Below are 251039 nucleotides of genomic sequence, written 5' to 3' on the forward strand. Positions count from 1 at the left end.
ATCTGTTAGGCAGCACTCAGTCCCCTTGAAAGATTCCAATTCCAATTATTTATTTAAAGCCACCACCAAAATCCTTTTGCAGCCACAACCTCACAATGCAATTATCTATCACAGAATTTTGAGGCTAGAAAACCAACATGGCCCATTCAGTGGCCAACAATCTAAGCACAGTTGAAACAAAACATCCCAGGGAAGAAGAAATACTAATGAAAAAAGCTGTGATGCCTCATCATTTCATTCGTTCGTTCGTTCGTTCGTTCATTCATTCATTCATTCATTCATTCATATACCACTTACTATCCCAAGGGTCTCAAAGCAGTTTATACTCATCTGTATCCACAGAAGATGGTATCTCTTACCTCATATTGGTCAGATATATATCACTACCCCCTCTGGAAAACATAGAACAGAAGAATCTTTATTAGGCAGTTTCCATCTATGTCTAGATAAAAAAGGTAAAAGGACCCCTGAATGGTTAAGTCCAGTCAAAGGTGACTATGGGGTTGCAGCGCTTATCTTACTTTCAGGCCGAGGGAGACAGCGTTTGTCCAAAGACAGCTTTCCAGCTCATGTGGCCAGCAGGACCAAACAGCTTCTGGCACATTGGGACACCATGTTGGAAACCAGAGCGCACGGAAATGCCGTTTACCTTCCCATCGCAGTGGTACCTATTTATCTACTTGCACAGGCATGCTTTCGAACTGCTACGTTGGGCCCTGTATACCATACCTTCCAACATGTCAAGGTGAAAAACTGGAACACATGTCCAGTGCTGGGGCAACTCCCAGAAAGATGTGCCTTTTCAGGGTCATGTTGGCACCAAAAAATAGGGGGGATCACAGACCCCCCCCAACCCCTTTTTCTGGGGCAAGATGATAATGCCCAAAATGGGTGCTGTGCTCTCACATGAAAAAACAGGATGCCCTGATGTAAATGGGACAATTGTGGGTTTTGGTATAGTGACACCCTGGGCTCCATTTCTTGGGTATGCTGGTGAGTGAGAAAGAGACTGTCTATGCTTGTGGAGAGTTGCTTTCTGTCTCATAAAGGCTAGTTTTTGTGATATACAAATGACATGAGAAAACTTGGTATACTTGTTTGTACAACATTATTCTTGTTTATAAAACCCAATAAAAAAAACAGTTCTAATTCAAATCTCAATTATGTATATCCAAATCCATTTTTCTTTTTATCATTTTTAAACATTTCGTTAATTTGACAATAATGCAACCAATCATTCACGAAACCTTTAACTTCCTCATAAGGTTTTAATTTCCATTGGTTATCCATCTCCTTCACTATTTATTTCATGACCTTTTTTTTCATAAACCTTCTTTCTCGGACTCCCCCATACCTCCCCTTTCTGCATCCCAATGTCCAAAATTTTCCAGCAACTTCTAAATAGTTCTGTCAAACATATGTCTTCTTAATCTTTCCTTCAGTCTAATCTTATATCGCTGTAACCCTTTCTTTCTCAAAACCTCGACATTCTAACATTCATCAAGTTTATAATAGTCCTTAAGATAGATTTTAAATTTCTTCCATTCTTCTTCCGCCGTCTCCTTCCACTGGTCGCGGATTCTGCCAGTCATCTCAGCCAGTGTCATATAGTCCATCACTTTCATCTGCCATTCTTCCAGAGTGGGTAGGTCTTGTGTCTTCCAATACTTTGCGATGAGTATTCTTGCTGCTGTCGTAGCATACATAAAAAAGATTCTATCTTTCTTTGACACCAATTGGCCGACAATGCCCAAGAGAAAGGCTTCTGGTTTCTTCGGGAATGTACATTTAAGTACCTTTTTCATTTCATTATATATCATTTCCCAGAAAGCCTTAATCTTCGGGCACGTCCACCAAAGGTGATAGAAAGTACCTTCAGTTTCTTTACACTTCCAACACTTATTATCAGGCAAATGATAAATTTTTGCTAGCTTGACTGGGGTCATGTACCACCTATAAATCATTTTCATAATATTTTCCTTTAAGGCATTACATGCCGTAAATTTTATACCGGTGTTCCACAACCATTCCCAGTCAGCAAACATAATGTTATGACCAATGTCCTGTGCCCACTTAATCATAGCCGATTTAACTGTTTCATCTTGTGTATTCCATTTCAGCAGCAAATTATACATTCTTGATAAATTCTTGGTATTGGGTTCTAACAATTCAGTTTCTAATTTTGATTTCTCCACCTGGAAGCCAATTTTCCTATCTTGTTTGTAGACCTCCATTATTTGATAATAATGGAGCCAGTCTCGTACTTTAGGTTTCAATTTCTCATGACTCTGTAATTTCAATTTGTCTCCATCTTGTTCCAAGATTTCCCAATACTTTGGCCATTCGGCCTCCATATTGAGTTTCTTCAATGCCTTAGCCTCCAAGGGTGACAACCATCTAGGGGTTTTGTTTTCCAACAAGTCTTTATATCTTATCCAAACATTAAATAACGCTTTTCTGACAATGTGATTTTTAAAGGCCCTATGCACTTTAATTTTATCGTACCATAGATATGCATGCCAACCACATGTATTATTGAAACCTTCTAAATCCAAGATATCTGTGTTCTTGAGGAGCATCCACTCTTTCAGCCAGCAAAACACTGCTGCTTCATAATACAGTTTTAAGTCCGGCAGGGCAAATCCCCCTCTTTCTTTTGCATCTGTGAGTACTTTAAATTTTATTCTGGGCTTTTTGCCCTGCCAGACAAATTTCGCAATGTCTTTCTGCCACCTCTTGAAACAGTCCATCTTGTCAAGAATCTGCAAAGTTTGAAACAAAAATAACATTCTAGGCAATACATTCATCTTAATAACTGCAATTCGGCCTAACATTGACAATTTCAAATTTGACCATATTTCTAGATCTTTTTTAATTTCTGACCAACACTTTTCATAATTGTCTTTATACAAGTTCAAATTTTTAGATGTCAAATGAACCCCTAGGTATTTCACCTTCTTAACCACTGTCAAACCTGTCTCTTCTTGAAATTTCTCCTTCTCCATGACTGTTAGATTTTTTTCTAAGACTTTAGTCTTCTGTTTGTTCAGTTTAAATCCGGCTACCTGGCCAAATTGTTGAATTATCTCCAACACCCTTTTCGTACTAGTGTCTGGCTCTTGTAAGGTCAATACTAAGTCATCTGCAAAGGCCCTTAACTTGTAATGTTTGGCTCCGACCTGTACACCTTTAACCTGCTGGTCATTTCTAATCATATTTAGCAACACCTCCAGAACAGAAATGAAAAGCAATGGGGAAATTGGGCACCCCTGTCGTGTTCCTTTTTCTATCTTAAGTTCCTCAGTTATCACATTATTTACAATCAACTTAGCTTTTTGTTCAGAATATATCGCACCCATACCGTTCTCAAAACCTTGACCTACCCCCATCCCATGAAGATTCTTTTTCATAAAACTCCAAGAAATATTGTCAAAGGCTTTCTCCGCATCCACAAAGATCAACACTGCTTTGGTGTTTAAGTTCACCTCTAGTAGTTCCAAAATGTCTATTATATTCCTTACATTGTCTGATAAATGCCTTTTTGGGAGAAAGCCTGCTCGGTCCTTGTGAATCTTCTCCGTCAACACTCTTTTAAATCTTTTTGCCAAAATGTCTGCAAAAATTTTATAATCCACATTGAGTAATGATATTGGGCGGTAGTTCTTTAGTTGAGTCTTTTCAGTCTCTGTCTTTGGTATGAGTGTAATATAAGCTTCTTTCCACGACTCTGGTGCCTTTTTCCCCTCTAAAATCTCGTTACAGACTTCCTTTAATGGTTGAACCAACCACTCCTTCAAGGCTTTGTAATATCTGGAAGTCAGTCCATCTGGTCCTGGAGATTTGCCCAGTTGCATGTCCTGAATGGCACCCTCTATCTCTTGTTCTGTTATTCTCTGGTTTAAATCCACCTTACTTTGATGAGAGATTTTTTGTAATCCATATTTATTAAGGAATTCATCTATGTCCTTTTCATTTTGTGGCCCTTGAGAGTATAGTTTTTTAAAATAGCTCAAAAAACAGTTTCTAATCTCGTTAGGTTTAGATATATTCTTTCCATCCACTTCTAGGCTTGTAACTGTATTTAATTTCTGCCTTTTCTTCAATTGCCAAGCCAGAAGTTTGCCACATTTATCTGCCGATTCAAATGTCTTTTGTTTCATTTGCTTTATCTTCCATTCAATCTCTTGATTCATCAGTTCCATATATTGTGTTTGATATAACTTGATCTCTCTCAAAATCTCCTGGGACTTTGGTTTTGATCTTAATTTTTTCTCTCCTTCTTTTATCTTTTCCAAAATCTTTTCCTTCTTCTCATTCTGCTTTCTCTTTTTTATTGAATTTTGTTGAATCAGAAATCCTCGCATCACAGCTTTGCTTGCGTCCCAGATCACTCTTTTTTCCACATCAGCCTTTAGATTTATTTCAAAGTAGTCCTTTAAAGTTTTTTGGGCCTTCATGTGGATCTCCTCATCTCGAAACAGGGTGTCATTCATCCTCCATCTAAATTGACCAGTTGTTGTAAGTTTCATTTCCATCTTCACTGCGTTATGGTCGGAGCAAGTTTTTGGGCAGATTTCTACCTTTTTAATCTTTGGAGCCATCCCACTAGTAATCCAAATTTGATCAATTCTGGTCCAGGTCATCATTGCTTGAGAGAAAAAAGTTCCCTCTCTCTCAAGAGGGTTCCTCGTTCTCCATATGTCTATTAGGTCCATATTTTCAGTCATTTCAAAGAAGGTCTTCGGAAGTCTCCCTTCCTTGGAGATTGTCAGTCTTTGTGCCTTGTCCATATTTGTAGAGACCACACCATTCATATCTCCCATAATTATTACATTGTAATCCAAATAATCCATCAGAGTTTCATGAAGCTTCTTAAAAAATTCCGCCTTGCCTTCATTTGGTGCATAAACTCCAACTATTAAAAATTTTTCTCCTTGTACTTGTATTTCAACTGCCAGGTATCTTCCTTGTTCATCTTTAAAGATCATTTTTGGGGTCCATTTCTCTTTTACATAAATCACAATTCCTCTTTTCTTGACTTTATCCGATGAGATAAATTCTTGTCCTAATCTTTTATTTATAAGTAGTTTCCTGTGTACCCTGGTTACATGAGTTTCTTGTAAACAAATCAAATCCAATTGTTCTTTTTTCAAAATATGAAACACCTGTCGTCTCTTCAAAGGCATGTTTAGCCCATTGCAATTCCAACTGAGGAATTGCAGGGCCATCTTATTGTTTCTCCGTTACTCCTCCTACTGCTCCAAGTTGTTGCTCTTCCTCTGATGGCGGTGGTTTAAGTCCAAACGATAGGTTCAAAATATCTAACGCTCTCCTTTGTTCTAGAATTGGATCCACCGTTCCCTTCTGTAAGTCCTCGTTATTTCTCTCCAGGAACTTCTCTTTGTCTTGGATTGTCTTTATTTTCACCTTCTTTCCCTTATAGTTGAAGGACAGTCCTTGTGGAAACTCCCACCTAAAGAGGATGTTGTTCTTCTTCAGCAGGTAGACCAAATCCTTATAGAAGGTTCTCACCTCCAAGATATATTTAGGGATGTCTTTAAAGATTTGTATAGGTGAATTTTCAATTTCCAAGGCCTTTTGGTAATGTAGTTTTAATATTTTGTCTCTTTCTTCCGTAGATCTGAGAGTAATCAGACAATCCCTCGGGGTCTTTCTGTTCTGTCTCCTGCCCAATCTAAATGCTGTTATTATCTTAAATTCTTCCTCCTCCAAATCCTCCTGCCAAAAGTCAGCAAATGCTTGTGTTAGGAACTCCACGAGGCTGTCCCCTTCACTCTCGGGAATTGATCTTAATTTCAGGTTTCTCTCCTTTCTCTGTAATTCCATCAAAGACAAGGTCGCATCATGCTCATATACCTTCTTAGCAATCGGTTCTAACTTCTCCTGTGCCTCTCCAGCAATTTTTCTGGCATCCTCTGCAATTTTACGTGTTACCGAGTTTTCTTGAATCAGCTTATTTATAGATTCTGTATTGGATGTCACTGTTAATGGTTTCAGAACTCACAGAGTTAAAGAGTTCTGGTGACGTCTCTTTCCTGAGGCGTGGTTAGAAACACTTAAGGGAGGGGTTTGACTCCGAGTGTTTCAGTCTGCTTTTAGTCTGACTCTCGGACGCCATGCGAAAGGGAGAATGTGTCAGTTCTCGCCAGGTCTGAATTTATGATGTTATTCTTCATGATTAAAAGGCAAGAGTAGATAAGGACTGCCTTGTGTCTGCTCTGATTTATTCCACACGTGCTGCACTCTGCTTCTCACCGCTGTGTTTCGCTCTGCTACCGGCAAGAGAAAGAGGCCTGAGGAGGATTTTTGCAGGAGGCACGGATAGCTTGCAGAGTTTCGCAACGGAAGTGGTGCCAGGCTCCATGTTCAGTCTCTGTGTACACTCTTGTCCGGTGTAATCCGAACAGGTTATGGAAGCTCGCCAAAGCTTTGAAGCATTGCAGGAACGTCCCACGTGTGGGGGAAGCCAGCAGGAAAGTTGCTGGGGTCCAGCTGGAGCTCTGGAGCTGTGTCTTTGAAGCTGGAAGGAGCTCGCGGAGGAGAAGCCGATCTGCCGGAGCCGGGAGTCGTGAGTAAGCTCAGCCCCCGGGGAGGAGGAGATGGCTCAGTCCCAGGAACACGGCTTTGAGCTTAAGCTGCCGTGTGCGAAACTAACTCTTAACTCGTGGTTAGAGTGGAGTTATTTAGCAGAGTTGTCCCTAGTTGGAGCCAAGCTCTGGGAAACAGTCACGCCGATGTCTACGTCAGCTGGGGCGGTTACAAGCCAACGTGAAGCTGAGGAGCGTGTGCTTACTTTTCTGGCTGAGAACGTCAGTGCTGATTTGAGGCCTATTGTTCTGGATGCAAGGAAGCCTGAGGTCGCTTGGGTAGCTCTCCAGGAAGCGTGTAAAGCTGGGGGCACAGGCAAGGGCCGGGAGATGGCTGCATCAGGTCAGGAAAAAAGGCAAGAAAGCACGGAAAGCCGGTGCACAGCTGGGAAAGGCTATGGGACCCCTGAGGGGGGCGAAGGGACTGTTGCCACTGCTGCTGGTGCTGCTGGTTTAGCAGAGTCAAAAAGCTGCGTGGGTGATGCAACATGTCTGCGTGAGGAGCTTGGAGAGAGGCAAGCTGCTGGGGGCCCTTTACCCATCACTGGGGGTGCAGGAACGCGTCCTGGGAGCCCTGTGAGCAGTGGGGGGGCGGTGAGCAGTAAAAGCTCAGAGAAGCCTCTTTTTCCAAAGGCTGCCAAGAGTTGTTTGCGTCGTGAGTCGAAGCCTGGGAAACAGAAAAGTGTGAAAGGCTTCAAGGCCAGCCATCTGCTGCAGAGGGAGATACGTGCTGCGGAGCTGTCTGGGAACTTTGAGATAAGTCCAGTCTTCAGAGGAACGCAGGAAGTTGCGGTTACGGACGCTGTCAAGGACAGGTGCAGCCAGACGTTTGTTGGCATGGCAACGCTACAGAACAATGCCAGCAGGGACACAACTGTGAAGTGGGTGCTGGACTCAGGAGCGAGTCATCACCTGATAACGCCATCTGCTGGGGAGCTGCAGAATTGCAGGGCTGTTTTAACTGGAATGACTTGTAAATTTGCTGACGGAAAAAAACGAAATGTATCTAAAGTCGCAAATGTATATGTTTCTGTTTTGCAGGCGGAGCTGGAGTGCTTCATTGTACCAGGGATGAAGTGTTGCCTGTTATTGGTTTCTGCTCTGGCGAAGCAGGGATACAAAATTTGTTTTGAAAATAATACCTGTTCCATTTTCAGAGGGGGGAGGCAACTTGTCAACGTGGAGAGCAAGGACAATCTCTTTGTTCTGGAAACACCTCTGGAGGGTGGTGGGAATGCAGGGAAAGCACAGGCGCAGTGTGCTAGTGTTCCCAGCCATGATTCATGTGTTCATGTATGGCACAAGAGAATGTCTCATGCTTGTCTGGAGGATGTTAAAAGGTTGCCAGGCTGCACCAAAGGTTGTAAAATCACGCCATGTGAGGGATCCCTAGTGTGCAGGGCATGCAGCAAGGTAAAAAGGTGCAGGTTTCCCGGGGTAAAGAGGGTAACCACAAAACCTTTTGAGTTGATTCACACAGACCTTACAGGACCAATGGAGTGTGAGAGTCTGGGTGGGGCCAGATATCTGCTATTGATATCGGATGATTTTACTCAGAATTCATGGTCTTTTTCTCTCAGGTCGCAGAGAGAGGCGGCGCAACTCATCCAGGATTGGGTTGCGGAGGTGGAACTAAGGTTCTCCACCAAGGTGCAAGAGTTCAGGAGCGACCGTGGGTCACAGTTCACTGGGTCTGCTCTGAAGGAGTTCTTCAAGGAAAAGGGAATTCGTCACCAGGTGACGGGTGCAAAGTCTCCTCAAGAGAGAGGCGTGGCAGAGCACAGGAGTGAAGCACTGGCTGAAGTTGTCAGGGTTTTACTGTGTGACTCTGGGCTGCCTCAGAGCTTTTGGAGTGAGGCTTCGAAGTTTGCCAGCTTTGTTTTTAACAGGTCCTACAATCACAATGTAGGTGACACACCGTATTTTCTGTTGCACAAGAGGAAGCCACAGGTGCATTTCTTCCGTTCGTTTGGTTCCAAGGCTTCAGTGCCAATACCAACAGCGCAACGGAAGGAGGGTGGTCCTAGGTACCAGGACATGATTTTCTGTGGGTATGACCCTGCAACAAATGGGTGGAAGTTTGCATACCCAGAGGGTGATCAGACCACGCTGCTGGTCAGCAAGCATGCTGAGTTCTTTGAGCAGGGTGGTTGGTCACAGCCTAGGTATGGTTCTGATTTTCTCTCAGAATGCCTGTCCGATTCTGAGGGGAAGGAGAGGGAGGAAGAAAGGGAGGAAGGAGAGGCAGAGGCGGAGCCTGTTGCTGAAGACCAGGTTGCCGATGATGGTCAAGCACAGGGGTGGGTTTCTCCACAGGTTAAGAGGGAACCCAAGAGTGAGCCTTCATCTCCTGTTAGCCAAGTGCGGGAGGCCCGAAGACGCAGCAAGTCAGAGGGGGAGTCTTCTGAGCTTGCTGGAGACACACTTGCTGACCCCAGTGGGTCAGGAGGAGCGCCCGAGGTTGTGCTCCGGCGGTCAACTCGGACCACAAAGGGGATTCCACCGGAGAGGTTTCAGGTCACCAGTGCGTGGGTTGGTTTCGCACAGTGTGATTCTGGGAGTGTGGAAGGGATTCAACAATTGCCTGGGATAGATGCCAGTGGGAGGCAAAAGGCAATGGGAGGTGAGTTGAACTCAAAGAGGTCTGTAAATAGGGGTTCACAGTTTCCCTCAGGATTCGTGACGAGAGGGGGTGTTAATGGTTTCAGAACTCACAGAGTTAAAGAGTTCTGGTGACGTCTCTTTCCTGAGGCGTGGTTAGAAACACTTAAGGGAGGGGTTTGACTCCGAGTGTTTCAGTCTGCTTTTAGTCTGACTCTCGGACGCCATGCGAAAGGGAGAATGTGTCAGTTCTCGCCAGGTCTGAATTTATGATGTTATTCTTCATGATTAAAAGGCAAGAGTAGATAAGGACTGCCTTGTGTCTGCTCTGATTTATTCCACACGTGCTGCACTCTGCTTCTCACCGCTGTGTTTCGCTCTGCTACCGGCAAGAGAAAGAGGCCTGAGGAGGATTTTTGCAGGAGGCACGGATAGCTTGCAGAGTTTCGCAACGGAAGTGGTGCCAGGCTCCATGTTCAGTCTCTGTGTACACTCTTGTCCGGTGTAATCCGAACAGTCACACTTTTCGTGTTCAAATCCAATCTCGCTGTTAGTTCTGTTAGTTTTTGTGAGTTTTCTGTACTCTGCTTTGTCAAAGTCTCCAAAGATTGGTTTATCTTAAGTAATGCCTGTGTCACTGACTCCATGGAGGCAGCTGTCACTTTTTCTTGTCCAGCTGCTCCTGTAGGAGTTAGACTAGAAATAAGGTTTTAATTTCCATTGGTTATCCATCTCCTTCACTATTTATTCATAGGTGGCCCAATTTTACCAATTCCTGTCCCACCTTGCTGCGAGAAAAGGCTTGGTACCAACTGGGAGAAGTACAGCCAGTCAACTGGACAGGCCTATGGTTTATACTGGGGTGTCAGATAAACTCTGACCAATTAATGGTGCCATGTTTCAAAACTCATGCTTAATTCTCTGTGGTTAGCTAAGGGTGCTGGGAAATGAGGGGAAAACTACAGTTCCCAAGATTCTTAGGGGGAAGTTATGCCCCATGTACTTTAACTGTGTGCTGGGTGTGGATCTGCCCTCCCACATCTAATGCCTCTTCTTTGGCTTTTCAATGCATTCAATTGATGTGGTGAGAAAAACAGAGGTTACCAGTCTCCCATTCACGATGACACTTTTCCACCAAAGATTCAGTCAAAGCCACAAATTAGTTACACATTCCTTTCAGGGGAGGGAGGGAGAGAGACTTTGCATAGGTAAGATAAAAGGTGTCATGTTGAGATTCATGTTGCCAAACACAAAATCCCCTCTACATACATAGCAGGAAACCCAGCTAGCAAATTACATTGCAGAAAAAGCCAAGGGTCTGCCATTATTTTGGGAAGAGGAGAGGGGAGAAGTAGATAAATATCACCTCCTTTTCTTTTCTTTTTTTTAAATGATATTTATTGAAAATTTTTAAAATTACAAAAGAGAACAAAGCAGAAAAAGAGAAAGAAAAAACAAACCACATCAAACAATACAAATTCAAAAAACAAAAATACACCACAAACACTCAAAAACAAACCCATCATTCTCAAATCCTCAACTGTCATTACCTTCTTTCTTTGACCTCCTCCTCCTCCCTTTTTTGGTATCCTAGTTGTTAATTGTCACAGCAAATCCTTTCCATATTTCATAATATTCTGTCATTACATTACCTTAATCTATTTTAATCTTATCTTACTATAAAGAACCTTAAAGCTTAAAACTTAAATCTTATTTTTACCAACTTCTCATAACCATAATATTCTTACATAATTCTTTAAACATTTTTGCTAAAGCCAAGTAATTTTGTTCCAACATTTTTCTAACATTCATCAATTTTATAAAACAATCCTAGTAGTAAAAAAAAGAAATAAAAACAATCCAATCTTCATCCAGCGTCCCTTCCTCCTGGTCCCGGGTTTTGTCAGTCCTTATTATCCAATCGATCTAGCGCATTAACCTGGTAACCTTGTATCCGAGGCCCTTAAGTCTCTTCCATGTCCCTTCCACAGCTCTTCTTCAAATTTATAACTGTATTTTCCTTTGTCTCCTGCTCCTTTCACTCGTGGGAACTCCAGCTTAACAATGTTTTTGACCCTTCTCGACGAATCAGCCCCTTTTCCATAGTCCACACTAAACTCCATGTGGTATTTAAGAACATGTTTCAAAATCCCTCCAAAATTAAGAGCCCCCACAACCCCAAACATCTCATGGCCCATTGCCAGACTTGAAAGGTCCAAACATCCCTGCATAGGGGGGTCTATCCAACCCCCCATTTCCAAACCAAACTGTGATGAGTATGAGTTACTCGTGCGTAAACTGGTGCCTCTCTAGGCTAATTTGCCTTGTTAAACCTTTCTGACTGCACAGCCCTTTCTGATCATGACTGTCTCAGTCACTGGCAGAATCCGTCAGTGGGCGTTTCTTGAATCTCTTCCAACATAAGAGTTCTTTGACACCCAATCTCCTCCTCCTCTCACTGCGCGGGAGCCTTCTGCGCAGGGAGGGCGTAGGTAGCGGAGGACCTGTCCCCTCCTCACTGAGTGCCAGTGAAGAGTCTGGGAGCCCTCTCTCCGATTTCCCCATCTGCCCACTTTTGTTCCTGGTGTTGCGCTTAAATGCTTCCCCCTCCACTGAGCTGCTTCTCCCCCTGCTGCTGGGTCCTTCTCCAGCATCATCTAGGAGCCTCCCCTTCGCCTCCCGCTCCGATGTCAGTTCCCTGACATCCACCTCCCCCCCAGAATCCCCTCCACCCCTGGACCGACCTGTGGGACCAACTTCGTCCCCTTCGTCGGCCGAGGAGGCGGGGAACCCCCGGAAGGAACTGTCACCATCTTCTGTGGATTCGAAACCCGCTTCCCAACCGCTCTTCCACCTGCCAACGGGGTGGTCTTCCCAGTCTGATTCTTCTTCCTCCGAAACCTCTCCTCCCTCCTCCTCGGAGTCAGAAAATCCCTCAAAAACCTCTTCCTCATCTGTGGTTCCAAATTGCTCCTCCCAGAATCTCTCCAGGGGTTTGGGTTTGTCCGGGAACCGGCGGTGGAATACCTCCACCAGATACCTGTCCTCGAAGGCTTCCGTGGGGACCCACGTGTTTTCGGACCTGGGCTCCCCTTCCCACGCTACCAAATACTCCACCCGGCGCCCTTGCCACCTTGAGTCCAGTATTTCCGTGGCCCTGTGGTGGTGTTCCCTTTCTTCTACTTGCGGGTGTGTGGTGACTTCTCCCTCTTGCCTCTGGAATTCCCGCCCTTCCCTATGCGGTGAGAGCAGGGACCTGTGGAAAACCGGGTGTATTTTCATGCTATCAGGCAACTTGAGCTTAAATGCCACGGGATTAACTTGCTGTGTTACCTCAAAAGGTCCCAGCCGTCTGGGCTGCAACTTCTTGCACCCCCCTTTGAAAGGTAGCCCTTGGGTGGACAACCACACCCGGTCCCCCACCCGTATGGTCTCCCCTTCCCTGCGGTGCTTGTCTGCCTGCCTCTTGTAAGTTTCCTTGGCCCGCTCCAAGTTCATCTTAAGTTGCTGGTGTAGGGCCTCCATTTCTTCCACAAACTGCTCTGCAGTGGGTACGCTCCAGCTTTCCTCCCCACTCCCCGGGAAGGCCCTGGGATGACACCCATGGTTGGCCATGAATGGGCTCATTCCCGTGGACATGTGTTGCGCGTTGTTGTACGCGAATTCAGCCAGCGCTAGTTTTTCTACCCAATCGTTCTGCCTCTCGCTGACATAGCAGCGTAGGTATTGCTGGAGTATACTGTTCGCTCTTTCTGCTTGCCCGTTGGTCTCTGGGTGTCTCGCCATCGAGAAACCCACCTCCACCTGCAGCAAGCTCATGAGCTTCCTCCAGAACCGGGAAGTAAATTGTTTTCCGCGGTCGGAGATAACCCTCAAGGGGGCGCCATGCAGCCGGAATATGTGCTCCACAAACAACCGGGCTGTTTCCTCTGCCGTTACAGCATGTGAGCAAGCTATAAAATGGCACATTTTTGTCAGTAGGTCGACCACTACCATGACTGCTGTCTTTCCCCGGGACTTGGGCAAATCTGTCATAAAATCAATGGATACCACCTCCCAGGGTTTCCCCGGCGTGGGTAAGGGTTCCAGTAATCCTGTGGGGGCAGCCCGCTCCCCCTTTGCCCTTTGGCAGCGGTCGCACCCCCGTACATATTCCCGTACATCCTCCCTCACCCTGGGCCACCAGAACTGCCTGGTCACAAGCATCATGGTTTTGTGCTGTCCAAAGTGCCCTGCTGTGGGGTTGTCGTGGAGTTGTTTGAGTACCTTTCCCCTCAGGGTCTCCCCCGGTACGTACAGCGCTCCCCTATAGTACAGTACCCCTTCCTTCTCCTCAAACCCTTCTTGGGTCCCTCTTCCGTCTCGTAGTTCCCGGATTTTAGTTTGCGCGAACACGTCGTTTCTGGTCAGCCCGGCTAGTTCTCGTTTCCCCACCAAAGTTCCCCCCCCCACACCCATCGGTCCTCGGGGATCACGTGTCGTTTCTCCGGCGGCCCCTCTCCTTCCAGGTACTCCGGTTTACGCGAGAGAGCATCTGCTCTTACGTTTTTCTCTCCGGGCACGTATCGGATTTCAAAGAAAAACTTGGAGAACTCCTGTGCCCATCGAATCTGTCTCTGGTTGAGTACTCGTGCGGTTCTCCAGTACTCCAAGTTCTTGTGATCTGTGCAAACCTGGATCTGTTGTTGCGCCCCTATCAGTAGATGACGCCAACGATGAAAGGCCGCGTAGATTGCCAGCAGTTCGCGGTCATACACTGTATAGTTTTGCTCCGACTTGCTCAGTTTTCTCGAGAAAAAGGCACACGGTTTCCATTCCTGCTTGCCCCTCCCTGGCTGCAAAAGGACCGCCCCTACGGCTCTGTCGGACGCGTCGGTCTCTAGCCTCAGGGGTTTCTCCAGATCTACGTGCAGGAGTTGCTCTTCCGATGCGAACGCCTTCTTCAGTTTTTCGAAGGATTGCTGGGCCTCTTCTGTCCACACAAACTTCTTTTTGCTACTGAGACAATCCGTGATGGGCGCTGTCAAGTGGGCGAAGTTCTTGATGAACTTCCTGTAGAAGTTGCTGAACCCTAGGAACCTCTGTACGTCCTTCCGTGTTTTGGGAGCCTTCCACTCCAGCACTGCCTGCACCTTGCTTGGGTCCATCGCTAAGCCTTTGTCTGACAACTTGTACCCCAGAAACTTGACTTCTCTGGCGTGAAACTGACATTTTTCCAGCTTGACCCACAACTGGTGCTTCTGCAGTCGTTGTAACACTTCCCTGACGTCTCTAACATGTTGCTCCTCATTGTCCGAATAAATTAAGACGTCGTCCAAGAAGGCTACGCAGTTCTTGTACAGCAGAGACCCCAACACGTGGTGCATGAAAGCTTGAAAACAGGCGGAGCCCGACTGTAATCCAAAAGGCATAACTAAGTACTCAAAGGCACCTAGGGGTGTGGACATTGTGGTCTTCCATTCGTCCCCCTCCCTCATCCTGATCAAATTGTATGCGCCCCTGAAGTCCAGCTCGGTAAAAATTTTGCCTTTCCTCACTCGCGTTAAAATGTCGTCAATCCTGGGCATTGGGAAGGTCACGGGTTCTGACACCAAATTGACAGCTCTATAGTCCACTACGAGCCTGGGTTTATTTGTGTCCTTTTTGTCCACAAAGAACACCGAACTGCCCCCTACTGCCTTTGATTCTCTTATGAAGCCTCTTTTCAGGTTCTTGTCAATAAATTCTCGCAACTCCTTCATCTCCCTGTCAGACATGGCGTACAGCTTACCCACTGGCAGCTGAGCCCCCGGAAGCAAGTTGATCTGGCAGTCAAAGGGCCTATGGGGTGGCAGTCTATCTGGCTCCTTCTCGCTGAAGACCTCCCGCAGATCTGCGTATTGTGGCGGCACCTCCCCTTTCCGCTCCACCGCCATCCCAGCCACCCTGGCCACGGTCATTCTTGGGGCTCCCCCCCCAGACAGTGTTCCAGGCAGTAAGCTGACCCAAAGGTGACTGTCCTCTGATGCCACGCCACCACTGGATCATGTTGTGCTAGCCAGCTCATCCCTAATATTATTGGGGGCCCTGCTAGTGAGGCGACGTGAAAGGCGATGGTTTCCGAGTGCCTGGACACCCTCATTCTCATTGGTGGGGTCTGGTGTGTCACTTCCCCTCCTAGAAGCTCCCTGCCATCAATGGTGGTCACTTGCAAGGGAAAATCCAAAGGCAGTAAGTGGAGCTGGTGCTCTAATGCAAAGTCTTTGCTGAAGAAATTACATGAGCTGCCTGAATCCAGCATCCCTTTCACCTTGACTGGGTGCCCGTTCGGGAGTTCTAGCACCACTTCTATGGCTATTGCCGCCTTGGGGGGGTCTGGTTGGGGCACTTTTACTGGTGGCTGGCCTGGCTGTTGTGCCCCTTGATTGGCAGCCAAGCGTTCCCGTTTCCCTGTTCCTGTTCCTTTACCACCTCCTCCTCACCCCCTGCGGCTCCCACCATTCCTTGCCAGGCCTTTCTTTGAGGGCAGGCTCTGGCAAAATGGCCTGGCCGCTGGCAAAGGTAACACTTCTTGGAGGTTTTCCAATCCTTTCCCTCCTTTTTGCGCCCTTCGCTGGTGCTTGAAACTTCCCGCGCGCGTGCCCCATCTATTTCCATTGGCTCTGCTGGCGGGGAAGGCTGCCTTGGTATTTCAGGAATGCGGTAGTCATGGCAACGTTGCTCTCTCCCTTCCCGCCTCTCCTGGGCTCGCGCTTCCTGGCGCACGCCAATCGCAAGCACAGCCTTGGTCAGCTGATCCATCCCCTGTGGGCGGGGTGCGCGGGAAAGTTCATCCTTAACCGTTGGGGACAACCCCTCCTCGAATAACATCTGTATGGGTTCGGAGCCCAGTTCCCACCCGAGGCGGTGAACTATCATGGCAAAGCACGACCAGTAGTCCCTAACTGACTGGCTCCCCTGTTTACAGTTCATCAATTCCCGCTTTGTCACACTTTTTTGAACATCAGTGGAAAACATTGCGTCCATTGCTTGGAAGAATTTCCTCAGGTCCTGCATGGCGGCATTCTGCGTCGCCATAAGGGGCCTGACCCATTCCCTGGCCCCGTCCTGCAGGTGACCCACAATATATGCCACCCGCGCCGCGTCGTCTTCAAAATCGTCACGCTGCAATTCCAATGCGTACTCTATTTCCGTTCGAAACGCACTGTATTCTTGCGGCTTCCCCCCAAATTTGTGCACCAGTCCCGGTACCTTCCTTGCTATGGGGGTGGGTCTGACCTGTGCATCTTGAGACCGCCTTTCGTCCAGCCGCGCCGTCAGAATGGCCACATGCTGCTCCAACTCTCGGTTCCTCTCCACCAGCGTTTGCCCTCCAGCTGCTCCCCCCTGGGTGCTGGCTTCTCCGGGCTTGCTCATGATGCTGCCTGCCTGCTGCTGCGCACGAGCAACTTTCAGGGACTGACGGATTGCTGTGATGAGTATGAGTTACTCGTGCGTAAACTGGTGCCTCTCTAGGCTAATTTGCCTTGTTAAACCTTTCTGACTGCACAGCCCTTTCTGATCATGACTGTCTCAGTCACTGGCAGAATCCGTCAGTGGGCGTTTCTTGAATCTCTTCCAACATAAGAGTTGTTTGACACCCAATCTCCTCCTCCTCTCACTGCGCGGGAGCCTTCTGCGCAGGGAGGGCGTAGGTAGCGGAGGACCTGTCCCCTCCTCACTGAGTTCCAGTGAAGAGTCCGGGAGCCCTCTCTCCAAATTCCCCATCTGCCCACTTTTGTTCCTGGTGTTGCGCTTAAATGCTTCCCCCTCCACTGAGCTGCTTCTCCCCCTGCTGCTGGGTCCTTCTCCAGCATCATCTAGGAGCCTCCCCTTCGCCTCCCGCTCCGATGTCAGTTCCCTGACACAAACCAAACTTTATCTTTCCAAATCTGGCTTTTTCCAAGTTCATTTGTCAAGTCCAAAAGCTCATGTTCCTGCTGGGCCACAGCTCCCTTCATCTCTGGCACCCAAGATTCAGTAACATCCTCTTCCCTCATCTGTTCTGTCAGGGCACACTCCTGATTTAATTCCTGGGTGGGCTCCATATAATTTCCCACTGCCTGTTCAAAATTTCTGATCGCACCAGTCATCAAGTCCGTCTTCTCATGTAGCTGTTCCAGTAGGGCATTTGTTTTATAGAAAGCACGCAACAGAGCTTCTGAATACATTGTCCTGCAAGGTCAGAAGTCTATTCCCACGATTGTAATCTGTAACAGCTGCAAGCTCCCCGGAGTTGGTTACACTTTCACAGTCTCCCTCTAGGTGGAAAACTTCTATTTGTTCTTTCTTTTAAAGACAAGTCTAACAACAAAGTTTCCTTTTTCAGATATTTTGTCAATATTTGTTCCTTTAAAATGCGAAGGGGAACAATGGAATCAATGTTTCTCTTCTTATAGCTATCTGTCAAAAACGTTTGTCTCTGGTCAATGAGCTTCAAAAAACGTCAGTCCTGACACCCCGCTCCAGGATCAGGACAGTGGGAAGTTACTTTACTTTACACTCACTTCTGCAGGTTTAAACAGTCCGAAAAAATCCCCCCTCTTCTCCTGCTTCCGAAGGGGGGTTCAACAATTTTAAATGATGAAAGTTAATCTTTTACAAGCGATTTTCTGAGCTCTAGTTTGCCATGTCTTTGCTTTAATCTATCTACAAAGAAACAGATGGCTGACTTCCTGTTTAGACCTTCCCGTTTCAGTGCCAAATTGAGGTAAACTTTTAAGTCCAATTTTCCTTTCTACTCGCAAGTCCTTATTTAAAGTCCAATTGTCCGAAATTTAAGTACTCACGGGTGATTATTTTAGAAGCCAAATTGTCCCAGGAAAAAGGCAGCGCTCTCCGGCAACGGCTGTGCGGCTTCGCTCCACGGAAGAAGCAGTTGACTCTCAGCACCGCGCCACTTCCCCCTCTTCGCTCCGGAGCCCGTTAGTGGGTTCTTTTGCGGGTTGGGGGGGCGCTAAAGGTGCCCGCCGAGTCCCATGGTCACAGGCTTCATCCGCCTGTGATTTTTAAAAGGGTCCCCGCTTCGCCGTAGCGGAAAAGACCCGTTTCGCGTGGAGCTAGTCCCTCCAGATCAGAGGGAGTCCGCCATTGTCGATGGCGCCACCCCGGAAGTCTCCTATCACCTCCTTTTCTTAGTCCTCTACACAGACACACACAGACACACCACAAAAAGAAGACTGTCTTAATTCCTCTGAGAGCTTTACTCCTCCATCCCACCCTGGAATGAATGACAGTTCTTCATTTGTAGGAAAAATTATAGAATCATAGAATCATAGAGTTGGAAGAGACCACAAGGGCCATCAAGTCCAACCCCCTGCCAAGCAGGAAACACCATCAGAGCACTCCTGACATATGGTTGTCAAGCCTCTGCTTAAAGACCTCCAAAGAAGGAGACTCCACCACACTCCTTGGCAGCAAATTCCACTGTCAAACAGCTCTTACTGTCAGGAAGTTCTTCCTAATGTTTAGGTGGAATCTTCTTTCTTGTAGTTTGGATCCATTGCTCCGTGTCCACTTCTCTGGAGCAGCAGAAAACAACCTTTCTCCCTCCTCTATGTGACATCCTTTTATATATTTGAACATGGCTATCATATCAGCCCTTAACCTCCTCTTCTCCAGGCTAAACATGCCCAGCTCCCTTAGCCGTTCCTCATAAGGCATCGTTTCCAGGCCTTTGACCATTTTGGTTGCCCTCCTCTGGACACGTTCCAGTTTGTCAGTGTCCTTCTTGAACTGTGGTGCCCAGAACTGGACACAGTACTCCAGGTGAGGTCTGACCAGAGCAGAATACAGTGGCACTATTACTTCCCTTGATCTAGATGCTATACTCCTATTGCTATACTCCTATTGATGCAGCCCAGAATTGCATTGGCTTTTTTAGCTGCCGCGTCACACTGTTGGCTCATGTCAAGTTTGTGGTCAACCAAGACTCCTAGATCCTTTTCACATGTACTGCTCTCAAGCCAGGTGTCCCCCATCTTGTATTTGTGCCTCTCATTTTTTTTGCCCAAGTGCAATATTTTACATTTCTCCCTGTTAAAATTCATCTTGTTTGTTTTGGCCCAGTTCTCTAATCTGTCAAGGTCGTTTTGAAGTGTGATCCTGTCCTCTGGGGTGTTAGCCACCCCTCCCAGTTTGGTGTCATCTGCAAATTTGATCAGGATGCCCTTGAGTCCATCATCCAAGTCGTTGATAAAGATGTTGAATAAGACCAGGCCCAAGACAGAACCCTGTGGCACCCCACTAGTCACTCTTCTCCAGGATGAAGAGGAACCATTGATGAGCACCCTTTGGGTTCGGTCAGTCAGCCAGTTACAAATCCACTGAGTGGTAGCATAGTCAAGACCGCATTTTACCAGCTTCTTTACAAGAATATCATGGGGCACCTTGTCAAATGCCTTGCTGAAATCAAGGTAGGCTACATCCACTGCGTTCCCTTCATCTACCTGGCTTGTAATTCTGTCAAAAAACGAGATCAGGTTAGTCTGACATGACTTATTTTTCAGAAATCCATGCTGACTATTGGTGATCACAGCATTCCTTTCTAGGTGCTCACAGACTGTTTGCTTAATGATCTGCTCCAGAATCTTCCCTGGTATTGATGTCAGACTGACTGGGCGGTAATTATTTGGGTCCTCTCTTTGCCCCTTTTTGAAAATAGGGACAACATTTGCCCTCCTCCAGTCTGCCGGGACTTCGCCTGTTCTCCAGGAATTCTCAAAGATGACTGCCAGTGGTTCTGAGATCACATCTGCCAGTTCTTTTAATACTCTTGGATGCAGTTCATCTGGCCCTGGAGACTTGAATACATCTAAACTAGCCAAGTATTCTTGTACTATCTCCTTAGTTATGCTGGGCTGTGTTTCCTCTGCTGAATCATTTGCTCCAAATTCTTCAGGTCGGGCATTGTTTTCTTTATCGGAGAAGACTGAGGCAAAGAAGGCATTGAGGAGTTCAGCCCTTTCTGTGTCCCCTGTTTGCATTTCACCATCTTCTCCTCTGAGTGACCCCACTGTTTCTTTGTTCTTCCTTTTGCTACGAACATACCCATAAAAGCCTTTTTTGTTGCTTTTAACCTCTCTAGCAAGCCTGAGTTCATTCTGTGCTTTAGCTTTTCTGACTTTGTGTCTACACGTGCTAGCTGTTTGTTTGAATTCCTCTTTGGTGGTTTCCCCCCTTTTCCATTTTTTGTACACATCCTTTCTTAATCTGAACTCAGTTAAAAGTTCTTTAGATAGCCACCCTGGCTTCTTTAGGCACCTTCCATGTTTCCGTCTCATTGGTATTGCCTGAAGTTGTGCTTTTACTATCTCCCTCTTAACAAACTCCCAGCCATCATGAACTCCCTTTCCTTTTAGTATCACTGTCCATGGGATCTCACCCAGCACTTCCCTAAGTTTTATGAAGTCTGCTTTCTTAAAGTCAAGAAATTGAGTCCTAGTATGCTTGGCTGCTCCTTTCCGTTGTATAGTAAACTTCAGAAGAGCATGATCACTCGCGCCTAATGATCCTTCCACTTCTACCCCACTAACCAGGTCATCAACATTGGTTAGGACCAGATCTAAAATGGCTGTTCCTCTTGTTGCTTCTCCCACTTTCTGGACAATGAAGTTGTCTGCAAGGCCAGTGAGGAATCTGTTTGACCTTATGCTCTTGGCTGAGTTTGACATCCAACAAATATCCGGGTAATTGAAGTCCCCCATTACTACTATCTCCCTTCCTTTTGCATGCATGGCCATCTGTTCCAGGAAGGCATCATCTATGTCCTCGTTTGGCTTGGGGATCTATAGTAAACTCCCACAATGAGGTCACTGTTATTCTTCTCTCCCTTAATTTTGACCCAAATGCTCTCACTTAAAGGATACACCTGGGAATACCATTTACATGGGCATAGGAGCCAACTTCCAGGGGCTAAGGGGTATTCACCCCCCCATAAAAATTTTGAGGGAGCCGCCCCCCAGGTGATGGACATTCTCATTAAAATGGTGTGCATGTGCCATGTCATTTGATTGATTATGCAGGGTGGGGCTTACCTGCCCCCCCCCAATATTTTATTCACATTGGCACCCTGATCATGGGGGCTAAATCTGTCCATTGCCACTAATAAAGGCTTTCCTCCCATGGCTAATAGCAGCTTGTGGGTGAGCGGTGTCACTGGCTTGCTCTGTGGGAGAAAGGGTGGCTCTTGCTCTGCAGGCCCCCCTCCCCCATAGAAACTGCTTACATTTTGTGCATGTTGATTGCTACCATGCAATGGATGTCCTCTTTAGTTTGAAAATGGGGATAAGAGCAAGTTTTGCAGCTGTTCATGGGGAATTCCTAGGTTCTGTTCCTACATACCTGTTGGTTTGTTTTATTTGGCTATCAGTGAACAACCATTCAGTCAGGCTGCAGAGCAGAAGAGAGAAGGGAACAAGCAAGTCTATTCCATCAGCTCTGCAGAGAAAACAACACCCGTTGACTTTTCTTTGACAGTCACCTAATGGCAGCAGTTATATCAACGGCAGCAGTTATATCAAGCCACCTGAACCATTTCCATTCCAGCTGGTCATTACAACAGCTGCAGCTTTAAGAAGTGCTACATGAGGTCGTCCTTTGCCTCTTCCCTCCCCATGCCCTTTTCCTTCCACCTCTGGTCCTCACCTGTATTCAGTCTCAGCAGAGGCTCCTAGAGCTGTCAGCACGTGACAGTGGCCACAGCCTGGGAAACAGCTTTGACTGGCTGGCTAAGCCAGGTGAGGGTAGCCAAGGGGTCTCACACCCTCAGCGAGTTAGGGCTTTCCCCTGCATGCGAAGGCAGGCTAATGTGGATTGAGCGGATGAGACCAATAGTAGGTCCAACAGTCCAAGAAGGCAGTTTCTGCATGCAGATGGGGCTCAACCTAAGCCCATCTAGGAGAAGGAAAACTCTGATCCTAAACCTCCGCTGCCTTGCAGCTATACTCATTCATGAGAAAGGCTTTGGGAGTAAACCCTGAGGAACAATCTGTACCTTCTGCCTTGTACGATGTCTTTAGGAGAAGAAAAAGCTAAGGGGTAAACCCAACCCAAATCTGGAGTGAAGTCCCTAAGACAGTTGGATGGCACCTTGTACGCCTCTGTCCATCAAATCCTGCAGCCAAGCTGGCGCCAAACATATTGCTCGGCTTTCCTTTGGACCACATCAGCAAGGCCAAGAGAGTGGTCTTGTCGTCTGGACAGCCCAGGATCTCCATACACACTGCCCAGGCTTGTGCCTCAGGGAGGTCACTTCAGTTCTGCTAATACAGCCAAAACAATGTGGGAGGCAGCAGTTACAAGCTACCAGTCTCTGCAGCCACAGCAGGCGCTCTGATTCTCCAGCAGCTTGACCTCACCTCTGGAGGCACACTCAGTTGTCTCTTGAGATAGATGGATGCCAACAAAAGAGCCCCTTCCAATATGCTCGGAACATGTGGACAAAGGAGAGTGAGACCTCCATGCACACTGCCCAGGCTTGCACCCAGGGAGCTCACTTTGGTGCTGCAAGAGCAGTGGTTTGACTTCACCCCTGGAGGTGCATGCTATGTCTCTCAAGACAGAGAGAGGCCAACAAAAATCAGTGCCTTTTAGATTGTAGGCATGGGGCAGAGACTGCCTTCCTACTGATGTTTGCAAGCCACTCTGGGAGTCTTTTCAGTTAAAGACGGGATGGAATGCATTTCATAACAACCAAAAGTAAATAAAGCTATTGAATTGGACTCACAGTGGTTTAAATTCCAATGCCATCTTGGCATAACTTTGTTCTGCTCTCCCAGCATAAGTGATACATCTTGGATAATATGCCTCACATGCAATGTCAGTACTGTATCTAGCTTGATTATAATCCTGTATCCCTCCACCCTGCAAAGAATGGATCAGAAAAATATTGTTGTTCAGTCTTACAGTAAAGCAACTGCTGCTGTTATCAGTTCTCTTAATAACATGTTGAAAATTTAAATTAAAGGCTTGCTCCATTTCTGCCTTCCCACCTGGATTTTATTTCAATGGCAAGCTGCTGCTTATTAAAGCTCAGGGAAGTCACAATCCTTGAAATGAAAATCGTTTAGAGGATTGTGGGTTCTGGGCTAGTCTCACTTTCCACCATCCACACATTCAGAGCATATCGGAACAGGCTCTATGTGTGTAGCAATAGGTGTGTATCAAATTCCTCCATGTGAGAAACTGCGCTATGGCTCCTCATTTGGAGCAGCTCTAAGGGCATCCGTGGAGAGCACCTTGAAGAAAGTTGGGGGGAAATTGTTAAGTAAATGCATACAGAGCAGCATAGCAAACAGTTTTCAATGAGAAATATGTATTGAACCCTGCTTGATAATTTAATATGCTCAGTAAGTCTACAATTGATATAACAACTAATTTTACAGCAGTACAAATTTAGGAAAATAAAATTTTCCATCGCAAAGAGGGAACTTTGCCCCCCCCCACCATAAAGTTCTACAGCTTGTCAAAAGACTGTCCATGATCCAGCCTGTCTCCCGCCTTCCCCATCTCTCTGTTTTAGAAAGCAGGCAGCTCAGGCACACATCCTGTTATGTTACATCATCTGCCGTTTCTAGATCTGATCTGGCATTTGGCAGTCATCTCAAAATAACTACCTGGTCAGCCAGTCCAGGGTTCTGTGGCTATTTATATGCTCTGACAATTTACATAACCATGTTTATTCTATCAGTGTACCAAAAGTTAAGGAAACAGCTTGCAGTAATGAAGTACCAGCTTCCTTTATTTGTACATTCAATGTGCCACTTCTAAGGACCAGTTCACACATTAATTTCTGATCAGGATTGGAAAAGTCATGAAAAATGCAATGGGGAGAAGAGCTGCAGGTTGAATACCTTTCAATACACATAATTGTTGTGGGAGTTGGACTAGATGACCCCTGGGGTCCCTTCCAACTCTACAATTCTATGATTTTATGATTCTATGATTTCTGAAGAGCAACGGGCATGGCTGGATTAAGACTTTTAGAGACCTTAAGCACCAAAAAGATTAGGGTGTCTCCTATACACAATTCAAAATAGAAAAAATACTAAACTATATTGCAAGAAGATCAAACCGATCCATTCTGAAGGAAATCAGCCCTGAGTGCTCCCTGGAAGGACAGATCCTGAAGCTGACGCTCCAAGACTTTGGCCAACTCATGAGAAGAGAAGACTCCCTGGAAAAGACCCTGATGTTGGGAAAGATGGAGGGCACAAGGAGAAGGGGATGACGGGGGACGAGATGGTGGGACAGTGTTCTCGAAGCGACCAGCATGAGTTTGACCAAACTGTGGGAGGCAGTGGAAGACAGGAGTGCCCGGCGTGCTCTGGTCCAGGGGGTCATGAAGAGTCGGACACGACTAAACGACTAAACAACAACAAACTTTAAAAAATATTTTTTTGAAATGACACAAAACTTGCATGTATGCTGAAATTAAAATAGCTTTTTCCTATATTTTCCAATTGCTACATTCTGGATAAATTCTGGGTCAGCTGACTCTAGAAAGCATGTCCACTTCCATACACAATAGAGAAAGTGAATCAAGTCTGTTCAGATACATTGTATTTTTTTGATGTGGTTTATTTATTGCTTATGACTTTTGTAATTATGTAAATCTTGTTATGCTGTAAGCCGCCTTGAGCATTGTTTTTTTAACTGTGGAAAGGCAGCAAACAAATAAAAAATGATGATGATTGTTGTTCTCTGAGTTATTTTTTTAATCATCCTTTTCAGCTGAGAAAAAGACATTCTGTGGAGCAGTTAGTAATCATCAATATTAGAAAAACACAAGATGCGATCCAGGGGTGCCAACTCCCGGATGCCCAAACCTTTTGGGCCCCCCAATGTTAACAAAAAACCCAGGAGCCAAGCATGGAGCTGAGTGCAACACAGCTTCCCTCCTTCTGCCGCAGAGGGGAAGGAGGCAGAAAGCGGCTCTGCTCCCTGGCTCCTCTGATGTGCTGACGCAAAGCCAGGATGTCGCACATGCAATGCCATGCACAACGTTGCCCCCCCCCCATCTTCCTCACAAGTTGGTGCTTCTGGTGGAATCTCTGCATTTGGAAATACACATTGTATTCTGTCTTCCATTACTGGGTCATGAAGATTGATGTGACTGAATTTCACTTTCCTCATTTCATTAAGCTTTGCACACATATAACAGTGGAACTGCTCCACAGAGAGTCATGCTCCCATCAACTGAGCCAACTAGCTTTTGGGAACCTTGTGGATACTGTTCATCAGATGTTCATATCATTTAGAAAATAAAATCTACTTGATACTTGTTTGTACACTTCACCTCTCCTCTTCACATTAGCTTCAAGTGCATTAATTAGAGCTTAGCAAATAGATGCACAAGACTTGTTCCTAAAATTCAATGCTGTTTCTTGGTGAGCTTAACTTGTGCGGTGAAAGCACTGTAAAACTTCATTCAGCATTGTCAACATGGATAGACTCTCTAGTTCTTGTTTGCAATATTTTTTGCCTTCTGTGATTCATCTTCAGCTGTACTTTCTAAGTTATCCACATTCTTTTTTTTTATATAAGATATTTATTAAGGTTTTCAAAATATTACAAAAGAAAAATAGAAAAAAGAAAAATACAAAATAAAAATAGTTAAAAACAAGTCAATCTTTCCATTACTTATTTTTCATTAGCTTGTTTCTCGGACCTCCTCACGCCTCCCTTTTTTGTATTCCAGTTCAGTTTGTTGGTTCAGCAAATCCTTCCCCTCTTTGATTATCCTAATCTTTAATCTTATAGTATTGCAACATTAAATTTTTACCTGTTAGTAATCCATTTTTCATATTCCCATATAATATTTCAGCTAAAAACCATTTAATTTCTATCCAACATCATTCTAACATTCATTTTCCATATTTCATAATATTCTGTCGTTACATTACCTTAAACTATTTTAATCTTATCTTACTATAAAAAAACCTTGAGACTTAAAACTTAAATCTTATTTTTACCAACTTCTCATAACCATGATATTCTTGCATAATTCTTTAAACATTTTTACTAAAGCCAAGTAATTTCATTCCAACATTTTTCTAACATTCATCAATTTTATAAAACAGTCCTAGTAGTGAAAAAAAGAAATAAAAACAAATCCAATCTTCATCCAGCGTCCCTTCCTCCTGGTCCCGGGTTTTGTCAGTCCTTATTATCCCATCAATCTGGCGCATTAACCTGGTAATCTTATATCCGAGGCCCTTAAGTCCCTTCCATGTCCCTTCCGCAGCTCTTCTTCATATTTATAGCTGTATTTTCCTTTGTCTCCTGCTCCTTTCACTCGTGGGAACTCCAACTTAGCAGTATTTTTGACCCTTCTCGACAGATCAGCCCCTTTTCCATAATCGACACTAAACTCCATGTGGTATTTATAAACATGTTTCAGAATCCCTCCAAAATTAAGAGCCCCCACAATCCCAAACATCTCACGGCCCATTGCCAGACTTGAAAAGTCCAGTTTCATAGGAGGGTCTATCCAACCCCCCATTTCCAAACCAAACCAAACTTTTTCTTTCCAAATCTGGCTTTTTCCAAGTTCATTTGTCAAATCTGAAAGCTCATATTCCTGTAGGGCCTGTTCTGTCAAGACACACTCCTGATTTAATTCCTGGGTGGGCTCCACAAATTTTCCCACTGCCTGTTCAAAATTTCTAATCGAGTCAGCCATCAAATTCGTCTTCTCATGTAACTGTTCCAGTAGGGCATTTGTTTTATAGAAAGCACACAACAGAGCTTCTGAATACATTGTCCTGAAGGTCAGATGTCTATTCCCACGATTGTAATCTGTAACAGATGCCGGCTCCCAGGAGTTGGTTACAGTTTCACAGTCTCCCTCTAGGGGGAAAACGTCTGTTTAATCTTTCTTTTAAAGACAAGTCTAACAACAGAGTTTCCTTTTTTCAGTTATTTTGTCAATATTTGTTCCTTTAAGGTGCGAAAGGAAACAATGGAATCACTATGTTCCTCTTCTTTTAGCTATCTGTCAAAAGCGCTTATTTCTGGTCGATGAGCTTCAAACGTCAGTCCTGACACCCCGCTCCAGGATCAGGACGGTGGAAAGTTACTTTACTTTAAACTCACTTCTGCAGGTTTAAACAGTCCAGAAAAGATCCCCCTTCTTCTCCTGCTGCCGAAGGGGGGTTCAACAATTTTAAATGATGAAAGCCAATCCTTTAGAGGCGATTTTCTGAGCTCTAGTTTATGTTGTCTTTGCTTTATTCTGTCTACAAAGAAACGGAAGGCTGACTTCCTGTTTAGACCTTCCCGTTTCAGTGCCAAATTGAAATAAATTTTTTAAGTCCAATTCCTTTCTGCTTGCAAGTCCTTATTTAAAGTCCAATTGTTCAAAGTTTGAGTACTCACGGGTGCTTATTTTAGAAGCCAATTTGTCCCAGGAAAAAGGCAGCGCTCTCCGGCAACAGCTGTGCGGCTTCGCTCCACGGAAATAGCAGTTGACTCACAGCACCGTGCCACTTCCCTCTCTTCGCTTCGGAGCCCGTTAGTGGGTTCCTTTGCGGGTTGGGGGGGCGCTAAGGGTGCCCGCCGAGTCCCATGGTCACAGGCTTCATCCGCCTGTGATTTTTAAAAGGGTCCCCGCTTCGCCGTAGCGGAGAAGACCCGTTTCGCGCGGAGCTAGTCCCTCCAATTCAGAGGGAGTCCGCCATTGCCGATGGCGCCACCCCGGAAGTCCTCTAAGTTATCCACATTCTTTGAGTAGTACTCCAGAACTGCACTTGTTGCCACTGCATGCGCCTCCCAGTGAGTACTGGAAACAGATTTCAACACCCGATCATTCATTGCCCAAATAGGCTTTTAAGGCTTGAGCCAGAGAGATGTCTAAAGTAACTGACTGGCTGAGGGAACCATCAACAGCAATGGGGCCAACAAGATTGAGAGAATGTACAGAATATGGGAGGACACCACCTGGTTTTGCTGGAGATAAGGAATAAAAAGAGAACAGAGATGAGGGGGAAGAGTGTCTGGTTTTTTTTTTTTTAATGTCATATTCTCTCTCTCTTTTATTATAAAAAAGATATTACTTTGTAGTAGTTGCTGCCCTTGCTTTGCTGGTGCCTTCTTATTTCTACTGTTAGAACTAATCCTGTTCCATTTTGCTGTGAAACGAGTCACACTTCAGGGTATAATATCCGCAATGAAGTGAAACAATGTTGTGGCCCTTCATTTCAGTGAGCATCTAGGGATGCAGCCTGCTTGCTCTGTGCTACTTCTTCACCCTTTGAAAACACAACTTTCTAAATGCTCGGACGAGATCATACATCACCATGGCAAACGCATGTACTTCAGGGGGGAAATCCCCAAAATTTTGATAGTTCCTTCTTTGTCCTGCAAGAAGACCAGCAGCCACATGGTACACATGGTTTGGCTGGAAATCTGCATTGCAAAAATTCAAAGAAGTCCAGATTTTGAAACATAGCTGCGTTTCAGTTTGTGTATTGTTCCAGGAACTGCAAAGTAGAAAAATTCATATTAAAATCCGAAATGAACCAAACACAATATCTCTGTCACTCCCCGCCCCCATCCTTAGTTGAGGGAAGCAAAGCCCCTGAAAATTTGTTTTGAAAAGTATCACATCCCATATTGTGCTAATTTCCTCTTCTGATGTAGACTTCCATGGAAGCAAGAGGCCATTGTCCTTGGTAACGTTTATCAGCAACTTAACAGGAAAGAACATATATACAGGGTGAGTCCTTTAAAAGAGGCCCCGTGGATACAGAGTACACATGTTCCACGGGGCCTCTTTTAAAAGACTCACCATTAAAATGATGGCAGAAGTATGATTTCAAAACACTGGGCTGAGTAGGCTAGGAAATTATGTTTGTGAAACTGTCTTGCAGACAGTTTTCTTTATTTTAAGGACTAAGAATCTGCTGTACCGCCACTCTGGCATGTGAAAGTTGAAGGCATCAGAAAGGAGGTTGGGGGTGGGGTGGGCTGGGGGTGGCAGGGCAGGAAACCAAAATTTCCAGCATTTCGGAAATCTCTTAGGGAAAAGCAGTGAAACCAGGAAGTGAGTCAGAGACTCTTCTAGAAGCCAGTCCTTGGCACGTTTTCAAAATATCTAATTTGGCACTGTTAACTTGCATGTGAACTATAATTTGTTTCACCTATAACAGGATCTACTCAGCCAATTTGCGATTGTGGTGTCTATTTGGAACCCTAGTGGGCGCTTTGAGTGTTCCAGAGTGGGGATTCTCCCTCTGATATGTTTTGATTAGGGTTGCTAATCAACTGCCTGTGGTTTTATATCCTGTGAAATAGTGTTCAAACAGGTAAACAGGATCTGGGTTTGAAAAACTGTTCAACTACAGGGGCAGCCCCCACTGTTGTTTTCAAGCCACCTGTGGTTCACTGTGGTTCTGTACATTGCCTGTCAGATTCGTACAGGCTCTCCTCCCTATGACCCTCTTTCCAGGATCTGCCCTTATGTTGATGTTGACTTTTCATGCTCTGCTCCTCCCAGTTTGCGTTGGTTTTGATTTCTTCTGGGTGTTCCTTCCAAGCCCTTGCCCTATTTAGGGGACCAGCTGTGACGGCGCTGTGGAGCATGGGAGGTCCAGAGTGAGGAATTCAGTCTTTATTGTCAAAGGTACACTTACAAGACAGGGAAAGGCTTTCAGCTACCTGTTCTTCACGCTCTGATCCTGCAGCTTCTGCTGCCTCTGACTCTTGTCTCCTGGTTGTTACAGGCTCCCCCAGATCACGGATCCCTTCTTCCAAGTCAGTCTCCACCCCCCCTTCTCCTTATGCCCACTCCTCGGTGCCTAGCCCCCACTTCTCAATGTCCAGCCAGACACCAATATTTCCCCCCCTTTTCTTAAAATGTCAGTACATTTAATTTTGATGCTTGTTGCATATAACCCTGGGATTCAGTAGCAGCTTTGGAGTGTGTGCTTGGGGTAAGTGAAATCTCTGACAAAGTCAGAAACCTATTTATTTCCTCAAGCCTGCCTGGGGCCACCCCAGTGAGAACACTCAGATTCTGCTTAGGAGGCCAAAAGCCTAGACTTTAAGCTGGAAACCCAAATTCACAGCTCCACACTGCCCACATCAACCCAAGGCCCTTCACATTCATATTTGGGGCTTTTTTTGTTAATGTTTACTGTTTTGCACTGTTTGACATGCACATTTGACAGCATTTGATAGCCTGTGACAATTCATATTTGACACCTGCCAGAAGCAAAACAATTAAGAGATGTCAGGAAACGCATAGCAAAGCCATTAGAGATGAATCCTGCGGTAAAATCTCACATTCAGAATTCAGATGGTAAATGTCACATTTGACCTCCAGTTACTTTAGTCAATTTTGAATAAGTACAGCTATCCATTTTTCTTCAATCCATGGCTGTACCTGATTTCAAGATGGGTGTTTTCTAACCGAGGCTTCATGCTGCTGCCAGGAGGTCATGGCTGCATCTTGCACACATGCTTTATAGTATCCGTTTACTAGGACACTGCATTCTGCAGTCATTCAGAATGTGATTTCTCTTTACTAATGGAACGCCCTTATAGTCTAGCAAAATATGTTTTGTCCACTGCACCCTCTACTTCTTCTGGACCCTCACCACCCATAAAGAAAAGCTGTGAGTGTCCATCTAGGTTTGTAAAAAACTGAGAAAGCAACAACACTTCTTGGCTGGGGTGAAAAGCACGCCACAATGACAATATCTAGACCTTTTCTGTAATGCCTCAGGCATCTTGGGTCAGTGGAAAAACCCAACAAGTATGGTTCACGCATCTCACTGAACTCTTCTAGGCTGTAAATAGAAATGGAAACACTATGCAGGGCCCGAAGGAATTTCAGACAGAGATGGACTCCTTCCCAAAGTAGCACTGAGTTAAGGGGGAATTGAGGATAGCAGCAAACTACTACCATACTGTTGTTTTATGAGAGCTGTTTGTGCTGCCTGGTCTACACTCAAAAAATCTTCTGATATTTTTTGGAATATAAAAAAGATATGACTTTGTGAAGCGCCTAGAGATCCATGTCACTAGAAAGAACTCTGTAAGATGCTATAGTTCATTTATTGCTAGACATTTCTCTTTGCAGACCCTTTCCTGGACTGTAAGTGCTCAAGGTACAGTTTATTCTAAAAACAGTCTCAAAGCCTCGCCAACCTTGTCCATCATCTGCCAACTAGCTAAGCTGTCCTGTGCTTTATTGTCAGTCCCTATTTTTTATTTCAAATTAGCACAGACCCATGCAACAGTGTTTTTATACTTGTGAAGTTTTCTCATTTTGAAATACTTCTCTCTCAGCACCAGTTGCTTCTTGTATGCTGATACCTGCAGTTTATTCTGTTGCTTCCAGAATATTCAAGAAGAAAACAGGAAGGAGGACAGGAAGGAAGGAAGGAAGGAAGGAAGGAAGGAAGGAAGGAAGGAAGGAAGGAAGAAGGGCAGGGGTTAATCATAGAATTGTAGAGTTTGAAGGGGCCTCAAATGTCATCTAGTCCAACCCCTCGCAGTGCAGGAATCGCACTGTGATAAGAACATGCAAAAGTGCATAGCTCAATTCACTGAACATTTTCCATCATAGTGGGGAACTATGCTCCAGCTCTAGACAGCATTAAACATCAAAACCTCAGAAAGTCTTCAAGATTCCTTTTGGATCCTCAAGGGTTTTGAGCAATTTCTAAATGTTCTTTTGTTCCCACAGTGGCAAAACTATTCCAGCTTTGTTATCCAAGAGGCACACAGTCAGAGAAGGAAAATTCCAGTTACAGTAGTATTTAAAAATGGATTCAACTGTCAGCATAGCTGAATAAATATCCACACAAGGCTTCTCCTTTCTCCCCCAATCAGGACACGTCCAAAAGAACTTTTGCTGAGGCTCAGGCCTCATCTGCAGTATACATTTAAAGCCACTTTAAACAGTCAGGGTTTCCCCCAAAGAATTCTGTGAACTGTAGTTTCTGAAGTGTGCTGAGAGTCGTTAGGAGACCCCTATTCCCCTGGCATCACTACCGTTCCAGAGTGATTTAACTGCCAATCCCTCTTTCCAGGGGACTCTGGGAATCGTAGCGCAGTCGGGAGACCACAGGTCTCCTAGCAACTCTCAGCACCCTGAACATCCTGAAGTGTGTTAAATTTGGTTCATCTTACAGAGGAGCTGTTTTCTTTATTATTTCCCTTTTTCAAACCAACCAACCAGATGTGCAAGGGGAGAAACAATAGGTTAGGCTTCCCTGGCTAGAAAACCTATTGTGCTTTGCTTAAAAACTACTTGCATAATACTACGAGGGATGCATAATAGTCCTGACAGGAGTTGGTTTTGTTTCGTTTGCACTAGGAATTAGAATAATGATTTTTAAAGATATGCTTATTTGCAGCGCTTGTAATAGCCATAACGGGATGAATCTCATCTATCAGCGAAAAACTGTATTGGCCCCAAAACAAGCTGCACTTTTAAAATTCAAGGCTTATTTGCGGGTGCGGCCTGCCTCCTGGCACTACCGCTCTGGACGGGGGACGGCCGGTGCTCAGCTCTGAGCGTGCCGCAGGCCCCCCTCCTGGCTCTACCGCCTCCCGGCACTCCTGGCACTTCCTCCCCAAGCCGGCTTGGGAGTTGCGAGTGGCGGCACGCCCTTGTCCCCCACCCCCGATGACCCTCCTGGGCAGCTGTTTCAGCAGTGATACCGTAAGGTTGCAAATATAAGCTGCACTTTAACTTTTCACAATCAGAATTTGAAGGAAAAAAAGTGTGGCTTATATTCGGGCCAATATGGTAATATTGTTCTCTGACTGTGGTATAAATCACTTAGTGGAGTGTTAGCCTTCCATCTAAGAGGAAGTGAGTTTCATGGGGCCAATTCCATTCCTTCATGTTTTATTTTTAAAATCTGATTGATTAAAACAACAACAACAACAACAACAGGGTGAGTGCATATTGCTACTGGAAACATCCATACATAAATGCGGATTAAAGAACATGAATGGGGTACTGATGTTCTCATGTTAAAAAATACAGTACTGTACTGGGAGTTTTAAGAATGATCTATGATACTGCTGGATATAAATACTTAACATTTTTATAGTGCTTCCAAATTGATTCACATGCATTATCTAGTTGTAATCTTTACAAGGCAAGTCAGTGTTATTATCTCACATTTTGCAGTTTGCAGATGAGAGGATTGAGGCTGAGAGAGAATTGCTCACCTGAGGCCACCAAGTGAGAATAAGGACTAAGAGAATAAAGCTGTAATTTCTTGTACTGCTGTCCTTGTCTGTACAGTATAGCTAAGGCAAACCACGGTTTAGTGTGAATACCCACACATGCTAGCTCACAGGCCACTGCTGTGCTCCTCTGTGGTTCAGTGTGGTGTGGCAGCAAAGACAAGGTTTCGCTTAGCATGTCATCAAAAATTGGGATCTTGGTTAAGATCTGTTCTTCTTAATCACAATCTGTAGGCCAAGGCTTGTTTTTAGCAATAGATAATAGACAAACTGGCCCAAGACACTTTAGAACCTGTGACGAACCACAAAATGGTGCCCACCCCGGCCAGGAAAGAAGGGGCTAGTGAAAATCTACATCAGAACCAGGGGAGAAAAAACAACCTCGGGTTAAATTTGCTTCAAGTTGAGCACGTTCGAGTTGCACTCCGCGGCAACCCGGAAGTAAAGGAGCGTGTTACTTCCGGGTTTTGCCGCTTGCGCATGCGCAGACGCTCAAAATGACGTCACGCGCATGTGCAGAAGCAGCAAAAAGCGACGCAAGCGTTCGCAGACATGCCGTCGCTAGATACTTTTACCTCTAGATGCGAACAGGGCTCCAGAATGGATCCCGTTCGTATCTAGAGGTACCACTGTACATTGAGAACAAGGGTGAGAGGAGACCAGCAGTGCCTCCTCCTCCATCCAAGAGGCAGCCAGCCCTGGTTGCAGATAAGGAGGAGACAGCTTAACCATGACCCTGAATTTGGATGGCACTTTGACTTGTCTGCCATGCTGTGCTAAGAAGCTAAAAGAGCCAGGGAGGAACCCTGTGGGTACGAGCTCCTCCCCTGGAGCCAACATGTTTGCGCAGTCCCACTAAGCATTGCTTTGGCTTCCCATGAAGTGCAAGCCAGCCTAGCATTATCCTCTCCACCCAGTGCAGACATGATATTCCTCTGTTGTTTTCTCTTTCCTTTCACATGTCACCCATGCTTCGGCCAATGTAGCTTTTGTGTTAAGTTACCCCTGAAATTGACATCCACAAAAATCTTCCATTCTAAATCAGGTAAGCAAACCTTTTGCTTATAAAGGCAATGTTATGCCCTGTTTAGATAATCTTAATTTAATTTGTACAGAAACAGTTTATTTTGTTGTTCTGGTCCCTCAAAGCAGTTTTAATGTGTCTCTGGAGCTTCTCTTCCAGAAGATCAGTAGTTAAAGTAACACATTTCTTTAATGATGGTGAACACACACACACACACACACACACAATGAGTTTTATTCAAAGTTAAACACATTTTAAGTCCTACTGACTTCAGTGGAGCATGAAGCACATACCCTATGTATTAGATTTTTATATTTTACAAACAGTAATAAATCATCATTTTGTTCAAAGAGTTTGTCTAGCCAGCTTCTTTAATATTATCAACAGTTCAGAAAATAGTCCCTGTTAAATTAAATAACATAGGGCCCTGCCTGCGGACTTATGCATATAATCTAAAAACTTGAAATAGGAATTAATCATTTTCAGAAATTTCCTATTCAGACCATTTTGAGGCTCAAATTCTGGTCCAGCCATGAAATTTTCTGAGGCAGCTTGTGCTTACTTGGGAGTGAGTCCCAGTGGACTGAGTGGGGCTTACTTCTGAGTAGACCTGTCTAGAACTGCACTGTCATCTGCCTTGCCACTCACTTTCTTTGTCAGTGTAATCTGTCTTACAATACAGCTGCAAAATCTCCTGAAGCTCAGACTTGGGGGGGAGGGAAGGGCCGGAGCCTGACCCCTTATAAGAACAGGAGGCAGAGCCTGAAGACCCGTGGTGAGATCCCAAGCCCAGGACAGGATTTAGGCTGGATGAGGCCCTAAGCTCCTGAAGGTCATGGGGCCCTTTATATGTCTAGCTATCCTTTGTCACTGTTTTTTTGTGTTGAATATATGCTATACGGTAATTTACGGACCTAATAGGTATCTAAAGCCATTTGCACACAACAAAATATGTAGTTTATCGAAGTAAGCATTGAACTGAAATACAATTAAGAAGTATATTAATAGTGATTTTGGGCCCCCCCAAGAGAGTGGGGCCCTAAGCTATAGCTTGTTCAGCTTATACATAAATCCGGCACTAGGCAAGCCTCTCTTTCTAGCTTATCTCCACAGCAGAATTATCTATTCATTCATTTACTACAGTTGTATAGCCCCTTTCCTCCAAGGAGCTCAAGGCAGCGTACATGGTTCTCCTTGTGAGGTAGTTACGTTGAGTGATAACAACTGGTCCAAGGTCACTACGTAAGTTTAGTAGTTGTACATTCCTTGTCAGATGGCCAGGAAACTCCTTACTCACATGGCAGTGTGTTCTGCACAGGACTATGGCCTCATCAATGCAATACATCTACCGCAGGCTTAGGTTCCCCCAAAGAATTCTGGGAACTGTAGTTTGCTGTGTGCTGAGCATTCTTAGAAGACCCTTATTCCCCTCACGGAGCTACAATTCCCAGAGTTCCCTGGAATGAGGGATGGTTGCTAAACCACTCCCAGGACTCTTTAGGAGAAGCCAGGACTGTTTAAAGTGGTATGATACTGCTTTAAATATAGTGTGCAAATGGAGTCTATAGCAAGGAAAGCGGGAAGAAGCTGTGCCTTAAAGTGTAACTGCCGCAAATCTCTCTCCTTTCAGTATCTTGGCAATCCTATTCATTGGTCCTGCTTCCAGAATTTCTTCCATGTCTGATTGTCAGAGATGGACTGAAGGGGACAAGATGGAGGAGGAATGGTGGAGATTGCTCCCCCCTTCTCCTGAAGCTTCCAGAGAAGAGGAAGGCGGCATATTTTTTTTTTTTTTTTTATCCTGCCCTTCCCAGCCGAAGCTGGGCTCATAGCGGCTAACAACAGTAAAATAATACAGCATTCTAAAATCAATTCATTATAAAATCAGTTCAAATCAAATTGATGGCAACCATTGGGCTAGAGTTCTGTGAAGAATTACCAAAGGAGGGGGTCAGGCTGTGCCTTGGCCAAAGGACTGGTGGAACAGCTCTGTCTTGCAGGCCCTGCGGAAAGATGTCAAGTCCCGCAGGGCCCTAGTCTCTTGTGACAGAGCGTCCCACCACATCGGGGCCACGGCCCAAAAAGCCCTGGCTCTGGTCAAGTCCAGTCTAATCTCCCTGGGGCCCGGAATCTTCAGGGTGTTGTTATTTGCAGACCGTAAAGTCTTCCATGGGACATACCAGGAGAGGTGGTCCCATAGGTATGAGGCTCCTATGCCATATAGGGCTTTAAAGGTTAAAACAAGCACCTTAAACCTTATCCTGTACTCCACTGGGCGCCAGTGCAGCTGGTATAGCATGGGGTGAATGTGATCCCGTGATGAAGACCCCGTAAGGAGTCTCGCCGCGGCATTCTGCACCCGTTGGAGTTTCTGGGTCAATCTCAAGGGCAGTAGAGCGAGTTACAATAATCCAGTCTGGAGGTGACCATCGCGTGGATCACAGTGGCTAGGTCAGGGCGAGAGAGGTAAGGAGCCAACTGCTTAGCTTGGCGGAGATGGAAAAATGCCGCCTTTGTTATAGCTGCAATCTGTGCCTCCATAGAAAGGGAGGTGTTGAAGATTACACCCAAACTCTTAACGGACGGTGCTGGCACTAATTGCACCCCCGCAAGAGATGGGAGTTGCCCCCCCAATCCCATATCGTCCCTTCCCAGCCAAAGGACCTCTGTCTTCAAAGGATTTAACTTCAACCGGCTCCCACATAACCATCCAGCCACAGCTTCCAAACATCTGATCAGTGTGTCTGGGGCTGAGTCAGGATGGCCATCCATCAACAGATAAAGCTGGGTGTCATCAGCATACTGATGGCAGCCCAACCCAAAACTCTGGACAAGCTGGGCAAGGAGGCGCATAAAGATGTTGAAAAGCATCGGGGAGAGTATCGCACCCTGCGGCACTCCACACACCAAGGAGTGGCATGATGACGGTTACAGTAGTGGTTTGGGGAAGGTCACAGCTCAGAGACAGGTGAGCAGAAGAGTTGGGATGTGTTGGGAGAAGGGAGGGGGGAAGCAGAGCCAGAGCAGCCAGCTGACACGTTATCATTGGAGCGTATTTCTGACCCCCATCTCCCAGAACTCGGCGTTTATTGAGAGTGCAAGAGCAAAGGACTCAGAGACAATAGCCCCTTAACTCATTAGTAAGAACTCTTCTTGTATTCACTGCTTCCCTGAAGCCTGACACTGATGGGATTCAGATCCCTGCCTGCAAGGATCTCTTGGTTGCTACACACCTGCTGCCTGCCTGCACATGCCACAGTGGCAGAGGCTTGTGAGAGAACAACGGCATCCTTGTGCTTGGGGGGATTGTCTTAGGCGTCCTTGCCCATCCCCCAATGGACCCATTCCCATGTCTGCCTGATGGGGGGGGGGCATTATCAGCATGCTGCCCTATGATTGGTGTGTACCGTTAGTGTCGCCTTGGATACTGGGAAAATGGCTGCTGTGGCCCCAAAGTTCTCTGTGGTTTGCACAGCTGTTGTTTTCTTTTTCTTTCTTTTTTAAAATAATCTTTATTGATTTAAATTAAAAACATAAATACATAACAACATTTAGTACAAGAAGAGAAGAAGGGAAAGGAAGAAAGGTATTGTATGTAAGTACAATAACATATTAACATATTAACACTTAAATGTATACTAATGCACACTCACAAAAAGAACAGAAAAGGTTTCTATAAATAAACTAAAAAAGACTTCCAAGTATTCTCATTTACTATATCTGTTCTTTCCTTTGAACCGCACAGTCTCGTATTACCTATGAAGATAAACTACCGTAATATGTAATACGAGGCTGTTGTTTTCTGTTTTGCTTGGACCACACTGGCACTTGATTACGCTATGCTGATATTGTGCCGTCACAAACTGGCTGTTGGCGTACATACCTGAATCTCTGGATTTCTCTGGCTGCCATTGAACAGATTTATTGGTAAGGCAGACTGGCCCTTACCTAAGTAGCTGATACTATCATCACTGGAAATTCCAATAGGCAGAATTATAGAGCGCTGTCAGGCCTTTTGTTGGCATGCCGCCATTGGCAGGGGTGAGAACAAGTTCAAGATATCCCAGGGTGTAAAGTCCTGTGATTAACATTTCTCTTGTCCAAATTGGTCTGTCATGTGAAAGCTCTACCTGATTTTCACTCAGCTGTTCACTCTTTTCTGAAGGCCAATTTCCTATGAAGCTGATTCAAACTTGCGCTTAATGAGAAAATGAACAAGTGTCCAAAATAGATAAGGGCTTATAAAAGGAAACGACTAGGGAGGCGAATGATAGAGTCAAGTAATTTTTTAAAAGAATGTTCTTGATGTGTAACATTGCTCTGTCTAAGGATGTTTCAAGACACACTGTGCATCTTTGGAGGAAGGATGCAGAGGAAGAAGCCTGCTTTGGTAGTGCCAATTGTTTCTGTCCCAGTAATTCCTGGAGCAAGGAGAAGCTCATCAGAGCTGCAACCTAAAAAATTCCTTTTGGATAATTCCATCCGGCTGAATCTCCCCATCCAAATTACTAGAGCAGGACATAGTTCCAGCTAAAAGAACAGTAACCTGTAAACTAGAGGAGATGGACTTGCAGCAGAAAATGGTCTTGGGCAATGGTACCTGCTCACCTCTAAACCTTGGTTTATCACCCCTCTTAAGGCTCCCAAACTATTTGAATTCCTTAACTTCTTCGGCTCATAGATATGCCTTTGTAAAGGCAAGATTCAACACCTTCCCATCGAACATGCTGAGAAATAGATTCTCCAATGGACAGATATCGCTCTTATGTGATTGTAATTGTGGGGCACCGGAATCGTTGCATCACATAATTTTTGACTGTGCTTTTCACTCATTGGCCAGGAGCAAGTTTCTTGCCCAATATCTAAAGGGAATTGCCGATGATACGAATGAAGCCAAACTGAGATATCTATTAAATGATGATGACCCCCTAAGATCACTCACGGTTGCCAGATTCTTGATCAGTGTCCTATCCCTAAAGAAGAGAAACGGACTCCTGTGTGGCTCGGAAAATCCCTTTAAACCATGATCTATGTTTTAGGATGTAACTAGGTGAATCACCATTGATGTCTTCTATTGATTTGTGAGCAGATGGTGATGGTTATGTTACAAATTTATTGCAACGTATGATGTTGGTCTTTTGTTTTTGTTCTGCTTTGGTTCTTGTCTGTTTTTTGTAAGTTTTGACGGTTTTAAATTTGGAGGTTCAAGTACATTATGTTGGTATGGGAAACTGTCGTGTGACGGGCCAATGGCCGTAATAAAGATCAATCCAATCCAATCCATCCGGCTGGGTCCGATTATCTAGAATTCTGCGACCCTTGGGCATTTTAAAAAATACCCCTGGAAATAATGTAACAACAATAACAGTGATGCATTTGCCATTATCACCTCTGCCTAAACAGTGACGGCTTTTGATATTCCAAAATGTTTTGTCATGGTTCTGACTGAATGGACTGGTCCGATTGTTTAATGATGGCACTGTATATAAATGCCTTTCAAAATAAGCAAGGCATGGCTGCTTGGTAAACGAACATTTTAGACTGCCCAAATAAAAGTCACCGAGTGGCCGATGTTTTTCCATAGGAAATCATTCTGGGGAACATAGGAACTAATAGTGTTTTCTTACAATGGTGATTCCCTTGGGTATCTTACTCTCGTGGGACGTGCTTTGATAAATGGCTATTTGAACAAAAAAATAAAGTTTTCTTTTTCTTTTTAACTTTTTCTTAATATTTTTTAATGAATGTACAAACTATTCCCATTTCTCCTTTGCCTCCTTCCCACTCCTTTTTGCACACACACCACTCCTCCTGATTTATAGCTGAAATCCTGACATCCTTCTCTGGCTTGGTCCATGTGGCATCTAGACTGTATATAGATCCAGGATGCCACTGCACACACTTCTTTCAGATTTCTATAAGCTGACTTGGTTTGAAACTTACCAGAGTTTGTTAGAAGCCACAGAGCCCTAGCTGGCAGGGAGGGGCCATGTTTTTTGCCCCTGGTGAAGCCTACAGAGCAGGAGTAGGCAACCTAAGGCCCACGGGGGGCCTTTAACCAGCCCACGAGCCACCCCTGAACCGAGCCGCCCACTCGCCAAGTCCCCACACGCGGTGCTAAACAGGCGCAGTGCAGCACGGGGACTCGCTTCTGTGGCACCGGAAATCATGTCTGCACATGCTCAGATGCCGAAAATCACATCTGTGCAGACACAGGCACCGAAAATCATTTCTGCGCAGACGCCGGAAATCACAGCCGCGCACACGATCCGACCCACGGAGGGATCTCCGCTGGAGTGAACCGGCCCAGGCGAAGTCAACCTTGCTGCCCCCTGCTCCAGAGGCTCCCAGGTTCTGTGTGTGCAAATGCATGTGGGGTGTGTGCCAAACTGGGTCTTTAACCTGAGTGAAATGAAGCCTAGTTTCACCCCTGCAAGACACGATTCCTGTTTGAACAGATGACAAACCAAATTATTTGACAGTCTAACCTGACCAAGTCCTCCTCCTCCTGCATGGGAGTTGAGGGGAACAACGCGACCTTTGACCATAAAAGTGGTAGATAAATTCATAATACTAAATATAAATACAAATATAATAGTAATAATAATCTGAAGCCCTGGGTGGGCTGCCCCAGCCTTACTCCACCTAATTCAGAATGCATGTTTTTAGCATTCCCTGCAGAGATTGCTTTTGAGCTTCCCACAGGTATCTGCTTGGCCTGATCCAGCAAGACCCTCCATATATTCTCAGGCCAGACAGCTCCCAGCATTCAGGGAAGCATAACTGTTGTAAGGATACACAGGGAATAACTTCAGAAACAATCCCTTGAGATTTGTCTTAAGGAATGTATATTCTAAACCAAATCAAAACATGAGAGCTTCACTTAATTCAAGGTTGTCTAGCAGGGGAAAGCAATATTTAAATGAAGACCTTTTTAAAAACTGGCATGGTGTGAAGTAATTCAAACTTGTAATTTTCCGTAGCTATCCAGAGACCTGAAATACTGACACATTGGCTCTCTTTCATTTTATTAATGAATCCTTCTATCATTGTCTACCAGGGCTGGGTCCACAATTGCCTTTCAAACAAAGCCATTCTCAGCTTCTGATCACCATGATCAGCTGGACCCCAGATCCATCAGAAAAGCACATCTAACAACAACAACAACAAGAAAAAGAGTTTGGATTTGATATCCCACTTTATCACTCCCCTTCGGGAGTCTCAAAGCAGCTAACATTCTCCTTTCCCTTCCTCCCCCACAACAAACACTCTGTGAGATGAGTGGGGCTGAGGGACTTCAGAGAAGTGTGACTGGCCCAAGGTCACCCAGCAGCTGCATGTGGAGGAGCGGAGACGCAAACCCGGTTCCTAAGATTACTAATCTACCGCTCTTAACCACTACACTACACTGGCTCCTACAACATCTTACTTCCTGGCAGAGGTGTGTTTGTGTGTTTGTGTGTGTGTGTGTGTGTATGTGTGTGCGTGTATACACGGCACTTTTGAGTGGAACTAAACCTTACAAAGGGAAAATGTATATCTCTCATGATTGAATGTGGTGGAGGGGGGATTGGAAAAGGGTAAAGAGGTTGTAGTGACTTCACACATTACCTAGAAGTAAACTACCACCTATGGATGCGAATTGGCTCCCTGCCCATGTAACAATTGTAGAACAATTCTAGGTCAGCCTGCAACTTTCCCTGGACAACTATGGTATATTCACTGTTGTTGTTGTTGTTTAGTCATTTAGTCGTGTCCGACTCTTCATGACCCCATGGACCAGAGCACGCCAGGGACTCCTGCCTTCCACTGCCTCCTGCAGTTTGGTCAAACTCATGCTGGTAGCTTCGAGAACACTATCCAACCATCTCGTCCTCTGTCGTCCCCTTCTCCTTGTGCCCTCCATCTTTCCCAGCATCAGGGTCTTTTCCAGGGAGTCTCCTCTTCTCCTGAGGTGGCCAAAGTATTGGAGCCTCAGCTTCAGTCTCTGTTCTTCCAGTGAGCACTCAGGGCTAATTTCCTTAAGAATGGAGAGGTTTGATCTTCTTGCAGTCCATGGGACTCTCAAGAGTCTCCTCCAACACCATAATTCAAAAGCATCAATTCTTCGGCGATCAGCCTACATTATGGTCCAGCTCTCATTTCCATACATCACTGCTGGAAAAACCATAGCTTTAACTATATGGACCTTTGTCGGCAAGGTAATGTCTCTGCTTTTTAAGATGCTGTCTAGGTTTGTCATCGCTTTTCTCCCAAGAATCAGGCGTCTTTTAATTTCGTGGCTGCTGTCACCATCTGCAGTGATCATGGAGCCCAAGAAAGTAAAATCTCTCACTGCCCCCATTTCTTCCCCTTCTATTTGCCAGGAGGTGATGGGCCCAGTGGCCATGATCTTCGTTTTTTTGATGTTGAGCTTCAGACCATATTTTGCGCTCTCCTGTTTCACCCTCATTAAAAGGTTCTTTAATTCCTCCTCACTTTCTGCCATCAAGGTTGTGTCATCTGCATATCTGAGGTTGTTGATATTTCTTCCGGCAATCTTAATTCCGGTTTGGGATTCATCCAGCCCAGCCTTTCGCATGATGAATTCTGCATATCAGTTAAATAAGCAGGGAGACAATATACAGCCTTGCCATACTCCTTTCCCAATTTTGAACCAATCAGTTGTTCCATATCCAGTTCTAACTGTAGCTTCTTGTCCCACATAGAGATTTCTCAGGAGACAGATGAGGTGATCCGGCACTCCCATTTCTTTAAGAACTTGCCATAGTTTGCTGTGGTCGACACAGTCAAAGGCTTCTGCATAGTCAATGAAGCAGAAGGAGATGTCTTTCTGGAACTCTCTAGCTTTCTCCATAATCCAGCGCATGTTTGCAATTTGGTCTCTGGTTCCTCTGTCCCTTCGAAATGCAGCTTGCACTTCTGGGAGTTCTCGGTCCACATACTGCTTAAGCCTGCCTTGTAGAATTTTAAGCATAACCTTGGTAGCGTGTGAAATGAGTGCAATTGTGCGGTAGTTGGAGCATTCTTTGGCATTGCCCTTCTTTAGGATTGGGATGTAGACTGATCTTCTCCAATCCTCTGGCCACTGCTGAGTTTTCCAAACTTGGTGGCATATTGAGAGTAGCACCTTAACAGCATCATCTTTTAAAATTTAAAATAGTTCAGATGGAATATCATCACTTCCACTGGCCTTGTTATTAGCAGTGCTTTCTAAGGCCCATTTGACTTCACTCTCCAGGATGTCTGGCTCAAGGTCAGCAACCACACTACCTGGGATGTGTGAGACATCCATATCTTTCTGGTATAATTCCTCTGTGTATTCTTGCCACCTCTTCTTGATGTCTTCTGCTTCTGTTAGGTCCTTACCACTTTTGTCCTTTATTATGGTAATCTTTGTATGAAATGTTCCTTTCATATCTCCAATTTTCTTGAACAGATCTCTGGTTTTCCCCATTCTATTGTTTTCCTCTATTTCTTTGCATTGCTTGTTTAAGAAGGCCTTCTTGTCTCTCCTTGCTATTTTTTGGAAATCTGCATTCAGTTTCCTGTATCGTTCACTATCTCCCTCACATTTTGCTTGCCTTCTCTCCCCGCTATTTGTAAGACCTCCTTGGACAGCCACTTTGCTTTCTTGCATTTCCTTTTAATTGGGATGGTTTTCGTTGCTGCCTCCTGTATAATGTTACGAGCCTCCGTCCATAGTTCTTCAGGCACTTTGTCCACCAAATCTAAATCCTTAAACCTGTTCCTCACTTCCATTGTGCATTCATATGGGATTTGATTTAGATTGTATCTTACTGGCCCAGTGGTTTTTCCTACTTTCTTCAGTTTAAGCTTGAATTTTGCTATAAGAAGCTGATGATCTGAGCCACAGTCAGCTCCAGGTCTTGTTTTTGCTGACTGTATAGAGCTTCTCCATCTTTGGCTGCAGAGAATATAATCAATCTGATTTTGATGCTGCCCATCTGGTGATGTCCATGTGTAGAGTCGTCTCTTGTGTTGTTGGAAAAGAGTGTTTGTGATAACCAGCCTGTTCTCTTGGCAGAACTCTATTAGCCTTTGCCCTGTTTCGTTTTGAACTTACAACAACACTTACATACACAATATGCGTAATATTACATATATTCAGTCTACATACACAACCTTTGCTTAAAAAAGAAAGAAAAGAAAAGATAAAAGATAAATAAATGAAATTATTAAAATAAACTTCCGATTGTTCTCATTGTACTATATCTGAATTTGTTTTTTTACACATTGTACTTTCTTGTTGTTTTATGTTTTTCCAATTCTTTTTTTTTTTTAAATATTTTTTATCACCAGTAACTTACAAGAATTATTCTAGATCTGCCAGGAGATTTTTGTTATCACAATAGTTTCTCAAATACTCTTTAAATACTATCCATTCTTTGTTCATCTTCTGTATCGTATGCCCTCTAACTCTCCCTGTCATTTTTGCCAATTGTATGTATTCTATCCTTTGTACCTGCCATTCGGTCTTTGTGGGGGTAGTCTCACTTTCCCAGTTCTTCGCCACTAATATTCTGGCGGCTGCTCTTGCCTACATGAAGAGTGATCTAGCATTTTCCTTAATTTCTATTGACATAATTCCTAGAAGGAAGGCTTCTGGGTTTTTTTGTAAATGGGAATTTGAACATCTTTTAAAATTCATTATATATAATATTCCAAAACTCTCTTATTTTCTCGCATTCCCACCACATGTGCATATATGAGCCCACCCCCTTTTTACATCTCCAGCACATCTCTGATCTGTTCTTATCCAATTTGGCCAATTTGGCCGGGGTAAGGTGCCATCTATATTGCATTTTAATGACATTTTCTCTAAGATTGTAACATAATGTAAATTTAATATCTTCGCATGAAGTCTTGGCTTTGCAATTTTGGGAGAGGGGAGACTGCCCGCTGGGGGGCGGGGGAGGCCTCCTAGATCCAGAGGCCCCAAGCTTCAGCCTACTTAGCCTATACATAAATCTGGCACTGACCCTCTCAACTGATGAATGTCCATAGAATATTATTAGTTAATTGATATACAGCTAGCATGCCAAAAATAGCTTCTAAACAGAGTCGTTTGCAGATGCACCTGAAATTGTGGGGCCTCTTTTCAAGGCTCTGCCGCCACCTTGTTCATTAAAAACACAGATAATAACATACGAAGTGGGGTAGCCCTTGGCTCTCATTGTTGCTCTGCAGCGACCTTATGGCCCTGTGATGATGGGCACTTTTAGAGTAACACCCCAGAATAAAAATAGCCTAAGAAATGAACGACTATGGCTGGAATTTCCAGCTATGTAATTGGTTAGGGCCAGCTCTTTAATTAATCAGCTAAATCTGTAAAACCAAGTAAAACTGCTCTGCATGTTAGCCCACAAAAGCTACTCTCTCTCTATATATTTTTCTTAGTCTCCCTGTCCAGAATAAATGGCGATATTCATTTGAGGCACATCAATGGCCTGAAGGAAGCACCTCCTTTTTGCAAAAAGTTTCCCAGCCAAGTTGCCAGGAGGAAATTCTCACTTGCCACATGGGGCCAAGTGAGCAGCTATTTTCATGCCTGGACTAAAACAATTAAAGCTTGAAGCCACAATCTATAATCCTTACACAACTGTTCTAGACAGATTGCTTCCCTGGACAAAGAGAATTGAACTGTGATTCAATTAACATCAGTCTACCCAGAAACTTATTGCGTTCTTAGAGCAGCCAAATAATAGATCATCTGCCTGGAATGTTAAAAACAAGAAGAATCCTCAAACTGCTTTTTAATTTTGTTCTGCCCACTATCTTCCTCGAAGATTAAGGGCCTCTATGTGGCTCGAATACTTACATTTCCCTTGCTTGCTTTCAAACACTGAGAGCAGCTCTGGTGAAAAATCATATCTGTATCTGTGTCTCTTTCCCCATGACAAATACAACATAATTCTGTGCCATGCAATCTAGAATCTTAGGAATCAAGCAGATCCACCTAGCTGATGTCACAAACAAGGACAAAGAGTGTTATGTACTACAATTAGGGAGGAGGGGGAGATAAATTTGATTTTGTTTGCATTTTGTTTGCATTTGAATGAGAAACTACCCAAATGCAGTCAGCTTCCCAAAATTGCACTTCTTCGAATGTTGCAATGCAGTTATCCAGCCAACCAGTATGTAGAAAAATGCATATATTGGGGTGGGGGGGGGAAATGTGCATTTCATTTATTAGTGAGAATAGCATGCAAAAAATGCAGTATATTAGCTGAAATTGCTTGCAAAAATATGGATTTCAGTCAAAACTGCATACACAGATGTCATAGAATCATAGAATAGAATCCTAGAGTTGGAAGAGACCACAAGGGCCATCGAGTCCAACCCCCTGCCAAGCAGGAAACACCATCAGAGCACTCCTGACATAATAGAATCATAGAATCATAGAGTTGGAAGAGACCACAAGGGCCATCGAGATGTGTTCATTGGGAGAAGTTTGCACTAAAAGGTTGGCTAATTTTCATACGTATTTTTTTCTAATGAAAACCCACAAACTACTGTAGAAATGTTGATAACTGAATTTAAGATTGGGAAGTGAGAGCACTGAAACTGAGAGAGGGGTCCGTTCCTAACTACAGTGTAATCCCGGGGTGAACATAGGGGCCTCTGTCAGGAGAGCTGAATGCAGCAAGCCAGGACTCTCCCCAGGCCACACCCCTCCTGGCTCCACAGGCCACACCCCTCAGAGATTTTGCTCCATAGATGACCTGTGATCTGGCTGGCGAAGCAGAGCGCCAGGCACCAGCTTCCCCACCCCTGCCTTAGCAGCCTGAACTGCTTCCGTCCTATAAACGGACACTTCCTCAGCTGGGACAGAAGCCAAACAGGCTGACAGAGTGTTCTGCTTCATCATTCTGACACAGCTGGCCATGGAAGATGAAATAGTTCTCTTCCTCCATGGACAGTTTGCTGTGTTTTCTTCATGCTGAGCTCTGAAGAATAAGCCTCTTTCTGAGTGCACAGCATGGAAGCTGTGTGTGTGTGTGTGTGTGTGTGTGTGTGTGTGTGTGTGTGTATGTGAGAGGGAGAGAGAGAGAGAGAGAGAGAGAGGGAGGGAGGGAGGGAGAGAGGGAGAGAGGTGGAATGTGATGTGTGCATGTCTGTTTTGGGCCTGGCCACTCTGGGCTCTGGACCCACCTGCATTAGGCCAGTGGTGTAGTGTGGGTTGCCAGGGCCCGGCGCAGCAAGGAAACAGGGTGGGAGGGAGGGAAATGGACGGAGTACGCATTCAACTGCTTCATGGTGTCCGAGTCACCCAGGAGATTGCAGCTGCAAAGGAAAAAAGTCATTCTGTTGCCTGCAAATGTCACTCCTGGTTCACATGGAGAAGCCTTTTTCAAATGGAGCCCAGCCACAGAAGTGCACAGCTGTACTGAGGCAGCACCAGGAGTTGAAGTTTTGCCTCCCCTAACAATTGCGCTGGGGGCAATACCCCTGTGCCCCCCCATGCTACTCTGCTAGGCTTTGACCCTCCCACTCACTCACTCACTCACTGCCAGTATGCAACTCCTGATCAATTCCTTCAGAAGGAAAGTGACCCTCTGAATCAAAAAACGATTCCCATCCCTACTCTATACCCTTCTCTCTGTGTCTTCCTGTGTCCACTGACTGCAGGTTTTCAGCATTCAGGAGAGCTGATGAGATACTGCTGCTTCTAGATGGTTCTTTGGCTAAGGAGAGGCAAAGCACCCTGCGGGAAGAAATAGGCTTGATGGGAGGGAGCAGAGCTGAGCGCAGCTGCTGCGCCAAGCTTAACATCTTCCCAATTTGGTTTTCAGTTGCACCCAGGCCATTTGTTTCTAAATTGCAGAGAAACCCATTAGCAGGCTTGGCAAAATACCAAGTTTTCCTGTCGTGTCATTGCTTATATTACTAGGGTGGGGGGAAGTGGGGAGGTCAGTGTTTAGTCTGGTTTGTCGTTCTGAGATTCCTAAGGCAGAGGCTACCTCAGGGGATCATTTTGTTCTCTTTTCTTGCCTGTACATGGGGTAGTTGCCCCTGGAGATCTGCTCACATGGATGTGGTCGTCTAGCAGCTGATCAGCAGCTTCTGATCTTCCCTGCCATGACTTTTGGTAAGGCTTTTATCTCTCAGAGCAAAAGTCCCCCATTCCTTTTGCAACTTAAGGTGTACTCTAAATCAGTTTTTCCCAACCTTCCCACGGTTCCCTTCTGACTTTGTTTCCTTTCTGTGCCCCCCCAATAAACATAGGCAAGGGGAGGCAGGGGGGCAGCTGAGTCTAAATGGTGTTTGATGAAGCCATGGAAAACCAGTTCCCACTGCACAAAGGCCTACCTGTGCAGGTTGAAGGTTTCACAGAGCTCACACCCAGGGCCATGTGGAGCAGCTACAGGGCTGAGAGCTCCTTCTCCTTGGCTGCCTCACAGTTCACCTCCAATGATGAAGGGCATCTAGATAAAGGCCTGCAAAGATGACAACTATGCATGGGCAGTTGGTGAAGAACCAGATATGCAGAGCTTTAAAGGTGAGCAGCAGCACCTCAGATTGGGTGCAAAACCAGATTGCAATGTATCTAGGTAAGGTCTGGCATGGATAGCACCCACTTGAGCACTTTGCCCAAGACAGGGGTATTTGTGGTTGACCAACCAGGGAAGTCATCTTCAGAAGTGGCCTCTTTTAAGGCAACTGAGACAACTTCCTCCTGTAAAGAAGCATTTGTCATTTTCTGGACTCAGCTAGTCAACCTCTTTCTTTAAAAGAATTATTTAATCATTTTTTCAATACAAACACCAACCGCAAAAGACACATACAACAAAAACCATAATAACAATAATAACACATTTTGACAATTCAGATTTGAATACACTGATATACCTATGACTACACCTTTTTTAACAATATTTTCCCACCCCTCTCTCCTCCCCACACTTCCCACCACTATCCGTCTTATCGCTTAAATATTTGTTCCAAAGCAAAGCAAAAAGGGCGACTTTATGAGTCACTTAAGCGTTTACATCACTAAGAAGTGATGTACCACATGTGCAGAGTCTGTCTTTGTGCGGTACCCTGTCATACATAGCTATGCATGAGTGCTAGTTAGTGCATTAAGGGGTTAAGACAGCAAAGTTCTGCTCTTAGACTCAGCTAGGTCATGTTCCATTACGTCCACGAGAGAGGAAGTGAAGCTGCTTCTCTTCCTTCTTCTTACTCTCTTCTTGCCAAATAATCCATCAGGACAGATGCGTTTGAATTTGCTCAAAGTTAAGATTGCAGGCTTGAAACTATATTGTGTATTTGCACCTAAGAGTAGTCAACCTGTGTTCTCCTTGCTGCTGCATGGAACAATGCAGGAATCAGACCTTTGGATTTAGTAAGCAAAGCTTTTAAACTTACGTAACAGTGTGTGATCAGTTCATTGCTACAGGGGTAGAGCGAGGGGGCAAGCATTTTAAGGCAGACTAAACAAAATATGCAAAAGGGTTTAGCAACCTATATTTCACATTATGCTGCTGGCGAACTCTGAGTGTGTTTCTAACTCTGCTGGGAGCTCTCTTCCTCTGGAAAGTGTACAAAGTCCCATGTTTTGAATCTAAGTTCCCAGCCAATTCTTTTGTTAATTTACTTACATGTGAGTCAGATCTATTTTCCACCTCTACATGAGGCACACTAGACAAAGTGGCCTCAGCATGAATGCTCAGTGATCCTGGAACCACTCTCCTGGGGAGCCACACCACCATCTCCCTTGACTCAGGTAGAAAAACTAAAGGCAGTGAGTTGGCTGGAACAATAACAGAATCCCCATAGCATCTGTCAAGGGAGGAAAAGAGGGGGAGACCCTCTTTGGACTTTAGTCTTCCTGACTCCCACAGGAGATTTATTAATGGTTAATATTTTATACCGACTTTCTGTAAAGAAACCAAGGCTCTGTTCAACAACTTGAAGCAACAGCATCATAAAAAATTAAAACTAAAACATCATTAAAAAATATTACAAGCACTAAATATTACAAGTACTAAAATAAAAAAAATTAAGAGGCCGCAATTAAGAAAAAGTGTATCTGTTGGAATGAATTCACGACAGACGAGTGGCAGGTGTCATATGAGAGGCGTCTGCCGGGGCAAGCCCCGAGAACTCTCTTTTATTGAATATTACAAACATTGCCACAGGCGTGCTTGTGACTGATTGGTTGATACAAACACAAAGCAACTTGTTGCTGATTGGTTAACATAAGTACAAGGCGGGAATTACATATAAACATTAATCACCGATAGATTAAAGGCTGGGAAACGGAGCTGGAACTAGACAGGCATGAAACCTCCTAATTAAATTATAACTAAAGATTGATATAGCATGACTAAAACAATTACTAATGATTGATCATAACATGAAAGAATATAATAATCGAGTTCCGTAGATGTGGTCAGCTATGCATTAAGAACAGATCATATTGTTTGTTCATGAACTTAAGATGAACTGAAGAATGAGGGAATGTCTTGGTGTTTAGAACAGGTTTGTACAGTGTGTGCAGAAGCAGAGAAAAGATTATAAGCGAGACTTCCCAGAATGCAAGAGAAAAGAAGCAATAGTTCCCATAGCAATACTTCCCATAATGCCACAGTTATGTGCAGAAAGAGAACTTCCCTTTATCTCCCCCTTTCTTTTCTTGTTTGCGAGGCGTTCTGGGTAAATAAGGCAAAAATACTTCGGGATTAGTGGTGTGCCAGCGAATGCCCAAAATAAGTTCGCCAGGGTCGATGGGACAAAAATATTTCGGGATACGTGGTCTGCCAGTGCATGCCCAAAATAAGTCTGCCCACATCTCCCCTAAAGTTTACTGTTGGTGTTGCCATTTCGCAAAGTAGGCAGCAAGGAGTTTATTTGGTGGCTGAGGGGGAGAGAGAAGCCGAGAGAAAAGACTTACGAGGCCAGGAACACATTGAAGGAAGCAACATAGCAAAATTAGTATACATATTATGACAATGGCATATTGAAAAAGACTACGAAGCCAAGTAAGGTTAGGCAGCCAAGCGGTAAGCCACTGGGTGAAAGAATCCCAGAGGCCAGAAAAACCAACGTCCTGTTTAATGTGATGTGTAAGATTTTGCAAATGAGAGATTTGGCTTTGAATGGCTCTAGAATTGTCAGTAATATTGAAACAACACATGTCATTCACTTGTTCACAGCCATAATGATGAAGCATGAACAAATAATCGATAGCACGATTTTGTAAAAGTCCATTATGTAGTTCACTCTGTTCTTTATTCAAAAGGTGAAGAGCTTGTGAAGTAAAATTCAGAGCTTTTGCTGCAGAACAAGCTAAAGAATTATTGTTCATACAATTCCGTACAGCCAATCCAGGGACTCCTAAGAGAGAAACAACTAAAGAGATATATTCAGACCTACTGGGAAAAGAGACAAAAGCATCACAATCATTAGTCAATTCCACAGAGCGGCGATATCTAGAGCAGGTCAAATGATGCTTTTTGGGTAATACGATGGACAACCGGCTTAAGCAACAAGGTGTTCCATGGCTGATGTTTGCTGGAATGTAATTAAACGTATAGCCAGGTGTCAGAGCTGCTTCCAGATCCTAGCTCACAGAGGATCACGCTAGCCAGCGATCATTAAATAAAAGTCTTTATTGAGTTACAGTTTCCATTCTCAAGCTGCTGCGTGCAACTCTACGTCTCATGGTTAGATCGGCGAAGCTCCATCTGAGTCTCCGCCCTTTGTACACCAACTTAATATCCTAGCCTTGCTCCACCTTTTCCGCCTGACTGTTCTTCTCTGGGTCCCTCTGCCCCCCGGGGTCTCTTCCTTCCGGGATTCCTCTGACGCTGACGCTGACCCCCCTGACTCTTCTCCCTCCTTTCGGCGGGCTTTAGGACCTGGCTCCCTTTCCGGGCTGCCTACTGCGCCACCTTCCTGTGCATTTGAACTTGGTGCGCGCGCCCAACCTTCCACCTTCCGTCTGACCGTTTCTTCGCTCCCCGATGGAGGTGTGGCCACTCCTGACTCGTGCCCTCCCCCCTGTTGTGAGCTGCCAGCGCTTGACCCCTGGCGCCCTTCCTCTTCCCTGCTCTCTGGCGGTGACGCTGGTCCCGATTTCCAACTGCTCCCCTCTGAGTCCCCTCTGGCTTTATCTTCCTGGGGTGTCCCCCTAGGCTCCCCCCTTGCCCTGGCCACTGGTGCTCCTTTCTGTGAATCTTCTGATTCACTGGAAAGACTCGGAGATCTCGGGTCGTCGTCATCACTCATCTTTTCTTCTGCCTCCTCCCCCTCGCTCTCTGTTTCCTCCCTTGCTCTTGCCTCTGCTCCTGAACCCCTGACATCCATCCCCCCCTCGAAGCCCCCTCTTCCCCCCTCCCCTCCTTCCGGTGCGGGATCTGGGTGCTGCTGTGTCAGGGGGACGAATGTCGGATACAGTTCGCTTCCCGTGTCGGGCCGCCATCCGAAGTCTTCCGGTTCTTCCTCCCTGCTCTCGTTGACGACGGTCACCTCCGCTTCCATCTCTGTGCCGCCGTGCTCGAAACCCGGGTCGTCCCCGAAAACGTCCATGTCCGTCTCTCCCTCGTTGCCTTCTGGAGACGTTGCTCGTCCTGGACCCTCCAGCCACCTTCTGCGGAACTGCTCCTCTGGTCGATCATCCCACCAATACGAGGGTTCTGAAGCAGATCCCGAGGGTGACCCCTCCGGGGAACGGGCGTCTCGTGTCGGTTCCTCGTCCGAGTCGAACCCCCGGAACGTGCTGGCTGAAAGCGTGGGCGTGAAAAGCCAGTCGTCGAAAAAGTCTGCTGGCATTGGCCTATGTGGGAAGAGGGCATGAAACTCTTCTTTGAGCAGAGGTTCGTCTAAAGCGTAGCCCGGCACCCAGCTGTTGGCACTGGCCGGGGTGCCCTCCTTGGCGAGAAGGTATTCTACCCCCTCTTCCCCCCATCTGGAGTCCAAAATCTCCGTGACTTCGTTGATGCGCTCCTCCTGTGCCACTCCCCCTTGCCCGGTTCTCTCTCGGAGCGGACCCGGTGCCGTTCCTGGTTCCTGAAACCTGTGAGGTGCCTTGTAGGGAGTGAGCACCGATCTGTGGAACACCGGATGCATTCTGGAACCCTCCGGAAGAGCCAGCCTGAAAGCCACCGGGTTGACCTGTTCTTCGACTTGGTAGGGCCCCAGTTGTTTATGCCCTAGTTTCTTCTTCGCCAACGACCTGGCCGGCACTGCGTGGGCTGCTAACCAGACCCAGTCTCCCACATGGATCTCTTCGCCAACCCTTCTGTGTTTGTCCGCTTGTACCTTGTATGCGTGTTTAGCCAGCTCCAGGTGCCGCCGCAGCTGATCGTGGACCTCCTGCAACTCCGACGCGAACGCATCTGCTGTCTGCGGCTCCCCCTCCCCCATTCTTTCCAGTCCCGGGAAGGTTCTGGGGTGCCTCCCGTTGTTGGCGAAGAACGGCGTGACCCCCGTGGACACGTGCTTCGTGTTGTTGTAGGCGAACTCGGCGAGAGGCAGGTAATCCACCCACGTCGCAGGCTGTTGATTCGCATAACATCTCAGGTACTGCTGCATGATGGCATTGACCCGCTCCGCTTGCCCGTTGGTCTGCGGGTGTCTAGCCGACGCCAGGTTGATCTTGACGTTCAGGAAGCCCATCAGCCTCTGCCAGAAGTTCGAGATGAACTGTCGCCCTCGGTCGGACAGAATAGACCGCGGCAGACCGTGAACCTTGAACACATGGTCTATGAACAGTTTGGCGGTTTGTTCCGCCGTGGCCACCTTCGCACACGGAATGAAATGTGCCATCTTGGAGAACAAGTCCACCACCACCAGCACAGCCGTCTTGCCCCTCGAGCTGGGCAGATCCGTGACAAAGTCCAGGGCCACTCTCTCCCATGGTTCGAACGGAGTTTGCAGCGGTTCCAGCAGTCCGGCCGGCGGTCTGTGCACTGGTTTGGCCCTCTGGCAGGTGTCACACCTCGCCACGTAGTCCGCGACTTCCCCTCTCATTCCGGGCCACCAGAAGTCTCTGGCTACTAATTCCACCGTCTTCTCCTTGCCAAAGTGCCCGGCAGTGGGCGCGTCGTGCAGCTGCTGCAGTACCTTGGCGCGAAGTTCGTCTCCCGGCACGTAGATGGCCCCTTTACGGATGAGCAAACCATCTCGCAGCTGGAACTCGTCGGTCGCTGCCGTGCCCCTGTGCACCTCTGCCATCTTTGCTTGCGCGAAGGAGTCATCCTGCAACGCTCGTCGCACCGCATCCAGGTCAACTGTTGCCGCCGCGCACGCCCACACTGTCGGTGCGAAGATGTGCATGGCGGCCGCTGGCGTTGCCTCCTCCAGATACTGTGGCTTACGGGAGAGAGCATCCGCCATGATGTTGGTGTCCCCCGGGACATATTCTATTCGGAAGTCAAAATTCGCAAAGAACTCAGCCCAACGTATCTGCCTCTGGTTCAGGAACTGTGCCGTGCGCCAGTGCTCTAGATTCTTGTGGTCCGTGCAGACCTGCACCGTGTGCTTGGCGCCGATCAGGAAGTGCCTCCACGCTTTGAACGCTGCATGAATGGCCAGCAACTCCCTGTCCCAGATGGTGTAGTTCTGTTCGGACTTGCTGAGCTTCCTTGAATAAAACGCTCCCGGCCTCCAAACCCCCTGCGGGTCTTTCTGCAGCAGGACTGCTCCCACGGCTCTGTCTGAAGCGTCTGTCTCCACCCTCATCGGCCTGCTGGGGTTGACATGAAGCAGCTGCTCTTCCGACGCGAAGAGACGCTTGAGTGCCTGAAAGGACTGCTCCGCCTGCTCTGTCCAGATGAACTTCTTTTTCTTGGAGCTGAGCGTATCCGTGATGGCCGCTGTCTGCATCGCAAAGCCTTTGATAAACTTGCGATAGAAGTTCGCGAAGCCGACAAACCGTTGGACCTCCTTCCGGTTGCGTGGGCTTTTCCAATCCAACACTGCTCGGACCTTGGCGCTGTCCATGGCGAGCCCTTTATCAGACAACTTGTAGCCCAGGAAATCCACCTCCGTCACGTCGAATTGGCACTTCTCCAGCTTGGCGTAAAGCCTATGTTGCTGTAGCCTGCTCAGCACTTCCTTGACGTGTCTGTCATGCTCCTGCTGCGATTCCGAAAAGATCAGGATGTCATCCAAGAAACAGACGCACGTCTTGTAGAGGAGCCCCGCCAACACGTGATGCATGAAAGCTTGAAAAACGTGGGAGCCATTTTGCAATCCAAAAGGCATAACTCTATATTCGTAGGTGCCCAGGGGCGTGAACATGGCTGTCTTCCACTCATCTCCTTCCCGCATGCGAATGAGGTTGTATGCCCCTCGCAGGTCCAACTTGGTGAACACTCTGCCCTTCCGTACCTTTGCGAGGAGGTCGTCGATTCGGGGCATGGGGAAGTCCGATGGCTTGGTCACACTGTTCAAGATGCGAAAGTCCACTACAAGTCTTTTTTGGGGCGTGTCCCGCTTCTTAACAAAGAATACCGGACTGCCCCCCGCTGCCTTGGACTCTCGGATGAAACCGCGCTCCAAATTATGATCTATGAACTCTTTGAGTTCCTGCAGTTCGTCCTCAGACATGGAATACAGCTTCCCTTTGGGCAGCGCCGCCCCCGGCAGCAGGTCAATTTTGCAGTCATATGGTCTGTGGGGGGGTAGCCTGTCTGCCTCCTTCTCGCAGAAAACCTCCAAAAATTCCGCGTACTTGTGGGGAACCGCTTGCAGCGTGCCTAGCTGCAGCTGTGACTCCTCTTCCCCTCCTTCCTGCCTGGGCACGATGCAGTGTTCAGCGCAAAAGGAAGAGCCGAAGGTCAGCTGCCTCTGGTACCAAGCCAGCGTCGGGCTGTGCTTGTCCAGCCAACTCATGCCCAATACAATGGGCGTGTCCGATAGTTGAGTGACATTGAAGCTGATGATTTCCCTGTGATTCCCAAGTCGCATCACCATTGGTGGCGTCTGCTTCACCACTTGCCCCCCTAGCAGCTCCCTGCCATCCACCGTGACAACCTGCAGGGGCAGCGTGGCAGGCAGCAACTGTATAGCGTGCCGGTCGACAAAGTCCTGCCCTATAAAGTCCGCATTGCTTCCGGAGTCAATGGTGATTGGCACGTCCATGGTGATTCCATTGGGCAGCTGGAGCGACGCGGTGAGCTTCACTACCGGTTTGGGCGGGAGGGGGTCCATGGGCTGTAAAATCTCTGGGGACTGCTTCACTGACACGTCTGGCTGGGCCCCAGTGCCTCTTCTTCCAACCAGACTCCTTCGTTTCCCTGCTGCAGTTACCATTGCTGCGTTGCTGCAGTTACCATTGCTGAGGCTGCAGTGTGCTTGTGGAGCCTCTGGGGACACTCTTTCGCCATATGCTGTGGATCATCGCAGATGTAACACTTCCTGTTCCCTCTAGGAGGCTTCGCTTTCACTGCTGCCGGTGCTAGGGCTCTGGCTGCTGACTGAGCCCTTGCACCTCCAACCTCCATAGGTTCCGCTCCTCCTCCTGGCGGAGGCGTGGATTGCGCACGCGCTGCTTCTCTGGGAAGGAAGGAGGAGCCCCTGGCTGGTTCGCGCCCTCCACGCCCTTCGTCCCTGCTCCACGGACGTCCTTCCAGCCGCACCCCCACCGCCAGCGCCCTCTGAACGATCTCCTGCGTGGTCCGGGGTCTCTCCCCCCTCGCAATTTCATCTTTAACCGAGCCGTGCAATCCCTCCCAAAACAGGTCTCTTACAGGAGCCGAATCTCTGTCCCATTCCAGGGCACTGACCAAAGCGAAAAAGCGGGCATGGTACTGCCTTACGCTGGCCCTCCCTTGCTTCAGTCCATGTATCTCCTGCCGAGCAAGATCCACGTCAATGCTTGATAAAAAGCACCCATCCATCGCTTTAATAAAGGCATCCGCATTTTGGAGCGCCGGATCCTTATCTCTCCACAAATTGCGCAGCCATGCTTTAGCATCTCCATGCAAATGGGACATGATGAATCCCACTTTCTCTTGCTCATCTCTAAAGTCTTTGTTCAGCAGTTGCAGTGCACACATTACATCTGCTCTAAAGTTGGGGTACTGTTGCAAATTCCCATCGAAGTGAGAGACCAGACCGCCTGTTCGTCTCCCCAACCCAATCCCCTCCGGTTTGGGTGTCAGTTGCCCTTGCTTCGTAAGCACTTCCAACCTGACCTGGAGATCCCTGTAGGCGGCAGCTGCGTCCTCCTCTCTCTTCCTGGATGCAAGAGCCTCGGCATTCAGTCGTGTCACTGCTTCTCTGAGTTCCACTATCTGCTGTTCGGCCGTCATGTTGTCTGCCGTTCGTGAGCTCGCTAGTAGGCACCCGCTTTCTCTCCTCTCCGCGAGGACGTAGATGCCCACAATCTAGAGATGGAGCTTACTGTCAGAGCTGCTTCCAGATCCTAGCTCACAGAGGATCACGCTAGCCAGCGATCATTAAATAAAAGTCTTTATTGAGTTACAGTTTCCATTCTCAAGCTGCTGCGTGCAACTCTACGTCTCATGGTTAGATCGGCGAAGCTCCATCTGAGTCTCCGCCCTTTGTACACCAACTTAATATCCTAGCCTTGCTCCACCTTTTCCGCCTGACTGTTCTTCTCTGGGTCCCTCTGCCCCCCGGGGTCTCTTCCTTCCGGGATTCCTCTGACGCTGACGCTGACCCCCCTGACTCTTCTCCCTCCTTTCGGCGGGCTTTAGGACCTGGCTCCCTTTCCGGGCTGCCTACTGCGCCACCTTCCTGTGCATTTGAACTTGGTGCGCGCGCCCAACCTTCCACCTTCCGTCTGACCGTTTCTTCGCTCCCCGATGGAGGTGTGGCCACTCCTGACTCGTGCCCTCCCCCCTGTTGTGAGCTGCCAGCGCTTGACCCCTGGCGCCCTTCCTCTTCCCTGCTCTCTGGCGGTGACGCTGGTCCCGATTTCCAACTGCTCCCCTCTGAGTCCCCTCTGGCTTTATCTTCCTGGGGTGTCCCCCTAGGCTCCCCCCTTGCCCTGGCCACTGGTGCTCCTTTCTGTGAATCTTCTGATTCACTGGAAAGACTCGGAGATCTCGGGTCGTCGTCATCACTCATCTTTTCTTCTGCCTCCTCCCCCTCGCTCTCTGTTTCCTCCCTTGCTCTTGCCTCTGCTCCTGAACCCCTGACACCAGGACACGACCAGAAGATTTCCAGTTGAGGGGAAGTGCAAGCTTACTCATTAAATTGAATGGTAGCTTGTAATTGTTGTAGTAAATCTCTTCCCCACAGATTGAGGTGGATTTTCAGCACACAGGGCTGGATGTAAGCAATGGTTTCAGAGCTATCAGGCAGAGAAACAGGCAGCCACTGTACGCTTTTGGAAGAGGTTTGGGGGCCACCCACACCCCAGACTGCAGAGGCAGACTCAAGGGGCCACGTGGGGTCCCAGCAACTACTAGAAATTACAGAAACGTCTGCACCCGTGTCAATCAAGCCTTCCAGCACAATACCATTGATTTTATACTTACGAAGAAGTTTCTTTTCACCAATCCTCTGGACTACAGCTAACAGCTGTGGAGGGAAAGAAGAGAGCTTGTGCAAATTACTATCCATAATAGAAGCAGTAGGATGAGAAGGGAGCACCACCAAATGCGCCCAGGACTCACCCTTTTTTAACTGCATGGGCATATGGCTCCAGAGTTGAACCATTATTGTGCCTACATAGTCAGGATCCAGAACTCCTGGAATAACCTGGATTCCTTCTTTTGCCGCAGAAAATTTGGGTAAAATTAAACCTGCGACTTTAGAAGGCAGTGGGCCTGCCAATTGGGTGGGCATAAGCACAATTTCACCAGGTAAAACAGAGTCTTTGGTCTCTTGATTGATCAAATCAATGGCAAATTCAGAGGGTGTATTTTTGGAAAAGTTTTCAGCAGCGGAAACTAAAGGTGGAAAACTCTCTAATTGCCCTGGCCCGAGAGTGGGGCTGCAATGGAGTTTCCCGGACTCCTGCATTGATTAGCCCAATGATAGCCTTTTCCACATTTCGGGCATTTTTTAGAAGGTCTAGTTTTGTTGGCAGCACCATCCTTGTTTGCCCCCCCCCCGCCAGGGGCTCTGCATTGCTTGGCAAAATGGCCTGGGCGCTTACAATTAAAGCAATTACCTGTAGGTCTATTAGTAGCTTGGATTGCGCCGGCAAGCAAAGACATCGCATGGCTCTGGCTACCGACATCCGCACAAGCTTGAATCATATCGGCCAGGTCATATTTAGGGCGATGTGTGATTGACTGCAATGCTTTCTTGCAATCGGTGTTTGCGTTTTCAAAGGCCAATTTTTTCATTAATTCATTTTGAGCTGTAGTGTTATCAATCTGCCTAGCGACTGATTCTTTCAATCTATCTATAAACTGATGGTATGGCTCCGAATGCTGTTGTTTAATATTGACAAAGGAGCTCAGCGGTTGCCCTGAGACAGGGACTTTCCGAAAGGCGCGTTGTACACAGGTCGCGGTGCGACTAAAATGTACAGGTGTCAGCGTCGCCTGGGCTGGTATATTATCATACTGACCCGCGCCATAAAGTTGATTGGCTGTATGCTGCGGATCAGACAGGGCTGATGCGCTATGTTTAAATTCACTCTCAAACACCACATACTGAGCTGGGGATAAAAGCATGCGCATCAGGTCTTTCCAGTCTTGAGGTAGCGTTGTGTAACCAGTTGCTATTCCTTCTAGCATTCCTGTCACATAAGAGGATTTTAGACCAGAATCAGTAATGGCTTTCCTTAATTCCCTCATTACAGAATAAGGAAGTGCCTCATAAAAAACCTGCTGTTGAGCAGTTCCAGGGTTGGAATAGGTGATAGGGAAAGCAGACGGCATTGCACCAGCCCACTCAGATTCCTCCTCTAAGGACAGGAGCCCTTTCTGCCTGGCCAAAGAAAGCGCAGCGCGCACAGCTCCTGTAGAGCAAACAGGGGCTGTGGCAGGCGGAGGAGGGATGGGGGGGAGGATGCAGGCTGAGGCGGTTGAGACGCAGGGAGGGGTTGGCCGGGCTGCAAAGGAGAAGGAGGCAAAAGCTTTGGGTAAGGTGGGGGATTGTCTGCAATGGCTAGAAGGGCAGGGGTCGAGGGAGACGCCTGGGACGCTTGGGGTCCTAATTTAGCAACGGCATCTGCACACTTCTGCCAAGTGAGCAGACAATGAATCGGAGCCCTTGGTTCTGCAAAGAGGGTCTTTCCGATCTTTTGCCAAGTCTCTACTTCCAAAGAACCAGCCTCTGGATAGGAAGGGCACTGGCAAGCAATCTCACATAGCAATTGTTCAATTTCTTTTAAGGAAATATTAACACCCACTGCTCGCTGTCTAACTAAATAAAGCAATTCTTTAGCATGCTCCTTTTGGAATTTAATCAATTTCCCTCCCATACTCACGAAATAGCGCGCTGAGACTTTTCCAGTCGAGTGAAGTATGAGGGCTGGCTGTGTAAGGGATCTGACAGATCACGTCGGGGTCACCAGATGTTGGAATGAATTCACGACAGACGAGTGGCAGGTGTCATATGAGAGGCGTCTGCCGGGGCAAGCCCCGAGAACTCTCTTTTATTGAATATTACAAACATTGCCACAGGCGTGCTTGTGGCTGATTGGTTGATACAAACACAAAGCAACTTGTTGCTGATTGGTTAACATAAGTACAAGGCGGGAATTACATATAAACATTAATCACCGATAGATTAAAGGCTGGGAAACGGAGCTGGAACTAGACAGGCATGAAACCTCCTAATTAAATTATAACTAAAGATTGATATAGCATGACTAAAACAATTACTAATGATTGATCATAACATGAAAGAATATAATAATCGAGTTCCGTAGATGTGGTCAGCTATGCATTAAGAACAGATCATATTGTTTGTTCATGAACTTAAGATGAACTGAAGAATGAGGGAATGTCTTGGTGTTTAGAACAGGTTTGTACAGTGTGTGCAGAAGCAGAGAAAAGATTATAAGCGAGACTTCCCAGAATGCAAGAGAAAAGAAGCAATAGTTCCCATAGCAATACTTCCCATAATGCCACAGTTATGTGCAGAAACTTCCCTTTATGTATCGACACTTCACTGAAAGCAAATTGAGTGATGAATGATTGTGAAAGGGATTTGCATTTGCATCCTACTCTCCCCTAACATAATCAATATGCGTTTTATGTAAACTGCTTAGGGATTTTGATGATTAATCAGTATATAAATCCTGTTTCATAAGATAAAATAAACAAAATATTAAAATGCTTAAATGACCCAAAAGCTATGACAGTGTTGTCTTCTGTTTCCTTGGCACTTTAAAAGGTACACACAGTATTTTGGATCTGGCAGCTCTAGCCTACCCTGGCAACTCCAAGCAATTCCTGCCTGGGAAGAGCGTCTTCTGTCTAATGCTGCAAATTCATAGGAAGAGACAAGATATGCTAGCTTACCCTATCAACCTTGTTGATGTCACAGTGACCATTTCCTTGTGACTCAGAGATGGCCTGCTCAGAGTGGGGAGAAGCAAGCAGTGATATAAAAGGAGGCCTGAGGCAATATAGGGCATGGACTGACATTGTAGTGGGATAGGTAACATCTCAGCCAGTTTTTTGTGGTTTTCTGCCTATGGTTTCATTGGATAGATTGCTGTTATTTCAGCTAAGATGGCGAATGGCAGTGGATCCATGATGGGACATCCACAGAAAGTAAGTGGCTCAGTTTCTGGTCAGCTACAGGATTTTGACTTTTTATAGTCTGCTCATGGCTATATAGCTTCTAAACATAAAGAGATCTGTTGCAGTCTTGGTAGCCGTCCCATTATTCTAGGTCAGCCTTGCCCAACCTGTTGTTGTTGTTTAGTCGTTTAGTTGTGTCTGACTCTTTGGTGCTGTCCAAATATCAGCTCCAGCCAGCAAGCCTATGTCATCAGGTATGGTCCCTGTGATCATTCATTGTTGTTCCACCACCAGTCCGCAGGCTCTGAACCTTCTTCCCTTGTGCCTTGGGGGTTCCCCAGCTGGTTCTTCCCACCATTCCTCTGCAACAGCCAGTCCATGACATCCATTCTCTCCTGCACCACTATCTCCTAGAACCAGGAGAGAACTGAAGGAGGAGGAAGAAGAAGCTTCAACGCAGGTGTAGTCTCTGGTTGTGTGCGCATAGTCCATTGGGGGAAGATGCATAAGCCGGTGGAGGAGGCATGGTCCCCTCTTGCTGCAACTGCTCCATAGACCTGGGAATAGTTGCTGAGACACTAAATGGGTATGGATGGTATTTGGATCCATGGAAACTACTATAAGTGTTGACTTTGACAATAAAGAGTTAACTATATGCCTTGCACATTCCTTTGACAGTCCCTTGACAATTCAGATGACTTTATCATTGGCCTCAAAGCTTGTCACCTACCATGCTTACCACAACCCACCACTCATGTACACAGAGCTTTTGCCATCCCAGGCAGGTAACATGGACAGCTTAATGATCACCTGGTGAGCTGCAATGCATGACTGGTGTGCTGCAGTTGGCTTTGCAGATCACAAATTCTCCCACAATCCATATATTCTTTTCAATCCATTTCCATTAACTGATGAGAAAATTACAGTGGTGCCTCGCAAGACGAAATTAATTCGTTCTGCGAGTTTTTTCGTCTAGCAAATTTTTCGTCTTGCGAAGCACAAAATCCCATAGGAATGCATTGAAATTCAATTAATGCGTTCCTATGGTCAAAAAAAGTCCAAACAAAGCCAAATTTGGTACAACAAGAGTTTATTAAGTGCTCTTTAAAGTCACACATACTGTAAAGAGCATTTCAAAAATTGAAGGAACAATTAATTAAGTGTCAGGGCTGCCTCAAGTCTCAGCTCACAAAAGACCAACGCCTTTCTTTTCTTATATACAAAAGTGTTTATTGCAGTTCATTGTTTGCTTCAGATCCGAGGCGCGCAGCCCTACGTCTGCTAGGCTTAGACCGCTGAAGTCCCTTCTGAATCTGTCCCTGCCCTGCACCAGTTTAAGAGGCTTGCGCTGCTCCACCTCTTTCTCTCTTTCCTTTTCCGCAGGGTCTTTCTGCCCGCTGGGGTTTCGCCCCTCCTGGATTCCTCCGACGCGGAATCAGACTGCTCTTGCCCCCTCCTGTGGGCTTTGGGACCTGGCCCCTCCTCCGGGCTCCCTGTACTTCCGCGCGCCTCTACATTTGAACTTGGCGCGCGCCCCCAACCTCTAACTTTCCTATTGACAGCTACGCTACTCCCTTCACTACTCCCCTCCCCTTCCGGGAGGGTGGCTTGCTCCGACCTCCCTCCTTTCTCTACTGCCGGAGCCGCCTCCCCTGATACACTGGAACCTCCACCCCCTTCGCTGCACTCTGGCGGGGAGGCTGGTCCTGACGCCCAGCTGCCACTTTGGGATCCCCCGCTGGCCCCCTGCTCCTGACAAGTCCCCCCTGGGGCTCCCCTGGCCTTGACCACCGGCGCCCCCTTCTGGGAATCCTCTGATTCGCTGGAAAGACTCATGGAATCTCTAGAGTCATTGTCATCCTCTTCCTCGCTGTCCTGGGATTCATCTCCATCGCTCTCCATCTCCTGCCTACCCTGTGCCTCTGTCCCTGAACCCCTGACATCAAGTTTCTAAACATGACAGAAAAACATTTAAAAATCAACAAAGTGTACAGTACATTTTCTAAGACTCTGGGGGACAACTCGAAGAAGGTTCCTCTTCCACTCTTTGCTTCTTGCTGAAGAACCTGTCCATGGTCTGCTGCTTCATCCGCCTTTTCAGCACCTCCCTGAAAGGCGACATGACCGTCGTATCAAAAGTGTTCGCAAGGTCATGTGCCACGTGCTTGTTAGGGTGGTTCCGCTCTGCAAAAGCCTGCACATCCTTCCACTTCATGCAAATGTCCCTCAGTTCTTTGGAGGACAGCCGTTCCTCAGTTGCTTCCTCCTCTTCCAGCGAGGCCTGCTCCTGCGCAGCCTCTGCCTGCAGTTCGACCAGCTCCTGGGTGGTCAGCTCGTGGTCGTGCTCCTCCACCAGCTCGCTGACGTCCTCCTCTGTGACCTCCAGGCCCATGGTCCTCCCCAAGGCAACAATGTCCTGCACCACTGTTGACTCTGGTGCATCAGAGTCACTTGGTGCCACACAGTCCGGCCACAGGCTGCGCCAAGTGCAATTCAAATTTCTCTGGCTGATCCCGTTCCAGGCCGTGGTGATCATCTTCAAGCAGGTGACGATGTCGAAGTGGTCCTTCCAGAATTCCTGCAGGGTGATGGTGGTGCAATCAGTCACCTCGAAGCATCGCCTGAAAAGCTCCTTGGTGTACAGTTTTTTGAAATTGGCGATGACCTGCTGATCCATCGGCTGGAGCAGTGGCGTGGTGTTAGGCGGCAGGAACATGATTCTGATGAAGCTGAACTCCTCCAACAAGTCGTCCTCAAGGCCTTTAGGATGAGCAGGAGCATTGTCCATCAGAAGCAAAGCCTTCAGCGGCAGGTCGTTGTCCAGCAGGTACTGTTTGACAGCAGGGCCAAAAGCAAGATTGACCCAGTCCACAAACAGCACACGTGTGACCCAAGCCTTACTGTTGGATCGCCACATGACACTCAGCTGCTCCTTGTCGACCTGGTGTTTCTTGAAGACTCGTGGGTTCTCCGAGTGGTACACCAGCAGGGGCTTGATCTTCAGGTCGCCGCTTGCGTTGGCACAGAAGAGCAGGGTCAGACGGTCCTTCATGGGCTTGTGGCCAGGCAACTTGGCCTCCTCCTGTGTGATTAAAGTCCTTTTGGGCATCCTCTTCCAAAACAGCCCGGTCTCGTCGCAGTTGAAGACCTGCTGTGGAACGTAGCCCTCCATCTTCACAACCTCCAGGAACTCCGCTGCAAAGTCTTCAGCCGCAGGAACATCAGAACTGGCAGCCTCTTCATGCCTGACCACGCTGTGGATTCCAGATCTTGCCTTGAACCGGTCAAACCAACCTCTGCTTGCCTTGAAGACTTCTGGCTCGCCTGAGGTTCCTGGCTGTTCCCGGACGAGGTCTGCATGCAAGGCCTTGGCCTTCTCACAAATGACGGCCTCAGTCACTGTGTCCCCTGCACGCTGCTTCTCTTCTATCCAGATGAGCAGCAACTTCTCGACCTCCTCCAGAACAGCTGGGCGGTTCTTCACGATCCTGGTGACTCCCTTGGCTGCATCAGTCGCAAGGATCTTCTCCCTCATCTTCAGGATGGTGCTGATGGTCGATGGGTTCCTGCCGTACTCCTTGGTGAGGTCTGTCACACGCATTCCACCGTCGTGCTTCCGGATGATCTCCTTCTTCATTTCCAGCGTCACCTTCTCCTTCTTCCTCTCGCCGGCCTCTGCAGCAGCAGTCTTCTTGGGTCCCATGGCAGCACAGCTCCTACCTTCGTAAACTCAGAAGAAAAGAAAAAAATCAGTGCTTCACATCCAAAAAATTCAAAAGCACCCAGCCACCCACCACACAGAAATTCAAACCCAGAACCAAGTCCTTGAATTCCAAACACCCAACCCAAAATCCAAAAACCCCAAAAAAAGTTTTAAAAGTTTAACTTACGAAATGGCTGCAAATCACCAAAGTCTTCAAAATCCTCAAATGGCTGCAAAAAAAGTTTTGGAAAAGCTTTAAAAATCACCAAAGTCTTCAAAAACCTCAACTGTTCCCCCAGCCACCCACCACACAGAAATTCAAACCCAGAATTTTTAAAAAAAAAACAACATGGCCCAATGGTCACAGAAAATCATAAAAATTCAAAAAAAAACCCCACACAAGCTCCCAGATTCTTGCAAACCCCTCCCCAACTGTTCCCCCAGCCACCCACCACACAGAAATTCAAACCCAGAAAAAAATTCTAAAAAAAACCAACATGGCCCAATGGTCACAGAAAATCATAAAAATTAAAAAAAAAAACCCACACAAGCTCCCAGATTCTTGCAAACCCCTCCTCAACTGTTCCCCCAGCCACCCACCACACAGAAATTCAAACCCATAATTTTTTTAAAAAAAAACAGCAGAGTGCCCCAATGGTCACAAAAAATCATAAAAATGCAGAAAAAAACCATACAAGCTCCCAGATTCTTGCAAACCTCTCCCCAACACCAAGTCCTTGAATTCCAAACACCCCAACCCAAAATCCAAAAACCCCCAAAAAAGTTTTAAAAGTTTAACTTACCAAATGGCTGCAAAAGAAGTTTTGGAAAAGCTTCAAAAATCAGCAAAGTCCTCAAAAACCTCAAAAAAGGCTACCACACCGCGTCCTCGAAGTCAAGTCACAACTGCACCTCTTCAAGCAATGCACCCTGGGTATTAACGGTTTTACGAAAAAGGAAACAAACTTGCAAGACGTTTTCGTCTTGCGAAGCAAGCCCATAGGGAAATTCGTCTTGCGAAGCACCTCAAAAAACGGAAAACCCTTTCATCTAGCGAGTTTTTCGTCTTGCGAGGCATTCGTCTTGCGGTGCACCACTGTATTCATTCCAATTATCCATATAGGTAGGTTTTGACCCATTCAACTGTAAATGTACTTGCATTTGAGCATATGCTGTTCTCATCGCGACTGGTCTATTCAGTCACCCCAGGGAAGCATAAGGCCTTAATATCACTAATGATTTAGATGTAATGCACATGGCAACAGTTTCCAGTGAAATATTTTAAATTGCAGATCACAGTATTTTAATAGTTACAATTAATGTGAAGGGAACAAACGGGGCCACGGTGTATAAAGCAGCCAAACACCCAGTGATCTTTCAAACATTAGAAAGCAAGGAGCCAATTCCAGAAACAATTACGTTCGCATTCCATTCTGTGACTCACAAGAGTGGTTACTGGTTTAGCACATACAGGGCATTTTAGGAGTTTGCTCTTGTAAAAGGAAAGGAGAAAAGAGCCAGCATCTTTAGTTATAATTCTGAAGAGAAAATCTGTGAGAGAGCACCCAGGCAGCCTTGCAATAGACTGCCTGCTCCGCTTACAATGTATGTAGGCGCAGACTTTGGTAATCTTTTGTAATATGGTGCCCTGTGTGAGCCCAAAATTTGGTGCCCCCAAATGGATCTTCTCAATTGTGGATCTCTGTGCTGTGCGCCCTGGGCAGCGTCAAATGCCTGCACCGCCCTCAATCAGAATGTAGGAATGGGGGAGAAATTCCACTTTGATTGTATGTTTTCTGAGAAACCACCTAATTTACAATTCTCAAACCACTATGAGAACTGAAACCAAATTTCTTTTGAAATTCACACTTCTCTGTATTTTGCGGTGTCATTTTTCCAACCAATGTGTACAAAAACTGCCTTTTTATTTGTGAGAAATATGTACCTAAATTACCGTATGTACTAAATATGTGCCAAATTTATTACGAATTTTCATAAGGGTTTTTTTTAAAAAAATTGATTGATTATATTTATTAATTGCTTTCTCATATAGGAACCCAGAGCAACTCACATTAAAACCAATTAAGAGTATCCAGTAAGATTGTTTTTTAAAGCAAATTGCTGCAGAACTTTGCAGAATTGAATTTAAGGCCAGAAAATGGGAAGTAGCCAAACTTTGAAGTGCTGTTAAGAGAGACAATCCGTTGATGTGCCCAATTTCTTATGTAAATGGCAACTTTGGGAAAATCTGAGCTGCCCCAGGACTTGGGTGACGGGGTGTTTTATTATTTCTCTCTCTGCCATCAAAAACTTCCTCTCTGAAGCTACAATTTTCACTTTAAGGCAAATTCTCACTACACTATTGGAGACAATCTACAGTGAGGGGGGGAAGTATTTGATCCCCTGCTAAATTTGCCCGTTTGCCCTCTGATGAAGAAATGACCAGTCCATAATTTTAATGGTAGGTTTACTGTAGCTGTGAGAGACAGAATAACAACAGGAAAACCCCCAGAAACCCAGAAGACAAGAGTCAGATATTGATGTGCATTATAATGAGTGAAATAAGTATTTGATCCCTTTGCATAAGATGACTTAGTACTTGGTGGCAAAACCCTTGTTGGCAGTTACACAGGTCAGATGTTTCTTGTAGGTGGCCACCAGGTTTGCACACATCTCAGGAGATATTTTGTCCCACTCCTCTTTGCAGATCCTCTCCAAGTCAGTAAGATATTGAGGCTGATGTGTAGCTCCCTCCACAGATTTTTGATGGGATTAAGGTCTGGAGACTGGCTAGGCCACTCCAGGACCTTAATGTGCTTCTTCTTGAGCCTCTCCTTTGTTGCCTTGGCCGTGTGTTGGGGGTCATTGTCATGCTGGAATACCCATCCTCGACCCATTTTCAATGCCCTGGCTGAGGGAAGGAGGTGCTCACCCAAGATTTGACGATACATGGACCCGTCCATCGTCCCTTCGATGCGGTGAAGGTGTCCTGTCCCCTTAGCAGAAAAACGCCTCCAAAGCATAATATGTCCCCCTCCATGTTTGACGGTGGGGATGGTGTTCTTGGGGGTCATAGGCAGCATTCCTCCTCCTCCAAACACGGCGGGTTGAGTTGATGCCAAAGAGCTCAATTTTGGTCTCATCTGACCACAACACTTTCACCCAGTTCTCCTCTGGGTCATTCACATGTGCATTGGCAAACTGCAGACGGGCCTGTACATGTGCTGTCTTGAGCAAGGGGACCTTGCGGGCTCTGCAAGATCTCAGTCCTTCACTGCGTAGTGTGCTACCAACTGTTTTCATGGTGACTATGGTTCCAGCTGCCCTGAGATCATTGACAAGTTCCCCCCGCGTAGTTCTGGGCTGCTTCATCACCAGTCTCATTATCATTGCAACTCCATGAGATTAATTCTTTTATGGAGCCCCAGACCGAGGGGGGCTGACAGTTTTTTTGTGTTTCTTCCATTTGCGAATTATTGCACCAGCTGTTGTCACCTTCTCACCAAGCTGCTTGGCAATAGACTTGTCAGATGCTGTGTGGTGGTTGCTCGTGAGTAACCAGGCAGGACTCTGACCTGTCTTTTACAGGTTTTATTGTGCAAACTATTTACAGTGCAGATACACAAAGTTCATGTCCATCTTAGTCACTTGCAGAATCCGGGAGTGGCCCCTTCCGGCTTTTCCCCCAACATAAGAACTTCAACCCCCAAGCCTCCACCTCCCCTTCTTGCATTTCACCCCTCTGCACAAGCTGGGTGATGGAAGTGGCGTGCGTCCCTCCTAGCCAGCCCGGCTAGGTGAGGTACTGGGGCTCTCAGCAGCATCCTCGAGCCCTTTCCCACATTGGCTGGCCCCTTCCCTCTCTTCTCCATTGGAGGTGTGGCTTTTCCCCTCGCTGGAAGAGGAACTGCTCGGAGGCTCTCTGTATTCCAACAGCTCCCCTGTTCCAATGGCAGTCCTCTGACAAGTCTTGTATCCCAGTCCAGACTTGTACAGGTCTACAATCTTGTCCCTGACATCCTTGGACAGCTCTTTGGTCTTGGTGGCTACTTTGGAATCTGCTGGATTGATTGCTTCGGTTGACAGGTGTCTTTTGTACAGGTACTGTAACGAGCTGGGATTACAGGTACGACAACAGGTGCTTCTAATCTCAGCTCCTTACATACAGTGAAGATACCAGCTAGCCTGACATCTGGCTGATTGATAGGGGATCAAATACTTATTTCACTCATTATAATGCACATCAATATCTGACTTTTGTCTTCTGGGTTTCTGAGGGTTTTCCTGTTGTTATTCTGTTTCTCACAGCTACAATAAACCTACCATTAAAATTATGGACTGGTCATTTCTTCGTCAGAGGGCAAACGGGCAAATTTAGCAGGGGATCAAATACTCCCCCCCCCTCACTGTATGCACATAACAAAAAACATCCATGTTAATTGTTTTCACATTCAGGCCCAGCCCCCCAATTGCCCTCCACAAGTTGGAGGTTGAACTTGAGAAGTGGGGGCCCTCCTCCACTCGTGGAGGCTCTTTGTGTGACACAGAGCCCTGAAAATTCAGCATTCTAAAAGACAGGGATCGTATCTGCGAGGACAGAATGCTCCCTGCTTCACAAGTTTCCTCTCCTACTTGTGGATAGTAAACAGATCCTCCTCATGTGTTTACTTAATTTGCAATAATTAAAACCTGGAGAGGCCTGCTTTGACACTTCACCACTAATTTGCCCGTGAGATATTCCTGATTATGGAAAAGGAGGCCTATGTCTTTGTGCCTTAAATAATCTTCCCAGGGGAGGAATTAGCCTCTGTGCACACACATGCACCCAATAGCACACCTTCTTGGAGACCATTCCTGCTCCCACAGATTCCTTTGGTGGCAAAGATGGGCTAAGTGTCCCCCCTTTTAAAACATAATGGATCTTTGCAGGTGGGAGCAAAATGTGGGGCATACATAGTCAAATCCCTATTCTCCATCTGTTTGGATACCTTTTGACCATCAAGATGGAATAATCTGAAAGGGCTACTTCAGCACCTGTCCATGCAGGGAAAGGGCACTGTGTGGCCTGCGTGTGGAAGGTTTGGCTCCAATGATGCGCATCCTTTAGTGCAGGGGTGGCTAAGCTTTTGGCCCACCACCAGGTGGTAGCCCTCCTTGACTGTTGGTCATGGTGGCTGGGGCTGATGGGTGTTGGTCCAACAACATCTGCAAGGCCACAGGTTGGCCTCTCCGGCCCTAGTAAGCCCATCACTGCAAATAGAGAATGGACAGAGGAGTCCTTTCTTACCTCTGTGAACTATCTCTCATGTGCCATGTTTGGTGACATAAAAGCGCCTCTCTGAGTCTTTAGGGCCCAATTTCCCCCCTTTTGGGTGGGGGCTGGCCCCATATTTGCAGCTGCAAGGATTGCAAGGAGAAGCGGAGCAGAGCTTCGAGGATGCAGCCGCTCAACCTCTCAGGAGGCATTATGGAAAGACTAAACACATTACTTGACATTATCCTTCAAAAATTACTTCTGCACAGAACAAAGCAGTATGAAACTCAACCTTTTAAGACATGTTTACTGCTGTTTAATGGAGATTTAGCGAAGCTTTTCATTATTAATTGAAAATATATTTGCAATTAAAGTGTCTCTTGCAGTGTCATGACTGATGTGCCTTTTTGATTATTATACAAGCAGAACGTTGTGTGTGCTACTCATAACATATGCCTCTAGGGTAAAAGGAATTGGAAAATAAAACATATTATTAGGATTAGTATTAGTATGTCATGTAACTAAGAGCCATCATCTATGATATACATGTATAGTTCCCAGGGGAGGAAGAACGGGAATAGAAGATGCTTCAAAGCTGTGGACCAGGATAAATAAACTGTCATAATATATTTAGCCAATGCTAACGTGAAGCATAGAATGTAGTGAAAGCGGGTCAGGGGCAATACTTCCCCCAGGGGGAAAAGATTGAGGGGGGGGCTGCATGTCAGCAAACAGCCATGGCTGGATGACAAATAGTTTATAGAAGTGGTTAGAGGGTTTATCTATCCTCTGCCTACTTGCAACAAATCTCTGCAATTTTTAAGGGCTGTCGTCGAATGAGAATTTGCTTATTCTTACACACAGATTCTTACTGTCCACACTCCCCCTGCCTTGCATTGGCTGAGGATATTATTGTCTTCTGCCTTCTCTTCTCTTTCTAGGCGATTCATTCATTCATTCTGCAGGCTGGTTTGGGTGGGGGAGGACGCTTGTTTGTGCTGCCTGGTCAGTGGCCAGAGGCATCTCCAGAAACACAGCTGCGGCTTTGCTGCCCATTATTCAGGTTGGGTCCAGCTTGCCAAAATCAAGCAGCCTGCTTTGTCTCATCCTAAGCCCTCCCTCCAAGCTCCACGATGACACAATTGGTGCTTTTCCAGCCACAATCTGCCTTTATAGGGAGACACCAGCGTTATATTAATTCTCTGCCCCTCGAAAGACAGGGTGAATGGTGGTCTCTCTCTTGCTTGCTCCTTCCATCATCCGATCCACTGTCTCCTCTTTTCTTCTATTCTAAGATTTATAATACAGTAGTACCTCGGGTTAAGTACTTAATTCGTTCCGGAGGTCCGTTCTTAACCTGAAACTGTTCTTAACCTGAAGCACCACTTTAGCTAATGGGGCCTGCTGCCGCCCGATTACTGTTCTTATCCTGAAGCAAAGTTCTTAACCTGAAGCAATATTTCTGGGTTAGCGGAGTCTGTAACCTGAAGCGTATGTAACCTGAGGTACCACTGTAGTAGCATCATCATAGAATCATAAAATTGGAAGGGACCACAGGGGTCATCTAGTCCAACCCCCTCCAATGTGGGGCTCAGATCCCAACTTCCCCTATTTAACAGTAGTGACAGTCATTTTCTGATACTGGTCCAAGGTAAAAAACATAACCCTTATTTTGCCTTATAGGGAGCTGCTAGGGCATTTGCTGAGATGCCATGGAATAAGAAGAACAGGGACCTGCACTCCTCAGCACTGACTACTGTATTGCCATCTATTTTAATTGTTATTTGAATACACCCTATAAGCAGCCTTGAAAACTTTGGTTAGTGGGCAGTGTATAAATATTCCTCAGTAAATATAAAAATAAAATAAAATGCCATATTAAAAAAGAGAAAGTTAGGATGTGCACCAAAGTTTTTACTCAGCCCCAATCCCAGGATTTCGGAGATGTTAAATATGCCTGAGTAGTGTGAGGGTGCATCTTGGGTTTAGTCCATGCCAGACCACACACCTGATATAAGCTGCCGGCTCCGTCTCTCTCCTCCTTCCACCTCCACCACCATAAGCATAAATGGATCCTGAGGGTAAAAATGGCTGTGTGTGTTTGTCCTGCAGTTATTCTATAATAAGGACAAGCAGACGCACTTCAAACACGTTAGTTAACCTTCTTCAGTGCGCATCTCTCGTTTTTTTAAAACATACTCTTATGATTTTGGTTTAGTAGCTGTGTCTTCTTCCCATTGAACTCAGCGCGAATTGCTTCCAAACAGAAACCTGCACGGAATTGCACTATAAAGTGCTTATCTGGAACATGCTCAATTAAAGCAACAAAATGGTATCAACTTCTTCCACCAAATGATTAGAAGAAATGGCAATTAATACTTTTAACAATTAGCATTCACAAACTGTTTCTAGAATGCCCAAATTGCTTCACATATATTATTTCCGTAATACTTGCAGCAACCTTCTAATTGCATTAAAATGTGTTTGTTAGGGGAACTGCAGCACTAAAATCCTGATGAATTTTTGAGGACTTAAAAGGAAAGAGAAAGAATTGCCAGTTGATAGAGAACTGTAGTGAAATGAACTTAAGAAGGGGAAAATCAAAATGAGAAATCAAAACTGACAGCTTTGTCCAAACCTGCTTCCCTCACACTCAGCCTCAGTCACTCTGTCTGCACTGGCGGAGGAAGAGGAGTGCGGGGGGAGCGCACCGCCCCCGGCAGCGCGATCCCGGTGGGGTGCCATCGTGGCTGCCCCCCCTCCCGCGCTGGGCACCACACCCCCGCAGGATGCTTGTCGTGCCCCTGCGGGCGCTGCGTCATGCCCCCGGGATGTGCACCAGCCCCGCCTGCTCTCCGCACCCCCCCCCGGTGCATGAAGCTCCACCACTGTCTGTCATCTGTTTCTGCCATTTCCTTCTCCCCCGCCCCTTTGCCTTGCTCTCTAATACCCACCTTCCCACCTATCTTTGCAATGTACCTGTGGGGAGCTGGTACAGTTGTGGGCAGGTGAGGAGGAAATGACACTGGGCAGGCTGCCAGGTTGACACACAATGGACAGTGAGCCAAGGCTCTTAATCCATATAAATCTCTTCATATTGCAAATGTGGAGGCAGAGGCAGACAGAGGGGGGGGGGGAGTAATGTTTCCCCTGCCCCAAATATTACCTAGCAAGTTTATGATAGGTGAGAGTTCAACCATGAATTTCCTCGTTTATTTGCATGCAATGTGCAGGATGGTGCTGTTAGTCACTATGTATTCTGTGTATTGTAAGGGGCCATGCAACTATATTAATTTCCCCACTGCACTGTGTGTATTTCCTAGGAGCGTAATGTTTGGGTAATTGGCTTTTTAAAAAACGCTCAAGTTGGCGTTTTCTTGCCGAACAATGGCAAGGAAACCCCATTATCGCAGAGCTGCATTCGGAAGCGCAGTGTTCCAGGCTGGTTAGTTTCAATGAGAGTCCAGAAGAGAATGTTCCTTTCCCCTGTTTGGTGCTGAGCTGGTGAAAGGCCCTCTGTGGCAGCCAGATTCTTTGTAACAACTAATCAAGTGTTGTTGCTTTTTTAACAGGTAGCTTCTCTGCAATCTCCTTATTGCAGAGAAGCCAAATTAATTCTTTGCAGAGTCTTTAACAGCAGACTTTGTAGGGCAGATCCCAGTACCTTAAAAAAGAGCAAATTCCATGCTAGGGATCATTAGAAAAGGAATTGAAAATGAAACTGCTGATATCATAATGCTGTTCTACAGATCTATAGTGCGACTGCATTTGGAATACTATGTATTGTTCTGATTGCCTCACCTCAAAAATGCTATAGAGTTGGAAAAGGTTCAGTGACTCCCCTCTGAGGACAGGTTGCAGCTTAGGGACTTTTTGGTTTAGGCAAGGAAGAAGAGGTGACATGATAGAAGTTTACATCAGATACGCACCAGATTGTCTCCTGGTCTTGTGAATGAACCAGACCTCTCCCTTCCATGCCTGGAGTGTTGTGGGTATTAGGAAGGGCTTGGACCATCCTTTGCCTTCTTTTCCTTTCCCCTCCCCTCTCCATCTCAGAGATCAATTAAAAGAGGTGGAGAGATCAGACTTCCCCCTCCACCCCACTTTAAATTCTTTAAATGATTCAGCAGCCAGCAAATTTTTAGGAAACTCTTGGCGTGTTTATTCCTTTATTGTAAGTTGAGCCTTACACTGAAAGCCTTTATATGTCTACTCAGAAACAAGTCCCACTGAATTCAATGGCACTTACTCCCATGTAACTAGGTAAAGACTGCAGTATTATGCTTTTTAAAGTAAAGGTAAAGGGACCCCTGACCATTAGGTCCAGTCGTGGCCGACTCTGGGGTTGCGGCGCTCATCTCGCTTTATTGGCCGAGGGAGCTTCCGGGTCATGTGGCCAGCATGACTAAGCTGCTTCTGGCGAACCAGAGCAGCGCACGGAAACGCCGTTTACCTTCCCACCAGAGCGGTACCTATTTATCTACTTGCACTTTGATGTGCTTTCGAACTGCCAGGTTGGCAGGAGTGGGGACTGAGGAACGGGAGCTCACCCAGTTGCGGGGATTCGAACCGCCGACCTTCTGATCGGCAAGTCCTAGGCTCTGTGGTTTAATCCACAGGGCCACCTGCGTCCCTTATTATGCTTTTTACTCAGAAGTAAAGTCCTGGTCTGGGAGGGTTGGGCAAGGCAGGTGGAAAAGTCGTTGCCAGGTGAAGAACAGAAAGTCTCTCTTTTCAAGAGGACTTCCTCTCTGGTATGTGCCTAATGATTTTCACAATCTCTATTATGATTATATTTATATCTTGGTGCTGAGGAGAGCCTTTCCTGTGGCAGGTGCAAGACATGCAGAGCTCCTGGATGTGGGGAGAAGTGGCGGCTGCTTTCCTTTGCAATATGTGAAGGGGGGGGGGAGAAGAAACCCACACATGAGATTGACTGATCCTGGGTCAGGCTACTTGGTCTCCCCAGCTCAATGGTGCTACAGAAAAATGTGAAGTAAAAGTCACTTCAGAGGCTCAGAGGAACTTGGCAAGTTGGCCTGCTCTTTACTCCTTTTCTTTGGGGCGGAGGTGGTATTGGCTCGGTGCATATCCCCGCCCCTGCCTTTGTAATGTAAGAGGAAGGGGCCTGAAAGAAAACACAAGGAATGAATAAAAATATTACATAAAACTTTGCATTCAGATAACACATGCCTGTGTATGCAAACACATGGGGTGTGTGTGCGCCAAGCTGAGTCTTTGGGCAGAAAAAATGCCTCGTTTTGCCTTTGGTTAATGAACCAAATAGAGCCAGGATTTCACCCAGCAGTGGATGCCAGGCTTCCTGATGTCTTGGTCAGGAGCAGGACTATGGCACCACTTGTGAAGGTTGTCTGCAGAGCTGGCTCAAAAGGCAGCAAGGCTTCGACCAACAGCTTTAGAGTACCGTGGGTGGTGTGTTGAAACACACTAGGCTCCATCTGCATGAAAACTGCCTCACGTCATGATCTTGCCCTTTAGCCTCTCCCTATGGCGGAGAAGGGGCACATACCCCCCCCCCCCATATCCCTGACAAGATATGCCAAGTGGGCAAGTGATACTGAGGCCCATATGCTCCGAGAGGCCTGTCTGATGCCTCTGGATGAGCAAGCCTTCCTGGCGACACCAACATCCCAGATGCAATCAGGAAGAGACTTCATGCTGCCACATGAAGCTGTGAATCATCCACGAGGCTATTGCCCATTAAGCCTTGCCAGACTGATGAATCTAGAGAAGGCCTCTTAAGCCCCAGATTTTTAAAATATATATATATAATCAGTCACTGTAGTTTTAAACGATCTCTAGAAGTAAGGAAACCAACTCTTTCTTTTCGAGAGGCGGTTCTGCGCCATTCCTGTTGTTGCCGCCTGGATCAGGTGTTGCCATTAAGGCGCACGCCTGGCAGCCCAGGCCCCGTCCGCCTCCCCTCCCCTTCACCTCAGCTATATGTTTGTTGTAGCTGCTTGGAGCCTTCTTTTAAGAAAAGGATTCTCGGGCGGTGCTTTTATAGGATGCCTCGAGCTCCGTCGAGGCTCCGGTGACCAAGAGCCCAGCCTTTCCTGGGCGGGGACCCGGCCTGGCGCGGGGAGGCGGCGGCGGCGGCGAAGGCATCCCGCAGCCCCGGGAGGAGGCGGGCGGGCAGCGCTTTCAAGCCGGCGCCGCCAGGGAGAGCGCGCACTTGGCCGCGCCTCGTTCACCGAGGACGGGGAGAATCCCGGAGCAGCTGAGCGTGAGCGAAGCCTCTTGCCCAGGATGAGGGGCGCCCGAGAGCCTTCATTTTGTATTTCGGGAAGGGCCCGTCCCGCCCGCCGGCCGCGGGATCCCCAGCGCCGCGCCTCGGCCTAGAGGCGCCGGAGTCGCGGCCCGCGCCGCCTTCCCGGAGGCTCCCTGCGCGGAGAAGAGCAGCTCGCCCGGCCGGCACAGCCGTCCCCGGAGGGAGGCGGGCGAGTCGGGCGGCGTCTGCCGGCCTCGCCTCTTCCCGGCCCGCCCCTTCCTCGCCGCCGCCGCCGCCGCCGCCGCCGCCCCGCCTCTCGCTCCCCGGAGAGGCCGCCCAGCGCGGGGCTCTCGCCGTCTGCCTGGCTGCCTGCGAGCTCGGCCGGCAGCGCCTCCGTCCGCAGCGCCCGCGTCGCGGCTCTCGAGTGGCGCTCGCCCGGGAGGACACGCCGGAGCCCGGCAGCTGCTTCCTCCGCCCCCCGGAGCCGGAGCGCCGCTTGGAGCGCCGAGGAAGGAGAGCGCGCCGGGGGGGGGACTTCAAGGTGAGCCCGGGCCAGGGAGGGCGGCGGCGGCGCGGGGCGCGCAATGGAGGCCTGCCAGGGCGGGGGGGGGGCGGGCTCCGCTGCAGCTGATGCCGGGGGGGGCAGTTGCCGCTTCTGCCGCGGACGCCTCTTGCAGCCCGACAGGGGCCTTGGCTTTGGGTCGCGGGAGCCCAGCAAGCCCCCCCCCCCGGCTCTCCCCTGCCAAGTTTCCAGGGCGGTCATCTTGGCAGCTCGGGGATTTGGCTGCCTCTTTCTTCTCTCTCCTCCCGTCCGCCCGGCCTGGTCCAGGCCTCCCTCTGGGCCAGGTGAGCCCCGGCTGCCCGGCTTGGCTGGCGAGGGAGGGAGCAGTTAGCGAAGCCTTCTCTTCGTTCCCTGTTTATTTCACAGGGAACAGAAAGGAAGAACATTTCTAATTTTGTGTTTGTTTTTGTTTTCTACTTTGGAATCCACATAGGAGGAATCTTCTAATCATGGTGACTAAATTAACTGAAATATTCCAGTCATGTAGCTTCTGGCGGTAGTGTAAGGGTTGTGTGTGGGGGGGGGGGGGGAATAACCAAAAGCAGAGTTAGAAATTAATGCAGGGCTGTCTTCTGCTTGTGGAAGTTAAGACAACAGGAATAATGGTCTGGGGAGGATTCTCATTGGGAATCTGGCTGGAGATGAGAACTTCCATGGTGATCTTAGAAAAAGCCCCCCCCCCCATCACACTTAATAGAAAACGCATTTCAACATGCAGCAGCTGTAAGACTGCCAGCATTTACACCATCGCTGACTTAACTGTAGATGTCAGACTCTGCTTGCCCTGTTGGCTGTATTTACACTACCGGGATGAATTTTTACTCTCCCAAAGAGGCCAGATGAGGCTTTCCTGTTTGTTTACAGAATGCATTTACTCCTGTCTGAAGTAGTAATGCAGGCGTCTTCCCCTCCACCTCTCAGATTTAATAGGATACACATTCTGTTCCTTTAGGGACTGCCAGTATTTTTGGTGGGTTGCTGTAGGCTGCAAAGAGTGTAGGTTTTTGTTTTTGTCTATGGCACTGGATGGAGAATTGAAATACGTGAGTGTGTATCTGAGGTTGCTTCTCCTCCCGGATCCCCCACCCCAGGCTTTCTTCAGAGACTCAGGCTGCTGTGTGTGACCCTTCCTCTTCAGAGGCCAGTGTCAAACCACCACACACAACTCCTGTATGGAATTTGTAGGTCTGGTTTGCAGAAATGTTTTTGTTGTTCAGTGACATGAATGTAAATGCGTGATTATGGACTACGCAGTGCAGACAGAACCTTCATATTGCTTGACACTGACGTGACCTCATAGGATCTTAGAGTTGTAGGGTTAGAAGGGTCATCTAGTCTCAGCCTGCTTAAAAACCACCACCTCTCATGGGAGTCCATTCTACTATTGAAGAGCTGTCAGAAAGTTCTTCCTGAGATTTCGTTGGAATCTCCTTTCTTGTAACTTGAATCCATTGATTTGGGTCCTAGCCACTGGAGTAGGCGAAAGCAAGCTTGCTCCAACTTCCATGTGACAGCCCTTTAGATATTGGTAGATGGCTGTCATCTCTCCTTTTGGTTTCCTCTTCTCCAGGCTAAACATCCACAACTCCCCCAACTGTTCCTCATAAGGCTTGGTTTCCAGACTTTTGAACATCTTCGTTTCCCTCCTCTACACACATTCCAGCTTGCTAATATCCTTCATAAACTGTGATGTCCATGACTGGATACAGTACGTTTTCGGGCACAATTCAAAGTGTTGGTGTTGACCTTGAAAGCCCTAAATGGCCTCGGTCCAGTATACCTGAAGGAGCATCTCCACCCCCATCGTTGAACCCGGACACTGAGTTCCAGCTCTGAGGGCCTTCTGGTGGTTTTCTCACTGCGAGAAACGAAGTTACAGGGAACCAGGCAGAGGGCCTTCTCAGTAGTAGCACCCGCCCTTGGAACGCCCTCCTGTCAGATGTCAAGGGAATAAACAACTCTCTGACTTTTAGAAGACATCTGAAGGCAGCCCTGTTTAGGGAAGTTTTTAATGTTTGAAGTTTTATGCTGTTTTTAGTGTTCTGTTGTAAGCCGCCCAGAGTGGCTGGAGAAACCCAGCCAGATGGGCGGGGTATAAATAAATTATTATTATTATTATTATTATTATTATTATACAGTACTCCAGGTGTTTTCTGATCAAGGTAGAATAGAGTGGGACTGTTACTTCCCCTGACTAGGACACTAGACTTCAGTTGATTCATCAAGGTCCTGGGGGGTGAAGCAGTGCTTGAAACTCCCATTGCTCTAGACACATTTTGCGACAGGGAATTTCATTAGCATGAGCTGTTTCTGAGCTCTGGGCGTAGTACTGCACCTAAGAGTTCAGATTAAAACTGCAGAAAGGAAGGAAAAGAGGACTTTTTCTGCCTTCCTACTTCCAACTACTCTCTGAAGAATGGAGAAGAGACCCTCTTCAGAATATTTGGGTGGGTGGGCAGGGGAAGGACTCGACCATGTGAAAAATGAACATACTGTATTTTTCTGTGTATAACACCCCCCATGTATAATACGACCCCTATTTTTTTGTGGGGGGTCACCAACACCAATCACTCTACAGCCTGCCCGCCAATACATCGCCGCGGCCACCAGTAGTCTGCACGCTAGCTGCCAAAAGCAAACTTGCCCACTCGGCGCAATCACGGCCGGTTGCACGCAAGCCTCACCACTGCTGTAAATTGTCAGCCCAGTTACATCTAAATAATAGCCAGCACATGTTTGTCCACTCCCCCCCCCCGAGATTTTACAACCTCTGTTAGGTAACTTGTCCCAGTGGACTAAAATGGTAAACAAATCACACACACAATTTTTGGAAAGCTATCCTGCCTGCTTGCCTTGGGAAGAATCCTACCCACCACAGACAACCAGACAAGTAGCTATTTACAAGTCTGCTTTTGGTAGCAATAGCAATTTTTTTTGCAGCTCTTCAAGGGTATAATTAATAGTATTTCCGTGTAAAGAACACAAAAACACAGGCTTTAATAACATACGGAGTAAGTGGCCAGATGATTCTTTCATTATAAAAAGAAAGGTCTAACCATTAATTGAAGGATATATGTGCTCCAGACTCACCTACGCAAGTCACTGTGGTCATATGTAGTCCTTGCCTTACTCTTTTCTCTTATGGCAGAGCTTGCATGTGGTCTGGCTTTCATCTTTTAAAAAGATTTAGTTGTGACATATATTTAGTAGTAACATAAATAAAGTTGACACATTGTTTCCCTTGCACTCTGCATTCTGAGGGTGTGTACCTTTGGAAGGTGTGTTAATTATTGTGATTAGTTTTTGGCAAAGGTTAAAGACCTGGGCAAGTTGTCTGAAATTGTATTGTGAGGTTGGCAGGAAGGAAGATTAAATTTTAAAAGTTGTAATTTACAGGTATATTACCAAGTGTCTGAATAGCAGGCTGCTGAATGACATGACACAAAGATTATGATTTCTGTTTTTCTCCATGCAATTATTTGTTTTGAAAACTCATGTAATGCTTTTGGTTTAATAGTCCATGTTATGGTGGCTACAAAGCACAGCAGGGTTTATGTTTTATTGTGCAATAATATTCAGTGACGGAAAGCTATTCCTTTTCACTTTGTGCATTGCAACAGACTCTGTGGTTTGGTGCTAGGTGGCATCTGTTCATAGTGCCATCTTGCAACATCAGCACTGAAGCCGATGCTCTCAAACTTTGCTTTTCTGCAGAGATCTCGTATCTATTGCCTAGCAGATCTCTCCCACTGTGACCACTGCACGATTTTTTTGTGGGTGGGGGAGGGTATGTGTGAGGGCAGGAAAGGGTAACATATGCTCACCTGCTGGGGTCAGAGCCACAACGCTTTCTTCTCAGCAGGTGTGCATTGCCTCTTATGGGGAGACGGGGGAGCAAGATGGCGGGGAGGTCAATGCAGGAGCACCAACAGGACCAAACTGCTTCAGAATGGAGTCTGCAGCGCCAGGTCATAAAATGCCTGTGTTATGGTCACCTATGCCGGCATTTAGGGTTGTGGTGCAGGAACTTGGGGAGCAAGTAAGGTATGCTCGAGTCTTTGCTTCTGTGTTTAGCAAATAATGCTTTTCTATATGGGAGTGGAGGCCTCTGGTAAAAATAGTGCCATGATGGGCCTGTGGGTTGCTATGCCAACGTAACTTTGCGATATAGTTGGATCGTTCAGTGTCTCAGGAGGTTGGTGCTGAAAGTGGATGGGATCACATCAGCTTGCAGAAAACCTAACTTGTGGTCCTTGACATGGCTGTGGATAGGGTCAAAGCAAGGTCAAAGCAAGGCTGCCATTTGTGTGGGGGGGGGGAATGGCCAGTTGCTCCTCCTGTGATTTGGTTATGTCTAAGGAATTTACATATCTGTGGCATTTACATCTGTTGGTATAAATGCACTGCGCCTAATAAAAAAGTTTGTGTCGCTAAAATATAAAAAATTAGTAATAAACTATATAGTTTATGTATTTTCTATATTTAATTTATATGTTTACTATATAGAAAATAGTAATAAACATTTTCAAAATGTACTGCATTTTCACATTTTAAGCTTAAAACCTATCCACAAAAAGGCTTAAAATGTTGGTGAATATTGCTCTGCCTTATATTCCACATCTAGTAAGTGTTTTGGTGGATATGGCTCTCGCTTTTGTGTATTTTGGTGCTCTCACTTCTTTATTGTCCATTGTACAAAGAATGAAGGGCCTTATCCCTGCCCCCGCCCAAATCTCATTAGCAAATAATCTGGAATTTACAGAGGCTGAGTAAACCTGTTACCTTTTTGCCAGCATAGATGCTTTCATAATTTGCAGGACAGCATTGTTTGCTAAGGCCACTGAAAAACTGGGAGATAAGCAGCTGACAGATACTGCTATTTCTTGTGCTGCGGGACAGCCTATAATGGCAGGTGTATTTTAGTGACTGTTTAAAGACACATTATTTGGCTGCCCAGTGCATCCAATTGGCTACCCTTTGCTGATGGAGTTTGTGCTGACTTTGGTTACCACAGGTAAAAACTGAGGTGAACTTCTGATACAGCTTGCTCCTTTCCCCTGCGGAAACCTTAAATGGCAGACCTTTGGGCTGTAGGATTATGTCTTCTCTGAAACTCATTCTGATTTCTTTAAGTACCGGTACCTTCACTTCCCAAGCAGGAGCAAAGGTTTCAACTTTTTATGTGTTTGGACTTCTCTGCAAGCCAGAGATGGGGAAGAAACCCCATGCATAATGCAAGCAATTTCTCATAATCCCATAAGCATTTTGTTAGTTGCTTTTACCATTATATGCTTCTTCTTTTTTTGCACACCTTCCCCTAATACAGGCATTTGTGTACCCAGATTTGGATTAAAGAAGTGCACTGCAACATCTGGAGAAGTGTGAATTTCAAAGGGTTGCTGTAGTTTGGTTCTTACATTGTTTGGAGAAGTTTATATTAGGCAGGCTTGCATTCAGATGTGAACAAAGCCAAATTTCCCTGCATTCCTTAGATAGGAGCATTTCATATGAATATTTCTAATTAGAGCCATGCAGGTACAAGGCAGAATACAGCTGTTCTCTCTCTCCCTTTCCACCCACTAGTAACCAAAACTGTTCAGGATTTACATAAATTTCTGCTTGAGTCACTTACGCATTCATAACAGTCAGTTCTGCCAAAAAAGTAAAACAGCTCCCCTTTAGAATACCTAGTGCAACACCTGGGGATGGAAAGAGGATTTAGGCACTGCATTAAGAAGCTTCATATATTAAACACCAGGAAATCAGTTGCTGAGAGAGCTTCCTTATCACAGACAACTGTACAGTTCTTTAAAAATTGTGCTTCTGATTCAGGTTCAAATTGTTCTGCTAGAACAATTGTGGGTTTCATCGCATTTCCATTTTTGTTAGCAAATGCTTCCTTGTAATTTGTTTCTTTGTCAGGGATTGCAGAGCAGGAAGTAATGCACACTGACCTCCAATGCCATACTACAGATTTTGCCTATAACTCTGCTTTTAAACAGTGTCCTGTAGCAGAATGAATTTCATTGTACAGTTGGATATTGGGATGCAGTATATCCAGACCATTTAATTCTTGGGAGCCAATGACCCTTTAATTATCAGTGATCAAGACAGACCTGTTGAGAGCTGAATAATGTCATGGAAAGTAAACACTATTTCTGTACAAGAAGAAAACAAATTGCTCAGGAAGAGTATTTGCTTTAATAGTTTTTTTTTTGGGAGGGGGGGTAATTTTATTTGCCAGCTTATTTGCTGCTTTTCCTCAGAAAAAAGGCATGTTTCATTGTTTGAGGGTGTCTAGTTTAATCTTTGGTCATGCCATTGTACAGATGGGTTTTATTTTCCCATGGTACTGTTTATTGGGATAATGTAGTTATTTAGTGTATTGTTGAAATGGGTTCCTCATGCAAACCCACTTTTTGAAGTACTCTGTAGATATCTTGGAAACACCACAAGTTTGGAAGTAAGAAAAGTTGTTGTAGTGGGTATTACTTTTGGTGTTGGAAGTACATGATCTCTTTTCTGAATTAGGTCTGTGCTTAAGAAGTTTTGGCAGCAGACCTGGGCTTGGAACCTGGATTGCCAATGAACAGCTGCAAAGCAGTGGAAGGAGACTTGTGTTTTGCAGTAGGGAAGGGGTGGCATGGAAGGAGGAAGGAAAGGGCTTGGCTTTCTCTTGCCTGTTGGTTTCCTGCTCAAGTCATCCCATATGCTTTCCTGATGTGTTTTGGTCATGCTGTGAGTGGAAAGAAGATGTATGTTGTGGGTGAGGAAGCAGCAGGTGAAATAAAGTTTAAGCATTCTGAGAGAGAAAAGAAACCTTAATTTAGGAAAGAAGTATGCATTATTCTACCAGGAAACCCTTTCCACTGTTCCAGTCGACCCTTCCCCATCAATTTGCTAGTTTATAGAGCCATATATAACAGCACTGAAGTATTCTAAGGCTGTATTGACATATAGCCAACCAGTCCTTCAGAGTATCTTCTGTGCCTTGGCATCTTACGATCTGTAGCAGGATTTACTGAAGGATGAGATTTCCGCAATTATTTTTACTTAAGGCCACTGTGAATACAACAACGATGATGATGTGATGTGGCATCTAGTACATAGCCCTGTAGCTGAGTCATTGTGGATCTTTGAATGCATAGAAACTGACCGACCGCCAGACGTCCTGAATGATAAAAAAATCTCTGCTTGGGTTTGGAGGGTGATGCTTGGGCTCATCTGCTCCTGGCTTGTGTCTACCACCAACATTGGTTGTAGAACCTGAGGATTTGAATGCCTTTCAATCAGTGTTCAAAATCCCCCAGACATCAGGTGTGTTCTGCGACTGGTTCTGTCCAGTTGTGACCACGTGGAGATCTGTGGATGCCAGGTTGGCAACTGACAACTCCACCTGGCTGCCCTACCCACCAGCTTTCTTAAGCAGGTAATCAGAAGAACTTATTTATTGCCAGTTACAGGTAGGTAGCCGTGTTGGTCTGCTGTAGTCAAAACAAAATTTAAAAAATCCTTCCAGTAGCACCATAGAAACCAACTAAGTTTGTTATTGCTAGCACGAAAGCTCATAATAAATAATAATAAATTTTATTTATATCCCGCCCTCCCCAGCCGAAGCTGGGCTCAGGGCGGCTAACAACAATCAAAATAATCCAACGTTCTAAAAACATTTCATTATAAAAATTAATTTTAATGCGGCAGCTAGACTGGTGACTGGGGGCGGCCGCCGAGACCACATAACACTGGTCTTGAAAGACCTACATTGGCTCCCAGTACGTTTCCGAGCACAATTCAAAGTGTTGGTGTTGACCTTTAAAGCCCTAAACGGCCTCCGCCCAGTATACCTGAAGGAGCGTCTCCACCCCCATCGTTCTGCCCGGACGCTGAGGTCCAGCGCCGAGGGCCTTCTGGCGGTTCCCTCATTGCGAGAAGCAAAGCTACAGGGAACCAGGCAGAGGGCCTTCTCGGTAGTGGCGCCCGCCCTGTGGAACGCCCTCCCATCAGATGTCAAAGCGATAAATAACTACCTGACATTTAGAAGGCATCTTAAGGCAGCCCTGTTCAGGGAAGCTTTTAATCTGTGATATTTTACTGTATTTTTTGTTTCTATGGAAGGCGCCCAGAGTGGCTGGGGAAACCCAGCCAGATGGGCGGGGTACAAATAATAAATTGTTGTTATTATTATTATTATTATTATTAATTAAAATCAAATTGGTGGCAACCATTAAGCAAAATTCTGTGCAGATTGCCAGAGGAGGGGGTCAGGCTGCGCGCTGACCAAAGGCCTGGTGGAACAGCTCTGTCTTGCAGGCCCTGCGGAAAGTTGTCAGGTCCCGCAGGGCCCTAGTCTCTTGTGACAGAGCGTTCCACCAGATTGGAGCTGCGGCCGAGAAAGCCCTGGCTCTAGTTGAGGCCAGCCTAACCTCTCTGTGGCCTGGGATCTTCAGGATGTTTTTATTTGCAGACCGTAAGTTCCTCTGTGGGACATACCAGGAGAGGCGGTCCCGTAGGTACGAGGGTCCTAGGCCATATAGGGCTTTAAAGGTTAAAACCAGCACCTTAAACCTGATCCTGTACTCCACCAGGAGCCAGTGCAGTTGGTATAGTACCGGATGAATGTGATCACGCAGCGAAGACCCCATAAGGAGTCTCGCCGCGGCATTCTGCACCCGCTGGAGTTTCTGGGTCAGTCTCAAGGGCAGCCCCACATAGAGCGAGTTACAATAATCCAGTCTGGAGGTGACCGTCGCGTGGATCATACCAGTAACAAACTTAGTTGGTCTCTAAGGTGCTACTGGAAGGAATTTTATTTTATTTTATTTATTGCCTTTATATCCCACCTTTTAGGGATGCGGGTGGCGCTGTGGGTTAAACCACAGTGTCTAGGACTTGCTGATCAGAAGGTCGGTGGTTCGAATCCCTGCAACGTGGTGAGCTCCCATTGCTCGGTCCCAGCTCCTGCCAACCTAGCAGTTCGAAAGCACGCAGTGCAAGTAGATAAATAGGTACTGCTCCGGCGGGAAGGTAAACGGCGTTTCCGTGCACTGCTCTGGTTCGCCAGAAGCAGCTTAGTCATGCTGGCCACATGACCCAGAAGCTGTACCCAGAAGCTCCCTTGGCCAGTAAAGTGAGCTGAGCGCCGCAACCCCAGAGTCGGTCACGACTAGACCTAATGGTCAGGGGTCCCTTTACCTTTACCTTTATCCCACCTTTTCCTCGGAGGAGTACATGGTTCACCCCTGCTCAGTTAATCCCTATAACAACCCTGTTATGTAAGTTAAGAGGCTGTGACTGGCCCAAGGCCACCCAGTGAGCTTCATGGTGGAGTGGGGATTTGCACGCTGGTCTCCCAGGTCCTAGTTTGACACTCTGACCACTACACCACGCTGGCCTCCTGGTGCACATCTGCTATGAGTAGGTAAATAAATATGGTGTAAGCAAAATGTCACTTAGAGGAGGATCTGAAATATTTTCCTTGCAGCTTGCATTTGTCTTATTCAGGATTGTTTTATTTGATGTTTCAATGTACTGTAAACCACTTTGAGATTTTTCTAAAAAAATAGAGAGTGGTATAGATATGAAGTAATAGTAATTGTAATAATTTCATGGCAAAAAGGCATCTAGACATTCTGTTGTGGCAGCTGTAACCTAGGTTTAAGGTGCCATTTAGTGATTAGCTTATATATTTCGAGTTTCTAACACTGCTTTCAGTAATGCAACACTTGACCATCTGTGACTTAAAAGAATTTGCAGAGTCAAGTCTCGGGTGTGCAGAATGATAAATATAAAGAAAAAGGTGGGGTTATTTTGAAGCGAATTGAGGTGAGACTATAAAACTCACTTTGCCTGAAACAGAAAAGGCGGCAGATTATTCTGGTGGTGTCTCCTTGGGCCATATGAGCTTGTCAATAGTTTAACTTGCCAGGGCAGAGGCACTTCAATAGCCTTGGACATATCCTTCACTGCGCAGTGAACTATTTGGTCAGATAATGTCTGTTTTTACTTCTTGCAGACAAGTGTTTGGCAAGGGGGGGGGAGGGAGGAATCAGTGTGATATTAATGCTATCAGTTATGTAGCTATCAATTACAGGTTTCAGGAAAATAAATACGAGAATTTGCGCTTTGAGCAGACACAAATTCTGCGTTGCTTAATTTGTTTTTTTATTTGCAAATACCATATTGCTAAATTGAAATAAGATTTGACTCTAATACAGTCGTACCTTGGTTGTTGAATGCCCTGGAACTCAGACGTTTTGGCTCCTGAATGCTGCAAACTTGGAAGTGATTGTTCTGGTTTGCGAACATTCTTTTTGAACCCGAACGTCCAATGGGGCTTTCGCGGCTTCTGATTGGCTGCAAGAGATTCCATTCAACTTCCAAGGTACGATTGTATATTGGTCTGGTTCTCTCTGGGTCTCGCTAAACTAGAGTTTGACTTGCAGTAGGAGTTACGGCCCTACACCATTGCTTCATGTAAGCCCCATTGCACTGGCTTATATTACTAAGTTGTAACTGCAACAGACTCCCTGGAAAAGACCCTGATGTTGGGAAAGATTGAAGGCACAAGGAGAAGGCGACGACAGAGGACGAGATGGTTGGACAGTGTTCTCGAAGCCACAAACATGAGTCTGACCAAACTGCGGGAGGCAGTGGAAGACAGGAGTGCCTGGCGTGCTCTGGTCCAGGGGGTCACGAAGAGTCGGACACGACTAAACGACTAAACAACAACAACAGCAACAACAGAGAGTTCTGCACACAAACGGAAAGCTAAGCAATTTGGGAGTAGAGAAGGGCTTACTGAAAAAGACTCTGTAAGCCATTGAGTTAATTTCTGATCTAGAGATGCTTTGCAAAAGTATCAAGGCTTTCAACCTGCTTATGAATGTAGCTTGCTTTATTAAATGTTCAGTTTGTAAAAAGTTGATGGAAAGATCTGCGCTGGTGATTTGTGGAATCCTTACTTCACATAACATGAATGCACATGTGTGTGTTGTTGTACCTCTTTGGCTGTTGCAAATGACTACCTTGTATAAAGGTCGGAAAACATTACATCTTAGTTGGTGTGGTTGCATTATGTAAACAAACTAATCTGTTAAATCAAATAGTCCAGGTGATACTTAAATTGTTGGCATAGCCTCATGCGCTCCTGTTTAAGGTGTCTCCATTTATTGCAAAGAATGTGGTTGCATTTAAACACCTCCAAGACAAACAGAGAAACTGGATAATTAAAACTATATGGGTTGGATCATCTTTTGAGAAAGGCCTACTGTTCTGGGCTTTTTGGTGCAGAAAAGAAGAGGCTAACTGTAGGCCCAAGATTATTGTAACACCACAAGCTTTGTGAAGAGAACGAAGAATTATTCTCTGTCCAAATAGGAAAGTTGGGCTGCAGTTCTCTGCAAATTTACTTGGGATCAAACCACGCTGAAATTGGTGGGATGTATTCGTGCTGGGGTTGAGCTGTTATCCATACACTGAGAGGCAGCAAATATAAAACAAAAAGGATTTAATCATTACAAATTATATAAAACTTTTCAAGTGTTTAGAGCGTTTCAGAAGAGTCTGTTTCAGTAATCCTTATAAGAACCCTGCAAGTATCACCACCTGTTTTGCAGACAGGGAGATGGAGCTGATACTGAAGAGAAGTGTGTTGCCTAAAAAGGCTGCCTCTGAAGATGGTAGTTTGGAAACTTCAGCTGGTGCAAAATTCAGCAGCCAGGTTGCTCACTGGGGCAGGACAGTTTGAGCATATTTCACCGATCCTGGTCAACTGCACTGGCTGCCAATCAGTTTCTGGGCTGAATTCAAAGTGTTGGTTTTGACTTATAAAGCCTTGAACAGCTCAGGACCACAATACTCTCTCAGTATAAACCAACCCGGACCCTGTGACCATCATCTGAGTACCTTCTTTGTGTGCCTCCCCCGTAAGAGGTCCAGAGGGTGGCAACATGAGAACGGGCCTTTTCTGCAGTGGCCCCCCCATTTGTGAATGCTTTCTCCAGGGAGGCTTGCTTGGCACCCTTGTTGCATATCTTTAGGCACCAGGAAAAAGTGCCCCTTTTCTCCCAGACCTTTGGCTAATTAAACAGTGTCTGGCCTTTTAAACTGTGTGTGGGGGGGTTGTCTTATTGTTTTTGTTTGTTATTATGGTATGTATTTTTGTGCTTTTATATTGTAAACTACCCTGTGATCTTTGAATGAAGGGCAGGGTAGAAATTTAATTAACAACCATACTAATCATAAACCGTGTCTTAGCATGAACACAGCTTCATGCTCCAGCACCGGGGGCAGAGAGCAGACGGGGGCGTGGCTGGTGTGCGTCCTGGGGGGCGTGGCGTGCCGCCCGCCCGCAGGGGCATGGTGTGCGTCCTGGGGGCATGGTGCGCCGCCTGCGGGGGCACGAGACCCAGCCCGGGGGGGGCAGGCACGATGGCACCCCACTGGGATCGTGGTGCCGGGGCGGTGCACTCCCCCCCGCCCCCTCTACCTCCGCCTGTGCATCCTCATTGCTTCTCTTCGCCTCTTCAGTTGCACTTCACTAAGCTATATAATGGCTTCCAAACCTTGGCTTGTACTGTAGCGTGGCTCTCTCCAGACTGATTGTGAGTGCTAACCAAGGTTTGTCCTGCGGTTTACAGTTCATTTTTTGTCTAGGAGAGCTAAAGCACAAGACTGGGTTTGGATGGCATGCAAAGTTGAGCCATGACTTGGCTCAGTGCAGCACAGCAGCAGAGTGACTGTGATCTCGTTTCCCAGATCTTGTGCATTTGCACTAAACTATGGTTTGGCTTAGTGTGACATGTGAACCAGGCTGCATTAAGTTCATAGCAGAGCCAGAAGCTTCTTGGTCCACAGCTCTTAAACCGCAGTCCTCTGGATATTGACTAAGACAGAAGCCCCGCGGACCTTTAAGGGGACTGACAGCCACAAAAGTGTGTGTAGGATTGTGGCTTTCACCATTTTGCAACACTGGCTCTCGCAGCACATGTTGAATCAGTAGAGTTTATTGGCACAGGGTGTTATGGTGCCTGCTACCTTAAACATATTTTTTATTGATTTAAAAGATTAGAAAGTCTTGTGGTTCAGTCATATAGTGAGAAATCCTATCTTTATATTCAAATAGAATGTACTTTATTAGGGAGATCAGCAATGTAGCAATATTCACACACCTAGTAGGCAATGATGGGGTCACTGAATGCAGAATGATCAGCAAGTGTCCTCATGACCAAGCATAGTAATGGTTGGGTTTCAATGACTTGCCTGAAAAAAATGAGCTGTAACTTTCTTCTCATTTCTGTCAAGCAGAGGATTTTCTTCTTTGCTTAACTGAATTAGTAATATAGTATAATGTCAGAGTGACTGAAAAATTCCCCGGTGCGAGAACAGCGTGGATAATGTAGAATGCACCCAGATTTGTAGAACATTGTGTTTCAATCTACTTTTAGCTTATTGTCAACTCTTAATTATATTTTGAATGTTTTAAATAGTTGTTTTTAACTGATGATCTTATTGTTTTAGACTTCTTGTAAGCCACTTTGAGATTTGTTAGTTTTTACAATCAAGTGGTATATACATTTTATGAAACAAATACATAAAATAAATAAAATGGCTGGATTGTGTATAGCATATAGTCTTTAGTGTGGGATTTGTTCAGTTTTATTTATTCATTTAAAATATTTATAAACTGCTGAACAATTAAAATTCTTAAGTGGTGTACAACATAAAACCAGTAAGCAAGATCATCAATACAAAAATACAGCCTAAAACCAGTAAAACAGTAGTATGAAAGCATATAAAAATTGGATTTCAGGGAATTCATACAAATAAAAGCAGGAAGTCTGAGCCTGTGAGGCAGGAAAAGCCTGTGCAAAATCATATGTCTCTACAAGACATTTGGAGCAACTGATGAGGTATGTGTGTCTGTGTGGCAGAGGGAAGGGCATTCAAATTCCAGCTCAAATGTGAATCCCAGTAGCTGTGGATCAGTGTGCCGCAGTTCACCAGTCTGTAAAATGTGTACAAGGGGATTAGAACCACTGTGATAGCTCCAGATTATTTTCTTTTGGCAATTTCTCTTGTGTTGCATTTCAGTAGATCTGCTGCAATTCAGCAATTCTCTTAAACGTGCTGATTTGGAATTTAGTCCTACTGAATTCCTTGGAAGTGTCAATTGGAAGCAAACCCCTATGCTCTGCTTTTGAGCGTTGGTTCTTCCTTGTGATTTCTCCATTCCTTTATTTTGTTGCTTCCCCAAATTCCCTCTGTCCCTCCAGAAGCCCATGAAGTCACATGAAGAGAGCTTTGTACTCATCATAAATCTAAGCTCTTCAAACTGGGGTGTGAACCTGCAGACTGTTCTGTGGTTTTCTTTTCTCGGTGTCAGTTGAGTCAAAGACTACACGACAGAATATGTATCAACACAAGTTGACATGCTGCAAATACATTGGGGAAAATCAGTGCCATGTTTTCATTCATTCTCTCTGAATGAATCTCATAATCTTGGGAGGAAGACTTACAAAAATAAAACAGGATAGGGTCTTTGGAGAAAGGGCCTTTGGTGACTGTGGTGGATGTGCTGCAGGGTTTGCATCTCAAAATGTTCATTAGGCTGGTGGTTCAGAGGTGGGTGTGGGGGGGGATAACTTGGGGGAAAGCATTACTCTCACCCCTAGGGAAGTTAGTGCTTGCTCTTAGTCAAGTGTCAAAGTTTCCTCAGTTCTTATGCCAGGGTTACCAACTGTAGCATCCCTGGTTGTTTGCTAGTACAGTGGTACCTCGGGTTAAGTACTTAATTCGTTCCGGAGGTCCGTTCTTAACCTGAAACTGTTCTTAACCTGAAGTACCACTTTAGCTAATGGGGCTTCCTGCTGCCGCACACCGTCGGAGCCCGATTTCTGTTCTTATCCTGAAGCAAAGTTCTTAACCTGAAGCACTCTTTCTGGGTTAGCGGAGTGTGTAACCTGAAGCGTATGTAACCCGAGGTACCACTGTACGTTTAATAAATTGCTTGAGTAAGCACCACACAGATAAACTATATGTTGGTATTTATTTTTTAAATCCTGCTTTAAAGTTGTAAGTCCCTTGTGTTGCTGGATTAACTGTTTCCTAACTACCCCATTCATCTGAAGTTGCAGGTAGTTCCTCTCTTTGGATGACAGTCGTACCTTGGAAGTCGAACGGAATCTGTTCCGGAAGTCTGTTCAACTTCCAAAGCGTTAGAAAACCAAAGTGCAGCTTCTGATTGGCTGCAGTAAGCTCCTGCAGCCAATCTGAAGCTGCGGAAGCCCCGTCGGACGTTCGGGTTCGAAAAGAACGTTTGCAAACCGGAACAATCACTTTCGAGTTTGCGGCATTTGGGAGCCAAAACGTTCGAGAACTAGGCTGTTCGAAAACCAAGGCACAGTGGTACCTCGGGTTAAGAATTTAATTAGTTCTGGAGGTCCGTTCTTAACCTGAAACTGTTCTTAATCTGAGGTACCACTTTAGCTAATGGGGCCTCTCGCTGCCCATGCGAGGTAAACCTTGTTGGCCCCTGTTATAGGGTATTCTTCTGTCTTGCTCCTTACCTTTTCCTCCTCTTATTTTCTCACTCAGTTATTCACTGCCTGCTGGACAGTTTGGGTGTGTGGCAAAGGATCCTGCAAAAAAGTTTGGGTCCATGTTGCAATTTCCATGCTACTGAGGGGAAGGGTTTGTTCTGAATGGCCCTCACTGAGACATTCCTGATCTTCTCAAGGCACCTTTGACTAGAATAGTGAAATTTCACAGGCTAGAAATAATTGGGTGTAATGAATTTTTCTTTTCACCACTGTGTGTGTTCCCTCCCTCCCTCCCTCCCTCCCTCCCTCCCTCCCTCCCTCTCTTTCTCTCTTTTTGGCCCAAACTGTTCCTCACAGCCACTCTGAATCCAATTTGTATTGCCTATGATGAATAAAAATCATTTCCAGGCAATTAGACAAGCAATTTATTTTTATTTCAGGCTGTTAACTTATGCTGCCTGTGACTAGCATGTTGGCAAATGAGCTAGCAAGTCTTGTTTGTGAACCCAAGAGAGAAAAGAGGGTGTGTTTGTTCAATGGAGCTGCTTTGTTATTAAGAGGAGTCAAATGAGATGTACTCGAGGGCTGGACGATATCTGATTTTCAACATCACGATATATCATCAGCTAAATATCACAATATATATCTACAGTGGCGGAGGGCCTTGCTATGCCTCGCTGCAGCAGTGGAGGGCCTTAAAATGTAAAGTAGTAGGTTTAATAAAAATAATATATATATTTATATTTTCAACTAATTTAAGAGTAGTTTAAGTGATTTACTAGTCAAGTTGCAACTGCTTCCCCACTCAGAGGTCTAAGTGGAATCTATGCATGTATAAGCCCCACTGAGTTCAACTAAACTTCTACTTTCCTGGGAGTAAGCCTCATTGAATTTAGTAGGGCTTGCTTGTGAGTAGACACGCATTTGCTAGCACTGCTTACTGAAAAACACCTCCCCATCATTTCACATAGTACTCAACCTCCCATTTTGGCATAAGGCAGCCAGCTAAATCTTCTCCCCTCCACCCCCGCAAAGCCCACCAATCTCTCCCTTTTTATCAGAAGCAAGCAAGCAAAAAGATAGTCTCCTTTAAATATTCAGACCCTTCCTTTTTTATATGGAGGAAAGCTACCGGTATTTAGGTGGAACCAATAACATAAACACCACTAGAAAATAAAAATAAAAAACTCTTCCCCCTCTTTTTTGTGAGGAAAGAAGAGCTTTCCAGTTCTTTGTTTACCTCTTTGTTTACTTTGCTGCTACCCCCTGTGTTAAACCTATTTCATAATGTCTCCTGCTGCTCTTCTGCAGTTGCTTCATTGCAAAAATATCCTGGAATGTTTGTTGAGTTTCTCAGTTTGGCACAGAGTGTGTTGGGCAGGACCTTCTCTTAAATGGTTGGCGAGTCACCAAAGTGCAGGACCTGTCGCTGGGGAATGGCAGGATACGGGATACACTAAATTTATTTCCTATGCCTTTAGCCATCTTATTTTTGCGCAGTCCACCAAGAGTGTGTGCATATGAAAACATATGGAAAGCTAAGACTCAGTTGTGAAGCTTCATACGCTTGGTTGCTTGTGCAGTTTACGTAAATGTGTGCATGTGAGACTTTAATTTTCTTTTAAATAAGGTAAATGTTTCAGTACATCAAATTTAGGAATATTCATAGATGAAGGGTTGGTTTGTTTTAAAATGATGATGATGATGATAATTTTATTTATTACTTATACCCCACCCATCTGGCTGGGTTTCCCCAGCCACTCTGGGCGGCTCCCAACAGAATATTAAAAACATGATAAAACATCAAGCATTTAAAACTTCCCTAAACAGGGCTGCCTTCAGGTGTCTTCTAAAAGTCAGATAGTTGTTTATTTCCTTGGCATCTGATGGGAGGGTGTTCCTCAGGGCAGGTGCCACAACAGTGGTACCTCTGGGTGCGAACGGGATCTGTTCCGGAGCCCCGTTCGCATCCTGAAGCAAATGCAACCTGCGTCTGTGCGTCTGCACATGCGCGGGTCGCGATTTGCCGCTTCCGTGCATGCATGTGACGTCATTTTGAGCGTCTGCGGATGTGCGAGCAGCGAAACCCAGAAGTAACACGCTCCGTTACTTCCGGGTCACCGTGCAGCGCAACCCGAAAATGTCATACCCAAGGTATGACTGTACTGAGAAGGCCCTCTGGCTGGTTCCCTGTAACCTCACTTCTTGCAGTGAGGGAACCGCCAGAAGACCCTCAGCGCTGGACCTCAGTGTCCAGGCAGAATGATAGGGGTGGAGACGCTCCTTCAGGTATACTGGGCTGTTTAGGGCTTTAAAGGTCGGCACTAGCACTTTGAATTGTGCTTGGAAATGTATCGGGAGCCAATGAAGAGCCTTCAGGACCGGTTTTATATGGTCCCGGTGGCCTCTCCCAGTTACCAGTCTAGCTGCCGCATTCTGGATTAGTTGTAGTTTCCGGGTCACCTTCAAAGGTAGCCCCATGGAGAGCGCATTGCAGTAGTCCAAGCGAGACATAACCAGAGCATGCACCACTCTGGCGAAACAGTCTGCGGGCAGGTAGGGTCTCCTCCTGCGTACCAGATGGAGCTGATAAACAGCTGTCCTGGGCACAGAATTGAACTGCGCCTCCAAGGAGAGCTGTGAGTCCAGAATGACTCCCAGGCTGCACACCTGGACCAGGGAGTCCCCCACATCCGCCCGCCCCCGCCCCCCCCAAAAAACAGTACTTCTGTCTTGTCAGGATTCATTCTTAATCTGTTAGCTGCCATTCATCCTCCAACCGCCTCCAGCCACTCACACAGGACCTTCACTGCCTTCACTGGTTCTGATTTAAAATAGAGGTAGAATCATAGAATCATAGAGTTGGAAGAGACCACAAGGGCCATCGAGTCCAACCCCCTGCCAAGCAGGAAACACCATCAGAGCATTCCTGACATATGGTTGTCAAGCCTCTGCTTAAAGACCTCCAAAGAAGGAGACTCCACCACACTCCTTGGCAGCAAATTCCACTGTCGAACAGCTCTTACTGTCAGGAAGTTCTTCCTAATGTTTAGGTGGAATCTTCTTTCTTGTAGTTTGGATCCATTGCTCCGTGTCCGCTTCTCTGGAGCAGCAGAAAACAACCTTTCTCCCTCCCATCCACATACTGATGAACACCCAGCCCAAACCTCCTGATGATCTCTCCCAGCGGCTGCATGTAAATATTGAAAAGCATGGGGGAGAGGACAGAGCCCTGAGGCACCCCACAAGTGAGAGCCCAGGGGTCTGGACACTCATCCCCCAACACCACTTTCTGGACACGGCCCAGGAGGAACTGTGTCCAGTTCTGGGCACCACAGTTCAAGAAGGACACTGACAAACTGGAACGTGTCCAGAGGAGGGCAACCAAAATGGTCAAAGGCCTGGAAACGGTGCCTTATGAGGAACGGCTAAGGGAGCTGGGCATGTTTAGCCTGGAGAAGAGGAGGTTAAGGGGTGATATGATAGCCATGTTCAAATATATAAAAGGATGTCACATAGAGGAGGGAGAAAGGTTGTTTTCTGCTGCTCATCACATCACATGGATGCATATGCTGTAATGTTATTGTTTTGGTTAAATAAATTGTTCAAGTTGTTTTTAAGGAAATGATTATTTTTCTCCTTCCAATAAAGTATAACAGAAAAGTTGTCCAAATATAAAGCATTAACTTATTAAATCTCACAATAATTTCATAATTGTCTGTGTCTATTTCTAATAATATAACCAAATCAGTAATTTTTGATATACCTGTAAAAACTACTCTGAAAATTCATTATTCCAAAAATGAAACCTTCATCTGGTTGTAAATATTAAGATTATACCAGCAAGAATGTGTCTTTCTGTAAAAAAGAAAGATTTAAATCAAATTGATTTAAATAAAATCCTCCCTGTTTGTGTTTGTGTGTGTGTGTGTGTGTGTGTGTGTGTGTGAGAGAGAGAGAGAGAGAGAGAGAGAGAGAGAGGGGCAGCCATGGCTCCCAAGCCAGGGAGGCTTATCTGCCAACTCTAGGGGGTATTAATTTGTTTTAGCTCAAATACCATATTTTTCTGTTTATAAGACGAGGGTTTTTGCAAAAAATAAATAAATTGGGGGTTGTCTTGTACATGGAACATGGGCATCTGGGGGAATTTTTAAAATATTTAATCATATGTCTGGGATTTTGGCTTGGGCGGGCTGAGGCGGTCCCTCCTGCTGCTGCCCCCCCTTTCTCCCTTCCCCCCTCTGGGCTGCATGCTGGCGACTGCTTGCCTGAAGCCCCCGCGGGCTCAACCACCGGATTGAGAGCAGCTGCCGCCACCGCAGCTGAGAGCTGCCTCAGCTGCCTCTCCTTGCCTTCTTTCCTTTCCCCCCTCTTCCCCTCTCAGACTCCCACCCTGCCCCCACCCCGCTCACCACCTTCCTCAGCTGAGTTTGCTGGGTGGCATGGCCCAGAACAGAGCGGCCGCTGCCTTCGCCCGGCTCTTCCTTGGCATCCTGCTTGGGAGCCTGCCTCCCCGCAGCAGCAGCTGCCACCAAGGGGGAGCGTGAGGTCCCCCCCCCCCAGTCGCTGCCTTTGCTTCTGCACCACGGTGCACTGCATGCTTCTCATGCTGGAAACTTTGAGGGCAATCGCCCCCCAAAAAGATCAACAACTTGCTGCCACCAATAATCCAGATTTTCACTTCTATTTTAGGGTTTCATTTTCTTAATTTTGGGTTCAAAAAAATAGGGGTCGTCTTATACATGGGGGCATCTTATACATGGAAAAATAAGGTAAGTTTGCCAGCTAACTGTCTGTTTCACTGCCTTTACTCCATTTCTTGCCTATAGTTTGTAGTATCTGTTAAACAAACTAATCTGTGTGAGATGTGTGACTGGGAGGAATCTAAAGGTAAAGGTAAAAGTACCCCTGACCGTTAGGTCCACTCACAGATGACTCTGGGGTTGCGTGCTCATCTTTCTCTATAGGCCAAGGGAGCCAACGTTTGTCCGCAGACAGCTTCCGGGTCATGTGGCCAGCATGACTAAGCTGCTTCTGGCGAACCAGAGCAGCACACAGAAACGCTGTTTACCTTCCCGCCACAGTGGCACCTATTCATTTACTCGCACTGGTATGCTTTCGAACTGCTAGGTTGGCAGGAGGAAGGTGGACTTTTGGGTGCAGGGGAAACTGGGTGGGATGAAATGGAATATCTTGGAGGAGATGTCTTTCTGGGGCCTTAGACAGGAGCATTCCATGCTGCAAAACTGATCCCACTTCCCTTCATAATCGGGAGTGCTTGACCACCCATTGCCGCAGAGCAAGCGTGATGGAGTGCTGATGCAGAGAGCTGCTTTTGCCTGTGTCATCTACCGTCTGTATTCTAAACACTCTTTAATGTGTGTTTAGCAAGTGTTCTTTCCAGAGACTCAAAGTGGCTTAAGGAATATGGGACACTACAAAGTTAAATGTTTCTGCTATACTTTGAATATCAGCAGACTTTAGTGGATGTTCAGCACATCTTCCCATCCAGGGTTGTTCAGCACAGCCCTGCTGCTATCACCTTTGTTTGCTGCTGTTTTGGTACCTTCAAGAGAGGCTTGTGTGGGTATTCCACCCACATGGCACCTGTTGTTGACACAAGATAGAGGTGGTTCTGCTTGCATTGGGGGATGTGGGTGGGGGCAGCAGAGGGGCAGGGCTGGCCTGGCGGTCCACCAGGCCTTGGCAGTTTAGATGGGCAGTTGTTGATGCTCTGTCTTAGCGATGTCTAGGGAATGAGCAGCCAAGATAAGATTAGGGGGTTGAGGCCATCTTCTTCTCCCAACATTGAACTTTCTTCCCTGACTAGTAGATGGAGGAATGGTGTTCCTATGACATCAAGCTGGAAGTCTTGAAAGTGCAGACTTTTCTTTCTGGTACTACCAGGGCTGATACAGTTGTGACACTGAGTCCTTTTTAAAACCAGAAGCCAGGTTGCAGGATCACGTGTAATTACCCCACAAATTTAACATGAGCTCTGACATCCCTTAACCGTGGTTGAGGCATGAGATTGTCTGTGATCCTGCAGCTGGCTGGCTATCTTTTTAACGGTGGTTAAACAGGACACAGCATTATATCTGGATTCACCCTATCCCCAGAGATGTGCACTTTGTCACATTGGCCAAAGTTTTAGACCAGGGGTCGGCAAACTAAGGTCTGCGGGCCGGAGCCGGCCCAATTGCCCTCTAGCCTCCGGCCCATGAACAGTTCTGCAATCGCCATTTGGGGGGGGCGCCATTTCCCCTGATTTTTTTCCCTCCCTCCCTCACCGTGGCAGCGTCTCCCTCCTCCCTCCCTCTTCCTGGCTTCTCCCTGCCCTGTGGAGGAAGGGGGCTGGGCTTTGATAGGAAGCCTTGCCACCCGCCCACCAGCCTCTCCCCATGGCCACCCTGTGGGCTGGAGCTTGACGCGTCTGCTGGCCTGGCACCTGGGAAAGCTGGCCCGAAAAGGAGAGGTGCTGCAGAGTGGCAGAGGAGCAGGGGGAGGGGCTGGGGGAGAGTGTATCTTATTAATTGGCTCTTACAATCTCTAATGAGATGGCAGTTTCTCTTCCTGAGGGCTGGGAGTGGGATTAGTTGGGTTTCAGGCCATTGTTGTACTAGCATTGCAAAATAATCTCATAAGATTGATTAGTTCACACATTATTTTTAAGTGGTGTGCCTCCCCACCCCCAATACCATATCTATTTTCTGTGGCAGATAGATAATCTAGAAGTAAGCTAGCATTAAAAACAATCCTGTTCACATTCTAAAAGCCTTCCTGTTTGGTTGCCAGCCAGAAGTCCTTTCCTATTTGGCATCGAACCACTAGATCATAAGCCTGTGATCTCAATTATTGCATTTGTTTTAATTTGTGATCCTAATTTGAAATGCTGAGTTATTGATTTCCTCAAATGTTTTCTGATCTCAGTTACTCTGGTGTTTTATTAGAGAATCCTAGATGGCAAATGGTGTGGTTGTTAAGTATGTTGTGTGCTTCCACTTGAAGAGGTGTGCCTGCAGTCCTGTAACATATCTGTAACACAGTACTAGTTACAGATAAGTAGCCGTGTTGGTCTGCTGTAGTTGAATCAAAATAAAATATAATAATAATTAAAAAATAATTTTTATTTATAGACTGCCCTCCCCAGCCAGAGCCGGGCTCAGGGCAGCTAACAGATACACTGAAACAGAAGTCACCAGACCCTTATATATGACCCATTCCCACCACCCTTCTGAGTAATACCCCTCCCCATCCTCTCTCTCTAGATAAGGGTCTGGTGACTTCTGTTTCACTGTATCTGAATAAGTGTGCATGCACACGAAAGCTCACACCAGTAACTAACTTAGTTGGTCTCTAAGGTGCTACTGGAAGGATTTTTTTTATTTTGTAACACAGTAGTAAATCTTTTTTAATGCATTGCTGCCCTGAACTAATTCATTCACATTTTCTCCAATTAAGGAATGTTATGCCCATCACAGTGCTATGACTGGAATTTCTTAGCTACTCAAAATTCATTTTCCTTGCTCGTTTTCTAGGCAGATTTGTCTACTTTTTCAGTTTGCCTGCCTCTTTAAAATGGGGAAAATCTGTAGACTAAACAAGCTTAAGTAGTTAGTGTGCCTTGTATCAATTCTGTAATTCTAGGCAACATAGACCCCACATTGCAATATTTTTTGTAAATATTCAGGCACTGTTGTTTAGTCTAATCTTCTAGGAACATTTTAGGATTCACAGAGACTGAAGGGAAAAAAGCATTTACTTGTATGGTGGGCATCTCTGTGCGATAGCTTGGCTTTTCAGTGTTGCCTTTTTTGTTTCATAAGCCTGCAAGCTACATACCAAAATCTTCAGAGAACCAGGAACCTGAATAATACCATATCGCAGGTGGAGCAACATCAGTGGTGATCGACTGTGGCGCTGTCTCCTTTCAATGGGATGTTGAAATTGCAGTATTGACTTGCACAACTCTGCTCTTTACCTTTCCCGTTGATTTATTGAGCTGCTGTCTCTTGAAAAGTCAAATCATAATTGTTGTATTACATGGAAGGCTTGTGTAGGAGCTCAGTGCTTCATTCTCTTGGAAAAACTAAATCTAGCCCAGTACTTTTGATACAGCTTCTACCTAATTTCTGCACAGCTCCCCCACCTTCTTGATGCCATGTCAGTGCATTCTGCTTTCTTCATTCTGCAAACCTCTGTAATCCAGAGAATGTGGTCCATGGAGAGAGTTTGGTTTGCACTGGATATTCTGTACTATAACCTCCTAAAAATACTCTCTCTGAAATAGTTCTTGTTATGACATTTATAGCTCACATTGCCTCCAAGGAGCTCAGGTTGGCATAAATTGGGGTTATCCCATTTTATCCTTACAACAGATCTAGGAAATAGGTTAGCGTTAGACTGTGTGGCGAATGTAGTGTCCCCCAGATGTTTGAATTATGACTCCCACTATCCCTGACCGTTTGGGGCTGACAGGAGCTAGAGTTCAATGCCTGGAGGGTATTTCCCTGGCTTAAGACAGTGTGGTTGACCCAGAGCCACCTAGACTACAATCTTTTCCAATAGGGACACCCATCATCTCTCATAATTTGCCAGTTCTGGCTGGGACTGATAGAAGCTGAAGTTCAACAACATCTGGAGGGCCAAAGATTCCCCACCTGGTCCAAGTCCAGTACTCTTATTCACTGTATATTATATATAAAAAAGAAGTACCCAGTTCTTTTGCCCTAAAAATGACTATATGCAAATCTAGTTTCTTCATTAATGATCCCCACCTCTCTTCCTTTGCCCAGAAAAGTTGTTGTAACTAACTATGGTGGTTTGGAATTGTCTTAACTACCTCTGTCCCCTTTCTGAATAGTGGACTATTTGGTGTGTTTTTTGTTTTGGGCAAAGAAACAACAGCAAGCATATTTTTTTTATTACCAAAATAGCTCACTTAAATGCTTTGCGATGGGAATAGAATAATTAAGGTACTTTGTTGCTGTGAAAACAAGGTTTTGTTTTTCTGTGCTATCATTAAAAACCTCCAGGGTGATTTCCCCCCCAAGATGGACAGGAAAGCGTGTGTGTGTGTGTGTGTGTGTGTGTGTGTAATTAGAGTCAGAGGGAAAGGATGAGTATATTTATGATGGTATTCATGGAGGGAAATGAAGGTTATCCTTTGATCAGTTGAACTGAGGTATTGGAGCTGCTATTTATAGATCTCACTCCCCACCCCTTTGGCTTTTCTGGTGCAGAGTGTTGCCAGAGAAACATTTTGAAGAGCTAATAAATGGGTTATATTTCAGGGTTTTTTAATCCGGCTTCCTCTGTTTTTCCCCATAACCTTTGGCATTTCGTGACAAATTTGTTTCATTTGTGGACAGTAATGAGACTGACATTTTGCTGTGGGCACTTGGAACGAAAGAGACAGCTCACCCAAAGTGCTGTAATGATAACCAAGCCCAGAAGAACTTATTTTTGTCTAAATAGAAAAATTCCTTCCTGTAGCACCTTAAAGACCAACTAAGTTAGTTCTTGGTATAAGCTTTCGTGTGCAAGCACACTTCTTCAGATACACTGAAACAGAAGTTACCAGATCCTTCTATATATTGAGAAGGTGGGGAGGGGTATTACTTAGAAGGGTGGTGGGAATCGGAGATTGGCAGATAGCTGAGATGAGCCTGTTGACGACTCTTAACGACTGTAATAGGTCTTACAGGAAAAGGCAAGGGGTGAGAAGGTGAGAAATGGCTAAGTCATGTATAATGAGATAAGAATCCAATGTCTTTGTTCAAACCAGGTTTCTCCATTGTTTTAAGTTTGGTAATGAGTTGTAATTCAGCAGCTTCTCTTTCCAGTCTATTTCTGAAATTCCTTTGTAGTAAAACAGCTACTTTGAGATCTTGTATAGAATGTCCTGGGAGATTGAAGTGTTCTCCTACTGGTTTCTCTGTTTTGTGATTCTTGATGTCAGATTTATGTCCGTTTATTCTTTGGCGTAAGGTTTGGCCTGTTTGTCCAATATAGAGAGCTGAAGGACACTGTTGGCATTTGATGGCATACACAATGTTAGACGATGAGCAATTAAATAGTCCCGAGATGGTATGTGTGATGTTGTTGGGGCCAGTAATGGTGTTGTCCGGGTGTATGTGGCAGCAAAGTTGGCATCTGGGTTTATTGCAGGCTCTGGTGCCAGTGTCCGTGTTAAGTCTGGTTGTAGTATTATTGTGGGTTAGGAGTTGTTTAAGATTGGGTGGCTGTCTGTAGGCAATGAAAGGTCTTCCTCCCAGAGCTTGAGAAAGAGAACTGTCATTGTCCAGGAGAGGTTGTAGATCTCTGATGATGCGTTGAACTGTTTTAACTTGGGAGCTGTATGTGATGACTAGTGGAGTTCTGTTATTTTCTTTTTTGGGTCTGTCTTGCAGCAAGTTCTCTCTGGGTATCAGTCTGGCTCTGTTGATCTGTTGTCTAACTTCATCTGCTGGGTATTTTAGTTCTGAGAAGGTTTGCTGTAGATCTCTTAGGTGAGAGTCTCTGTCTGTAGAATTGGAACAGATGCGGCTGTAACGTAGTGCCTGGCTATATACAATGGACTGTTTGGTATGTTTGGGATGGTAGCTAGAGGCATGTAGATATGTTTGTCGGTCAGTTGGTTTACGGTATAAGGTGGTGTCTATGTGTCCATCCTGTATTTTTATAGTAGTGTCCAAAAAATGTATTTCTTGCATAGATTGATTCATTGTAAGGTTGATTGTGGGGTGAAAATCATTGAATTTCTGGTGAAAGGTGTCCAGGGTCTGTTGACCATGTGTCCAGATGATAAAAATATCGTCAATGTATCGTAGGTACAAGAGAGGTTTGAGTGGGTAGGAGTTTAGGAAACGTTGTTCTAAATCTGCCATGAAGATGTTGGCATACTGTGGGGCCATGCGGGTGCCCATTGCTGTGCCGCTGATCTGAAGGAAGAGGTCATCACCGAATTTGAAGTTGTTGTGGGTAAGGACAAATTGGCAGAGTTTGGTGGCAAGGTCCGCTGTGGTTTTATCTGAAATGGTGTTCCTTATAGCTTGTAAACCATCGTTGTGTGGGATGTTGGTATACAGAGATTCCACGTCCATAGTAGCTAGTATAGTATTGTTGGGAAGATTATTTAAAGATTGTATTTTCCTCAGAAAATCTGTGGTGTCACGTACATAGCTGGGAGCACTGATGGCATATGGTTTCAGAACAGAGTCCATATAACCGGAGACACCCACTGTAATAGTGCCAATACCTGAAATGATGGGGCGTCCTGGATTTCCTGGTTTGTGTATTTTAGGTAGAAGATAGAAAGTTCCTGGTCGAGGTTCTGTTGGTGTGTTGGTGAGGATCTGTTCTTGGATGTGTGGGGGTAGCTCCTTAACAATCTTGTTCAGTTCTTTCTTGTATTCTTGTGTGGGGTCTGAGTCCAATTTTGTGTAAAAGGCGGTATTGGAAAGTTGTCTGCGAGCCTCCTGAATGTAGTCAGTTTTGTTCATGAATTTTTGTTCATGAATTTTGTTCAGTTTTGTTCATTATTTTTGTCTGCTTAACTTCCCTCATCTTTCCTTCAATGTCAGGGATTCTGGCTGTAGAGCAAGCAGTTTGCCTTAGTGGTTGTGTGTTGTTGAAGATGCATGAATGGAAGAAAGGTGTGGGGCCTGCAGTATAGACTGCTGCCTTTGATCAGGCTAGTAAATAGCCAGTTCCCTGGGTGCCTCCAGGCAGTCAGGCAAAGAAACTCCTGTAAAACTAGAAAGGAGTTAGTTCTATTCGGTTGATTGTGTCTTATTTTGGGACCTAAATTTAAATGTAGATGTTCTCAAGCATTAATCTGCTGTCTCTGAAATCACTCCCATGTCTTCATATTTCTGGATCAGTGCACCAGAGGTGAAGAAGGAGCAGGAAATGTTGCATGAGATGCTTCCTCCTCCTGTGTCATAGGGTTATGGTGCTCCTCTCATACAATAATGCTTCCTTAAAGGTAAAGGGACCCCTGACCATTAGGTCCAGTCGCAGACAACTCTGGGTTGCGGCGCTCATCTCGCTTTATTGGCCGAGGGAGCCGGCGTACAGCTTTCGGGTCATGTGGCCAGAATGACTAAGCCGCTTCTGGCGAACCAGAGCAGTGCACGGAAACGCCGCTTACCTTCCCGCTGGAGCAGTACCTATTTATCTACTTGCACTTCGTGCTTTCGAACTCCTAGTTTGGCAGGAGCTGGGACCGAACAACGGGAGCTCACCCCGTCGGGGGGATTTGAAACACTGACCTTCTGATCGGCAAGCCCTAGGCTCTGTGGTTTAACCCAGAGCACCACCTGCATCCCTTAATGCTTCCCTAGGTGGTCCAAATCTTGCTTTAGCCTGTGAAGTTGTTTTGGCCCTTAAGACCTTTATAAAGGTAGAAAGCATAGTCCTTGTAATTCAGAATGAATGAGCTCTATGAATTGTATTCCCTTTTTGGACTCATCTGAGTCTCAAATTATGTCTTGGCTACGCCATAGCAGTATTTTGATCCTCTACCACATGCTGCATATGTGGTATATTGCTCAGGCTTGGGTCTGAGAAACCAGAGCATTGAATACTGCCTTGACCAAGGATTTCCTGTTCAGTGGGAAGGTTTTTTTTTAAAAGTAAAAAATGCACCCACAAGAAAGGGAGTGAGAGAGTCACAACAATTTTTCACACCCTCACTGGTGTCCCTGGCTAGCATTTTTCACAGCAGGATATTAGTCAGTGGCACAAAACAGACCCCAGATGCTAAAAACAAAACAAAACAGCCATCAAAAGTTTGGGAATGGCAATTCCGCTTGTCAAAAAGGAAGATGCTGGTTTATAGAGTACAGTTGATATTAGCTAGGGGTAAGATGGCAACTTTGGGAGCCCTTACATACTTCAAGCACTTGGAAATATTTCTGAGAATTAAAAAAAAAAAAAAAAGACCCCTGAAAAGTTTGAACTGCTTTTCTCTATTTTCAGAATGCTGTTCTCATTTTACAACACGCAGTCTTGCATCCAGATAAATCTTTCTTTTCCTGAGCATTAATGTTGTTTTGTCGTATCTGTCAGACCTCATTGGGGTCAAGTGCTGAAGTTTCCTTTCCCTCTGTTGCTATACGGTAGAAGAGGGAGCTTATTCTAGTTTAACTTGCTGACATTAGTGACCTCTAATAACAAGTTGAAGCAGCCCTTCTTGAGAGTCAATGTAGCTTGAATATAAAAGTTGTTAAGGTGGCACAAGAAGTGAAGTTCTTGTGCATGTTCCTCTGGAAGCAGAGTTTGAAATCCATGATGCTTGGCTACTTGTGACCTTGGTGAAGTTGGGGGCAGACAAAATTAGCTACTACCATATGTAGGGATGACCGTGAATATAAGTGAATGAGGCATCCCCCTATGAATGCATCTATGGATGAGCCTTGGCCAGGATGCCTAAGTGCAATGTTCAAAATTAGCCAGGCACTAGGCACATTTTGCACCTGGCTTCCCTGGGCACCAAGATAGTGCCTGACATGTCCACCATCTCGGGATCATTGGATCTGGACTGTTTTCACACACCAACACCACACCCTGTGGTATTCTATCAGTTATATTTTATCTGCACAATTGGAATGAATTTCTGGAGCCAAATTGCTTTTTCTGGGCAGCCTGAGCAGGAGCAGTCACCATTAAGAAAAAGAAGTTGGAATAGGCAAATATATACGTAGTCTGTCCCAGGATCAATGGACTTTTCTTCTTCAAGTTCTCAAAGCTCTTAGCTAGCTCAAGGTTGCCATCTGAACTAGTCAGATGTTTAACTGATAATCAATCACAGTCAGTCCATCATTTGAAAAATAAGACTGTAGAGCTGTTTTGCCCCAAAATGGCAACTAAACTTTCCATTTTGGTGACTGCAACCTTGGTTTAAGGAGCCATTTGGTACCCAGCTTATATATAAGAGTTTCTTGCACTGCCTAAGTGGAACCTGTAAGTACAGAGGATCTACAAGTCATGTGATAGTTGAGGTTTAACAGTTTGCATCATATTTTGCGGAGTTGTTACTGTAAAGGAGTGGATTTCCTGCCCCCTTCCCAAGCCACTCCTTTCAAATCCAGATGCTGCTGAGCTTAATTTTTTGATGCTTTGGGATTGGTAAAATAGAATTGATTTTCACTGAGTGCCTGTTGCACTTCAATGATTTTAAAGCACTTCACAATAATCAGTTGGTTACTAATGGCTGCTTTGTTGGCCGACATATTCCACAGTTATTGACTTTCAATAGAATTGCAACAGGCAGAGATAGGAAGAACCAATTTGGATTTTGCTTGACTCCCAGCAGTCTGATGCATTAGTTAGCCATAATGTGCATGGTCCATCCCAAACTGGGCACCAAAGCTAGCATCATCTTGTGCATGAACCTGAAGAAGAAAAAGTCAGAGAAGTTGGTGTGTCTAGTGGCTGATGGAGGCAGTGTCATCTGCTTAGAAAAATAGCTGCATATTTGTTTACAAAGCAAGCATGGGACCATAGATATGGATGACTGACGGATCAGATTAAAGCCCTGAATGTGTAGATTGAACAGGATACCATAAGGCAAATGATTAAAACCTGAGAGAAATGCAAGTTGCTGTTTATGCAAGCCCCTTAGCTATTGGGTAAGATTTAAAAGCTCATTGACTGAAATTAGCACATTTTAGCCACTGTCTGTACCACTGTTACAATTTTTTAAAGACTAATATTCCAAATGCTAAGAAGTTTGTAAAAACTCAGCATGTAGGTCTTGAGGATAGCAGGAAGGGCTGCTAAGAATGAAGGGACAAGGTAGCTCTAACACTGTTGACCAACTACCAGAAGGGTGTTCCTCATCTCTGTCTAGAATGCTGAGGCCAGAATTATTTCCCTCTCTCATACTTCTGTCCATGGCAATGCTTTCTCCTTAAATTCCTCCACTTGCTTCCTGTCCACTTCTGGATCCAGAACACACTCCTTATTTGTACCTCCTGAGTCCACCATGGCCTTGCCCCCTGTTTGATGGGTTCTGAGGACGCAGCAGTCAGGAAGCTAGACAAGAGCTTTTATTGTGTCCATAAGAGGAACAGAACAGCAACAGGAAATGCCTGGCTCCTCCCAGATACAAGCAAGCTCAGTGTTGCCTCGTCTAAAATATATGATGGCACAATCCACTCCTCCCCCCAAAAAGCCCCAGTCAGGTTATTTTACACTCCATCTTTCACTCAATCATTCAATAGGTTTCTGCACCCTCAAAGGACCCCATTGTTTCTGCCTTGCTGCTGCTTATATCTTGGCATACCTGCATGATGCTACCTCTCACTTCCTTCAGATCTCTCCTTCTGCAAAGCCGTTGCCAATCCTCCAGATGTTTTGGACTACAACACCCATCAGCCCCAGCCAGCATGGTCTGTGGTCAGCGATGATGGGAGCTGTAGTCAGAAACATCTGGAGGAGTGCAAGCTTAGCAAAGGCTATCGTATTCTAACTAAGACTAAGCTGGAATAAAATTAGTATTTGTTCCTCAGGTTTAACAGTGGTTAAGAAAGTTAAATACTTGGGGATCAATTTGACAGCAAAAAATGGGAACTTATTTAAAGATAATTATGAAAAATGTTGGGCTGAAGTGAAAAAAGATTTAGAAATTTGGTCAAATTTGAAGCTTTCACTGCTGGGCCGTATTGCTGCGGTTAAAATGAATGTATTGCCTAGAATGTTGTTTTTGTTTCAAACATTGCAAATTGTGGACAAAATGGACTGTTTCAAGAGGTGGCAGAGAGATATTTCTAGATTTGTCTGGCAGGGCAAGAAGCCCAGAATAAAATTTAAAATACTAACAGATGCAAAGGAAAGAGGTGGATTTGCCCTGCCAGACCTCAAACTTTATTATGAATCAGCAGCTTTTTGCTGGTTGAAAGAATGGCTGCTTCTTGAAAACACTGACATTTTGGATTTGGAAGGTTTTAACAATGTATTTGGATGGCATGCATATCTGTGGTACGATAAGGTCAAAGCACATAAAGCATTTAAAAACCATATTGTTAGGAAAGCATTGTTTAATGTTTGGATAAGATATAAGGATTTATTGGAAAATAAAACCCCAAGGTGGCTGTCACCGATGGAAGCGAAAGCCTTGAAAAAGCTCAATATGGAGGTCAAATGGCCGAAATATTGGGAAATTTTGGAGCCAGATGGAGATAGATTGAAATTGCAGAGTTTTGAAAAACTAAAAAACAAAATGCAAGACTGGCTTCATTATTATCAGATAATGGAGGCATACAATTTGGACAAGAAAATCGGCTTCCAGGTGGAAAAATCAAAATTAGAAACAGAATTGTTAGAACCCAAAACTAAAATTTTGTCAAAGATGTATAACTTGCTCTTGAAATGGAATACTCAGGATGAAACGGTGAAATCTGCTATGATTAAATGGGCACAAGATGTTGGACATAATATTATGTTTGCTGACTGGGAACAGTTGTGGACCACAGGTATGAAATTTACGGCATGTAATGCCTTAAGAGAAAATATTATGAAAATGATATACAGGTGGTACATAACCCCAGTCAAGCTTGCAAAAATCTATCATGTGCCTGATAATAAATGTTGGAAATGTAAAGAAACTGAAGGTACATTTTTTCACCTTTGGTGGACGTGCCCAAAGATTAAGGCTTTCTGGGAGATGATATATAATGAACTAAAAAAGGTATTTAAATATACCTTCTTGAAGAAACCAGAGGCCTTTCTCCTGGGCATAGTCGGCCAATCGGTGTTAAAAAAGGACAGAACTTTCTTTATGTATGCTACAACAGCAGCAAGAATACTCATTGCAAAGCATTGGAAGACACAAGATTTACCCACACTGGAGGAATGGCAGATGAAATTAATGGACTATATGGAATTGGCAGAAATGACTGGCAGAATCCGTGACCAGGGAGAAGAGTCGGTGGAAGAAGATTGGAAGAAATTTAAAGACTATTTACAGAAATATTGTAAAATTAATGAATGTTAGAATGATGTTGGATTGAAGTTAAGTGGTTTCTAGCTGTATAGGTACAAAAGAATATGGAAAAATCGGTTTTTAATATGTAAAAATCTAACGTTACAATATATCAAGACTAAGGATTAGGATTAAAAAGGAGGGAAAGGAATTGTTGGATTAACAAATTGAATTGGAATACAAAAGAGGGAGGTATGAGGAGGTCCGGGAAACAAGTAAACGTAAAAGAAGTGAGGAAAAGATGGAATTGTTTTTAACTGTTTTTTCTTTTTTTCTACTTTGTATTTTTCCTTTTTATTGTTAATTTTTTTTATTAATGTGATTTTTTCCCCCTTTGAAACTTTAATAAATATTATTTTAAAAAAATAAAAAATAAAATTAGTATTTGTTCCTGCCCCTGTGTGGCTCCATTATCTTAAATTTAAGATTGCATTTATATATTTTTATTTTATTTAACAAGATATATATGCTAATTGATTGTAGCAGAACATCTAAGTGGTTTATAATTATAGGCAAAAACAGTTAAAAAATTAAAAAGCATAAAATAATTAAGCAGTTGAAAAGATTTAAACACATATTGTAAGATAGAAAGACGGTATACAAATTAAAAACGATGATGATGATGATGATGATGATGATCAACATCTATGTGTTTGTACAGGCTTGTCTAAACACAAATGCTTTAAGCAGGCACTGAAAAGAGTATGGGGAAGATACTTGCTTGATCTCAGTAGGCAGGGACTTCTAAAATGCAGATGTTGCCACACTAAAATACTGATTTTTCACAAGTGTAAAATGAGTGTTTTGCAGCCTCTGTAACTGTACAAGTTCTGTCAAGAGACCATATACAGTGGTACCTCGGGTTACATACGCTTCAGGTTACATACTCTTCAGGTTACAGACTGCTAACCCAGAAATAGTACCTCGGGTTAAGAACTTTGCTTCAGGATGAGAACAGAAATTGTGCTCCGGCGACACGGCAGCAGCGGGAGGCCCCATTAGCTAAAGTGGTGCTTCAGGTTAAGAACAGTTTCAGGTTAAGTATGGACCTCCGGAACAAATTAAGTACTTAATCAGAGGTACCACTGTGTGTGGTAAGACGATTGCACAATTCAGCTGTTCCCAAGCCATTAAGGGTTTTAGTAACTCTTTAGCTTGGCAACCAGTGCAGATCTCTGAACAGAGATCCCAGGTGCTGCCGTGATCCCACTGCTGTCAGCAACCATGCTGCAGCATTCTGTGCCAAGTGTAGTTTCTGGGTCAAATGCAAGGGAAGCCTCGCATAGAGTACATTGCAGTAATCTAAAGTCACCAATCTCTGAACTACTGTGGTCAAGCTCTCCCAGTCCACGTATGTTTCAAGCTGTTATACCAAGTGCATTTGGCAAAGGCCCTTGGGACAGGGACCTGTCACCTTGTACTTCTAAGCCCTGTGCATTTTAAGAATCAGGGTATATGTGAGATTTTTAATGTAAATTAGAGTGTGAGGTTAGAGTAGACAAAGAGAAAAGCAGTGTTAGGTTAGGTTGTTGAAGTTTGGACTGAAGGGACCTGAGTTGATTTCCTTCCTCATTTGCGAAATGTGCTGGGTGACCTTGGGCCAGTCACTCTGTCTCAACCTAACTTCCTTCACAGGGTTGTTGTGAGAAAAAGGGAGGAACTGCATATGCCATTCTGAGCTCTGATATGCATAGAAAGGGGTGTTTATCATTTCCTCCTTCCTTTAAAATAAAGGTGTCCTGCCAAACTGCTGCCCGTTGCATATAGTTGCTAGGCAACATGTCCCCTGCCTCTCTCCTTGTTGCCATGGTACTTCTTCCCATCCTTCTGTGTTGGTAATGGTGCAACCTGCTTTTGCCATCCTAAAAACTGTGAGGAACCTCTCTGCTCTTTGTATAGCTGCATTACAGCTGGTCACTGCTAATCTTCAATTGTATGAAGTTTGCTGGAAAGCTTATCCAAATCAAAACATTTCTCTCTCACGGAGAGAAGTCATTTTTAAGCAAGGTTTCCTCTCCTGCCTCCAAATCAGTAGTTAAAAGCAAAGAAGTGATGAGAAGTACATTGCTTATTTAATTTGGACCTTTTGGATTGTTGTCTATTCCAGTTGGTCACTTTATTAAACCACAGTGCACTGCACTGACAAATACATTAAGCCACAGCCTGAAGTCTTCCCCAAACAAATTCTTCTAAGGGTATCCCTTTTCTCAGTAGGAAGACCACTTATTATATTGCTCTGAGTTTGGGGCGGGGGTGGGCTGTATGTCTGAGATCCCTTCTAATTCCTGGATTCAGCATGGATTCAATTCCTGGAATAGCCAAGTCAGCTTCCTGGTGAGGTGATGGCCCTCTAAATATGAAACATTAAGGTAACAAAGGAAGTGGTTCTATATCAGATGATAAATGGCCCCCCTCCTCCCTCGGCACACTGGTAGGTAGAATGACAAAGGCAAGAGTGGAGAGTTAAGAGCTGGAAGCTGGCAGGCTGCAGGCTAGACAGCTGAGAGAGACAGAGAGAGACAGAGACGCCTGACTTCTGTGAATCCAAGGCTGTGGCTATAGGGCAGCGGTTCTCAACCTGTGGGTTCCCAGATGTTGTTGGACTACAACTCCCATCATCCCTTAGCTCTGGCCTTGCTAGCTAGGGGTGATGGGAGTTGTAGTTCAACAACATCTGGGGACGCACAGGTTGAGAAAGGCTGCTATAGGGGAAGCAAGACCCTCTTGGGGTGTTAATGCTGTGAACCTTTCCATCAGTGTTACAAACTGGGATAGAAAAGCTAGGAGCCAAATGACTCCTCTGACCTCGGTTGTGGGCGCCAAAACAGAATGTCTAGTCGCCATCTGGGGGGGGGCGGCAACAATTTTTATTTTTTATATTGATAAACATGAACGAACACACAATTCACATAAGAGACACATTGTTAATATCACATTTCTGCCAGAAATTGCTAATCCATGTTTAATTTGGTCTTTACACTAAAAATACTGATACCATACTTCAGTTTTTGAAACACTCTACTCATTATTGTTAAACTCCTTAACACATTGTCTGTCTTTAACACATACTTCGAGGCTTCAAAGCACATACATTTCCGTAGTCCTCCTTGCGTGTCAGCCAGGTGCAAAAAAAGGCACCCAGACTTTTTGCTCGCAATTGGGGAATTTTTAGGCTCAGAATGCACCTGGTGCCCTGCTATTTTCAAACCCTGCTTTCCATCATAGGTTGTATGTATGTGTGTAAACAAACACTGTATGTCTCATTTCCAAAAGGAAATGTGAACCCTGGGTAAGTGCCTGGAACCCGTGGAATCTTGCACCACTTGGAGATTGGGTAGTGTGCAACAGCATTATAGAAAATTCTATATTTCCCTTCACTAGAAATTCTCAGGGTGGTCCATAACGCTTCAAGAGGGTTCAAAGTCTTCCATGAAAGATCCATGACCTTCACAACAAACACTATAAAGTAAGTGAGTCTTAAATTGAAGCTGGGGTGCAGGGAGAGCTTGCCTAAGGCCACTATTTACATTTATGTATTCAGTGAAATTTTAAGGAATGAGACATGCAAGCAGGTCTTAACTTCACCATGGTAAACTCGTTTTCTGAATTAATACTTTTATTTTTAATCTCTTTTCTTTGGTGTGTGTGTGTTTGCCTGGAGCAGTGAATAGTAATAGAATCATAGAATTGTGGAGCTGGAAGGGACACCCAGGGTCATCTAGTCCAACCCAGGAAATGCAGGAATCTCAACACGCGGTCCTCCATCCAGTTTGAACCATACTGGACACTGCTTAGCTTGACAGACGTGCTTGCAAATTTTATTGCTGCACCACTAGGATTGTTTTGTCCCTTCTCCTTCAACCCCACTGCAAGTTTCTCATTTCTGCAACAAGGCTTACCCTCACACAAGTATAGCACTGAGGCGGAAGTAAAGGTTTAATATTCTGGGTTAACCCTTAGCTGAAGAATTGTGGGTGGAACTTGTTCTTCAACCTGGTTTTCATTAGGTTTTGTTTACCAGCCTGTCTGAAGTTGCATCATTCAGATACTGTAAATGGTACCATTGCTGACATTGTTATTAGCTCTTGTGGTTCTTAGCAAACATCTGATATAAAATGGAATTGCAATGAGGGTGGTGTCAGTGGTGTTTTGATTATTATCTGTCTGTAGGCAATACATACGTTGACTCCCCTGGCACTGCCTTTCTGCTACCCGTTGATATTTTTCCAGGGGCAGCCATGATCTAGGTGTTGTGTAGAGTAAGGTCTTTGTCCAGAAGATCAGGCAATTCGGTTCAGTTTCAAATGTTAGTAAAAGTATCTGGAAAAGAATATCCCAGAATGTTAATGGAAGTGCAAATCTGGTGTTTGGCTTTGGTAGGGATTTTTGGGGTGGGGTGTGGAAGCCTCTCTGTTACATCTTTGTGCACACACCCAGGCTGAGAAGGGAGTGGGGAACAAACACACTGCAAACACCAGCCACACCTTTTGAGGCAACCCTTGTATTAATTCAGATCGCCCCTCAGCACTGTGAGTTAGTTCCTACAAATGCAGAGAGCATTCTCATCTTTAAAAGTTTTAACTCTGAATGTGAAAATTAGGAGTTCTGTGTGTGTGGTTGCATTCTGAGTATGTGTATCATGGAGCTGTATTCATTTTTATCGTTCTTGTGCCACCATCTCTGTACTTAATAGAATAGCATAAGGGGGGGAAAGACAGCTTCCAACAGTGAAGGAAGCAACAAGGGGGAGGAAGAATGGACCCGAGAGAAGCAAAATAAAGAATAATTGTGAACAATGTATGTACATATACTTAGACTTCATTTCAGTTGGGGATGGGGATAAGATCTTTAACCAAACGCTTCATGGCAAAGGTGGGTATTCGGGAAGAGGGTTCAGGTACAAAGAGCAACAAGTCCAGAGGAGGGCAACCAAAATGGTCAAAGGCCTGGAAACGATGCCTTATGAGGAACGGCTAAGGGAGCTGGGCATGTTTAGCCTGGAGAAGAGGAGGTTAAGGGGTGATATGATAGCCATGTTCAAATATATAAAAGGATGTCACATAGAGGAGGGAGAAAGGTTGTTTTCTGCTGCTCCAGAGAAGCGGACACGGAGCAATGGATCCAAACTACAAGAAAGAAGATTCCACCTAAACATTAGGAAGAACTTCCTGACAGTAAGAGCTGTTTGACAGTGGAATTTGCTGCCAAGGAGTGTGGTGGAGTCTCCTTCTTTGGAGGTCTTTAAGCAGAGGCTTGACAACCATATGTCAGGAGTGCTCTGATGGTGTTTCCTGCTTGGCAGGGGGTTGGACTCGATGGCCCTTGTGGTCTCTTCCAACTCTATGATTCTATGATTCTAAGACATTGGGGAGAGCAGGAGTGGTTTGTGCAACTGAAAGTAATAGATTTTATGCTGCAATTGTACTTCTTTCCATTATATGCAGTAGGCTTATTTCCAAATAAACATGTGAAAAGACTGTTATTAGAACAGGGTGGGCGAATCACCAGGTGCTCTGATCAGCAGACCCAGAAACAAAATAAAGCAAGGACATTTATCAGTGTGTTGTGAGGCTGGTTTGTGTGTGAGAGTACATGTGAAAGAGCCCTTCCGACAAGGTGGCTTGCAATTGCTAGTCTCTATATTCTTCCAGCGCCATTTTAGCCCTAGGAGATGCATCGGCAGTGGGAGTGCTGACGTAGGCAATCTGCCAGTTCCCTTTCGCATCTGAACTGGCCCACTTGTGTTTATGACATCCTTGCAGATTGCAGCATCGAAAGCTGGCATCTCCTGCCTCTGGTGTTTTCGTTTTTGAGGGAACTCCTGCTTGACGTGTTCAGTGGCCTGGCCTGACATTTAGGATCTGCTGTTCCTGCAGCCCCGCCTTAGATAAATGCTTTGATAGGTATTTCCTAGTCATTCTCAAGGCTGCAGACATTCAAAATGCAGCTCATTATAAACATTGTGGAAATCTACTTGGGCATGGAAGCCTGTCATTTTTCAGTTGCGGTAGCAGCAGCATGGCTGTAATAATTTTCTACACTAAAGGTTGCAGAATTTATATCTGAATCTATATCTGAGGCTTAAACTTTTTTCTTTTTCAGTGTGAGATCTGAATATCTGATACCTATACAATGCTGCATAGACCCTGTTGGTTTTTTTATTTTAAGAATCTGCTTCATGTAATTTTCATTTCCCTTGTCTGGTACTTGGTAGACCTTGCCAACATGTTTTAAACATTAAAGCATTAAAGAATAGAAAACTTAACATCTGTTGAATCCAGAGGGGGACCTGCAATTTCAATCTTGGCACTTGGTTTATTTCTGTCAATGGGCTGCATTTGGCAGTGGCAGGCTGGCCTGCTTTTTGTTTTGTGTTGTTGATAATGTGAAAGCCTTTAGCAGCATATGTTTAAATTTCTGTAAGTAGGAAAGGCCTGGTCCTACCCTGCCACCAGTATGCTTGCCCTGAAAATGCTTTGTACTGAACTGAGTTATCTCTGAGAGTAATAGTGATTTGTGCCAACCTTGAAATTCTTCATTGCACCCCCCCAAAAAAACATGCCTGCATTTAGCAGTTAGAACAGGGCACGGAATAATTGAAGAGCACACATAGTATGAGGGAAACAGCATATGGGAGGAGTCGCTGTATTTAGCCAGCCTGCTTCACTGCCCAGCTGAGGTATTCATTAATCAGTGCTGCTCCTCCAAATGCCATGTCTCTTTGATTGATGAGCAGAGTTTGCAATGTTCAGACCTTGTGGCTGGGAGACATTTTGTTTCTCTTTAAATCTGAGGCAATCGGTCAGCCGATATTTGGGAGCTAAGCTCTTCTGGCCACCATCCTCTTATTGATTTGTTTATAGACATGCTGCATCTATTAAGTTGACCTATTTCAATAGGTTGTGCAAGCCCACACGGCGCTCTCGCGCTCTCTCTCTCTCTCTCTCTCTCTCTCTATCTCTCTCTGTATCTAGGCACTCCACTCCTGAGATAAATAAAGCTACTGGGGGTAGAATCCTGCCTACGCAGCTAATTGCAAGTTACTTTGCACATGGTAATGCAGGACAAACTGGCTTGCTGGAACAGAACCAATTTCTTATCTAATCCATTGCTTCTGTCTCAAGCAGCCGCTAGCCACATGCCTGGAGAGGCTATCTAGTGAAGTAATAAAGGGTACAGTTGTTCTCAGTTCTGTTTTTCTAAAAAGAGGTACCAGAACTCATCAGGAACACCTCCCTTGTTCTCTTAAAATGGCAGTGGTGCCCAGTGGTGCCGGAACTGAGTTCCGGCGAGTTCCAGCTGAAAAAAAGCCTTGGTGGTTCCTTATTGTGTGCCTCTAGATTGTGGTGACTGGAAGTGTACTTCTTTTGCAAAGAGAGTCTGTTTAGTTGCCATGGCTAATAGTCCTACATCCACCAACCTCTGATGAAGAGAGGGGGCAAATCAGGATGGGACCAGATTACAGTGGTACCTCTGGTTGCAGACGGGATCTGTTCTGGAGCTCTGGTCAGATCCTGAGGTTTCCGCAACCAGAGGTGCTTGTTCTGTGCATGCAGGTGGTGCGATAGAGCACATGTGTGTGGTGCAAGAGTGCTTCTGCACATGCACGAGTGGCGAAACCCGGAAAAATACTTCCAGGTTTGCTGCTTTCGTAATCCAAAGTTTACATTACCCAAGGGTAATATAAGCTGAAGTTCTACTGTATTTGGGGCTCTCTTAAGACCAGTGTCTGGGGTTGTAATGTTTGGCATCTGGCATGGCCAGGAGATTGGCAATTGTGTTTACTTTCAGATGCCCTGCTTGGATTTCTTCAATCTTCTACTGGATTTTAGTATCATTTGCTGAAGACATCCCCATTGCCTCTATATCTTTATATAGGAAGGCAGTAGGGTTGGGCGATTTCTGGTTTTCAACATTGTGATATCACCAGCTAAACGTTGTGATATACAACAATGTCTGAAATAAGAATGGAGCTGTGTAGAGGCTCTGGTTGGCTTTATGGTTTTTCCTGCATTGTGATTTTTGCTGGTTCTTATTCTTGTGATTTCCAGCCTACTACATGAGGCAGCAGAGAGCTGAGCTGGCAGAGTTAACAGGAGCTGCAGGAATCAAGAGAATCATTGGCTGGCTTCACTGTTTCCCCCACATTGTGATTTTTGCATAGCGTATACACATCATGATTCGTGAAATATTGCCAAGTAAAAAATTATGAAACTGATATGACAATATGGACCTCGAACGGGTTTTGGACAATATATCAATATAATATGTTCAATATATAGAAACCAGTTACCACCTGAATCTGAAGCCCCTGTTGCTTCCCTTGATGGTGACCACCTGCTTAGCTCTCTTGCCCACTTGCTCTCCTGGTTGCTGCTGTTACTTTTCTTCCTCGACTGCTGCCAGCTGCTCACCTCATTTGCCTGCCCACTCTTCTGGGAGAGAGCAGGTAAGCAAGCTGCAGTAGTTTCGGGGGTGGGGGGGGAGGGAGCAGCTCTTTTGATTTTCTTTATCCTGGCAATTGGGGGGGGGGGCAGAAAGGGCACATTTGACAGATGGCATCTTCCTCTTCCCTGCTCGCCAAAAAATCCCTAGAAGGCCAGTCCAGAGCTGTATGAGGGTTGGGTAACAGAAAACCAAAAAATTTAACTGTACTTGGTTTTTTAATTTTTTGGTATGACAAGGTGGGTTTCCTTGGTTTTAGCTTGGGTTAAAAAAAAAAAATTAAAGAAAGATGCTCATTCAGTGTAAAGTGCCCAGTGACTGTCATGTGTATTAATAAAAAAACCTCAAATGGGGCAGCAGCAGAAACTGATGGGGAAACTTGCAGAAGTAGAGACGAAGTAGGCTGCATATAAGTGTATATTCTGTACACTTGCTTACTACTTCCTCTGTCAATCCCAGGCATCAGAGGTGAGGGATGGCTCCCTCTGTGGGGGCTTTGTGCATCCACTCGCTTGCGTGGGTGTAGTCATCCATTTTAAGTTTGTGCCTCTTTTTTAAAACTAACGCTTCTCCGGTTAGTTGATTTTTATGGGGGGGGGGGCAAGAGATGTGTTGCTGCGTCAATATATGAAAAAAGTTCAAAGTAAGGGACAATAAGCAAAAAACTTTCCTAAAGCTGGAGACAAAGGCAGTTCAAATGCTTGTTTACTGCTTCTGCTTGATCAAGCTTTTGCTCAAGGTATTTTATTTGTTTTTTGCTGGTGGGATTTCTGTTTTTTGACAATTTTAATGAAAATTATCCAATATTTTATTACAAAGTTGTAGAGATAGTACATGAATGGAAATTATTTTGACATTTCCAGTATGTAGTTGAGAGATTCTATTTTTAAAAAATTCTTCACAGACTCTTAAGCAAAACTGCAAACTTTCTCACAGCTGTTGTTAATGGTATTTTCTAAAACCCAGACTAGAACAGTTGAAACATTTCCTCAGTTAAGCTCCATTTAAAGGGGGCAGGGGGGGAGTGGCAATGGGATGATATTGAAAATGGGATGGCTGACAGTGTTGTGAATTTGATGTTGACAGATAGCTGCAGCTGGTTTTTAATACATACCAAAACTTCTTGAAAGCTTAGCGCTTAATCAATAAATGGGGATGGGGAACCTGTGGTCCTTCTTGTTGGACTTGCAACTCCCATGATCCATCGCAGTTGGCTACGCTGGCTGGGGCTAGTGGGAGACAAGAAACCAACAACATCTGGAAGGTCAACCATTTCCCATTCCTGATACATAGTGATTTATGAATTGGGGCTTGATGTTGTTCTTTTGCTCCTGGAAATGAGTTGTTTTTCCCTTGTTGCCTGAGGTGAGATGATTGCCCTTTGGAAACCCACTCGTTGGGGGAAAGTTAGCAAATTAGTATAACGGCTTAAATTGCCTGCTTAGGATTCCCACCTGCCTTTAAGTTGACATATTGACTTTTCTCTGGGGTTTGCATTGTTCGGCTGTCATAAGCAGGATAGGCAAGGCAAGGAGCACAAACCCCTTATGCTTCCAAAGGTCACTTGAAAGGAAGTAAGAGCAACAGATTTTATCTTATGACGTTGGGCCTTTCCCCCTCAAAGGCTTGTCCACGTATTAGCAATTTCACCAAATACCAAGTGACTGATCTTGGAAAGAAAAAGGATAACTCCCACAAACATTTACCGTATTTTTCGCTCTACAAGACGCACCAGACCATAGGACGCACCTAGTTTTTGGAGGAGGAAAACAAGAAAAAAAATATTCTGAATCTCAGAAGCCAGAACAAGAGGGATCGCTGCGCAGCGAAAGCAGCAATCCCTCTTGCTGTTCTGGCTTCTGGGATAGCTGCACAGCCTGCATTCGCTCCATAAGACGCACACACATTTCCCCTTACTTTTTAGGAGGGAAAAAGTGAGTCTTATAGAGCAAAAAATACGGTATATGTTCAATCCAATCCCTACCTTTCCGATTCCAATATAATCCTTGGCACTTGCACAGGGTTACAATGGTCCTGCCATATGATTTGCTATTGATCTGATACTGATAAGTTTTGCTTTGTTGAAGCACCCACTTAATGTCTGGCCAACAGTATCTCATGTCAACAACTGCTAATTTCAGTAAGCTTTCAGTTTCCTCAACTTGAAGTTGACTGTGCCAGAGGTGTGGCTAGCCACTTATCTCCTCTCCTGGAACACGTAGCAGCCAGGCAGGTGGCAGGTTAGGGAGTGTCATTGTAGTTGCACATGTCACCTTGTCCAGACATTGAACAACCTTCATGGCTGTTGCGGAAGTGTGATCCTTGTTTTCATGGCTTGCAAAGATCGCTGAATATTTCCCTGACCTGGACAAAAGAACACTACTAATATCTGGAAGAAAGGTGATGCTGACTGAAGAGAGTATCCTGTTTCATCAAGGCAATCTCTATAAACCTGCAGAAATTAAGCTAGATTTGATGGGTACAGATTTAGTAGCAGCTTCCAAGTAATAGGTCCAGAATAAAAATTCCTGTTGGCAAAAGTGGGACCAGCGTCTGCAGATCTATGGGAACTCCCAGGGAAGACCTCATCCCTTGTAATGTTTCAAAGGTGTTTAGTGGAAAGAGTAATATAGGGTATTTTGTGCAGTCAGTTCTTGGTTTTTAATATTACTTCATTATTTTATTCATTCAATTAATTTGTGGACTTTTTTCCCTTCTACATTTTGCACTTTGTAAATCAGTTTTAGACACAGTGAAAGCTGCATTGTGAAGAGGATTTATGAAAGCATGGGGTAAAAAATTATTAAATAATGAAAACGAAAATCCAGGTGTGTATGACTGTATCTGCTAGCAGCATCTGATGACTGCCAGAGCACACGTCCCCCCCCCCCCCTTCTGGCACTCTGACTTGGTCATGCACTGCAGTGGTGAGTGCCTTCCCTCTGGGTCCTTTCCTCATGTGTCCGCACACTGTAAAATATAATTGCCATCAACAGGTGTTCTCATAAGTATTAAAACAATGTTTAGGCCAGAGCAATGGATTGCATAATTGTTCTGCGACTTTTTCAAAACTCATCAGGGGAGATCTGTGATGGTGGACAAGCTCCCATGAAACCTTCTACTGGGCCCACCACGACTAGTCTTCCTTGCAGTGGGCAGCCGCATACCACCCTCCCTGTTGTTCACCCTGCTGTCACCCTGTGACCTCTGCAATATGCCCGAGAAACTTGTGCAATTTGTATGGAGTTACATCATCATCATCATCATCATCATCATCATCATTTTATTATTTATACCCCACCCATCTAGCTGGGTTTCCCCAGCCACTCTGAGCGGCTCACAGCATATATCAGAACATACTAAAACAGGTGTTGGCAACCTGCGGCCCATGGGCTGGAAGCGGCCTTGGGGGCCGTTTAACCGGCCCATGAGCCGCCCCAGAACCGAGCCGCCCGTTTGGCGAATCCCCACTTCTGCAGCGTTGGAAATCACGTCTGTGTGTGTGCAGACACCAGAAATCGCTCATGCGCGCTCGCTGTCTGGCCCACGGAGGGGGCTCCGCGGGACTGATCTGGCCCAGGCAAGGTAACCTTGCCGACCCCCGTACTAAAACATCAAACATTAAAAACTTCCTGATACAAGACTGCATTCCTAAAAGTCTCCTAAAAGTCAGATAGTTGTTTATTTCCTTGACATCTAAAGGGAGGGCATTCCATAGGGAGGGTGCCACTACTGAGAAGGCCCTCTGCCTGGTTCCCTATAACTTTGCTTCTCACAGTGAGGGAACTGCCAGAAGGCCCTCGGCGCTGGACCTCAGTGTCCGGGATGAACAATGGGGGTGGAGATGCTCCTTGAGGTATACTTGACCAAGGCCATTTAGGGCTTGAAAGGTCAGCACCAACACTTTGAATTGTGCTCAGAAACATACTGGGAGCCAATGTAGGTCTTTCAGGTGACTCCCAGTCACCAGTCTAGCTGCCGCATTCTGGATTAGTTGCAGTTTCCAGATCACCTTCAAATGTAGCCTCAAGTAGACAAAGACACTTCCTCAAGACAAGTCAAAAATGTTTCTTGAAGGCAAAAACTTTGAAAACCACCAGTACATGGCATGCTTAATATGCTGTTTCATACATGGTCTGAGACTGAATGGTACTGCTGTCATCTTTGACTCATTTCCTGTGAAGGAGCTAAAAATAGAGAAGGTGAGGTTTGTGCACAAGCCATGACAATGTATAATTTTGTGTACAGGGTTTTGCTTCATCTCTCTGACTCAGCTGCATGTTGGTCTGCTTTCCATTCTGAGCATCCAGATGCTTCCTCAGCCACTTAGACGTTTGTGTGGCGCACATTGCAGTGACAAATGTTAGATTTTAATACTGAACAATTCATTTGTGGCACCCCCTCGTTTTCTCCTTTCTCCTAACCTTTCTGTTAGCTGTGGCCTATTTTGAACATAATGTAACCCCATTAGAAGAAAAGAAAACCAACAACATATAGCCTTTAATATACAACATATGAGGTGCGGTATTATGATTATTACTATTACAGTCACATCTCATGTTATGTCTGCCTCATGTTTGTTTTTTCAGGTTGGGTCCCGCGGCAACCCGGAAGTGCCAGAAAGGGCTACTTCCAGGTTTCGCGCTTCGCGCATGCGCAGATATAGCGCTTCAAGTTGCGGGATTTTCACGTTGCAAATGGGACTCCAGAATGGATCCCGTTTGCAACTGGAGCTACCACTGTACAGTCAAACCTCGGTTCTCAAATGGCTCCATTTTCGAACTTTTCAGCTCCCAAACGCCAAAAACCCAGAAGTAAATGCTCCAGTTTTCGAAGGTTTTTCAGACCCTGGGTGTCCGGTGCAGCTTCTGCTTGAGTGCAAGAAGCTCTTGCAATCAATTGGAAGCCATGCTTCGGTTGTCGAACGTTTTGGAAGTTGAACGGGCTTTCAGAACGGATTATGTTTGACAACCGATGTTTGACTGTATTATAGTGTAGTCAGGCAAGGCCAAAATTGTCAATTTTTTTGAAATTTCAAACTCCCACAACTCACAAACAGGATGAGATAAATAATTAACATTTTAGATTTAAGTTTAGCTTTGATCATTCAACAATTGTACAAAATACTAAAATGGGATGACATGAGGTAAAAAAGTTGGATCACTTGATATGGAATGACCCTACTGGATTGTTGATGCTGTGATTGTTGATTGTTGTGCTTGTATTGCAGGATGTGTGGCTCTGCAGTGGAGGAGGCGGCCAGGACAGGTCTTGGTGGGAGTACAGTGCAAATGGGCCCACAGAATACACAGTCACTGTTAGAAGTGTCCTGGTTGTCGGTATTAAATTAAGTCAGTCATCCTCTTCTAACACAGACAAGACATGAGTAATATCTTTTAATACATTATTATTATTAACTTTATTATGTTCTTGGAGGATGTTGTCACACGAACCTCTAAAAGACCTAACTTTAGGGACACAATGAGCATGTGTCAATCAATTCTCTACCCTCCCCAAGGTTGTATGTTTGCAATAAGCTAATTGACGTGGGTGGCACTGTGGTCTAAACCACTGAGCCTCTTGGGCTTGCCGATCGAAAGGTCGGCGGTTCGAATCCCTGCGACGGGGTGAGCTCCCATTGCTCGGTCCCTGCTCCTGCCAACCTAGCAGTTCGAAAGCACGTCAAAGTGCAAGTAGATAAATAGGTACCGCTCCGGCGGGAAGGGAAATGACGTTTCCGTGCGCTGCTCTGGTTCACCAGAAGTGGCTTAGTCATGCTGGCCACATGACCCGGAAGCTGTACGCTGGCTCCCTCGGCCAATAAAGCGAGATGAGCACCGCAACCCCAGAGTCGGCCACGACTGGCCCTAATGGTCAGGAGTTCCTTTACTTTTAATTGAAGAATTAGCACCCCAAATTGCCTCACAACATTTGAAAGACTAACTTGTATTGTGGCTTAAGCTTTTATGCACTGGAGTCTACTTTGACAGGTGGAAGAAGTGATGAAATAAACACACACTATATGTGAGTGTGAGTGTGTCTTAGTATGTAGAGTGAAAAAATGTAAGCGGTCATAGATCACTCACCATGACATAGCATTTGCGCTGTGAGATTGTTTTTGCAACTGCAGACTAGCATGTTTATTTCCTGGGAAATCATTTCCTGAAATGTGAATTTTCCTGCTATCTTCTACTACTAGTCTACGTGTTTCTCTAGTGGCACTCCTCCTATCCTTTATGATGTTGTTATTACTCTACTTGATTATCTGCCTGGATTCATCAAGACAAGCCATAAAAAATGCAATATGGTGATAGGCACAGGAAATCAAAACTCATAATGAGGGCACCAGCTTCATAGAAGAGAGACTCCTCATTTCAAGGATATTAACATATATGTGAACATAAATCTGGTACAAACAATAGATGGAAAATTGGTGCACAATGCATATATTGATGTTCTTCTGCATTCTTGTTCTCAATGAGCTGCTGTCATAGATTGTGCACACGGAACAATTGCATATTGCTTTGTATTTTTAGTTACTTAGCACAGCAGGGGAGTGTTAGCATTTGTTGTGGACCTATATAGGGAACCAGAAAACATACCTGCCTTTGCATTTGTTGTGTTGCATTATGCGGATTCATTTCACCTTTGGTGTAGTGTCTACATGAACTTGTTGGGCAGTGGGACCCCAGATATTTGTGTTTAAATACCATATGATCCATTATTTCATTATAGAAACATGTTAGCATGTCTCAGAATGATTGTTTAGTCTGGAGTTTAAATGAATATTTCTTTATACAAAGGTTGTTAAGAGTGCTATTTGAAAAGGAAGAATTTCTTGTAAAAAATAAATAGATGCAGTCATTTTTTAAAAGCTGGTTTCATAATCCCTCATTGGGCATAAAAACCAAAGATAAAATGATTTTTTTTTCATTAAATAGATGAAGATGGGATTTCTTAGACTTTCACATTAAAAATTATTTTATTTCTAAATTTACTGTGGTAATGGGTATCTCATACTACTTATGCCAATAATCTTCAAATCTTGTTCTGAGGAACCCAGGAGTTCCTTCTAGTTTTTTCAGGGAATCTTTGCCGTGAATACTGGTGACAGCAGATGAAATTTGCTGAGAAACAGATTTCCCTCTGCTCTTAGCCTCCTTCAGCTGCAGAGGGAGTTTTGGGGGACATGCTTGATTTGTGTGGGGTGACCCTGAGGCCCCAAAGACCTGACTGTGTGATCTGAGTGTGGACTCTAGAGCTCACCCCAGAATGCTTGGCAATTGACAGGAATCCATAGTAGACAACAAGGCTGATCTCAGTCAAGGTGGAAGTTTTCACTGCAGGTGAAAAAATGGAAAGCTGTTTGCTTAGGCTTTCAAATTGGTCAAAATTGGACTTTCCCTTTCTTTCCTTTCGCTTCGTAAGGGGAAATTAATTGCTCAGGAGACCAAAATTAAAATATTGCACAGATAAATAGTTTTTGTTTACATGTAAGTCTCTCTTTGGTTGTAGTACGTAGTAGTACAGTGGTACCTCGGGTTACATACGCTTCAGGTTACAGACTCCGCTAACCCAGAAATAGTACCTCGGGTTAAGAACTTTGCTTCAGGATGAGAACAGAAATTGTGCTCCGGCGGCGCGGCAGCAGCGGGAGGCCCCATTAGCTAAAGTGGTGCTTCAGGTTAAGAACAGTTTCAGGTTAAGAATGGACCTCCAGAACAAATTAAGTACTTAACCTGAGGTACCACTGTACAATGTTGAGTTACATGGTAGGGTATTTTAACAAGCAGCTCAATTGATTTTCCAATTGTTATTTCACTGCAGCTTCTTCTTCTTAATTTAAGGTATGAGTGAAAACCCAGCGGAGAACTCAAACTGCCGTGCTATCACACAAAATTAAAATAAACTCAGAAGGCATTATTTGCTGGCTTTTTTACTCCCTGGATTCTTGTTAGGACATCTTGTTCTTTAAGTACCAGGTGCTGAGAGCAGATCAGGTTGGCAATCTCAACCTAACTCATAAGCAGAAAGAAGAGTTCTTTGTATTCTTCAGAGGAAGTGGTCTAACTGGGTAGGACAGTTTGCTGCGCTTCTTATGTCAATATCTCTAAGCCTACCGGATCCAACGACGTCTGAAGACACCCCCTGCCCCCAGAGGAGAACACTGGAGAATTCATTCAAATTAGATAATATTCAGAAGATTTAATTCTCTGAAAACCCCAAAGTGGAATATCTAATCCCCGTCTCGTTTATCATTCACAAGCACCCTTTGAAGTTGCTTTAGGGTGAGTGACAGTGATTGGCCAAACAACAATCTATCCAGGAGACTATAAGCCCAAGAACCTGCCCACACCACACGGCACATTACCCTTCCCTCTCTCACATGGTTGCAATTAACCCACTAAAAAGAAAGGAAAGCATTAGCTTCTCTCTAACACAGAGACCTGTACAAGTCACTTGTGACCCACTGACAGAAGCAAAAAAATACCAGTTAGAAACATCTTCTGTAGACATCTGAAGGCTATTGGGAAGCTTTCCATGTGTGATGTTCAGTTGTGTTTTTGTATATTCTGTTGGCAACCCAGTCGGATGGGCAGGGAAAACAGCAGCAGCAGCAACAACACTTCCCAATTTACTATTTCCTGTCTTTCTACCTTAAGGCAATGCTTCCTCAAAACAGATGACTTTTACACCCCTCCAGGGTGGATTTGATTTAAATAAAATCGATTGAAATTACAATTGAAATCACTAGTCAATAAGACTTGATTTAAATCACTAGTCAGTAAGACTTGATTAAAATCATTTTTTTTACAGAAAGACTCATTCTTGTTGGTATAATCTTAATATTTAGAATCATAGAATCATAGAGTTGGAAGAGAACACAAGGGCATACCCATAAAAGCCTTTTTTGTTGCTTTCAACCTCTCTAGCAAGCCTGAGTTCATTCTGCGCTTTAGCTTTTCTGACTTTGTGTCTACACGTGCTGGCTATTTGTTTGAATTCCTCTTTGGTGGTTTCCCCCCTTTTCCATTTTTTGTACACATCCTTTTTTAATCTTAACTCAGTTAAAAGTTCTTTAGATAGCCACCCTGGCTTCTTTAGGCACCTTCCATGCTTCCATCTCATTGGTATTGCCTGAAGTTGTGCTTTTACTATCTCCCTCTTAACAAACTCCCAGCCATCATGAACTCCCTTTCCTTTTAGTATGGGATCTCACCCAGCACTTCCCTAAGTTTGATGAAGTCGGCTTTCTTAAAGTCAAGAAATTGAGTCCTAGTATGCTTGGCTGCTCCTTTCCGCTGTATAGTAAACTTCAGAAGAGCATGATCACTCGCGCCTAATGATCCTTCCACTTCTACCCCACTAACCAGGTCATCAACATTGGTTAGGACCAGATCTAAAATGGCTGTTCCTCTTGTTGCTTCTCCCACTTTCTGGACAATGAAGTTGTCTGCAAGGCCAGTGAGGAATCTGTTTGACCTTATGCTCTTGGCTGAGTTTGACATCCAGCAAATATCCGGGTAATTGAAGTCCCCCATTACTACTATCTCCCTTCCTTTTGCATGCTTGGCCATCTGTTCCAGGAAGGCATCATCTATGTCCTCCGTTTGGCTTGGGGATCTATAGTAAACTCCCACAATGAGGTCACTGTTATTCTTCTCTCCCTTAATTTTGACCCAAATGCTCTCACTTTGGCTTTGAGGTTCTAAATCTTGGATCTCTTCACAGGTATACACATCCCTGACATATAACGCCACTCCTCCTCCTTTCTTGTCTGGTTTGTTTCTCTGAAATAGATTGTATCCCTCCATTATTACATTCCAATCGTGGGACTTATCCCGCCAGGTTTCAGTGATAATAATAACAACAACAACAACAACAACAACAACAACAACAACAACAATTTATTATTTGTACCCCGCCCATCTGGCTGGGTTTCCCCAGCCACTCTGGGCGCCTTCCAACAAAGATGAAAAATACACTAAAATGTCACATATTAAAAACTTCCCTGAACAGGGCTGCCTTCAGATGTCTTCTGAATGTCAGGTAGTTGTTTATCGCTTTGACATCTGATGGGAGGGCGTTCCACAGGGCGGGCGCCACTACCGAGAAGGCCCTCTGCCTGGTTCCCTGTAACTTGGCCTCTCGCAGTGAGGGAACCGCCAGAAGGCCCTCGGAGCTGGACCTCAGTGTCCGGGCAGAACGATGGGGGTGGAGACGCTCCTTCAGATATACTGGACCGAGGCCGTTTAGGGCTTTAAAGGTCAGCACCAACGCTTTGAATTGTGCTCGGAAACGTACTGGGAGCCAATGTAGGTCTTTCAAGACCGGTGTTATATGGTCTCGGCGGCCGCTCCCAGTCACCTATTATGTCATATTTAGTTTGCTGTACCAAGAGCTCAAGCTCATCTTGTTTATTTCCCATGCTTTGCGCATTAGTGTACAGACATTGAAGTCCATTAATCATTCCCCTGTGTCTCTTATTTAAGGATTTTTTCCTCCCACCACTAGGTCTGCGTACTGTTTGCTCCATTTGGTCTATGACATTTGGATGATGATCTTCATCAATTGATAGACTCCTACCTTCAGGAGCACTGTCTCCCTCCCCCACATTAGTCAGTTTAAAGCCCTCCTGATGAGGTTTCTGAGATTTTTGGCAAAAACATTCCTCCCAACCGTTGTGAGGTGCAGCCCATCGCTTGCCAGAAGTCCATCTTCAAGAAACTGCAGTCCGTGATCTAAGAATCCAAACCGTTCCTGTTTACACCATTTGCGAAGCCAGCTGTTCACTTCCACTATTTTTCCCTCTCTCCCTGGGCCACGTCGTTCAACTGGGAGGACAGATGAGATGACAATTTGTGCATTTAATTGCTTCAATTTACAATTTACAAGCAGATGAAAGTTTCATTTTTGGAACAATAAATTTTCAGAGTAGTTTTTACAGTTATATCAAAAATTACTGATGTGGTTATACTATTAGAAATACATAGGCAGATAATTATGAAATTATTGTGATGTTTAATAAGTTAGCTGTTTATATTTGGATGAGTTTTCTGCTGTACAGTGGTACCTTGGGTTAATAATTTAATTTGTTCCAGAGGTCTGTTCTTAACCTGAAACGGTTCTTAACCTGAAGTGTGCTTTCGCTAATGGCGTCTCCCACTACCGCTGCACTGCTGGCGCGCAATTTCTGTTCTTATCCTGGGGCAAAGTTCCTAACCTGGAGCAACCACTTCCTGGTTAGCGGAGTTTGTAACCTGAAGCGTCTGTAACCAGAGGTACCACTGTATTCAATTTGTACATGTTTTGTGGCTTTTTCTGACTCCTTCCTAAAGAGTCCCTTGCTTCAAATGTGCAAATCGAGTGTCTATGTAAGAGTGCATGTGAGGCTTTTTGTGGGTTAGTCTATTTAGATGTCCCATCTGGCATCCAGTCAGCCATTTTTACATCAGAATAGTGGTTAGATGTGAACTAGGAGTCTGGAAAGTGGAGTTGATTATTGAAACAATGGCCTATTTAGCATTGCTTCTGTTTATTGCTGCTGGACTGATTTCACTGAAAAGCTGTGCTGTTATCTGCCAGAGTTTATGCTTGGAAATTGTAGGCTTTTGTTGAATACCCGGGATTCATTCAGTCATCCAAACGCCAGGGCATTCTTTCCCCCAGCGCCTCCATGTGTACCAATATTCTGGGGTGATCCACTGCATCACCACATTTCTAATTTTGCAAATTGATAAAATTCTTTTCACATTTATATCCATGGGCATAGCCAGGGGGGCAGGGAGGGACAGCTGCCCCCCAAATCAATAAAAATCAATAAAAATACATAGCAAATGGAGGTTCTGCCCCCCCCCCCAAAATCCTGGCTATGCCCATGTTTATATTTACTACTAAGGAACCCCTGCACAGTTACTGCAGAGGATTCATAGAATCATAGAATCATAGAGTTGGAAGAGACCACAAGGGCCATCGAGTCCAACCCCCTGCCAAGCAGGAAACACCATCAGAGCACTCCTGACATATGGTTGTCAAGCCTCTGCTTAAAGACCTCCAAAGAAGGAGACTCCACCACACTCCTTGGCAGCAAATTCTACTGTCGAACAGCTCTTACTGTCAGGAAGTTCTTCCTAATGTTCAGGTGGAATCTTCTTTCTTGTAGTTTGGATCCATTGTTCCGTGTCCGCTTCTCTGGAGCAGCAGAAAACAACCTTTCTCCCTCCTCTATGTGACATCCTTTTATATATTTGAACATGGCTATCATATCACCCCTTAACCTCCTCTTCTCCAGGCTAAACATGCCCAGCTCCCTTAGCCGTTCCTCATAAGGCATCGTTTCCAGGGAGCTGTGGTATCTGGGAGCTGTGGTACAGTATACAGTTTCACACAAGACATTGACAAGGTCTCTTGGCCTTCCCCATCTCTGTGTGAACAGACAGAGCATGCTAGAACACGCCTAACACGCCCCTGTAGCTGTGTGTAAAAGGAGTGGATAGATGGTGGTGGATATCAGCGGCAGACCTTGTGGCCTCAAATTTCAGCAGAACCCTTTGCGATACAAAACATTTGCTCTCTATCTCTCCATTCTAAAGCATCGTTGCAGCGTCCCCCAAGGCTTTGCACCCAGTGCAACTGAACCAGTTGTGCTTTCCTAAATTCCCCTCTGTGAACATTTGTATGGGGGCCATATCTGCACTCAAAGTTTTGGAGTTCATAGTTCAAACTAGACTCCTGGTTCTAGTATTAGGAGAGAGGGGAAATATCTTCTCTTTTTCCACTTTCTCCACGTCATGCGTCATCTTGCACACTTCAGTTGTATTTGCACCTTACTTTTTCTCCAGACTAAAAAGAACCTAAATGATGAAACTTCCTCATAGGGAAGTTAACATGGAATCCACCTTTTTCATACCTGGCAAACATACCAGGTAAAAGGTGCAGTATTTTCTTCCATGTCAGCACTATAGTTGGTTAGTGTTCAGTCTGTGACCTAGATCCCATTAAATATATTTTGGTACGTAATGACTGCATTCAAGCATAACAATAAAATATGGTTAGTGTTATGGGAGCAATCTGTAGCAAGACTTGGGCGTCCCCACCTCCGTGAATTCAGAAGTCATGTTGAAAGTACAGTGGTGCCTCGCAAGACGAAATTAATTCGTTCCGCGAGTTTTGTCGTCTTGCGATTTTTTTCGTCTTGCGAAGCACGGTGTCGGGAAAGTTTTGGAAAAGCTTCAAAAATCGCCAAAGTCTTTAAAAACCTCAAAAAAGGCTACCACACCGCGTTCTATGAGTTGCTCCTCGAAGTCAAGTCGCAACTGTATTAACGGTGTTAAGAAAAAGGAAACAAACTTGCAAGACGTTTCCGTCTTGCGAAGCAAGCCCATAGGGAAAATCGTCTTGCGAAGCAGCTCAAAAAACAAAAAACCCTTTCGTCTAGCAAGTTTTTTGTCTTGCGAGGCATTCGTCTTGCGAGGTACCACTGTAATGGTGGTTTGCCTGCTTTGTAGATTCAGAAATTCATGGGAGTTGTTTGCTGGTGGTTTGTTTGTTTGTGGTAGCCATCTCCTCCCCCCACCCCCCACTATAGCCAAGTGTGTTGTGACTGCCCAAGGGTGAAAGTTTGTAATTTGCACATGATACTTGTTTTTTGTAGGACTGAAGCCAGCTCTGTGAACCGCTAAGAGCTTTTTAGAAGGTGTTCAAAATGTGCTACTAGAAAGTACCATAAGTACCATGTATGAAAGTCAGAAAAGTCGAATTAAATTTACTGCTGTCTTTGTGATGACAAATTTTATTGATATATTTTTTTTAAAAAAACCTTTTATCCAAATGAAAGTATCACCTTCCCTCTCATAATTCATGGATGCTCATGAGTAACAAGTGCTGTAGATGTCTGTGGTTTCCCAGGCATGACTTTTGGAGAGGAGATATATTTTATTATGTAAAATGGGTCTTGGTTCTTGCTTGTCCTCCTCTTTAGGCATTCCACCATGGAGAGCATTGGCAATAGCTATTGGACTCATACAATTGCTGACTTTTTGTCCTGTTTCTCTTGTATTATGTCAACAGGTTAAAAAAAAGTGTCCTGACAACAAAGCTGGAAGGTGGATTACTCCCCAAAATAATAAAGGCCATGTGTGCACATCTGTAGAAATGGTTTGCGGCTCAGTCAAGCTGGAGCTAACTAAATGAAACTATGGGCTGTGCGTCAGCCAAGCATGTTTCTGCTGTACAAAATGAAGAGGAAGCTCAGAAGGGGAAAAACTACCAGAACGGAGATGTATTTGGGGGTGAGTGTCATCATTTGTGGCTCTTGACCATTTTGTTGGTAGTCCTTGCTTTACTGAACCCTTATTTCCCTGTTCAAACTCTGCTCTTTTTGTCATTTCTGAACAGTTCTCCTGTTCTTTAAGATTTGCTCAAGGACTTATTCTTGGGATGCGATATTTTGGGACACAAGTGTTCGTTTAATAGATGTTCATGATATTCAAGTCAATGTACTTTGTGAAAAACAGGGGGGGGGGGAGTCAATGTACTTTGATTCCCCATGAACACAGAAAAGCAACAGTGTGTGTTGCAAAATAAAGTTTCTTGAAAATCTCTGTTACTGTTGAATGATGGAGGCTGTTGAATGATATTTGTTCAAGTTTCTGCTGTGTCTTAAATTCTTACCGAGAATAAATTCTCAAGGTAATAAGCTGTGTGTTAGAAACACTGATACATTAGAAAAAGATAAACTTTTCAAAGGAGATCTCCACCTTACTTACTGGAAATTGAGGAAAAGATGTTAAATGTTATAAATCACAAAATGTGTGCTATCTTTTGGCATCCTTTGCAGCAGCATTCATGTGTGGCATATTTAATTTCTTTTGGAATTGGGCTCTTTTAGTGTTACTGAAGTCAGTGGATTTAGGTGAACCCAAGTTCTATGCAGCAGGCGAGCTGTGGAATTCTTGTGGTCCAGCAGATTAGCTAAGAGTGTGAGTTGTGAAAGGCCAAATCTCTTTATTTGTCTCTGCATTAGGCTAGTCATGATTTTTCTTGAAAGTTTTTAAAGAGGAGACTGGAGAAATATATGTTAAAGGTGATTTAAATTTGGAAGAGAATATAACCTGTGTCTCTGGCTCCTGGGAGGATAAAGAGACAGTTCTCAGTCTCTAGTACAGGAAGGCCTGTGGTCTGCAACTATGCGGTCTGAATATTGCAAAATCGAAATGTACGGATTGTATGGCTGGAACTATGTACATGCTCTCCTATTCAAATGCCACAGTCCAGCACATGCATAGATGACACACGGAAAGCAAAATCCCAACAGGCATACCTCTAACACCTGTATGATGCCTTAATCTCGTATCATTTGTGGGGCAGTTTTTGTAGGATATCACCTTCCCAAAGCCCTCCTTCTGTATTCCTGTTAGTTTCAGCTGGCTTCTCATTAATGCAAGGCTTTGGAAAACCTTGACACATTTGGGAAAGGTAAGGTACAAGAATCTTAAGAACATTGATGCCTTGTTGAAAAAACGAGACTGGCTTTGTCTGTCTTTTGTCATTCATTCTTGTGTCCTCACATAGATAATCTGAATAATAAACAGACAGATCTATTGTGGATATTGAAATGGTGCTTATATTTAGAATAACAATGCACATATTGTCCTCACTTATATCCAACATTAAAACCATAGTTTAAAATAAAGGATGGTTTAAGATGCATAGGTGCTTTGTTCCGTCCCCTCTCCTGACTGTGCTGTTCAGAGGAAGAAAAAAATTCAGAGTCTGGCTAGTCATCAAATGTCTACCTACTTCAGGATTGTGGCTTGGTTTTCTCCAGGCAAAGCACTGGCGGCTTACCACTCATGGTTTGTTTGGATGAAGCAGATGACAAGCCCAGATTCACACATCATGATGAGCCAGACTCTGACTAGTTTTCTCATGTGGCACAGAGGAACAGATCACTTGTGCCTGTTAATCAGCAGCTTATTTTAGGGTACAGTTTAACCTGGCCACTCTCATTCTCCTTTCTTTGCTCTAAAATTGCTTGAAGCACAATACAGAGGTACATTGCATGATGTGAATAAGATCTGTAACATTACAAGGTTCTTAAAGGTTGCTATTGAACTCCCAGAATGTTTAATGCTGAACAAAATAGTGTATTACACATTTGTAGAAATGATCAGGAAAGGTTTTAAGGAAAACAGGAAGCCCTCTGCCCTGTTGGTGGGCAATGCTAGCTGGCATTGTAAACGTTTTGTTGCCTGAGGCATAGCAACAAATAGCACCCCCCCCCCATCTTCCTGTCTGGTACCTTAAGGCCTTAATTCAGGATGTTAGTTGCAAACTATTAGCAAATAAGGCTTAAGTCAAATGTGAGAGTTGTTGTTGTTGTTTAGTCAACTCTTTGTGACCCCCTGGACCAGATCACGCCAGGCACTCCTGTCTTCCACTGCCTCCCGCAGTTTGGTCAAACTCATGTTGGTAGCTTTGAGAACACTGAGCTTCGAGAACACTGAAATGTGAGAGTACCAACAACAATTGAAGCATATGCTGATTGCAAATTGTTGGTCTGCGGGATATAGAGCTCTCCTTCATCTATCTGTCTAGAGGCACACCATCCAGCGTGACATAAGAACACACACATCTTGAATTAAGTGCTTCTGGTACTGGGATTAGGGCAGCTACCCACAGAGCAATCTGCTGCCTTTTAAGCAATAATTAATAGATTACCGTATATTTCCATAAAATTGCATTTTACCAAACCTCAGTGTAGTCACATTTTCAGATGTTGTAGTACAGGGAACTTAAAATGCTATGGTTTTTTGCTAGACAGAGAGGGCATCTTAAATCTCTATTGCTGTTGTTATTTTGCATTCCCTGTTACGTTAACACACCAACATCAAAATGTGTACCATTGTTCCCTAGCACCACTCATTAAAATTTGCCCTTCAAAATTAAAATAACTCCCCCATCATTTACCAATTAGGTTTTAATTGATCTACAAATAATCAAAACTCAAGGCTCTAATTTTGGGCCCTTTGCTTTCTTTGTAGAATATACAGTGCCTCCTTGAAGCTGTTTCTTTTGAATTTATTTATTTTAGTGCTGCAATGGAGCACTGTGGAACTGCTTGTGTACTGGAATTCCTTTGTGTGCACAGTTCATTGTATTCACACCTTTAGTGGCCTAACCAAGCTGTTCACTTTTGATGGCATTTCAGTGGAGATGTTGCTGTGTGCCAAGCGAAGCGATTATTATCTTTTGTTTAACTTGACTGCTTGCTACTGAGCACCAGCCGTCCGTTTCTAGAGTTAGCTGCAAATGCAGACTTGATGGCCAGAACATGGGTTTTCAGTGAGCATTGATCCTTGATGGCAGGAGACACTCTGCTTACTCAGAAGGAGACTCGAGAAAGTTTGAGTTCTGGTGTGGCAAAGGAAATAGGCTTCAGTTATGGAGATGGCTGGAAAAGGGGGACTTTGGGGGCTCCAGAATAATGCTTTGGAGTAGTGCTGCTGCTCCTGCTCCTATATTGATAGTCTTCTGCACCTACATTCACTGTGCCCAGAGTAGCACCACCCTGTGTGGAGCATAACAAGCAGCCAACTTTCCTCTTGACTTTAGAGTTGGAAAGTTGTGCTGACCACCATTACACAAAGGTAGAGAACATAAATGGACCGAGGAGGAAAGAGTGGAGCAGAGAAGTGGAGCAGGGTGGCGGAGCATTCTTTTCAAAAGAAAGTCAGTACAAAATCTCCAAAACCACATAACGCAGCACTTACTAGCCCTGAATTACAGGGAAAGTGAGCAACCCATGATGTGTTGGTGACTTCGTCTGCTTCTTGTCCTGGCTTTCTCACACAGGATAGAGGGCAGCCATCTGTCCTGCATGAGCCCTGGAACAAGGGAGCTGATGGAGCAGATTGTTCCACGTCCGATAGCAGTTTGGGGAATGTCATTTTTAGCATAGTACAAGTGAGCACAATGGGGAAAGAGAGGCGGTGGCCTTGCAGGCTCTCCCTGCTATGCTGGCTTTCTGCTTGCAGCAGGATGTTATGTAGTTCACCTGTGGTCTGAAGGGGTTGTTTTAATTAAATTCCCATCATTTTTGTTTCTAGTGAATAGGGAGATTCACTAGAATTTTCCTCCTGAACTCACAGGCAGTCCATCGTTACACATTTCACACATTTCATTACACATTTAATGATGACCATGAACTATTTTTTTAAAGTTGTCACGCTTTGGGTGTGTGACAACCAGTAAATAAATCCACAAATAAACAATTTATTTCTCTGGCTGACTTTGATTAAAATTATTTCTTTAGATAATATATACAATGACACAGACATTTCCGCCCTTTTCTTTTCAAAACGTTGCTGCTTCGAAATGATGGGCTTTGTAGAGCCAGCCTTAGTTCTGTTGGTTTTATCTTTCATAGAGCTAGAATGAGATTCTGATTTTTTATTTTTTTATTTTTAAATTCATGTATATTTAAAATATATTATCTGTATAGGTTATAAGCTATGATGAGTGCAAACCAGGTCGCTGTCCTGGCCCCACCAAGACTATGGTGACAGAGGCTCTTACTTGAGAGTAAGGAAGATACATTTATTGAGGCAGAGAAGAAATAAAGGCTCAGCAACAGGTAGTCTATTCCGCATATCACTAAGGGTGCATCCAGATTTCCTTTTGTACCTGCTTTCCAGGCACAGGCCTGTGCTTTAAATTTCTGTGTCCAAGTTTTTCCCCTTTGCTACATAAATGTCACTGTTGATTCTCCTCCCATCCATAAACTTGGTTTCCTAATTTAAATGCATTGGGTTACAGAATGTACATTTATTGGATCAGGCCTGGTTCATTTAATGCCTGTTGCTAAAAATACAAGAAAATTATTATCTGCTGTGATCCATGATAGAGGATTTGGAACTGATGGTCTCACATGCTTGGTGGCATGGATAAAAATGTCAATATTTTTGGATCGCAGAACAAATCAGAATTTTAGTTTCAGAGTGTGTGAAATATGGGATGAATAATTGTCAGCCAGAGAAATTGTTTGTTGCCTGTTGGTTTTTATGAGCATTTTTGTTAAATATTGTCAACATAGAGTTCTAAAATTAAACTGTTTAAACATATTGCATAAAGATAAATTTTTAAAAATACTGCAAGGACTTTTGAAAGGTGAAATTGTTTTATTTGGTAGAATATTAAATCTTAATCCTCCTGGGTTTTCATTACTAAGCAAGACAGGGAGGAGGAAATTTGCTTCAGTTTTACCCTCCCAAATTTTGTATCCACAAATATTAAGTGATTCATTTGTCCTACAGTATGTTTAACAAAGTGAGGCATTATTAAAAACAAATTTCTGTAAAGTGGAGTGTGTCTCCATAAATTAACTAGAACTTGGGTCTTAGCAGAGGTTGCATTTATCTCAAGGCACCAACTGACCATCTTGCCTGCCTGGGGGCCCTGTATGTAGTGCACGTATTATTTAGCTGAAAAGGGAATAGCATTCTTGTTTCTCAAAACCTATTCCCCCCCCCCCATTTTTAAATATAGTAACTAGTTTTTGTTTTAAACCAAAAGTAGCTACGCTTGTTCCAGAGAATCTGAGACCCCAAACTGGTAAGATCAAACAACTTAGTTTGTATGTAAGCTTCTCTCTCTCTCTCTCTCTCTCTCTCTCTCTCTCTCCCCGTTGTCGTTTGTTGACTAGGTTGACAGTTCTTCTTTGGCAGCTAGTTCATAACCTTTAGTCCACCTCTGGGCATTGCATGTGACTGTACTGCCTTCCTTCAGGACAGAGCAGGCACGGGGAACCTGTAGCCCTTCAGATGTTGGACTGAAGCTCCCTCCTAGCATCCCAGAGCCTGGGCCGCGCTGGCTGGGGCTCATGGGAGTTGGAGTCCCTCCAGATCTGGGCGGCCACAGGTTGGGCATCCCTGGGGCAGAAGTTCACAACTCCAAGCTTAGTGGAGCCAGACAGTCAGAGATCTACTGGCAAACAATTTGCAAGCGTAACTGTATCATTCAGAAGGCTGATAGTTCACCAAAAAGACATGCTCATCGGAGAGGGAAAATACAGTTTGAAATTTGCCAAATTGATTTCCTTCTCATTGGCTTTCTGCATTGCACTCTGCATTCCCTGTCAGAAAAGATGTATGGCTTTATGGACTGTGGCTTCTGTTCAGCAAAATCCCATGGTCTTCTCCCAATACTACAGGGGAACACATATGCAAGAGGCCTGTATGAAGTTGCCTGTGCCTGTTTTTGTGACAAATCATTAACTGGGAAAATTCCTCAAAAACCGCTTAGAAGCTGCCTTCTGTTTAACATCGAATGTTATTGAATCGTTGGGGCCCAGAACCTTTTCAGCTCTGCCGCTCTTTGCTATTAATCCATTTCCACACATCCTAGGGTCTGGGGGGGGGGCAGGGGCAAGCCTTGTGCATAGCAAGGAATACAGCCACTTGTTGTTGTTGTTTAGTCGTTTAGTCATGTCTGACTCTTCGTGACCCCATGGACCAGAGCACGCCAGGCACTCCTGTCTTCCACTGCCTCCCGCAGTTTGGTCAAACTCATGCTGGTAGCTTCGAGAACACTGTCCAGCCATCTCGTCCTCTGTCGTCCTCTTCTCCTTGTGCCCTCCATCTTTCCCAGCATCAGGGTCTTTTCCAGGGAGTTTTCTCTTCTCAGGAGGTGGCCAAAGTACTGGAGCCTCAGCTTCACGATCTGTCCTTCCAGTGAGCGCTCAGGGCTAATTTCCTTAAGAATGGATGCGTTTGATCTTCTTGCAGTCCATGGGACTCTCAAGAGTCTCCTCCAACACCATAATTCAAAAGCATCAATTCTTCGGCGATCAGCCTTCTTTATGGTCCAGCTTTCACTTTCATACATCACTACTGGGAAAACCAGAGCTTTAACTATATGGACCTTTGTTGGCAAGGTGATGTCTCTGCTTTTTAAGATGCTGTCTAGGTTTGTCATCGCCTTTCTCCCAAGGACCAGGCGTCTTTTAATTTTGTGGCTGCTGTCACCATCTGAAGTGATCATGGAGCCCAAGAAAGTAAAATCTCTCACTGCCTCCATTTCTTTCCCTTCTATTTGCCAGGAGGTGATGGGCCCAGTGGCCATGATCTTCGTTTTTTTGACGTTTACCTTCAGACCATATTTTGCGCTCTCCTCTTTCACTCTCATTAAATTTAATTCCTCCTCACTTTCTGCCATCAACGTTGTGTCATCTGCATATCTGAGGTTGTTGATATTTCTTCCAGCAATCTTAATTCCGGCTTCGGATTCATCCAGCCCAGCCTTTCACATGATGAATTCTGCATATAAATTAAATAAGCAGGGAGACAAAATACAGCCTTGCCGCATTCCTTTCCCAATTTTGAACCAATCAGTTCTTCCATATCCAGTTCTAACTGTAGCTTCTTGTCCCACATAGAGATTTCTCAGGAAACAGATGAGGTGATCAGGCACTCCCATTTCTTTAAGAACTTGCCATAGTTTGCTGTGGTCGACACAGTCAAAGGCTTCTGCATAGTCAATGAAGCAGAAGGAGATGTCTTTCTGGAACTCTCTAGCTTTCTCCATAATCCAGCGCATGTTTGCAATTTGGTCTCTGGTTCCTCTGCCCCTTCGAAATGCAGCTTGCACTTCTGGGAGTTCTCGGTCCACATACTGCTTAAGCCTGCCTTGTAGAATTTTAAGCATAACCTTGCTAGCGTGTGAAATGAGCTCAATTGTGCGGTAGTTGGAGCATTCTTTGGCACTGCCCTTCTTTGGGATTGGGATGTAGACTGATCTTCTCCAATCCTCTGGCCACTGCTGAGTTTTCCAAACTTGCTGGCATATTGAGTGTAGCACCTTAACAGCATCATCTTTTAAAATTTTAAATAGTTCAGCTGGAATACCATCACTTCCACTGGCCTTGTTATTAGCAGTGCTTTTCTAAGGTTCATTTGACTTCACTCTCCAGGATGTCTGGCTCAAGGTCAGCAACCACACTACCTGGGGTGTACGAAATAAAAAAATCCTTCCAGTAGCACCTTTAAGACCAACTAAGTTAGTTCTTGGTATGAGCTTTCGTGTGCAAGCACACTTCTTCAGATACACTGAAACAGAAGTTGCCAGATCCTTCTATATAGTGAGAAGGTGGGGAGGGGTATTACTCAGAAGGGTGGTGGGAATGGGAGATTGGCAGATAGCTGGGATGAGCCTGCTGATGACTCTTAACGACTGTAATGGGTCTTACAGGAAAAGGCAAGGGGTGAGAAGGTGAGAAATGGCTTAGTCATGTTGGGTGCCTTCCGACCTGAGGGGCTCATCTTCCAGCGTCTTAACTTTTATATGCCTGTTGTCTTTGTCCATGGAGTTTTCTTGGCAGGGATACTGGAGTGGCTTGCCGGTTCCTCCTCCAGGTGGATCACATTTGGTCAAAACTCTCCACTATGACCAGTCCATCTTGGGTGGCCCTGCACGGCATAGCTCATAGCTTCTCTGAGTTATTCAAGCCCCTTCGCCACAGCAAGGCAGTGATCCATGAAGGGGATACAGCCACTATCCTTCTTTAAATTGGCCAGGCGTGGTTCCCTTGTTGTGGGATTCTTTAAGGAATTGGGCTCACATAATCCAGGGGAGAGACATTTCTTGTGAGTGCAGAACTGATTTTTTCTTTAAATGAAAGGATGGAAGTCCATAATGTTGTCATAGGACAACCGTCTCCAAGTGTTTGTGATGTAGAGAAACACCTTTTTGAAAAGAGAACTCTAACCCACTTTCACTGCGTGCAGCTGAAACAACCCTTTCTACTCTGAATTGTTTTACTTGGCACTCTTGTATTTGGTACCAAAAATAGCTCTCGAAATAAGTTGTGGAAAAGGTGAGATGAAGGCAGCTATATAAGGCCCTGACTGTTATTCAGCTGCGTTGCCTGAGTTCGTAGAAGAACTTAGCATAACATTTGAGACTGCTTTACAAGCATGGCTACCCTATTATTATTATTATTATTATTATTTCGGTTTTTAATGATTTAACCTTGGAAAATAGCTGTTCAGTTACAGCAAAATGTAGAATGTTAGATGCATAAAACTCTCCAAGAGAAAGCAGAGCTATGTCAAGATGAAATGAGATATTTGTAGCTTGCACCATTCGAGGAGCTCATGCCCAACACTGTACAGTTGTACCTTTGGTTACAAATGCTTCAGATTACGATCTCCACTAACCTGGAAGTAGCTGCTCCTGGTTGCGAACTTTGCCCCAGGATGTGAAAGGAAATTGCGCGCCAGAGACACACGCACCGTGAGAGGCCCCATTAGCGAAAGTGTGCCTCAGGATAAGAATGGTTTCAGCTTAAGAATGTACATCCGGAAAGAATTAAGTTCGTAACCAGAGGTAACCACTGTATGTAAAAGAAGGTTGGGGAACAGAGCTACTAGAACCAGGAAGGATGCAGTAGCAAGGAGCAGGTCACATAAGGACTGGTTTGGGAGTTCAGAAGTAGGTACTACAGGATCTGAAAGAGCACCCGGGGTGGCAGGAGTTCACCTAGTAAAGCCCAAAGCTCACCTAAGTCCTGTTCTGGAAGCAGAGCCAGGTGTGGCAGCGCTCCTTCCCTTCAGGTAAAGTTCCAAGCATTTCAAAGGGAAGACACCCTGGGTTGGAGCATGTGCTTTATTGCACCATTCCCGGATCTCTGGTTGTGCCACCTGTCTTCTCCAGCAGAGACATCTTGGGATATAAACATCCCTGAGTTCCTCTGAAAGGTTTGAGCAGCCAGTCCTAGATTTAAAAGGTAATAACACCACCGCTTTGCCTTCCAGGGTTGCCGAGTTCCCTCCCTAGGCAGATTCAGAGCCTGCAACACTCATACCTCTCAGGGATCTCAACCTAGCTGTTAGTTTATTATTTCAATTTCTATACCACCCTTCATTGAGTCTACGAAAGCAAAGTGGATGACAGCAGTGGACACATTGAACCATAAAAAATGCATTAACAATTTAAAATTAAAACACCAGATTATAAAAAAAATCCAAAACAATCTTTAAAATACTGGAGTTGTAGATAGCATAAATAATGTCACTCCAAGTAAAACTAAGGGATTGCCATGGTTGGCACCCCCCCCCCCCCAAATTACTTATTTTAGAGGTATTCTTTGGATCAGCCAGATACGGCCTTCTTATACCTTCTTTTTCTTTAGGCAGAGGTGGGTCTGGATCACTTCAGATCTCCTCTGTTGTTGATTTTCTGCTGTTGGCAGTGTCCCAGTGGTGGTCATGCCTTTTTAGGACTAGCCACCTTTTACAGTTATTCCTTGACGCAAGTGTAACTGGACCCAGAAAGCTTATCATTTACATGATCTGTAAGATTCATTTGCACCTCAGTTACACAGAATAGCATGTGGGGTTTGGAAGGTCAGTTGCTATGTTTCCTCTTAGATTGACCAGATGTCACAACAGAAGGACACCATTTAAGAATTGCTTGTACTTTACACACAAACTAGGGGGACAAAATTAATTTGTCCCTGACAATTGAGAACATTTGTTTGTGGAGGCTTGTTGTCATACTTTTTGATTTTTTTGATTGATTTAAAATAATATATTTTGCCTTTAGACCCATTTGGGTCCACAAAGCCGCTTATAGTACATTACCAAAAAGTTTAATGCAAACTGCAGAAGTATATACGTATTTCTCAGAAGTTAGTCACTGTTTTGGCTTTCTAACAGGCATGGGCTCCCCTCCCCCTCAGTGAGTTGCTATGTTTGGATGCTAACAGAATCTTCCTAATACTTGCTACTTAGACATGCACACATGCACCCCGCCCCCTACAATTCAGGATTTGAGGAAAGAGCAGATAGGTTATTGTAGAAACACTCTTAGTGTTTACTTTCAGTGAAAATAATGAGTGTTTTCTGCTAAGTGGAAGAGGAAGGACTTATAAGAAGGGTTGCAATATTATGGCTACTACCACACCATATATAGAGAGAGAAAGTGAATCATAGCCACAGAAACAGTCACAATTATAATACTTTTTAAAAAGATATTTTGGAAGGTAGGGCTGATGGTTGTTTCTAACTTCTTCATTTTTTTTTAAAGCCCACAGAGCATCTGTTAAGTGTGTGTATATTTCTCTGGCTCCACCTATTTGTGGTTTCCAGCTTCATTCTTTTCTAGGACTCATCAGTGGCTCACCGCAGAAATCAGCAGAGGCAGGTGAAAGGCAAGGCAGTCGTTCCTACTGGTCCTCTGGTATGAAAGGTGATCCCAAACTAGCTAAGGAAGTCTCCCTTCTCTGCTGTAAATTAAGGAGCAGCTGTTCTTGTGCTCCGCCATAGAAAGAATAACAGTGCAATTTGTCTGGCCTGTATTTTACTGAGCTGACATGTGCGTCAGCAGGACGCGTGGAATGGTAAACACCATAAATGTAGGTTGCCAAAATCATTGAAAGCTGCTTGCCAAGGCTTATTACTCTGTAATATGGTTTCCTTGCCCCTGGTACATTCTGCAGTGCATGACTAAATGGGGAGAAACCCTTATTCCCTGCCAATATCTTTTTGACTATTCTGTACATGTCTAGAATGGAAATGCATCTTAATGTGTGCAGCAGCTTGTGCTGCTCTTTATTGGTGTTTAATAAATAATGAAATAGCCCCCAAAGTTGCATTCATTCAGCATTAATAAAGAGTAACACAAGCTGCTACACGTTTCATAATGTGTTTCCCATTCTTGATGTGCACAGAAAGGCAGACCTGCCCTGTAGGCAACTTAGAATATTAGATCGGTACCATGATTGTTTATTTTATATTTTCTGTCTTTGAAGTGTACTTGACACCCTGGAGAATGGGTGCAATTGTTAGAATTTCTGTGTGCCTTCAACAAATCCTGGATTTTCATTTTATGACTATGTAGTGTTGGATTGATCCTATCAAATATTGCCTATTAGCAGGTTGCATATCGTCAAATTTCCATAAGCTTCGTATCTTTTTATTGGAACATGTGATCGTATGATAACAGAGAAAAGATAAGAGAACGGCTTGTTTCCCAGACTTGCAGGAGTTCAGGTTACACAAGTACACATCCCTTATTTAGGGACACACACTTGCAACCTGTCCTCAGTTACATTGGCAGCACTGAGATGAAATAGTAAACTATGGTTTATTGTTGTGTGAATGGGGCTCAGGCTAGTGTAGTTCCTCCTCCAGCACAGCCACAAGGAGGAGATTCAATGTAGTTTTTGACTGCAGTTTAGCATTACGCTCATTGCCAGACAAACTGTGTTTATTTTTTATTATGGTTTACTGAAACAAGCCAAACTTGGGTTATGAAGCTGCTTTGTTTCAATAAACCATCGTTAAGATTAATCACAGTTTAGGGTATGGTCCTAGTGTTAAATGGTGGTTAATTGAAAATGGGAGTGAATGTTTCAGATATCTGTGCAGCTGTTCCAATGCTCATACACACAAAGATCAACCCTAGTTTATTGTTACCTAACTTCTCATATTGGTTGTGTTGTACCTGCAAGTGCCTTAGAAATAGAGAAACAGACAAACATAGAAAGTCACCACTGTGACATATTCCAAATGGGAAGAGGAATCAAGACTATCAGGTAGCCTAAGAGGACCCTAAGAAAACCGTAAAACTTCTGAGAGGGCCCAGACTCTGAAGTTCTCTCTGAAGACTGCAGTATTTGTGATTAGTACTAGTTCTAATAAAAAGAAAGTAATTATTTTTTTTAATGACCTTTCAAGTTGATGAAGTCTGTCTGTCTAAAAATCCTATTACATTCCAGGCACTTTCGATACGGTTCTTGAGACACGGTGGTGGTTTTCATTGTCTTCTTTCTAATGTATCACTGTTGGAATCCACATTGTGTTGTAACCATTCCTTTCATTGCTTCCTTTGCCATTTCCCCCCTTCCCTCGTAATTGTTTCAGTAGTACATGCTGATATGCTCATTTATCACTGAGACCATTATTAATGAATGTCGTGCTTCTTCATTATGTTGCCATGGTAGCTTGGTGTGGGGGAACTATCTGTTTCCAGGTGGAAATCTTTATTTGCCATACTGGTGGCTGAGCGTTTCTCTAAAGCACATGTGCGCACATACATAGGTATCTATACGTGATGTTGGTAATGCATCTCTTTCCTCTATACTCTGCCTGCCTAATCACTGTTTAAGGTTAGCATAGCCAGCTGTTCTATGCCATGGATTCAAAGAGGTGCATTGTATACTGACATAATCATTTCTACCTTTTCTCAGCATCTTTATTCTATTCTGTGCTTTTATCTATTTGTGTCACCTTGTAGCTTGTTTTGTGGTGGTGACAAAGCACCTTCTTTCTACATAACTCTCCCTCTATTTCCTGTTTTAAACACTATTATTGGTCTTTCTTTGCATGCAAAATCTAGAGTTATGGGAAAATACTGGATGCTTTGCTCATCAATCAATTTTAAGTAGAGCAGAAAATAGTTTCTTTAAAAATTGATTTTAAGTAGAGCAGAAAATAGTTGCTTGTTTTAAAACCAAGAATATTTGCACAAAGTGAAGAAATACTAAAACAACATTTGTGTAGCACTTTTGAGTGTTCAAAGCACTCACAGATTAGCACTGTAAGTCTTACAGAAACTTCATCAGATAGATAGGCCATTATAAGTATTCCCCTTATTTTGGCAGAAAGGAGCTAAGAGTATATAGAACAACCTAGTAGGTCTCAGCTGAAGAGAGATTGGAACCAGGAACTTCTAACTCCAACCCCCCCCCCCTTTTTTTGCTCAGTTTCATTAGCTTACATGAAGCTCTTTGGTTTTTATAATAAATACAGGAAGGGGGGTGGCACATATCAATGTTTTACAACAAATCCTGTTCTATATGCTGCACTGCCTGGCTCCCAGTTGTGGTATCTTCAGACTTAACAATGCGGGAGACAGCAGTTAAAAGTTACCTGTGTCTGTAGCCACAGCAGGCACTGTGATTCTCCAGCGGTTTGCTTCAGCCTTGGAGGCACACTCCCTTATCTCTCAAGATAGACGGATGCCAATAACAAACTTCTTTGAACATAACCATCAGGATTAGTAGTCACTGATAGCCTTATCCTCCATGAAATTGTCAGGTCCTTGTTTAAAGCAGCCATCGCTTATTGTGTGAGTGAATCCCATAGTTTTGCTATGCGCTGTATGAAGAAAAACTTTCTTTTATCTATCCTGAATCATCAAACGTTCAGCTTCTTTGGATGTCTGCAAGTTCTAGCGTTAGGAGAAAGTTTTCCTCCACCCACTTTCTCCATGCCAGGGATAGTTTTATACACTTTTATCATGTTGTCTCTTACTCGCTTTTTTGCTAAACTAAGGAGCAGTTCTGCCCCAAGGCTGCCCAGTGAGTTTGTGTCAGAACTGAGATTTTAACTGGGGATTGTTCAGCGTATAACTTCAAACATAACCATGTCATGTGCTCCCTATGAGTTGCCCAAGGCTAGCCATTGTAGGGGGAAGTATAGGAACTAAAATGACATTTGGTCTGATCTAGCAAGGAACCCTTACCAACATCTCGTTTTCCCTTGATAATGCCACTTGGAAAACAGATGTAGCTGTTCCACGCTGCCTTGCAGACGCGGAGAATTTTGCATTCGAAATTGCCCCCAATACTCTACATTCTGCAGCTGCTCTAAATCCCAATTATTATATGATATGATTATGAAGATGGATGGTGAACATTTGTTATGGTTTCAATATTTTCGAATTAGTTAATGCCGGAATACAAGTAGTAAGACTTTTTGCAGATTCAGCAAGATTTTTGACAACATTTGAATAATTGGTTATAAGATGAGCACTAAGTGTGATATATAGGGCACTCCTTGAATTAAATGACAATATTTTATTTATAAATGGAAGAGATGGGGGAAATTTCATTCCAGAGATGTAATTTGTTTGACGCTAGGAGAAAACTTGTTTAAAAATGCAAATATCTCCTTAATAACAATTTTGTTAATAACAGTTAATAACCGTAGTTAACTAATGATTGTTAACCACTAGTAATAACATAATTTTTCTGCACTTAATTTCCTTCTGGCCACTGTTTACAGTCCACTCCCCCAAGTATATTATTTTATATATAACTCAGGATAAAACTTCATTCATCTGGTTAAAGTTGCCTCTAGTCCATGGAAACTTATGTTATCATGAATTGGTTGGTCTTTTAAAGGGGCCACTAATTCTCTTTTGTACTCAATAACCATGTACAGTGGTACCTCGGGTTAAGTACTTCATTCGTTCCGGAGGTCCGTTCTTAACCTGAAACTGTTCTTAACCTGAGGTACCACTTTAGCTAATGGGGCCTCCTGCTGCCGCTGTGCCGCCGGAGCACGATTTCTGTTCTCAACCTGAAGCAAAGTTCTTAACCTGAGGTGGCATGAGAAGGTGTCAGTTTCCTAAGGGATGTGCCATGTCAGCTAATACCTTGAACTGGTGCTAAGGCTACGTTGCTTGGTGAACATGGACCTTTCATTACTTGATGTTGAGCTCACTGACATTTAGTTGAATTACAAGAGCAGGCAGCGATTGTGAATGTCAACATTTAAGCTAAAACCATAGTTCTTGGGCTTCGAAAGGCCTAGCGCTTGCATCTAAAGGGTAGTGGGCCGATTCCAAGATGGATATTTTAGCCTTGCTATGATTCATCTTGCGCTGCTCTAGGGTCATAATTAGTCCAATATTTCTCTTAACACTGACAGTCAAATTACCTAGAAGACACTTCTCAGGAGGAAACTCAAATATTTTCAACCTACCTCTGGCAAGTGATTTTTCATCTTGACAACACATGTTTTGAACGTCTTCTTTTTCATAGAATGACAAACAGAAATCCTTTCAGTGTGACAGAACTCAAACTTATGAGAGGATATGTGCCATTAATGTTCAGCATTGCGGGGAGAAAAAGGGGAGTGTAATCATAATATAATGCTGGTTAAGAGACCAAGTTGTGGGAGTACCGTATTTTTCGCTCCATAGGGCGCACCTGACCATAGGGCGCACCTAGTTTTTAGAGGAGGAAAATATGGAAAAAAATATTCTGAATCAAATGTTGCACTAAACTATTTAAAGCAGCAAAGCGGGCGGCTCCTGTCCACTTTGCTGCTTTAAAGCGAGCTTCAGAGGAGGGTAGGAAGGGGAACCATGGCTTATCTAAGTCCAGTTCATAATGCTGAGACTGACTTATGGCCATCGAGATTAGCCTGGCCGTCTCAGTGGAAATCTGGGGAGGCTGAGGTGGACTTTCCAGTGGTCAAAGTGTGGTTGTGTCTTCCTGCCCGGCATCTATTTCCTGCCGTCTTTCCCCCTGCACCCTGCTTTGAGGGAAGGAAGCGGAGCCATGGATCCTCTGCTCGCAACTGCAGTGGATTCCCTCCACTTTGAAGGAGGAAAGTGGGAGAGGAGCTGCTTACACGAGTGTAAGCTGCTCCCCTCCCACATTGCCGCTTCAAAGGGAGCCCGGGAGGAGGGAATCTGCTGCAGCTTCCCCCACCTCCCGCAGAAGCCGCACGCTCTTTAAAGGGGCTGCGCGGCTTCTCCTGGCTTTTCTGGGAGGTGGGGGGATTCCCCCACCTCGTAGAAAAGCCTGCAGGAGCCGCACAGCCTTTAAAGAGGGGGCTTTTCCCCCAGGAGGGAAAAGGGACTGATGCGGCCAGTCAGTCCCTTCTCCCTCCTGGAGAAAAGCCCGCAAGAGCGCACAAAGCTTGTGTGCAGCTCTTGAGGGCTTTTCCCACCTGCCTCCCCCCTGCATTCGCTCCATAGGACGCACACACATTTTCCCTTGCTTTTTAGGAGGGAAAAAGTGCGTCCTATGGTGCGAAAAATACGGTAGATGCTTTCCCTCCCTCCCTTTCTTGCACAAATTCCACCTGATCCTCTTGGAATCATGTCTGTCGTATCTTAGCCCTGCTAAACACAATTATCTGTAGGCATTTGAAACTTAGCATTTCTGAACAACGCGGTTCAGTACCATAGGCCTGCAACTAACACAGGGGTTATGTTCCAGGGATTGCGCCTAAAGCCAAAATAGTGTATACTGTGTTACCTCTGGTTATGAACTTACCGTATATACTCGAGTATAAGCTGACTTTTTCAGCACATTTTTTATGCTGAAAAAGCCCCCCTCAGCTTATACTCGAGTGAGGCGGGCGACAGTGACAGAGGGACAAGCAGCCCGAAAGGAGCCCTTTCTCGCCCCTGGTCCCACCGCCCGCCTCTTGCAAGGGCAGGCACAGGAGCCATGGCTGGGGGAGGCGCTGCGCTGTGCCTCTCCCAACCGCGGCTCCTATGCCTGCTCTTGCGAGCGGCAGAGGCAGCAGTGGAGGGGCGAGTGGCCCAAAAGGAGCCCTTTCAGGCTGCTTGTTCTTCCTCTGCTGCTACCGCCACCACCAGGTTTGTGGTGTGGTGAACTGGCTTATACTCGAGTCAATACATTTCCCCAGTTTTTTGTGCTATAACTAGGTGCCTCGGCTTATATCTGGGTTGGCTTATACTCGAGTATATACAGTAATTCGTTCCGGAGATCCGTTCTTAACCTGAGGTACCACTTTAGCTAATGGGGCCTGCTGCTATGCTGCCGCCACCCGATTTCTGTTCTCATCCTGGGTCACAGTTCTTAACCTGAGGTACTACTTCTGGGTTAGTGGAGTCTGTGACCCAAAGTGTGTGTAACCCGAGGTACCACTGTAGTTGAAACACATTGGGTTCAGTGGTGGGTGGGATTGCCAAGGTCATTTGCCCTGGAATCCTCCTCCCGTTCTATTTAAAAAAAAAAATAGTTTTCCACATACATAAAGCTGAATGAGCACAATTTAAATGTGTATAAGTTGCAAGCTTACAGTATTGCGTGGAGAGCAAGGTGTGGAAAGTGTGATGCCTGTTTAGCCAACTATTAAGGAAGGACTCCTTTCCCTCTGAGTAAACGGTTAGAGCAGGGACATCCAACTCCCAAGAGACTGCGATCTACTCCGGGGGGGGGGGGACTGGCAGTGATCTACCCATTGGGGGGGTTATTAGGCCAAAGTTATTAGGGGAGCAGGTCAAAGTTGTTGTGCTTTTTTTTAGGGGGGCTTCCCAAAGTTGTTGACCTTTTTTTAAACAGTAAATGTGCAGAATTAATTTAAATCACTCACCAAAAACGCAGCCACTAACAGACGAACGCAGCGCTACAGCAGACGACAAAGGAACACACACTAAACGTGACGTAGGAAAGGACCGAGGGGTGGAGACATGATTCTAAACAATGCGAGCGATATGGATCCGGGGATCAACCTGTTGGTCGCGGTCAACCGGTTGGCCACCCCTGTGTTAGAGGATGCGTGCCCATTGTTGGCAGTGCCAGAGGGCGCCGTGGCTGGAGCCAAAGGTGGAGAAAACCTCTCCCATCTCCCTCCCTCTCTCTTCCCTGCTTCTCTCCCCTCCCTTCCTGCCAAAGGTCTAAACAAATTGTTTGCAGAGGGCTTTTGAAACTAGGCCCTGTGGATAGAACCAGATCATTCTGTGCCAGTGTAGGAATTATATTAAGTGGGAAAGCAGTGCTCACGTCTTTAAAAAATAAGGAAATAATAAATAAAGATGGGGAAAGAGTGACTGTGCATCCAAATTCCAAAGCACATGAGTCGTTGTTGAGACTGAGGAACATCTGTGCTCCTCCTCTTCCCCCAAATTCCCTTTGGAGGCCACGGCTTCCTTCCTATCTCTTGTCCTTGCTGTGGTCCACCAAGAGCATTCTCTTCACTGCACATCCTCTCAATTTCCTGAGGACTGCCTGGAGGAGGTCTAAGCCTGGAAGATATTTGAACTGTGCATCTGTTGTGGAATGTATATTCCTAGTACAAACTTTGAAGGGCAGTATGGTTTTTTAAATCCCACCAAGCAATGTGTAAAGGAGTATGCCTTGTATCTCTGTTTTCCCCGCTGCACCTATAATATGGGAATCTTCCTGTTCTACCTTACATGGTTGTTGTAAGGATTATTGAGCTATATTTGTTAAAGCACATGGAAGATTAAAAATTTAAGTGCCAAGTATTTTTAATCAGCACTGCAGTAATACTGTAATCTCATGTTATGCTAGTAATATATCCTGACACTCTCACATTAATATTGTTCTAGTTTGCTTGATTTCCAATTCCACCTTCTCCCTCTAAGCAACAGTTGAGTTTGATAGCTATTTCAATTCCCTAATTCATGCTGCATGTTGCTTTCTCAACCACTCTAGTTGCTTTCCTAAGGTTCATAATAACGTGGACAGATTCTGGTGAGAATGTCCACCAGAGTTGCTTCACATATTGCCGCGGGAATAGATGTGCTGTACACCTGCATTGTCAGTTGCAGCTTGTACATGTTTGAAGCACACTGGTTTGGAGCCGTAAGGTACCCGTTCCATTATCACCTGCAAAGTGGTCCTTAGAGGCACCTCGCAGTGCTCTTAACAGACTTGTTTTGGGTTAATTGCAGTAAGTCCATAAAGTAAGTCCATAAAGAAGACCCGAGAGGAGCCTTCTTCATTAGACGGCTATTTGGAGTTATGAAGTGTTCACAGGATCATCGCTTGTGAAAACCATCTGCTGAGCTGCACAGGTTCTATAACTGTTCTTACATGTGTGTGTTTTCTCCTCTTGCTCCTCAGATGAGTATAGGATCAAACCTGTGGAAGAAGTCAAATACATGAAAAATGGAGGAGAAGACGACCAGAAAATAGCTGCCAGAAACCAGGAAAACTTGGTAAGGGTTGAACATTATTACTTATTAAAAGGGTTTGACACAGGCTCTAGATCTGTAATGAAATATAGAGTATGTAGAACACTTAGTGTACTGAAGGGGAGAGCTTTCTTGAAAATGCCATAACTATTTATAGCTCAGAGGAAAGGTGCAAAATGCTACCTTCCTCTGCTTGTCTTTATGAATTATCTTGCCCTTAATTCGGTGAAGTGTGTTCCAGTAGAATGGGCATTTGTATTCAGCCGCTTTGCAAGTGGTTATACTGTTTGGCTCGTGATGAATGTGTTTGTGCTCAAAGGAGCTGTTACCAACACAGGAATTTACTGTCTTTTGAGAAGGAAACTACCTACTTTTAAGTAGATGTTTGTCATTATTTACTCTCTGCATTCCCACCCTGAATTTTAAAGAGTGCCAACTCAGACACTTAAAAGATATATAATGTGCTTACAACCAGAGAACTTGCAAGGATCAGTGTTTAGTAATTTGCTGCAGATAAGAGTTAATTTCTTGTTTCCAGCTTTGCATTATGTGTTATCCACTTGTTTTATCCTCCGTGGCATACCTCTGGGGCTCGGATGTGTGCTACAGTTCTGCAGAAGTAGAGAAAGAGTGCGTAATTCAGCTTCCTGAGCATCACTGCATTCACATTTATACATTTGTTTATTTATTTATTTATTTTAACATCACTAGTCCTTATAGCCACTAAGAGGTGTGTGTAACATTTTCTGAAATCTCAGAAGCCAGAGAGGTGGTTGAAACAGATTTCCTATAGTTGGGAGTGGAAATTCAAGTGCCCACTGTAGTTTCTTGCCCCTTGCTCAGTGGCTCAGTGAAAAACAGAATAAATTATGCAGCATTAGGGAAGACATGCCAGTTTGCATGAGTCATACAAGCCACAGAGTTCATGTTTCATTGGTGCAGAATTTGGGTTGCACAGAACCTTTAAAAAAAAAGGCATGAAGTGCAAACACCTTTACATATGTATTCAGCATGGCTTCCTTCTGTTTTTTCATGGTGATGTTTCTTGGGACATAGCTTTGCTATAAATTTATACTGGTTTTATGCCAGTCTGTCCTTGCAACCCCCAAAGAACCCTGGGAATTATAGTTTAGTGAGTATGCTAGGAATTCTTGGTTAGAGGTCCCACAAAATAACTGCAGTTCTCCATGATCCTCTGGTTTAAACTGTTAAACCAGTTGAAAGCTGTAGACATCTTATACATTTGAAACACATTATCTTATATTGAAACACACATCTTATACATTTGAAACACAAAGGAAAAAATAAGGAAAAAATAAATAAAAAGGAGCTGAGTGTCTGGGAAAGGATTTAAGGAGAATATCTATATGTTGAGAAGGAGGAAGTAAAATAAAGATGAAATATAAGAAGTTGGAAGGAAAGAGGACAGCTACAACAAAAAAAGCCCCCCCCCCCTTTGCGGGGTGGATAGTGTGTTTTAAGTAATATATTGATGTACTTTTAAAATGGTAGTAATAGAAATTTAGTAGAAGGGCTGAAGTCTTAGGAAAAGGGGGGGAGGGGTTGTTGATTTTTTTAAAAAAAGAGTGTTAAAATATATGAAAGGGGAAAATGTATGTATTATAAAATAGAAGATGGAGATGATAATAGTAATATAAAAATAAAATTTTTTTTAAAAAACAATAAAAAACAAAATTTAAAAAATTCTCTACTTTAAAAATTTATATATATATATATATATATGAGAAAGAAAGAAAAATTGAAAATAGAAAAAAGCGAGGTCTTTTCCAGTGGGCCTCCCCCTGGGCTCCGGCTTCCTTCTAGCGCACTAGCCGTTGGGGAGGTGGGCTCGGGTTGGTTGGCCTGGGTTCAGCCGCGTGTTTCCTTGTGGCCTCCGCCAGCCCTCCTTTTCCTTGGTGGCGGTAACGTAGTGGCAGGGCAGCAGGGTCAGGGCTTCTCCTTTCCCCCTCCGTGCTCCAGATGGTCAGGCATCTCTCTCTTCCTTCTCCCTGGTGCGGCGCCGCAACAGCAGTGGCGGGGGCAGTGAGATCAGGGCTCTTCCCCCCCAAAGGTCCTTCTCCGCTTCTCCTCTCCCTTGGCGGCAGCGAGGTCGGGGCTCCCTCCTTCCTCCTCCGGAGAACCAGCGTGCCTCCAGGCCTCGGAACTCCGCTTGGCCTTTGGCCGGATGCCCTCGGCTTCGGCCTGGGGGCATTGCTGGGGGGGGGGTATGGTGGCTCCCTGGTTGATACACTGGGCGGCGGCAGCAGTCCCGGAGGCTCAGAAGCTGGTCAGGCAGCACAAGCAACGCTGGCCGCCCTCAGGAGTCCCGTGCGCCGTGCCGTGCGCCATGTTGCCTCGCTGGAAGTCTCATAGTGCCCCAAATCTGGAACAGCCCCCCTGTTCGGTGTGTGTGTGAAGCCTTGTCCCACTGCTGCTCACTTTTAGACAGATAGAAATGATTTCATTTCATCTGCTTTTTTGTAGGATACTGATTTTAAGAAAGCCTTTCCTACTGCTCCTAAATTATGGCTGTTGAGGGTTTGGGTTGTTGTTGCCTCACTGTTCTGATGACATGTATAAGCCACTTTTATTTGATTTTAGTAAGGCAGGGCAAAACGTCCAGTGATATATATAAAAGATATATATATATATATATATATATATATATATATGAGACAAACAAACATGCAGGTATGAGATTGGTGTAAATAAAATAATACTCCAGTTATAAAGATCCATCAATCTTCACTTCTGAAATAACTCATTGTTTTGGCTTGACATCCATGTATTTAGTTTACGAAAATGCCACCATAACATCCTATTTAACATTCAAAATACTAGTGGCTTAATTGGATCATTAATGGCACTTCTGTGTAAAATGTTATCTCTGAGAAAGACAAGATGAGGTGGATGTATAGTCATGTCATTTGGCATTTGTCTTTCCCGCGAAAGCCATATTGGTGGATGGTGTGCTGTTTGTATTACCATATGGATTCTAAGACCTCAAAACTGTGTATATAGTCCAGGCTTTTGTTTTTCCAGTACAGTGGTGCCTCGCAAGACGAAATTAATTCGTTCTGTGAGTTTTTTCGTCTTGCGAGTTTTTTCATCTTGCGAAGCACGGTTTCAATTTTTTTAAAAAAAATCTTCAAAAACCTCAAAAAAGGCTACCACACCGCGTGCTATGAGTTGCTCCCCAAAGTCAAGTCGCAACTGCACCTCTTCAAGCAATGCACCCTGTATTACTGTAACGGTTTTAAGAAAAAGGAAACAAACTTGCAAGACGTTTCCGTCTTGCGAAGCAAGCCCATAGGGAAATTCGTCTCGCGAAGCAACTCAAAAAACCAAAAACTCTTTCGTCTTGCGAGGCATTCGTCTTGCGAGGCATTCGTCTTGCGAGGTACCACTGTAATTGTGCTTCGTTCAGGAAAGGGGTTATGCATTTGATTTAGTGTCTCAGCGCACACTAGCACAAACGGTTAGAAGAGGATGTGTCTCAACTCTGAACCAATAACTCCCATCATCTCTTGCATTGGTCATGCTGGTTTTGGCTGTTGGGATTTATGGAGGGTCACAGGTTTCCACAACTCTACTCTAAACAGTTAGGATCACAAAAGTGTAGACTTGTTAGTGAGATGTCAGCTTGACTCAGGCATTTGGTTTCTAAGGTATTTGCTTTAAGTGGCTAATGTTGTTTCCTGCGATTTTTGGATTCTTCCAAGTGTCTCAGGACTGCTGAGGGGAAAGAGCCCTCTCATGGGCAGGAATGTGAGCAGGATTGAACGTGGCACTTCAAGGTGGATTGATGGTATCAAGAAGGATGTTCTCCTGGCCCTATCCTTGGTGTTGCTTTTGCTTGCCATAGGGAATGGTGCAATGGAGCAATAACCCAAAGAAGCTTCTGTTTTTAGCAATTTAATCCCCTTTTTCTGATAAGCTATCAGTGAATGGGAAACATATAGAAGAGAAATGTTCTAGTGAAGGGAAAGTAGGAGCAAAGAGGGCAAGGTAGTGAAGAGTGACTAGGGCTCCTAATTCTCCCCAATTTAAGCGTCTCCACCCCCATCGTTCTGCCCGGACGCTGAGGTCCAGCGCCGAGGGCCTTCTGGCAGTTCCCTCATTGCGAGAAGCAAAGCTACAGGGAACCAGGCAGAGGGCCTTCTCGGTAGTGGCGCCCGCCCTGTGGAACGCCCTCCCATCAGATGTCAAAGCAATAAATAACTACCTGACATTTAGAGGGCATCTTAAGGCAGCCCTGTTCAGGGAAGCTTTTAATCTGTGATATTTTACTGTATTTTTTGTTTCTATGGAAGCCGCCCAGAGTGGCTGGGGAAACCCAGCCAGATGGGCGGGGTACAAATAATAAATTATTATTATTATTATTATTTGTTTAAAAGAATAAAATGTGTGATGGGCATCTGTTTATGAGTTGAGGCGTCTGTTGCTTTTGACATTCCCTGACGTCCATATGCCTATATTTCTCATAGTTTGGTTTTTTTTCTGTGATGTTTGATTGTCACAAACTGACAGTGTTACTAATTATACTTTTCCGTTCAGTAGCAGAAGGAATTGCTCAGGGCTCAGTACTGGGGTTGGGGGTAAGAGAGAGGTTTCCTTTACACCAGCTGCTGTACCTCTTGCTAGACAGCATCCTGGCACCCTTTTCGAGCTGCATGCATCCAGGACTGGGCAGAACGGCAGATGGATCTTAAGGGCATTGCAGAATGTCCTGTGCAGCTGCCTAGCCTACAGCTAAGTGCTTGTGCATGGAACTCCGGCTCTCTTAAGGCATGATGGGTTCAGAGCTAGCCAGTTCTTCACATGGCTGCACATGGGCAATGCTGCAATTTCTAGTGCTGGGCCAAACCTTCACAAAGCATGTTCTTGACCATTCATTTGAGGGGATGTGGGGACAAAGTGAAGAATGCACTGAAAAGGGCAGGCACAGTTTATCAGGGAAAAGATTTATTTTGAAGGATCTGATGGGGAAGGGCTACATTTACCTTGGACCAAGGTGTGGGGGAGCCCTTCTTCAACTTCAAAGCCTTTTGGAAAGCTCCACCATAGAGCTCTTTACAGCTGGCCTGCAGCTGGGCAGCTCTTCTCCTTCCTGGGATGACCATGCAGCCACACCATGTCGCTTTTCCTTTTGTGTACTGAGTGGGGTTGTATGGTGATGGCTGAGGGCAGTTAGGCAATAGGAAGGTGAAGCCATTAACAGTGAAAAGGGCTGATCCGTGGTGCTCTGATGTCCAGTGTCTGTGGGCAATGGCTGTTGGCCTGAGGCACTAATTTTGTGATGTTTTCAAGGGAGGGAAGGGTCATGAGCCATGCAGATGAGACAACTGCATGCCTTTCTGGAGAGACTCCCCTAAGTGAAAATGAGGGGGAGGGAAGACAAAAAGAATTGAGTTCAGGGACATGGCCTTGCATGTATGAAGGATGGGCCTCTGAGAGGCATGAAGGTCTTGATGTCTGATGTGTAAGTTTCACTGCAGTGTTGTTCCCTTTCAATCCATTGGGATTTTCGACTTGATAATGTTGTGCTGCTTTGCAGCTGTACCACTTCCTATTTCCTTCACTTTGGATAAAACGTAGGGTTGTTTCCAGTTTGTGCTTGGCCCAGCACATGGCCCTTCTGTTCTTGCTATAGTTCTTGTTTCTTTTTCTTTTAATGTATTTTTATTAAAGATTTTCTTAGTTTACAAAAGTATGTGCAATCTCTCTCTCTCTCTCGCTCTCTCTCTCTCTCTCTCTTTCTCCAAGTAACATTTTTTTCAGATCAGTTTCATTTGTTGAGACATTAGGAAGAAGAAGGGGAAAGGGTGGGGGAAGATGGGTGGGGGTGGGGTCGGGTGGTGATGTTTCTTTTTTTAAAAAAAGATATTTATTAAGAGTTTACAAATTACAGAAAAAGAGAACAGGAAAAGAAAACAATAAAGAATTAGACAAAACAAAACAATACCTTACAATACATCAAAGAAAAAATAAAACAATACAGTAAAACAACAAAGAAAAATAGAACAAAAACATTTAAAAACACATCCAACCTTTCCATATCTTTACCTTTCATATACTTGTTTCATCGACCTCTTCACACCTCCCTTTTTTGTATTCTAGTTCAATTAGCTATTTCAGCAAGTCCTTTCCATCTTTCTTGATTTTCGTTCTAAAGTTTAACTTAAGACACTCTAACCTTAAATTTTCCACTTCGGTCCATTAACGATCTATTTTTACTTAGTTCTTTATAACATTTCTGCTAAAACCATATAACTTCATTCCAGCATCCTTCTAACATTCATTAATTTTGCAATATTTCTGTAAATATACTTTAATTTTTTTCCAATCTTCTTCCCCCAACTCTTCTCCCTGGTCTCGAATTCTGCCAGTCATTTCCGCCAGTTCCATGTAGTCCATCAGCTTCATCTGCCATTCGGGTGGTGATGTTTCTATTATACTTAATATATGTGGGGTTTTGTGTCAGTGTAGCTTGTGCAGGTTCTGTGTATAGTTCTTGTTTCTGAGAAGGTAAAATGTGACATTTCTTACCTGATCAGGTGAAGCCCCACTTACCTTTCTTGCTTGTGAAGCTGTAGAGTCTTGTGCTTTGGTCATTCTTGATGGTCAGATCTGTGCATTCTCTCAATTGTGCTGTATTTGCCTCTCAGCGTCAAATATGCTTGATTCTCCCCTTGCCAGCTTAGCGTATTCTCCAAGTGGGATGGGGGATTGCCGTGCCTGGGGGTTGGGTTACAACAGGGACTCCTTCTCAAGCACTCTTTCCCATGCGCTGTTTGTAAATCAGACAAATTTTCTGCAGCATGTTGCAGTGATGCAGTGTTATTTTCCATCTGCAACCTTGGGAGTTGAACTTAGCTCCCACCAGCTGCAACTGCATCATCACCAGCAGAAAAGGCCATGGACACAAAATGCTCAGCTGGTGGAATTTTGCTAAGCATTTGTGTGTTAGTCCCCTTTCCTAAGGAGGATGCAACTCAACTGTAGTACTTCTGTCCAATGCTATTTTTAGTGCATCCGATGGCATAAGATGCCACAGGGTTCCTTTGGTCTGGCTCACACTGCATAATTTCTCAGTAAGATTGCTTAGGTGGGTACAGGACTGTGTGAAGTGGACTGTACTCAAAGTGAGCCAAGAGTTTCCTCCATGATTGCAGTTGTGCTCTCTCCTCCTCTTTCAGTGGTCCATCTGCTGAACTGTAAAGCACTGAACTATTGGAATACTCCAAAATTCAACTGCCAGAGAGGAGATTGAGTTGGAGGAAGAGAACAGAAGAGGAGAAGGTTTGAAGGCAGTTCTTCTCTGCCTTGTCAGAATGTGGCATATTGGACTCAAGGGCTTACTCTTGTAACCTCTTTCTCTTACATCAGGTGTTCTGGCAGGTTTTTTAAATCCTCAAGTGAGGAAACCTCTTATTCTTCACTCTATAGTCCTTTGTCCCTCCCACCACAGAATTAGCCCCAAAACCATTAGCATTAGCCACTTTAGTTCACTTACTGCAAAGTTAGGAAATATTTAAATAGTTATTTCAAAACCCCATAGAAAATAGAGTGCTGCTGTAGAATTCCCCCAAGATTTGCAGCATTTCCATAATGGTCGGTCATTATTGTTTCACTCTTCCTAGGAAACAGCGGTGAGGTTATGGCTGTGATGTCACTGGACTGTGAGACTGTGGTCAGTGGACAGTAAGCGAAAGTGCCGCAGGAGGGATTGTGTGTGGTTTTTGCAGCCAATACTTTTCGTCCTTCCCTTCCTCTAACGAACTCAAGGTGCACGGCCCTCCCCATTTTATCCTGGCAGGCCCCCCCCCCCGTGTTAAGGTTAGCTGAGATATGGGGGCTGGCTCAAGGCCCCCCGGAAGCCTCATGGCTCAGTGGGGATCTCCTCATTCTTAGTCCAACCCTCTTAACTGTTAATACCACGTGACTGTGTTGATGGCCACAATTGGGTCCAACAGATGGATCTCATAGTAGGAATTCTTCATGAGAATTTTTTTAGTAAAATGTTTGGTAATTGTATTTTAAAAAAAACAACAACCAACACATTAGGGAATTTGCTATTTTTATTCTAGTCTTGCAAACACATCCACATAAGTGGATAAGCTCACAATGTGATAAGCTCACATTGGCACACATCTAGTCCACCTACTTACACAAACCGTTATAGGTCATTTACAGCTCATCGGCATCCTGAAAAATAAATTATCCATTTTACTAAACTGTCCCTACTTTGTTCATCTGGAAGCAGCTCTTACTTACCTAAGGGAGTGTAAAGTTACTAGCCTGCTTTATTCTGAATTGCATATTTCAGAGACAGAGACAATACGATGTGATCCTGGATGCATTATATATAATTCTTGTGCATTTGATATTCATTATGGGGTCTAATGTGATTTTAAAAAAAATACTACTATGCAATAAAGATGGATTTTGCCTTGGGGATTGTTATCCCAGGATAATATTGTTGCATGCCACCCTAATCTACGAGTGCTGCAAGATTCTAAGTCTCCTTTTGGAAATGAGGCACAGTGGAGACTGTGGTGTCTTTAGGTTATACGGTTTATTAACACACATACACAACCTGAGCCTATGATGGAGGGGTTCAGCTCATTAACACCCCGAAAGGGCCTTGTTTCTTCCATAGCTGCAGCCTTGGATTTAAGCAGAAATCAAACATTGTGGTCTGCCTCTCTGGCTTTCTAGCCTCTAGGTCACATTACACACACTTTCAACATGAGGGAAGCGGCCCACCCATTTGCTGTCTCACACAGAGCACCCCCTCCTTTGCTTTCTAATGGCTCATCACCTTTTCTTTGTTCTCTTAATGGCTCATCACTCAGGCGATTGCCTCAACATCGGCAGCTAGCCTGTCTTACATTTTAACATTATAGGATTATAGGTGTCTGGAACCCACAAACTCATAACCATGTACTGTAATCTGACACTGATCCCCCCCCCTTTCTCAAGCAATGTATTTTGCTTCTTTCCCCCTCCCCACTTTGGTAGAAGTGTTTGCAGAAGCCAAGAATGGGGGAAGAGAGATTATATGGAGAATAATATACTGTGTTTATAACCAGAGTTGATTTTTTTTCCAGGATGCTAACAGATACCTTTTGATATACTATGGATCAAAAAGTTCATTGAATTAGCAGATTTCTTTTCCTGTTACTTGTTGCTGAAGGGCACATATTTTCTATGCAAAGTGTAGCCTCTTGCGACTCGACAGTATTTTTTGTCGCAACTTGTTGAATTGAATTGGCCTCTTTTTCCCTTCTGAGTTGTAGAAGTTGTTTGCCTCAATGATTTACATGAATCAGGGGTTCCCCAAGTGAAATGTGAAGAAAGGGTCTTTAACGATCGGTCATGTCAAGAGCTGGCGTTATGTAAACATAACGCCCCAGTCTTTGAATTTCATGCTGATATAAGCAAGGTATATTTCCAAGTGTTATAAACATATTTTACCACCTCCATATATCACAGCACCTTTCCCAAACAGGCCTAGTAATGGAAAAAGTCTCTCTGTGCTGCGAAATTGCGGGTGGCGATCCCTAACAGAGAACCATTTGTGCTGCAAAGCAATAGTAGGAATTCAGCAGGGTGAATTTTGTATAGATTCCTTATACAAGCAGGTTTATTTCAAGGTAAATATTTTAACATGTTCACCTTGTTTAAAGCAAAATCAATGAAGAGTAATTTCTATTCCTTTACACTTACAAAGCAAACATTAACCCTGTCCAGCTAGCTGATGAGATTTCTAATGTTTAATCAGGACTTGCAAATCAGATTGATATTAGAGAAGATAATGGGCTTTTATTACCCTGACAGAACCAATTTCTGTGTGCCCTCTCTGGATCCTCAAATTTAGTCACAGATGAGAATGTTCAGTGGTGATAAAAGACTTTTAACATCATCACTCCTTTTCAGATGTTCCCAAAATGGGAGAGAAGGGGATGAATAAGCCACTCTTTCTCTTTTTCTCTCTTCTTTCTCATTCTCTCTCTGTATGTGTGTGTGTGTGTGTGTGTGTGTGTGTGAGAGAGAGAGAGAGAGAGAGAGAGAGAGAGAGAGATGCTGCAAGGGCCATTGCTCAGTGGAAGAGTATCTGCCTTGCATGCAAAAGATCCCAGCTTCAATCCCTGGCATCTCCAGGTTGGGCTGGGAGAGACCCCGTCTGAAACCCTGCAGAGCTGCTGCTAGTCTAAGCTGGCTGGACCTGTAGTCTGACTCACTATAAAGCAGCTTCCTTTGCCCACATGCTGAGGAGTGATTAGTTCCTGGCTTCCTCATCCTCTGCTGTATCAGTGTTAGAAATTAGCCAGGCGTGTTTTGCTACTGGCGCAGGTCCAGTTGTGACCATGTGGAGATCTGTGGATGCCAGGTTGGCCACCAACATCTCCATCCGGCTGCCCCACCAAACAGCTTTCTTAAGCAGGTTATCAGAAGAACTTATTTATTGCATCTGTATCCCACCTTTTCCTCAGAGGAGTACATGGTTCACCCCTGCTCAGTTAATCCCTATAACAACCCTGTGATGTAAGTTAAGAGGCTGTGACTGGCCCAAGGCCACCCAGTGAGCTTCATGGTGGAGTGGGGATTTGAATGCTGGTCTCCCAGATGCTAGTTTGACACTCTGACCACTACACCACGCTGGCTTCCTAACATACTTGAGGCAGCTACAGTCATACCTCAGGTTAAAGTCGCTTCAGGTTGAGCATTTTCAGGTTACGCTCCGTGGCCACTGTATATATACCACTGTATATATATATTGAGTAGGTAAATAAATATGTAAGGATAAAGCAAAATTTCACTTAGAGAATTATCTGAAATATTTTCCTTGTAGCCTGAATTTGTTGTATTCTGGATTGTTTTATTTGATGTTTTAATGTGTTGTAAACCGCTTTGTGATTTCCCCCCTTAAAATATAAAGTGGTACAGAAATGAAATGAATAATAATGATAATGATAAACCTCACGGGGGGGGGGGGCTAGAGCGTAGGTTTAAAGTGCAGTTTGGGGATTAGCATATATATCTGAGTTTCTAACACTGCCCTGCATCATCTTAACGTCAAAACGTCAAAGTCTATCTCAGAAAACCACTTTCAATGCAGACATGTCTTAAGCCATATTTTAAGAGGTCATGGCTGGCCTGCTGGTTCCTGCATTTCCTTCCCCAACCCCTTGTTTCTCAGGAGAAAATTCCCTTCCTTAACCACAATAAAGCATGGAGTCAGAGCCAATATTTATTTTCTTTATTTATAGCATTTTGCTCTGCAGCTAAGCTGAAAAAGCTCCCAGAGGAGCTTGCATATGATTAGTAAAAACAAGGCAGCTTCTGCCCCATATGCTTACAGCCTAAAAGGTATAATCTGAAAGGGAAAAGGGATGGAAAGGAAGACCGTGACTTCACCAGCCTCTCAGTAGAGAATATCTTCAGTGTGGCCCCATTGCACGCGTACTCACCCCCTCCTTGGAAGCATCAGGGGAGTAGTGAAGACGATTTAGAGAATATGATACAGGAATCAGAATCAGTCTGAATGCATGCACCGTATTTTTCGCTCTATAAGACGCACCAGACCACAAGACGCACCTAGTTTTCGGAGGAGGAAAACAAGAAAAAAAAAATCTGAATCTTAGAAGCCAGAACAGCAAGAGGGATCGCTGCATAGTGAAAGCAGCAATCCCTCTTGCTGTTCTGGCTTTTGTGATAGCTGCACACACATTTCCCCTTACTTTTTAGGAGGGAAAAAGTGAGTCTTATAGAGCAAAAAAAACGGTATATGGGTGGTTGGCTGAATCCTGAGAATGAACCCTTGTTAGGTAGCCTTGTTAACAAGACTTGTGGTTGGGGTGCCTGGGAAACCTTTTGTATCTCTCATAGTTTTCATCAAGATGTAAATATAAAGGCTAGTGAAATTCCAGCTTGGGAGTTCAGGGCTATGATACTGAAGTGTAAACATTATGAAGAGGAGAATAATACATTGATTTTACATCTTTTCACAGAGAAAGATTTGCAAGTCTAGTGACTGTCCATATGGTTCTTTGTACTTCCTTGCAGCAGGAAAAAATATTTAATAATATCTGTTTTCTATGGCATTAAAGAAAGCCATCCGCAATTGAGGACTTCATAATGATGGTGATAAAAGTGTAGAAAAAATGTGTTAATTCATTAACAGAATCCTTAGGGTTAGGGTGACTTGCTGTCTTAGTTGCATACTACAGATTTTCTTCTAGTCCTGAAAAACTGGCATCTTAAATGGGGCTGATGCATGCCTACGTTACAGGGTGGCTATCAGTTCCTTGTACAGGGCAGGAACACACATGCAGACAGGCAACTTTGTTAGGAAATGTTTGGAATAGTGCTAGAGATGAAGTAATAATTTGATATATGTAGGCAGAAGTATTCCTCCTGGCTTGATTGCCTTGATGTTTCCCAATACAGAATGCTTATTAGTAAACCACACACCTGCCTCCCCGGATGCCAAGATCTTCAGATTAAGCCTTGCTCTGGGTGCTGCCACAGTCAGGCAAGACAAGTGGGGACAAGGAGCAAGGCTCTCTGGATAGTGGCACCCTTTCGGGGGGGGGGAATCCCTGCCTACAGAAGTTTTGTTCGGCAAAAACTTTAGTGCAGACTTTCTTTTAAAAAAAAATAGAATGGAATTTCTATTGTCTGGTGGCTGCTGATAATTTTGGAGTTTGCCTATCACTGTTAGGCTTTTTTTATTGTCCATTGTTTTAAACATGATTTATTGCACCTATGTTTTATTGTGCTAAGCCACCCTGAGAGTCTATGTTTGGGCCAGCTGATAAGTTTTGGTATGTAGGGCGTGGGGGCTGGAATATGGCAAAGGCTGAGACTGAGCTGCAAATTGGATGGTTTAGATTTCTGTCTGAGGTACCAACTTTAGGCAGAGCTCCCTCCTCAATCTCAGCCCCCACCCATCTGCAAAATGAGGATATGACTAACCTACCTTGCCATGATCACTGTCAGGATTGCAACAAGTTTAGGAGTGTACGTATCTGTATAGAGCAGAACACATAGAATCATAGAGGTGGAAGGGACCCCAGGTCATCTAGTCTAACCTCCTGCAATGCAGGAATCGGAACACGCTGCCCCCAACCCATTTGAAACCATACTGGACCCTGCTTAACTTTCAGCTAGTAGTTTTATTGGGATTTTGTTGGAACTAATTTTTAGGTGGGTTTAGAACAAATGTACTAACTTTGGCCATGTTTAATCATGTCTTGCATAAGCCATCTACTTAATCCATATCTGGATAGGCATGGTGGAAGTCACTAGCGTTATTGACAGAATGTGCACATCAGCTTTGTGTCACTTTTCCCTTACTACCCAGCTAAACAGTGCTATTTTTCTAGAAAAAGGTGCCGGAACTCACCATGAATGCCTCCCTTGTTTTCTTACAATGGGAATGGCGCCCACCTAAGAGGTGCCGGAGCTGAGTTCTGGTGAGTTCTGGGTGAATAAAAGCCCTGCCCCTAAAATATAATTAATAAAAGGTGTCCATTCTAACATAATGATGTTGCATGTTGTCTTTCTTTAGCTGCGCATTAAAGGAGGAAAATGTGACGTGCACATTGCACAGTATAGCAGGTTTTGGTTTCAACCCTATCATGATTTCTCTTGATTATTTTCTTAAGTGGTCTGGTTAAAATCAGAACTCTTGTGTAGCTGTGAGCTCTTTTGTGAAGGCCAGGCAATTAAAAGGGGTGTGTGTGTGTGTGTGTGTGTCAACAATGATGCCAATGTATGGATCTTCAGTTCTTTTAGTTTGCCATCTACACACACAAACACAGGGTGTATACTTTTTTTCTACGTTAGAGAAATGCTTAAAAATAAACAGCAAATATTGATTTGAGGCAAGTCGGCACTATCATACTATATGATGATGTTACAGCCATAAACATGCAGATAATCAATTGGGTGAATCCAAAATAAAGTTGATGAGCCATGTGAAAGTAGAGTGCTATTGGGTGGCAAGCTGACAATGGGGTGGGGGAAATCATTGCATCATTTTTTAAATGCATATTTCAAATTCTCTGCCATTAAACGGAATGCAAAGCAGCCTGCAGAAAGTACCAGACAGCCCCAACAAACAAATCCATTAAGCACATCTCAGTAAAAACAATGGCAAATACACAATAAAACAGCTGTGAACCAGCCATTTGTTTATTAAAGCAAAGAAGCCTTTTAAAATTGAACAAAGCCTGCAGTAAAGGTTTTATGAAAACAGTTTTTTTAAATTAAAACAGTCAATGGAAGGGGCTGCTGTGACACCAATTTGTGTGAGTTCCAATCTGCCCCACTTTTTGCGGTCCTCACTTTTGTAAAATAGACCTTCGTTTTCCCTGCTGATCTAAAGGTCTGGAGATAGAAGAGTCGCATGACCATTGCATGCCCCCTATTAAATCTTGGCAAATATCAAATATTGAAATCAAATGTCACAGGGTGTCCAGTATCAGATATTGAGGGAACAGCTGGCGATTGAATAGACATCACAATTCATTATTTTTGGGAGCAGATTTCCGCCCCCTTCTATTGTTATGTCTTCCCTCTTATATAGTATATGTGGTTTTTTATTATTTTCATTGCCTTATTTTTCTAGATTAGTAAACAGCTTCTTATTTTCTTGGAATCATGTCTTTTTTTTTTTTTTTTTTAGAGTTTGATCTGTTTTATTCAAAGACCTTCCAGATTTAAAAAAGGCAATTAAAAGAACAATTCCAAAAGATTCGGTGCAATCAAGTTTCAATTTTTTAAAAAAGTATAAAAACCCACTGAATGCTACACACAAGTCGGAGTTTGCTCAGAGGGAGGCGCCCTAGTTGCCCATCAAGGGGAGGGGGGAATAAGCGGGAGTCAGTTCCTTGTTTTCTCCAGAGGAGGAGGTCCAGCAGCCTCAGCTCCCAGGGAGGACCCAGGCAGGCAGGAAGGCAGGCGTCATGATGTAAGTGGCCTGCCTGTTCCTCCCACCTGCCAGCCCTGCAGCTGGAGCCTGATGGTCCCTGAAAGATCAGGAAGATGCAGACATGTTCAGGGCAGCCAGTCCCAGAAGCACAAGGTGATTTCAAGGCCACAGAGGAGGACTTGGACCAAACTGAAAACCTGCCTCCCTTTTTTTCCCCTCCTGAAGCTCCTCCTGCTGCAATGACTCTGGCAGGGACACCTGGAAAGCACACCTGTGAAGGCCAGGAAAGGGGCCAGGATGGAGGGAGGGATGGGGAAGCTGCAGGTGGAAGGAAGGGAAGGCGGCTGCGGCAGCAGCTCAGGCAGAGAGGAAAGGCCTCTCCGGCAAATGTGGAACTAGAACGCACTTCAACTGATCCAAAACAAATGGGAGTAGCCAGCAGAGTTGGACACACACAGAAAACAGAAACCTTGCACAAGGCAGGAGCAGCTCAGGGAGGAGCGGAAGGGGCCAAAGCAAAGCGGGCCTTGAAGGGGGGTCATCCTGCCTGCCTGGGGAGTGTCTTTCTGCGGAGAGCAGGGCCAGGGCCCGCCCCTTTGGGCAAGCAGAGCACCCGTGGCCAGACTTGGCATGTGGGGCTCAGGGACACCCCAGGGGGGGGTCTGTCTGGGGTGTGAGAAATGGCTGGAGTCTCCCTGGAAGCAGAAACAGCAGCCGCCGTCCCTTCCCACCCCCTCGCAGCAAGAGGCCATAAAACAGACGGCAAAGTCCGCAAAAACACAGGCCGCTCCCTGAGGCAAAGACCGTGCCCAGGCAGAGGCAGGGCATTCCTGACCCCACAGAGAGCAGCGCTGTGAAGACTGGGGCAGGGGAATGAACATTCAGTGGGAGACGCTTCGCTCCCTGCCCTACAAAGCAAAATTTCATACCACGGGGGGGGGGGGAGAGAAGAGGGCCCCCGCCAGGCCAATTTCTCCCTCTCTACCTTCACATCTCTACCCTGCAGTGAGGAGTCACAGCTTCATGGAATCAGGGACTCCAGCATTGTGCCAACCCAAAAAAAAAACACCACCTGCTGTAACAACTGGGCTTCACCACCTGCGTTGAGCATCTCCCACAGACCAGACCCACGGGAATCTGGGAACGGCAGCGGATCCCAAGGCTGGGGAGGTGCCCCTTCAACTTGCACTGGCATTGAGGAGGGCGGCTGTGATAAATGGGGGGAGAGGGGCAGGCCCGTGTATCTTGACTCTTGCATTCGCCCAGGTGCCCTTCCCTTCCATGTTTGGGACGCAGGCCTCCCCCATGCTCCAAGTAACCTTTCCAAGGAGGTGGGGCCCCAGATATAGCCCTCCCCCGCCCCCCGACCGTGTTCCTGCTCCCGGCAGCTGTGCTTAGAAGAGAAGGGGCGAGCAAACTTGGAGAGACAACCAGTGTCATGAGAAAGGAGACCCCTCCCTGGGAGAGATTTATGATCCAAGCGTGTTCTACAAAGCTGGCCCCAGAGAGGGGGCGGGTAGGGCGGGGGGAGAGCCCCTCGCCTCCATTATTTACATGCAGCTGGAGCCCCAGCCGGCCAGAGGGAGCCCCGCCTGCCCCTGGGGCTCAGAGGGTGTAGGCGTTGCTCATCAGGTACTCCTTGTCGTCCAGGGTGCTCCACACCGGCCCCAGGCTCAGCTGCGGGTTCTTCCGGCAGATCTTAACCAGGAAGAGCACCATGGAGCCCAGCAGGGCAGCCGCCATCAGGGCCAGAAGCACCGCCAGCACCACCGCTCTGGTGGAGTGGATCATGGGGTCCGGGAAGAGGTGGCTGTGCTGCTTGGGTTCCAACGGCTCTTCCGTTGGAATCATAAGTCTTGAGGCATAACACTTTTTCCTCTTCAACAAGACTTCTTGCTTTATTGAAGTTTGATGGGCTTTTTGGCAAGCCTTTGTTTAGCTAAGGATTAGATGATAATCATTTGTTTTTTGTAATAACAAAAAATAATGTTTGTTTATTTTTTAAAAATGCCAAATCCATCTTACCTGGAACTGGTTTACCTGGAGCTTGGTTTTTCTTTTCCTCTTTTGTTCTAAAGTTAAACTAGGAAATCAAAAGTCTGCCAACATTCCCTAAGCAGCTTAACATTCCTCACTTGAGATCAGCAGTGCAAGAGAAGGATTTTGGTAACAATTCCTGCCCTGCCTCTGAGACTGGCAGATATTCCTGTGTTGGATGTAACATTTGCATAGAACTTTGTGCCTCTAGAACCAAAAAATTCAATGTATCACAAAATTCCTTCTCTCTCTCTCTCTCTCTCTCTCTCTCTCTCTCGTCCCCCCCCCCCCCCAAATGTGTAGGTCATCTCTGTATAGGAATTCGTAAAGACCTTGGAAATTTAGAACTTGTAAATGTCATTGTTGGTTCAGTGAAACTTATATGAGATAGGCAATTTTATCCCTTTTTTGAACACTTCTAGGGGAAACATCTGTGTAACTTGAGGCTTGGTTCCACCATTAATTGATCCTGTGGAGTTCTCTCTACTTTCTCCACATTGCATTGACATAGCTACTAATAATGCATTGTGTGGGTAAACATGGCAGCCAACATCCTGGCCCCTGCCTTGATCAACATGAAGTTTAGCGCAATCCTCTTCCCCAAAAGGGCAGGAGTTGTGTGCCTTAAAAAAAATAAATCCAAGGCAGGGCACCACTGAGCAGGTGGGGTTTTTTCTAACATCACAACAGTGCTCTCTTTTGGTTCTGCTCAAGGGTTGGAAACTCTTCCCCTTCTGTATAAAGTCATCCTAAGAAGTAATTTGTGCTGATCTCCATGAATGGGAAACACAGTGAAGATTGATAGTACCTCCAAGGATCAAACCTTCAAGTTCTGGTTAACAGAAGATTGCCTTAGCCAGTGAGAAGCCATATTCCCAAGTTTATAGTGAGAAACAAGAGATGTGTGGCTTGTTGTCCATGGAGGAAAGAGACTTCTCGCAGTGAGCCCCATGTGTGTGGTTTTCCTTGTGCCCAGTGTATCTGTAAGTAAAGGGGCACCTAGAATAAAGAAGAAAAATATTCTTTGAGAAGGAGAAAGCCATGGGAGAATTAAAAATAGATGTTACCTCAGATTGCTGCGCAGCTATAAACACAGTATGACAAATCTAGTCCTGCCAGTTCATCTAGGACAGGGATAGCCAACCTTTTTATACCTACCGCCCACTAAGGCATCTTTCTTGATGGTAAAATTTCCTTGCTGCCCCCCAGTGCTTGATGGAAGGAGGATTCATCTTTGCCATAGAACCCCACACCACCCACCTAGAATCCTGAAACGCCCACTAGTGGGTGGTAGGGACCAGGTGGACAACCCCTGATCAAGGAAATAGTGAGGAGAAGGTTATACTTGCTAAGAATGGCTATTCGTGATCATCATTTAGATTGAATCATTCAGTCTTCCTGGGATGTATTTTAGCACCATGAGACTTGCTTGCTGTACTTCCCTGTTGAGTCTCTTTCCTGCAGTTGTTTTAGGCTGCCTACAGACAATAGGTGTTTCTGTGGCTCTCCTATTGATACAATAGAAGCACCTTCTATTCACTTCACTCCTGCCATAGTCTCTGATCAAGTCAGTTTCATTAGTTTCTGAAATGGTGGGAAAGCAGGAACTTGTATCCTGACATAGGCTGGTTAGGTGGATCCTGGCCTCAGTTTTTAGTCTTCAAAGTTAGTCTCAATCCTAGCCTTATATAAGTTTCCAAATCAGTGTACGAGGAAAAACAAAACATGGTTAAAGCATCGTATCAAAGTCATAACAGCTAAGAAGCAAAACAACATTTAAGAGCAAGAAGAGCAATAAAAAGTTGAATAAACAGTGAGTAGTAAACCCTGTATAGAAGTTTTCAGCCAATTAAATTTAAAATCACATGTTCATAAAAAAGCTAAGGCAAACAGGTTTTGACCTAGCTCCTGAAAGTGAAGGGCTTCCTCCATTCTGGACTGAGCAGATTTTAGTTTATCAGTCTTGTTCCCTTCCCACATCAGACGACCAGAGGGAACTGTTTCCTGGTAGGCAGAGGCTAAAGGGCAGCACCAGAGAAGACACTTAGAAGCATAAAAGTATAGAGCTGGAAGGGCCCTCGCCCAACCCCCTGCAGTGCCCAGATCTCAGCTGACTGGGGGTGGTGATGAGCAGAAGGTGCTTGTGAGCCGGTTTAGTCAGTTTCCCCACTGACCTGCAATGGATTATGAGACTGCAATTAGCAAAAAAGAGCAAACGGGTTCTTTCCACCATCACAGCAAGTCTTAGCCCTCTCTCCTTCCAATTTCCAACACTTTTCAAGCTCCCAGTTCTAGTCTTCAGTGGTGATAAAAGGAAAATATAATCTGTGGTGTTCCATAGAAAAATTGTCTATAAGCCCTATAAAAAACAGCTCGTCCCAAGACCTCTACCTGTATTTAAATGCTTACAAAGCAGCACAAAGCAGCTGCTGTGTCACTATCCCATCACAAACCACGATACTATGCCAAAATTCATGTGTATGTATTAGGGCAGGTGTCTGCATAAATTATAAATACAGTCATGCAGTCCTAAATACTTGTGCTCCCTTTGTGTACCCTGGCATTATATGGCATGAGAGGATCTCATCCACCCCACCCTGCCTTTTGCCTTTCAAATATGTAAAAATATTTGGAATTACAGAAATGTTTTTTGTGCCTGGCCTTTAATTGCAACTAGAATGAGTGGCTGCAGTTTCCAACAACAGTAGCAATAAATTGTGAAAGATTTTGATTGGATTTCTTCCTTTCGCAGCCTTAATGTACTGCTTTCCTCTAAATCATTAATTATGGTTTATTAGAAATATATAATACATCTTGCTCCTGAATTCTTGTCAGGATAGCTAAAATGCATCTAAGCAATTCACAGCTGTCATTTTTGCAGGTGAGAAGCTGAGGCAAAGTGAAAGTGGCATGTCCAAACTCACCCAGTGAGTTTCTGGATGAACTAACATTTGAACAAGAGAGTCACTTTGACTCTGATATGCACAGAAGTGCTCTTTGCTCTGATAGGTAAAGGTAAAGGACCCCTGGACGGTAAAGTCCAGTCAAAGGCCACTATGGGGTTAGAATCATAGAGTTGGAAGAGACCACAAGGGCCATCGAGTCCAACCCCCTGCCAAGCAGGAAACACCATCAGAGCACTCCTGACATATGGTTGTCAAGCCTCTGCTTAAAGACCTCCAAAGAAGGAGACTCCACCACACTCCTTGGCAGCAAATTCCAATGTCGAACAGCTCTTACTGTCAGGAAGTTCTTCCTAAGGTTTAGGTGGAATCTTCTTTCTTGTAGTTTGGATCCATTGCTCCGTGTCCGCTTCTCTGGAGCAGCAGAAAACAACCTTTCTCCCTCCTCTATGTGACATCCTTTTATATATTTGAACATGGCTATCATATCACCCCTTAACCTCCTCTTCTCCAGACTAAACATGCCCAGCTCCCTTAGCCGTTCCTCATAAGGCATCGTTTCCAGGCCTTTGACCATTTTGGTTGCCCTCCTCTGGACACGTTCCAGTTTGTCAGTGTCCTTCTTGAACTGTGGTGCCCAGAACTGGACACAGTACTCCAGGTGAGGTCTGACCAGAGCAGAATACAGTGGCACTATTACTTCCCTTGATCTAGATGCTATACTCCTATTGCTATACTCCTATTGATGCAGCCCAGAATTGCATTGGCTTTTTTAGCTGCCGCGTCACACTGTTGGCTCATGTCAAGTTTGTGGTCAACCAAGACTCCTAGATCCTTTTCACATGTACTGCTCTCAAGCCAGGTGTCCCCCATCTTGTATTTGTGCCTCTCATTTTTTTTGCCCAAGTGCAATACTTTACATTTCTCCCTGTTAAAATTCATCTTGTTTGTTTTGGCCCAGTTCTCTAATCTGTCAAGGTCGTTTTGAAGTGTGATCCTGTCCTCTGGGGTGTTAGCCACCCCTCCCAATTTGGTGTCATCTGCAAATTTGATCAGGATGCCCTTGAGTCCATCATCCAAGTCGTTGATAAAGATGTTGAATAAGACCGGGCCCAAGACAGAACCCTGTGGCACCCCACTAGTCACTCTTCTCCAGGATGAAGAGGAACCATTGATGAGCACCCTTTGGGTTCGGTCAGTCAGCCAGTTACAAATCCACTGAGTGGTAGCATAGTCAAGACCGCATTTTACCAGCTTCTTTACAAGAATATCATGGGGCACCTTGTCAAATGCCTTGCTGAAATCAAGGTAGGCTACATCCACTGCGTTCCCTTCATCTACCAGGCTTGTAATTCTGTCAAACAACGAGATCAGGTTAGTCTGACATGACTTATTTTTCAGAAATAAAATAAGACTTATTTTTCAGAAATAAGGGTTGTGGTGCTCATCTCACTTTCAGGCCGAGGGAGACAGCGTTTGTCCACAGACAGCTTTTCAGGTCATGTGACCAGCATGACTAAACTGCTTCTGGCACAACAAAACACCATGACGGAAACCAGAGCGCACGGAAACAGTGTTTACCTTTTACCTCTGATAATACTGATGCATGCCATGCCAATCCCTGAGCAGTGCAAGATTCCAGGGGTTCCAGGCACTTACCCATGGTTTGTGTTTCCTTTTGGAAATGAGGCACAGTGGAGACTGAGATGTCTTTACAATATATGGTTTATTTATACATATATACAACCTGAGCCTGCGATGGAGGGCTTCATAGCACTCACATGCCCGAAGGGTCTTGTTTCTCCCATAGCCGCAGCTTTGGATTTGAACAAAAATCAACTATTGCTCTGACTCTCTCCAGCTTGCTGCTTTACGTCAAGGTCACACCGCTGCCAAACTCTGCTCCTAACCAACCTGGAGCTGGGAGAGGGGCCCTGCCCATTTTACATCTCATGCAGAGCCCTTTCCTTTGCTGTCTTAATGGCCTGTCACCCAGGCTATCACCTCATCAGGAAAAAACCACCCCCCAAAAAACCCCTCATAACACATGTGTCTAAACAAGTCATTTTGTGTGTGTGTTTTTTCATAGTTTTTTCATACTTGTATATTTCTAAGCACTGTCTTAACATGTTAATTAACCAGAAAATAAAATGAGAATACAATTTCTCTCCCTACCCCAATATGATTCTTCCATCCACCCAACATTTGGGGTGCCTGGAGGATGATTGCTACAGTCTCTAGATCAGAGCAGGCATAATGGTCAACCTGATTTCTCCATCCCAGCCATACTTAGAAGAGCCAGAGCGCCCTGCAGGCATATGTGCACCTTCTCACATGCAAATCCCCTGCTCCCTTTCATTTTCAAAGCTGACCACATCTGCACTGATACTTTCAGTAACAATCATTGCCCCTAAACCAGTTTGTGTGGTTGGGAGCTCCTTGGTTAGCAGGGCCAGTGTGGACATAATGCTAAATATGGTTTACTCCATAAAGGAAAGGAAAGGAGGCTGTTGAATGTGATGGGGTGAAATGTGTTAACCTCTGAGTTATTCTTGATTTCCTTAACTTTCTTTTCTCTTGGAGAATGGTTTTGATTCGTTTTTCTTAAAGTGCATAGTCTTGGACATGGTTTCGGAAATGCATCCACGCACAGTACTATGTGAAATGTTTAAGTTTGGCTCATAGCTAAAGCCCGTGGCAGCTGCTGAGATTTGAACCCAGATTGCCGTGGTCCAGTATTCTCTCCACTCCTCCGCATGTGCAATCTGGATACTTTCTTGATCCTGGTATTCCCACTCCAAACTGCTTTATGCCATAAAAAAGTTTCAATTCAGTATTTTTAGAGTTCTTGCTTCAGCAATGTGGAAGGCATTCCCCCTTTCCCATAGCCTTGGCTGCTAACAGTGTTTCATGGTATGCAACAAGTACAGGCAGTCACTTTCCACAGAGGAAAAAGTTTCTCCCTGGAAGACAAGAACATGAACAGGCAAGAGCTGGATGATCCAAACGGTGGGTCTTTGCTGGTCTTGAGTGTGCCTGATTTAATCTGGTTCTTCACATCTGACACAAATCCCAGTACTTAAGGATGTGCTCCTCTTGGAAGGGAAAACTGCGCAGGGAGGCGAGCGGGAGAATTGGATCCAGAAGAGACTTGGAGTTTCTGATATTTAGTTATAAGCCTCAGGGTAGCTTTAACTCTTCAGATAATCCCCTAATCTTTTTGGATTCATTCACATGTTGATCCATGTGTAAATTGGATTCCCCTCCAATGGAGACAGCCCTTTATTTTTTGTAAGGTACTTTCTGTTTTCTGCTTTAGTTCCAGCTGCCGTGGACTTTCATTTGTCATTCTGCAGCAAAATGTTAATTTTGTTGTGTGTGTGTTTGCATTTGGAGTCTGTCTTGCAAAAAAGCAGCATTATGCCATAGAAGATTAAAGGGGGGAGTGTTCCAATGAAGATTACTGAGACAGGTGTGCACCCACTCACCCCCCTGAAAAACACTCCTTCCCTTTCAAGGTTCCTGGTGTCGATCCCACTTTGAAAAATCTTGGCCTTGGTATGCCAGAAATAATAAAATAGCTTTCTTCAATATCACTAGGTCACCAGGCATGACCACAACAAGAACGTGGGCATGCTGATGCGGATGGTTACTTTTGACCTTGGAATCTGTCAGATCTCCTGTGCACTAAGATAGAAAATAGTTTTTGCACATCCCAGATCTTGACCTTCAATCTAGTATAAAGAAATATAAGCACCATTTGGCAAATGCTGTTTTAGGCCAATAACATGTTGATACCCCTAGTCCTTCCCTCAGTTCTCTCCTCCCCACATCTTGCACTCTCCTGAGTGGGGCAAGTGAAGAACAGGAGGTCTCGGGGTGCCCAGCAGGGGCAGGACCAGCCTTCAGGGGCACAAGGCGCCCAGGTCCCTTCTGGGTGCAGTCAGAGAGAGGACAGAAACATTTCCTGGCTGCTGAGCCAGATGTGGGTGCCGGGGGCCCTGCGCTGTACTCATTGCCATGCCGGGAATTTAGCTAGCACAAACAACCGGTTGTCTGAGGAAAGGACTGTGTGACAGGAGCTGCTCTCCCCCTTGGCCTGGAGACTCATCAGTTGTGCCCCTGAATCTGATGCGGGGAGACTGCCATTTATCAAGGGCAAGGCAGCCAGAACTGCTGCTGATATTGGCTGCCGCTTCAAGTAACTTTAAAAACTTGAGTTTGAGCTGGTTATCCTCGCCTCCCTCCCATTCTTTGTTTCCTTGCATGTCATGTACGCCTCTGCCTGGCAAGTCCTGCTGCCAGGCTGGTGCCAGATGTGCGTTGCTCTACTTTCCTTTGGACCAAGGCGGGGGGGGGTCGTTGTCTGGACAGCCCCGGACCTCCATACACACTGCCCAGGCTTGCGCCCTGGGGAGATCACTTCAGCGCTGCAAACGCAGCACTTACGTATTACTGGTCTCTGCAGCCACAGCAAGTGCTGTGATTCTATAGCGGTTTGACTTCACTCCCAGAAACGCACTCCATTATCTTTCAAGACAGACGGATGGCAGCACATTTCTTTTTAAATTGTAGGCCTGAAGGCAGGGGCTTTCTTAGTAAGAATGATTTGTAAAGGGTAGGCATAAACAGTGTGACTAAATAAATTAATGCAATAAAGGTGGAAAAGAAGCCAGATTATCTTTAAACCAAGTTATATTCTGTAACTGCAGTGGCATCTCCTTTGGATAATGGGTATACAGAATAGAATTTAGATAAATTGAGTTAAAAGCTTTAATCTAAAATAGAATCGTTCTTGAATGGCCAGTCTGGTGCTTAACAAAAAATTGATTGATTTTCTTGCATCCATTTAGCTGCTAGCGGAGAGATTTGAGAGATCAAAACCCTCATAAGGAAGCAACTATTAAAACCGTTGCATCCTCCATATTGAACAATCCCTATGAAGAAAACACTTTAGAACCATGAGCACATTGTTCAGGCAGTTCCCAATTGCAAGAAAGCACATCCCATTATCTGCTTCAGATCTTCCCACAATCACTTTTGCCATTTTGTCGCTGTCATTGTTTTTACACATTTGATGTTTATGCCCTTGGGCAATTAAGGACCCAAGCTTCCCAGAGCATGATGGGATGCATGCTGATGCATAAAATACTGCCAGCTTCTTCTGACTCCTCACCGCCCCTTTCACGGCTGTTTATGATTTTCCTGAGCAAAAAATGTCTTGGCATCTTTGCTTTGCTTTTATATTCTGCTTGGCTATTCAAAGAGATGTTTCCAAAATTGTGTGGTGCATTTTCTGATTCATGCAGTTTCTGCCTTCTTCCTGGGCACTGTCTGAGTTGAAAGTCATATTCAGCCAGGTTATATGAGGAGATTGATCAGGATCCAAACAGCCAAAACAGGAGGGTTCATATTGCAAGATGGAGCCAGTAAACGTGCTGGCAGTCTGAGTGATAATTTCTTGTGTACTGATCAAAGATGGGAAAGGGTCTGCTATGCATTAAGTGCTACTACAACTAGATTAGCCCATTTTTTTAAAAAAAGATTCTAACATCAGTGTCTGGAGACTGAATTTCCTTCAGGCGTGTATGTTAGGGGAAGAAATCAGAGTTCTTTAAATTGAAATTCAACAACTTTCTGACTAATTTACTGTGGTGAATCAATATTTCTGAACATGCTGTTTGCCAAGGTTTAGTGTATCATCATTGAACTGTACATCTAGGGCAAGTTTTCCGATGTCTGCCCATGTCCATATGGGCAGCAGCAAGAAAGAGGCAGCACAAAGTCCTTACGGGCAAATTCCCAGAATCAAAACTCTGTAATACTGAGAGGTGAGCCAATAACAACGGCCATTTTTTTAAAGAGATGAACAACATTGCACCCATCCCCACTGCCCTTGGCAAGTCATTTTTGCCCTGTATGGGGCCAGAAGGGAAAGTATAAGATATTTTAAATTGATATTTTTGATGTTTGGTAATTTGTTGTAGGAGGGCAACATCCAAGTCTTCAGTCTGTCTTGGAGGTTTTGTTCAAACAGGTTACTAGATTTTTGTGTGAGGCTGATTTTTGTTTTACGATGCATTCAAAAGTAATCTAAGTATTATATTTGCCAGTTTGGTCTGGAAGATGGGGTGTGGGGTGGAGAGAAGAGATCAAATCTAGCATGAAAGGCAAACACACTAATTATTTTCAAATGTGCAAAGTATGAAAAGTCGAAGTGATTCATTAGAAATAAGATGTTAAGTTTTGAGTTCATCAGCTTCCTTCTAAGGGTTTTGCAGAAATAACATTTACTCCAAGAATCAGTCTAGCATTTATAGACATGCAGGTGATGCAGTCTTCAATCTTTGCCCATCCAAATGTGTATATAATTTGCCATATAAATCATTTGAGTGTGTTGACATTCATAGACCATATAGAGTCTGGTATATTGATGTGATTTAGGGAACGTGATAAATGTTTGCTCAGATTTTCCTTTCTACTTTTTCTGGTTCTCAACTTAAAACATTTGCGCTAATGAATCCATCATGTTCCCATAGCACCTACATAAAATAGAAACTGCATTTCTGGATCAGAGCAAGGTTCATCTAGTTTAGTCTTTCCTTTCTTTCCAATAGCAGATACCTCTTAAAAGAAGCTCACAGTCAGGGCACCTTGGTAGCAGCAGCTCCCCTGCTGACTTTCATTCTCCTCTAGTCATCAGAGATACTCTGGTTCTGAACATGGGGGTTCCATCTAGCTATCATGCTTGACAGTTTGGGTTAAATCTGTTCCCCATGAATTTGTAAAATCTTTTTTCTTTTAAAGAAAAAAAAGGAACTTCTTGTTGCATCTTACTGTGAATTCCCTTACTGTTTACAGAGTGGTTAGATGCAAAGAAATGGTGGGAGGAATGAGCTGGGAAACAGCCAAGGGAAGAAGGCTCAGAGCCCCGGAAGTAGTGATGGGATGACAATGACTGGTCACAGGGAGAAGAGGGAGAAGACTGGGAAGAGGAGGTGTTGGAAGCTGAAGGGGCAACAGCTTAGTGAGCTGGGAGAGTCTGTGGCAGAAAGAAGTCCAGAATCAGAGGCAGAAGCTGAAGCGGGAGAGGCGGGTGAGGGAGGCCAAGAGGTGGAAAGGAGTCCAGCTGGTGAAGAGTCATGGGTGTCCCTCTTCCGCTCCCTGCCTGTCTCCCAGAGCCAGAGGAGGCATGAAAAGGGCAGAGGAGAGATTGGCTGTGCAGAGATGCAGTCTCTGATTGCTTGGGGGAGAGGAGGGGACTTAGGCAGCTGTGAAGGGGGGAGGACCTTCAGTCTCAGTAGCCGTCTCTACCAGGGATGTTAGGCCTGACACTCCAACACGTCTGTGCAGATCGTGTTTTTGCTAATAGAGAGTTAACTCCAATTTGCACGGGATGGCGCGGCTTCAGTGGCTGGCTCCTCCTCCTGCTGCAGAGGGGAAGGAGGGGGGAACAGTCCCCAGCTAGTGGCAGCAGCAGCAGGAGTGATGTGGCCAGTGGTTTCTGCTGCTGCAGCAGCAGCATAAGGGAAAGGGAAGTAGCTGGAGGGAATGCCCAGGGCAGTGATTCCATATGCAGAGGGTAGGCTCCTGTAGGTGGGAAGCTCTCAAATACAGTAAAAGAGAAATAGGTGCTGCTCATTTTAATTGGGCTTGGGGGGGGTAGTTCAAAGAGCCGTGGGGAGTGGGGCTCAGATGTGAACTGCTTCATTTTCTCCAAATTGCGTGAGAGCTGGAAAGAGGAGGGAGCCTTTGTATACTTGGCCACTATCTGATCAGTGCAGCTGGTGCCTGGTAAAACCAAAGAAAACAAGATTTGGAATGGATAGCATGAAATGTGAATATGCATATGATTGTAGTTCAGATATTCATAGGTGTGCTATAACTCCTAATACTAGAGAGCTAAGGCTTTTGAGAGTTAGTAGCCCAACTGCTGCAGAAGTTCCAGTTCTCCCTGTTTTGCAAAGGCTCTCCCTGTCGCCACCCCAGGCCATTATCTCTATTTTGTCTTTTACAGATGCCGAGGGTGCAAATACATTATTGTATTTTAATATTTTGTTGGAAGCCGCCCAGAGTGGCTGGGGAAACCCAGCCAGATGGGCGGGGTATAAATATATTATTATTATTATTATTATTATTAAAATGATCATAGGACAGATGACTGGAACAGTTTGTTAAGAAAGAGACCTGTGAAAGAGAAAATTATTTTATTTATAGATTGCCTTTAACACCTTTACAATATAGTTACATAGACAAAACAATGTGCTGCAGAGGATGCAGGCGGCAGTTGGTACAACATTCCACATGTGGTGGTCAAGAGAACTTGTGCAGCCATTCTGGGAAAGAGCATTTATGGAAATAAGCAGTATTACATATCAGCATGTACAATGTAATCCAAATCTGGGTTTGTTAACAATATTTAAAGAAGATCTGTTCCAATACAGCATAAGGAGCTTGCCACTTTTCTCCTGGTGCCCCCACAGAACTGGACACATCACACGTTGGCAACAGAAGGTATAGTGGGGTTTGCCATACGCCTGGAAATTGCTGAAATGTCCAGGGAAATCCAGACGTATGTCAGAAGTGTAAATTTTAGCTCAAAAACTTTATTTATTTATTTTGCAAAATCTCAAATAAGGTCAACAACTGTTGTGTCCAGATTTTCACTTTTTGAAATACGGCAACCCTAATATTTAGACAATTGCCTTATCTATATTTATTTATTTATTTATTTATTTCATTTATTAAATTTGTATCCTGCCCTTTATCAATCTCAGGGTGGTTCACAGCATAAAAATACCAAATAAAATCACAAAATACATACTAAAAACAAGAACAAAACAACCCTTCAAAAAATGCCTGCTTTGATCTGTACAAGTGATACTCAAGATCCATTGTGATATTAAACATTCTTCTGTTGTTCTTTGTTTGTTTGTTTTAAGTACATTGTTTTGGAAAGTTTTTTAAGTCCCCAACTGCAGAAGCCTGTGCAGATCAGGCTGTTGTTCATTAAGTGAATGCAATACAGTGGTACCTCGGGTTAAGTACTTAATTCGTTCTGGAGGTCCGTTCTTAACCTGAAACTGTTCTTAACCTGAAGCACCACTTTAGCTAATGGGGCCTCCTGCTGCCACCGCTGCACGATTTCTGTTCTCATCCTGAAGCAAAGTTCTTAACCCGAGGTATTATTTCTGGGTTAGCGGAGTCTATAACCTGAAGCGTATGTAACCTGAAGCGTCTGTAACCCGAGGTACCACTGTATGTGGCAGGCAGGAGAGCCTTCTGCACTGTAATGAACTTTGGTGTGACAATAAGTGTTACAAATTTATAGGTGCCTTTTTCATCTGTGAAATACTTGGCAGGGCGCTAAAGAAGCAGCAGAGTTGTCTGTGAAGCGCTTGCTTGAGATTTGCTGAGGTGGCAGCTTGCCATATGAAAGCTGTAAATAACAAACAAGGTGTTAAATGTAAACTGCAATTCTGAAAGTGAAGGGAAGGCTTTATGGGACAACCTGTTAATTGGAAAATGCACCAGGTTAATTTGAGGGGGCCTTGCCTGGTAGGCCAAGGGCAGGACTCTTGCCTCAGCATTTTACATATTGCCTGCTGCAAAGTCTAGGACAATTGGTTGAACCTGCTTTTTCCTGTGTGTATTTCTGGTGTGGCTAGAAGTCTTAAGTATGTTCAAATGTAACTCTCAGGAAATCAACCTAGGACCTCCTGCCAGGAGCAAAACCACAATATGAACTCCTAACAGGGGTGTGTTGCAACTCTTCCTACAGGCCCCCCCCCCCCATCTCCATTAGGTCATGCTTTGGGAGGGTTTGGGGCAGATGCATGAAGGTAGCATGTTCGCATCTAGAGGTACCATTGTACTTGTAGACTCGCAGCTTACATGGGGGTTACATTCTGGGGATCATGCCTAAAGCCAAAATTGCGTATTGTCAAAACACAGTGGGTTCAATGGCGGGTGGCATAAAGCTGCGTTAAATGCGCGTAAGTTGTGGAGCCTGGTGTATATGTCCTCCTTAAGCTCATCCTTGCAATGGTTGTAGACAGTGTTGAAATAGGAAATGCATCTCCATCTCTGCTTTGTGACCCCAGAAATAGCCCCAGTTGCCAGATTGTGCTATTCCAGAAAGTTGCCACCAACCTACTAACAGCTCTGGACTGCCGTCAGTGCCAGCCATAGCTGATGAGCAATTATAACGTAAAACTTCCTGCAACTAAGGGGCTGGATTCATTACTGTTTTGGAATTCATTGAAGAGACCACTGGGAGAAAATGTGCTAATGAAGTGCAAAGTGTTGTGGAACACACATTGTTCACTCCCTGCTCTGGGAAATTCCCTGTGGGACCCAGCTATCTCTTGACTTTCCACCACTGAAGATAAAATGATTCTTCAAGGACACAAATGATTTGGCCTCTCGTCATCATCTGTTATTCTCCCAAAGGATCTGATAAATATTAAGTAGCTTTAAAGATTAATTTGGAAGATGGGCTTTGAGTAATGCTTTGCAATCTGCAAATAACAACAGATATTCCCATTCTTCTTCTTAAAATAGGGATTTTCTGACTTCTTGACTCAGAAGTGCTTCTATTTTTGTTATGTTTTCCCTTTCAGGCATTTTGATATTTTAGGTTCATAAAAGACGCACAAGGCCTCAGTCTCACAAACATTACCAATCTGTTTCCTGTTTTTGAAATCTGAAAGCGATTCTTTGTTTTGCTTGTAATGGAAACCCTGGTCTCGCACAAGTGGAAAGGGGAGTTGGGGGAATTGTTTGTTTCTCCAGTATATAGAATGCAACCATAAACCATATTTTAAAGCGCTTTTTGTGTTTTGCAGGGCTGAGATGCTCCAGGCAATAGCTGAGCAACATCTAGTAAAATGAACGGGCAAGCCTCCATTATTGCCTGAAGTGCCTCAATTACGAGGTATTGTGTTTTTTTTATATAAAAAAAGCACCTCACTCCAGTGGCAGATCATGAAATGTATTTTCTAGGAGCCCAGGGCAAAATGTGCATCAATAATGGAGCAGTGCCAGAATCTATTGACTCATGTCACGGTTGTGTTTGTACAGGCGTCCACGTGATGCTGTCCAAACTGTAAAATAATCATTACTTATCACAATTGTGTTGAAAGGGTGCTTGGACTCCTTGTTGGTGTGCCATGCTTTTCCAGTGGCTTTGTCTGTGTTGATCGAAGGACATTTGAATATTTTAATTGTGGCCCTGGGTATGTGCGCATGTATCTATGTGCCTGCCAATTTGGGAGACTGTGCAGTTCCGGCATTAGATTGTAGTGAATAACATGATAACCTGAATTTATTCTCCCACCACCCAATGCCTCTAAATAGCACTTTGTTGTAAGTTTACAGCATAATCAATGGTCTCCAGCTGTTTTGTGCTGCTGGTGATTGTAGGAAATGAAGGATGTGGCCCCGCATAACATGAATATGTTTCTGGCAGGCTGACAACTTAATTACTAGAACAAAATAATTGCCTGCGTAAACACTAAGAGAAGGAAGTGTGAATGGAATCTAATAAGACCAGAAATCTATATTTAGATCATCCTGTTGTCACTAGTTTTTATGTAATGCAAAAGCTGCAAAGAAAATGACTTAGGGTCTGTTAGGAGTTTGTCTGATAACATTTTTTTTGTTTGCGATTGAGGGGTCAGAGATTGGCAAAAGAGCAGGTGCTTTGTGTTTAGGCTCTTATCTCCGGCATTTCCAGCAGAAAGAATTTGGGGAAGCAGGTCTAGGAAAGATCTGTGCTTGAGAGTTAGGGAGAACTGCTGCCACTCAATGTAGAACAGCGCTCTGCAAGATGAGCTAATGATCTGAGCTGCTATAAGACAAATTTATATGTTCTTTACATTGATCAGTGCTGGTTAATGTGAGGGGAGCTAATTTTCTACAGTGGCTGTATTTTCAGAGTCAACAAAATTCCCTGGTGTAATGTGTGAAGAGTACCATCACAACAATACTGTTGTAGCTGTTGGAATATTTATAAGTTACACTTAAGGGGCAGATGGGGCTTTTCAACCTGGAAAGGGAGCCCATCTAGGAGATGGAACACTCTGATCCTAAACCTCTGCTACTTTGGGGGATATCTCTGGGAGAAGAAAGGGCTAAGGAGTAAACCCTACACAAATCCAGAGTGGAGTCCCTAAGACAGTTGGATGGCACCTTGTATGCCTCCTTCCGGCAACTCCTGCAGCTCAGCTGGTGCCAATGAGAGGGGAGTCTTTTCGACTGGGCAGCCCAGGACCTTCATACACAGTGCCCAGGCTTGCAGCCCAGGGAGGTCACTGTGATGCTGCTAACACAGCGCTTTCACTTCACCCCCAGAAGCATGCTCCATTGCCTCTCAGGACAGACAGATGTCAACAACAACACTTGATAGACCATCACTCTTCTGGCAAGACAGTTGCAGTCACAATAGGTCTAATACTATAGCTGCCATCCAAGATTGTCAGTATGGTTGGTTGCTGGATTCCAGCTTCCATCATCTCCATCCAGCATAGCCAGGGATCAGGAATTATGGGCATTGCAGAGTCACACAAAAGCTGGGACACGAGAAAGGGCTCTGTAGGAAATAGCTGTGCTTTCTTGGGAGTGAGAGCCTTGAATACCATACAGAGAATCCTAGGATTCCTTTGCACGTCAAAGAATTCCTACAATTAACACAAAACCTCTCCATGCATAATACCAAATGTTAGAGTCTTACTCTCAGGTCGCTCACTGCATGCATTTGGAAGACATAGCAGTTGGCAGCTTTCCCAGATGCCTTCAAGCAGCAGATAACCCTCATGTAGGACCATTGAATGTGGTGATCTATAGTGAAGTTTCCTGCATAAAGACCTTTCTTGTGGGAAATCAGTGGTGAGAGCAAGGTTTGGTTTATACTATAGCAAAGATACTTATGTCTGGGCTGGCCCATTATGTGTGAGCTGATAGCAAAGAAGGAACGGAAGATAGCATCTCATGGCCTGAAATCCTCCAAAGTAACTCTAGGGAGAGAATTATTTTAAATGGAGTTCCTAAGCTTCTTTGAAATTGGTTTGTAGTGAAAACGGTGACAGGCACTTCATTATTGTGATGCTAGTGATTGCTACCCTACTAATGGCACCTGGTTGCACAGTTGCTGCTGCCTGTTAATACCCTGACATTCCTGTAGAGTAAAGCTTACCCTAGTGCAGTGAAAAGATAATTAACCCATGTAGCAAATATAATCACTTTGGCTTTGATGTCGGATTGAGCCTATACACTAATAATCTTCAAATAACTGAGGCGCATGTGTGGTAAAGTGATCAGAAATGGTCGTAGGAACTATTTATTTCATCAAACAGGCAAATGGAATATCGAAATACTAAGCTCAGAATTCTATTTTCTCTGGAACAGCATGTATCAGAACTTAACTAAGTCTCTTTAAGCTGCACTGTAACATGTTTAAAGCGAAAAATAATCCGTGTGGGAGGTGGTGGTAGTTGCTATGAAGGATCTTGAGTCATCCACTGGAGCTGATTGGCAGTGCATTCAGGGCAAGTGAAAGAAAGTACTTGGCGCAATGCATAATTAGCTATGGAATTCACTGCCAAGATAGGGTGGTGGTTTCAAAATCCACTGAAGAATTAAACAAATTCAAGACGTATCGGTTAGCCTGTGGTGGGATGAAGCAAAAAATATGCACTTCTTTTCATGAACATTTTCAGCAATGTCAAAAGGCACCGGCAGTTTTTCAAGAATTGTTTTGAAAGTGCTTTGCAGGAAGCATTGCCGTCACTCCCAAATGACTTCATTTACCCATCATGATGTATGAAAGACAACTAAATCCGATTGGCTGCGTGGTGTTGTGTCGTCAGCTTGTTCACTATGTGATCACTGTGTTGGAATCACCATGGTGGCAGCTAGAAAGCACTGGTGTTGCTTTCATTGATCTTTGTGCTTAACAATGTCACATGGAAAATCTAATTTGTACGTGTAGCTCTATGATACCTTCTTTTTTACTCTGTGATCCCCGATTTGTCTACAACTGCTGAAGTCAGAGGGGGAAAGGACTCAAATTCAAGGGGGTAGGTTATTAGCAAATTAAGATGGCGCAGAAGGAGCAGCAGAGAGGGGAAATGATGACAGACAGATTTTTGTTTTTAAAAAGGAGAATGTGCTCATGAGGATTTTTAGGGAAATATATCTATCCAGAATCTTTACTTTCAACCTGAATACAGTGGTACCTCAGGTTACATACGCTTCAGGTTACATACGCTTCAGGTTACATACGCTTCAGGTATGTACTCCGCTATCCCAGAAATAGTGCTTCAGGTTCAGAACTTTGCTTCAGGATGAGAACAGAAATCATGCTGCGGTGGTGCAGCAGCAGCAGGAGGCCCCATTAGCTAAAGTGGTGCTTCAGGTTAAGAACAGTTTCAGGTTAAGAACGGACCTCTGGAACGAATTAAGTACTTAACCTGAGGTACCACTGTATTGCAATATGAGAACATTTGGTGCAGTTCTAAGGAAAGGCTATTAGAGGTAATATATCTCTAATTGTCTGATGCTGGAAAGAAGCAGGGACCCATAACTTTTATGCATTGTTTGTGATGTTTTAGTGGCACCTGACTGGTAACTGTTGGAAGCAGAATTCTGGACTAGATGAACATTGCTCCAAATCTACAAGGAAACACGCGTTCTTAAGAGGCCAGAATTCATCTCTAGGGAACTTTTCTAGAACTTTTCTCCTCCCTAAAAAGTCAGCAAAGCTGCTGCTGTTGTTTTCATTGTTCTGAGAATAAAAGTTACATTGAGAACATATTATCTTCCGTGTACTGTGTTACCTTTTATGGCTGTGCCTGCAACCCTTGCCATGTTTGTTAGGAATTTGGTGCCCTAGAATGCACTGCAACTTGTTTCTGAGTAAACCTGGTTAGGATTGGAATACTAATGGCTGCAATCACACATAACACTAAAATATACCACTACGTGTTTGAATAGCAGTGAGTCTCAGACTCAAGCACTCCTCCCACTTCATCCACTGTGACCACAAGGAGGAGATCGGGTATTTTTTTTTGTAAACGGTGGTTAGTTATCCTAGTTTGTTTCCCTAAATCAGAGATTGATAAACTCAAGCCGGGGCGGGGGGGGGGGGGCAAATATAGCCTCCGGACCTCTATAGCCAGCCCTTGGAATTCGATTCCAGTCCTTAACTACCTCTGCTCTGCACCCCACTCAGGTGCCTTTGCCTGGCTGGAATGCCTCCTTCAGCAGTGATGATGCTTCTTGCTTTCCTGGGTGGATATGTCTCTTGATCTGCTTAGGAATTGGTGTGGCTGCAATCTAGCCTGATATAGTAAGGTCAAAGTTGCATCCTTTGTTCCACTCATTACCTGTCTCGTCCCCCCAGAACAGTGGCTCTCCAAGGGTGTGGTGCTATTCTGGTGCGCCAGGAAGATTCAAAGAAACAGTTGAAATTACAGTACAGTACGTATTTGTGTGTGTGTGGATATGCAACCAGGAAAAGTATGCATGCCTCTCTTCAGCAGCATTGGCTATCCTTCTACAGTTCCCCACAACATATTGTTGTGAACAGGGATTTTCAATATGGAAGATCAGAAAAGGGAAGGCTTCGTTGTGTTGGTGAGGAGATGAGAGTTTGTTAGTCTCCAGTTACACCTAATAGAAATGAGATTATCTGGCAAAAGCAAGTTCACACCTTTCACTGAGTTTGTATACATGCTTAAGGTGCATACGTAAGAGGCCCGTTTATAATTATATTTTGGGAATGATTTACGTTCTTCTTGAACTGTGTTGTTTTGTGTTTTCTGGATGTGCTATGATCATATTATAAGGTAGTTGTGTTCTGTGCTATAAATCAAGCTCTGCTGTATCAAGAGTAGTTCCCAGGACTGATTTATGATGTGTAAAGCCAGCAAAATATGAAGCAAGATGGTATCTAGGTTTTATTTGTTTACTTGTTTTTGAATTCTAGCTTTGTATTGACCATTTTAATGTCTGTTGTATGTAAACCATGTAGAGGTTCTTTTACAATTAAGTGGCACACAAATTCTGTTAAATAAAGTGGGCTTGAGAGCAGAAATTCAAAAGGCATCATATCACAGTTAAACAGAAAGTGACTTTATTGTAGAGAAGGTCAGAGATCACACAGCATATACCAAAAGAAGTTGTAGCAAATCTGTCTAGAATACATAAAAATATAAAAATGCAACATTACGTGGGCAAATGCATTTCAGCGTTGCCTGGTAAATGCAGGATTTTGGGCAGGTCCCCCAAACAATGAGATTGTTCAGAGAGTCTTTTTGTTTTCTAGCCTTTTCAAAATAGAATCTGCTGGATTCCAGGCAATCCCCACCCATTTTTACCTGAGTATCAAGAATAGACCTCCAACTTGGTGGAATTTAATTTGCCTGGAGCTTGAATCCTACCTTTTCTCCGAGGGGAACTGTCCCTCCTGGCCAAAGATGCCCCCTCCCCTGACAGTGCAAGCCAGTGGGTAGCCAGCAAGTCCTCAGAAAGGCAACAACAACCATTTATTTCTTGAGCTGCTGCCCATCTGACCGGGTTACCCCAGCCACTCTGGGCAGCTTCCAATAAAAGGAAATGGTTGTGAAGACCTCGCTGCAGGAAAGGATAAGACAGGAATGATGTCATTTGCCAGAGTTCCAGTGGAATCTGTGTAGCAACCGGGGTTTTATTTTCAGCCGGAACTCAATTCTAGCACCTCTCAGGTGGGTGCCATTGCCGTTATAAGAGAACAAGGCCCCTCTTTTTTTATATATAGAAAAATAGCACTGGTAGCAACTATCAGTACATAGATGCTGACGAGCTCACAAGGAATTTTTTTGTAAATAAATGCTATTGGTTTTACAATTTCAACTTCAACAATTAGTATTTTCCATCAAGTAGAATTAAAGAGACAAAATATCCAACATAAAAAATAAAAAGTGAAATAAAAGTAAAGAGAAGCAAAGAAAAAGAAAGAAGAGAAGAAAAAGAAAGGAAAAGAAAGAAAATATCTTTTCAGAGGTTCTCTTTAACCTCCAGACTTCCCTCCATTTCCTTTCCTGGTTCATTTAATATATACCTTTTCTGCATAATTTACTTAAACCTCTTTTTTCTTATCCTTATTGTTTTATCCCAATTGCATGCCATCACATTTTACTGTTTTAATTCAAATTTTCTTCCATAAATTTTTTAGAGACCCATATCACGTCTGTTCTTGCACTACTTTTATATACCGTATTTTTCGCTCTATAGGACGCACTTTTTCCCTTCTAAAAAGTAAGGGAAAATGTGTGTGTGTCTTATGGAGCAAATGCAGGCTGCACGGCTAAGCCCAAAGCCAGAACAGGGAGATGGAGCGCTGCGCAGCGCTCCGTCTCGCTGTTCTACCTTGGGGTTAGCTGCGCAAAACCTCCGCAGGGCAGTGGGATGAAGACACCCCGCTGCCCTGCGGAGGCTTCAAAGGCTGTCCCCGAAGCCAGAACAGCGAGAGGCTATCCCAGAAGCCAGATCCCTCTTGCTGTTCTGGTTTCTGGGGTTCAATTTTTTCCCCCCTGTTTCCTCTCCCCCAAACTAGGTACGTCTTATCATCCAGTGCATCCTATAGAGCGAAAAATACGGCATGTGAGAAAAATGTATATTCCCTATCCAAAATATGTTTTGATCTCCAAACATCAATTAAATTAAATTTTCCACCAAATTGAAAAATGTTATTGGGAGTCTCCCTTTCTTTGTATCTGTTTTCCTAATTGTTCTGTCCATTTCTAAGGGTACTACCCCACTCAAATCCCCCATTAATATCATTTTTTGGTCTGCATATTCTAAGAGGTCTGTCTCTTTTTATAAAATTCTGCTTTCTTTTCATTAGGGGCATAGATCCCAGTTATTAACACTTTTTCACTTTCCGAGATGATCTGTACTGCTCTCACTCTTCCTTGTTTGTCTTTAAATAATTGTTTGGGCTCAAGTTTTGAATTAATATACAGCAAAACTCCTCTTTTCTTCTTTTTATCCACAGTTATAAATTTCATTCCAATCTTTTTATTAATCAGGACTCTTGTGGTTTTTTGCCACGTGTGTCTCCTGCAAACAAATTATATCTGCTTTTTGTTTTAAAATTACATGTTCCATAAATTGCCAGTCCATGGGACAGATGTGGCCCTTGGGATTTCCCCATCTGGCCCCATGTCTCATTCCTCCCCCTTCCTTTGCATGGATATTAGTCTTGAAAATGGCCACAAAATTTGTATGATAGAGCTATCAAGAGTGAGATTACATTGTCATGGTTTTTAATCTGTTTTGTTTTATCACTAAGCATTTTAATTTTAACCATTGCAGAAATCTCTTATACCACAAGACTTGAAATCTTGAAAGTCAGCAGCCCTGGGAATAGCTCTTGGTTGTGTTTTCCAAATCACTAATAACATTTTAAGCAGAGTGTAAATACCATTTTGGACCAGAAGCCAGATAGAACAAGGGTAGCCTTGTGGGTTTTGTGGACTCCAATTCCATCAGCCCCAACCACAATGGCCAGTGATGGGAGTTGTAGTCCTTATGTCTGGAGAGCACCACTGTGGCTACTGCTGAGAGAGCATTTGTGATTAACCTGCCCTTAATTTGTTGATACTTAAGAATAATACTTTATGGGGGTGAGAAATCTGGGATTTCTGTGAATAGACATTTTAAATAAACAGTGTAACCTGCCAAGTTAAAAATGAGTGGCCCAAGTCTGAATTGGGCTCAGTTTTATTTGTGCTGTTAAATTCCTTTCCTGCTGCCTATTAATCTTGCTGAGCAACAGATGGCAAATAAATGAGAAGGTTGGCTGTTTCCCTACTAGACAACAAATTTAAGTTACTAGATAAATTTAGATGCACTTAGCTACTAATGTGTTTTCTTTCAGTCTGCCCACGGCAAGCCTCTAGATAGGAACATCAGAAACATAGGAACTGCCTTGTACTGCCCTGATAGACACACTGGGCAGAACCATGGCTTAGCGGGAATGTGTGCGCCCCAGGAGAGAAGACTGCACCCTCTTGGCTCCTCTTCGTTCATTCTGGCCGTTTGCAAGGGAGATCTGGATTAAAACATGGGGGGGGGGGAGCTTCGAGCAACTCATTGACCTCTTTCGGTTTAACCCCACAGGGTTGTTGTGAAGATAAAATGAGAGAGTGCCTTGTAAGCCATCCCAAATTCCTTGGTGCAGTGTTTCCATTATAGAATCATGAGCATCTCTTCTTGCATGTAAATTCCCCCTCATTGCTGGGTCTAATCATGGTTAATTGTTCCATCTGCAGTGGTGTTAATTCTGTAACCCAGGATCTGAAACAAGGAGTAAACCACGGTTTCAAACCCTGTCTTAAACGGAAACCACAGTTGGCACTTAACTGTGGCTCCAGTTACTTGCTGTTACAGCCAGCGAAGGAGATTCACGATCCAGAAAGTAGCATGCTGACTCTCAATTGTGTAACCATACAATCAAATGCAAATTTACATCAAATTTTCTATTACCATTATAGGGCTGGGTGATATAGCAATATATTATCCAAAATTGGTTTGAAGTCCATATTGTGATAATCATTTTCATAATTTTTTACCTGGCAATATCTCACGAATCCTGATGTGTGTGTGTGCACGCAAAAATCATATTGTGGGGAAAAACATGAAGCCAGCCAATGCCTCTGCATAGCTCCATCCTTATTTTAGATATTGTGATATATCAGTATATCACAATGTTTAGCTGGTGATATATCACAATGTTGAAAACCATTTATAGTCCAGCCCTAACCATGTATTTTTTTCTAGCATTTGTAAGCCAGCTTGAGAACGGTGGGAAGTTAATTTCAAATCATTGTTATAGTAAGTTTTTTAAAAAACACATGATCAGTCTGTGACAATAGTACCATATGCCTACATGTGTCTGGATGCTGACTTTGTTCCTCTGGCTTTCCCCATTCCCTATGTAGCTTCTTCCCCCTAGTTCTGATCTCAGTAGCACACTCTGCTCCCCTCCCTTCTCCTCCCTCCCTTCAGTCTGACAGCAGTCTCTTTTTCCATGCATGCAGGCAAATAATATATCTTGAAATAGCTATGACAAGGCAAGATTAAAAGTTGTCCCATGGGATCGAGAGAACTCAGCAGATGGGCTGTGCTCTTTATTCTGAGGCTCTATATTGTACTACCAAAGAATGGGTGGAAAGGTCTGGCAAGACTGATAGCTTTGAGCAAAAGCCAGGCCATAGAATATTGCTTATCTGAATCTTAGTCTCTTATTTTCAGCCTCTAATTTTGCATCCCTAGAAGGTGTCAGGCACCAGCAAGAATCTTATAGTGATAGCTGTTGTTGCAAAATCATCCATTAGCTGCACTGAGCTTCTAAATTCACAAATTCAAAAGCTCTTCTTTTTAAGTGAAAAGCACTAAGCTCTTAAGTGGTCTGAACAGATGAGAGGATGGCCTAGTTCTCGTTGAGGTGGCAAATCTATGTCGGGACTTTAGCAAGCAGGCTGCAGATAAGGGCTGGCAAAAGCTGAATGTCCATCCATGCAAAAACAGTTCCTAGCACTTTAGAAAATAAAATATCAGAAAGAAGCTTTCCGGTTTCTCCTGGATGCTGCTGTTTTTCTGTGTTGGGGTACAGTGATACCTCGGGTTGCATATGCTTCAGGTTACATACGCTTCAGGTTACAGACTCCGCTAACCCAGAAATATTACCTCAGATTAAGAACTTTGCTTCAGGGTGAGAACAGAAATCGTGCTCTGGCGGCGCGGCAGCAGTGGGAGGCCCCATTAGCTAAAGTGGTGCTTCAGGTTAAGAACAGTTTCAGGTTAAGAACAGACCTCCAGAACAAATTAAGTACTTAACCTGAGGTACCACTGTATTCGTTTTCATGAAGAGGCATCCCTTCATTCAAGCACCCACATTGCCAGCTGCAGAGTTAAAACTGAGAAACAGATCTGTTGCCTCAGGGAGAACTGGGCCCGTCTGAGGAGGGTCCCAGCTTCATTCTAGAGCAGGTGTGGGGAGCCTTTGGCCCTCTGGATGTTGCTGAACCACAACTCTCATCCCCCCTGGCCAATGGCTGGGCTTGCTTGGGACTAATGGGAGTTGTAGTTCAGAAACCTGTGGAGAGCCAAAGGTTCCCCACCCCTGTTATGGGGTTTGGCCTTTTTGCCACTGCTTCCATGGAAGGTCATTGAGATGCTCCTAAGGCTGTAAAAGGCAGTGAGCGAATAATAAACTGCACCGGAAATACACTGAGGTTCCTGTTTCCTAGAGAAAATCCTGAGGGTTTGATTACCTCATTTGGAGTGTTTTCACTGTGGTATTTGGCTTTTCAGGGTAACCCAAAATGAGTATATGACTGTATCCTAGTGAATCCTATCTTCTCTGTGTTCTAAGAAATGGCCTGTAACACTTACAGCCATGTTTTCTCACTAGCCTAGCCACCTTGTTACTTTTTCTCATCAGCTCCTTGGCTCATCCTCCAAATTCGCTCCATAGACTCTATAGGCTGATTTTATGCCTAAAGTTGCTTTTCCATTGCGACATCCCAAACTTTTCATAGCTCTGAGTCCCTCCCCCACCCATCTCTCTCTCTCTCTCTCTGTCTCTCTCTCTCTTTCGTGTTTTCTCTCTGCTTCCATTATCCACCCACCCACCTTGTGAGTTCTAGAATATATTCCCTGTGTGTCCATATGTGATCATGTAAGAAAATGAGATTGGCATCTGTTGCAAGACTGAGGGATATAACACTTTTAGGCCCTGTGGAGGAGAGAGAACAAGCTTAACGTAACACGTAGAACAGGGTGTTCAAACAATATTTTCGAACAGGGTGTTGATCTATGAGCTGGTTTCTCATAGCTCAGCGTTGTAACATTTGGCCTCTCCTCCTGTATTTTTTGCACCGCTGTGTTTATTATATGTGGCCTCTTTTATCATTCAGTTGCAATCTGATGGCAAATAACTGTTGCTTATTTTTAACCCTAACAGGTTGGTCTGTCTCTCTTCTCTCTTTCAGGAAAAAAGTGCCACTTCACATGTAAGGCTTAAGCCTAACAAAGAGCTTCCAGGATTAGTACACCAACCTAGAGCAAAGTAAGTCTTACGTTGGTTTTTTTCCCCACTGATGAATTAAAGTGAAATTTCTATTAAACGTTTTACCCAAGGGAGATATTTCTGTCCCCACTTTCCTTTTCCCTCCCCAGAAGAGCTCATGGCTTATCTGATTCCATCTGTCTATTTGACGTGCTGAAACATTGTCTTCCTATTTTATTTCATTCTGGATTGGCTGCTTAATATTTTAAATAGTTGGCTTGTTACTTTATATTATTTATTATTATTATTATTATTATTATTATTATTATTATTATTATATCTGGGAAAGCTAACATGGTGCCCTCCAGATAGATGTCCTTTGGACTTCAATTTCCATCAGCCTTGCTTACTGGGGTGGATGGGAGTTGGAGCCCATCAACTTCTGGAGGGAACCACATTGACTACTCCAGCTTTGTACTGTGATCAAGGTGTTGCCATTTTAACTATTTTAAAAAAATTAAAAAGCAGGACACTGTATTTTGAGAGAGGGGAGAAAACAGCAAATCCAAGCTGGTAGCCTTTGTTTAAGCAGACTTGAAGACCTTGGATTGTGCGAACTAGCTACTGCACTGGAGTGCTGAGCAGATGGGAAACAAAGCAGAGAATCAGCTCTCAGTTCTGGTTTGTCAGTGGCTCAGGCTGTAGTTTGGATTTTGAACTGTGGTTAGTTCAAGCCACACAATATCTAAATCTGAGCTGTAGCATTGGGTCCTGAAATCTGGCTTAAAATATAGTTTCAGGCCCCAGAATCAGAATATCTTGTACAGAGGTTGAAAATCTGTGTTGGTACATCCATAGAACTAGAGGAAAGTTGGATGTCTCCCTAGGGGCTGCCACAGCCAGCCTCTGTACCTAGCAGTAGGCGGCATGGTATCTGCACAAAGACAAGGGAATGCCCATAGAATTTGGGTAGTCTTGCTTTTCCGCTTTCAGATATAAACACTGCCAATTAAAAACAGCTTTGTTGCTGAACTCCTGTGACTTGTACCTGAAGCTATTTGCAGTGGTTTCATACTTGAACACAGAGTTCTCTTCGGGTGCCGTGAGAAATCAAGTTGGGTTGCTGGAATAAGCAAACGGATCTTCTGGCTTTTGGTGAGCAGAACTAGGATGGGAAGCGTGACACACCTTGAGCATCTCATCCCAGCTGTGCTTCTTTGTCTCTGTACTTTCTCACTTATGCTACCTACCTTTTGCTTTCTGCCAACTTGCATGGAGGAGAAGGTTTTTTCTTCTGAGCAGAGTAATGGCAGTGGGGAGAATGCCAAAAGAAATGGAGCCAAAGCAGAGCCAGCGAGAAACAAGAGGGAGATATTTGTATGCTTGAAGGAAACCTGAGGTTAGCAGAAGTAAATGAATACTTAAATAAACAACAACACCCTAATGAAACACCCCTTCCACCAACCCCACTACCAAAAAGATCCCCAGCCAGATGAGGACTGAGCATGTTCTATAACTATAGCATTTTGAGTGTCGGATAGAAAATAAAAACTGAAACCAGGGGAGGGCGGATGGAACAGAAGGGCAGGCCTGGCAGAAGAGCAGGCTGGCAGGTCCAGGTGAGCCTTCCTCAACCTGGTGCTTGCCAGATAGTTTGAATTATGCTGCCTGGGGCTGATGGGTAGGGACGTCCAAAGCATTTGTGGGGTGCTAGGTTGGGGAATGCTAGCGCAGATACATGGCAACATTGCTGTTTTCACAGTCCGCCTGTTCAGATTGTTGTAAAAATGAAATTCCATACATAATGGGCTGCAGTAGCTGTGCTTGTGGGATATTTAGTATTACAAGCGAATCATTTAACTTTTTCAAACATACACCCCTTGTTAGTAATTGCAAGTGCCATCCGCGTAATCATTCTAAAAATAAAACCTTTGTTTTGTGAACAAACAAAACTTAACTGTGTTGGCACCTAGAGAGTTACAGAAGCAAAGCTTGAATTTCAAATGATCTACTATTGTTATTTTGGATGGCATTGTAGAGTAAACAGGCTGTGTCTGTCATGCTCTGCATGTCAAGCAGGTCATCAGCTGCCCTGACATTTCCTTGTCACCTTTTATAAATGACATAGCAGAACTATGTCTCTGCACATGACTTGATCCTGAGAGGGAGAAGTTGGGGTATATGTGGCTTCATGGCTGGGGTTTGCTCACCCTGGCATTCTGCTCTTTGCTAAAAAGGGCTTACTTTTTAAAGGGGTAAGCTGCGTGAGGACTAGTTGAAAGTACTGCTGAATTTTTCTGCATCGGTCCATCTTGGACAGAGGCTAACTGCAGCAAATGATGAAAGTGTGGCTTCATCATTTTGTAGAGAGAGCTTCCTGGTTCAAGGCATGAATAATCTCATTCATTCATACTAACCATTCTCCCTCCTTGAGTAGGTAAGTGGTTGGATTTTGGAAGAGAGAGCCTAAGAATATACAATTTCAGTTACTTACATTCAACCAATGTTACTGTTTTGTCCCCCACCCTTTCCCTTACTGCCCCTTTTATCTCATTGAAGCAGGGGTCTCTTTGGTTTGTTACAACGTAAGCAGAGTATACACTGTCAGATGAGCTTGTTAACCTGATTCACTTCCAAGAGTGAATCCAAGATTTGCAGAAGCGCCAAAAAAAGTAGTAAGGGGATAAAGCCCCCTCCTTAATAAAATAAACTTATAAAGTTGCGGCATATGCCAGTCCTGGTAACACAAATGTGTGCTTGTTTAATAAATGAAAAATTTAGAGGGATGGTGATGTTATGTCTAAATGATGGTTGGGGGGGGGGGAGTGTGATCCCGTAAATTGACCCTGTGCCATTTAACGTTTTCCTACACCCTCAACCTAAATCTTTCTGTGAATTTCATAACTGGGCCACCTCTTCTACTGAACGTGCACAAAATGCTCCCAGCTCATCCCCTGAGCAGCCCCCTACCCCGTGTCCTCTGGCTTTGTGAGAGCATCCGACCTTACTCTGTGTGTTCAGCTTTTAGTCTCCCTTGGGGCAGGGTCTGTCGGCTTCTGTCCTGTACCACACAAATGCACTGACAGCACTTTGCTGGCAACTAATAATAGTATTTTTCCAATCCTGCACACTGCTGTGAAACATGGTCCCGCTGACCTGGGCCTCATGGTTCTGCGAGGTTAATGGAAGTAAATTATCTGACCTTCTGCCTGGAGAGAAGTGATTTTGGGGGGTGGGGAGAGAGAGAGAACCTGGCCTGGGAAATGTCAATGTGTACTAGAGATTTTCAGTGAGTTTAGTGTTAAAGAGTGACTGTGCTACATCTGAACTTTACAGAAAGACCTTTCAGGGGAAAGCTATAAATCATGACTGATTGGTTCTATGGGCAGCCCTGCAAAACCCTCGCTTTCAACGTTGGTGCTTGTAATGCTCACATTATTTGGGGAGAGGGCTCAATGGAAGCAACGAGCTCTCGCCCCCCAGCTCAACCAAAGTTTATCCACACCATGCCTTCAGTAGCCTTTGCAAAAATAAATAAGGAGGCCAGGCACCATCTGTCTCCCCTGTAATTCAAGTCCTCAGTAGTGATCTGTCTTCTGAATTTGCTCCCTCTCATCCAAGGCAGTGATATATGCAGGGCTCTTCTATGTCGTACTCAGATCTGCCAGGCTGCAGCTCTTGGTGTGTGCTTTAATGACCCTTGTGCAACAGGGACAGTTGGCTGGAAGCCACGGGTAGCCTTATTGACATTACTGACCTTACTTCCACTGTCCGTCATTATGCCCCTGTATGCCAGTTTTGGGGACTCAAAATCTGGGTCCTGCATGCAAGCTTCCCATAGGCGCCCCTGTGAGACTCAGATGCTAAACTAGATAGGCATTTGGTTGGATCCAGGATGCTGTTTTCCTGGTACCCATCTTTAGTGAATCACGTTTTCCCTGTTCTTGGGAGGGGTGGTGCCTTTTAAGAATTTTGTTTGTGCAGGTTTCTGGGGGGTGCCATTTCAGCTTCCCTCCAGCAGTTCTCAGAGTAAAAACCTCTGAAATTTTGTTTGTGTCCAGTGCATTTTCGGTGCTGCATGCATGCCAGTACATGAAGGCAAGTGAAGGCAAAAGTGCCCTGTGTAGTGTGCAGCCTGCCATTTCGCATGCTGCAGCTGGCACAGTTGATTTTGAAGAATTACAGGATTGCTGTTTTTCTAATGTACTTTTAACTGAAAGGACAGACACCATGTTTGCTTTCAAATCCACGCAGGACAGTTAACCTTAAGGTAAATAAATACAACATACAGCCTGCCTTCAGCAATGTGTATGAATGGATGGGGACGTCACAGGCAGTAATGCGAGAATGCAGCTGCTTTAAAGAACACAGAAGTCCTTATTTCCATCTAGAATATGTTGGTGAGTGTGAGTGACAGGGGTGGCACAGTTCAGTATACAACAGGAGAGAGTGCCATTTTACAGTGTATATTTGCATCCTGCCTGTGCCTCAGGGTGGATTTGCCTTTAATCTTCTCAGCTGGAGCAAATCGGCAGTGGGCATCTGATGCTCTCATAGGCAAGTCCAAAGGCAGAAGTGGAAGCAGGAGAGTGGGATGAGGGAGGCCCAGAGGCAGAGATGAGCCAGGCTGGTGAAGAAGCAAGGGTGTCTCCCCTTCCTGCTGCGACAGGAGAGGCATGAAGCGGGAGGAGTAAAGGTAGGCACGCTGTCATAGTCTCAGATTGCTTGGGAGAGGAGAAGAGGAGACTTAGGCAGCTGTGGGAAGGAGGGGCAAGACCAGGGCCGGATTTAGGTTTGATGAGGCACTAAGCTTCTGAAGGTAATGGGGCCCTTTGTATGTGATAATTTAGGGAGCAGGCTAGCAGGCAGGGCCCATTACTTACATCATAGGAGCCTACACAACACAAAACACTGTTGCTGTATGTAGGTTTTATTTTATTTGTTTTTTATCTTATATTTTGGAAATGTACATCCAGGTTTTTTCTTCTTTTAATTTTTTTTGGGACCCCCAAGAGAGTGGGGTCCTAAACTATAGCTTGTTTAGCTTATACATAAATCCGGCACTGGGCAAGACTTACCAAAGAAAAGTTGCAGTGCTCACTAGGCCAGAGTGAGCAAATCCAGTTTCTTCTAATAAAGAGTAAAATTCACTTATTCCATGTGATTTTATTGCTGGCTGACTTCTGACAGAGGCCCACACACAGTGTGCCCTGGGACAGGAAGGGCCGAGGTGGCAACAGGTAAAAAATTGACACAACAACGTTCTGGAATTGAAAATGGCCACAACTTTATTGATTACAGATGAGAGTAGGCTTTGGCTTATGCCCCTGGGTGTGTATCCTGAATCAGCCTCCTCCCTGAAGGCTGACGTTTAGATAGGATCATGCCTGGGTTACAGGCCACCCCAAGATGCAGGTCAACTAAAACGGCCCCCAAGGCCACCATTGGAAGTTCTATGGTCCTTCCGCTCCCCTCTTGACTTCTGGACAGAATCTTACACCCAGACCCCTTTACGAGGGTACCCTGAGATACTGCACCTGCTAGAGGAAGAGGGTAATGCACCTCTACCAGGAAATAGACTAAGGATTCAACCTAATGCCTTATTTCTCACATTGGCCAGCCAGATACCAATGGGAAACCCAAAAGCAGGATCCCAGCGGAACGGAAATGGCAGTGGATTGGGGCCCGTGCTTTCCTCTCTAGTTTGAATGTGGCAGCCTTAAGAATGACACAGTACTGTACACATTGTCTGTGTACAGCAGATTGGGTCCATTTATTGATCTCACTGGGCCTCTCAAATATTTTATTTTGAAAATTGATATCCTCAGTGGTGTTAACTACGGTAAGTAGAGTAATACCCACTGAAATGAATAGACTTAACATAGTTGTGTTCATTAATTTCAGTGGGTCTACTTCAAGGAAATCTTACCGTATGTTCCAGCATACAAGACGACTTTTTATCGCTGGAAAATCACCCCAAAAGTCGGGGTCGTCTTGTACGTTGGGTATACGCATTGGGAAGAAGGAGAGGGAGCCTGTGAGCAGAGGTGCCCCTTTTGCCATCGCTCCTCCTCCCTCCCCACAGAAGGGAGTGTGGAAAGTGCTTCCGAGCACGGCGCCCGCCCGCCTGCCTGCCAAACGCCCACTCTGCCCCTGGCGGCGCTCAAACTCTATAACTCCAAAACTCTAAAATTGAACAGCAAAAGTTGGGGGTCACCTTATACGCCCAGTCGCCTAATACGCTGGAATCTACGGTACTTGAATCCTACCCCCTGCTTTCCCCTTCCACCAAAGGAGTTGCTCAAGGTGACTCACAGACAGAAATGCAAACAGCAGTCATTCAACAATTAGAGCACAAGTTATCAGACCAAAGGCAGCAGCAAAAACAAAGCACAAAGAACAGCACTTGTGTTCAATTCCTTAAGCAGCAGGAGAATCAAAATTTTTATTTAAAAAGGAGTGCTCTCAATTGCTGACTGAATACAAACAAAAAGGGAAATGAATCTGTTCTTTTTGTGTGTTTCAGCATGCACATCTCTGAAAGCCAACAAGAATTCTTCAGAATGCTGGATGAGAAAATTGAAAAGGTAAGCATAACTTAGAATATGTTTCTGCATGGCAATTACGGAATTTGACCTAGACACAAGAATCTATTAGGGGGCTTAATCTAGGGCGGTTTCTCATGTTGATGATGTTTCCATTCTAAATAATTGCAGTTACATCCATTCAGGTTGTCATGATGTCAGTCTTCAAAGATTTATTGCGAAAGTGACAACAAACTTGTGAATACTAAACCAACCTTTTGTTGGATGGCCATTATTTTGAATGGGATGTGAAAGCTCATGCATGTTACCACCTTGTACGTGGGAACAGACAAGGGCTAAGGTGAGTATTTAGCAGTGAAGCAGCTCAAGGGGGAAGGCTTTACTTTGGAGGAAGGGAGCATTCTGTTCTAGTCAGAGCAGCCTTTGATGTCCCTGCATTGGATGCCTCTTGGTATCAGATGCAGTGGCAGATGCCAGGTCAGGGCACTGGCCAGTTTATCACCAGTGAGATCAGTTATCCAAGTTCATGGGTAGGCAAACTAAGGCCCGGGGGCTGGATCCGGCCCAATCGCCTTCTAGATCTGGCCCATGGACAGTTCGGGAATTAACATGCTTTTACATGAGTAGAATGTGTCCTTTTATTTAAAATGCATCTTTGGGTTATTTGTGGGGCATAGGAATTCATTCATCCCCCCTCCAAAATATAGTCCGGCCCCCCACAAGGTCTGAGGGACAGTGGACCAGCCCCCTGCTGAAAAAGTTTGCTGACCCTTGTCCTAGTTGCTCAGGGCAGCAATCAGCTCTGACCTAGATAGTAGTTAAGGGAATATCATGGCATATTTGTGTAAGGAGGCTTCTCAGTCACTCTTGATTCTCCTTGTCCATAGTTTTAAAAAATCACATTGTAATTTTTAAAAAATGTTCTGAGCACATCCCATGTTCATCCTAGCTGAGAAGTATTGTTATTATCCCAAATAACAAAATCACTTCTACCCTTTAGTGGAGCACAGTAATAATGTCAAACAAGTCATTCTGTGATATCAAAAAATGCAAGAGAGTGGTTGTCAGAGGGGCTAAATTAAGCATTATGAAAGAAAGAGTATTGTGTACGTACCCTTTCATCCAAGTGTTTCATCTCAGTGACTGTACCGATCTAGAGAATGAGCCCAGCCTACTAACCAGGGGCTCCTTCCAGGCCTGCCCACTCCCTTCTCCTCCCTTGGCATGGGATCAGAAGCTTCATCTTCCATTTTAGGTTAACTACAGTTTAGTGTGTCATCTCAACCCTGAATTGTGGTTGATCTTAATGATAGTTAGTGAAAACAAGCTACCGTGTTTTTTGCCCCATAGGATGCACCTCGTTTTTTGGGGGGGAAATAAAGGGGAAAAAATTATTTCCCCCCCAGGTGCGGGGCTGGGGTGGGGGAAGCCCGAGCTTCCCCTGACCCCAGCCTCCAGAACAGGCTGCTCAGCGAGCCCCGGGCTTCTGGCAGCAGGCTGCTATCCGCAAGCCTAGGGAGTCCTGCGGGAACTCCCGCGGGGTCCCCTGGCTTGCGGATATCATCCTGAAGCCTGGAGAGCGAGAGGGGTCGGTGCGCACCGACCCCTCTCGCTCTCCAGGCTTCAGCGAAAGCCTGCATTCGCCCCATAGGACGCACACACATTTCCCCTTCATTTTTGGAGGGGAAAAAGTGCGTCCTATAGAGCGAAAAATAAATACGGTACTTGCACTTTGATGTTCTTTCGAACTGCTAGGTTGGCAGGAGGGACCGAGCAACGGGAGCTCACCCCGTCGCGGGGATTCGAACCGCCGACTTTCTGATCGGCAAGTCCTCTGTGGTTTAACCCACAGCGCCACCCACATCCCACAGTGTACCTGTATGGAATAACAATATTTCCGTGACAAAATATGTGACATGTTCGTTGACAAAGTAAATATAAGTGCTCTCTGTTTCCTTATTAGAAAAGGAATCTTTTGTTCTCTCTTGGCTGCATATAACCTTTTTGGTGGTTGTACACACATTTCCTCCCCGAAGTCAGAAAATGTTTAGCAAGGTTAACATTTCCATTTTATCTGCCATAAGCTTGGGATACCCATTACTATATTTAAAGCCAGTGATTGGCAGATGATAATTTGCAGGTAGGACTGGAAACACCACAAAGCACTGCAGCCAACTCAGCCAGCCATTCCAAAAGGATACCATGGAAGATAGTATCAAAGATCACTCAGATATCAAGAAGAGTTAAGAGGGTCATTCTGTCTCTCTCTGACTCCTGGCATAGGTCTTGGTTGAAATTATCAACTCCCAATTTGGCTTCTCAAACAATCAGCCTTTCCTGTGCCACCATTGGCTATTGCCAGATGCCACTTGCACTCCCATTTCCCTCTCCTCCTCCTCTTTGTGGGACACTGGAAGTTGGACCCAATATCCTGCTACAGTTATTGGAGTCCTGGGCTTCACATGCCAGTGTAATCCTGCTGTTAATATATAGTCCAGAATAAGCAACAGGGCTGCACAAATGAGAAGCCAAGCTAATGGAGGAGGTAGATATTTAGGGAAAGTTTAATAAGCTTAAAGATTTATTTTAAATAGGACTCACCAAAGCGTAGCCAAAATCACAAGGGAAGCTTCGCAGCAGAGAATGGAGAATTTATGATAGAATCAATTAGGCCTGAAAAATGAGTCCCAGGCGTCAATTAGAGGGGATTGGGTCAGTAGGACAAGTAATTAGCTTGACCTTAGAAATCAAGACATGAATATTATCTTCAGAAGCCATGAGTATGAGTTGCAACAAAACAGTGAAAATCAAATACTGATGATTCTTAGGAGATTCACTACAGGCGACAGTTCTCTCAAACAAGTTAATTAGCCTCAGAAGCAATGTTGCTGAATTGAGGCAGCGCCTGAAACTTGCTCTTTGATATTGGACAACCGAGGCAGCCCTGACCACGAGGTCAGATTTTTGCTGTCACTCAAGGTGGCAAGATTGGAGAGAGGCTTAACAAAATAGAGTACAGCCCACAGGGTAGTTTTCCATGCAAGCCCTGTTGAAATTCATTGGAGCCTAGCGCTTGTTCGTTTCAACGAGGCTAGCATAGGAAATCCCCAGGATGGGCTGTGTCTCACATTAAACTATGGGTGTGCCGTGTGGATTTTCTGCCTCTGGCACCAAAATGTCTTGGGCCACTTCTATAAAAGAACCTTTCAGAAAAGATTTAAGTCGAACAGTGGAAATGGAGCAATACCAACTTACAGACAAATTCTAAATTCCTGACTGACAGCTAATTTTCAAGTGAATTGAAGGGGTAATGCATGGATTAAGGCTGCGTTACTGTTTTGACCCAGTGGACCAAATCCTTATTGGTTCCTACCCCTACAGTACTTGCCAAATTTGAAAGGTAGATGGGACAGCCCACCTGTCAATCACCTCCAGCCATCAGATGATTGGCAAGTAGCTTGTCCCACCCACTTGTCATGGTCGTTTTCACAATGCTTAGGAACTGCCAAGCATAGGGCTGACAGAGCTGCTTTCTGAATTGCTTGCTTGCGTAATTGAGTTCCCCACATAACTGGATAAAGTGATTTTTTGTAATGTATGGGGGGAGAGGGTGCCCTAACAACACTGACGACATGATGGGAAAGATTTGGGGCCCATTTGGCTCCACAGTTGCTAATCTCTAAGAGTGTGACTACTAGATGTGATAGTAGCATGATTCAATTTGGATTGTAGAGATTTTTTGTAAAGCACGGAGTACTGGAGTTTGAAAGTTTAGCGTGGGTGATCTTGAGCATCGGGGGAAAGTGAGATCTTTACTTCACCACTGCTTTCCCCCAAAGTCATTGCTGTGCCCCTGTATGTGTTCCCTGCCTGCACCACAGTCACATAGTTCTAATAGGAAGGTAGGAGGTCAGAGAACTTGCACAGGAGCAAATTGGGGGCAGCAGAGGGAGGAGATACTGTGAATGGAAGAAGAGTACAGCTCTCCTCTCCTTCTTGCTCAAGTTGTGCTGTGCATCTCACGCCACCCTCTGGGCTGCTCTCTTGCCCAGTTTGGCGCTAAGTAAAATGGTAGGTTGTGGCAATATCTGGTATGCCGTGCACTTGTTAAACTTCAGCTCTCTATATTTTTTACAGTCACCAATACTTTATTTTGGCAGGATGAAAAATGTTTCCCCTCTCCCCAGAGTTTCACAACAAAATACAGGAATTGATTCAGACATTGAACCTGTTTCTGGTAGCTGTCATACTGACGACCAGCTGGACATGTCTGCACTCATGAGCTCTGTGAATCCAGCATTTGAATATTTTTATTTTCATGCCAATGCAAGGGAGCAGCCCTTTGATGAACAAAAGTCTGACCTGCACAGTCCCATCTCAGACTCCCCATTTCCTTTGTGGCAGCTGCCTTGGAGCTGGTGGCTATAAGTCTGGAGGAAAGAAAAGAGCAGTTACCATTAGTGCTGCCCTGCTGTGGCTCAGCCCTGACAACAGCCAGACTCTCCCAGCCTTCTGGGAGGAAGCAGAAGGCCCCAGCTTAAAGGCTGCTTCTTTTGAATGTAGAGGGCTTCCTTTCAGACTTGGCTGCAGTGAAATCCAGGAGAGACAATGAAAGTGCACTGAATTTAGCTCTTTCCAGAGGGTAGTGAGACATCACTTTAAAATTGAGGATCAAAACAAGGACATCTATTACGGGAGGTGTGTGTACGTCTTGTAGGCTGGATTGCCATTCATAATGTACTTAATAAATTAAATTTTCCTACATACACACACATCTGACACCATAAGCCATTTCATGGCAGTGCCACAGTAAACCACTTTATTTGTGAAATCATGAATGGGGTGTGTTATTGGGATGTACAATGGAGCTTTTTTGCGCAGTATACAAGTGGTTCTATGATACGTGGTTTTCACTGCCAGGGCAGGCTCTCTTACGCTACAAAAGTTATTGGTTAAAATGGGAGTGCTGTGGACGCATCCATTCATTTATTTGCAAAAAGTAAATGCCATGCACATGTGTGCATGCAAACGCGCAGGCCTTTTTTGTTCCATCCTTTCTGAGAAGACAGTTTTTGAAAAATGGGAGTTCCTGTAGCAGTGAGCCGTTTCTTTATTGTTTTGGGGTGCTATTCATGAAAAAGGCCTCTGTGCCTTGCCAGCTTTCTTAGCGACAGCTAAAGGAGAGGCTGTTTGGCACAGTTTCTTTCACCACAGCAGCAGCGGCGGCCCACCCAACCTCTTCCTTTGCTTGCTTTGTATGCCAGCTAGAGAAGCAGCATTGCCTAGTTAAATGCAAGAGCAAGAGGAGAGGCTGTGTTGCCTTCGACACAGACTGCTCTCCCCAACCCCACACTGTGGAAGATACATTTAGTTTAGAGGAATTCTGAGATCCTGCGATGCCAGCCTGTTGTTTTTTTTAAAAAAGAAAGCAATTAATAAACGGATATTGGGGGGGGGGGACCACAGTATCCCAATAAGAACATGAGACTGATTGTACTTTTTAAAACTGTTGGAACTGGGAGGAGCCTGCTGTTTTTCAATTCAAATTGATCCTGGGGTCTGTGCTTCTTCTGTTGAGGAGAAAATATGCCACAATTGTGCAACAAAGTGCATGCATAGTTTCTTTCTGTGAGAGGGGATTTTTCTGAACTTGCAAAATCATTTTAGTATTTAGAATTAGGAACAGATAATAGGGTTGCCATACATCCGGAATTTCCTGGACATATCCAGAATATTACAGTCGGAAGCGGTGTCTGGGTGAAAATTGCTAAAATGTCCGGGAAAATCCGGATGTATGGCAACCCATGTCGGCAGTGTCGTTTTTGGCAATTTACCTTAAAAATAGCTCAACAACTTTCCTGTCTGGATTTTTACTGCTTGAAATTTGGCAATCCCATTTTTAAGGACTACAGAGTTGGAAATTTTTGTATTAGAAATTATCTGCATGCTTTCTTCTTGGGGTAAATTTTAAAAATGCATGTGTATTTTCAGAATGGGTAGGAGAATGTGGACTGTTTGGCCTCAGAGTAGCTTACTAGGTTCTTCCCAGCAACCCTGCGAAGCAGTTTAGGCTGAGGGATACTGACTCGCCCAAGGTCATCCCAAGAGCTTCATGGATGAGTAGGGCTTTGAACTTGGGTGTCTCTCATCACAGTCCAGCACTCCGGCCACATCGCCACACTGGCTGCTCTATGTCATTCATGACGAAGTGAGCAATTATTAGAGCGGGGGGCAGCAAGCAGGAAAATAACTTTATTGAAAGTTGGACTTTGTTTGTTGTAATGGAATGGCAAATTAGAAGACACTTCTGATGCATGTGCTCACAAAATATTTTTTAAGATATAGATGGGGAAGATGCGCAAATAGTACTCTAAAAAGTGCTTGTCTGATACTGCCTGAAACGTATGTCATTCCTTTGTATTATTCATATGCTGCTTAGGATCAGTGCTATTTTTCTAGAAAAAGAGGTGCCAGAACTCACCATGAACACCTCCCTCGTTCTCTTAGAATGGCAATGGTGCCCACCTGGGAGCTGCCAGAACTGGGTTCCAGCTGAAAGAAAGCCCTGCTTAGGATTATTTAGGAAAAACATCATGACTTGCTTGCAGTTGCCCAGCTCAAATCTTATTTGCAATTCAGTCTTATGTAACTGACTTAATGTGGGCATCACTTTCATGGACTAGGCCAGAGCTAAACTACAGTTGATGACTTCTCTTTCACTGGTTTACAATGTTCCTATCCTGAAATGATTTGCATTAAATGCTTTGGCTCCATCTGGAAGCTTTTGGTTCCATCCTGGTTTCTGCAGGGTTTGGGTGCATGACAGAGTTCCCCTGGGGAGCTTGCTTGCACACTTCACCAAGCAGGATTGAACTCTCTGTGCATCAGTTGATGCGTGGGAAGGTGAAAAGTCTTGCTTGCTGCAGGGTATGAGGCATCCATCCCATCCCATCCCATAGGACACCAGATGTGGGGCTGGTGGGTGTGCTTTGGTGGAAGGACCTTGCAGATCAAATGGAGAAGCTGGTGGGCCAGATTGGGCCTACAGACCAGAAAATCCCCACTCCTGAGCTAGACCTTCTCATCCATAGCCTCCTCTCACTTCAAGCCCCCTCATCCACAGCCAACTTCTCTTTTACAGCCTCCTCTACTGGTGTTTCAAACATGTAATGCAAAGGGAGGTTTTACTCCCTTCCCTCAAGATGTTGGAAATCATGATTGATAAACCCACATGCATAAATCTTCTTGAGTTACCCTCTTTACCCTTTCTGGTGATTTGGGTTAAGTGTGATAGTGTTGCCCGTGTTGTGACGTGAAAGTAAGAAAAATGAATCCATATTGCAGCTTGGAAAACTTCAAAGTGAAACTGATCAGTATGAAGCTTGCATGCTATATTCAAAGGAGCTGTTTTCAAATGTGACATGATACTGGCTTCTTAATTTGATTAATACTTTTAGCCATGATCCCCTTTCTCCTCTTTCCATGGTAGTCGCTTTCAGAGATTGACTATGCTGAAGAACTACTTGTCACACTTCAGGAAGACGTGGGCTGTATCCCTCATTTCTTAACCAGTGTGTATGTTCTTGTTCTCGCCTCTCCCTTTTTTCAAGTGCTGCTGCTGCTGCCTACGCAAAGTGATCAGAAAGCTTGACAAGATGCTTAAAAAATAGAGCAAGTGCTTCAGCTAAATTCCAAACCGAGGAATAATAATTGCCAGAGGCGCAAAAGTCCCCTGGTGCCAGGGTTGCTGAAGAAGATGGGAAGCAGGTTTCTCCTCCTTTCATAGGTTCTGCCATCTATGGGACCTGTCTGTTGCCTCTTCCTACTTCCTAGAGGAAGTGGCTCAGGGAAGTAGTAATTATTACATCTCTAAGGAAGGCTCTTCTGGACCCCCAGGATTGTGCAAATCTTAGCTGGTTGCAAACACCCCTTCAGGAGTTGAACTAGTGATTCATGTGCAGCTCTGGGCATTCTTGGATGGCACCCATTATCTAGATCTGTTTCATTCTGGGTTCAAGCCTGGATTGGCACTAAGGTGGTCTTGGTGGTCCTGTTTGATGCTCACAGAACAATAGGAGGGCAGTACATTTGCTATTTTATGATTGCTCCCTTGTGACATCCAGTAATGCCTAGGGTAACACTCTGCCCTAACCACATATGACGAAGAGGTTTCCTACTGAAAACACTATAGGACCAAACACAGAAGGATTCAATGTAGCTGCCAAAGAGCTGGTTCTGTTTTTCCTGTAGCTAGTTTGTTTTTCCTGTGTTAAATGTGTATATACTTCTCTCTCTCTCTCTCTCTCTCTCTCTCTCTCTGTTTTTCCCTTTGAAGGGTCGTGATTACTGTTCAGAAGAGGAGGATATCACATAGTGCCATTTCTGCTGATCAAAACGGGAATACTACTGTGTAAATAGATTACGGTCAAGTTCCTTTTGGGAAGTCTTCTCAAGTGAACAGCACTACATAACAAAAGATCATTTCCACATTGTATGCTCCATTCAGTTGCAGTGTTTCTTAATGACCATACAATGAACGTTACGAAAGGAACGAAGAACGGCTTGTGTGGAACTGCCTTGGCTGATGCTGGCTGAAACATGTTGCAGATTTTTCACTTACCCAGTGTCCAGGAACACAGCAAATATTTCAGCATAAAATCTTAAGTGACACTGTAGATTTCACTTGGGCTGCTGGCCTATTTTCTATTGGCTGAAGTAGTATTATACAACACCTACCATAACTGAGCAGCTGAACCTTCAAGTTCACTCTGTTTGTCAACCTCCTCCCCCCCGGGTTGCAGAGTTCTTATTAATATGGACAATTTAGAGCTTTGGAGGTGGGATGCTTTGCCATGACCGTCCTCGTTTCTCTGCTAGGAAGAAGTTACCAATTTAAAAGCATGTTGTCACACAAATACTGGATGTGGTGATGCAGGAGCAGAAATCTGTATTTTTAAAAAAGTTTCTTTAACTAAGTATTTCAATCGAGGAATAAGCTTGCAGTATTGGCTTTGCTGACCACAGATGGAAGTTGTGACCACAATCAGTTTGAATCCCTCTTTTTTTTCTAAGAAAATAAACATTTTACTGTTTTTAGGTATTCTCGTCTTATACCCATTCATGCAGTCCAGTGTGTTTAAAGAATAATTGGGTAAACAGGGTGGGAGCAAAGCAGCCCTTTGGAGTTATCCTGTGAGAGGATGTTATTTTAAAGCACCTGTGTGCCAATTTGGGATGTCTGTAGAGTTTATTTTTCCACAATATAAAAATATGATACTCTCTCTTCTCAAAGGCAGATGTAATATTTTTAACAAATATTGTCATGAGTAAAAATAAGCCTAAGGTTTAAAAAACAAAAACACTTTTGCATTTATTCTTTAAAGAAGTTCAGCATTTTTCTTCTATGTCTTTGAGGGGGTATAACCATTAAAAAATGCTTCTTGCAGCAATAGAAGCTGGGGTTTATATCCCTCCTTTGCCTTATCAGGGTTTCAAGATGGCCGTCTGTCAAGAAAAGTGTACAAATTGAAAAAGCACATTTTAGATTAGTCTGTGGAAATTGTAATACAGTTGAAGTGAAGATTTTACCCTGGATCAAGATAGATATTGCACATAGGATTCTACCCGCCCCCGAGTCCAACTAGTTGAATTACGTCCTTGCTTAGCTAGTATCAGTATAATGGACCATGAGCACCATCCAGCCTCTCTAGCTGTGATGTCTTTTGTCTCCATCTTGATGAGATATGTCACAGTGACTAGGTATGTAGATCCCATCCCTCTGGTTGCCATCGGATAAACTGCTATGACTTGGTTGATGTCACAGAGGGGCCTTGGGCATTTGATTCTGAAGTAGGTGCCCAGCCTTTATAAAACGGAAGCCACTTTTTCCACCCTGGTGCTCTCTAGATGTTTTGGACCAGAACCCCCATCAGCCCCAGCCAGAAGGTGGAGCTAAGCATGGAAACATTGTCTACATGCCGTGGGCTTTTGTGTGGTGGTAACTGGGTGCAAATCAGTTGAGTGGCTCCAGATTTTTCACAGGAAAGGGCAACAACAGCTTCTGCTTAAGATAAGAGATAACTGTGTTCTTAAGCATAAATGTTTACAATGAGATTGATTTACCAATTGCCCTTTTGTGAACTGTCTTAATTTTTTCCGTATTCACCATAAGCTCATTGGTCTAACTTTTAAATGTTCTCGCTGGTGTCCTCTGTCTCGGCATTCCTTCCTGCTCTCTTGATTCCACTGTTTCTAGTCATCTTCTTCCAAGGTATATTCTTCCAGTTCATTTCCATGCCTCTCCTTTTCCTGTTGCTGGCACCTTCTTTCTAGAAGAATCCTGTCCCCTTTGATACTCACATTATTGCTTCCCCTCTATACAACATTTTAAACTGCTTAAAATTTACCTTTTCTCTTTTTCTGATTTCCCCCTTTCCTTGGTACCTTGTTTTTAATTTCCCTTACCCATTCCTCTCTTTACTTTCCCCTGTCTATCATGTCTACCTCAGATTGTAAACCTACAGGTATAATTTCCCCCCTGAGACTATGTGACATAGGCATTGGTTACAATTTATAAGGGGTGGTGTGGATCCAAAACCCTTTTTCCCTTCTGTTTTAGCATTTCCAGAAAAAGGGTGTCAGAATATGGGACTAGGTAAAGGGTAGATTTGTGCTAGACGGTGTCTTCAGCCCCTGCTATCTGCAATGGTGACCAGTGGAGGAGACCATACCTTGTTCAGAGCCAAATACTTTGGGGGACTTGATCATGATGTGAAGTAATTCCCTGCAAGAAGAAGCCAGTATGCAAATAGAGGGAAGCAAAATTTACCCTTGGAAGTCACGTTCTGGCTGCTGAAATGTTGAATGCCATAACCAACTTGTTCAGACTTCTTTCAGCTCCTATTTTCTCCAGTTTTTGTGGGGAGGGGGGGTGCCCTAAAGAGGAAAGATAACTGGGTGTGAAATAAATTCACATGGAATATACTATACATTACTGAATATTTGTATAGTCTCATATCAGTACTACTTTCTCCAAGTTTACTGGAAGTTGCTTTTCCGGGTTCCCTGTATCTTGTTTGATCAAAGTCTAATTTATCCTGATTTTTCTCTAGAATTAAAAGAGAGGCTTCTGTTCTCCTATCTGGTGTTGATTTTATTTCACAAGTGATGCCATTTTTTAAAAAATGAAGCAGCTTCCCATTAGAAGGGATATTTTTTTTTCCTTTGGAAAAAATAATGTGTGACAGATTCTGCATTCCAAGGAATCTTAAGCCTGGTGAGTCGATCCCCCTTAACCCGAAGAACTGTAGGATTCCACATGTGAGTATAGTATTTATCTGCATCATTTAAGAGTTGAGTAACATACATCAGAGTAAGTGGTGACACACACCAAAGAGTTGCAGTGTGTTCCCCAACCTGAAAGAGGGATCTTGCAGTGCTATTCAAGGTTCGCAAAAGGAGACATTCTCCTTCCCCATTTTTTCTTTCTTGTCCTCCTGGAAGTTCCCCTCAAAGGCCCACGTCTGGTCTCTCTGCCAGCCCTCATCATGATCACTTATTGCAATATAGCACCCTTTGGAGGACCACATGCCAGCAGCGGGTGTAGCTGGAGGAAAAAGTGGACTGAGCAACCCATGTAAATGTTAACTGGGTGCACTCACTCCCACCCCTCTCTCCATCCTGCATCCAGAGAAAGAAGCATTATCCAGGTTCAGGGAAACATTCTAGCCAGATGAAAAGCACTTGGGGAACAGAGGAGGCCAGGCCTGGGCAGAGTCCTGAGTGCCAGAGACAGAGGCACATCAACAGCTGCTGCTGAATGCAGAAACATGGGTTCCATTGACTTCCATGCAGCCAAGTTGCATTTTTCAGTGTTCAAAAAAACCAAAGCAAAAATCATTTTTCATATTGAAAAATCCAGCGTCCACCATTTGCTCTTTCTGGACAGACATGCTGCTTCTCATTACAGCAGCACTAAATTTCTCCTTCTTTGGGCAATTCTCACTTCTGCCCTAAGGGAGGGAAAAATTCGAGAACCCTGTTGCATCAAGCCAGTGACCCAGCTTCCTGTTCTCACAGCGACCAACCAGATGGCAGTGGGAAGCCTGCGAGAAGGACCTGGGCACAACAGCAGTCTCCCCCCAGCCCCAGTGAATCTTAGCAACTGGTATTGAGAGTCTGCCTTAGGACCATGGAGGCTGAACATGGCCGTTGCTCATTGCTAGGAACCAGGACGTTCCACCTCTGGACAATAGACTGAGCTACTTTATCATTCTTATGTCTATAGACTCAACGGCCACTGTTCAGTCCTGGACAGTCATAGGAATTTAGGTGATAATATTTCATCCCATAAGTAGATAAAAACTACAACCTTATTTTTCAGGATGGGGCTGTTTCACTTCCAAACTGGTAAGCTGTTTTTTAATAGGAGGAGTGATTATACTGCTGAGACTAGAGACATATTTTTTAAAAAAGACTTGAAGGTGTTTTGAAAAGAGGCTTTATTTATTTATATTATTTGGTTTATATCCCACCTTTCAACAGTGTGGTTTACAATTCTTTTTAAATTATAGTAAAATTGAAACATGGTGTACATAGGTGTGGGCTTATTTTATTTAAAAAGTGGACTTTTTATTTAAAAAGTGGACTTTTTATTTAAAACAAAGTCTTTATAGCAGATGTAAGCAATTAATAAAAAAAAAGAACCCCTACATGTGTGACAATGTGGTCATACCAATCTTTTACCTTCTGTCTCCTCTGGTCAAACACAAAAAAAATACAAAATTTATTTACCACAAGGTGGGCTGAGTGTATACACACTGTCAGCAATGACCTCACTTTCAAATTGCTTTCAGCTCGGTGGAAATGTCTCCAGCTGTTATTTTTCTCTGGAGTTACGCAGGTAAGAAATATAAAGAAGCTTGAGTGGTGGTTGGGTATACTGAAATAGCATGGGGAATTTTTCTGTTATAGTTCTCCTTAACTGCCAGTAAAGAATAGAATTTCCTAAATTTTATGGACATTATAATCCAGCTTGCATGTTTGTATCTTTACTTGCAAGCACGTGGAGAAATATCTGAGTGTAGAAATATCGAGAAAGCAACAGTAGGGGAAGGGAGAGACTAGAATGACAAGACGGCAACGGACAACAAAGACAGAAGGAGAAGAACGGTTTGGGAACGGACTTGAGAAGCAGCGATTGGGAGAAGAGGGGTTTGAAGGGAAAAAAGTAGCGCCGATATTTGGACTAGTCTAGAATAATAATAATAATAATAATAATAATAATAATAATAATTTATTTATTTCCCGCCCGTCTGACTGAGTTTCCCCAGCCACTCTGGGCGGCTCCTAATCAAGTACAGCATTAAATATTAAAAACTGGGCAAGAAGCCCAGAATAAAATTCAAGATATTAACTGATGCAAAGGAAAGAGGTGGATTTGCCCTGCCAGACTTTAAACTTTATTATGAATCAGCAGCTTTTTGCTGGTTGAAAGAATGGCTACTTCTTGAAAATACAGACATTTTGGATTTGGAAGGTTTCAACAACGTATTTGGCATGCATATTTATGGTATGATAAGGTCAAAGCACATAAAGCATTTAAAAATCATATTGTCAGGAAAGCACTGTTTAATGTTTGGATAAGATACAAGGATTTATTGGAAAATAAAACCCCAAGGTGGTTGTCACCGATGGAAGCGAAAGCTCTGAAAAGGCTCAATATGGAGGCCAAATGGCCGAAATATTGGGAAATTTTGGAACAAGAAGGAGACAAATTGAAATTGCAGAGTTTCGAGAAACTAAAAAATAAAGTGAGAGATTGGATTCATTATTACCAGATAATGGAGGCATATAATCTGGATAAGAAAATTGGCTTCCAGGTGGAAAAATCAAAATTAGAAACAGAACTGTTAGAACCCAAAACTAAAAATTTGTCAAGAATGTATAACTTGCTGTTGAAATGGAATACTCAGGATGAAACGGTGAAATCTGCGATGATTAAATGGGCACAAGATGTTGGACATAATATTATGTTTGCTGACTGGGAACAGTTATGGACCACAGGTATGAAGTTTACGGCATGTAATGCCTTAAGAGAGAATATTATGAAAATGATATACAGGTGGTACATGACTCCAGTCAAGCTTGCAAAAATCTATCATTTGCCCGATAATAAATGCTGGAAATGTAAAGAAACTGAAGGTACATTCTTTCACCTTTGGTGGACGTGCCCAAGGATTAAGGCTTTCTGGGAAATGATATATAATGAACTGAAAAAGGTATTTAAATATACCTTCTTGAAGAAACCAGAGGCCTTTCTTCTGGGCATTGTTGGCCAATTGGTGCCAAAGAAGGACAGAACTTTTTTATGTATGCTACAACACCAGCAAGAATACTCATTGCAAAGTATTGGAAGACACAAGATCTACCCACCCGGGAAGAATGGCAGATGAAGGTGATGGACTATATGGAATTGGCGGAAATGACTGGCAGAATCCGAGACCAGGGAGAAGAGTTGGTGGAAGAAGATTGGAAGAAATTTAAAGACTACTTACAGAAATATTGTAAAATTAATGAATGATAGAATGATGTTGGATAGTAACTAAGTGGTTTCTAGCTGTAATGCTTTAAGAGAATATGAAAAAAAGGGTTATAAATGGGTTAAAATCTAATGGTAAGGATTTGCTGAACCAATAAATTGAAGTGGAATACAAAAAAGGGAGGTATGAGGAGGTCCGGGAAACAAGCTAAAGGAAAATAAGTAACTGGAAATATGTGTGTTTTTAATTGTTTTTATTTTGTATTTTTCTCTTTTCTTTTTCATTTTTACTGTAATATTTCAAAAAAAACCTAATAAATATCTTATAAAAAAAATAAAAATAAATATTAAAAACTTCCCTGAACAGGGATGCCTTCAGATGTCTTTTAAAGATAGGATAGCTGCTTATTTCTTTCACATCTGGTGGGAGGGTGTTCCACAGGGTGGGCGCCACTACCGAGAAGGCCCTCTGTCTGGTTCCCTGTAACCTTACTTCTTGCAATGAGGGAACCGCCAAAAGGCCCTCGGCGCTGGATCTCAGAGTCCAAGCTGAACGAAGGGGGTGGAGACGCTCCTTCAGGTATACCGGACCGAGGCCATTTAGGGAAATATCCTGGGAGCCAATGCAGATCTCTCAGGATTGGTGTTATAATGGTCCTGGCGGCCACTCCCAGTCACCAGTCTAGCTGCCGCATTCTGGATTAATTGCAGTTTCCACGTCACCTTCAAAGGTAGCCCCACGTAGAGCACGTTGCAGTAGTCCAAGCGGGAGATAACTAGAGCATGCACCACTCTGGCGAGACAGTCTGCGGGCAGGTAGGGTCTTAGCCTGCATACCAGGTAGAGCTGGTAGACAGCTGCCCTGGACACAGAATTAACCTGCGCCTCCATGGACAGCTGTGAGTCCAAAATGACTCCCAGGCTGTGCACCTGGTCCTTCAGGGGCACAGTTACCCCATTCAGGACCAGGGAATCCCCCACACCCGCCTGCCCCCTGTCCCCCAAAAACAGTACTTCTGTCTTGTCAGGATTCACCCTCAATCTGTTAGCTGCCATCCATCCTCTAACCGCCTCCAGACACTCACACAGGATCTTCACCGCCTTCACTGGTTCCAATTTGAAAGAGAGGTAGAGCTGGGTATCATCCGCATACTGATGAACACCCAGCTCAAATCCCCTGATGATCTCTCCCAGCGGCTTCATATAGATATTAAAAAGCATGGGGGAGAGGACGGAACCCTGAGGCACCCCACAAGTGAGAGCCCAGGGGTCTGAACACTCATCCCCCAACACCACTTTCTGGACATGGCCCAGGAGAAAGGAGTGGAACCACCGTATAACAGTGCCCCCAGCTCCCAGCCACTCTAGACGGTCCAGAAGGATGTTATAGTTGATGGTGTCGAAGGCCACTGAGAGATCCAGCAGAACTAGGAAACAGCTTTCACCTTTGTCCCTAGCTCGCCGGAGATCATCATCCAGCACGACCAAGGCAGTTTCAGTCCCATGGTGAGGCCTGAATCCCGATTGAAAGGGATCCAAATGGTCCGCATCCTCCAGGCCTACTTGGAGTTGTTCGACAATCACCCGCTCAATCACATTGCCCAAGAATGGTAGATTTGAGACTGGGCGATAGTTGGCCAAATTGGCCGGGTCTAAAGATTTTTTTTTAAGAAGCGGTTTAATGACCGCCACTTTCAGCGGGTCTGGGAAGGCTCCCTCACAGAGGGAAGCATTCACCACCCCGCAGAGCCCATTGCCCAGCCCTTTCTGGCTCGCTTTTATCAGCCAGGATGGGCAAGGATCAAGGAGACAGGTGGTCGGTTTCACTTGTCCAAGCAGCCTGTCCACATCCTCGGAGGTAACAGATTGGAATTGATCCCATGTAACAAGACTAGACAGAACTCTAGCACTCTCCTGCCCTGGCCCTGCTCCCACGGTGGAGTCTACCTCCTTCTGAATCTGAGTGACTTTGTCTGCAAAAAACTTTGCAAAAGCATTGCAGGAGATCTTGGGGTCCCTACCAGGCCCCGGTGGCGCAGATGGTTCTGATAGATTGCGAACCGCCTGAAAAAGTCTCCTGCTGCTGTTTTCTGCAGATGCAATGGAAGCCCTCTTCGCCGTCGCCGTTGCCACTTGGGAGGCTCGACGTTGAACTCTAGCCCGTGTCCAGTCTGATTCAGAATGAGTTTTCTGCCACCGGCGCTCTAGCCGTCTCAACGATTGTTTCATCGCCCTCAGCTCCGGGGAAAACCACAGGGCTGTCCGGGCTCCATGCAATCAGAGAGGGCGCTTTGGAGCCAGACAGTCAATAGCCCTAGTTAACTCCGTATTCCAGCGGGCCACCAGGGAATCAGCTGAAACGCCATCAACATGGGATAAAACATCCCCTACCACTCTCTGGAAGCCAATTGGATCCATTAAGTAGCGATCCATTAAGTAATGATGATGCTGTTAAGATGCTACACTCAATATGCCAGCAAATTTGGAAAACTCAGCAGTGGCCAGAGGATTGGAGAAGATCAGTCTACATCCCAATCCCAAAGAAGGGCAGTGCCAAAGAATGCTCCAACTACCGCACAATTGCACTCATTTCACACGCTAGCAAGGTTATGCTTAAAATTCTACAAGGCAGGCTTAAGCAGTATGTGGACCGAGAACTCCCAGAAGTGCAAGCTGGATTTCGAAGGGGCAGAGGAACCAGAGACCAAATTGCAAACATGCGCTGGATTATGGAGAAAGCTAGAGAGATCCAGAAAGACATCTACTTCTGCTTCATTGACTATGCAAAAGTCTTTGACTGTGTCGACCACAGCAAACTATGGCAAGTTCTTAAAGAAATGGGAGTGCCTGATCACCTCATCTGTCTCCTGAAAAATCTCTGTGGGACAAGAAGCTACAGTTAGAACTGGATATGGAAGAACTGATTGGTTCAAAATTGGGAAAGGAGTACGACAAGGCTGTATTTTGTCTCCCTGCTTATTTAACTTATATGCAGAATTCATCATGCGAAAGGCTGGGCTAGACGAATCCCAAGCCGGAATTAAGATTGCCGGAAGAAATATCAACAACCTCAGATATGCAGATGACACAACCTTGATGGCAGAAAGTGAGGAGGAATTAAAGAACCTTTTAATAAGGGTGAAATAGGAGAGCGCAAAGTATGGTCTGAAGCTCAACATCAAAAAAAGAAGATCATGGCCACTGGGCCCTTCACCTCCTGGCAAATAGAAGGGGAAGAAATGGTTGGCAGAAGCTGGGACCGAACAATGGGAGCTCGCCCTGTCGTGGGGCTTCGTACCGCGACCTTCTGATCGGCAAGCACAAGTGGCACAGTGATTTAAACCACAGTGCCTACATTTATGATAGACCCACTCAAAAAGAAAAACATCCCATATAGGTGGGAGTTCTCAGAGGGAATCACTTTCACATATAAAGAGAAAAGATGGAGATTCAAGTCAGTGGAAAAAGCAGAAAGATTTGTGAGAAGTTACAAAAAGAATTTAGGAATAAAAGGGCAGTTGACTGGGGAGGAGGGAGATGAGGAACTGGAGGAAACTAGAGAGAATAACCAGGAAGAAGAAGAGAACAACCAGGAAGAAGACCAAGAGTAACTAGAAGAGTACACCTTTAGGGCAACACACTATGTTTTCTTTATTTTCTTTGTGTGCTGGTCCCGGGGGTAAGGTACCTTGGGTGTAGCAGAGTCCACACGAAGAGGGGCAAGGTCCGAGGCAGAGAGCCGGGCGGGGAACAGGAACGCTGGAACAGGAGGCTGTGCAGGGAACAGGAACACCGGATGGTCGGGAACAGGAGGCCGAGCAGGGAACAGGAGCACCGGATAGTCAGGAACAGGAAGCCGAGCAGGGAACAGGAGTACCGGATAGTCAGGAACAGGAGGCCGAGCAGGGATCAGGAACACAGGAAGGTCCGAAGCCAACAACGACGTTGCTCCCGCAACCTGGGGCCGGGCTGACTGGGCTTTTATCCTCTTCTAAGGCCAGGGGCGGTCCCGGTCCCCAGGAGCCCCGCCTCCTCTGGCCTTAAGGCGAGCACTCCTCCTGGGGGCAACCAGTTCCCTTCGCCTCTCTGCCCTAAGCCTCTGCAGATCAGGAGAGGCCGAAGGGTTACTGGGCCCTGGAGGAGGCTCACCTGTGGCCACTGAGTCATCAAGCCCCTCTGGGGCCAGAAGGGCTTCACCTGGGGCCAGCTCCTGATGCACTGCCACAGGTGCAGGCTCTTCAGCATCTAGGCCTTGCCCCAGTTCAGCCGGCCCTGGAGGCGGGGACTCCTGTGCAGGCTGGGATTCCTCTGTTTCATCCTCCGAATCGGAATCCCAGGCCATCACACTTTGTCTTTACTTTTTATCGTAGTATTTAAGTTGAAAGAAATAATGGACTTAGGAATCACAACATGGAATGTGAATGGTTTGAAGAATAAATTAAAAAGTAATAGAGTGGGACATATTTTAATGAAACACAAATTGGACATAATATGCCTCCAAAAGACACATGTATCCAGGAAACACAGGAGGGTGTTGACTAATAAGAAGTTAGGAACAGAATTCATCTCCTCAGACAAGTGTAAGAAAAGAGGGGTGGTTATTTATGTAAAACCTAGATTAGAACCAAAGATGCTTTTTAAAGATGAAGAGGGAAGGATTGTAATAATTCAAGTAATGGAACAAGGAGAGAAATTGGTGGTGATAGGAATATACGCTTCAAACGATAATAAAGCAGAATTCTACCAAAAAAAATTGGAGGAAAAAATGCTAGAGTATATGGAGGAAAAAATAATCCTTTTAGGAGATTTTAATGGAGTTTTCTCCTAAGAAAATGATAGAACACAAAGAAGTGTAGATAATAAAACAGGAAAATTACCACAATCATTCTTCCATTTAATAGAAACCTTCAAGTTGGATGCTTGGAGATGTAAACATCCAAGGGAGTTCACTTATTTTTCGGAGCCAAATCAGTCAGCCAGTAGACTAGATGGACTTTGGATCACAAAAGATTTAACATTAAGAGTAGGAAAAATAGAAATCCAACCAAAGTTGCTATCAGATCATATCCCAGTGTTTTTATCTCTGAAGGGAAAAGAAAGAGGACATCGTAGATGGAGGCTAAATGAAGCATTACTTAACAATGAAGAAATAATACAAAAAGCTAAGAAATCTTTAAAAGAATACTTTGAATTTAATCTGAATAAGGGAACTGACATCAAGATCATATGGGAGGCAGGAGAAGCGGTAATGAGAAGTTTCTTCATGCAGTAGAACAGGATCCAGAGAAAACGGAAAGAATAAGAAACAATGGAAATATTAGGTAAAGGTAAAGGGATCCCTGACCATTAGGTCCAGTCGTGACCGACTCTGGGGGTGCAGCGCTCATCTTGCTTTACTGGCCGAGGGAGCCGGCGTACAGCTTCCGGGTCATGTGGCCAGTATGACTAAGCCGCTTCTGGTGAACCAGAGCAGCGCACAGAAACGCCGTTTACCTTCCCACCAGAGTGGTACTGTGGCGTTTGCCTCCTAGGATTTGTCAAGGAAAGGGTTAAAATGGGGGTGATGTGATTGGCCAGTGAGAATGCAAGGGGGGAGTAGACGTTAGAGGGGAGGTTTTGAAAAAGACAGTTGAGGTTTGTCAGTTGGGAGTTGAGGCTTGGGTGTTGGAGAAGGAAGAGGGTGGAATAGGCAGTGGGTTGGTCGAGTTGAATTGTGAGAAAGTGAGAGGAATTGTTAGGGAGTTAGATAGATAGTTGGGAATAATTCAGTTTGAAGTTGTAGGAACTAAGGTTAGGAAACTGACAAGAGAAAAATAAACCGAAACCATATGCTTATTCCTGCACTTTAAAAAAAACTTGATTATTTGTTTATGTTAACAACTGTCTGGACTCCATGTGTCCCCGTGAGAAGCGGGGTGGTGGCAGCGAAGAAAGCAACCGCAGTGGTGGCACAAGGTCAATAGACTGTGAAACGTCCGGGGGCGCTGTGTGATCGCCACAGGTACCTATTTATCTACTTGCACTTTGACGTGCTTTCGAACTGCTAGGTTGGCAGGAGCAGGGACTGAGCAACGGGAGCTCACCCCGTCACGGGGATTCGAACCGCCGACCTTCTGATCGGCAAGCCCTAGGCTCTGTGGTTTAACCCATGGCGCCACCCACGTCCCTAATGGAAATATTAGAGGAGATTAAAAAGAATGAAAATTAGCAAAGAATCCAAAAAATGAGAAGCTAAATCAAAATATTAAAATGCTGCAAGTACAACTATCAATGATTTTGAATCAAGAAATAGAATCAAAGATAAAAATGTTAAAACAAAACAACTTTAAATTGGCAAATAAACCTGGAAAGCTTGGCTTGGCAATTAAGGAAGAAACAAAGCGAAAAGCTGATAAACAAATTGATTGTGGATAGTAAAACAATTGAGGAACCAAAAAAGGGAAGTAATAGTTTCTTAGAATATTATAGAGAGTTATATAAAGAAGTCCAAGAGAAACAAGAAAGAATAGATGAGTTTTTGAACCAGAATAAATTATGGAAGATTACAAAAGAAGAGACAACCCAACTGAATGCCCCAATTAGTATGATGGAAATTCAACAAGCCATGGAAAGGATGAAAGTAGGAAAGACTCCAGGGCCAGATGGATTACCAGCCAAATACTATTAAAAAATTAGAAGATCTACTGTCACTACCATATAAAGAGTAGTGAACAACATCTTAAATACAGGGAAACTACCAGCATCATTTGTTCCCCTAAGGGAACAGATCCAACATCAGTTAAGAATTACCGACCTATATCTCTCCTTAATAAGGATTACAAAATATCCGCAGACATACTAGCAAATAGACTGAAATGCATATTAAAAGATTATATCCATGAGGATCAAGCAGGATTTCTCCCAGGGCGCCACATGAAAAATAATATAAGATATGTGATAGATACTCTAGAGCAGGCATGTCCAAAGTCCAGCCTGATGCCTGGTTTAAAATGCCCCCCCCCCAATTTTGAAAAATTGATGTGTTACGGCCCCCGCGTGCCTGCCTGCTGCTCTGCTTGAAGGAAGGTTAGAGGGAGGCGGGCTGGGCTGTGATTGGTGCATCTCTGGTGGCGGCGCTGCATGATTGGTCGCGGGATTCGCTCGCCAGAACCGCCGGCTGCAGCTGCTGGCTGAGGGGGAGGGGCTGGGCCCAAAGACGCAGGAGATGCCAGAGGAGAGGTGGGCCGCAGGAAGAGGCCTGGAGCAGCCTCTGTCCAGAAGCCCCTCTCTCCCTCTCTTTATCTGCCACCCTCTCCCAGCTGTCTCCACCCTGCGCTCCCCATCCCATCGCAGCAAATCTAAAGGGGATTGGGCAGGGGTTGTGGTGGGAAAGGTGGAACAGCCCCCCCCCCCCACTTTCCATATAGGGATTTTTTTTTGGTCTCTGGAATCTTGTGGAGCACAATGTTTTCACGTCTCTCTTCCACCCCCCCCCCTTCTCGTTTAATCTCATCACTTACTCTTCTCCTCCCTGCATTTTCTCTCCTCCCCCATCGGGTCTGGCACTATGTGTGCGTGCACATGCCATATGTGTGGGTGGGTGGGTGGCATGCATATGCAGACACATATATACTGTCTTTCCCCCAGCAATGGAGAGGAGAGCGCTCTTAAGGAGAGAGGGAAGAAAAAGGGGGAGACAAACACACACACACAAAAACACTTCCTTTAACATTCTTTGCTGGTTTGTTTACTACCCTCATCAAGAGGTTTGTGCCAACTTGGTGTTATGTTCCTGTTCATATTTTTTGAACTTAAAAGTTGACAGACAACCTTTATTACCAATAATATGTAATGTACTTTACAATGTTCCTGACATATATTTCAGCTTCCTGGATTTTTTTCCCCATCCAGCCTTCAGATATGAAAGCCAGAGAGATTTAACACCTGTTTAGATTTGTCATCCATGTGATGAAATGAAAAGTATGCCATTTGCAATAAACTTTGCGTAAAATAGCTAATTTGCATTTAAATTAATTTGCATTTAATTTTAATGGTTCAAAGAACATCAGGCAAAATGGTCAGCCCTCACGCATATTCACTTCATCAAATCTGGCCCTTTTTGAATAAAGTTTGGATACCACTGCTCTAGTTAGAAATGAAAAACAGGTGGCATTGTTGTTCATCGATGCCGAGAAGGCATTCAACAACGTCTCCTGGAGGTTAATGGGGGGGTGAAGATGATAGAAGTGGGAGAGAATTTCTATAAAGGTATAAATAGGGATGCGGGTGGCGCTGTGGGTTAAACCGCAGAGCCTAGGATTTGCCGATCAGAAGGTCGGCGGTTCAAATCCCCGCGATGGGGTGAGCTCCCCTTGCTCGGTCCCTACTCCTGCCCACCTAGCAGTTCAAAAGCACGTTAAAGTGCAAGTAGATAAATAGGTGCCGCTCCGGCAGGAAGGTAAATGATGTTTCCGTGCGCTGCTCTGGTTTGCCAGAAGCGGCTTAGTCATGCTGGCCACATGACCCAGAAGCTGTACGCCGGCTCCCTCGGCCAATAAAGCGAGATGAGTGCTGCAACCCCAGAGTCGGTCATGACTGGACCTAATGGTCAGGGGTCCCTTTACCTATAAATGCAATATATTCACAACAAATAGCTAAAGTAGTTATAAATAACAAATCTAACATAAAACTGTGATATTAAGAGAGGTACAAGACAGGTGTGTCCTTTATCCCCACTGTTACTTATTTTGGTGTTGGAAATTCTGAATACGAACATCAGAAAAGAAAAGAACATAAGGGGTATAGTTGTTGAAAATAAGACTTTTAAAGTAAAAGCCTTTGCCGACGACCTGACTATAACAACGGAAAACCCAAAAGAAGGCATGCCAATAGTGATAGAGAAGATTACAGAATTTGGGTTAGTTGCAGGCTTCAAACTCAATAAAGAAAAAACAAAAATGTTAATAAAAAATATGAGAGAAGAGGATAGAAGAGAACTGCAACAACTTACAGGACTGACAATTTGTAAAAGAATCAAATATATAGTAATCTGGATATCGGCAAAGAACATAAATCTATATAAAGACAACTATATACCAATTTGGAAGAAGATAAAAAGAAGCTTGAAAATATGGGACATGTTAAGATTATCATTCTGGTGTAGGCTCTCCACAATAAAAATGTGTTGCCTAAAATGCTTTTTCTGTTTCAAGCCATCCCAGTAGTGGACAGTGTAAAACAATTTAAGACCTGGCAGAAAGATATAACAAGATTTATTTGGGAGATTTATTAGAATGGTTGGTGAAGGATGAGGAGGTAAAATCTGCCATGGTAAAGTGGGCAAGAGATCTAGGTCATAACATACAACTCTCAGATTGGCAAAGACTGTGGAGGGAAGATCTTAAGTTTACAGTTTGTTTTTCTATTAAGGAAAACTACATGAAGGACTTCTATTGCTGGTATATAACATCGAGGAAATTAGCGATAATGTACAAAAATAATTCAAATCGTTGCTGGAAATGTAAGGAGGGATCAGTGTATCATGTATGGTGGACCTGTAAAAGAATGAAGGAATTTTGGGACTCAATTTATAATGAGTAGAAAAAGATGTTTAAAATCTCATTCCCCCCAAAACCTGAGGCATTTCTTTTAGGGATTATTGGGCGAGAGATCCCAAGAGAGCTAAAGAAATTATTTATGTACGCCACCACGGCAGCGAGAGTTTTGATTGCACAAAACTGGAAAAGCGAAACAATACTGTCAATGAAAGTTTGAATATGCTGAGATGGATACATTGACAGGACAAGATAAGGGATTTAGCAAAGATTGGAATACATTCAAATTTAGCAAAGATTGGAATACATTCAAACAATTCCTGAAATACCACTGCAGAGAATTAAAATTTTTGACTGGTTTAGATTAACTCTTGTAATTTTGTTGTTGTTGTTGTTTAGTCGTTTAGTCGTGTCCGACTCTTCGTGACCCCATGGACCAGAGCACACCAGGCACTTCTGTCCTCCACTGCCTCCCGCAGTTTGATCAAATTCATGCTGGTAGCTTCAAGAACACCATCCAACCATCTCATCCTCTGTCGTCTCCTTCTCCTTGTGCCCTCCATCTTTCCCAACATCAGGGTCTTTTCCAGGGAGGTCTTCTCTTCTCATGAGGTGGCCAAAGTATTGGAGCCTCAGCTTCACGATCTGTCCTTCCAGTGAGCACTCAGGGCTGATTTCCTTAAGAATGGATGTGTTTGGTCTTCTTGCAGTCCATGGGACTCTCAAGAGTCTCCTCCAGCACCATAATTCAAAAGCATCCATTCTTCGGCGATCGGCCTTCTTTATGGTCCAGCTCTCACTTCCATACATCACTACTGGGAAAACCATAGCTTTTACTATACTCTTGTAATTAGAAACATCAAAATGTAACAGTTAAGATGGTTACCAACAATCTAGATTCACAATGATATGCATTCAACCAAGAACTCAAAAGGAACCAACTAAGAAGGGGAGGGAAGTCAGAGGTAATTAGAACATCAGTAAGTTGAATGATACAGAACATTTTTTTATGATTTAGAAGCATTAGTACATCAACAAGAAATTGAAACTGCATAAGAAAGCATTTCTGTTGTAAAAAAACCCCAATAAAGGTGAATTGGGGGGGGGGGGGGAGAGAGAAATTGCATTGCCCATTGCAGTGCTGGAAAGGAAGAAAGTGTTGAGAGGAATTAACAGCTGTTTGAGTTAGTTAATTTATAATGATGCTTAAAACCGCATCCAGCAACCAGAAAGCACATGAGCACAACAATCTAGGACCCAAAACTTTGAAACTAAGTAAGCAAACACCAAAGTTCTTTCACTTTAATTTTAATTTCCCCGAGGATACACCAAAGACGTAAAAACCCATCATCCAAATTAATCTATTTTGGATTATCACTTTCATTGGCATTAAAATACTGCCACACTGTGGCTGCAGCTGGGAATAAGGAATATGAATATAGCAGGACTTGTGTGCTACAAGTCTATGACTAATTGGACGTAATTATAAGATGTTTACAGTGTGTATGAATAGAAACATTTATAAATTGTAATTGAGTTGTTTTTGCAATACCCATTTAGACTGCACAAGGGTAGGGAAGCAGACACAAATTACATTTTTGTGTTCAATAGTGTATTTCCTATGAGACCCAGTCTAAAAATCATACCAGAACTCAGGTTGCCTGTGGGTGCAGTGCAGGGACACACACTGTATTGACTCCACATCTTGTCTCGTGTGATAAGGTTTCGTGTTTTTAAAACACCTTTTTGACATGGAAAAGGTAACAAATGTGTTAATAGTCAATTATGTATGTACCCTTTTAAAAAAATTAAAGAAATGGTGAGACTTGAGTACCAAGAAAAGAACTAAGTATTTTTCTTTCTTTTTTTTGCAAATAATTTTTATTAATTTTCTAATACAAATTTATATAAGTTTTAACATCCAATTTTCACCAATTTTTTCTTTTGAACTTCCATCAGCGTGTCTGACAATTCTCCGTAGTATCACCTTTTCTCACATTTCACAATTTAATATTGCATTATAACATTCCTTACCCTATCATATTATTTATACAATATTTCTACTGTTACTTCTCACAAACTTTCTTGAAAGCTTACAAATGTTAACTGTTCATCACAAATATGTTTAATATATTCTGTAAATTTATTCCAGTCCTCAGTGAATCTCTGATCTCGTCTAGTCCGAATCCTCCCTGTTAATTTGTCCATTTCTGCGTATTCCATCAGTTTCATTCTCCATTCTTCAATCGTAGGCAATTCTTCTTGCTTCCACTTCTGGGCCATCAGAATTCTAGCTGCTGTTACCGCATATAAAAATATTTTCTCATCCTTTTTAATCTCATAACCTAACATTCCTAGTAAAAATGCTTCTGGCTTCTTAGCAAAATGTATATTTCAACATTTTCTTTAACTCATTATAAATCATTTCCCAGAAGCGTTTTACTTTTTTACATTCCCACCACATATGATAAAATGTTCCTTCTTTTTCCTTACATTTCCAACATTTATTACTCATTTTATACATCTTACCAAGTTTTACCGGTGTTACGTACCATCTATATATCATTTTCATAACATTTTCCTTTATTGTAGTACATGCAGTAAACTTCATTCCTTCCTTCCACAACTTTATCCAATCAGCAAATTGAATATTATGTCCAAAATCTTTGGCCCAGTGTATCATAGCCGATTTAACCTCTTCATCCTTTGTATACCACTCTAATAATAGTTTGTACATTTTGGATAAAAAATTAACCTCATTATTCAATATTTATTGTTGAAACCTAGATTCCTTTTCAGAAAAACCTCTTTCCAATAGCTCTTTTTTAAACATTTCATTCGACTGAAAATAATAATAATAATAATATTTATTACGGCCATAGGCCCATACAGATAAAAACAAGACATAAATAACAGCTTGTGCATGTGGGAAAAAACAGCCGCTAAAACACCACTGTAACAATAAAATACTATGAGATGGAATGACATGCTGCGCCTTAATTAGCTTGTAGTGCTCCTTGGCAACGCTTTTGGGTAAGGACAGCGACCAGAAACCTAGCCACTTTCGGGGTCGTATGGGTATCCTTATCCTGCTTGGCAGACCCAGGTCTTGCCTCACAAGTTGGCCTCTCATCCCAACTCTTGATAAATTTTGACTCGCCCTCCAAGAGTCCCCCGCTGAGGAGTGTAACTCAGAGTTCCTTCCACCAAAACAATTCCTTACCATCTAATCCATCAATGCCGGAACTGGAGTCTTCATACTCCCCTGAGCGGCATAGACCCGACATACAAACGGTACCAGTACGCCGAGCATCCCCTGTACCTTCGCCAGCACCAGGTCAGGGGAGTGCTCCACCTACATCAAAAAATGGCCCGGATTTGATTGAAGACCCGGCCGGACATATAAACCAAATGGTTTCATCGGCGACCTTTAGACCTCGCGGTGGGGCAGTCTCAGCAAATCCAGTGGAGTTTCCCACTGAAGTGTCCGCCCTTGGGTTAGCCAGCAGGAGACCCGTTTTGTCGCCCCAGCCAGAATACCTCACTACCAACTTTAAGACTAGGTACCTTCAGCAGGTGCCTGCCATGCAAAGTAAAATAACTGACTTTTTTGTGGGGTCTGCCTTGCCTCCAAAGGACTCACATTTCTCCCCGAAATGACAGCGAATTGGTCACAACAGGAACTCCCCCCTATCAGTCCTCAGCTGGAACATTGCGGGCTGGAGGGGAAAAAAACTAATTCGACTGAAAATAATGCAACCAATCATTCACACATACTTTCACTTCTTCATATGGTTTCAACTTCCATTTATTTACTTCTTTACTTATTAAATTTCCATATGTTATCCATTTCCCTGTCATATTGATCTTTTTAACACTCATTACTTCCAGTGGCGATACCCAATATGGAGTTTTGGGCTCCAGTAGGTTTTTGTACCTACTCCATACCTCAATTAGAGATCCCCTGATGATGTGGTTTTCAAAACCTTTATGTACTCTTTTTTTATCATGCCATAAATATGTGTGCCACCCGAATCTATTATCATAACGTTCTAAATCCAACAATTCTGTATGTTCTAACTTCTTCTTTTTTTAAATGATATTTATTGAGAATTTAAAATTACAGAGAAAGAAAGAAAAAAACAAGAGAAAAAAAAAAAGAAAGAAAAAGGTAGACAAAAATAACAATTGAACAATACAAGTCAATAAAAACCAAAGTCAAAGAAAAAAACACACACAATACATCAAAATCAAAAAACAAAAATAAACAAAAAATTTAAAAACAAATCCAATATTCCCAAATCCTTATTTTCCATTAACTTATTTCATCAACCTCCTCACACCTCCCTTTTTTGTATTCTAGTTATTAATTATCTCAGCAAATCCATTCCATCTTTCACAATATTCTGTCATTAAATTACCTTAATCTATTTTAACCTTATCTGGAGGCTGTGGCTGGATGGTTACGTGGGAGCCGGTTGAAGTTAAATCCTTCGAAGACAGAGGTCCTCTGGCTGGGGCGGGACGATATGGGATTGAGGGGGCAACTCCCATCTCTTGCGGGGGTGCAATTAGTGCCAGCACCGTCCGTTAAGAGTTTGGGTGTAATCTTCGATACCTCCCTTTCTATGGAGGCGCAGATTACAGCTATAACAAAGGCGGCATTTTTTCATCTCCGCCAAGCTAAGCAGTTGGCCCCTTATCTCTCTCGCCCTGACCTAGCCACTGTGATCCATGCGACGGTCACCTCCAGACTGGATTATTGTAACTCGCTCTACGTGGGGCTGCCCTTGAGACTGACCCAGAAACTCCAGCGGGTGCAGAATGCCGCGGCGAGACTCCTTATGGGGTCTTCGCTGCGAGATCACATTCATCCGGTACTATACCAGCTGCACTGGCTCCCGGTGGAGTACAGGATCAGGTTTAAGGTGCTGGTTTTAACCTTTAAAGCCCTATACGGCCTAGGACCCTCGTACCTACGGGACCGCCTCTCCTGGTATGCCCCACAGAGAAACCTACGGTCTGCAAATAATAACATCCTCAAGGTCCCAGGCCTCAGAGAGGTTAGGCTGGCCTCAACTAGAGCCAGGGCCTTCTCGGCTGCGGCTCCAATCTGGTGGAATGCTCTGTCACAAGAGACTAGGGCCCTGCGGGACTTGACATCTTTCCGCAGGGCCTGCAAGACAGAGTTGTTCCGCCAGGCCTTTGATCAGGGCGCAGCCTGACTCCCTCCTCTGGCAACCTGCATAGAACTTTGCTTAATTGGTTGCCATCAATTTGATTTAATTAATTTTTATAATGAAATATTTTTAGATTGTGTGATTATTTGATTTTTTGATTATTTGATTGTTGTTAGCCGCCCTGAGCCCGGCTTTGGCTGGGGAGGGCGGGATATAAATAAAATTTATTATTATTATTATTATCTTACCATAAAAAACCCTAAAGCTTAAAACTTAAGTATTATTTATACCTAATTCTTTTAAGCATAACGTATTCTTACATAATTCTTTTTAACATTTCTACTAAAGCCAAATAATTTCATTCCAACATTTTTCTAGTACTCATTAATTTTACGATAATTTTCTAAATAAATTTTTAAAACTTTCTTCCAATCTTCATCCATCGTCTCTTCTTCCTGGTCTCGGGTTTTGTCAGTCCTTTCTATCCCATCCATCTAGTCCATCAACCTGGTGACCTTCTATCCGAGGCTCTTAAGTCTTTTCCATGTCCCTTCCGCAGGTCTTCTTCATGTTTGTACCTGTACTTTACTTTGTCTTCTGCTGATCTTATTCTTAATTTCCTTCCTTTCTCTCGGGGAGACTCCAACTTGACAATATCTTTGTCCCTTCTCGACAAGTCAGCCCATTCTCCATGGTCGACACTGAAATCCATATGATATTTAGAGGCATGTTTCAAAGTCCCTCCAAAGTTAAGGGCCCCCACAACTCACAACTCCCCCTGGCCCAAAGCCAAATTCGAAAGGTCAAAACATCCCTGCATAGGGGGATCTATCCAGCTTCCCATCTCTAAGCCAAACAGAACTCCATCTTTCCAAATCTGGCTTTCTCCAGATTCATTCGTCAGATCCAGCAACTTATGTTCCTGCAGAGCCGCAGCTCTCTCCATTTCTGCTACTTGAGGTTCAGGAACAACCTCCTCCTTTATCTTCTTCACCACTTGATCTGTCAAAGCACATTCCTGGATTAATTCCTGAGTGGGTTCTATATAGGTATTCACTGTTTGTCCAAAATTTCCGACTGCAACAGTCATCAAATCCATCTTCTCATGTAGCTGTTCCAGTAAAGCACTTGTCTTGCAAAGAGCAAGCACTAACGCTTGTTCTAGGCACATTCTTGTTCAAGGTCAAAGTCTGGTCCCACGATCTTTAATCTCTACAGCTGCAAAGCTCCCCAGATCGACTCTAATAACAGTTTCACAAGCTCCCTCTAGGGGAAACAATTTCTATTTGTATCCGTCTTTTTAAAAGCAGATCTAGCAACAAAGTTCCTTTCCTTTTTCAGATATTTTGTTTCTTTTAAATGCAAGAGGGAACATTGGAATCAATATGAACTTCCTCAAAGCGTCCGTCCTGACACCCCGCTCCCAGGTTCAAGACGGTGGAAATTTATCTTTCTTTACTCTCTCTTCTGCAGGTTTAAACAGTCTAAAAAGATCCCCCCCCCTTCTCCTGCTTCCAAGGGGGTTTAGTAATTTTAAATGATGGAAATTTAATCCTTTCCAGACGACTTTCCAGACTCTAGCTTGCAATGTCTTTGCTTCAATCTATTTACAAAAGCGGAAGGTGGACTTCCTGTTTAGACCTTCCCGCTTCGGTGCCAAATTAAGAAATTTCATAGTCCAATTTTCCGTTCTACTCACAAGCAGTTGTTTAAGATCCAGTTGTCCACAGGAAAAAGTCAGCGCTCTCCGGCAACAGCAATGCGACTTCACTCCATGAAAAAAGCAGTCGATTCGAAGCACCACGCCATTCACCCCACGTTGCTCCGGATCCCCGAAACTGGGTTTCCCCACGAGTAGGGGAGGCGCGAAAGGTGCCAGCCGAATCCCACGTCCACAGGCTTCTCCCGCCTGTGGTTTTTAATGGGTCTCCGCCTCGCCGTGGCGGTCCAGACCCTAATTCTCACGAAGCGGATTCCTCCCGATCAGAGGAAATCCGCCATTGCCAGAGGCGCTAACCCAGAAGTCTGGCTCTGTATGTTCTAACTTCATCCATTCTTTCAACCAACAAATACATGATGCCTCATAGTATAATCTTAAATCTGGCAGAGCGAAGCCTCCTCTATCTCTTGCATCTATTAATATCTTAAATTTAATTCTCGGCTTCTTCCCCTGCCAAATGTATCTTGATATTATTCTTTGCCATTCTTTAAATATTGCCACTCCCTTAATTATTGGAATTGTTTGGAATAGAAACAACATTTTCGGTAACACGCTCATCTTCATCGTTGCAATTCTTCCCCAAAATGATAATTTCATTCTCCCCCACACCTCCAGATCTCTCTTAATCTTATTCCATATTGGTACATAATTATTCTGAAATAGATCAATACTCCTGGGGGTTAATATAATTCCTAAATATTTCACTTTCTTAACCACCTCGATCTCTGTCTGTTGTTGTATTTTTTCAGTTGTGTCATAATCCATATTCTTTACAATTATCTTAGTTTTTTTCTTATTTAACTTAAAACCAGCCACCTGTCCAAATTGTTCTATCTCATCCAGCACCTCTTTAACACTTTTTATGGGATCTTCTATCGTTATAACCAAGTCATCGGCAAATGCTTTTACTTTATATTCATTACATCCAACTGTCACACCTTTTATACCTTCGTTATTTCTTACTGATCTTAGGAAGACTTCTAGGAAGAACTAAGTTTTTTCATGGTCCTTGTTGTGTGGGTAGGTGATGAATTCAGGAATGTATGAAGATGCCCAACACAAATCCACATCTTTGGTCCATCTAGCCTGATATTGTTGGTGGTGGTGGCCAACAACTCTCCAAGGCACCTGGAGCCTTCTGCTTGGGTACCACACAGCTATGGACCCTTCTTGACGGGTTGGCATTACGTTGCTTTGCAACTATTTACACCAATTACCACAGAACCAATATTGCTGCTCCATCATCCCTCAGCTGCCTCCTGAGGATGGGGTCCTGGCCTTTAAGCCAGCCAATCCTGGGCAGAACTGCAGGGTGTTAAGAACAGCAGTGTGCACAGGTTGGAACTTTCTAGATCTCTGACAGGAATGGAAGTCATTCCTTCCATTCAACAGACAGAATTCTGGCTATTTGCTAAGCAAAGAGGAAACCGTCTTTCCATAAACTGCTTTCCTAGCCACTGTGGAGAAGAAATGGAGACAGAGAACCTTGTTGGTTAATTCCATGGCTACTTCTTTTTCAGAGTTTTTAATTCTATCTTCTTTCATGTGCATGTTTGAGGCCTTTTCACTAGTTTGTGTGGCCATGCAGTGCATTGTTACCTATCCTTTTATACATACCCTGTTAGATACTCCTAGCAGAACCCAGAGCAACATGGAGACCCCTGAAGGAGGATGAGAGTTCTCTGGGACAACACAAGGCGCAGCTCTGCTGCAAAGCTTTATTGCATGCAGAAGTTCCTGGGTGCAATTCTTGGCACAGCCAGACGGGGCCAGCAAAGACCAAAGGGTGCAGACGTTGACAGAGCAGCCGTCGGAGTTGATATAGGACTGTGTTCCTATGTTCCTCCAAACTCCAGCCGCCTTCCTAGCACCCAGCTCAGCTTGCTCCTGCCATTTCGCCCGTTTCCCACAGTTTTATCTTACGTGGAACCTGCACATGTATAAAAACCGTTCTGAAAATGCATTTTTTGTGTTTTAAAAAACATTTAATTTTCCATAAGGCTCACCATCGTCATCTAGTGTCACATTGTATATTGCACTTAAAACGTTTTATTTGCAGCTGCACAGCTGAGTCCTTAGTCCTCGGGGCAGAATTGTTCAACAATGTCCTTGCAACTCTTCCAAGGACATGATGTTTGGTTCTTAAAATGTTGTCCCACCTTTGGGGATTAGCAAAGAGTAGGATTGTGGGGGTCAGGACCCACTTGTTCCCACTCAGAGGCAGGTTTTCCCAGGGAAAAGCCAATCCCGGAAAGCAGGGGCCAAGCAAAGAAGCGTCTCCGTGAGCCCAGAGGCCGGCTTGGCTTCCAGCTGCGTTTGAAGAACTTTCTCCAGCAGACTGGACTTCCTGGAGCCAGGTGGAAGCAGCACCTCTTCAGAGATGGGGCTGGCCTGCTCCACGTGTGCTTGTGCCTGTGTGTTTTAATAACTACAAATGTTTTTCTAAAGCGGGAGATATTATTTGCAGCTGACCTTATGGTTCTAGAAACCACGCCCACCCCCTGCATCACCTGCCTTGAATGCAGAAGGTCCTGAGTTCAATTCCCACTCCTTCCTGAAACCCTGCAGAATGGCTGCCTGTCATGTAGCCCAGCCGTTCTCTAACTTGGGTCTCCAGATGTTGTTGGGACTGTGAGAGTATATATATGTGTGTGTGTGTGTGTGTGTGTGTACACACACATATTTAATCTGATTTATTTGATTTTCAAAAATATAAGCAAAAGCATAAAACAGTACAAAATCCAGATATCAAGATTACTCTGAATCTCCTGACTTCGCTCCTTCCGTGGGCCCTTTTGGTTCTATTTTCAACTGCATAGCAGTACTTCTCCAATTTTTCATCTTCCTAAGTCATCTATGGTGTGCTCTGGTCCAGGGGGTCACAAAGAGTCGGACATGACTAAACGACTAAACAACCACAACATTATCTATATTTTCTGTTACAAGTGTATTTAAAATCCTGCTAATGTTTTGACCTGTTTACAGTGATTTTGTATATACATTATAAACAATTCTCATTCTTTTTAAAATTTCTTGTCTTCTTGATTCCCAGATAATTTTGCCATTTTGCCATAGTCCATCAGCTTGATTTGCCATTCTTCTCTGGACGGGACTGTCTCTTCCTTCCATCTCTGGGCTAGTAACATCCAGGTGGTCGTTGTAGCATACATGAACAATTCCCTCTGGTCCTTTGGGATTTGGTACCTATAATTCCTAATAAAAAGGCTTCTGGTTTTTTAACAAGAGTTATTTTGAACATTTTTTTTCATTTCATTATATATCATTTCCCATATTTTTTTAGTTATATTACAGGTCCACCACATACGATAAAAGGTACCTTCTTTTTCTTTACATTTCCAGCATATATTGGGTACTTGTTCTGTACATTTTTGCTAGTTTTACTGGGGTCAAATACCACTGGTACATCATTTTCATATAATTTCCTTTCATTAAAGAACATGCCGTAAATTTCAGATCTATTTTCCATAGCCTCTCCCAGTCTGTCATTTGTATATTATGTCCCACATCTTTTGCTCATTGTATCATCACAGATTTGACCTGTTCATCTTTTGTTTCCCATTCCAGGAGCAAATTATACATTTTTGACAATTTAATATTATCTCCTAAAATTTCTCTTTGAAATCTTGATAACTCATAACTAAAACCTTTCTTTTTATCAATTTTTTAAAAAAATCGTTTAATTGATGGTATTGTAGCCAAACTGTTACCACCCCTTCAAAATCTTTTAATTTTACCTGGTTTTCTACCTCAGTTAACAACTCTCAATATGTTGGCCAATTGGTCCTCATATTCACTTCCTTGAAAGATATTGTTTCTAACAGGGAAAGCCACCATGGTGTTTTTTGTTCTAAAAAGTCTTTATACTTCTCCCATACTTTAAAAATTGATTTTCTTATTATATTATTCTGAAAGCCTTTGTGTAAAAAGGTAAAGGTAAAGGTACCCCTGCCCGTACGGGCCAGTCGTGTCCGACTCTAGGGTTGCGCGCCCATCTCACTTAAGTGGCCAGGGGCCAGCGCTGTCCGGAGACACTTCCGGGTCACGTGGCCAGCGTGACGAAGCTGCTCTGGTGAGCCAGCACCAGCACAGCACACGGAAACGCCGTTTACCTTCCCGCTATAAAGCGGTACCTATTTATCTACTTGCACTTAAGGGTGCTTTCAAACTGCTAGGTGGGCAGGAGCTGGGATCGAACGACGGGAGCTCACCCCGCCGCGGGGATTCGAACCGCCGACTATATGATCGGCAAGTCGTAGGCGCTGAGGTTTTACCCACAGCGCCACCCGCGTCCCTAAGCCTTTGTGTACTTTCACCTTAAAGGTAAATGTAAAGGGGTCCAGTCGTGGCCGACTCTGGGGTTGCGGTGCTCATCTCGCTTTATTGACTGAGGGAGCCGGCGTACAGCTTCTGGGTCATGTGGCCAGCATGACTAAACTGCTTCTGGTGAACCAGAGCAGCGCACGGAAACGCCGTTTACCTTCCCGCCGGAGCGGTACCTATTTATCTACTTGCACTTTGACGTGCTTTTCAATGGCTAGATTGGCAGGAGCAGGGATTCACCCTGTTGCGGGGGTTCGAACTGCCGACCTTCTGATTGGCAAGCCCTAGGCTCTGTGATTTAACCCACAGCGCCACCTGCATCCCTAACTTTCACCTTATCATACCATAAATATGCATGCCATCCAAATCTATTATCATGTCCTTCTAAGTCTAACACATCTCCATTTTTCAATATTATCCATTCCTGAATCCAGCAGATGCAAGATGCCTCATAATATAATCTCAAATCCGGCAGGATGAAACCTCCTCTCTGTTTAGTATCTGATCACTGGTCAACAACAAATTTGTTGTCTGCATTTTTTCAGTTGATTTAGGACGAAGCTGATGCGCTGAATCCAAAAGTCACATTGGTTTTGCTCAATCAGGTCAAGTTTTTGAGCTATGGCCACATGTCGCTTTTTTACGTTTTTGTTCACATGTACGCTTGTGTGGAGCATTTTAGGAGAAGTTGGTGGGGGTAAAATGCCATGTCGAATAATTGTTTTGATTGGAAATGATTATTTTAATGACAAGAAGTATTCAGGTCCGATAGTTCTGGGTGGTTATGTCGAAAAGGGATCAGTTTGAAGTCATAAAACCTCAAAATCTTCCATTAATTGGTGCGGCAAAGCATAAAGTTATTTTGGTATTAAACTTGGTGACCAGGATAAAGCTTGGGTGCCACACATGGTGTGCAAGGCATGCACCGAGACTCTACGTGGGTGGACCAATGGCAAGAGGAGTCTGAACTTTGGAATTCCCATGGTTTGGAGGGAGCCGACAAACCATGTCACCGACTGCTACTTCTGCGCTGTTGATGTGTGTGATGGCCTGGGAATCCGATTCAGAGGCTGAACCGGAGGAATCCCAGCCTGCACAGGAGTCCCCGCCTCCAGGGCCGGCTGAGCTGGGGCAGGGCCTTGATTCTGAAGCGCCTGCACCTGTGCCGGATCCTCAGGAGGAGGCACCAGGTGAATCCACTCTGGCTCCGGAGGTGATTGAAGACGCATTGCCTACAGGTGCACCTCTCCCAGCCCTGTCAGGGGAAAGTGAGTCTCCCCCTGGGTCCAGTAACCCACCGGCCTCTCCTGAGCTGCAGAGGCTAAGGGCAGAGAGGCGGAGGGAACTGGTTTCTCCCAGGAGGAGTGCTCGCCTTAAGGCCAGGAGAGGCGGGTCACCTGGGGGCCGGGACCACCCCTGGCCTCAGAGAAGATAAAGGCCAGTCAGCCCGGTCCAAGGTTGCGGGTGCAACGTTGTTGAAGAGCTGTTTCGGCCAGCATCCAGTCCTGTTCCCCCAGAGTTCCTGTCCTTGCCCGGCTCCTCGCTGTGGACCCCGCTTCGCCCGTGGAGGACTGTCTGCCGACCCTCGACTCAGGTCCTGGACCTCGCCCCACAGTAACCTCCCCCCCTGGACCAGCACAATGTGACTGGGATCAACAGAAAGAACCGGACCAGCCTCAAGTATACCTGTGAAGAGATCCAAGATTTAGAACCTCAAAGCCAAAGTGAGAGCATTTGGGTCAAAATTAAGGGAGAGAAGAATAACAGGGACCTCATTGTGGGAGTTTACTATAGATCCCCAAGCCAAACGGAGGACATAGATGATGCCTTCCTGGAACAGATGGCCAAGCATGCAAAAGGAAGGGAGATAGTAGTAATGGGGGACTTCAATTACCCGGATATTTGTTGGATGTCAAACTCAGCCAAGAGCATAAGGTCAAACAGATTCCTCACTGGCCTTGCAGACAACTTCATTGTCCAGAAAGTGGGAGAAGCAACAAGAGGAACAGCCATTTTAGATCTGGTCCTAACCAATGTTGATGACCTGGTTAGTGGGGTAGAAGTGGAAGGATCATTAGGCGCGAGTGATCATGCTCTTCTGAAGTTTACTATACAGCGGAAAGGAGCAGCCAAGCATACTAGGACTCAATTTCTTGACTTTAAGAAAGCCGACTTCATAAAACTTAGGGAAGTGCTGGGTGAGATCCCATGGACAGTGATACTAAAAGGAAAGGGAGTTCATGATGGCTGGGAGTTTGTTAAGAGGGAGATAGTAAAAGCACAATGTCAGGCAATACCAATGAGACGGAAACATGGAAGGTGCCTAAAGAAGCCAGGGTGGCTATCTAAAGAACTTTTAACTGAGTTAAGATTAAAAAAGGATGTGTACAAAAAATGGAAAAGGGGGGAAACCACCAAAGAGGAATTCAAACAAATAGCCAGCACGTGTAGACACAAAGTCAGAAAAGCTAAAGAAGAGAATGAACTCAGGCTTGCTAGAGAGGTTAAAAGCAACAAAAAAGGTTTTTATGGGTATGTTCGTAGCAAAAGGAAGAACAAAGAAACAGTGGGGTCACTCAGAGGAGAAGATGGTGAAATGCAAACAGGGGACACAGAAAGGGCTGAACTCCTCAATGCCTTCTTTGCCTCAGTCTTCTCCGATAAAGAAAACAATGCCCGACCTGAAGAATTTGGAGCAAATGATTCAGCAAAGGAAACACAGCCCAGAATAACTAAGGAGATAGTACAAGAATACTCGGCTAGTTTAGATGTATTCAAGTCTCCAGGGCCAGATGAACTGCATCCAAGAGTATTAAAAGAACTGGCAGATGTGATCTCAGAACCACTGGCAGTCATCTTTGAGAATTCCTGGAGAACAGGCGAAGTCCCGGCAGACTGGAGGAGGGCAAATGTTGTCCCTATTTTCAAAAAGGGGCAAAGAGAGGACCCAAATAATTACCGCCCAGTCAGTCTGACATCAATACCAGGGAAGATTCTGGAGCAGATCATTAAGCAAACAGTCTGTGAGCACCTAGAAAGGAATGCTGTGATCACCAATAGTCAGCATGGATTTCTGAAAAATAAGTCAAGTCAGACTAACCTGATCTCGTTTTTCGACAGAATTACAAGCCTGGTAGATGAAGGGAACGCAGTGGATGTAGCCTACCTTGATTTCAGCAAGGCATTCGACAAGGTGCCCCATGATATTCTTGTAAAGAAGCTGGTAAAATGCGGTCTTGACTATGCTACCACTCAGTGGATTTGTAACTGGCTGACTGACCGAACCCAAAGGGTGCTCATCAATGGTTCCTCTTCATCCTGGAGAAGAGTGACTAGTGGGGTGCCACAGGGTTCTGTCTTGGGCCCGGTCTTATTCAACATCTTTATCAACGACTTGGACGATGGACTCAAGGGCATCCTGATCAAATTTGCAGATGACACCAAATTGGGAGTGGTGGCTAACACCCCAGAGGACAGGATCACACTTCAAAACGACCTTGACAGATTAGAGAACTGGGCCAAAACAAACAAGATGAATTTTAACAGGGAGAAATGTAAAGTATTGCACTTGGGCAAAAAAAATGAGAGGCACAAATACAAGATGGGGGACACCTGGCTTGAGAGCAGTACATGTGAAAAGGATCTAGGAGTCTTGGTTGACCACAAACTTGACATGAGCCAACAGGGTGACGCGGCAGCTAAAAAAGCCAATGCAATTCTGGGCTGCATCAATAGGAGTATAGCATCTAGATCAAGGGAAGTAATAGTGCCACTGTATTCTGCTCTGGTCAGACCTCACCTGGAGTACTGTGTCCAGTTCTGGGCACCACAGTTCAAGAAGGACACTGACAAACTGGAACGTGTCCAGAGGAGGGCAACCAAAATGGTCAAAGGCCTGGAAACGATGCCTTATGAGGAACGGCTAAGCGAGCTGGGCATGTTTAGCCTGGAGAAGAGGAGGTTAAGGGGTGATATGATAGCCATGTTCAAATATATAAAAGGATGTCACATAGAGGAGGGAGAAAGGTTGTTTTCTGCTGCTCCAGAGAAGCGGACACGGAGCAATGGATCCAAACTACAAGAAAGAAGATTCCACCTAAACCTTAGGAAGAACTTCCTGACAGTAAGAGCTGTTTGACATTGGAATTTGCTGCCAAGGAGTGTGGTGGAGTCTCCTTCTTTGGAGGTCTTTAAGCAGAGGCTTGACAACCATATGTCAGGAGTGCTCTGATGGTGTTTCCTGCTTGGCAGGGGGTTGGACTCGATGGCCCTTGTGGTCTCTTTCAACTCTATGATTCTATGATTCTATGATTCTATGATTCTATGATTCTATGATTTGATTGGTTTGCTAATAAAAATTATTTTATTAAAAAAACAAAAAACAAAAATTAAGGGGAAATGTGTGTGCGTCCTATGGAGTGAATGCAGGCTGCGCAGCTAAGCCCAAAGCCAGAACAGGGAGAAGGAGCACTGCGCAGCGCTCCGTCTCGCTGTTCTAGCTTGGGGTTAGCTGTGCAAAGCCTCCGCAGGGCAGCGGGGTGCCTTCACCCCGCTGCTCTGCGGAGGCTTCAAAGGCTGCACTCCGTTGGCTTCAGGCATCTATCCGCAACCTTTCGGAGCGCAGCGGGAGTTCCCGCTGCGCTCCGAAGGCTTGCGGATAGCCGCCTGAAGCCTGGAGAGTGAGAGGGGTCAGTGCACACCAATCCCTCTTGCTCTCCAGGCTACGCTTTGCTGGAGAGGTGCTGCACAGTTTTCCCTCTTTGCGCAGCGCCCCTTCAGCAAAGCACGAGGAGAAATGGAAGGGGCTCCGTTTCTACTGCCGCTTCGCTGAAGGGACGCTGAGCAGAGAGGGGGAGAATTTTTTTCCCCTGTTCTCCCCCTATGGTCTGGTGCGTCTTATGGTCTGGTGCATCCTATAAAGCGAAAATACGGTAGGTGCCGTTCTGGCGGGAAGGTAACCAGCCTTTCCGTGCACTGCTCTGGTTTCGCCAGAAGCGGCTTAGTCATGCTGGCCACATGACCCGGAAGCTGTACGCCGGCTCCCTTAGCCTATAGAGCAAGATGAGCACGCATCCCTAGAGTCGTCCGTGACTGGACCGAACGGTCAGGGGTACCTGTACCTTTACCTAGGCTTTTTCCAGATCTGCCTTACTGCCCTTTGTTTCTATATCTTGAGGGAGAGCAAAAGAAGCAGAATGCAGAAAGAATTAGACATCCTACTTACACTCAAGAAGAAGAAATCTTCATTTTGCCGGAAAACATCATTACTTCTCACAAACCACCTCCTTTCTCCTGAACTATCCTCAAATAGTTGCTCTTCCCAAAGTCCTCAGCCAAGTCACTCAGCAGGGGGACGTGTCGCAATGGAGGCCCTGACCCTGTTGCTTTAGCTACCTTGCTTAACAATGTGAATTGTTCCCCTTAACATTAATTTTTCAAATATATCTTCCAGTGGGTTTTTATTTTATTTATTTAGGAAGGATCTCGAGCTGGCTTCATCCAGCACGGTGCATTTCTGGACAGGACAGGAAACACCTTGCAGACACACACTTTTCAACGTGGCGGTGTCACCAAGGAAAAACACTCCTGGCCTAGACTATGGCTGTTGTTTCTCAATTAATAGTAAAAAATGACCCTTCTCAACATCCTGTAATAATCTGTCCAGTATTAGGATGGACAGGAGCAGGACTTCACCCTTAGACCTCCTCATCCCCCTGTTTCTTTCTGTTTCTGCCCAGTGTCTTCTGCCAATAAACAGCTTTCCCTAGGTTGCAATGAAGTGAAATGTTATGAGTTACTTGGTGCCAGACTCCCCTTTGCCATGAGTTTCTGGGTGCCAGGTGCTGAACCCCTGGACACTGAACATCTAGGGAATTGATCTAAGCCGTGTTTAAATGTACCCCAAGCTCTACATTTGATGGTTGGTTATTAAAAACTGATTGAAACCATTTTATTTCATTCACAAAAGAAATTTTGACATGTGATTATGATAACAGTTTATATAATAAAGGTGACTCGTTTATTGATCCTTTTTGTAAGTTATTATTTGTCTACTTTAATGTATTTTTTATATATATTAATCAGTAAGGGGGTGGGGTGGGAAGCAGTTTTGCATATGAAACTGGTGGATGGCTGTCATTAATCCAGATCCATTTCATAGAATCATAGAAACTTATAGCTGGAAGGGACACCAAGGGTCATCTAGTCCAACCCCCTGTGATGCAGGAATCTCAGCAAAAGCATCCATGGCAGACGGCCACCCAACCTCTGCTTAGTAACCTCCAAGGAAGGAGAGTCCACCACCTCTCGTGGGAATCTGTTCCAATGCCAAACAGCCCTTACTGTCAGAAAGTTTTTATGAATGTTTAGTTGGAATCTCCTTTCTTATAACTTGAATCCATGGGTTCGAGTCCTACCGTCTAGAGCAGAAGAAAACAAGCTTGTTCCCTCTTCCATGTGACAGCCCTTAAGATATCTGAAGATGGCTGTCAGATCTCCTCTCAGTTTCCTCTTTTCCCGGCCAAACCTACCCAGCTCCTTCAAGTGTTTCTCTTCAATCTTGGTTTCCAGACCCTTGATTGTCTTGGTTGCCCTCCTCTGCACACATTCCAGCTTGTCAACACCCTTCTTAAATGATGGTGCCCAGAACTGGACACAGGACTCCAGGTGTGGCCTGACCAAGGTAGGAGAGAGTAGGACTTGGACTTCGTTTCATCAGGACCCTGGACTTCATAGAATCATAGAGTTGGAAGAGACCACAAGGGCCATCGAGTGCAACCCCCTGCCAAGCAGGAAACACCATCAGAGCACTCCTGACATATGGTTGTCCATAGATGCAACCTAGAACAGCGTTACCATTTTCTGCTGCTGCACATTCCTTGTGGCTGAGGCTCAGGGTAACGCCGGGACCTTTCAGTTCATGGTGTCCATGGAGGCGCAGGTCAATTCTGTGTCCAGGGCAGCTGTTTACCAGCTTCATCTAGTACGCAGGCTGAGACCCTACCTGCCCACAGACTGTCTCACCGGAGTGGTGCATGCTCTAGTTATCTCTTGCTTGGACTACTGCAATGCGCTCTATGTGGGGCTACCTTTGAAGGTGACCCGGAAACTACAACTAATCCAGAATGCGGCAGCTAGACTGGTGACTGGGAGTGGCCCCCGAGACCTACATTGGCTCCCAGTATGTTTCCGGGCACAATTCCAAGTGTTGGTGCTGACCTTTAAAGCCCTAAACGGCCTCGGCCCAGTATACCTGAAGGAGCGTCTCCACCCCCATTGTTCTGCCCAGGCACTGAGGTCCAGCGCTGAGGGCCTTTTGGCCGTTCCCTCCCTGCGAGAAGCCAAGTTACAGGGTAATGGTGCCTGCCCTGTGGAACCCCCTCCCACCAGATGTCAAAGAGATAAACAGCTACCTGACATTTAGAAGACGTCTGAAGGCAGCCCTGTTCTGGGAAGCTTTTAATGTTTGACAGACTATTTTATTTTAATATTTTGTTGGAAGCCGCCCAGAGTGGCTGGGTATAAATAATGAATTATTATTATTATTATATGATGATGATGACTGTGAGGTGTTACAAGTCATTAACTTCAAGCCACACTGCCATGCCTTTGAAAACACAAACCATCCCAGTTTTTCAGAGCTGGCTATCATGGCTTCTTTAATCTTTGTGTATTGCTCCACCATGTGGCTGAATCATATAAAGCACTGACTTTTACATATCTCTTGACCTCTAATTGCAAGAAGATCTCGTTAACTTGGATTATAATCTTTATAAATTGGAGTTGTGGAGCAGGTCCTCGAGAGTGGGGGGGGGGCTCCCACCATTCCTCCTCAGTCCAGCCCCTGACAACCATGTGGGTTACGGCGTCGAGGGCTCATTTTGTGGGGCGATGTGAAACGTAGTGTTTTCACCCCCAAACCTTGCAGGGGGCATTCTCTGGGTGTTTGGCGCCGCTTTGGAGTGAATCGGACAACGTCTGACTTTTGGAGAAATTGGGATCCCGTGAGTTAGGGCGCCAAAGGCTCATTTTTTGGGGCGCCATGAAATGTGGGGTTTTCACTGCCAAACATTTCAGGGGGTCTTTATTTTTTATTAACAGGCCAATCAGATCACATTAATTCCAAATCACATTAGTTCCAAATTATACAGCCAAATTTTTAAAATTTTGTTGGGGGTACCCATACTTTGAGCTCCGAAAGGGATCCAGACATCACTCTTGCTGCTGCTTTAATTACACAGTTCTGTCCAGATAGTCTCTTTGTTATTTTCCTCATCTTCTTGTTGTTATCATATATTCCTTTCTTTGTGATCTCTGATAATCTTCACAAGCGGGTTGAAAACAAACATATCCTGTGTGGATTTTACACTCTCCAAGAGCCATATCACATAAAGGACAGACGCCATTTCCACACCTCCGTAAAGAACATTCCCACAGTCTGTCCATTGATTTCCACAGGCCTGCCAATCTGTATCTCAGGGGGCCCTGCCAGGTCAAATTCACATTCCGATGACCATACATTCACATTCCGATGACCATGGTCCTCCTCCCCCTTGTCCTCCTGTGGGCAGGCCTGTCTTGACGAATCCCCATTTGTAACTGCGTCACAAAGCTTTCTTTCCATTCCCGACGTTCCCACCAGTCCTCTCTTTGATTAGTAATTCATTTCCACACAGTTCTTAATCTCCTGCTTGTGATTAGTAATTTGCAACGATTCCCTTGGGGGGCAAGGGAGGCTGCGTACTCCCATATCAGCCTCTTAATTACATCGTGTGGGTCGGAGAGATGTTATTGTCGGCCATCTTCCAATGCGCCCCCTGGTGTCCCCCCCATTTCAGGGGGTCTTTAGCAGGTGTTTGCCGTTGCTTTGTTGTGAATCCTAAGACATCAGGTTTTCAGCGAAATCGTGGCCACCATAGTTTTCCTGACAGATGATTTGGCCTGTCACCCTTGTGTGGAAGTAAAGGATGAGATTCCCCTAATACTCCGCCTGGGGTCTCCAATGTGGTGCACCCAGCCCCCACTCACACTATTCCTATGTTGGGAAATTTGGGGGTGGTTTGTGGGGATGTTATGTACTGAGTTGAATAGGATCCAAAATGCAACAGTCTGATTGGTCCTAGAACAATAGGATCCAACATGCAGCAGTCTGACTGGTTCTAGAACAATGCAGTAGTCTGATTGCTCCACAGGAGCCACCCAATCCAGCACCACGTGGAAGTGAATCCACAACCTGATTGGCCTACAGGAGAATCCCAGAATTAGCCAATCACGTGCAGCCCATTGTATAAATAATGTATATAAAGCAGATATTGTGGGGGAACTTTCATTCCTCGCTACTATCAGCTGAATATAGTGCATGAAATCCACTCTCGACTCCGAGTATATTTCAGGGGAAGAGCTGTTTGGGATATTTCCTGCTTGTGAATAATTGGGGTGTGTGTGTGTGTGTGTGTGTGTGTGTGTGTGTGTGTAACACATGCCTAAAGCTTTAAATCTGGGGTGAGCATGGAAGTTCCGAGGTGGGCCACCAGGTGGCACTGCAGGCCACGCTCCAGCTGCTGCTGCTGCTACAGGTGCCAGTAAGTCTCCCATTGCCGTATTGCTGCGGTAAAAATGAATGTATTGCCTAGAATGTTGTTTTTGTTTCAAACATTGCAAATTGTGGACAAAATGGATTGTTTCAAGAGGTGGCAGAGAGATATTTCTAGATTTGTCTGGCAGGGCAAGAAGCCCAGAATAAAATTTAAAATACTAACAGATGCAAAGGAAAGAGGTGGATTTGCCCTGCCAGACCTTAAACTTTATTATGAATCAGCAGCTTTTTGCTGGTTGAAAGAATGGCTGCTTCTTGAAAACACTGACATTTTGGATTTGGAAGGTTTTAACAATGTATTTGGATGGCGTGCATATCTGTGGTACGACAAGGTCAAAGCACATAAAGCATTTAAAAATCATATTGTCAGGAAAGCTTTGTTTAATGTTTGGATAAGATATAAGGACTTATTGGAAAATAAAACCCCAAGGTGGCTGTCACCGATGGAAGCGAAAGCCTTGAAAAAGCTCAATATGGAGGTCAAATGGCCGAAATATTGGGAAATTTTAGAACAAGATGGAGATAGATTGAAACTGCAGAGTTTTGAAAAACTAAAAAATAAAGTGCGAGACTGGCTTCATTATTATCAGATAATGGAGGCATACAATTTGGACAAGAAAATTGGCTTCCAGGTGGAAAAATCAAAATTAGAAACAGAACTGTTAGAACCCAAAACTAAAAATTTGTCAAGAATGTATAACTTGCTGCTGAAATGGAATACTCAGGATGAAACGGTGAAATCTGCTATGATTAAATGGGCACAAGATGTTGGACATAATATTATGTTTGCTGACTGGGAACAGTTATGGACCACAGGTATGAAGTTTACGGCATGTAATGCCCTAAGAGAGAATATTATGAAAATGATATACAGGTGGTACATAACCCCAGTCAAGCTTGCAAAAATCTACCATTTGCCCGATAATAAATGTTGGAAATGTAAAGAAACTGAAGGTACATTCTTTCACCTTTGGTGGACGTGCCCAAGGATTAAGGTTTTCTGGGAGAGGATTTATAATGAATTAAAAAAGGTATTTAAATATACCTTCTTGAAGAAACCAGAGGCCTTTCTCCTGGGCATAGTCGACCAATCGGTGTTAAAGAAGGACAGAACTTTCTTTATGTATGCTACAACAGCAGCAAGAATACTTATTGCAAAGCATTGGAAGACACAAGATCTACCCACACTGGAGGAATGGCAGATGAAAATGATGGACTATATGGAATTGGCGGAAATGACTGGCAGAATCCGAGGCCAGGGAGAAGAGTCGGTGGAAGAAGATTGGAAGAAATTTAAAGACTACCTACAGAAATATTGTAAAATTAATGATTGTTAGAATGATGACGGATTGAAGTTAAATGGTTTCTAGCAGTAATGGTTAAAAGAATTGGAAAAATTGGTTTTTAATAGGTAAAAATTTAATGTTATAATACATCAAGATTAAAGATCAGGATTAAAAAGGAGGGAAAGGAATTGCTGAACTAACAAACTGAATTGGAATACAAAAGAGGGAGGTATGAGGAGGTCCGGGAAACAAGTAAAGAAGTGATGAAAAGATGGAATTGTTTTTAACTGTTTTTTTCTTTTTTGTATTTTGTATTTTTCTTTTTATTGTTAATTTTCTTATTAATGTGATCTTTTTCTTTTGAAATTTTAATAAATATCATTTAAAAAAAAAAGTCTCCCATTTTCAACCTCTTCCTCCTCCATTGCACTGGCTAAATGATTCATTGCTGGACTCCCATCGCTGAGGCCAAATGTACCTTTACAGAGCAAAATATCCTTTCGAATTCTACACCCAGCACATGGAACCTAACAAAGGGGCAATACGAGTGGACTCCCTGTGCCCTTACCACAGCAAAAAGACTGATACTGGTGAGTTGGAAAAATAAAAATGTGTCTCCCTTCTATGATTGGACTGAAGACTTCTACAAACTCACCACATATGAACAACCTGCAGATAAACGCAGACTTGCCATGGACAAATTCAATGATACAGTGGTACCTCGGGTTAACATACACTTCAGGTTACAGACTCTGCTTGTAGTCTTTTTAGCCTCGGGTGAGAAGAGCTTTGCGCCCGGGACGGGAAAATGGGAGTCAACAGACACTCAAGGAATAGTTTCAGAGAAAAAGCTTTATTCTGCCATCTGGGGTGGCAGAAGGAGCAAGTGTGATAGATTCACAAAACAAGCACGAGTTCACAGCCATTTGCACAGAGTTTACATTCCCCTTCCAGTTCCCTCCCCTTTCTCCTCCTCCTCAAGAGTCCTGCCCCATGACAAGTTTCCTGAGCATGAACAGAAAGCTCCTGTCTTGGGACTCTTTTGGACTCTTGGCGCCCTTCCCAGGAAAGGGGGATGAGAAGCCTTGCGTTCAGCATGTCCAAGATATGTTTCTTTTCTCTTGCTCTATTGGCACAGTTCCCAGAAAGAAAAGTTGCAAGTTGAATGTACCTTTTGGCAAGGTCAGCTAGCCTGAGAAGTGACCTTTGTTACAGCAGAGCAAAATGCTTCTGATGCTTAGCTAATGCCTTTTAGCTGCTGAGAAAATGATTTGGAAAAGCTTTGAGCCTGCTTTGGGGGGGGGGTGACTTCGGGTCTAGGTGGGGTCACCTGTCCTCACCTCCTTCATGCTAACCCAGAAATAATACCTCGGGTTAAGAACGTTGCTTCAGGATGAGAACGGAAATCGTGCTCTGGCGGCGTGGCAGCAGCAGGAGGCCCCATTTGCTAAAGTGGGGCTTCAGGTTAAGAACAGTTTCAGGTTAAGAACAGACCTCCAGGACGAATTCAGTTCTTAACCTGAGGTACCACTGTATATGGAATCCATTCTTTCAAATACTGTTCTTCTTTGGTGATCATTTGGAGCCAAGTAATACTGTCTTCCGCGAACCCGGTCTTAACAGTGAGTCCATAAGTGACTGTGGAGGCCAGTTCTGGATCCACACGTCCTTCCACAGTGGGGACATTGGATTCCGGGCGGGAGTTGATCACTGTGAGGGTTTGCCAAGCGTGCCTTCCTCTTAGCACATGACTTCCTTTCGTCCTGAGTTCGAGCGTCTTCAAAGCACATGACACCTTTGGTAAAAGCTGTTCTCCAAATGGGGCACTCGCAGGCTAGTGTTTCCCAGTTGTCGGTGTTTATACTACATTTTTAAAGATTTGCGTTGAGTCTTTAAACCTCTTTTGTTGACCACTAGCATTATGCTTTCCATTTTCAAGTTTGGAATAGAGTAGTTTCTTTGGAAGACAAGTTTCTTTGGAAGAAGTAGTTTCTTTGGAAGACAAGAATCAGGCATCTGAACAACATGACCAGTCCAATGAAGTTGATGTTGAAGAATAATTGCTTCGACACGGGTGATCTTTGCTTCTTCCAGTACAGTCATACCTCATGTTACGTTTGCTTCATGTTACCTTTTTTCAGGTTGGGTCCCGCGGCGACCCGGAAGTACCGGAAAGAGTTACTTCCGTGTTTCGCCACTCGCGCATGCGTAGAAGCGCTAAATCGTGTCAACGTGGTTCATGGTGTCAACAACATGACTGTGATGTGTTACAAGTCATTAACTCCAAGCCTCATGGCCATGCCTCAGAAAACACAAACCACCCCAGCTTTTCAGAGCTGGCTATCGTGGCTTTAATCTTTGTGCATTGCTACACCGTATAAAGCACTGACTTTTATATATCTATTTTCACTGCCAAATGTTGCAGGGGGCCATTTTCCGCAGCTTGGCGCTGCTTTAGAGTTAATCGGATGACGTCAGGTTTTCGGTTAGAGCGCCAAAGGCTCATTTTGGGGGACGCTGTGAAACGTGCGGTTTTCACTGCTAAACATTGCACGGGCCATTTTGCCAGTGCTCGTCGCAGGAATCCCTTTCCCATATCTTATACATTTTAGACAGCACTTTTACATTATGCAACAGGTCTCTCTCCAGTTGTGATATTTGGCAAAATCTTGATCCTGAGAGTTAGGGTGCCGAGGGCTGATTTTGTGGGGTGCAGGAAAACATTGTGTTTTCACTGCCAAATGTTGCATGGGGCCTTGTTACAGCATATGGCTCTGCTTTGGAGTTAGTCGGACAACCCCCGATTTTTGGCGAAATCTTGAAACTACTGTTTAGTGTGTTGATGAAATCTTGAAACTACTGGTTAGTGTGTTGATGGCTCACTTTTTGGGGGGGGGGGGAGCTGTGAAACGTATTTTTACAGGGGCTCTTCCTGGAGTTTGGCACCGCTTTGGAGTTAATCAGATAATGTCATATTTTTGGCAAAATCTTTACGCTGCAGGTAAGGGTGTCGAGGGCTCATATTGTGGGGCGCCATGAAACGTAGTTTTTTCACTGCCAAATGTCGCATTTGACGAAACATAGTGTTTTCTCGACAAACGTTGCAGAGGCTTTCCCCCACAGCTTAGCACCCTTTGTAATGATTTGGCTGACCTTGGATTTTTGGTGATATCTTAACCCAGCAGGTTAGGGCACTGAGGGCTCATTTTGGGGGGTGCTGGGAAATGTAGTGTTCTCTTTTCCCCAAAAAAATTTTTATTGGTTTTTTCACAAAAAATTAAACACAGAGACAAATAGACAAACAAACATAAATCATAACCTTATTAAGACTAATCTAATTAACATTTGTTAAGTGACTTCCTCGTATCCCCCTGGTTGGATTTCAGTGCATATCATTTTAACGGTTTTCCAAATCAATATTCTTATAAAATTAATTTAATCACTTAACATCTTTCTTACTTTCCAGTTCAGTATTAAACATATTAATTCATCACATATTACATATTTAAATCCTAAGCCTATCCGCTATATGCAAGCTTTTTCCAATTAATTTAACTTAACATATTTAACTAAATGGTCTTTGAATTTCATCCATTCCTCCTGGTACTCCTCCTCCTTCTGGTCGCGGACTCTTCCGGTCAGGTCGGCTAGCTCCAAAAAATCCATCATCTTCATCTGCCATTCTTCCACTGTTGGTACTTCTTGCGTTTTCCAATTCTTAGCTAACAAAATTCTTGCTGCAGTTGTGGCATACAAAAATTGATATTTTATTCTTGGTTTCTTCCCTTGTCAGGTGAATCTGGAAATAC

The 251039-nt window shown here is 44.4% G+C and overlaps 3 protein-coding genes and 1 long non-coding RNA gene across 4 annotated transcripts; 2 read left to right on the plus strand and 2 right to left on the minus strand.

Moving 5' to 3' along the window:
* Positions 1-64075: 64075 nt before the first annotated feature.
* Positions 64076-66687, minus strand: LOC308480538 (tigger transposable element-derived protein 1-like). The gene is made up of 2 exons (XM_081012203.1): positions 66621-66687; positions 64076-65834 (listed from the first exon to the last, which is right to left on the minus strand). The coding sequence occupies exon 2, from the start codon at positions 65815-65817 to the stop codon at positions 64117-64119; it is 1701 nt and encodes a 566-aa protein (XP_080868329.1). The 5' UTR covers positions 65818-65834; positions 66621-66687; the 3' UTR covers positions 64076-64116.
* Positions 66688-77688: 11001 nt separating this feature from the next.
* LOC308480620 (uncharacterized protein C1orf21) lies at positions 77689-212175 on the plus strand. Its single transcript, XM_081012393.1, has 6 exons — positions 77689-77844; positions 132910-133130; positions 152480-152574; positions 194475-194551; positions 201018-201078; positions 209372-212175. Exons 2-6 carry the CDS (start codon positions 133037-133039, stop codon positions 209408-209410), a joined length of 366 nt encoding a protein of 121 aa, XP_080868519.1. The 5' UTR covers positions 77689-77844; positions 132910-133036; the 3' UTR covers positions 209411-212175.
* On the minus strand, positions 128760-217062 carry LOC308480584 (uncharacterized protein). Its single transcript, XM_081012309.1, has 2 exons — positions 216254-217062; positions 128760-129207 (listed from the first exon to the last, which is right to left on the minus strand). Exons 1-2 carry the CDS (start codon positions 216794-216796, stop codon positions 128833-128835), a joined length of 918 nt encoding a protein of 305 aa, XP_080868435.1. The 5' UTR covers positions 216797-217062; the 3' UTR covers positions 128760-128832.
* Positions 217063-227569: 10507 nt separating this feature from the next.
* On the plus strand, positions 227570-242375 carry LOC308480646. The gene is made up of 2 exons (XR_013988181.1): positions 227570-227763; positions 240088-242375. It is a non-coding gene; the product is annotated as an uncharacterized lncRNA (long non-coding RNA).
* The last annotated feature ends 8664 nt before the right edge of the window (positions 242376-251039 follow it).

This window comes from Podarcis pityusensis (assembly GCF_964106645.2).
Source record: "Podarcis pityusensis genome assembly, chromosome: 6".
Classification (NCBI taxonomy): domain Eukaryota; kingdom Metazoa; phylum Chordata; class Lepidosauria; order Squamata; family Lacertidae; genus Podarcis; species Podarcis pityusensis.

Excerpts from the sequence above, each read along its gene's own strand:
- LOC308480620 (XM_081012393.1), top strand. The coding sequence starts at position 133,037 with ATGGGCTGTGCGTCAGCCAAGCATGTTTCTGCTGTACAAAATGAAGAG. Across the intron at positions 133,131-152,479 it reads GAACGGAGATGTATTTGGGG|ATGAGTATAGGATCAAACCT; the intron begins GTGAGTGTCATC and ends CTTGCTCCTCAG. Across the intron at positions 194,552-201,017 it reads GTACACCAACCTAGAGCAAA|CATGCACATCTCTGAAAGCC; the intron begins GTAAGTCTTACG and ends TGTGTGTTTCAG.
- LOC308480538 (XM_081012203.1), bottom strand. The coding sequence starts at position 65,817 with ATGGGACCCAAGAAGACTGCTGCTGCAGAGGCCGGCGAGAGGAAGAAG.
- LOC308480584 (XM_081012309.1), bottom strand. The coding sequence starts at position 216,796 with ATGCTTTTTAATATCTATATGAAGCCGCTGGGAGAGATCATCAGGGGA. Across the intron at positions 129,208-216,253 it reads AGAATGCGGCAGCTAGACTG|GTGACTGGGAGCGGCCGCCG; the intron begins GTGACTGGGAGT and ends ATGACATAATAG.